Raw genomic sequence first — 288,358 nt, forward strand, 5'->3', positions numbered from 1 at the left:
TGTTTCTAAATATTTTGTAATTGTATGCATCATTGTGGTATGCACAGCTTCGGTTTGGTGTTAAAATGTGTACATCATGGTTTGAAAGGCCATTTACACTTTTACTAATGATGTTGTCTAGTTATGCTACTGTTCGTCTGCACTCTGATGCAAAAGAATACCTTAAGCATCAGATTATGGGAATGTAAGAGAACTTCATAGGATTTTTGCTTTGCACAAACACTTATAAAACTAATATTGAAGTCGCCAGATATAAATGATTTTTCGTACTTTCCATAAAGCAACGAACTCTCTCTGTCTTGAACAGAAATGTCCTGAAATCAGAAGTAGGGGGCCTAGAAATAACTATAATTAAAAGTTTTATTTCACTGAATCCAACTTCACGTGCTCAACATTTTGTGCTATGTTCATTGCAATGCTTCGATAAGTCAATAGATTCAAATGAAATATTGTTTTTCACGTATGTGGTCACTCACTCTCTACACAAAACGCTCCCTAAGAAATGTCCACCTAATTAGTAGCCTGGTGTAGGAAGCGCCTGAACTGTCACACTGTTCAAATTGCGCTCTGATACACCAACATTGGCAGACTTAACACCAATAAGCTGTTCAATAACTTCATCTCTAAATACTTCATATATTTTGATGGAGTACGCTGATTCCTTCATTACTGACACGCCTGTCATTTTTTATAGTTCTTGTTTTGTTAGAGAGCTTCCCTTCAGCAGGAAATTTTGCCGTAAGCGATCCTAACGCACCCCACAACACTGACAATCAAATGATGTGCAAGTCAATTCTAGTGAAAGGCGATCTGTCGCCAGACTCAATTGGCACCACTGTACTGTGAGTCACACACTCATGAGTGTGTTCTCAAACCCCGTGTTAATATGACTAACAGCTGTATTAAGACGAGGCCGATTACGACGCTGAAATAGCTGCACAAGGTACACATCTGTGCCACCAATCTTTTTCGAGTTCACCGCATATATCTTACTCCCAATCGACGCCACTATTATTTACAGTTTCACACACAATCGCTATGTTATCCCCTATGTTGTCAGTCATTTGACACAACACTGATCTAGGCTTCACAAAGATGATGACCTTGTACTCACTACACAACACCTCGTCCAGCCGTTCGCCTACACCACTGCGTTGAGAACTGCCCAACAGCGGAATCCTCTTCGTTCTCTCTGACATTACAGCTGACATAGACTTCTTAATTGTTGAGGCCTGCTGCATGTTTCCTACACCTACAACTACAAGGGACTCCTCTCCACTAAACTTGACAGTTGGTCAAATTTATTGGTGAGAGACGATGTGAATCTGTCTCATGGTATCCTTCTCCTAGCATACTTATTAGTAAATGCCACTTCCCAATCCCTAGATACCTTCCCCATCCTCATCCTATACAATTCTTCGCTTCCATTTCCTAACTGCATCCGGAGGGCACATATCTTACCCTAGTAAATTATTTTTACTACATATTCTTCAATTCCGGGAGAAGATTTCATAGAATGCCCGCTGGCTTCCCCGGTGCTTTCGCCCTAAATGAGAATATGTTGTTCAAATCTCAATAAAAGTGCAAGTACGGTGTCGGCGGCTTTTTCTTTGGTAACCGTTAGTGCGGTGAATGATAAGTTATCATAATGAATGATGAGCGGATGGTTTGACAGTTTGACCAAACCAACTAGTATATAGCGTTGGATAAAAGTCTCATGATGTCGAGCGAGAGAAATTACGTGGCGGCGTCATGGAATATATTGTACGGTTGAATGACAGATGAAAAAATATTCCTAAAAGTGTAAACTGTACTCATTTTCTGGGCGTACTGCCTACTCACAAATAAAGTAAAACGAGATGATATCTCATTCAGATCAATAATTGTCAATATCGTGTAGAAAACAAAATTAATCATGTGGCCTTGGTAATTACGATGTCACAACGAAGGTGCACCCTCTCGTAACCTGGCACTACGAGAGAAGACTAACCACGCCGAGCACAGCGCCCTCTGGACGACGCCGTGAAGCTAAGGGAGTGCCGTCCTGATTTCGGCCCTTTTCACCAAGAGCAGACGGATTGGAGACATAGCTTCTGCTGCCGAGTGGGCTAGCTTACTATTGAGAGTTTGTATTAGTTACGTTCAGGTGAAATTTTGGAGAGAGAGTATTTGTTGGTTTTCAGATTAGGCAGAACAATCATCCTAATTTCAGAGGATTACATGTGGATTACGGCTTCACACCTACGTGCTCGTCCTAGCCAAAGTTTTGTATGCATTTCATATTTACTTGTGTTTTGACCCTATTAAAAGTCTCAAAGTTACATGCAGTACCAAAGTGCTTCATCTCTCCCGTTCCTACTCGCTTCCTTCACTCTCGTCCCATCTTACAGAAGCAGTTCATAGGAGCAGATCCACATGCCACCTATACAGGCGGGATACAAACAGGTGCCTCTAATGGACTGGTCAGTTAAGACCTTTTGCGACTGAAATATTCAGGGTGTTACAAAAAGGTACGGCCACACTTTCAGGAAACATTCCTCACACAAAAATAAAGAAAAGATGTTATGCGGACATGTGTCCGGAAACGCTTAATTTCAATGTTAGAGCTCATTTTAGTTTCGTCCAATGGAGCACGTTATCATGATTTCATACGGGATACTCTACCCGTGCTGCTAGAACATGTGCCCTCACAAGTACGACACAACATGTGGTTCATACACGATGGAGCTCCTGCACATTTCAGTCGAAGTGTTCGTACGCTTCTCAACAACCGATTCGGTGACCGGTGGATTGGTAGAGGCGGACCAATTCTATGGCCTCCACGCTCTCCTGACCTCAACCCTCTTGACTTTCATCTATGGGACATTTAAAAGCTCTTGTCTACGCAACCCCAGTGCTAAATATAGAGACTCTTCGTGCTCGTATTGTGGACGGCTGTGATACAATACGCCATTTTGCAGGGCTGCATCAGCGCATCAGAGTCCTTGCGACGGAGGGTGGATGCATGTACCCTCGCTAACGGAGGACATTTCCTGTAACAAAGTGTTTGAAGTGACTCTGGTAGGTTCTGATGCTGTGTGTTTCCATTCCATGATTAATGTGATTTGCAGAGAAGTAATAAAATGAGCTCTAACTTGGAAAGTAAGCGTTTCCGGACACATGTCCACATAACATATTTTCTTTCTTTGTATGTGAGGAATGTTTCCTGAAAGTCTGGCCGTACCTTTTTGTAACACCCTGTTTATTTGTGTAAGTGGGCGAACAAAACGGTTTCTCTCAAATGCCGTATAGTCCGGGATGAGTACGCCAGTCGGACAAAACCACTGTGAGCGTTAAGGAAAACAACCCACCGACGTACAAGATTTGTTAGAACACCGTGTCCTGCTACGTGCAGAAGACTCTTACTGCCTGCTGCACATCCTCGACCGACAGGAATCTTGGACTCTGTACAGGTCTTTTTAAAGGACCGGAAGCTTGATAATCACATGGCGAGAGATCAGGAGTATAGGGCGGGTGCTCCAGTCTCTCTGACATCAGTTGGCATTACTTACTTACGCTTTACGACATTTGCGGTACGGTGACTTCCGTTACCATGAAAAGCAGGACCTCTTGGTGCACCATTCTACATCGGTGGTTTTCGACAGATACGCTGCCCCATAAACACTCTTCATCCACCGGTGGATGTCTACAGGTTTTTGTCCATCGACAGCCAAGAAAAGAATGAGACTCTGTTAGTCCTGTCCTGCAGCAGTTGGTAATAAAATCGCCACACTAACTCCTTGTCTATGTGTCAGTGCTCCGCCGCAAGCTACCTTACGGAACGTAGCAAAGAGACCTTTATTCCACTGCCATCCATTTACTCTCTTGCTCCACAACCAAATAAAGCGAGGTGAAATCAACGGTCTATTGGCTTCCATACGAAGTCTCATTTCTCTTTTCGCAGATCGTACGCTAGGTGGCGACATTAGAAAAGCTATGCAGTGTGTCACAACTGCTGGTTCCATTAACTTTCTCACCAGCGTATTCTTCCACCATCTTTCGCGCGTGCTCTGTAATAGCACTGTTTATTCCTCCGATATTTCGGCTGATAAACTTACAGCAATCTTCAGCTCGAATCTCTGGCAGAATTGAAACACCTTGTCAAAATGCTGTGGACTAAACGAGCGTGCGTCAGAGAGAACAATGTCAGCAACAAGAGCGTCTGCCACAGAGAAAATTTTTGCGTCCAGGAGTGAAACAAAACAAGAGATTTTCCATAAGAGAGTTTGTGTGGCGGTCAAACGACGGTAAGTTCAAATGGTTCAAATGGCTCTGAGCACTATGGGACTTAACTTCTGAGGTCATCAGTCCCCTAGAGCTTGCAACTACTTAATTCTAACTAACCTAAGGACAGCACACACATCCATGCCCGAGGCAGTATTCGAACCTGCGACCGTAGCGGTCGCGCGGTTCCAGACTGTGGCGCCTAGAACCGCTCGGCCACTCCGGCCGGCAAACGACGGTACGTCTGTACTGCTCTCATACGTGAGCGATTTTCGAAACGCGAAATTCTAATCTTCATTTTTTCTTTTGCTCTTTCTACTGCCACACCTGACTGGTCGACGAGTCACTAAACGGAAGCCTAAAACTGGCTTAGGAATTTCATGTGCAATTAAAATTCTGCGCCCAATGGATCCTGATTTCAAAATACGCAGTTCAAGATCTTCTACCTCCCCAATAATTTAACCCCTCAGGTTTGGACTAACAGTATAGGGTGCTAGAAAAATATGTTTTTTGTGCGACAGAAAGACAAACGTCTACTTAAGAATATGATCTAAACCTCCCAGATAAGAACAACGGCCCTTCAGATAATAGAAATATTCTACTGCTAATTTTTTCAAGTTAATCAGTTTAAATTATCTGTTTAGTATACATTTCACTAATTTAATGGGGCATACTTCGAAACAGCGCTATTTTTACTTCCGAACTCCTCCTTATGTTACAAGACTCAGGTCAAACAAAAGAATAACCCTGTGTGACATTTCATCCACACTGTGCGCAATGGCAGGTCAAATCAGTCAACTGGTTTTTCAAAATGAGAACAAGCACAGTGGCATGAGGTCAAATATTTTTAAAAGAGAGTGCAAACTATGAAGGGATTCAAAAAATAAGTTACACATTATCTTGAAAACTTATGGTTGCAACAGCTGCAATACTCGAAATATCGTGATGAAGCAGTATACAATACTCAGTCATATCACGAAATTACTGCGCGCGATATTTGTGCTTGTATTTGAGTTTACTGGAGAGGTTGGCTTGTGTGTGATGATTTATGATTATTATTAGTGGTATCACATGTGATTACGATTTCAAAGTACAATAGAAATTGATCTGGTAACGAATGAATCGGGCTGTGTCATACATTTTGGCGTAATACTGCTGTCATGAATGTTCAGCATTTTGTAATACGTATGAATCATCGCCTCATTACAATAAACACACTACTATGGCAGGCCAAGAAATTTTCGTTGAATGCTGCACCACACTTCAAAGTGACACAGATGGATGACACTGTTTTTGAACGCAGTCATCAAGTCTCTGTAAACATCAGTCGGAACGTTCTACAAATATTTCCTCTCCTCTGAAGTTCCTACGTATTTGTGTACATCACATCGGCTGTATCCCAGTCGACAAAATTACTGCCTGCCCGATTTCATATCAGGCTGCAACAGCAGGTATGGCGAAGTTGAGTGGTGCGGTACCAGATGTGGTTCATGTTTGCTGGAACTCATCTCAGAAACAATTATGACGTGGCGCCACGACCGACAAAGTCATGCTCAGAATATACCATATTATTTCGAAATATTACTTCTTGGCCTAAAACTTGCACGCACTCTCTTAATGCATTTTAGAGGTATTCAAAGTTTTGGACAAAAAATGTTTTACATCATATCTTTACGCCCTCTCTTAGGGGCCACAAGAACACCATGCCGAAGATATTACTGTTATTTACGTGAAGTCATCGATTCAGGAAATTGAGATGTCTCTAATCAAATTGTCTTCCTGATGTCTAGAGATCACAACCTGATGACGATCAAAGATCGTATTGTGACACATCCACCCAGATACACATGTAGATACGGTCTCTGTGCGTAAAAGAATACAGTGCTAACTAGCTTTACTCCAAGTACAAATGCAGCTCAGTGGCATCTACAAGAACACAGTTTGCTAACGATAAACATATCTGAGTTACGTAGCACCACTATAAATATCACTTCCATACATTTACCAGTTAGGTAAGGATCCCTGACTATGGAACCCTAAACACTTATCAACAATTTCTTAATATTTTTAGCCACCAATGTACCTAATAAAACTTCTGCGTTTTGAGAGTAGTTATGAATATATTCTGCAACTATTTAATTGTATGTACAAAATCATAATGAAAATGTGACACTTCACTTTAGCTCATTCCATCGATATGAAGAAAAATAAAAGTAAAGCAACAAGCACCATGCAAAATGGCGAAGTTCACGTGGTGCAATCCCGAATCGAAGCCGTATATACAGGGTGTACAGAAAAGGACTCTCTGATTTCAAAGTTAAATATCTCGAAAACAAAGATCGATAGAGGAATGCAGTAAATGGTATGTTCGTTGTGAAATCTGTAGGAATTTTATACAGCAGTGTGAAATAATAGTTACAAAAGCTGCTAACAGATGGCGCTGTAATCGCCATACGTAATGCTAGTATAAACAGTGATCCGAAGCCTAGAGCGATCAGTTCCACTATTTAAGCGTGAAAGGAGGTTAGCGTACAGAAGGAAGAGTTTAAAACCATGTGCCCCATTGAACAACGAGTTTTTCTGGTGCTAGAGTACCACAGGTTAGAAGAGAGTCCTACGGCAACAAGGCAAAGTTTTCAAGCACGATTTAATGTTCCAAAAGGATCCGATGCGAAAAGTATTCGTACACTCTTCGCAAAATTTCAACGAACAGGCAGCGTACCTGATGATCTAGTGGGGCATGTTGGCCACAAGGAAACCACAGTTACGATTGAAAATATCGTCACAGTTTCTGGAATTATTCAGAGGAATCCAATGTCATCCGTCCGTAGAATTGCATCTGAGACGGGTTTGAAGCGTTCCAGCACGCAGAAAATACTGAGAAAGAGCCTACACATGTTGCCTTTCAAAATTCAAACGCACCAGGCCATACCCGTACGAGCTGTGCAACAAAGGGCTGCCCTTGCTAATCAGATGCTCACAATGATTGATAGTGAAGGATTTGATGTAGGCTGCATCTGGTTTACAGATGAAGCACACTTCCACCTGAATTGATACGTGAATAAGCAGAACTGGCTATTTTGGGGTTCCGAAAAGACATATTGGTGTGAAGCGAAACCCCTGTATTCTCCTAAAGTTACTGTGTGGGCTGCAGTATGCAGCAGAGGCATTATTGGCCCTTTTTTCATTCTAGAAACGGCCACTGGTACACGTTGCGTTGCAATTTTGGAACAATTTGTCGCCACACAGCAAGCGTTACAGGATCGACCAGGTACTGAATGGTTTATACAAGATGGAGCCCGACCACATCGGACCGAACAAGTGTTTCGCTTTCTTCAGGAATACTTCAGCAGTCGAGTCATTGCTTTGGAATATCCCAAATTTACGGGTGCAGGCATGGATTGGCCTCCATATTCGCCGGATTTGACTCCCTATTACATTTTCTTTTTTTTTTGTAGGGTGCAGTGAAAGACATGGTCTACCCGAAGCATCCCGCCACGCAGGACGAGCTTGAATCGGCGATCTCTGTGGCTCGTGAATACATTTCGGTTGAGCCACTACGAAATGTGATGGCGAACTTCATTTTCGTTTGGGCCACCTCTGTAGTGCCAATGGTGAACATTTTGAAAACATTGTGATGTGATTGTTTTCAAAGATTGTTTTCATACCATTATGTCAGTTATGAATGCTGATATGAGCTGTTAGCAGATTTTGTAACTACACTCCTGGAAATTGAATTAAGAACACCGTGAATTCATTGTCCCAGGAAGGGGAAACCTTATTGACACATTCCTGGGGTCAGATACATCACATGATCACACTGACAGAACCACAGGCACATCGACACAGGCAACAGAGCATGCACAATGTCGGCACTAGTACAGTGTATATCCACCTTTCGCAGCAATGCAGGCTGCTATTCTCCCATGGAGACGATCGTAGAGATGCTGGATGTAGTCCTGTGGAACGGATTGCCATGCCATTTCCACCTGGCGCCTCAGTTGGACCAGCGTTCGTGCTGGACGTGCAGACCGCGTGAGACGACGCTTCATCCAGTCCCAAACATGCTCAATGGGGGACAGATTCGGAGACCTTGCTGGCCAGGGTAGTTGACTTACAATTTCTAGAGCACGTTGGGTGGCACGGGATACATGCGGACGTGCATTGTCCTGTTGGAACAGCAAGTTCCCTTGCCAGTCTAGGAATGGTAGAACAATGGGTTCGATGAGGGTTGGGATGTACCGTGCACTATTCAGTGTCCCCTCGGCGATCACCAGAGGTGTACGGCCAGTGTAGGAGATCCATCCCCACACCATGATGCCGGGTGTTGGCCCTGTGTGCCTCGGTCGTATGCAGTCCTGATTGTGGCGCTCACCTGCACGGCGCCAAACACGCATACGACCATCATTCGCACCAAGGCAGAAGCGACTCTCATCGCTGAAGACGACACGTCTCCATTCGTCCCTCCATTCACGCCTGTCGCGACACCGCTGGAGGCGGGCTGCACGATGTTGGGGCGTGAGCGGAAGACGGCCTAACGGTGTGCGGGACCCTAGCCCAGCTTCATGGAGACGGTTGCGAATGGTCCTCGCCGATACCCCAGGAGCAACAGTGTCCCTAATTTGCTGGGAAGTGGCAGTGCGGTCCCCTACGGCACTGCGTAGGATCCTACGGTCTTGGCGTGCATCCGTGCGTCGCTGCGGTCCGGTCCCAGGTCGACGGGCACGTGCACCTTCCGCCGACCACTGGCGACAACGTCGATGTACTGTGGAGACCTCACGCCCCACGTGTTGAGCAATTCGGCGGTACGTCCACCTGGCCTCCCGCATGCCCAATATACGCCCTCGCTCAAAGTCCGTCAACTGCACATACGGTTCACTTCCACGCTGTCGCGGCATGCTATCAGTGCGATGGAGCTCCGTATGCCACGGCAAACTGGCTGACACTGACGGCGGCGGTGCACAAATGCTGCGCAGCTAGCGCCATTCGACGGCCAACACCGCGGTTCCTGGTGTGACCGCTGTGCCGTGCGTGTGATCATTGCTTTAACAGCCCTCTCGCAGTGTCCGGAGCAAGTATGGTGGGCCTGACACACCGGTGTCAATGTGTTCTTTTTTCCATTTCCAGGAGTGTATTATTTCAAATTACTGTCTAAACTTCTTACAGTTTTCACAATAAACATACCGTTTACTGCATTCCTCTATTGATCTTTGTTTTCGAGATATTTAATTTTGAAGTCAGGGAGCCTTTGTCTGGACACCCTGTAAAACTTTAATCTCTATCAACACATAGCAGTATAATAAGTACTAAATGTTAAATCGTAAGTTACTTCACGGATTCTGAACAATAAGGTTAAGTTGCTCACATCAGAACATATTGTGACCTAATTTCTTGCTCGAGAGGGAGTGTAATAGATATCTGTGTCATACATTACCACTGCAAGCAACACCGTTGAACATACGTCCATTACCACTGAGAACATATCGGTAAATAGCACTGGTGAGCGCTACCTCTGATCGAGTCTGACGAAGATGCAGAACTAAAGGAGGACGTTACCAAGCAACTGCAACAATGCCGCTTCAGCTCCTTCATTCTAGGATGGCTTCTCAATTGGTTCAGTCGGAAGAAAAACTAACTCCATTTTCAACATTTTACAGTAACTTATTTTTATGAAACTTTAAGTAATATACAACAACAGACATCTGCACCTACGGTCCAGATGCAGAACATTTAAGAAGCATAAACATACATTGAATGTTCAGCACTTGAGGAGGAAACATCTGCAAAGAAGGCACGACCGTAATGCATGATCTGTCTACTGTCTATTGGCGATTTGTCTTTAGCATTTGTAGCTGAGAAATAAAGCGAGACTCGTGTTTATATGAGGCTCTCCAAAAGGACTTATTTTGCTCCTCTTTTGTATTCTACAATTATTTTGCACTCTTGAGTTACTTGTGACGACCATATTACTTTGCAAGTTTTGATGTAAATTCCTCACCTGTTTTCTGTTCCCGTTTTAGTGTGGCTGTTATCTTTGCAATACCAGTGCTCGAACCAGGCTCAACTGGATACAGGTGTACAGACTTGGTGGTAGGTATATGTGCACAGTACGCATATTTTGTGGGCATAAGCATTTGACAGCGGCCTGATGCTGGACTGCATGGGAATCTGACTGCAGTTGTACTTGTCGTCAAATTTCCCGTTGTCCGCCACAAGGCTGAATCGTCGGAATGTGCACTAGTCACTTCGCAGTGCCTTCACATCTGCACCCGCCATCCGAGAACAAGTAACATTCTGTATCATCGTGCATCGAAGGTCAGCCTCAACCGCACTAGGGAATTACTGTCCGCCACGTGGGAAACCCTTAAAACAGCAACACAACCAACGACAAAAAATGTTTGAAATGCCTCTGAGCACTACGGGACTTAACATCTGAGGTCATCAGTCCCCTAGAACCTAGAACTACTTAAATCTAACCAACCTAAGGACACAACACACATCCATTCGCGGGGCAGGGTTCGAACCTGCGATGGTGGCAGTCGCGTGGCTCCGGACTGAAGCGCCTAGAACCGCTCGGCCACCGAGGCCGGTCAACCATCGACATTTGGAGCAGTGAAGCACAGAGTGCTGTTGAATGGAATCACATTATGTCAGCAATGAATCGCAATCTGCAGTCCCTGAGATGCCACAGTTAGCGAGTATCGTAGTAAGCTGGGGAGTGGTCTCATCCATCCAATGTTATGGTGAGACACAGCGGTGTTGCTATTAACGTCATAGTGCCGGGGGAGGGATCTGGCATGACATCACTTCACTACTGGTAGTGTTTGAGTGAACTCCGAGTGCACAACGCTATGTCGTGGACATCCACAGTCCTCAAGTGTTTCTTCTTCTATGAATGTGTTGCAGTGTCATTTTACGATAGGACAGTACTCGTCGACACGGCACGTCTCTCTAAGTGCTTTCTGCGTGATTTTGATGTCGTCTCTTGGCCAGAAACATTTCCAGATCTGAAGTCGACCTCTTACCAGTATTCAGGATATCAAGAACCAGTTGACACAATTGTGGGCCAGCTTGGGTCAGCAGAGGATAGAGTAGTTATGTGGCACACTTCGAAGTCGTACCGGTGAATGCATTGAGGTCAGAAGCGGTGCAACGTCATTGTCGTCTACATAATTCCGCGTAGTCACCGCGTACACAACTTTCCCACTAGACCGCGCCCCGCTAAGCACAACAGCGCAGGCGCAGCGCTCGTCCGTCTCCGCACTAGGAGATGGCGCTGCCATAAAGACGGACCAAATTCTCCTTCCGCCGATCCGCGTATTAATATGTAACGCAGCCGATGAGATTGCTGCTAACGTAGAACCTTTTCTCCTCGCGGATCACACTCGCGCAGTGATACCTGAACGCTCGAGGTATTATAACGAGTGTACAGACCTCCGAGTAGTAAGTCTGCATTTGTCTGCACCAGTCTGTACCAGTCTGCATTAGTCTGCATTAGTCTATAGTCAAGTTTCAGTCTGAGCGTAATAAGATTATCATATTCCTGTACATATACATGAAAAGAAATGTATAAACACTTTGTCAAGTATCAGAGATATGTGGGAATAAGATTAACGTATCAAGACCAAAGGAACTTAAGATTGTCAGTTGTAATCAGCATCCAGAATCAAGTTACCTAATATCTATGTTTCTTATTGTTTTAATAAATGTGTGTGAAAATTAATCAAGTTCTGTTTAAAGTTGGTCACCGTCAATCTGCTACTCTAAGCGTGCAAGTAGCATTTCTATCGTCTGACCTAACGGCAGAAGATAACAACACCACGATAAGACCACGAGACATATTGCTGACACTCGCCTACTTCGTTAGAGCGACAAGTCAAATAATGTGATGGTGTGTGTACCGAAGGTCTTACAGTACGCACACCATAGTCATACTGTCAAGTAAGTTCGTATTGTCAAGTTCTTTGTAACTTTGATTTCACTTTGCAATCCCTCCCATAACATCTCGCACCCTCTCAAACCTTTAAGCTTCATTACAATTTCCTCTTCCCTTCTGGGTGATCATTGTGCTTTCAGCCAGTTTATTTCGAATCCCAAAATTGTAACTTAGTCTCTTATTAAATCCTGATGATGTCCTCGTTTTCCTGAAACTAAGCAAATGGAATTTGATTACGCCATTTCAAACTGAAAATAAATATTTCAGTCTAAAATAGAGGGACGGATGGTGTAGGCACAGAAAACTGATGTACGTTTATGAATATTCTAGTTTGATAGTTAGTAACCAGTGATTATACAGGGTGTTACAAAAAGGTGCGGCCAAACTTTCAGGAAACATTCCTCACACACAAAGAAAGAAAATATGTTATGTGGTCATGTTTCCGGAAACGCTTACTTTCCATGTTAGAGCTCATTTTCTTACTTCTCTTCAAATCACATTATTTACGGAATGGAAACACACAGCAACAGAACGTACCAGCATGACTTCAAACACTTTGTTACAGGAGATGTCCTCCGTTGGCCAGGATACATGCATCCACCCTCCGTCGCATGGAATCCCTGATGCGGTGATGCAGCCCTGGAGAATGGCGTATTGTATCACAGCCGTCCACAATACGAGCACGAAGAGTCTCTACATTTGGTACCGGCGTTGCGTAGGCAAGAGCTTTTAAATGCCCCCAAAAATGAAAGTTAAGACGGTTGAGGCCAGGAGAACGTGGAGGCCATGGAATTGGTCAGCCTCTACCAATTCAGCGGTCACCGAATCTGTTGTTGAGATGCTTACGAACACTTCGACTGAAATGTACAGGAGCTCCATCGTGCATGAACCACATATTGTGTCGTACTTGTAAAGGTACATGTTCCAGCAGCACAGGTAGAGTATCCCGTATGAAATCATGATAACGTGCTCCATTGAACGTAGGTAGAAGAACATTGGGTCCAATCAAGACATCACCAACAATGCCTGCCCAAAAGTTCACAGAAAGTCTGTGTTGACGACGTAATTGCACAATTTCGTGCGAATTCTTGTCAGCCCACACATTTTGATTGTGAAAATTTACAATTTGATCACGTTCGAATGAAGCCATATCCGTCAGCAGAACATTTGTACTGAAATGAGGATTGACACATTGTTGGATGAACCATTCGCAGAAGTGTACCCGTGGAGGCCAATCAGCTGCTGATAGTGCCTGCACACGCTGTACATGGTACGGAAACAACTGGTTCTCCCGTAGCACTCTCCATAGAGTGGTTAACGTTACCTTCTACAGCAGCAACGTCTCTGAAGCTGACATTAGGGTTATCGTCAACTGCAAGAAGAATTGCATCGTCCATTGCAGGTGTCCTCGTCGTTCTAGGTCTTCCCCAGTCGCGAGTCATGGGCTGGAATGTTCCGTGCTCCCTAAGGCGCCGATCAATTGCTTCAAACGTCTTCCTGTCGGGACACCTTCGTTCTGGAAGTCTGTCTCGATACAAACGTACCGCGCCACGGCTATTTCCCCTAGCTAGTCCATACATCAAATGGGCATCTGCCAACTCCGCATTTGTAAACATTGCACTGACTGCAAAACCACGTTGGTGATGAACACTAACCTGTTGCCGCTACGTACTAATGTACTTGATGCTAGTACTGTAGAGCAATGAGTCGCATGTCGACACAAGCACCGAAATCAAAATTACCTTCCTTCAATTGGGCCAACTGGCGGTAAATCGAGGAAGTACAGTACATACTGACGAAACTAAAATTAGCTCTAACATGGAAATTAAGCGTTTAGACACACATGTCCACATAGCATCTCTTCTTTATTTTTGTGTCAGGAATGGTTCCTGAAAGATTGGCCTTTTTGTGACACCCTGTATACCGGGTGACAAAAACTTATCATTATCATGATAAGGGTTACCCAGTTGTAATAGCGTGGGGTAGGAGGTGACTTATCCCGTATCAGTATTGTCAATACACAATATATATATATATATATATATATATATATATATATATATATATATATCCACACTTACAATTATATTCTACGTGCCACGTTATGGTACGCGGCGGACGGTACACCGTCATTTTCATCTTTCCCCTACCGAGTGAGACAGCTCAGTGGTTAACACACTGGACTCGCATTTGTGAGGACAACGGTTCAAACCAACGTCCGACCAAGCTGTCTCAGGTTTCCCGTGATTTCCCTAAATCTTCTCAGGCAAATTGTGCTCCGTCTCTAATGACCTTGTTGTCGACGCAACATTAAATACTTATCTCCTCGTCGTCGTCTTTCCTTTTCCAGTCGCGAATGGTTCGCGGGAAGCACCCTTGCTGGTAGACGTCCGTGTGAGTTTGAATCTTTCTAATTCTATATTCATGGGTTTTTCGAAAGATATTCGTAGGGGAGAAGCAACATATTCGTTTACTCTTGGAACTACAAATATGCCATGATATACAATGTCACTATCATAGCGTATGCCATTTTATTTGTCTTAGCTTCTCCGTGATGCTTTCCATCTCACTAAATGAACCCGTAACGAAACGTGCTTCTCTTCTTGGGAGCTCATTTCCTCTATCCGCCTCACATGGTGCAGATCCCAGGCTGACAAACAGTATTCAAATGTTGGTAAAATGAGAGTTTTATAAGGTATCTCCTTTGTGGGTGGACAACACTTTGTCGGCCGGTGTGGCCGTGCGGTTATAGGCGCCTCAGTCTGGAACCGCGTCGCAGGATCGAATCCTGCCTCGGGCATGGATGTGTGTGATGTCGTTACGTTAGTTAGGTTTAAGTACTTCTATGTTCTAGGCCACTGATGACCTCAGAAGTTAAGTCCCATAGTGCTCAGAGCCATTTGAACCATTTGACAACGCTTCCTGAAGATCCTTCCAATGAATCTCAGTGTGAAGTGTGTCTTAACTGCTAATAGCTTTAAGTGGTCGTTCCACGTTAAATTGCTCCGTACACTTACTCCAACACATTTTATGGATGTGACTACTTTCAGTGATTGCTCTCCAATGTTGTAGTCACAAAGCAATTAGTGTTTCCGTCTATTTATGCGAAATACATTACTTATGTTTAAGTTGATACTCAGTTGTCAGTTTCAATTCTCAGTAGGACTTCCTCAGCTACGCTACCAGTTTCTAACTTTGTGACTTCTCTGTATGCAACAGGATCATCCGCAAAAAGCCTCATAGAACTTCCACCGTCGTACGATACTCCCTTGGGAGCACACATGAAGCTACCTTCTCGTCTGCATTTTCCCTCTGTTGCGAATAAAATGCTGTAATCTGTTTCCCAGAAATTCTTCACTCCAAACACACAGCTGGTCTTAAATTCTGTTCACTAGTATTTCCTTCTTTTGGCGAAATGAGGTTTTGCGTCGACCGCCTGTCTCAGCTCAAGGAACACGGTACCTATCGCTGGCTAGGTATCGTTGACCAACAGAGCGAACTGTGTGACGCACGATCGAGTACTGATCATTGTGATTCACGAGTAAGTTTCACTGTTGCTACTATTTATTTACACAGTGTGGCACTTCTGACTATTCATAGGCATTTAAGTGGCACAAATACTCTCAGACACAAAACAAGAACCATGTACAACAAAAGAATTATCTGAAAGTAACAGAAATTGGCATATGTAACTTGTACACACAGAAAAACAAATAATAACAATTTCATAGAAAAAAAGGATCATTAATTCAAGATAAAGAGCTTCACAAACTGAGCAAGCCAGTAACACATTGTTCAAATGGTTCTAACGGCTCTGAGCACTACGGGACTAAACATCTGAGGTCATCAGTACCCTAGAACTTAGAACTACTTAAACCCAACTACACTAAGGACATCACACACATCCATCCCCGAGGCAGGATTCGAACCTGCGACCGTAACAGACGCGCGGTACCAGACTGAAGCGCCTAGAACCGCTCGGCCACACCGGCCGGCTCACATTGGTCAGCCGTGATCCTTATACAAACAGCTATTCAGCTCTACCATCTGCTGAGTAAGATGTATGAGATAGGCGAAATACCCTTAGACTTCAAGAAGAATATAATAATTCCAATCCCAAAGAAAGCAGGTGTTGACAGTTGTGAAAATTACCGAACTTTCAGTTTAATAAGTCACAGCTGCAAAATACTAACGCGAATTCTTTACAGACGAATGGAAAAACTGGTAGAAGCCGACCTCGGGGAAGATCCGTTTGGATTCCGTAGAAATGTTGGAACACGTGAGGCAATACTGACCCTACGACTTATCTCAGAAGACAGATTAAGGATAGCCAAACCTACGTTTCTAGCTTTTGTAGACTTCGAGAAACCTTTTGACAATGTTGATTGGAATACTCTCTTTCAAATTCTGAAGGTGTCAGGGGTAAAATACAGGGAGTTAAAGGCTATTTACAATTTTTACAGAAAGCATCGAGGGGTGTGAAAGGGAAGCAGTGGTTGGGAAGGGATTGAGACAGGGTTGTATTCTACCCCCGATGTTATTCAATCTTTATATTGAGCAAGCAATAAAGGAAACAAAAGAAACGTAGGATTTAAAATTCATGAAGAAGAAATAAAAACTTTAAGGTTCGCCGATGACATTGTAATTCTGTCAGAGAGAGCAAAGGGCTTGGAAGAGCAGTTGAACGGAATGGATAGTGTCGTGAAAGGAGTGTATAAGATGAATATCAACAAAAGCAGAACGAGGATAATGGAATGTAGTCGAATTAAGTCGGGTGATGCTGAGGGAATTAGATTAGGAAATGAGACACTTAAAGTAGTAAAGGAGTTTTGCTATTTAGGGAGCAAGATAACTGATGAAGTAGAGAGGATATAAAATGTAAACTGGTAATGGCAAGGAAAGGGTTTCTGAAGAAGAAAAATTTGTTAATATCGAATATATATTTAAGTGTCAGGAAGTCGTTTCTGAAAGTGTTTGTATGGAGTGTAGCCATGAATAGAAGTGAAACGTGGACCATAAATAGTTTAGACAAGAAGAGAATAGATGCTTTCGAAATGTGGTGCTACAGAAGAATGCTGAAGATTAGATGGGTAGATCACATAATTAATGAGGAGGTATTGAATAGGATTGCGGAGAAGAGGAGCTTGTGGCACAACTTGACAAGAAGAAGGGATCGGTTGGTAGGACATGTTCTGAGACATCGAGGGATCACCAATTTAGTATCGGAGGGCCGCGTGGAGGGTAAAAATTGTAGAGGGCGACCAAGAGATGAATACACTAAACAGATACAGAAGGATGTAGGTTGCAGTAGGTACTGGGAGATGAAGAAGCTTGCACAGGATAGAGTAGCATGGAGAGCTGCATCAAACCAGTCGCAGGACTGAAGACCACAGCAACAACATTCAACTCGGTACTGAGTGATAGAGTTGTTGGCTATTCTCCTGAGGGATATCCTACACAATTCAGTCCAGTTGGTGAGTGACGTCATCAAAAGCCCGAGCTGGTTGGAAGACCCTGCCCTTGATGATCGAAACGTTCTCCAGTGGGGAGAGATCCCTTGACCTAGCTAGCCAAGGTGGGTTTGTCAAGCACGAAGAAAAGCAGTAAAAGCTCTTGTGTGCAGACGGGCATTATTTTGCTAGATAGTTTGCCGTGATGGGCAACAAAACTGGGCGTAGAACATAGTCGAGCTAAATCTGTGCTGTATGGGTGCCGCAGATGACAGCGAAAGGAGTCCTGCTAAGAAGTGACAACTGCAACACCGATCGTCACTCCGGGTTGTCATGTCAAATGGTGGCTGAGAGCCAGGTTGGTACCCCATCATTGTCCAAGGCGACAGCAGACATGTCTCCGCTGATCATCGGAGCTCAGCAGGAAGAGGGACTCATCATTGAAGACAATTTCACTGCAGTCAATGAAATTCCAGTCCTCGATGTCCAGTGAAGACGTGAGGCAGTGGGGGTAGCAACCTGTCACCGTCCATACGGCGCGACACCTAGGAGTGACGGTGGGGGTACCATGTCTTGTCACTGGAGGACCCGCTTGGTTGTCATACACGATACCCAAACAGCACAACAGTACGCTGACGATGTTCTACGCCTCGCTTTGTTGCCCTTCATGACAAGCCATCCTTAGTTTACATTTCAGCAAGACAATGCCCACCCGCTTACGACGAGAGTTTCCTCATCCGAAGACCAGTATCAGTTGCAAAGCGATATAGAAAAGATTGCTGTATGGTGTGTCAGGTGGCAGTTGACGCTAAATAACGAAAAGTGTTAGAATATTGCTGCGCGGTGTGGGATCCTTACCAGGTGGGATTGACGGAGGACATCGAAAGGGTGCAAAAAAGGGCAGCTCGTTTTGTATTATCGCGTTATAGGGAAGAGAGTGTGGCAGATATGATACACGAGTTGGGATGGAAGTCATTACAGCATAGACGTTTTTCGTCGCGGCGAGACCTTTTTACGAAATTTCAGTCACCAACTTTCTCTTCCGAATGCGAAAATATTTTGTTGAGCCCAACCTACATAGGTAGGAATGATCATCAAAATAAAATAAGAGAAATCAGAGCTCGAACAGAAAGGTTTAGTTGTTTGTTTTTCCCGCTGGCTGTTCGGGAGTGGAATAGTAGAGGGATAGTATGATTGTGGTTCGATGAACCCTCTGCCAAGCACTTAAATGTGAATTGCAGAGTAGTCATGTAGATGTAGATGAAGCAGAATTCCACATATCATGTAGCTGTTTTTGGTGTAGAGTAGAGTAATTATGAATAGCCATAACAGAGTAACTATCCACTATGTGTAGAACGTAATTTGTGTCTCATAATTCTTAACATTGAACCAAAACTTTCAAGTGCAGCTGGAACAAGCACAGTATTTATAGTTTTAGTGCTGTTCCAACATTACTTCTCTTACATTGAGAACTTATCGTTATTTATTATTAAATTAACAGGTTTCATTACAGGTACTAGATTAATATTCATTCCATTAATGACTTTTACTATTTGATTTTCTGAACAAAATTCGTTCGTTTGTGTAATATTCTTTGGTTTGCCTTCGTAAAATATGATTCATTCAGGTTTGAAATATTTTTATTCGTACAACGTATAATTACTGTTCATGTTTCGTCTAAATATGGTGGGATGAACAAGAGAGAACACATTTCCACTGATACGTGGGCATGCACTGCACAGAGAGAGGCAGGCAAAACGGATGTTATGAAAACTACAAGACAGTCAAACAGTGTCGAGCAGCTTGCTAACTCAGGCAGTTGCAATCAACCAAAACTGTTCATCTTCCAAGTATACAACACTCTTCAGTTGACAAGATGCTGTCTGGCTGTGGAAATTTTTCGACTGGCAGCTGGAGTGCGGCACAGCCGAACCACGGCAACAGGTGTCACCAGCCGAATGCATTACATCTGCATTTACGAACGAGTTGGCAATTATTTAATCTGATAACCTCAGGGAGGTTACACGAGACACCAAAACAAACTTTTTCCTCCAGTGTGATAATTACCTGTGAGCATTTTTAAATCTCGCAGAGGGCGTGGTCGCTCTTAGCACTCGTGGAGTTCGGCGTAACATGGGGACGAATCAGGCTACTTTAAGAAACCTCATCAGCAGTCGTTACATCCGATTTCACTTACAGCGTATGCAGAATCTGGAACCAGACTATTATTCACTCACAGCACAATTTTTGCAATGTCAATGGCATCCTACATTTCCGTCCTCTGTGCGATTTACAAATGAAGTAACGTTCGGGTGCAATGGTTCTTCAACATCCACAGTTCGCTTGTTTTGAGTAAGGTTACTTCATATGCCACTTTTACTTGTGCTCATCAATTGAGGCTTTACGTCAATGTGTGAGCAGATGTTCTTCCTGGCTCTTTAACTGGACCTTATCTTCTAACTACGCCGTTAAACGACAGCCGTTATTACAATTTCGTCCAGAGTTGTTGGATGACATCACCTTTTGTTTCAGCGTGACAGGGCGACGGCACATTTCACTGGTCCTGTATGTCGATTTCTTCCCAGAAAAGTGGACTGGATGCGGTGGTCCTGTACCACGCCCTACTGAGTCCCTGATTTGACACTTCTGCACTTTTTTGTATGACGAGAGATGTGCAGCCTTGTTTACAAAACCACTGTTGAATCGTAAGAGGATCTGCTTACTCGGATATTAGTGGCAGCAGTGGGATTAGAGGGCACTCCTGAAGTCCTTGACCATACAGAGCATGACCTACCGGCGTAACATAAGTGAAAGCAGGCGTTTCTGAAACTCTAATATAATTGAAGTAATGTGTTGTGTTAATGTTTTCGTCTCTTTGTAATAAAGACTTAAAACATGTTTCCGTTACTTCTCGTTCTCACAGGAGAACACAGTAGAAAAAGTGTTTCCATCGTCCCAGGGCTTGCTAGTTTAATGAATTTGCATCCAGAGACAACTATTAGTTTAAGAAATGCTCACTGGAAAATATGGCATTTGAAAAAAATATTTGTTTCGATGTCACGTGCTGCTTCCGGAGTTCTAAATAATTTTCACTCCGCGAACAATCTTACTATGCATGGCGGAACTGCGCGGGGTAGCCGAGCGGTCTGAGACGCTTTATCGCTTTCCGTGCGGTTCCCTACGTCGGAGATTCGAGTTCTCCCTCGGGCATTGGTGTGTGTGTGTTGTCTTTAGCGTAAGCTGCTTTAACTTAGATTAAGTAGCTTGCTAGCGTAGGGAACGATTACCTCACAGTTTGGTCGCATAAGATCTTATCACAAATTTCCAAATTTTCCATGCCGGAGGGTATCCTGTACCGTTACTAGTCATTTCCATTCCTCTTCCGCTAGCAACAAGGTCGAAGTAAAACGACTGTCAACAAGCCTCAGCACAAGCCCTAATTTCTCGAATCTTATCTTCGATGTCCTTAGGCGAAATGTTTGCTGATGGCACTGGAATAGTTCTTCAATCAGTTTGAAATGTCGGTTCTCCAAATTTTATCAGCACAGTGATTCTTGAGTTTCTCACGGCGTATTTGATAATCAAAATATCCACGGGTGTACCGCCGGTCTATAGTGTCCAACGGGCACAATATTTCGGCGATCAAACATGTCGCCATCATCAGGCGAACTGACGGACTGAGCTCCTGTGAACGTGCCGGCACGGAGATCCGTACACTATGGCTGCTCAGGGGGATATTTTGTGTATCAGCAGTGTTCCACGAAAAGAACGTCGCTTACTTCCGAGGATTCCCATTTGCGTTCCTGAAGAATCTCCATTGTACTTGCGAGTTGTTAGAACGTATCGGTAACAAATTTAGCAGTCCGCCTCTGAATTGTTTCGACTTTTTCCTTTAACTCGACCTGGTGGGATTCCAAAGACCTGACAAGTACTCAAGGCTGGGTCGCACGCGTGTTCTCTACGCGGTCTCCGTAACAGATAAACCACTCCTTCGTCAAGTTCTCCCAGTAAACGGAAGTCAATCATTCGCCTCACATGTTCGTTCCTTTTCATATCGTGTTGCAAAGTTGCGCCCAGATATTTAAACAATACGTGACTGGTCAATGAGAACACTGCTAATGGTGTATCTGAACATTACGGGTTTGTTTTTCCTATTCATCCACAATAGCTTACTTTATTTTTATTTTTATTTTTTTTACATTTGTAGCTACCTGCCTGCCATTCATCATACCAGCTAAACATTTTCCTAAGTCATCTTGTATCCTCCCACAGACACTCAACTTCAGCACATTCCCGTACAACTCAGTATCTTGAGCGAAAAATCATAAATTGCTGCTCACCCTATCAGCGAGATCATTTATGTATACAGAAATTAGGATCAGTACTGCCACATTTCCCCGTGCGGGGCAGTCATGACGATACCCTTGTGTCTGATTCACGATCGCCGTGGACGACAATATACGGGGTTCTACTAATTAAGAAGTATTCCAGCTGCTCCTATGTCTGGGAACCCGTTCCATATGCTTGCACCTTTGTTGTTCGGAAATCTAGAATTACGGTATCTGAAAGTTGCTCTTCAACCACACTTCGCATTGTACGATGTGAGAGAAAGACAATCTGGGTTTCGAACGAACGCTGCTTTCTAAAAACGCGCTGATTCGTGGACACAAGCTTTTCGATCTCTACTAAAAGTAATATATTCAGACTCAAAATATGTTCAAGAAATCAGTACCAATCCGATGTTAAGGATATTGGTAAGTAATTTTGCTGGTCCTTCCTTTTATCCTTCTAATATACAACAGTCAACGGCACATTTTTGCCCTTGTCTGGGGTTCTGCGTTGGGAGAAAGATTGATGATAAATGCAAGCTCAGCAACGGACCAGTTCTATAGAGTACTCTTCGTTAAACCGAATAATTGGAATATCATTCGAACCTGGCCACTTATTTGTTTTCAACTCTTTAAGTTGTTTCTCTACTGCAAGGATGCCTACTACTATGTCGTCCATACGGGAATCTCTGCCACGATTAAACGACGGTATATTTGCACGTTGCTGCTGCGTGAAAACTTTCTGAGACGCAAAATTTCAAACGTCGGCTTTCGTTTTGCTAATTTATTTATAGTGCCACACCAGATTGGTCAACGAATTCGATGGAAATCTTACACCCGTTTTGTGTTTTAACAAGAAACCAGAATTTTGTCGGATTCTCAACCAGACCTTTGCTAAGTTACGCTGTATGCTTCGTGCATGGATCTTTCCACAGACGCACGAATCTCTGCTAACCTACATCTACATCTACATGACTACTCTGCAATTCACATTTAAGTGCTTGGCAGAGGGTTCATCGAACCACAATCATACTATCTCTCTACCATTCCACTCCCGAACCTTTCTGTTCGAGCTCTGATTTCTCTTGATCATTGCTACCTATGTAAGTTGGGCTCAACAAAATATTTTGGCATTCGCAAGAGAAAGTTGGTGACTGAAACTTCGTAAATAGATCTCGCCGCGACGAAAAACGTCTTTGCTGTAATGACTTCCATCCCAACTCGCGTATCATATCTGCCACATTCACTCCCCTATTACGTGATAATATAAAACGAGCTGCCCTTTTTTGCACCCTTTCGATGTCCTCCGTCAGTTCTACCTGGTAAGGATCCCACATCGCCCGACAATATTCTAACAGAGGACGAACGAGTGTAGTGTAAACTGTCTCTTTAGAGGACTTGATGCATCTTCTAAGTGTCCTGCCAATGAAACGCAACCTTTCGCTCGCCTTCCCCACAATATTATCTATGTGGTCTTTCCAACTGAAGTTGTTCGTAATTTTAACACCCAGGTACTTAGTTGAATTGACAGCCTTAAGAATTGTACTATTTATCGAGTAATCGAATTCCAACGGATTTCTTTTGGAACTCATGTCGATCACCTCACACTTTTCGTTATTTAGCGTCATCTGCCACCTGCCACGCATTACAGCAATCTTTTCTAAATCGCTTTGCAACTGATACTGGTCTTCGGATGACCTTACCAGACGGTAAATTACAGCATCATCTGTGAACAACCTAAGAGAACTGCTGATATTGTCACCCAGGTCATTTATATACACTCCTGGAAATGGAAAAAAGAACACATTGACACCGGCGTGTCAGACCCACCATACTTGCTCCGGACACTGCGAGAGGGCTGTACAAGCAATGATCACACGCACGGCACAGCAGACACACCAGGAACCGCGCTGTTGGCCGTCGAATGGCGCTAGCTGCGCAGCATTTGTGCACCGCCGCCGTCACTGTCAGCCAGTTTGCCGTGGCATACGGAGCTACATCGCAGTCTTTAACACTGGTAGCATGCCGCGACAGCGTGGACGTGAACCGTATGTGCAGTTGACGGACTTTGAGCGAGGGCGTATAGTGGGCATGCGGGAGGCCGGGTGGACGTACCGCCGAATTGCTCAACACGTGGGGCGTGAGGTCTCCACAGTACATCGATGTTGTCGCCAGTGGTCGGCTGAAGGTGCACGTGCCCGTCGACCTGGGACCGGACCGCAGCGACGCACGGATGCACGCCAAGACCGTAGGATCCAACGCAGTGCCGTAGGGGACCGCACCGCCACTTTCCAGCAAATTAGGGACACTGTTGCTCCTGGGGTATCGGCGAGGACCATTTGCAACCGTCTCCATGAAGCTGGGCTACGGTCCTGCACACCGTTAGGCCGTATTCCGCTCACGCCCCAACATCGTGCAGCCCGCCTCCAGTGGTGTCGCGACAGGCGTGAATGGAGGGACGAATGGAGACGTGTCGTCTTCAGCGATGAGAGTCGCTTCTGCCTTGGTGCCAATGATGGTCGTATGCGTGTTTGGCGCCGTGCAGGTGAGCGCCACAATCAGGACTGCATACGACCGAGGCACACAGGGCCAACACCCGGCATCATGGTGTGGGGAGCGATCTCCTACACTGGCCGTACACCTCTGGTGATCGTCGAGGGGACACTGAATAGTGCACGGTACATCCAAACCGTCATCGAACCCATCGTTCTACCATTCCTAGACCGGTAAGGGAACTTGCTGTTCCAACAGGACAATGCACGTCCGCATGTATCCCGTACCACCCAACGTGCTCTAGAAGGTGTAAGTCAACTACCCTGGCCAGCAAGATCTCCGGATCTGTCCCCCATTGAGCGTGTTTGGGACTGGATGAAGCGTCGTCTCACGCGGTCTGCACGTCCAGCACGAACGCTGGTCCAGCTGAGGCGCCAGGTGGAAATGGCATAGCAAGCCGTTTCACAGGACTACATCCAGCATCTCTACGATCGTCTCCGTGGGAGAATAGCAGCCTGCATTGCTGCGAAAGGTGGATATACACTGTACTAGTGCCGACATTGTGCATGCTCTGTTGCCTGTGTCTATGTGCCTGTGGTTCTGTCATTGTGATCAAGTGATGTATCTGACCCCAGGAATGTGTCAATAAAGTTTCCCCTTCCTGGGACAATGAATTCACGATGTTCTTATTTCAATTTCCAGGAGTGTATATCTGGAACAGCAGAGGTCCCACGACGCTTCCCTGGGGAACACCTGATATCACTTCAGTTTTACTCGATGATTTGTTTTCTATTACTACGAACTGCGACCTTCACGGCAGGAAATCACGAATCCAGTCGCACAACTGAGACGATACCCCATAGGCCCGCAGCTTGATTAGAAGTCGCTTGTGAGGAACGGTGTCAAAAGCTTTCCGGAAATCTAGAAATACGGAATCAACTTGAGATCCCCTGTCGATAGCGGCCATTACTTCGTGCGAATAAAGAGCTAGCTGCGTTGCACAAGGACGATGTTTTCTGAAACCATGCTGATTGCGTATCAATAGATCGTTCCCTTCGGGGTGATTCATAATGTTTAAACATAATATATGCTCCAAACCCCTACTGCAAACCGACGTCTATGATATAGGTCTGTAGTTCGATGGATTACTCCTACTACCCTTCTTAAACACTGGTGTGCCTGCGCAGTTTTCCAATCTGTAGGTACAGATCTATCAAATGGTTCAAATGGCTCTGATCACTATGGGACTCAACTGCTGTGGTCATCAGTCCCCTAGAACTTAGAACTACTTAAACCTAATTAACCTAAGGACATCACGCACATCCATGCCTGAGGCAGGATTCGAACCTGCGACCGTAGCAGTCGCACGGTTCCGGACTGCGCGCCTAGAACCGCGAGACCACCGCGGCCGGCACAGATCTATCATTGAGCGAGCTGTTGTATATGACTGCTAAGTAGGGAGCTATTGTATCAGCGTAATCTGAAAGGAACCTAATCGGTATACAGTCTGGACCTGAAGACTTGCCCGCATCAAGCGATTTGAGTTGCTGCGCAACCCCTAAGGTATCTACTAAGAAACTCATGCTAGCAGCTGTTCGTGTTTCAAATTCTGGAATATTCCATTCGTCTTCCCTGGTGAAGGAATTTCGGAAAACTGCGTTCAATAACTCCGCTTTAGCGGCATAGTCGTAGGTAACAGTACCATCGGCACTGCGCAGCGAACGTATTGACTGCGTCTTGCCGCTTGTGTACTTTACATACGACCAAATTTCGAGACAATGTTTCGTTGTGGAACCTATTAAAGGCATCTCGCATTGAAGTCCATACCAAATTTCGCGTGTCTGTAAATTTCAACCAATCTTCGGAATTTCTGTTCTTCTGAACTTCGCATGCTTTTTCCATTGCCTCTGCAACAGCGTTCGGACCTGTTTCGTGTACCATGGGGGATCAGTTCCATCTCTTACCAATTTATGAGGTATAAATCTCTCAATTGCTGTTGGTATTATATCTTTGAATTTGAGCCACATCTCGTCTATATTTGCATAGTCAGTTCGAAAGATATGGAGATTGTCCCTTAGGAAGGCTTCTAGTGGCACTTTATCCGCTTTTTTAAATAAAATTATTTTGCGTTTGTTTCTGATGGATTTGGAAGAAATGGTATTGAGCCTAGCTACAATGACCTTGTGATCACTAATCCCTGTATCAGTCATGATGCTCTCTATCAGCTCTGGATTGTTTGTGGCTAAGAGGTCAAGTGTGTTTTCGCAACCATTTACAATTCGCGTGGGTTCGTGGACTAACTGCTCGAAATAATTTTCGGAGAAAGCATTTAGGACAATCTCGGAAGATGTTTTTTGCCTACCACCGGTTTTGAACAAGTATTTTTGCCAACATATCGAACGAAGGTTGAACGTCCCCACCACCTATAACCGTATGAGTGAGGTATTTATTTGTTACGAGACTCAAATTTTCTCTGAACTGTTTAGCAACTATATCATCGGAGTCTGGGGGTCGGTAGAAGGAGCCAATTATAAACTTAGTTCGGCTGTTAAGTATAACCTCCACCCATACAAATTCGCACGGAGTATCTACTTCAACTTCACTACAAGATAAACCACTACTGACAGACACAAACACTCCACCACCAATTCTGCCTAATCTATCTTTCCTGAACACCGTCTGAGACTTCGTCAAAATTTCTGCACAACTTGTTTCAGGCTTTAGCCAGCTTTCTGTACCTATAACGATTTCAGCTTCTGTGCTTTCTATTAGCGCTTGAAGCTCAGGGACTTTCCCAGCACAACTACAACAATATACAATTCCGACTGTTCCTTGATCCAAGCACGTCCTATATTTGACATGCACCCATTGAGATTGCAGCCCACCCCGCACTTTCCCGAGGCCTTCTAACCTAAACAACCGCCCAGTCCACGCCACACAGCCTCCGCTACCCGTGTAGCCGCCAGCTGAGTGTAGTGAACTTCTGACCTGTTCAGCGGAACCCGAAACCCCACCACACTATGGCGCAAGTCAAGGAATCTGCAGCCTACATGGTCGCAAAACCGTCTGAGCCTCTAATTCAGACCCTCCACCCGGCTCTGCACCAAAGGCCCGCGGCCGGTTCTGTCGACGATGCTGCAGATGGTGAGCTCTGCCTTCATCTCGTGCATGTCGTGCTTCCTGCGTTCTCTTTTGAACCGAGAGTGCTATGGACTTTGCTTCCTAAGCATTTTCCCAATGTCACTGTTAATTCACTGTGGGTTGTTTCCGTCGTTAATCCACCTACTAGGCACATACTTCAAAGCACGGTTTGCAATCTGTTAATATTTCGTCCATAATTCCTCTACATCCATCTCAGCACAACTAAATTATTTCAGTTCATGTCCAAGTGAAATACGAATATCTGCTTATCTGCTCTTTCTAACACTAGCACTCTCGAAGCCTTCTCGACTGATTCACTAACTTTCATAACCATAGTCACTATGATGACATCATGATCACTAAGCTTAGTCTCTACACTGACGCCGCGTATAAGGTCCAACATCTTTGTAGCTATAAGGTCTAAAATATTCCCATTGCATATGGGCTAACAAACTAGCTGAACAACACAGTTTTCGCAATATGTGTTCAGAAGTACCTCGCAAGAGTGTGTGAACCCCCTGCCATAAAGCCACAGATTTAAGGTCGTCTCCACCTAGTATTGTATGTTCTGCGTATTTACGCGCTACTGACAGTAGACTTCCTCACTATAGAACTGTCACAATGGAATCACGTGGGCAATAAAAACATCCAGCAATTTACTTGGTTTCACCTAGACCTGCTACAGGCGAGCAGATATCTTCTTGCCGCACTCACTTTCGAATTCAATAGGCACTATGTCCGTCAACTGCAATAAACACGCCCGTCCTATGGCATCTAATCTGTCTTTCTCAGATACGTTCCACGACTTGCTAAATATTTCAGAGCTTTCTACTTCGGCTTTCAGTCTGCTCTCGGCCCCAAAGCTAATATGAGCAGAAGAAATTTCCTGGAAAGTAAATTCGAAAACTTCGTCACGAATACTTCGACAATTTACTGACAAAATTTTGACAGTAGAAGTATCTTTACTCTGAACAGGGTCTAACTTCACTACCTGCGTATCGAATGGCGAGTGTTCATCAGAATACCTCAAACTACTGACTAGCCTATAAAACTCACGTGCACTCCATAAGTACTCTGCTGCCCGAGGAGCTGATTACTTTGTGTAGAGAAACCTCTATCAATTTTTTACCCAATAACACAAGTCCAGAAATCTGCAGACAAGACCATCACAGAGTCGACGGAGCCTTTGCTTGAAACTCTTTACTCGGCTGAGAGCAGTGCTGCAAACTGCCAGCTAATCCTGCACCCCAGGTGCGATGGTAGCGTCCTTCCCTACCTCCGCCAACCACCTATGTGAACTGAGGTTCGCCTTAGCAAGCATATGACAGGCGTCGTTGGTGTCGACATGAGTCACACCCTGAAGACGACTTAACCCTAGACACACGACAGTCGGAGGCAAAGTCACCTCCAGGTCTGGGATGAGGCACTCAGGCAGTCATACCGAGAGGACTTTGGTTTCTTTCCAGCTCTAAACGTTGTCTTTCCAAGGGGCTCCATAGCGTGCCTAATATTAAAGGTCTTCATAACCAGCAAACCCCTGCCCATGTGCTCCTGCTCGGAACCTGCTAAAGGAATGTTCAGCTGTATCCTCATAGGGCAAAAAGGAGAGGAAAGAAGTCTAGCCTCGACGCTGGCCCTCTGGCTCGAGCGACGCAAGTGTATTACCACCAGCCAATCACCCTGTTGTGAGGATGGATCCACCACGTTGGGTAGTCTAGATGGTGCATCGGCAGCAGAGGCTACAGACGGTACAAGTGACACCTGATTTGTCCCATGCTATGTGCCAGATTCTCCGCCACCGCTACACCTCTAAGCAGCAGCCTGAAGGCGGTTGACGGTAGCCAAAAGCGTATTCAGCTGTTCGCGAACTGCCGCCAGCACCTCCTGCATCGGCACACACAATGCACAAGTCCTACCTATCCTAGTATCGCAATTAAATGAGTGAACTCTAAAAGCAGACAGATACAACTTGCCACCCTCCTGACCTGACATCATGGTTGCTGATGCCTCAATGAAGAGATAAAGAAATAAAAACTGCTCCACAAACTGGGAAATTCAAGAAATATACTACCAGGAAAACACAGAAGAAGCTAAATACCCAACTTTTCGCTCTTGAGATGAAACAGGCAAGACGATTATTACACTTATGGCTCACAATTTTGCCATAGTACCTGTGCTTTCATCACAATGGATCAGATCTGAGATAGTTACCTCATGTCACTAAGAGCATAGAGCTCAACGTATTGATGTTAGTTCTCCTGTTATGGGTCTTTAGATTGTCAGCGGACGATATGTCTGAGTAACTTCCTCATCTCCTTGAGTCTGCCCATCGTCACCAAGTCCCGCTCTCCACTTGTGGCAAACCTACACCACTTAAAACTTAACCACTTCTGCCTACAACTGTGCGTATGATGCAATACTTTGTTCTTAAATGTGATTGTGGTTCAGGGATTACTGCATCTTCGACACGAATATAACTGTAATATAGTAACGTTCCGCTGTCGATTAATACGTGTGCGCTGCACATGCCGGTTCTCTGTAAGTTACACATCTTTACCTCACCTTTTATAACAGTGTCCTACACATTTTGTCTTACATTATTCAATTACTTTGTTATTATACTCCTGTTTTTATCATGTTTCTATTTTGTGTTTAATTTGTTTAGTGTTACTCTTTTCCTATTTATTCGCAGTTCCTCATTTCTTATTCATTTACTATGTTGATAATATGCACTCATTATAAGATCTAGTATATTTTCTTATTCCTTAAACCTAGCCTCTTAAACATGATTCATTGGTTCGCTAAGTCACATTACTAATAAATTGTTACCTGTTTGATGGGTCAATTAACTCATCTGACGCCCTGTCGCCTCCTACAGACAAACATCATGTGATCATTTCAATTTATTTGTTCAGTATTCGTCTTTTCTCCAATGTTCTTTACGTCTCATTGACAACATTTTTGTTAACTTGATGTTATGTTCTACCTGAGTAATCACATACATATTGTTTTTCTTTGGAAAAGACCTCTTATAGTTCATCGTATGAGTTCAGTCCATAGAAATAATATTCATAACACTGCAAATCAACTGATGACAGTTCAGTGAAACTTACGAGACTATTATCTTTTTTTTTTATTTTACATTACTAATAATGGTTCTTCTTATGCTGCCTCCAATTTGAGTCGACTTCATTTACCATACATAGGGCTCTCAGAGCCAAACACATTCATGGTAACTGATGTACCTTTTACCCAGACATAGAATGCCTCTTCATTTCTTTTTACTATTAGTGAATGAATATATTTCAGTTAAAGCGCCATTTGTCACATCACAACATTTTTATACATGAATGGATATGGATTTATGGAATATTCTCTGCTATGGCTTTCACTAGTAAACATTCTCCGAAAGTCTTTCTCAGTGGTGATGTGGAGTTTCTCTTTGAGGTTGTCGTTTTCTCCATCTTAGTGTGTGATGAGTGGGATTATAGCCTCCATTGAATTTGAATTTCCAGCGATCACAACTACTTGAGCGATGTAGTTTTGGAAGATTTTTATTTCATAATTAATCATGTATAAATATCGTTCTTACTTAATAGAAGATTGTCTGGGTAACTATTTCATGATTAATACAAATGAACTTATGATAGAATAGTTAAATTGAAACAGGGTATTTGATATAATTAGTCCCAGAATTTCACATCTGCTGATTGTAAACTTACTGAGTACTGACATGCTGATACATGTTCACTTTTGCATGATTTGTAAAATGGCCACACGTGTTACACATTGTGAGAGATTCTTTATGCTTTCAGGAAAAGTCGAGTGATTTATTATGTAAGAACTTATCATCCTCGACTGCGGTAATGAAACCAACCTTCACCTAGGTTTCAGCCCAAGTAATGGAGCCTTCTTCAGAAGATATACCTGCTTCTATAATATGACTACGAGGGCATTGTCTAGAAATAAAACTAAAACAGCCTCAATAGGCGTAGTCACATTTTAAAAATGTGCAACATAGGTACTAAGCCGTCACCAAGACTTAACTTAGGCTCAGGCGAGCGCCTCGTCTCCATCGACGCCGTGTGGGTGTGATTTATTTCAGGAAAATGCAGAGTGTTCCAATGCAGATAGAATGTCAGAACAGAGACAACAGGATACACAAGTTAAAGATTACACAGCAATCACGATTACAACCTTCCATTGTATCTTCGGAATATTACGTAAAAACATTGTAGCATTGGAAGGCTATATAAACAATGATATACAAAATCTACGCAACAGCAGTTCAGATGCGTATGATCCCCTTTTTAATGGTAAACAGTGATTAACGTGTAGCGCAGCAAAATGGAAGAACTGATTTAGGACGGAGTGATAGCAGGTCAACCTTGGTGTGTCGACGATCCAAAGTTACAATATTAAAAGAATAATTGGTATGTAATGAGTCAACTCACTGTGTAAATCCCAATCAATTCACGCAAATGTTATAGTGTAAACGTCGTCAGGGTAAAGTGATTGTAAATAAACACCCACACTACAACTGTAAAAAAACACGCAAAAAAGCAATAATAATAAGTATTTAAAAGATATTTACTGTAATATTGTCGAAAATATGTTAACACTAAAAGCTATTCAGTAATTGAATGTCATTAACAAATAATCCCATGCAACTGTTTACAGAAGACATTTCATAAAGTCTGGATGTAGAAGTGCAAATGTATCACGCTACTGGCTATCTGGGATATATTGTACAATTCATCAGCCTCGAGAAAAATCATAAATCTCTATTGTATGTTTTATTATGTACAATTTTAACATTGCAGAGACTGTACTTGTTATTGCTTTGTCACATATACGCTAGTGGCGGTTGCCACAAAAGGTCACCCCTGATCGACTTTTGTGATGCATGGCTTTTTTTTTGTCTCACTGTGCCAATAAATTTGTGAAGCAACAGAAAGTGATGTAGTAAACATTAGTTAAATATTACCATCCACCAAAAACGTCTTGACCATGCGTAAAAAACACCAAAGTTTAAGTGAAGTCATTTTTATATATATTTCGACATACTGAGTTATAATCTTTCAACGAACACCAACTTAAGAAACGAGTATTTATTCAAATGTTAACAGTGTGATGGCATCGTCGTAAACGCTCTCGTCTTGCATTTGTTTAGGTCGTGAGATTTCTTAAGAATGCTGTAGCATCTGAATCTTATTATTATGGAACATTTTCAATACAAGAGCTATAAATGCTTCAGAGACAAGATTATTATAACGCAGTTCATATATATATATATATATATATATATATATATATATATATATATATATATATATATATATATATATGCACCTGTTGCACAAGCATTGATCATTACACCACAACAAAATGGAAAAAGAACAATCATCTGGTTACAAGGATCAGGTAAGAATAACCATTTAATAGTTATTGCTTCAGAAGAATACGAATAACACTTTCTGAAAGCAGCTCATGCATCTTCCTTTTCAGGTGTACAAGCAAGCCCCTTCGTAAATGTATTGGACAACTTTTCACTTACTGTATAGTTGACAGAGTACGCGGTAGTGTCTCAGACTCATTTTTGTAGCACATTTTGAATATACGAGCTGCGAATCTTCGATATTAACAGTGTGATAGCTTCTTCAATACGAAACATAAGACTTGTACGAAGTTGTAAATAGTCGTTCCTGTGAAAAAATGTTCTTCTGTTTATTTATTATTAGGCTGGCAAGTATTATAAATAATATAAATGGTAATAAACAGTATACATTATGAGAAAATAACTTTTAAAAACATGTTTCTTTGAATAGAGCAGCATTTATACGATTGTTTACTTCTCCTTAACAGTAATACTTAATGACACAAGTATGCGCTTAAAATTACAAATTACAATAACGAAAGATCCAAACGTTTGTAAGAGACGAAACGCTGGTAATGAGTACGTGAATAATACTAGTCTTGGAAAAGGAGAGAGGAAGAGATGAACTGAAAGGCTAACAATGCTATCGGCTGTTAGATAAGTGAACACAAATTTTAAATATCTGGGCAACTGAATGTAGCCACGGGGAAAGGCTGGATGGTATTTCATCATCGTCATATTACGGTGAAAGATAGAATACTGTGGATGATTCTTAAGTTTGTATTCATCTTGTAACCAATGGCGCCAGTACGCATTGATTTACTTCACTTCTACTTTTACTCCCAGGAGTTTCCTCATTCGTTACTAGGTTCCTCTGCGTCACGACACAGTTATTATCATTCTTTGAGCCTCTTAACATGAGACTGACATAGACGTACTCCTGTCGAAAGCCTGTTCAAATTTCTCTTCGTTTACTGCTTCAGTCATTAATGACTGCATGAGTTGCTTCTGTAAAAGCAAATGTCACCAACCTCCTGTAAATTATTGTCCTCTATTACTTATGTATGGATTTAACAGCACTTGCGTTCGAAAGGAACTGCATTAGAAACTTTTTTAAATTATAGGGATTTTTTTGTGTCCCCATAGCTCATTTGTTCAGAATCTAACCCTAGTAGTCGGTCTCATGATGAAAGAAACAGGAATTCGGCTGGCCTACGGAGAAAAAGCGTTTGGCACTATTCCTGTTGATTCCAACATCTGTCAATGACCGGATAAAGTTACAGACTTGTCCACAACATGTCAAGAAGCATGTAGGTCTTATGGTAACAAGAAGTTCGTAACCTTCGCCTCCCATCCGCAAGCTGACTGCCTTGTTCCTTGTTTTCACTCGACCAGTATAGTGTCTATGGCTGTAGTAGGTGACACCAATACTTGAGTTATCCACAGCACGCATGTGACACTGCACTCTATAGTCCGACCAAGATGGGAATCGTCATACCTCTTTGTAATGGATTCCGATGAGCCACAGGTATGTTTTAATGTGACCTGTCCTAAATATCTAGCTAGCGGCTTCTCATATGATAACACCTAGTGTCCGAGATATTTGTGATGTTTTATGTCTACCATTCACATCCGTTGTGTTATCCAGGATTCTGCCTCCCTAGCTGTTCGGGCTCAAGTCGGGTCTGTAAACATTCTCTTTAAATTCATCGTACAGAACATCATTAAATAGTACATGACATGCAAAGATATTCATAAATAGTAATTTCGTCATAATAATTTCATTAATAAGCTAATAATTTGAGCAGACGTTCTTCAAATGTGTATTCCTTTTATACAGAACAGTTTACAGAATCGCTAACACACTGTCGCTTTCATTGCTTACTGTGCTAGAAAAGAGTTCTGGATGATATTCGTCGCAAAAGCAACCGAAAAAAATTCGTAGACCGCCACGTACATTTCATGAAACATACTGCCTTGAATGCACATGGATTTTTCAGAAGCCATACCGTCAAGCACAGTTCGTTGAAATTCGTGAAGATTGTTCGTTCTTCGATTAACTTCGATGCGCACTTGCGTATTTGATCATTATTGTAAAAGCAGGTGAATAATTAAATTGTTTTTTTTTTATGGAATCTTCGCTCGTAGCGATTGCTGTATGGACTTTAGCTAGTGGGTAGCATTTAGAATTTTCTTTCGTGAAATAATATTAATTATCACCGGATTGGCAGAGTGGAGTATATCTGGGTAGGAGAATTTTTACAGAGCAACAGCTGACTTTCCTTTCGTCTACAAAGACTTTATCGTAAAACGACCGATCAGTCTGCCCTGTCCACGAATCAATAATGTGAAGAAGTTTTTCTTGTCCCAAGAACGAAAGAATGACAAATTTTAAAAACTCTTCGTGCAGCACATTCGTAAAGTTCCCTCAATTCACGCATGTCACAATTGTATTTTTAATTAATGAGAGAGCTCATTAATTCTTTTCTGAACAGTCTGACCAAATTTTTGAATGGTTGTGGCATACATAATAAAAATGTAATGCAATATCCTTCTGACGCAGTTACAATATACTACGCTATGAATAAATGAATAATCCTGTTGAAATCATTTTTCTGCACTAGGATGGTTTTCGTTCCTTGTTCTGCAAAGAATGTATTGTACGCCCATTGGTACTGGCAGCCGATTTGATACGTGTTAATTATATAATCGAGGTCAAAATTATCGATATTCTTCACAACGAAAGTGTAAAAGCAACAAGGATTTGAATCCGTACCGCCAGTGTGGCTGAATATTTAAGTAGTGTCTGCTGCCTGTGTGTGTCTGGAAATAGTAAAATGTAAATGAATAATGTAAAACGTGCACTGGACACACAATACCGCAATAAGTTTCAAACACACCGTGGCCCTTTCATGTAGACTCTTCACTTGGTCGTCTGCGGTAAACCGATACCGTGAAGAACCGAAACTTTAAAGGAAGGTGAGAATGTGTACTATGTAGAACTCTTTTTCAGTTGTGCTGCTGAACAACCAGTACGTTGCATCACAGGCAACAACACTGCATGACATCTTTTCAAACGTGTGAAGAATACAGCTTTGCTTTACTGTACTCAGATATAATGCTCTTCTTTGTACATATGTTTTGTGTTATCTTAATTTCTACGTATCATTTACTACTTCTGGCGAAAATGTTTCATTGAACTATTTCGCATTGATAAAAAAACAGTAACGAAGAATATTATACAGTCCTCATTTTTATTGTTTTACAGCTTTCAGTTTTCAAGATTGTAATGAGTCAGCAACTAACTCTAATTTGTGACACAGACAACATATTGCTTCACAACTTTAGAACAGACATTATAGCTGAAAGTTGTGTCGTAAAACCACGAAATATATCACGTTAGTGAGCCAAAAGATTATAACCAGTGTCCACCGTGAGATTGATTGCTACCTGGTGACACGGTAAGGAAGATATACACTGTCCAGACACTTTAATGTCAACACCTGTCAAAAGCCTGAGTAGCCAACTCTGCAGGGAGGACCGCTGCGAGATGCAAAGGGAAGAGCCGCTCGGTGTGGCCGAGCGGTTCTAGGCGCTACAGTTTGGAACCGCGTCACCGCTACGGTCGCAGGTTCGAATCCTGCCTCGGGCATTGATGTCTGTGCTGTCCTTAGGTTAGTTACGTTTAAGTAGTTCTAAGTCTTAGGGGACTCAGAAGTTAAGTCCCATAGTGCTCCGAGCCATTTCAAGCATTTTTTTGCAGATGAAGAGAGTCAGTGAGAAGTTGAAGGTACCGCCAGGAATGTGGAGTCATGCCAACTTCAGTGCCGTGCCCGTCTGTACTAGGTTTCTCGCTTGAGGATCCAATGTGCGAATAACCCGATCGAGATGGTCCCTTGGATTCTCCGTTGGGTTTAAATCTGGGGAGTCTGGTGGCCAGGAAAATACGGTAAACTCGTCATGGTACTCCTTGAACGAAACACATGCACTTCGAGCTGTGAAACATGTTGCAGTTCCGTGCTGGTAGATGGCATCGTTAAGAGGGAAAACCAACTGCTTGTAGGGATGGACATGTTCCCCAAATAGTTGCATAATTGTACTGATCCGTTGTTCCTTCCAGAACAACGAGATCGCCCAAAGAACGCCACCAAAGCATTCCCAGGGGAATAACGCTCCCTCATCCGGCCTGGAAGGTTCCGACTATTGTTTCAGGCCCGTACAAGCCAGCATCTGTCCGATGGAGTATAAAATGTGATTCATGTCAAAAAGCCACCTAATGCCACTCAGTGGACGATCTGCTGCGGTATTCGCGTGCAAATTTCAGCCTTCATCGGCAATGCACAGCAGCTAGCTTGAAACATGCGTCTGAGGTAGAGGCCCATACGCGGCAACTTTCGCTGAACAGTTGTTGAGAAGACACTGTAGCCCACTGGCTCATCTGGGCAATCAGTTGCTCAACAGTTGCACGTCTATTCGTTGGTACACATCTCGGCAGGATTCTTTTTTTCCTTTTCTTTATTGTTATTTTCAAACCTGTTTACAGTCAGGCCCGCAGCAGCATACTACGCCGCTCTTTGGCCTCAGAGAAACACACAAGATACAAATGAAGACAATGTGAGACAATAATACGGTAGACATATAAACGGAGACAGACACTTTTTAAAATACATGGAGCCGTTCACGGGCGTAGAGTCCAAGTTAAAAGTTGTTCAGACTCTTGGACACACACATAGACGAAAAATGTCACACGTGAACGTAGGTGCACAAAACGAATAACACAGAACCACTTAAGCACAAAGACGGCACACACAGAGAAACACGAGGCGTTGATCTCCGGCGCGTGAATGTTCACTAACCGTGTACGAGTCCGGGGACCTGCCAAGAGAGGAGGAGTGGGGGGTGGAGAATGGGAGGGGAGAGCATGGGCAGGGGAGATAGGGGGAGGGGAGGAGGGGGGGAAGCCTGGGGGAAGAGAGGTGGGAGAAGGGGACGGGGAAAAAGGAAAGAGAAGTGAGGGAGGATGCTTAAAGGAAAGGACGTAGGAAGTGGGATGGGGAGTATCAAAGTTGATAGGAGGGGTAGATGGAGGGGAGGAGGACATCATCAGGGAGGAGGAGCTGGCGTTAGCCACATTGGGAGAGGGTAAGGAGGGTGGAGAGATGGAGACCAGGTGGGACATGGGAATACAGGCAAGGCAACGGGCGGGGGGGGGGGGGGAGAGGATGGGCGAGAAAAGCAGGTGAAGAGGATCAAGTTTGTGGGAGGTGTACAGGATCCATATCCTTTCAAGAAAAAGGAGGAGGTGGGGGAATGGAATGAGATCGTACAGGATCCACGTGGGGGAGGGGAGATGGATGCGATAGGCGAGGCAAAGAGCATGGCTTTCAAGGATTTGAAGGGATTTATAAAAGGTAGGGGGGGGGGGGTGGAGATCCAGGCTGGATGGGCGTAACAAAGGATTGGCTTGGATTGTCTGGAGATGGGCGGTCCAAGAGAGGCGACGGTCGATGGTGACGCCAAGGCACTTGAGGGTGTGGGTGTGGGCGATAGGACGGCCATAGACAGTGAGATAGAAATCAAGGAGGCGGAAGGAAGGGGTGGTTTTGCCTATAATGATCCTCTGGGTTTTGGAGGGATTGACCATGAGCAACAACTGGTCGCACCAAGCGGTGAACCGGTCAAGATGGGATTGAAGAAGGTGTTGGAAGCGCTGCAGGGTGGGGGCAAGGGCAAGTAAGGCGGTGTCATCGGCAAACTGGAGAAGGTGGACGGGGGGTGACGACGGCGGCATGTCCGCCGTGTACAAAGGGTACAGAAGGGGGAGAGGACGGAGCCTTGGGGCACACCGGAGGAGGTAGAAAAGGTGTAGGAATTCGTCTTATGGATGGTGACGTGGGAAGGACGGTGGGAAAGAAAGGAGCCGATCAGATGGACGTAGGTAATGGGAAGGGCGAATGTTTGGAGCTTGAAGAGGAGACCGGAATGCCATACGCGGTCATAAGCTCGTTCGAGGTCCAGAGAGAGGAAGATAGCGGAGCGACGGGAATTAAGCTGGTCGGAAAGGAGATGAGAGAGGTGAAGGAGAAGGTGGTCGGAAGAGAAGTCCGGCCAAAAGCCACACTGGGTAATGGGAAGGAGGCGGTGCTGGCAGAGATGCTGGTGGATGCGTCGGGTGAGGATAGATTCCAGGACCTTGCTGAAGACCGAGGTAAAGCTGATGGGACGGTAGGAGGAGATGGCGGACTGTGGTTTGCTAGGTTTAAGGAACATGAGGATACGGGAGGTTTTCCACAGGTCGGAGTAGTAAACGGTCGACAGGAGTACATTGTAGAGCCTGGCCAAGGTGGAGAGGAAAGAGACAGGTGCTTCACGAAGGTGACGGTAGGTGACACGATCGTGACCAGGAGCGGTGTTGCGTTTTGTGTGGAGTGAAGCAATGAGATCCTGTGTAGTGACAGGAGAATTTCTCGGCAGGCGTTCACTCCTGTCATTTATGGACAGTGGTGCATCATTTTGCCATAAAAGTTATGCTAACAGTTTACAAGTTTATCCGTTTCGGAAATGCTTCCCGCGTTGGCCTTAAAGCCAATGTTCGTGCCCTTTTGGAAGTCAGGTAAATCGACAACAACTGCACGTATTTCCGCGTCCCGCCCTGCCCCCGGCCTCTTACACTTTCAATGTATTATCCACTGCTAGTGCTGCCACCTAACGTCTGTGTGTGGCTGTGGCACTTTGACGTCTAACATTTGCGGTGGGGACCGTGAATAAGTGCTGTAGAGACGAATGGTGCGTTATTTAACCGAGACAAGGGCCACAAGCGGGGAATCCAAACACATAAGTGACTTTGACAGAAGGTAGATTGTTTTGGCAACGACTGGGAACGTGCACATAGGAAAAGGCCAAGTGGTTAGACTGCTGTCGTAAGCATGTATGGAAAGTGGCTGAAAACCGGCGACACCCCGAGTCCACGAGGAGGTGACGACGCGCTGGACGTGCGTTATACGGCCATTGTTGGTTGTCGAGTCTCATCCCATCATATACCACATGTGTTCGATTGGAGACAATTATCTCCTGCTGGTTAGGGAAGTTGCTGCACATCACATGTGACGCAGCATGTGAAGTCTGCTGTGTAAGGACGTGTTACAACTTAACCGAAATTGCAGATCTGAAGATAGTTCTAGAGGAACCGAAGCCGGTCATGTGAATAAACATTTTTTGCAATCAAGACAGATTACAAATAAAATTGGAGAAACCAGTGATTGTGGTTATCCCATCTGACATTATGTCGGTTTTTTCAAAATTAAAAAGGTTGTCGTGGAATGTGAGTGAAACCGGAACGGACGGTCTGAAAGCCTGCTTCTCCAGGGTGGAAATTCCGTTACTCTATGTGATTACTCTTCTATTCACAATAAAGTGCCTGGCAGAAGGTTCAATGAACCACCTTCATGCTGTCTCTCTTTCATTCCACTCCCGAACGGCACACGGGAAAAACGAGCACTTAAATTTTTCCCTGCGAGCCCTGATTTCTCTTATTTTATGGTGAAGATCATTTCTCCCTATGTAGGTGGGTGCCAACAGAATGTTTTCCGAAATCGGAGGAGAAAACTGGTAATTCAAATTTCATGAGAAAATCCCGTTGCAACGAAAAACACTTTTGTTTTAATGATTGCCACTCCAACTCACGTAACATGTCTGTGACACTTTCTCCCCTATCTCGCGATAATACAAAACGAGCTGCACTTCTTTGTACTTTTTCGATGTCATAAGTCAGTCCCACCTGATGCGGATCCCACATCGCACAGCAGTACTACCGAATAGGGCAGACAACAGTAGTGTAAGCAGTCTCTTTGGTAGACCTATTGCACCTTCTAAGTGTTCTGCCAATGAATCGCAGTCTTTGGTTTGCTCAACCCACAATATTATCTATGTAATCGTTACAATCTAGGTTATTTGTAATTGTAATCCCTAAGTATTTAGTTGAATTTACAGCCCTCACATTTGTGTGACTTATCGCGTAGTCGAAATTTAGCTGATTTCTTTTAGTACTCATGTGAATAACTTACAAGTGCTGTTCAGTGAAATGGAGGCGTGGTGTTGCGGTGGGTAGGAATTGCTGCGGATCTGTCCCAGTGGAAGTATGTTCGGTTGCAGAGGTGGAGGTAAAGCCCATTGAAGTGTAGGCGAAGGGTGGGAAGCCTCGCACCACTGATGCGTGACCGTATACACTATGTGATCAAAAGTATCCGGACAACTTCACGTTTCCCCTGTGCTAGCTAGTGCACCCTGTTAGCCTGTCACAACAAGACTAACGTAGGTCTTCCTCACACACGTAGCACGAACACAACTGACTGAGTGACACTTGATAAGCAAAGTGAACAACGGTCCGCGACTACAAGGAAGTTAGCGCCCCGGAGTCTCGGCGCTAACGACGGGATAGAGGTAGGAGTTCCCATACACTCACTCTTAATACACAATTCGCAAAAGCTCGTGTTGGCACGCCTGGTGCTGTGGCAGCTGTACGATCTGTACTGTTGTCTTTACAATACGACGATTCCGGCGGACGTCTGGGCTTCATGGACATCCAGAACCTCGGGTACGGGTGTGAGGAAGTTCACGTGACCACTGATACGGTGCACAACTGACGCAGCATGTTCAACTTTTGTGCAGTTCTCCGAAAGGACATCCCATCACTCTGAAAGCCACAATCTGATCCCTTTCAAACTCGACCATTTGTCTGTAGGAAGCACGAGTGCATCTCCGTTGCATGGTTGCCTGATTGCTCATGCTTTTGCACCACACTGAGCCTTCTGGATGTGAACATCATCTCATAAGGGATAGACTCAGATGGGACTCTGGTAGCTATGTCACTACGCTATCTGTTGTCGAACGATGTTGATACTATTATTAATACACTACTATCCTCCAGATGGTATATGCTGTCATCGGATCAAAACTGACGTCGTATTTCCGGATGGACTAATTTTTTCCGGCAATGTACATTGCTTCGAATTTCTTTTGTCCTCGATTCCTTTGTCCTTATCCGAAATAACAAAGATTAAACTCTGTGAATACCATCCTTGATACCTTAATTTACTCAGAGGTAAAACACAATCTTAGTGAGAATTTTTTCTCTTCATTATCACAGTCGAAATACTGACCAAATTTACTTTCAACACAGAATGTTGCAATTTAAGGTAAGCAGATTTTAGGTTTAGACGCTGCAAATGTGGGGATGGTGCTTATTGGGTTTTATTTGTTTATTAATAATTCTTATTGTTTGACAACACCGAATTACACTACGTGATCAGAAGTTCCGGACACCCACAAAAAACTTACTTTTTTCATAATTGGGTGCATTGTGCTGCCACCCACAGCCAGGTACTCCATATAAGCGACCTCAGTAGTCATTAGACATCGTGAGAGGGGAAAACGGGGCGCTCCGCGGAACTCATGGACTTCGAACGTTGTCAGGTGATTGGGTGAGGTTTGTGCCACACGTCTGTACGCGAGATTTCCACACTTATAGACATCCCTAGGTCCACTGTTCACGATGTGATAATGAAGTGGAAACGAGAAGGGACACGTACAGCACAAAAGTGTATAGAACGACCTCGTTGCCTGGCAGAGACCGCCGACGGTTGAACAGGGTTGTAATGTGTAATAGGCAGATATCTGCCGTGACCATTACACAGGAATTCCAAACTGCATCGTGATTCACTTGAAGTACTAGGAGGAACAAGACTTTCGGTTAGGTGAATACAGGGTTTGAAATACAAAATCAATTAGGGCTAATGCTGGAGTAGATTTAATAATGAATAAAAAATAGGCGAGCGTAAGCTACTACAAACAGCATAGTGAACGCATTATTGTGGCCAAGATAGACACGGAGCCCCTTGCCTTCTACAGCAGTACAAGTTTATATGCCAACTAGCTCTGCAGATGATGAAGAAATTGATGAAATGTATGATGAGATACAAGAAATAATTCAGGTAGTGAAGGGAGACGAAAATTTAATAGCCATGGGTGACTGGAATTCGAGAGCAGGAAAAGGGAGAGAAGAAAACATAGGAGGTGAATATGTATTGGCGGTAAGAAATGAATGAGGAAACCGTCTGTTAGAATTTTGCACAGAGCATAACTTAATCATAGCTAACACTTGCTACAAGAATCATAACAGAAGGCTGTATACATGGAAGAAGCCTGGAGTTACTAGAAGGTATCAGATAGATTATTTAATGGTAAGACAGAGATTTAGGAACCAGGATTCAAATTGTAAGACATTTCCAGGGGTAGATGTGGACTCTGACAACAATCTATTGGTTATGAACTGTAGATTAAAACTGAAGAAATTGCAAAAAGGTGGGAATTTAAGGAGATGGGACCTAGATAAACTGACTAAACCAGAGGTTGTACAGAGTTTCACGGAGAGCAAAAGGGGACAATTGACAGGAATGGGGGAAAGAAATACAGTAGAAGAAAAAGAAGAGTGGGTAGTAGTGAAGGCAGGAGAGGATCAAGTAGGTAAAAAGACGAGGGCTAGAAGAAATTCTTGGGTAACAGAAGAAATATTGAATTTAATTGATGAAAGGAGAAAATATAAAAACGTAGTAAATGAAGCAGGCCAAAAGGAATACAAACGTCTCAAAAATTAAATCGACAGGAAGTGCAAAATGGCTAAGCAGCCATGGCTAGAGGACAAATGTAAGGATGTAGAGGCTTATCTCACTAGGGGTAATATAGATACTGCCTACAGGAAAATTAAAGAGACCTTTGGAGAAAAGAGAGCCACTTGTATGAATATCAAGAGCTCAGTTGGTAACCCAGTTCTAAGCAAAGAAGGGAGAGCAGAAAGGTGGAAGGAGTATATAGAGGGAGATGAAGGAGCTTGCAAAGGATAGAGTAGCATGGAGAGCAGCATCAAACCAGTCTCAGGACTGAAGAAAACAACAACAACACTATGACAGTAAGGCAGCAGGTGAGAAAACTTGGATTCATGGTCGAGCAGCTTCTCATAAGCCACACACCATGGCGGTACATGCCAGACGACGCGTCGCTTGTTGTAAGGAGCGTAAACATTATACGATTCAACAATGGAAAAACGTTGTTTGGTGTGACGAATCACGGTACACAATGTGGCGATCCGATGTCAGGGTCTGGGTATGGCGAATGCGCAGTGAACGTCATCTTCCAGTGTGTGTCGTGCCAACAATGAAATTCGGAGGCGGTGATTTATGGTGTGGTCGTGTTTTTCATGGAGGGGGCCTGTACCCCTTGTTGTTTTGCGTGGCACTATCACACCAGAGGCCTACATTTATGTTTTAAGCACATTCTTGCCTCTCAGTGTTGAAGAGAAATTCGGGGATGGCGATTGCATCCTTCCTCAGGTGTTCATAATGCACGACTTGTGGCGGAGTGGTTAGACGAGCCCAGTCCTGAGCCCTATAGAGAATCTTTGGGATGTTTTGGAACGCACATTTCGTGCCAGGCCTCACCATTCGACATCGATACCTCTCCTCAGTACAGCATTCCGTGAATAATTAACTGACATTCCCCGAGAAACCTTCCAACACCTGATTGAACGTATGCCAGCGAGAGTGGTAGCTGTCATCAAGGCTGTTTGGGCCAACACCATACTGAATTCCAGCATTACCAATGGATGGCGCCACGAACTAGAAAATCATTTTCAGCCAGGTGTCAGGATACTATTGATCACATAGTGTAGGTTCAAGCGACCATACAATCATTTAACTAAAATCACCAAATTTGAGTGTTATTGTACTTCATGTTTGGAGGAAACAACATGCAAGACGAAACTTTCCAGAAAAGTTTCATATCAGCACACACTCCGCTGCAGAGTGAAAGTCTCATTCTGGAAACGTGCAAGATGTTCCAAATAAGGTCTTTGTCACTTGTGGGTTCCAGGTTTTAGTGATCAGCGTCGATCACCTGAGCATAATCATGTAGATAAAAATATCATTTATTGTGTATGTTCTAAAATGTTGATTTTTGTCTATGTCATGTCGCACGGAGTCGATCCCGACGCAGCAAATCGGCAGTGCGGGTCGGTAATACAAGACGGCGTGAAAAACAGGTCATTATTATCAGGAATCTCTCTGTGTATTATTGCTAAGCGATATTTAAAATAAATTTATTAAGTTGTATCAGCTCACAAGAAGGTAACGATCTTGTATGTCCTCTGTATGTCATCAACGTCTTGCAAATAAAAAGAGTGTCATTTAAATGTGTGTTAGCTATGTCTATTGAATAGCATAGTATTTGTAAAAATAAACTATATAGGAGTTGCACTTATTTCGAGATAACCTTTAAAAGCCACAGACTGATGCACTGATAAAACAGAGCTTCCATTGACCCTTAGCTGAGCAATCGACGCTGCTCTGAAATTATTAGTGAGCCAGAAAATTTCCAAATATTGTGCACAGCGGAACCTATACTGAAAACGTTATCGATTTGTAAGGAATAATCAGAATTAAAGCTTTGGAAAATAAGGGAAAGGTAACATCTAACTCATTTTACAGCCGCCAAGTTTGAGGAATACAGAGGTATATTTTCATTTTTTTTGTTTATGTGTAAATTTGATCTTGGTGGTCATCCAAATGGAATCTCCCGAAAAAAACAGATGAGTTAACTTTACTTTCACCTATATAATCTCTGAAGCTCACATTTTAGCTGTTTTGTACTAGAACAGTGTTTGATAGAGAACGTGGGCATAACCATTTTAAAGAGTAAGAAATCTTACATTCTTATCACGGGTATTAACTGACATTTAACAAGAACTCTTTTTGAGGTTATATTTCTATGTTACGCTGCAAAGGAGTTAAACAGTATCTATGGCCAATCGAATTTAACCGATTGCGAGGTGCGTTCTTAACGCAGATGTAATGGCCAGTAGCACATTTTTAGAAACAAAATCGAACTCTGGCTGTGTCATGTAATAGAGTGAGTGAGGAGTGTGGTCTTACCTGTGACCATGAGCTGCGCGCAGCTGGTCCGTAGGCCCTGCGAACACAGCTGGCTCACAAGGAGGGCCACCTCAGCCAGCAGCTGCAGCGCCTGCACCACCAGCCACGGCAGCGCCAGCAGCGGGCTCTGCGGCAACCAAAGCCACGAGCTTACGTCGCGTACAGCGCCATCATCATGTACATCAGACAGTTGACTTCCACTGCCTAATAGTGCCCCCCTTCAAGCTTCCCGACGTACTAGAATATTAAGCAATACACTATTCACGTTGCCCTTACCTCTTTTACTGTTTCATCTGCCCAAGAGCCACTAGATTGACGTCGCATCTTTTCCCATATCTTCTTTTCTTGGCGGAGCTCCCACCCGCTTACTCGGCCACATCTAAAACTACGTACTTAATTTCAGTTTGTTTCCAAATCGATATTTTTCGTTTTTTTACCTGTCCAAGTAAATGCCTAAATGTACCTGTTCATTGTTCCCTCAACACCGCTGTTATTCTAAATGTCATAGGTCTAGTCTTAAAGACCCATATCTCACGGCCGTAAGTTAAAAAGTGTTTCATGCACTGACTGTAAACTTTCCTTTTGATCGTCGATCTGAGATATATGATTGGTTTAGTAAACCTATCCAAACAATTTATTACTCCTCTCAAAATTTGTTTTGCTGTTCATTCAGTCACTGTCTTCAACTACCTTAAGTACAAAAATTTCCTTATGGCTGCAGGACTTTGCTCTTAATTTGTATGACATTACTTTCGACTCGTAGATGATCTACTTTATTTCTTTGTCTTATATTAACTGATTATCAGGCCACTGTTCAAAGTTGCTGTCTTAGGCTCTTCGGTTCGTTACGTAAGATTGTCTGCAACGCAGGCAAGAACTACAGTGTAATCTTAAAAATTACAGTTCTTTTGATACGTTTGACTAATGTCTGTTCCATGTTCATTCCACAGTTTGAGGATTTTGTTACTTTATGCAGTGTTAACTTACTACAAACATTTTTGTGGATAGCTTCTACCACACCATCCACAGAGAAATTATTAAGTATGATCTTGTCTTTACTGGGGAAAGCCAGTACATGCGACTGCGTGCAGCAAACTCTGAGTTATTCATCATCTAGAACTTAGGGACGCCATTAAAAACGTAAAACTGTACGGCTGAGAAGGGAGCTCAGCTGACTTGTCTGGGTATCAGTGATACCTAATTATACACTAAAGAGGCAAAGAAACTGGTAGACCTGACTATTATCGTGTAGGGCCTCATCGTTCATGCAAAAGTGCAGCAACATGACGTGTCATAGACTCGACTAACGTCTAAGGAAGTGCTGGAGGGAACTGACACCATGAATCCTGCAGCGCTCTCCATAAATCCGTAAGAGTACGAGAGGCTGGAGATCTGTTTTGAACACCACATCCCAGATATGCTCAATAATGTTCATCTCTGGGGAATTTGGTGGCCAGTGGAACTGTTTAAACTCAGAAGAATGTTCCTGGAGCCATTCTATAGAAATTTGGACGTGTGGGGTGTCGTGTTGTCCTCTTGGAATTTCCCAAGGCCCTCAGAATGTACAATGTACACGAATGGATGCAGACCAGTTAGAATGCTCACGTACGTGTCACCTGTCATAGTCGTATCTAGACGTTTCAAAGGTTCCATATCACTCTAACAGCACACTCCCCACATTATTACAGAGCCTCCACCAGCTTGAGCAGTTCCCTGCGGGCCTGTAGTGTCCAAAGAGTCGTGAGGTTGTCTCCACACTCTTATATGTCCATCCACTCGATACAATTTGAAGCGAGACTTGTCCGACCAGGCAACATGTTTCCAACCATCAACAGTCCAACGTCGATGTTGACAGGTCAAGGCGAGGCGTAAAGCTTTGTGTCGTGCAGTTGACAAAAATACATGAGTGGGCCTTCGGCTACGAAATCCCATATCGACGGTGTTTGGTAGAATAGTTTGCACGTTGACAGTTGTTGACGGCCCAGCATTGAAATCTGCAGCAGTTTGCGGAAATGTTGGACTTCTGCCACGTTGAACGATTCTCTACAGTCGTCGTTGGCCCAGTTCTTTCAGTACCTTTGGTTCAAATGGCTCTGAGCACTATGGGACTTAACATAAGAGGTCACCAGTCCCCTAGAACTTAGAACTAGATAAACCTAACTGCCCTAAGGACATCAAACGCATCCATGCCCGAGGCAGGATTCGAACCTACGACAGTACAGGTCGCGCGGTTCCCGACTGAAGTGCCTAGAACCGCTCGGCCACGACGGCCAGCTCAATATCTTTTTCGGCCGCAGTGATGTCGGAGATCTGATATTCACCTCATTCCTGATACTCACGGTACACTCATGAATTAGTTGTACGGGATAATCCCCACTTCATAGCTACCTCGGAAACGCTGTGCGCCAACTATATCACCATGTTCAAACTCACTTAAATCTTCCTAACATACCATTGTAGCAGCAGTAACCGATCCAACAACTGCGCCAGACACTTATTGTCTCAAACAGGCGTTGCCGAACGTAGCGCCTATTCTGCCAGTTTAGATATCTCTGTATTTGAATACTCATGCCTATACCACTTTCTTTGGCTCTTCAATATATTTTAGGTCGATACACAAGTTTGTATTGCTTCCCCTCATCACCAAAACAGTGTGTTCCTACGACTTTGTTTTCCATTCTTAGTGTTTCATTGGTTATTTAGATAGCTTTATTTTGTAAATATACTGCGCTATCAGTTGTAAACATCCTCCAGAGTGCTAATAAGGTGTGGTTAATGATAATCATATTCAACATTTTCAAACCAACGCAGGCTCTGGCGAGAAAGTATGAACCACACCGCCCTCTTTACCAAGGCAGTTCTGAAGCTGTTCTAGGCCTTCATGAGCAGTTTCGCGTAAGGGATAAGAAGTATTACTAGAATATACTGCTCCTTGGCTCCCAGACTAAAAGATGCAGTGTTGCAGAAAACACGAGGAGGTAGACAGATGTAACTGTCTATTTCCCCCACGGGACAACTTCTTAATGTAATTGACGAAATTATTCATTAACAGTTGCGAATTCTGCAGTACTGCAGTCTATAAGGTAATGTACCGAACCCATCAAATTATGTTGCGATATTTGTGTTCGGAGAGGATTGGGTGCCATAACTTGTGACCATCTGTGCACTGAAAAAATGAATGAGAACAGAGCTGAGCCTATAATGCTCAAACAGTTTAACACCCACCCGCACGCCTGCAAAACCTAGACTAGGAATTTCCTGGGTTGTGGCTACATATACAAAAAACTCTCCCAGTATTACTGTGCATTTCTATCCCCTACGGCCTTCGCTTCGACTTTTTAGATAGCAAAAATACTTCTATGAACTTGGAATCACAACCAGTTTAACTTTTCGTCAGGAGCTAGCTTGTGAAACAAAACAGAGACTGCATTGTACTATTAGGAGTGAGCTTTGACAATAACCGTATAGCTCTGATGCGCGGTATTACTGACCCGAGGAGTCAGGTTGTACAAAGAGAATAAGGCACCAAAATAACATTAGGAAGCATTCTTAACAATCAGTTTCATCATGTGCTGTGTGTGTCTTTAGCTTCTACGTTAGGGATTTCCTTGCCAGTAATATGAAGACTTCAGTCTCAGTACTTCTTTTTTACCTTGAATGTCAAATGCGATTCTGAACTGCAACTCAGTTTTTTTTAGAGACTATATTGATGTCTTCGGCCACCACACTTGCTTCAGTTTGTCAACTAGTAATAAGTGAATGACACGTTTATCAACTTTACGAGGGTGAGATTAACTAACAAATAAAAAACCGTATTATTACGTTACCTTCAATTTCACATGAAATATTCAACTGGCTTTCTAAAGAAGTCAGAATGTTTAAAACAGTATTATAATAGTTGAATGACCTACTTCAATTGGTGATTCAGTGGTGTATTAAAACAGTGTCATTATTTGTTCCACATAAATGTAAGTAAAACTCGTAAAAATTGTAGTTAAAGGCACAATAGTTAAAGGCACAATAATTATGAAAATCATTATCATTTATTATTATTATTATCATTATTTACATTGTGTACTCAATGTTTGGCATGCTTGTTAAAATACTGTAAGCCTAAAATTACTGATAACAGTTTCCTTATAAGATTTCAAAGAATGGTAAACAATATGGCAGATTTAGAGCAAATTGTATAAGAATGTGAAATAATAATAATAATAATAATAATAATAATAATAGTAACAACAATGAAAAAGGGCGTTAATAACACAACAATGAAAGTGTATCTTCATTGGGATTAGTTCATAGAATTGAGGCAGGCATAACTGATACCAAGATAAGAGACTACATCAGAAAAGACCTGCAAGAAAAACAAAACTTGGGAATGATTTCAGCAAAGATCACGTTCATTTACAAATCGAATAACCGACGGACACTCGTAGGTTTGCATGCTGAATTGTAAAGATTTCTGACAGCGATTGAATATTAGGTCAAGGTGACAGGGATCTACCGCAGATATGTGCTGTGCAAGCTTGCCCAAGGTGGCAGCAGTTCTCCGTCTGCCAAACAACTAAAAAGTAGAAACTTCCTAGCAGATTAAAACTGTGTGCCGGACCGAGACTCGAACTCGGACCTTTGCCTTTCGCGGGCAAGTGCTCTACTAACTGAGCTACCCAAGCACGACTCACAGCCCGTCCTCACAGCTTTACTTCTGCCAGTACCTCGTCTCCTACCTTCCAAACTTTACAGAAGTTTCGTAGGAAAGGCAAAGGTCCCGAGTTCGAGCCTCGGTCGGGCACACAGTTTTAATCTGCCAGGAAGTTTCATATCAGCGCACCTCCACTGTAGAGTGAAAATTTCATTCAACTAAAAAGTTGTAACCACCATATCTAATAGGTGCCAACGTGACGAAATATGACATTAAACAGTGAACCCTGTGTGGGTTACCCCTGAGTTGGCTAACTAGACATAAAATTTATTTAATTACTTCAACCCCATAACAAAATAAATGACATCCTAGGGAATGAGAATGGTTGTCGTTGAAAACTAGTAACAAGGACCAACGGTATCACAAAGAATTCATTAACTAACACAAGGTCAATAGAGAACAAACATAGAAACTTCAACTTTGTAACATTTCATTAACACGAACTTAGGTTGCTTGGCAATAGAATTGGGGAACCTGACTAGAATTTACTTATAGATGAGACTGGCTACTGTGAGTGTAAGGATGCCAATCTAGGCAAGCACACTCTGCAGTATCGTTCCACTGATAGCTCTCTCGTGTCAAGATACAATTAAGCATGCAATGGACACTGGGAGTGACTACTCCGAGTACAAGGCTGGTATGAAAAAGATGAAGGTGTAAACGATTGATAGGACTCTGAATTTAGCGAAGTTGCACATCATTACCGATGTAGCCGGTGAAAGACGAGACGCCGTCATCTATTTGCAGGCGCTGCTGATGCTTCGTTCTGTGGGAAATGACCCCACATCCTCTGGTGACCGTCTCATGTCCACAAAAATGTAAGGTTTCACCAAGGTGTCCGGACGTTTTTACAACTATCTGTTCTCTCCGTATAAACGGAAGAGCTCTAGTGACTGTACTTTGCGACTGTCGAGAAGCAAGTCCCCCTCTCCCTTTTGCTCAAACCCTTCCAAGAAACAGCTGTTCCCTGTGGTGTTCTAAAATAAACCTATCAGGGCCAAGTCGTGGTTTCTGTGGCAATTGTAGAGGACAAGGGGTTATTTTTAGGAAATATGGTGCAAAATTCTGATTTAGTGTGTTTCAGTGCGCGATGCTCCAGCCTCACGGCAGACGGAAGATGAAGGCTGGCTGGCGCGTTATACAGGTAACACAGTTTTGCAACGAGCGTCGGTATGTGTGTAGATGCGCGGCAGCCATCAACAGCCAGAATGCAGCATTAGCAGAATTACGCAGGCGCGGGCCACGTGTGGAGAGGTTGCGTTAGCCAACTCATGAGAACCTTTTATTAAACACGCCGCCGTGTAACTGGCGGTCTCAGCAGAGATCTGCACTATTTGAGGGCACCAGAGGTGGGCGTCGGCATTCAGTTCGACCGATTGGGCGTTCAGTCGCTGCCACGCCGTCGTCATCAGTGACGCTTACCCCGAGGACCAGCAGGCGGAGGGCATTGCCCGCTGATGCACCGGCGACTCCCGGCGTCGTCACCAACCACAGCGTCTGCAGGAGGCGCACTGCGCGCTGGGCCGAGCCTCCTGCTGCTAACCTCCTACCACCTGCACAGCCGCCGAACGAGCGCGGCGTCACGTTCAGGAGGCTGTGTGCATCAGCACGTCTCCACCACAACACGAGCGGTGGGGCTGAGCTACCGGAAAATGTATTGGAAGAGCCAACAATAAAGAGGAAGATTGCTAAAAACAGCCACCTTCTTCTACCCATACACGCTCTATAACCCCGACCACGTCACCCGCTCCGGTCATCCTATTACACAATCATGTTTTGTAGCAAGGAGACTACATCTTCCTCAACCTATCATTGCAGTGCAGTACACATTTGCCGAAAAAACAGCACTCAATGCCTGGACGTGCTGCAGCCAAACCCCCAGTGCATTTCACAAGATGAGGGAAGCTTCCTAGTGAAAACAAGCTCCGTCTTGTCCATAAAACGATTTAGTGGGCGCCGTTTTGGTGGGACATGGCGGCATCGCCGGCCGCGGTGGTCTAGAGGTTCTAGGCGCGCAGTCCGGAACCGCGCGACTGCTACAGTCGTAGGTTCGAATCCTACCTCGGGCATGGATGTGTGTGATGTCCTTAGGCTAGTTAGGTTTAAGTAGTTCTAAGTTCTAGGGGACTGATGACCACAGATGTTAAGTCCCATAGTGCTCAGAGCCATTTGAACCATTTGAACCTTGGCGGCATCTACGAAACACGACATCCCGAGAAATTCGTCATCCCGTCTCACAGGGGTACAGTGCTCTTGTAATAAACACATTAGCCGGGCGTCAGCCCGACGCTGCTTCACCTGTACCCACACACGGGATAAGGAGACCTGCCTAAAACACCACGCCCACTAACTAATAAAGGAGTTAGGGCAGCGCCAGGATGCCCAACGTCACCAGTTTATAAAGAAGTGTCATTTCTCGTTTAGCCACAGCTTTCGAACCCTCTTGCTCGGCCGCTCGCAGTGTAAGGCTGGCCGTCAGAATTGTAGCCCATAAACCACTGCCCTACCAGAACCACAGCCCATTTTGGTGACTCCAAAAGAAACCGCGAACTGGCTTGCTGCTCGTGGACAAAAATTGGCTCTGAGCACTATGGGACTTAACTTCTGAGGTCATCAGTTCCCTAGAACTTAGAACTACTTAAACCTAACTAACCTAAGGACATCACACACATCCATGCCCGAGGCAGGATTCGAACCTGCGACCGTAGCGGTCACGCGGTTCCGGACTGTAGCGCCTATAACCGCTCGGCCACCCCAGGCGGTGCTCGTGGACAGTTCCAAAGCTGCCCCTAATGCAATTGGCACCTCCAGTGCCAAAAATCTGTCTCTATAGCCAAGTTTAATTCTACTAATGCTACTCAACTCGTACCAAATACTTCGATATCAATTAGGGGTTTACACTAATCAGTAGTCCATCCGATTAATATCAACTACGGAAAATTTCGATACACCACAGGCGAATGAAATTGCATGATAATCACCAAAACAAAATGAAAGGGTAGGTGCCTGATGGATATTAGCATGCCATTGGCCTGCCCGTGAGGCACAGCCATCTTTCACTTGAAGGAGTAACAAATAGCCGGTAGCAAAAGAAGGACAACTGAATGAAATGTGGTAATCAGAAGCACATTGAATATGGATGTGAAACTCTGGCAGTCACAGTATCTTTGAGATGACTTGACGAGGTCACCAAAGGAATCCTCCAGAAGATGGGACAGCAGCATCAAGCTTTCTCGTTAATACATGTACAATGCTGTCACTGGCAAATAAAATATTTGAAATAAACTAGATCTGCCGCTTGATAAAACGGTTCTATGCAATCGACTTGACACAATAATGTCCAGAGAATCTGAGCAAATCACCTTCCTCAAGCATCATGTTACACAATATCCATAATTTCTCAGACACATGCAATCTCTGGATGCCCAAACACAGGAACGAGCAGGCGAAATAAACGCCATCTGGTATCAAACATATGTGCAAATAATCCCTGTGGTAATATCGCACATCGGCGTTATCTCAAAACATTTATCGTTAATGAAGTACCCGTAAAAATGAGTAAGTCAATGTAACAATAACATTTTTATTATTATTAATATTATTACTTGTAACTGCCATCCTTATGATTGATGTTATCACATCTAATTTCATCTGCTTATGTAAACGAAAATAATGTAAGATTTGCTGTTTCAGTACATTCCTGAATCACAAATTTCTCTCCTCTGATTGAAAGGGAAATTGGCCGTTTTAAAGTATTGTATTTGCGTAATTACACGGTTCGAGCGCACAAGAAAGTACGTGGGCATCTTTGCAGCTTAGCGAATGAATTACTCACCTCAAAGACAATGGCGACAACAAGAAGAATGTGGTCCTCGACGTTCAGCATGGCGAACCACAGTCTCACCTCACTCTCTGACTCCAGACGCACTGCAGCAAAAGATATTACCTCTCGTGAAACATGTATATGCATAATTCTCGATGTATACAGTCACTCAAACTTCTTTAAATCGTGTACGTAACATTATTCAAACAGAGAATAATAAAAATTCCATTGGCATACAAACGAGGCAAATGAATGTACCTTAATTAATCTATAAAACGCAGACTTTCTCTGTCAGTAATGTCACGTTTATTGCAATGTTCTTGGCTATTACGTCGTTGTCGAATGAATTTCTTGGAGAAACACACCGTTTCGTTTCTTTGCACGGAGGACATCTTCATCGGACTTTCTAGTTAACACTTCCATTAAAAATTACTTCCAAGCAAGAAGAAGCAACACGGGATTCTCCGAAGTTATCCATTTTTTCTACAGAATAATACCCCACAAAGATCTATTAAGTATGCTACAGTAATCTTCTGTTAATCGCATTAGATAATGGAGACGCTAAGTTCTTTGAGCTCTAGGTGACTGACGCGAGAGCAGCTAACACAGAACCTAGCCATGCGTCGCAGCAAACCCCGGCGGATGGGAACTATTGCATGTTTACAGTCTGTACAATGAATTCCGCGACTTTTTTGATACATTTACTCACTGCCGCATAGTGAACAAAATGTGAGCTTGCGGTGTACCTGTCTAGTTTGTGAGTAGATACGTCAGAAGTGAAAGTACACTACCGGCCATTAAAATTAATACACCAAGAGGAAATGCAGATGATCAACGGGTATTCATTCGACAGATATATTATACTATAACTGACATAAGATTACATTTTCACGCAATTTGGGTGCATAGATCCTGAGAAATCAGTACCCAGAACAACCACCACTGGCCATAATAACGGCCTTGATACGACTGGACATTGAGTCAAACAAAGCGTGGATGGCGTGTACAGGTACAGCTGCCCATGCAGCTTCAACACGATTCCACAGTTCATCAACAGTAGTGACTGGCGTATTGTGACGAGCCAGTTGCTCGGCCACCATTGACCAGATGTTTTCAATTGGTGAGAGATCTGGAGAATGTGGTGGCCAGGGCAGCAGTCGAACATTTCCTGTATCAAAAATGGCCCGTACAGGACCTGCAACATGCGGTCGTCCATTATCCTGCTGAAATGTAGGGTTTCGCAGGTATCAAATGAAGGGTAGAAGACAGGTCGTAGCATATCTGAAATGTAACGTCCACTGTTGAAAGTGCCGTCAATGCGAACCGAGACGTGTAACCAATGGCACCCCATAGCATCAAACCGGGTGATACGCCAGTATGGCGATGACGAATACACGTTTCAAATGTGCGTTCACCGCGATGTCGCCAAAAACGGATGCGGCCATCATGATGCTGTAAACAGAACCTGGATTCATCCGAAAAAATGACGTTTTGCTATTCGTTCACCCAGGTTCGTCGTTGAGTACACCATCGCAGGCGCTCCTGTCACTCATGCAGCGTCAAGGCAGCCATGGTTTCCGAGCTGATAGTCCAAGCTGCTGCAAACGCCGTCGAACTGTTCGTGCAGATGGTTGTTGTCTTGCAAACGTCCCCATCTGTTGATTCAGGGATCGAGACGTGGCTGCACGATCCGTTGTAGCCATGCGGATAAGATGCCTGTCATCTAGACTGCTAGTAATACGAGGCCGTTGGGATCCAGCACGGCGTTCCGTATTACCCTCCTGAACAAAACGATTCTATATTCTGCTAACAGTCATTGGATCTCTACCAACGCGAGCAGCAATGTCGCCATACGATAAACCTCAATCGCGATAGGCTACAATCCGACCTTTATCAAAGTCGGCAACGTGATGGTACGCATTTCTCCTCTTTACACGAGGCATCACAACAACGTTTCACCATTAAACGCTGGTCAACTGTTGTTTGTGTATGAGAAATCAGTTGGAAACTTTCCTCATGTCAGCCCGTTTTAGGTGTCGCCACCGGCGCCAAACTGGAAAATTAATCATTTGCATATCATAGCATCTTCTTCCTGTCAGTTAAATTTCACGTCTGTATCACGTCGTCTCCGTGGTGTAGCAATTTTAATGGCCAGTATTGTAATATAGTTTTATAGGGCCGTTAGTGGTGACCATACAAGATGAGGCAATTAAAACTGTTTTTGGAAATAACTGGAAAACTACAATTCGGATGAATAACAGGTTATAGTAAAAGTTGCTCTTCTCGAAGGTGGAAATCTAATGACACAAAATTCATTACTCTCCCACAACCCAATGGGAAGGAGAGGCGTCAGATCTTAAATACGAAACCCATTTTTTTATGTTACGGGTTCGGGTACTCGGGGAAGACATACGAAACTTCTGTACTTAACTGTTTTTCATTGTGTGACAGATGGCGGTGCAACCGACAAAAACAAAATAGGATACCAACCACTGGAAATGATAATATCTTAAGAAATCGGGTTAGGAGACCAGGACGTTATAGTGACTACAATGTTTAGTGAGAATCCGACATTTCAAAGCAACCAGATTTATTCCACACAATATAATACATTACTTTGCCTACATTATTGCGCAAATTGTCTTTAACAGATGTCGCTGAAATGCAAAGCAGTTGGGACAATTCATTGGTTTGGAACAATTCCACACTCTAAAAAAACTAAACGTTTCATTGTGCAGTCTGTGCACTCGACGCCTTACGTTATACGAAAAACTGCAAAATCAGCACTGTTCGGACCACAATACACGCCTCTACGGCATGCGGTGCCCTCCGCAAGACTCACCTGGAAACCAGTAGAGACAGGTCTTCATTCACTCACTAGATCAAGTCTCGCACCGTTTGAAACCGACCGCCATTGACAAGGTGCGACATTCGACACTGAACCCTGTCAGTTCGGATCGTTTCACGACTACCACTTGTACAGCGCCCCACACGGCTGCGAGGAGTACACCATGTTTTGTCGACACAATGAACAGACTCCACTATCAAACGGGGCAAAATTACTCACGGTGCGGTCACGACCTTATATCGACCAGTCTCTCTGCAGTGATTCCATACAACAGACTGACACACAAACACTACTTCACTGTCTTAACTTACAGAGGTTGCACAAAAATATGAAAACAACAAAAATGCAACACATTATCATGCCGAATAGAGCGTACGTAGACCTTTGGCTTTAAAATTATCTTCCACACGTCCCGGTACGAATGAATACATCTCCTGTATGGTTTTCGAGGTTAATTTATAACACTCTTCTGGTAAATTAGAGGCCAGTTTAGGTAACGATACCGGAAGTAGATAGCGATCACACACGCTTCTCTCCAAAGCAGACCACAAACTCTCAATATGATCCAGGTTTGGTGACTGTTATTACATTAATAGATGCGAAAATCCGTCCTTGTTCTCATTAAACCAGTCCAGGACAATGGGAGCCAAGTGAACATAGGCCCTCCACCTGGAAACAGAGCACCTCCAGTGGCAAGTAGGAAGCATCTTAAAATGTTCAAATAATCATTGAAAGTAATGCGAGCTTGCAGAGTAACCATGGCATCCTTGGAATATTATGATATGGCTACCCAGATCATAAGCGAACCATCGCCATGTTTTATTCTTGGGACTAAAACTCGGCTAGAAGTCGGAAACAGTGTGGAACAAGACTCACTCGACTTCCTCCATTGCTCTAGAGTCCAGGTTTTACGGCTTCGGTATCCAGTCTTCCTGTCAAGAGCATTTGCATCACTCAAGAGTAGTTGTGGAATACTAACTCGCATTACAATTCCCTGCTTATGCAGTTCTTTTCGTGTTGTTATGGTGCTGACAGGCTTCGCGAGTGCGACTTTCAGTTACGCTTTGACTTTACTCTTGGCTCTTCTTACGTACCATCACAGTTCTCCTTAATGATCGTTCGTCACTTTTATCGATGTGTACGTCAAGTTGTGACTTAGTGGTAGATTTTTTCACCTTTCCTTGTATGCGGTTAAATCTTCGGTACGGTGCCTCTGGAAACACCAGACACGTCGGCTACCTTGATTAGGAAAACATCCACTATACGAGCACCAAGAATTTGCTAGTTCGAATGTACTTAGCTCAGACGTAATATTCACCCAGCTACACAGAACACTATTCTGACCACGGCTGGCGCTTGAAACGCATCGAGGACGTAGAACAAATGCCGTTCGTGGTCAAATATAGCAGCAGAACCGGCAGAATTCGTTAACATCTGTTTATATTCAAGCATACATTTACCATGGTGTTTCAATATTTTTTTCCCACCACTATTCGTGAACGACGGAGGGTCATATGATTAACTGGTACCATTTTTACACCGTCTGCAGTTCTGCAGAGGGAGTAATGACGTGGTGCTATGAGGGGATGAACAATATTTTGACTGCTGAGCTCATTTATATAAATTGTAACGTACTGCATCTAAAATGAAGGAAAGACGCATTACTCTCTCGTTACACTGAAAATAAGAAGTATTACAATATGTATGGACGTTATAACGTGGAACGTTCACATAAAACTTTTTTGAAAAATGTGTTAGGCTAAGTTCCATTGGACGAATTCTAAGGAAATTAATCTCATTTCCGATGAAGCTCCTTTTAAAATACTCGCTATACAGATTCCCGAGTATTCGTCTTCAGTCTAGGACTTTACCAATTAGGGATCTTGGAGAAGCTGGAGAAGATCCAAAAAAGTGTGACACATTTCGTTATAATTCGTTCAGTAAGTGAGCTTCGGTTTTGGAGACGGTCATTGAACTCCCACAACAATTCCGAATGGAATAGAAAAGGTGTAAATTATATTTGTACAAACTTATCGTCTAGCACACACTAGAAGAAAGCTTGTGAAATACAGATTTACAGCGAATGCACATGTAGAGAGCACAGAATCATTATTCAAGGGGATAGTGCTATAATTGACTTTTCTCGTGCTCTTTGAAAGTTGATTTCCGTTAGAACGTTCAAAACAGGATACTAGCACTAACAGGCAGCCTGGGTGGCTGACTAGAGGAATAATAATATCTTGTAGAACAAAGTGGCAATTATATCAGTACGCTAGGAACAGTAAGAATCTAAATGCAGCAGCCCATTACAAACGACATTGTAAGGTGCTTAAAATGTTATTAGGAAGGCATAAAGTATGTGGTATGCAGATAGAATAACAAAGTCTCAGGATAAAATTAAAAGCATATGGTCAGTCGTAAAGGAAGTGGCTGGTCTGCAGAGACAGGTAGAGGATATAGAATCAGTGCGTAGTGGGGATGTCCGTGTTACTGACAAGTCGCATATATGTACAGTATTTAATAATCACTTTCTGAATATAGCAGGTGAACTAAATAGAAACCTAGTCCCAACAGGGAATCATATAGCGCTCTTAGAAAAAGTGTTCCGAGACTGTTACCTGAAATGCTCCTCCATGATACTGATAAAACGGAGATTGAGTTAACAATTAAATCACTGAAGACCAAGTACTCTCATGGATATGAGGGTGTATCTAGCAGAACACTGAAGTATTGTTCTATGTATGTTAGCCCAGTACTTAGCCATATCTGTAACTTTTTCTTTAGGAGTGGTCGCTTTCCTGACCGATTAAAGTACTTGGTAGTCAAGCCACTTTATGAAAAGGGAGACAGGGATAATATTGACAATTATAGACCTATTTCTATGGCATCGGTGTTGGATAAAGTTATCGAGACGGTTCTATATACAAGGTTACTGGAGCATTGAAATTCACATAATTTGCTGTCAAATGTTCAGTTTGGTTTTAGATATGGTTTAACAACTGAAAATGCTATATTCTCTTTTCTCTGTGAGGTTCTGGACGGATTAAATAAAAGGTTGCGAACACTAAGAGTTTTCTTTGATATAACGAAGGCTTTTGACTGTTGACCACAAAATAGTACTGCAGAAGTTGGACCATTATGGAGTAAGGGGACTAGCTTAAAATTGGTTCGCCTCTTACTTTAAGAACAGAAAGCAGAAGGAAATTTTCCGCAATATTGGCAGTGGTAGTGATGTTCAGTCCCAATGGGGCACTGTGAAGTGGGGCGTTCCCCAAGGGTTGGTGCTGGGGCCACTGCTGTTTGTTATTTATATAAATGATATGCATTCTAGTATTACAGGTGATTCAAAAATATTTCTGTTTGCTGATGACACCAGCTTGGTAGTAAAGGATTTGTGTGTAATATTGAAACAGTACCAAATTATTAGTTCATGAAATAAGTTCCTGGCTTGTGGAAAATAATTTGATGTTAAATCACAGTAAGACTCAGTTTTTACAGTTTCTAACTCACAATTCAACAAGAACCAATATTTTGATGAGACAGAATGGGCATATTATAAGCGAGACGGAACAGTTCAAGCTCCTAGGCGTTAGGATAGATAGTAAGCTGTTGTGGAAAGTCCATGTCCAGGATCTTGTTCAGAAACTAAGTGCTGTTTTATTTACCATTAGAACAGTATCTGAAATAAGTGACACTTCAAGACGAAAAGTAGTCTACTTCGCATATTTTCATACGCTTATGTCGTGTGGTATTATTTTTTGGGTTAATTCTTCTGATTCAAAAAGGCTATTTTTGGCTCAAAAACGGGCTGTTCAAGCTATATGTGGTGTAAGTTCAAGAACCTCTTGTCGACCCCTATTCAATAGTCTGGGAATTCTGACTTTGCCCTCACAGTATATATTTTCTTTAATGTCGTTTGGAGTTTGCAATATTAGCCTATTCCCAAGAGTTTGCAGCTTTCACTCAGTTAATACTAGGCAGAAATCCAACCTGGGCATTTAGTGAAACTGAGCTTGGATGCGTGTACAGGTACAGCTGCCCATGCAGCCTCAACACGATACCACAGTTCATCAAGAGTAGTCACTGGCGTATTGTGACGAGCCAGTTGCTCGGCCACCATTGACAAGACTTTTCAATTAGTGAGAGATCTGGAGTATGTGTTGGCCATTTTCTGTATCCAGAAAGACCCGCACAGGACCTGCAACACGCGGTCGTGCATTATCCTGCTGGAATGAAGGGTTTCGCAAGGATAGAATGAAGGGTAGAGCCACGGGTTGTAATACATGTGAAATGTAACGTCCACTGTTAAAAGTGCCGTCAATGCAAACAAGAGGTGACCGAGACGTGTAACCAATGCCACCCCATACCATCAGCTGGGTATACGCCAGTATGGCGATGACGAATACACATTTCAAATGTGCGTTCACTACGATGTCGCCAAACACGGATGCGACCATCATGATGCTGTAAACAGAACCTGGATTCATCCGAAAAAATGACGTTTTGCCATTCGTTCACCCAGGTTCGTCGTTGAGTACACCATCGCAGGCGCTCCTGTCAGTCATGCAGCGTCAAGGGTAACCGCAGCCATAGTGTCCGAGCTGATAGCTTAAGCTGTTGCAAACGTCGTCGAACTGTTCGTGCAGATGGTTGTTGTCTTGCAAACGTCCCCAAATGCTGACTCAGGGATCGAGAAGTGGCTGCACGATCCGTTACAGCCATGCGGATAAGATGCTTGTCATCTCGACTGCTACTGATACGATGCAGTTGGGATCCAGCACGGCGTTCCGTATTACCCTCCTGAACCCACCGATTCCATATTCTGCTATCAGTCATTGGATTTCGACCAACGCGAGCAGCAATGTCGCGATACGATAAACCGCAATCGCGATAGGCTACAATGCGACCTTTATCAAAGTCGGCAACGTGATGGTACTCATTTCTCCTCCTTACACGAGGCAACACAGCAGCGTTTCACCAGGCAACGCCGGTCAACTGCTTTTTGTGCATGAGAAATCGGTTGGAAACTTTCCTTTTTTCAGCACTTTGTAGGTGTCGCCACCGGCGCCATCCTTGTGTGAATGCTCTGATAAGCTAATCAGTTGCATAGCACAGGATCTTCATCGTGTCGGTTAAATTTCGAGTCTGTAGCTCGTCATCTTCGTGGTGTAGCAATTTTAATGGCCAGTATGGTAGAATAAGAAGTAGCTACGTTTGGCACCTCCAGTAAACGCTGTAGGATGTCTTGCCTTGCTGAATACATACATATTTCAACACTCGCTCGCTACGCGCAAACTGTTAGTCCTACAGGAAAATGTATAGGACAGTCTTGCATGAAATTTAAAATATGTCGTTCGTCTGCACGAGTTATTTTCCACGGTCGACCTTTTGGTCGTCATTGACTGACCCTATTATTAGTCGAGCACTTGCAAATTGTAAAATTCACATGTGTGTAAATTTAATCCAACAGTTTCATGAAATATAACAGCAGAAACCTATGGAACTATTGTCCTTGTAATTCTTAAGTTTGGTTCGAAATGCCAATGTAATTAATTTTACAATAATCTTTACGAAAGTTGTTTTTTTTTTTCTTTACCCTCACGGGTTCATTTAGTTAATGATGTTAACGAAATAGCTGACTATGCTGGTGGCGTAACAGACCAATGAATAGAGACCGATTAAGTTCGAGTATCGGGAATAAATCCTGACTGGTGAGGGACGAATGTAGGAGTAGAAGTGCCACTGAAGGTCAGCTTTGTACGTTTTCTTGAACAACTCAAAAGCCGTAGCCTTCAGCCACAAAGTAAGCCAGCAGAAATTTAACTACATTGAATTTCCTAAAATAATTCCCGGTAACTTTTTTGTAGCCTAATAATTTGCGCGTAGCGAGTGAGAGACTACAAATATCTGACCCGTAGTTTTTGAAGGCTAGATAAAACATTGCAGGCTGCATAAAACCACATCGGTAGGGGCAGCTGAATCACGTAGTATATTTGCGGTTACGTAAACTACTCTGATCCAGAATTATAAACGCACCACATACATTCGATACAGAGTACTGAGTAGTGATTACACTTCATCTCGGCAGCAGAATTTTCTTTTCCATAACAGGAATGATATGTGTGAGCTTGTGAAGCACCTCACCTGGACTAAGCCACTGCGCGCCACCCGCGTATTTGCTGGCCTCGTCTGAATCCTCTGGTGGCTCCGAGCTGCTTGTCACATCTTTTTTCACGTAAAACACTGCAGTCGTCTCCCTTATGTTGACCATCGCACTGATCTGTAACAAGCGTGGTGCATATTAGGCTTCTCTTTCTACAGTAGCGATGTACTGGAAATTGAATCGTGAACCGATCTTCCACTTAAATGATTTTAGACGCACCAACATAGAGATACTATCTTAGCCCCCACTCGTTCATTGGCACAGACTCTATAGTCTGAAAAGATTTTTTTGTTTTTGTTTTTATTCAATCGAAATTATATGTAATTCACAAATTACAACACTTTCTAACCTTTCCACGCTAATTAGAGTTATAGAAGCATTGTCTTCTCTGAATGTGGTACCTGGAGTTCAAACCCTTTACTGTCATTGTGGTAATTTCTCCGCAGAAACTTTCATTCCCTAATACATATTATGTGACCAAAATGCGAAATACCAACTTTCATAGATTTAGCTTCAGGAAGTTTTTAATATAACGAAATATTCGTTTAAACTTTTTCATCATATATTTCACCCCCTTAGGCGTTGAATTTCCAAAAGTAGTGAAACACGTATATTTTTGTTTGTAAGAGAAAAGCCAAAGACAAATTTTCGTAGATTTATATGAAACAATTTCGCAAAAATTTTCATCCCATATTTCAATCGCTTAAGGAACTGAATTTACAAAAACACTAAAACAGGGATTCTCTTTTAATTTCTAACTGAGAAGTCAAAAATCAGTTTCCATTGATTTAGCCTTAAAAGTATTTAGTACGTCTTTAATACTGATTTAGTGTACAAAAAACTTTCACTCACTATTTCACCCATCAGTAATTCGATTTCCAAAAATTGTGAAAGATCTTTTTGTTTCTGACTGAGAAACCTAATACCAATTTTCGTACTTCTAGCTTCAAAATAGTTGTAATAGCGACACATTTTCAAAACTTCTGTCATCCCCTATGTCACTCCCTTAGCAGTGGAACTTCGAACAATCTCTTCTTAAACGATGCCTGGATTTTAAGATCAACACCCTCTCCTAATTACAAGTTTCTATCCTTAGCTGTTTGCGCTGGGCGACGATTAGTTAGAAAATCAGGTAACCCCTATTTCACCCTCTTAAGAAGTTGCATTTCTTAAAAGAGTGAATCACTTTTTTTCCTAAACAGGAGGTCAAATACCAGTTTTCGTACAGCGAACTTTTAAAACGCTTTCATGACGAAATATTTTCATAAGACATTTCACCCTCTATTTCACTCTCTTCGACGTTGAATTTCCAAAAATAATGGAACACACATTTTTTTAAAAAATTTCTGACAGAAGCATAATTCATATTCTCATACCTTTAGTTTTAAAACTGTTCTCATAATAAAATATTTCATAAAGCATTTCATCACCTCTTTCACCCCATTGGGAATTGAATTTTCAAAACCACTGATCTTTATTTGTAAGCGATCAATCAAATACCAATTTTCATAGACATAGTTTTAAAATATTACAGCAGTACTTAAATAATTATTTCAAAAGAGAACACTAATATTAAAAACTATAAAAAACAACTGAAAAAAATTTTGAATGAAACAATTCTTCAATGAAATATTTCAGTATATTGAAGTGATTCTTTTACTCTATTTTGCAAAAATCATTTTCGTCCACATAATTCATTACAAGCCTATATTTTCTCAACTTCCTTAAAGATTGTGAGGTGAACTATACAGTAATTACATACTTATAAATAATATGTAAAAAGAATTGGAAGGAGAATAAGCATTGGTCGTATTTTTTTGTTTTATTATCCGCAAAATCGACTTTCGGTCACTTAGTGACCATCGTCAGTGCTGTAATATAAAATTAAAATTGGTAGTCACTGGTATCAACAAGCTTACAGCGATGAGTTTATGTGGTCGCTCTAAGCTTGTTGATACCAGTGCCTACCAATTTTAATTGTATATTACAGCACTGAGGATGGTCACTTAGTGAGCTAAAATCGATTCTGCGGATAAAAAAAACAAAAAAAAAGACCAATGCTGATTCTCCTTCCAATTCTATCCACTTTGGTCGTGGTGCACAGAACATTCCATGGAGTCGCCAACCAAAAATATATAAATGAATTCCTTCCCTCTTTATTTATCTTACTAGTTGAGAAATATTGCGTTGCCCGAGTATTTAATTATTCCTCTCTACTATTAGTCAGTCTCCTCAGTCCCCTCCATCTCTATCTGTCCATGTACTCCTCACCCTCTCTCTGCCATCTCCTACTCCCCCTCTCTCTGTCCATGTACTTCTCTCCGCTGTTTCTTCCTACATTTTCCTTCCCACTCCATTGTCCATCTTCTCCTTACCGCTCTCTCGATCTACATCCTCCTACCTCATCTCACCCTACCTCCTTCCTCTCTCTGTCCATCTTCTGCGCCTTCCCTCAGTCCACCTCCGTCACCCCCTCTTTCGTCAATCTCCTTCTCCCTCCTCTCTCAGTTCATCTCCTCCTTCCCCTCAAATCTACCCAACTGTCTAACCCCCTCTCTGTTTCTCCATTTCCACATCTCTCCTCCCAGTATCCACCTCCTCCGTCTCCCCTTCTCTATCTATAACCATGTTACAACTTTCATTCTCATCCTAATGGAAATTTATTGGTTTTTATCGCCATTGCATTGGTTTCCCGAAAGTAAGTACTGTGTGTACCAGGTTTGGTTAAAATCTATTCAGGAGTTAAGAGTAGATGTTGAACAAATGCACACATATGCGTGCATCATATATATATTGCTCTGATTATCTGCTGTTTTACAGTATGCGATCCCAAAGTGGATATTAAGTTTATCTGTGGTATTCAACCGTGTAGCACTATCTTCTGATCCGAGACGGAAGTTCTGGGTGCCTACAGTGCTCATTCTCGCGTGGGTCACACACTTAACAGCCCAGCCCACTTAAACACAGCGTACAGAATGTTCATACAACAATTTGACTGTCAGAAAAGTCCTCTGGAATGTTGTTCACCTCGTGCATCACACTTACCTGCATGTTAGTTTTGCACTCAAAGCGTTGATCCTTCTTGTGATTTTTTGCGCTTTGTCTTCGTATGTATTGATAACATCAAGTTTCGTCACATGTGAAGATTTCTTCAGAAAAGAGCTGTCGGTGTTTTAAATTTCAATCAACTCGCCTTAGCTGTCTACCCGTCGTTAATTTGTTCCCGTACCGTGTCACGTTGTTGGGAACAAACTTGGTACACTTTTCTTTATTCAAAATATTCTGTAGAAAGTCTTGAATACTGTATTTAGAGGTCTTCCTCCATTGCGGTTTGTGACATAACAACGCTTACACGCTACGTACGAGGTATACCGGTATGAAATGAGCGTTTTTTTTGTGAAAATGAAACGCTAATTTTGAATTGAAAAGTAAAAACATTTTATTCAAAGTACTGACCATTGCTTTCTATACACTTTGACAACCTTCTGGCAATTTGTGGACACCATGCCAATAGAAATGTTCGTCTTTTGAAGCAAACCAATCAGACACCCAATTTTCGACTTCTTCGTAGGAATCGAAGTGCTCCTCAGCCAATGCGTGTCCCATTGATAAAAACAAGTGGCAGTCGGAAGGAGCCAAGTCTGGTGAATACGTCGGGTGGGGTAGCAGCTCCCAGCCAAGTGTTTTGATTGTATGCTGAACCAGTTTTTCTTTGTGTACAGGTGCATTGTCGAGTAAAAAAATTACTTTGCCATGTCTTCTGGCCCATTCTGGTCTTTTTCGACCAAAACATAGTTCAAATTGATGATTTGTTGTCTGTAGTGATTAGTATTCACAGTTTCACGGGGTTTTAGAAGCTCATAATACACCACACCTTTCTGGTCCCACGAAACACAGAGCAATGTCTTCTTGCCGAATCGATCTGGTTTGGCAGTCGATGTTGATGGTCGTCCCGGATTAACCCATGATTTTTCCCGTTTAGGATTCTTAAAATAAATCCATTTTTCATCGCAAGTAACCATTCGATGCAAAACTGAATTTCTTTCATGTCTTTGAAGCAAAATTTGAGAAATGGTTTTTCGGTTTTCCATCTGTCTTTCATTCATTTCATGTGGCACCCATTTTTCACACTTTTGTATCTTTCCCATAGCTTTCAAACGGTCAGAAATGGTTTGTTGTGCAATATTTAACATTGCTGCAATTTGCTTCTGACTCAAAGTATCATCTTCATACAATATTGCTTGCAATTCGGCGTTTTCGAACTTCTTTGGTGGTCTTCCACGTTCTTCATTTCTTACATCAAAATCATTATTTCCGAACAGTTGAAACCATATATTATGTGTTGCTTCTGATAGAGCATGACCACCATATGCTTCGACAAGCATTCTATGCGACTCTGCAGCACTTTTTTTTTCAAATGGAAATATAAAATTAATGCTTTCCGCAAATTATCACTTTCTGGTATAAAATTGGACATTGTTAGTACTATGAAAACATATGATGTTTGTTCCATGACTTGATGTATACTAAATATGTTTGAAAGATGTCATACCAACCACACAAAAAAAAATTAAGGCTCGTTCACAACAAATTTTCCCTATCGACACATTTGTATCTTAACGCTCGTTTCATACCGGTACAACTGGTAAGACTGCCTACTCACAAGTGACTACGGTGTTCCTGGTGCACATTACACTGAGGTCCCCTTATGGTGGTCACATGTGCTCGGACAGAACCTTCACAACCAGCTTGCCTGTCCTCTAGTTCCCATGCAGTCTAGCATTGAGCCACTGCCAAATCTGTCTGATACCTGGCCCAACGAGCTTAAAAGCTCGCCAGACGACCCCCGCCAGGCAGCGCTCCTAATATTGGTGTGGTTCCTCACATTGCTACGTCTGTTCTTTCTATTCCGTTCACTCTTCGAATTTATTGTTCTTCCACATAGTCTTCGATCTCTGTCCATCGCTGTTGTTATCTTTCCGTGCTTGCGACAAATTACCGTCGACGCCCCAACCTGTCAGTAAGTGTCTCCTGGTCGTCTCCGATTCTGGTTACTATAATCCGAATCCACCACGAATCTGGATATTGGACAATTCAACCAGACGGCGAAACTCTGTCAGGTACTGATAATGCTGTCTGTCACGAGTGCACGGTATCTCCATGTGCTTCACCACTCAACATCTAACGCTGTTTACGCCTCTTATACACTAATACACTATGGTGGCAGTTTTAACTGTCACAGAGAGAAGGAACTCTGATCGTTCATATCGGAGGATGGTGTCCCCAAGAACGCAATTACATTGTCATCGTGCCATTTCTTCTGGCTGTTTTATTTCATTCTTTCTCAGGCTATGTACAAAGAAGCGTAATGACGTTTCTGGAAGAGATGGGAGCTCTAGAAAGAAAACTGGAAATGAGAAGGTGATGACAAGGAACAGGAGAAATGCGCAGAAATAAAAATGAAAGCAGAGAAGTGGAGGAGAGAAGTGCTAATCTACATCTACATGACTACTCTGCATTTCACATTTAAGTGCTTGGCAGAGGGTTCATCGAACCACAATCATACTATCTCTCTACTATTCCACTCCCGAACAGCGAGCGGGAATAACGAACACCTAAACCTTTCTGTTCGAGCTCTGATTTCTCTTATTTTATTTTGATGATCATTCCTACCTATGTAGGTTGGGCTCAACAAAATATTTTCGCATTCGGAAGAGAAAGTTGGTGACTGAAATTTCGTAAAAAGGTCTCGCCGCGACGAAAAACGTCTATGCTGTAATGACTTCCATCCCAACTCGTGTATCATATCTGCCACACTCTCTCCCCTATTACGCGATAATACAAAACGAGCTGCCCTTTTTTGCACCCTTTCGATGTCCTCCGTCAATCCCACCTGGTAAGGATCCCACACCGCGCAGCAATATTCTAACAGAGGACGAACGAGTGTAGTGTAAGCTGTCTCTTTAGTGGACTTGTTGCATCTTCTAAGTGTCCTGCCAATGAAACACAACCTTTGGCTCGCCTTCCCGACAATATTATCTATGTGGTCCTTCCAACTGAAGTTGTTCGTAATTTTAACACCCAGGTACTTAGTTGAATTGACAGCCTTGAGAATTGTACTATTTATCGAGTAATCGAATTCCAACGGATTTCTTTTGGAACTCATGTGGATCATCTCACACTTTTCGTTATTTAGCGTCAATTGCCACCTGACACACCATACAGCAATCTTTTCTAAATCGCTTTGCAGCTGATACTGGTCTTCGGATGACCTTACTAGACGGTAAATTACAGCATCATCTGCGAACAGTCTAAGAGAACTGCTCAGATTGTCACCCAGGTCATTTATATAGATCAGGAACAGTAAAGGTCCCAGGACTCTTCCCTGGGGAACACCTGATATCACTTCAGTTTTACTCGATGATTTGCCGTCTATTACTACGAACTGCGACCTTCCTAATCATGGGAAGGAAGTAAATGAGCCCACGGGCCAAATGTTAGCCATGCCTTCGCCGAGCACAATGTTCGCCATAAATCGCTGCCGCTGAAGAAAGCATGACAGTCGAGTGTTGTGTAGTACAGGGTGTCAGTTACAAAATTGTATGAAAAGAAACGTAAATTAGTTACAATATACAGCGTCAACACCGTTTATTCAACATGTAGACGTCACTAGAGATATTCAGATTTAGGTTATGACATCTGCGATATGCCTGCCATCGTTGGCGATGATGTGGGGCAGAGGAATAGCGAAATTCCACATGAACCGCTGAAGTGTCGGAACATCGGCACTGTCGATGACCTCCTGAACGGCTGTCTCCAGCTCAGCAATGGTTTGTGGGTCGTTGCTGTACACCTCGTCTGTAATACAGCCCCACAAAAAGAAGAAGAATGTGTTCAGATCTGGAGAATATGGCGGGCAGTCGAGGCCCATGCCAGTGGCCCCTGGGTACACCAAACACAAAGTGCTCCCCTAGCACATCAAACGCTCTCCTGCTGCGACGGGATCGACTTCCGTCTTGCATCAATCACATCTTGTCGAAATCAGGGTCACTTTGGACAAAGGGGATGAAACCTTCACGTACCGTTCAGTAATCACCGTGCCATCATGGAATATCGAATGTCATTTCCCAAAACGACAATTTGTTTCAAAACCGATAGGCATCATCGCTGTCAACGGAAACATGTCCACCTCAATCAATTTCCGAGCCAAGTGTGCGATGGGATCTTGCAGTCGAAACGAATTTGTACATTTTTGATGACTATTGTATAGTAGATGACGATACATCTGCTTCAAATTAACTGTTCGAAACCATTCATCTTCTTTCTTTGAAATATGCGTACCTTACGTGCTGAAAGTTAGCGTTCCGGATTATTTTGCTGTTCAGTCACCTTTACGTGATATTTCATTTACCTTTTTGTATTTTCTGTTAGGAATTACGATTCCATTTATTTTCTTTAAATTTTCGCTTCATCTCTGATTTCTTTATTTATTTTTGCCAGTTATCTGGAGATAATCTTACTTTTGGCTATATAAAGATTATTAAAAGTCTGTTATGGAAATTATATTTAAGACTGGCTAAGAAACCCGGCATTGCTCAGGTATTCAATTTGCCAATTTCCTATAAAAAGTCAAAACAAAAGAATATCGAAAAAAAATTCATTTCCGTGTATTCGTCAAAACATCTTTGAAATTATGGAATAGTCGCTCAAACAAATATGCATAAGGTACAAATGTATATGTACATCTGCTTCCCGTGTCTTCTTCGCGATTTTGTAAGCTTCTCTCTGGCAAAAAATTGCTCTATACACAGTTATTGTCTTGGCCTGCAGCTCTTTGCGCTTCGCAGTCGAAAGCTGTCAAAAGCGCTGCCACGTGTCAGATTTTCTTCAATGAAGTCGGCTGTAAGAGTGTTTTAGTGGTAAAGAACAAACGTACTAAAATTTCATGAATGATGCGGCATTTTTTAATAAATCTCAATGTTTACATCTTCACATCTCCACATATATGTGTAGTACCACGATATAATTTTGTAGGTGCGTTTAGCAGCACATGACAACTCTGTGTGCAAAATTTATTGCGAATGAAATTAGTAGCTCAGACTTATACATGCAAATGTTATACATGATGCAGCAATTTTTCACACGCCATATTTCCCTTACTATGGCAGATAGGACGTTCGCACCCACACAGCGACTGTTATTTGAGAGAAAGGGATATTTCTGCCAAATTCAGTTGAAACCGGTCCAGTCGTTTAAGCGGAGATGTAGAACCTACTCACATACACACATACGAGTCATTCGAGTAGATACATACACTTTTACAATATGCATGGATTACACATAAATATACGTACATTTTTATAATATTTATGCATTACATAATCATTCATGCTTTTTTCCCAATAACATTTTCTATAAAAGATTTATCGCAGACTCGCTGCAATGTCATCTAACTGCCGAAATGTAATATCTTTGTTAATTATAAAACAATAAGTCTTGGAGAGACTATGTGAGGTGGCGGAGGAGATCGGACATTGGGAGGAAAGTCTGAGACTTGGTTCGGTGTTTAACTATGTAATATCTGCCTCGACTATTATCAAATTCCTTTATATTCAAGAACTGGAATAGTTTACGGATAAATATAGAAAAGATCAGTCTTATATCATTGTTCATTTCTAAAGTCCTCAATTTTATCCAGTCACATTTTTACGCAATTTTACGGAGTCCTATCATTGACAGAAGTGATTTTAGGGATAATGTATGACCATTCTTAGCTAACAATGTTATGTCTTTTCTTAACATCAAGAAGGTCTGGGCCTGGACAATCATACGCCGATTTTTTTTAGAAGATAACACGTTGAGCTAATAGCAACAACGAGAACTAAAGATGAGTATATTTCTTTTACTTTCGTTTATTCCAACAAACAACATAGGCGCTGCCTTTCTATATCTCTGATTCCCAGCTTTTACTCCTGTAGTGTCGAGGAATAGTAAAGAGTTGGAAACGTGGAATATTGTCAAAGTTTCGTTGCCTATGCCGAGAGCCAGAGGCAGTAGGTTAGCGAAGAGGTAAGACTATTCCACATGTATGGAATGTGTCGTCGCGCAGGGGCAATGGCCTGGTTACACACAACAGGTGAGAGAGAATTGCTTAGCACGCAGGTTTGTGTTGGACGGAGACTTTCGAGAGTTCAAGACAGAGGTACAGCGTCAGCTGTACTGCATTTTCACAACTTCGCGTAAATCTGCCGCAACAACACGTAACTCTGTCTCAAGAACACCTAAGGGGCGCGTACGACAAATGAATCAACAGTATAAGTGGAACGAATGCGGTCATTACAAACGAGCATGACGTGAGGATGTCGCTCGTGCTTTCTTTAAATACGCCAGCTTTGATAGCAACAAGGCACTCGCAGTTAGACTTGCAGTTAGATGTGTACTGGGTCGCTGCGTAGCACTCAGCTCGGTGATCGACATGTTAATCTTTAGTAAGGAGATGTTGCAGTAAGGGCGGCGCATTCAGCAGCAGACGTGAGGGGACAGTACCAGCTCTGGTCCTCTCTGCCGCCGCTGTCAATCGTCGACCCAGGATTATCAGACATCGCGGCAGACTCGCTCGCCGCCAATGCCGACCACATCAGTGAGTCGTCGAACGAGATCGTGCGGGGCCTACGCCCTGTGCATCCACCGTCACAACCGGGTGAGCCGACGACGCTGGCGGACTGCAGCCCGTTCCGCCCGTCCACCGCGGACGAGCCACTAGGAGGAGCAGGGAAGTAGACGGGGTGGGATAGAGTACACTCCGCACTACGAGAACGCCTCTCGTGCCGACAGCGTCGGGTCTCCAACCCGGAGCCTTCTGCTGTCCGCAGGCGAGCCGCCGCCCAGCCGTCGCCTCCAGCCACGCGCGGCCTAAGTAAGGGCACTCCTCCGCTACGTCACAGCACGCGGCGCTGCGCTAGCAAGACTGGTGCGGCCCGGATCTGGTGTCACCGCTACGAGTCAGTGAGGACGGAGAAGGTCGTTGGTATCACCAAGCCACATTGCACTCGGCAGGAATAAAGTTGTTGTGAATTAATAATGCTTCTTTGGCGTTTCTGACGCTTCTACAGCCATTTCCTAGCATCCTGACAACGGGAGAGGTCACCGCTCGGCCATCCAGTCCACCATAGGCGACCGGGACCACCGGGGCGCCTACAGTCCTACACAGAGTGATGCTTACTAACATTTAAAAACCGCTGAAGCGACGTAGATGACACTCAGACAAACAACGTAATATAAACACATGGTCAGCAAATGTCGGTAAATACCCCAAAAGTGGATGACAAATGTTGAACATTTGAGTTCTCCAGGTGCCCTACCTCACCATACACACAGCGGTTGGGCCAGTCTATCCTATCCTCGTCGGTATGGGGCGCTGTGCACATCACTCCGCTAGGCTACTCTGTTTTCGTTCTTGTAATTTCCGGCAGTGCTCGCAAATAGCAACAAAAAAGAAATTATTTCATACGTTATATCTGGTCTCACAATTAATCTTGATCTCAGAACACAGCATGTTTGACCACTGTGTTACCAGCTCTCGATTCATTTTTAGCCTGGAGTGTTCGCTTACACGCGGGGTCGCTGTTTCAAACATTCGACGTTCTGCAGGAGCAAACGATAGTGAGAACGTAGAGCACATTGTGAGAAGAGTTCTGCGTAGATACGTCGTGTTGCTAGTGCATTCAAATTACCAGCACCATAACACAGATGCTTGTCTGTGAGATCGTTAACTGTAAACGGATTCATCGTAGTCTCGCAGTACCACTACCGCGAGCAATACCATATTACATCGAATAATGCAAGAGCGAAGACAGATTACCATATCGGAGGGACGTGTGGCACTGCCACCTACCGGAGAGGGTAGCAACGATTGGCCAAACCCCTGCATGTACGGTGACGTACGTCATCTGGTGACATCACATGTTCAACATTTGTCACCTACTTTTCGGGTATTTCCACCGTTTGCGACCCCATGGGTCTTATATCAATCTGCTTGTCTCAGCGTCACCGGATTTTTTAAACGTTCGTAAGAATCACCTTGTATATTTCTAAATCTGATAAAGCCAACAGAAAAGTCCAGAAGCCAATCTGTGTTCAATTAATTTGGTTGACTGAACTGGGTTGTCAGAAATTGGGTATACGAAGTAGGGTACGTCACAAAATGCCAAGGCTCACAGCGTCACATAAAGGAAAGTTCTTTAGTGGACCAAAAAGCACATAGACTGCTAATAGGTTTCATGTATAATTTTGGTATTTGAATCGATTGTGAGCGAGCAGCAATTCTGTAAAGCTGTGTCGCAGAAGCTATGTTAGTGTCTCTCACTTGCGCAAGGGCGCAGTGGAGCAGAGAAGGTTAAGCAGTTTTAGAGTACAGCAGACAGTGTTAAGCTTTGTTACACTGAGGAAGCAATGGCGTTATTATGTTTGAAATTTAAAGTCGCAATTTTCAAATTTGTTCAATCAAAGCGGTTATTGTACTGAGACTTGTAGATTTGAGGGATAAGGAAGTGTTTTGTTTGAATGTTGAGAAGTTCACTAAATTTAAAATCTGCCTTGAGCACTTTTTCATAGTATATTTGTACAAAAAGTTTGTGTTGTCATTTGCTCGCATATCTCATTTCTTCCAGCCTTTCTCTTACAACTTTTAATAGATCATGAAAAACAATCCCATTTGCAATTAACAGAGAACTCATTGCACCTCTCGAGTGTCTCTGTCTTCAAACAGTAATTTGCAGCTACGATATAGCGGTGCGCAAGACAAAGCAGTACTGTATCGCGTTATCCAGATCTGCGCAGGGTAGCGGTGAGGACAAAATATTTTTATGTTTTTTTTTTTTTTAATTTCTCAAACAGGGCCAAATTATGTCATACACAGACAGTTTTTGTGATCAGTTTTGCAAAACCAGTTACTTTAAGTTTCTTGCCAAAGTTCACTATTCAGGCAGTTTATACTGTTCAAAAATCTTGCAGTTATATTGATCACTTTTACAGTATGAAATACTTCGCTTTTCTTTACGACAATTAATATTTCAGTGCAGCTTTGTTTTCACATTACGACAGTACAAGTTACATTACACAGTTCAAAGAGCCAAAGAGACACACGGGCCCTGCAACGAACATGTGACGTCACACTAATCGGCTTGTCCGCCACATTTCGCGAGCGCTCGGCTCCAGGCAGGGCCTACGGGAAATCAATGTGTGATTGGAAAGGTAGCCACTAAAGGTCTTGCATATCTCATGTGCCATTGAGAGCTTACGTGAATTTAAACGAGCAGTCAATTACCATTAAACTCGCCTGAAATAGTTACTCGCTGCCCACCGGAGCCGGTTCTGGGCACTCGTAAGACCTGTGGTTTCACGCGCTGTAACGGATGCGCCGTAGTCTGTCAGTGGGCCTCACACGGGAACGAGTGACGTTAAGTGGCGAGTGGGAGTCGCCACGACTGAAACTGCCGCTTCCGCCTCCTTTAAAGCGTCAGTTACTTTGCTTTCCCTTTTTTCGATATCTAAAGCCCGCCCCTACACCCTACTATGTGATTACCTCTGGTGTTCGCTAAAATTGTTGCTGTTTATTCCAATCTTGGCCGCCTCTTTTGTTACAGAGTCCCAATATGCTGGTGCTTGAGCCAAGACTCTCGTCTTTTGAAAGTCAGTCTGGTTGCGGAATCTAAATATCGAGGCCGACTGGGGAGGCCGAGCGGTTCTAGGCGCTGCAGTCTGGAACCGCGCGACCGCTACGATCGCAGCTTCGAATCCTGCTTCGGGCACGAATGTGTGTGATGTTAGGTTTCAGCAGTTCTAAGTCTAGGGGACTGATGTCCTCAGAAGTTAAGGCCCATAGTGATCAGAGTCATTTGAGCCATAAATATTGAATGAAAGGAAAGACAGATGGTTGACGCTTGTAAGGATTCGGGAGTGGCAGTTTCAAACCTGGCACCCGCCCCTCGCACCACTTCCATATAGCCAGCTCGAATGTTTTATAGGACATTTGACGGCTTGAACACCGAGAAGATGTTAGTTTGGCATGCTCTCCCCAGAGGCTCCATGGAGAAACAGGATCTTTACTTGAAAGTTTTCGGTGCCTCAGTGGTGCCCTTACTTCTACGGCTTCTTGATGATTACGATGTGGACACTTCAGCATTAAAAGATGAAAACAACTGTATTCGCAGAGCTTCTCGCTTTAACGAACACTGAGCCACTGTTTCGTACCTTGACTGGCCCGCCAAATTAGGTGATCTTAATCCTAATCAAAATCCTCGCCCTTACTTGTTGTCCTTTGGAACCTAATTATCAATAAGTGGCTTACCTGATGAATCTCTTAGACTCTCTTTCTGACACAGGAGGGAGGAGGAGGAGGCGGAGATTAGCGTTTAACGTCCCGTCGACAATGATGTCGTTAGAGATGGAGCACAAGCTCACATTGGGGAAGGATGGACAAGGAAATCGGCCGTGCTCTTTCACAGGAATCATTCCGTCGTTTACCTTAAGCAATTTGGGAAACCCACTGAAAAACTTAATCATCTTCCTTTCAAGAATTAGGCTATTGGACCTTCCAATCTTAAGCAACAGCATCATTTCAATCTTTTCTGAAGTCCTCCAATAACTCTTTTCCCATTCCAATTGTAGTTCACGATTTTCTGTAGAACCTGGCATTCTCATGAGGTTTTGTGTAGATTTTTCACGATCCATTTGGTTTACATGTTGAAAATATTTAATTCTGTTCCTTCATTTCCAATCACGTCTCTGTTTTTTCTTTTCATGCTCTCCAAAGTTTCATTTACATAGTGCAACAAAGTAATCACCATGTTGTTGTTGTCTTCAGTCCTGAGACTGGTTTGATGCTGCTCTCCATCCTACTCTATCCTGTGCAAGCTGCTTCATCTCCCAGTACCTACTGCAACCTACATCCTTCTGAATCTGCTTAGTGTATTCATCTCTTGGTCTCCCTCTACGATTTTTACCCTCCACGCTGCCCTCCAATGCTAAATTTGTGATCCCTTGATGCTTCAAAACATGTCCTACCAACCGATCCCTTCTTCTACTCAAGTTGTGCCACAAACTTCTCTTCTCCCCAATCCTATTCAATACCTCCTCATTAGTTACATGATCTACCCATCTAATCTTCAGCATTCTTGTGTTGCACCACATTTCGAAAGCTTCTATTCTCTTCTTGTCCAAATTAGTTTTCGTCCATGTTTCACTTCCACACATGGCTACACTCCAAACAAATACTTTCAGAAACGACTTCCTGATACATAAATCTATATTCGATGTTAACAAATTTCTCTTCTTCAGAAACGCTTTCCGTGCCATTGCCAGTCTACATTTTATATCTTCTCTACTTCGACCATCATCAGTTATTTTACTTCCTAAATAGCAAAACTCCTTTACTACTTTAAGTGTCTCATTTCCTAATCTAATTCCCTCAGCATCACCCGATTTAATTTGACTACATTCCATTATCCTCGTTTTGCTTTTGTTGATGTTCATCTTATATTCTCCTTTCAAGACACTGTCCATTCCGTTCAACTGCTCTTCCAAGTCCTTTGCCGTCTCTGACAGAATTACAATGTCATCGGCGAACCTTAAAGTTTTTACTTCTTCTCCATGAATTTTAATACCTACTCTAAATTTTTCTTTTGTTTCCTTTACTGCTTGCTCAATATACAGATTGAATAACATCGGGGAGAGGCTACAACCCTGTCTCACTCCTTTCCCAACCACTGCTTCCCTTTCATGCCCCTCGACTCTTGTAACTGCCGTCTCGTTTCTGTCCAAATTGTAAATAGCTTTTCGCTCCCTGTATTTTACCCCTGCCACCTTCAGAATTTGCCATCATCCATCACATTAATTTCCTTTGGGCCTTTGTCCCACTTTAGTGTGGGACCGGCCTTGTTTCCATGGATTTGGCGATGTTAGGGTCAGAGGGTGGCCAGATGCACTTAATGTCGTACCCCGTACCCCCTGGGATGGAATAATCTCGATCACCGGACGCGGCTTTGAACCGTCGTCCACCCGAATGCGAGTACAGTGTGCTAACCACTGCGCTAAGCGCAATGTCTTCCTGGCCGAGTTGTGGACAGTGTGAATGCTAGAGACGACGTTACACCGTATTACCTTGGATACGGGAGTGTAGTGACAAAACTTTCATCTGGTGTGCTTGAATTATTATAATTTTTTTGTAGACCATTTGAAATGCGTACGTCACTTACCACACCCGCCACAGCAAGCGCCAGAATGCCAGCTAGCGTTCCCATCTCGTCCACGAGGCACAGCTTCCAGTACAGGGGGCCATCGCTCTGCAACATACATACATTTCACTATGAGGCATGGTCAGTGCTGAGTGAAATTCATATGCGACTGACGAAAAACGTTTTATCACCTATTTGCAGAGCACAAAGATACAACAGCAGTAAAATTATGGAACAATTTTATTTCGTTAACAGTTTCGATGTCACATTGGTAGCATTTTCAGGTTCTGCACATGTGGACAAAATTGTCAAGCTTACAATAGAAAACAAATGCAACATTAATTTTCATATTTAAAATAAAATTACAAAACACATGTATTAGTAAAAAGTATAAATAAGGTATGCAAAATACAGAGATGGTAACATAAAATGTTTGACATACAGGCACTCGTCACTGTGAAATGTCTTGTACCACTTTAACAAAACCGGTTTAAACAAAATACAGTATTAAGATGCAGTAAAAATTGCTACACTATGCGATCAGAAATATATGGACAACCACACAATAATACGTTTTGCATATTAGTTGCATTGTGCTGCCACCTGCCCCCAACTACTCCACATCAGTGACCTCAGTAGCCATTACACATCGTGAGGGAGCAGAATGGGGCGCAGTGCGGAACTCACTGACTTGGAACATGGTCAGGTGATTTTTTTGGGTGTCACTTGTGTCATACGTCTGTACGCGATATTTCCATACTTATAAACATCCCTAGGTTACTGTATCCGATGTGATAGTGAAGTGGAAACGTGAGGGGACACGTACAAAACAAAAACATACAGGCCGACCTCGTCTGTTGATTCACAGAGACCGCCAACAGTTAAAGAGGGTCGTAATGTGTAATACGCAGACATGTATCCAGACCATCACACAGGAATTCCAAACTGCATCAGCATCCACTCCAAGTACTATGACACTTAGGCGGGAGGTGAGAAAACTTGCGCTACAGTCGCATGTTCGAATTCTTCATCGGGCATGGATGTGTGTGATGGCCTTAGTTTAGTTTGGTTTAACTAGTTCTATGTTCTAAGGGACTGATGACCTCAGATGTTAAGTCCCACAGTGCTCAGATCCATTTGAACGATTTGGGAAACCTGGATTTCATGGTCGAACGGCTGCTCATAAGCCACACATGACGCCGGTAAATGCCAAACGACGCCTCGCTTGGTGTAACGAGAGTAAACATTGGATGATTAAACAGTGGGAAAACTTTGTGTGGAATGACGAATCATGGTACACAATGTGGCGATCAGATGGCACGGTGTGGCTATGGCGAATGCCCGGTGAACGTCATCTGCCAGCGTGTGTACAGCCAACTGTAAAATTCGAAGGCGGTGGTGTTATGGTGTCGTGGTGTTTTCAATGGAGAGGGCTGGCAACCCTTGTTGTTTTGAGTGGCACTATCACAGCACAGGCGTAAATTGATGTTTTAAGCACCTTCTTGCTTCCCATTGTTGAAGAGCAATTCGGGGATGGCGATTGCATCTTTCAGCACGTTCGAGCACCTGTTCATAGTTCGCGGCCTGTGGCGGAGTGCTTACACGACAATAACATCCTTGTAATGCACTGTCCTGCACAGAGTCCTGACCTAAATCCTATAGATCACCTGTGGGATATTTTGGAACGTCGACTTCGTGCCAGGCCTCACCGACCGACATCGATACCTCTGCTCTGTGTAGCACTCCGTGAAGAGTGGGCTGTCATTCCCCAATAAACCATCCAGCACCTGACTGAACGTATGCCTGGTAGAGTGGAAACTGTCACCAAGGCTAAGAGTTGGCCAAAGCCATAATGAATTCCAGCATTACTGATGGAGGGCGCCACGAACTTGTAAGTCGTTTTCAGCCAGGTGGCCGAATACTTTTAATCACATAGTGTGTATTGGACTAATCAAGAGAATCTTCATTGAGTAAATTCGTACAAATAATAGAATCATGTACGGTTCTAGTGTTAACACTATTATATGTATGACGTTATTCAATATACCAATTTTTACTCTATCTTGTAATGTAACATTAAAAATCTATTTTGTTTAAATAGGTTCTGTTAATACATTTAACAGGTACGAGTCAGTTCACAGTGAACAGTCATCGAATATCATGCATTTTATGTTAACGACTTTGGATTTTTTATGTGGTTTGTATACATTTTACTAATCTATTAAGGCATCTCGCAGTCTATTGGTTAGCGTTGCTACCTCTGGTTCACGGGGTACCAGGTTCGATTCCTGGCCAGGTTGGGGAGTTTCTCTGCCCGGGGACTGGGTGTTTGCGTTGTCTTCATCATTCTATCATCATTCATGCAAGTGGCTAAACTGGACTGTGTACAGATTTGAAACGTGTAGAGGCGCTGATAATCGCGCAGCTGAGCGCCCCACTAACGAAAACATAATTATCACAGGATCATACTTTAAACAACAGAAATTGATGTTGCATTTATATTCTATTTTGCCGATTTTAAGGGCCTGAAGATGGTGGCAATAATGCACCGACACTAGGAGCGTTATCAGTTTATTCCATCAATTTAGGGCTGTTGAATCTGTTTTGTGCAAGTCATCGATCGGCCGCCGACCCATTCCTCCATTTACAAAAGACGACAAAGTCCTGTGTATTCATTACTACAACCGTGACACAACACGGAAAATGGTTAATTTATCCCAGCACTCACCGAAAGAGTGCGAGGAGTACTCCATGAGCAAATTTTTCAATTAAAACCTGGAAGTTTTAGGACTGCTCCTCACATTTCTTTCTTATGGTATGTTACTAAAAAACAAAAAAACAAAAAAAACAGGGTAGTGCATGCCTTTCTGGATAGGAATTGTAGAGGTGCAGATTTGATTCCTGTCTACTGCTATACAGGCAAAAGCTGTTACTGTTGGTGTTAAATACAAACGACATTAAAGAAAATGTATACTGAGAGCTTAATATGAGAATTTCCAGACTCCTGAGTAAGGGTCGACAAGAGTTTCGAAATTAACGCTAAACTTTCGCGTTACCCCAGAATACAATTCTGTGAGGCCATAACTGAATGAAAATAAGCAAAGTAGACTAATTTTCGTGTAGGATTATCACTTGTTTCAGATACTGTCCTAATGGTGAACATAGCAGCATGTAGTTTTAGTATAACGTTCTAAACACATGCTTTCCGTGACAGCTTATCATCTATTTCAACACCTAGGCCTTTGAATTCTTGAGACGCGCAAACCATATTTCTAGTCCATGTAATCAAAATGTCAGTTCCAGTTAAATTTTGTGGTAGAAACTATGAAAACTGAAACTTACTGTGATTTAGCGTCAATTTATATTCTGTAACTTATGAATTTATCTCCTAAACTCCACTATTTGATACATTGCCTTTGTTACACTCAACATCGTTCACTACCACTCTAGGGCCACCAGTAAACAGAAATATATTTTATAATCCCCTGTCAGATTAGAAGGCCTATCTAAGGCTCAGTACCTGTCTATGTCTCAATTAAACGCCACATCATGGGCATTCTCATTACAATGGAGAATGACCTCCTTCTGTCTGTTCATAAAGTATGAGATGAACCAACTATGAACTCTCTCACTATCGAATGGCCCAGTCTCTGCAACAATATTTTGAGATCATCGCAGTCAAACGCTTTAGTTTTAAAAAAGAAGACACTTACTATTGCCAAATTTTTCTTTAATACGTCCAATGACCACATACAAAGGAATATATCCTTTTTAGTTGTTAAACTACTTCCAAACCAATCTGTGCATTGACACCAAATTATATGGAGTGAAATGACCAATGGTCACTATTTATTCACCATTTCACAAGCTATTACGAAGACAAGTGGGGAAGAAATAGATCTAAAATGGTCTACATCGTCCTTTACTCCTTTTATAAAGTAGCTTAATTCTTGAGTATATTAGTCGTTCAGGAAACTGATCATTCCTTAGGAAAAAACTACAAATGTAGCTAAGTATGTGCTTATACCTGCAGCACTGTGTTTTAGTATCCTGCTAAGTATTTCATCATAACCATAAGAGTCTTACTCTTCAGTTGTTTAGGTATTCAAACTCTCACTCGTTAGTATCATGGAGGTTTATTTGAGATAATGGTCTGGGAAAGTTATTTTATAAGAGATTTTTGTGATTGCTGTAGAAGTTGACCTTTCGTTTAATTCATCTGTATTCTCAGAAAGTGTGTTAAATACTGTACGTTTATCCGACTTGACAGTACCTGAAACATTTATACTAGCAGTTACCTTTACATCCTGTACCTTGTGCTGTTGGTCAGACATTTCCTTCACGACTCGCTATATGGTTTTAATTTTATTCTGTGAATTAGCCATTCTATTTGCATACCACATGCACTTGCTATTTGCCTTCCTAATTACATTTTCAGCACCTTACAGCACTGTTTGTAATGGGCTACTACAGCTAGATTATGGTTGTTTTTAACGTTTTAAATTTCCACTTTCTTCTTCTTGGTAGCCTTATCAAATTAGCTAGTCACCTAGGCAATCTATCAACTCTGGAACCTCGTGTTCAATGTACAAATGTAAAGTAACTCTCAAAGAGCATGAGAAGTGTGTCCAAGTACGCATTACATCTTTCGTCTATGTTATCAGCGCTATAAACATCCTACCACACTTTTTCTTTAATGAGTTTCATAAACCTCTCTCCTGCCACTGGATTAACAGCTCTACGTATTTTGTAATTATATTTAACATATGCCTGTGCGCACAAATTCCTTTAGTGAGAAAAGTGGTGCGTCATTGTTTGCATGCCCATTTACCTATTTAGTAAGAATATGTAATGAAGAATAAACAAGAATATTTTCTATAGCTGTTCCTTAGCATTCTGGATGGTAAGAATACAATGTGCATCAGATGAGTTGAATTTAAGATATTTTTAAAACTTTTTCCCTGCACAATCACGTATAAAAATAATACTGAAGTAATCACAGATAACTTATTTTTGGTACTTTATAGAAAGTTAGCCAAGATCTCTCTCTATTTTGACAAGAAATGTTCTGAAATCAGAGTTAGGGGCACTACCAATAACTATCACAAAAAGATTAGTTTCACGAAATTTAACTGCCGCTGCACAACACTCAGTGACCTGATCAGTGAAGTGCTTTGATGTGTCAATAGATAGAAATGGAATACTGTTTTCCACATACAATACCACTGACACACTCCAAAATGAGTTCTCTGAAAAATAGCAAGCTTGCCTGTTTTCTTGTATAGACAGCCTTCGAGTCGTCATCTTGTTTAATTGATGCTCTGATGAACCTGTAATGTCACAACTAACATCTATAAGCAATGCATTGACTTTATCTCTAATCTTTTTATACTTTGATGAACTATACTAATTCCTTCATTGATAAGATACATGAGATTTGTGGAAGGTGGTTCCTTTATTAGATTGATATCCTATCAGTAGCTGAGCCTAACAGTTGATTTTAATATAAAAAGGACCAGCCTTAACACCAACCACTACAGGAATTTTCCCTTCAGTAAACATACCCGCCATCACTATACTGTCACCTATAGCCTTATCCAACCTCTCGTTTCTGTGTTAACTGAGTTGCTGGCCATGCGTAGTGAAATCCAATCTGTTCGTAGATTCAACTGGCACCACTAAAATGTTAGCCATACCCTCTACCATCAGCGTCTTCTCAAGCCCCATGCTAATACGCCCACCAGCTCTGTTAATATGAGGCCAATCATGACGCTGAAACAGCTGTGTGAGGTGTACATTTTTGCTGCTAGTTTAAGTAACAATCTTACCAGTTCACCATCTACATCACACTTTCTGTAACTACCAAGATTATTCCCCAGCTCCGCCCACAATCACTGCCTGACGTTCTTCCGACATAGTCCTACAAAATTTAACTGTGTTATCAGTTATCTGAGCCAACAATGCATTCTGCGTCACACAGCTGGTAGTATGGTCTACCTCCCCAGCACTTCCCTGCGTCTGATGGCTTACACCTCTGCCGTGACAACTAGCTAACACAGAACCTCCAATTTTTCTCCAGGAATTTGCAACTGTCATACGCTTCTTAATTTTTTTAGAATTGGTTCTAGTTTCCTATACTTAAAACTACCAGAGATATAACTTTACTAATCTATTGGTGACATACGAATTGAAACTAACTAAATATATCCTAACAGCCTTCATACCAACTGCGAGTTCTCATTTCCTATACTTCTCCTCATCTTCTACAGTCCTCTTGCGACTCCTAGTTGCACCTGCCCCTGCTCCTCTATTATGTTTCGTACAGTGCCTTCAGTGTGTGGAGAGTCCACGCCTCGTGGTCTTCGGGTAGCCTCCTCGCTTCCCTCCTACGGGGTCCCGGGTTCGATTGCTGGTGGCGTCAGGGATTTTCTCTGCCTCGAGATGACTTGGTGTTGTGTGTCTTTCATCATCATTGACTCGCCGTGGCGTCAGCTAAAAGGACTTGCAGTTTCGGTGACCGAACACCCTGCATGGCGTCTCCCGGCCAAAAATGCCGTAAGATCATTTCAGTGTGTGGAGAGGATATCATAGATTTCCCACTGGCCTCCTCACTTTTCCCCACGCCCACACATAATTAAAATACTTTGCATTGATCACGGTGAAAGTGCACCTACTGTGTCCGTTGATCAGACAGTTTGGTAGAACCCACGAGTATAACATTCGATATGCGTCGTCGTAATGTAGAGGGAAGGAAATTACGGGGTGGCGTAATGGAATATTTTGAGCAGAATACTGTCATATAAAAAGATTATTCCGTAAAATATAAAGGGTACTCTTAAATTACCGTATAACCGTGGCCTCGGAAATCAGGATATTCTGAAAATATTCTACCAAGTGTCTCAAACGACCATTGTGCTGCGCTAGTTTCTCAAACGACCATTGTGCTACGCTATAGAACAATTAGTCACCACATCCACTTCTTTTCCCATCAAATTAGCTGTCTTCCCGAAACAGTAACATTGGAATGTAAAAAAAATATTCCAAGAAAACCTGTGGCGTTCTGAGAAAAATACAGTACAAGAAATAAATTCGAAAACCACCCAAGAATCCATTGCTGCCAGATCAATCATAGTTAATTTCGCCCTACTCATGTCGAAAACAAAAGTAAGCAGCTCTTATCTTCCGCCAAACCAACTTTAGGTCCAACGAGTGTCATTGCCTACCGTATGTCTTGCAGATTGGCTACGACAAAGGGAAACAAACTGCCAAAAACAACACCCAGCAGAACTGCCTTCACCGGGAATACAAATTTACCCACAATGAACGAACACTTTTGAAACCTTTTCAACAGTTACGTCATAAAAACAGCAAACTTCTAAAATTAATAAGTAAATACAATACAAAGACAAATTTGTCAGTAATTAGCTTCGAGTACCGCTCTAACCGCTAACTGCTACCCACGAAATGCAAACGGTCTGAGCTGAGAGACTTCGATGCAAGTCCTAAACACACTCACGGACAATACAGTTCGAAGCAGTATTGGGTAAATGTGACTGTAGGCTTTCCCGGCGTAAACTATTGATGAAGGTTTCTTGGGTCTCAACGCTACCACCCGACTGGAAACCCGAGAAACCTTCATCAGTATTGGATAATTTCCAAGGATATTTGCCAATCGAAGCCGCGGGCTGCAAACATTATATGTCGAACGTGCGATTCTAAATCTATTACGCAACTGTAGTGGTTGGCGCACTGACAAATTATTTGTGAGATGCTAGGAAAACCCAAACGATGTATGACGATAGTGAATGGGTTCTCTGGTATTGTAGACGTTCCTTCGGCTGATTGCCTCACGTGAAAGAATAATGCCATGCCTATTTAATGTAGAAAATTGTTTGAATTTTTATCGAATGTGTGGCACTCTACCCATATTTTTGCGTGGCATTGGCTGAGTCCACGCAGGTTACGGCAAAATGGTATGCTTCCCTTAGCATTCACATCAAATGGACATTCTGATGACGACAACGTCGACGAATAGAGAGGTAAGTCGTTTCTTTTGTAATTACAACTGTTTTAGTAACGCTCTTCTTTTGTCGTTGCTGTAGTGACCACTACAAACATGCTCATAGCGCCCGCCACCACAGTCCCACGTTCGATATCTATCGTTTGGAGCCCGCGGCTTCGATAGGCAAACACTGTTGGAAAATTACCCAATATTGTGTACTGTAAATCAATGTAACGATAGTAACGATGAGGTAGTCAGGTGTTTGATATGTGAAATAGGCAGTTTACAAACATATCCTCTTTAGACACATCAGCAACTCAAGATATTTTACCGGCTAAAATACAAATTGCTACATCTACATCTACATTAATTGTCTGCGAGCCACTCTACGGGGAAGAGCGAAGGGCACCTTGTTCAACTGTTAGCTATTCTCTTTCTTTTTCCTCTCGCAAATAGAGCAAGGGAAGGCTACAATCTGTATACTTCCGTACAAGGCCTGATATTTCTTACCGCAGTTCGTACGAGAGATGTTCGTGGCTGGCAGTAGGGAAATTCTGCAGTCTGTCGCAGTTCCTGGTTCTCTAAACTTTCTCAACAGCATTTTATTCCACAAAGTTTTGGGTGTGCACCCGGGATAGTATTATTTCTTCTTACTATATTTCGGCTGATAAACTTACAGCCATCTTCAAGTCGAGTTGTCGATAGAGTTTAAAGCACTTGACAAAATAATGTCGAGTTAAGGCACGTGCGTCAGAGATAACACTGTCGGCAGCAAGAGAGTCAACCAAAGATAAGACTTTATTCGTCTAAGAGTAAAACAAAGCAAGCGCAGAGTCAGCACATCCACAGTGCTTACGGATTACGGTGTTCATTAATAAAATGGATAGCATGAGTTGGAATAAAAGGCACTGAAGACTCAGGACATTGATTTCTCTGTGATCGCGGACGTAAACCACTGGTTTCCATGATTTGTTGAGCTGGAAACTCTCGTCTCGATTGTACACACGAAAAATTATGAAATATGCTGTCCGCCGAGAAAATTTCAAAGAACACATTTCGCAATAGTGTTTCGTGAAAGGAACATCCACGTCAATCCACGAAATTCCATTCGCTTTCAAGGGGTACTTTCCTAAACTCGCGTATTAATCAAATTACTAGTAGTAAATCTAGGACTGTTTCTTCTACTGATCTGCATTAACTTACATATTCCCACATTTACAGCTAGCGTCTATTCATCACACCAAAAAGAAATTCTAAGCACTTTGTATCCTCTTACAGTGAGTCTGGCGGTAGCCTTGTCTCTGATGAACACTCGTCGTCCAACCAGTCACCTATCTGCGAACCTTTTCCTTACTCTCGGACCTTTGTTAACATACAGGCATCAGTGAGGACTGTGGCAAATGGTTTCCGGAAATTTATAAATACACAATCTGCTTGAGGTCTTTAATCCATGATTCGCAGGATATCATACGAGAAAAGGGCTAGTAGAGTTTCGCATGAGTCACAATTTTTAAGACCATGCTGAACTATGGCCGGAAGCCAAAGGAATTTACTAGTAGAACTCAGTATGCTCAAAATCTATGTAGAAATCGATATTAGGGTATTAATCTCCAATTTTTCTTAGATGCAGCGGCTGGATAATGATATGGCATCATGGTGATAATTGAACATAAATGCAGATGCTAGCCAAGCCTACAGGTACTGCTGTTTTATTTCACCACGAACGGCATCTGTACAATGTCAGTCGTGATCAGAGCACTGTTCTGTGTAGTTGTGAGTGCGTTTGGTGTGAGCTCAGTGAATTCGAACGTGGGAAAATTGTTGGCGCTCGTGAGGTGGGTGTTTCAGTAACCAAGGGAGCAGAAGTGTTTAGTGTTTCAAGAGACACCGTGTCGATGATTTATAGATCCTACAGCGAGGGTGGAAGTACATCATCCGCTAAGTCACAACATTGACTGTAGTGTGCGTTGAGTGAAGGTGACAAACGGTCACTGAGGAAGACTACGACGCAAAATAAGAAAGCTGCAAAAGTCGTTGCAGAGTTCAGTGTCGCAGTCGCGAATCCTGGCAGCACCATCACAACACGTAGAGAGCTCCATAATCTGGGAACTGCAGGGCTTGCAGGAATTACAAAACCTCACATGAGTGACTCACAAGTCCGTAACAAGAAAAAGTGGTTCAAAAGTCCTAAAACCTGACCCATGAAGCAACGTATAAAATAAATAAAATAAAATTTTAATTGTTACTTATGTATTATAGTGATTGGTTGTAATTAATATTTGCTTATCTGGAACGTGGACGTTTAATTATTTGGCATCAGACGCTTGACAATGGCGTTTTCGTAAATGCAATGTTATTCGTAGTTGACCGTGAAATAAGACTCAAATAATCGGACTTCGTATTTAAATCGTTTCCAAAGACTGCTGCGGTAGGTGCGGACTCAAAATCTAAATCTCAATATTAGAATAATTTGCCAGCCATGTCAATACGTCGTACAGAGGTCTACTAAACATAAACAAGTTTACACAGTTAGTTAAATCAGATATATTCAGCGATTAAGCCAACAGTTACATAATTCAACTTACTTTCATAAATATAAATACTTTACAGAATCGAGTGCCTAGTAAGATTGGAACTCGCAGTGTTCTTATATAACATCAAAATATGGCGGTGTGATAGTTAATAAAATATAAATGCTTCCCGCTCCAGTTCTTCTGCTCGACCCCTTCTTAAAGAAACATAAGAGTGTCGTAATTGTATTTTGTTTTATCAGCGGCATAACGCTGCAGTTCTGTGCCATAGGCTTTATTTATTTGTGAGGGATTAATTATTTAACTAAGATTTCGCGTTTCCGAGGAAACTCACGCACGGCATGCAAATGTGCCTTTATAAACGCAAGAAAGTCATTTGGGCGGATGAGTCTTGTTCTATACTGTTTGCGACTTCTGGCCGAGTTCCAGAAGAGCGAAACTTGGCGGGTATTCGACCACGATTTGGACAGCCTTATCGTGCTATGTCACGAGCACCATGCGTACTCTGCAAAGATTATGTGACCATTTTGCCTTCTTCGGACTACTCCAAGGTACATCATATGTTCTCCATTGGTGTTGCTACTTTCCAAGACGGCAGGCCCCTGTTCGCACAGTTCGCATCGTCCGGAACTGGCTTTTTGAGCAAGAGGATGAAGTGCGTATATGTCCTGACCATCATTGTCACCAGATCACACAAGGGAAACTCGCCATCGCACGACCTATAGATTTAGTGGTAAGATGGTCCACTGGCTAGCCTGCCAAAACTGAACACATGAAAATAGGAAGAAAGTGTACTAACCCGTAAAAAAAAGCAAAATAGAAACAGTCAACGGTTTAAGCTTAACAAGTGCATCACTGAGCGAAAACATATCGTCGCGGGGTCGTTGTTACGTGGCTACGTTATTGAACTGTAACTCGGAAGAGCTATGTTTCAGATTTCCTCGTGCCTTTTTCTTTTCCGTAACATTATGAACTGTCCTTCGTCCCACTGAAATTTTTGTTCACTTTCTGTAGTTCAAATGGTTCAAATGTCTCTAAACATTATGAAACTTAACATCTGAGATCATCAATCCCCTAGTCCGCCCCTGGTAGCTGAGTGGTCAGCGTGACAGATTGTCAATCCAAAGGGCCCGGGTTCGATTCCCGGCTACGTCGGAGATTTTCTCCGCTCAGGGACTGGTTGTTGTGTTGTCCTAATCATTATCATTTCATCCCCATCGACGCGCAAGTCGCCGAAGTGGCGTCAAATCGAAAGACTTGCACCAGGCGAACGGTCTACCCGATGGGAGGCCCTCGTCACACGACATTTTATTTATCTGTCCCCTAGACTCAGAACTACTTAAACCTAACTAACCTACGGGCATCACGCATACCCATGCCCTAGACAGGATTCGAACCTGCGACCGTAGCTGCAGCGCGATTCCGGACTGAAGCACCTAGAACCGCTCGGCCATCTTTCTGCAGTCTTGGCAGTTGTCGTACTAAACAGTGGTTAAAGAATATGAGTCATGCGGTAACAACACACTACCGTCGCAAGTAAACGTGACAAATAGTGAGATCAGGCGAGATATCACACAGACGTCTCACAGAAATGAAAAACAGATGAACTATGTTATGACAAAGGAATTCAAGAGTCACAACATCCAAAACGGAACGCAATTTCAAAAACATTAAAAACGTATGTCTGGACAGAACACATAGAAACGGTGTGATTGTGAAACTGTTGCTTTCATTTGTTGCAGCTTATGTGGCAAACTTTTACACTACTGGCCATTAAAATTGCAACACCAAAAATAAATGAAGATGATAAACGGATATTCATTGGACAAATATATTACAGTAGAACTGACAGGTGATTCCATTTTCACGAAGTTTGGGTGCATAGATCATGAGAAATCAGTAGCTAGAACAACCACCTCTCGCCGCAATAAGAGCCTTGATACGCCTGGGCATTGGATCAAAGTGAGCTTGGATGGCGTGTACAGGTACAGCTGCCCATGCAGCCTCAACAAGATACCATAGTTCAGCAAGAGTAGTTACTGGCGTATTGTGACGAGCCAGTTGCTCGGCCACCATTGACCACGCGTTTTCAATTGGTCAGAGATCTGGAGAATGTGCTGCCCAGGGCAGCAGTCGAACGTTTTCTGTATCCAGAAAGGCCCGTACATGACCTGCAACACGCGGTCGTGCATTATCCTCGTGAAATGGAGGGTTTCGCAGGGATCGAATGAAGGGTAGAGCCACGGGTCGTAACACATCTGAAATGTAACGTCCACTGTTCAAAGTGTCGTCAGTGAGAACAAGAGGTGACCGAGATGTGTAACCAATGGCACCCCATACCATCACGAAGGGTTATACGCCAGTATGGCGATGACGAATACACGCTTCCAATGTGCGTTCACCGCGACGTCGCGAAACACGGATGCGACCATCATGATGCTGTAAACAGAGCCAGGATTCATCCGAAAAAATGAGGTTTTCCCATTGGTGCATCCAGATTCGTCGTTGAGCACACTCCTGCTCCTGTCTGTGATGCAGCGTCAAGGGTAACCGGAGCCATGGTCTCCGAGCTGATAGTCCATTCTGCTGCAAACATCATCGAACTGTTCGTGCAGATGGTTGTTGTCTTGCAAACGTCCCCATCTGTTGACTCAGGGATCGAGGCGTGGCTGCACGATCTGTTACAGCTATGCGGATAAGATGCCTGTCATATCGGCTGCTAGTGATCCGAGGCCGTTGGGATCCAGCACGGCGTTCCGTATTACCCTCCTGAACGCACCGATTGCATATTCTGTCAACAGTCATTGGACCTCGACCAACGCGAGTAGCAACGTCGCGATACGATAAACCGCAATCGCGATATGCTACAATCCGACCTTTATCAAAGTCGGAAACATGATGGTACGCATTTCTACATCTATCTACATCTACATCCATACTCCGCAAGCCACCTGACGGTGTGTGGCGGAGGGTACCCTGAGTACCTCTATCGGTTCTCCCTTCTATTCCCGTCTCGTATTGTACGTGGAAAGAAGGATTGTCGGTATGCTTCTGTGTGGGCTCTAATCTCTCTGATTTTATCCTCATGGTCTCTTCGCGAGATATACGTAGGAGGGAGCAATATACTGCTTGACTCTTCGGTGAAGGTATGTTCTCGAAACTTCAACAAAAGCCCGTACCGAGCTACTGAGCGTCTCTCCTGCAGAGTCTTCCACTGGAGTTTATCTATCATCTCCGTAACGCTTTCGCAATTACTAAATGATCCTGTAACGAAGCGCGCTGCTCTCCGTTGGATCTTCTCTATCTCTTCTATCAACCCTACCTGGTGCGGATCCCACACTGCTGAGCAGTATTCAAGCATTGGGCGAACAAGCGTACTGTAACCTACTTCCTTTGTTGTCGGATTGCATTTCCTTAGGATTCTTCCAATGAATCTCAGTCTGGCATCTGCTTTACCGACGATCAACTTTATATGATCATTCCATTTTAAATCACTCCTAATGCGTACTCCCAGATAATTTATGGAATTAACTGCTTCCAGTTGCTGACCTGCTATTTTGTAGCTAAATGATAAGAGACCTATCTTTCTATGTATTCGCATCACATTACACTTCGCTACATTGAGATTCAATTGCCATTCCGTGCACCATGCGTCAATTCGCTGCAGATCCTCCTGCATTTCAGTACAATTTTCCATTGTTGCAACCTCTCGATACACCACAGCATCATCTGCAAAAAGCCTCAGTGAACTTCCGATGTCATCCACCAGGTCATTTACGTATATTGTGAACAGCAACGGTCCTATGACACTCCCCTGCGGCACACCTGAAATCACTCTTACTTCGGAAGACTTCTCTCCATTGAGAATGACGTGCTGCGTTCTGTTATCTAGGAACTCCTCAATCCAATCACACAATTGATCTGATAGTCCGTATGCTCTTACTTTGTTCATTAAACGACTATGGGGAACTGTGTCAAACGCCTTGCGGAAGTCAAGAAACACGGCATCTACCTGTGAACCCGTGTCTAAGGCCCTCTGAGTCTCGTGGACGAATAGCGCGAGCTGGGTTTCACACGATCGTCTTTTTCGAAACCCATGCTGATTCCTACAGAGTAGATTTCTAGTCTCCAGAAAAGACATTATACTCGAACACAATACGTGTTCCAAAATTCTACAACTGATCGACGTTAGAGATATAGGTCTATAGTTCTGCACATCTGTTCCACGTCCCTTCTTGAGAACGGGGATGACCTGTGCCCTTTTCCAATCCTTTGGAACGCTTCGCTCTTCTAGAGACCTACGGTACGGTACACCCCTCCTTACACGAGGCATCACAACAACGTTTCACCAGGTAACTCCGGTTATTTGCTGTTTGTGTATGAGAAATCGGTTGGAAACTTTCATCATGTCAGCACGTTGTAGGTGTCGCCACCGGTGCCAACCTTGTGTGAATGCTCTGAAAAGCTAATCATTTGCATATCACAGAATCTTTTTCCTGTCGGTTAAATTTCACGTCTGTAGCACGTCATCTTCGTGGTGTAGCAATTTAAATGGTCAGAAGTTTACGTTTTCATCATTTCCTTGGAACTGGTCACACTCACATTTATATGAATACCTAAATCGGGCAAGGAGGTTCATCCCACTCACGTAGCAGGCGTACAAATTAGTTACGTCGTTAAGGGGAGGTTTACTATATTTGGCCCGAAAAAACATGTTCTTTGAGAAGTGTTTTCTCGGGATGGGTTATAGATATCAATGTCAAAGTCTTTATTGACATTTCCTCTACAAGCTGGAATATTTTCGACCGGAAATGTCGAAGAGCAGAGGGGGAAGTACCGTACGAACGAAACAAAATTTCGATGCAGACCTCCACGCGCGGTATGTCACGGGTCAGCCAGCTCGTCAGAAATCAAAATTGAGTTTACATTAGCGAAGTATATTAGATTCTTTAGGAGCTGTACGTCGCTTATTTGGACCATAGGAAACAAGATGATGGCGATTTAAAGAAAAAAAGGGTTTTTGTCATCGATTTTTCGACTTCGTCGGCTAAGTAAAAATTTTCATAGTTGGACCGGAATAAATGTGGTACCTCTCCTAGACAATGTACTTAGCTTTGATGGAAACAAAGAATCATGCTAATCGGTTCAGAAGATTGGAAGTTACCATACCTCATAGAGGGCGTTCTGCTCAATCTGGCCCATCCTGGCTGCTCCAGAGCCGCTCGTACAGCCGATGACAAGCGGTTATAGGCCCTGGAATTCGGTGGTCGTCCGAACGCTTGGCGAACTGCGTCGAATAGAGTCCCAGAGCGACGTCCATCGTTGTCATAGTCTTCAGACTTGCTGAACGCACTTCATTGAAGCTACTCACTTCCTGGAAAGTCGTAATCTCCAAATTCTTTGTACGAGAATGCAAATGCTTGGGGGCTAATTTCCACACACACACGTTGAATCTGTCATTTGCATTTTGTCTGTTTCCTCCTAAGCACCGGTACAATAACCCGTCCTCCGAAAGGGCCTCGTAGATCGGACGAATCACTTGTTGAACTTCTTTGTAGAGCGGCTGGTCGTGTTGATATTCGTCCAGATGTCCGGTAGCCTCTGCAGTGTGCCGCTTACACGAATTAGTTTCCCCAGTAAAAACAATTTTGATGTTGTGGGTGGTCATTCGTCTCACACTTGTGGAAATACGTTACCCAAATTGCCTTCTTCATCTGTCCCACCGAATTGGAATGCCGTCGGATTGTCAAGCCGTAGTAAGTCGTAAGCTCCGTGATCACTTTATCAGTTTTGGTCATGGGCAAGCACATAGAATAATTTTTCGCGGCTACATAGCCGAAATTCTCAACAACAACAAAAATGGTGCGTGAAAAAGGTCCACTTCAGGCAGGTGCATTTTTTTTGTTTAACCGCAAATAACAAGCATTTCCGTTCCGTATTCGGAAAAACCGTTTCAGGGGTGGATTCTAAACATTTTTATGGATCCAGTAATGCAATTAAAAAAGTCGATTCTTTTGAACGAAAAGATAGTAAACCTCCCCGGAAGAGATACCTCTCATACGACACACGTACTGTCACTAAAACCGTGTATGATACACCGACGTGTTTCTCGATTGAGGTTTCGGTTGACTTGTCGCCTTGTCATTAAATATTTGTTCTTTCCATTCGAAAGCCACTTCCACTCGGTTGCTAATAGAGTAGTTCTAGAGAATCAAATGGTATTATAGGTCCCCTCATTACACCTCGCAGTTGCAGAAGACGTCACACCACAACACAGACTCCAGTTTGAATACAGAGAACGACGACAAAAAAATTGGAACGAGAGAGTTTTGAACACAGCTCACCACTCTGGCATTCCAACGTCACGACCACTTCACCATGACGCTGTCATTCTTGGACGAAGCTGTAGATTACGCTTCTTCTCCTTGAAATGTTCACTGCTTCCATTTGGCATTTTTCCATAGTTCATTACACATGCTTCGTGTTTCCGAGCTTAATCCGTGTTCACTTTTGGCGGGCTGTCCACTGAACCCTCTTACATAAATCTGAGGATGGCGCAATAGGGAGTTTCCCTATTGCAATAAGTGTTTGTGGTCTACTTTTTGAGAGAAGGATGTGTGATTGTTATGCACGTCCAACACCGTTACCTGAACTTGCCATTATTTTGCAGGAAGAACGGTATAAGAGCCTACTGAAAACCATACAGGACGTTTGTTTATCGAATCCGAGACGACTGGAAGCTTTTTTGAATGCCAACGATTTTACTGCTCAATATTAGGCATTTTAGTGTATTTTGTTTTTGGTGTTTTCATATTTTTCAGCCCTTGTACAAGTTTCACCTTCATTTGTTTCTGGTTTCGTGGGACATTGTGCTAGGCAAGTAATTCACGGTGCTGGAAAAATGAATTTCTTGTGCGACAAGAAGGAACAAATCTACATATGAAAATGATCTAAGCCTTCTAGTTCTCACTAATAGCCAAAGATATCGAAATATTCGAATACCATTTTTTTCAAGCAACTACCTGTTTCACACATATTTCACTGATTTTAAAGCGGGTGGCTTGAAACAGTGCTATGTTTACTGCTTTACTCCTCCTAATGTAACACGAATGTAGTCAAGCAAACAAGTAACCTGGTACGACAGATGATACACACTGTGCTCCAGGGGCCGGCCGGAGGGCCGAGCGGTTCTAGGCGCTACAAAAAATGGTTCAATTGGCGCTGAGCACTATGGGGCTTAACTGCTGTGGTCATCAGTCCCCTAGAACTTAGAACTACATCCTAACTAACCTAAGGACATCACAAAACACCCAGACATCACGAGGCAGAGAAAATCCCTGACCCCGCCGGGAATCGAACCCGGGAACACGGGCGTGGGAAGCGAGAACGCTACCGTACGACCACGAGATGCGGGCATCTGAACGAGAGAGGGATTTCAACATGAATTTGTGAATCTCTCTGTAGTGTTTTTGTCATCGCACGATGTATCTGTCACCGCACACAACATCCAACGCTTGTGGAAATCTATGAGGTCGTCCATAAAAAGAGAGGGGGAAAAATAGACTCTCCTGACTTTCTCCCAATATTTCTGACTGACGTATATGTATCCGAGTTATGAGAAAAAAGAAGAATTTCTGCCGGTTACTTATACAGTACGAGGAATAGTGCATGAAAAGTCGTGGCTGACGAGTGAAGTAATTAAATTCACTGCTTTCATTTCTAATTTATTGTAGGTAAGCAAACGTTCGTCTCTTGTCATTTCATTACTGAACATCTTAAACAGTATCCATAACTCTCATCACTAGTGTCGTATAGTCGACATACAGCCGCACGTTCGATGTATATCGCTAGGGGCTGGCGCCATCGATAGGCAATTACTCTCCGAAATTAAGTGAAAAAAAACGTAAAATAGCCAGAGAGCATCAAATACTAAGTTCGGTTCAACTGAAGAATGGGATACAACCAGTCGGCTTTGACCAATGACGTCATAGTTTATTCGTAGATATTAATTTCGTTATTTTCGAGCCATAGATAATAAATCGGTTATCTTCTGTAGCGAGGCGTCATCAATGTAAATTGAAGTGAATGAGTGTGTTAAAAGGCGCTAGACATTGTGTACGATTTTCATCGCTTGTATTAAATTAAATCATTTGTTCATTCCAGTTCATTCAGTACTTATTTTCATTCTTAGTGAGTTATACTTTGGATGAAGTGTTTGTCGTTATGGACAGTTTTTACTTTCTCATTTTCGTTTGTAAGTATGGATGTATCTATTCCTATGGATATGGGATACTTGAAGGATTCGTCAACAGTACGGAATACAAATTTTACAGTTATCGCTTCTTTTCACCTTCACTAGCACTAGTATTACTACGACATTTTTCACTCGATATTAGCACCATCTAAGGCGGAAAGACCGATATATGAAAAATTTGTATCCCGTACTTTAGTTGACCTAGATAGGAGGTTCGGGAAACAACTCATACATGTCAACTTTAACTTCCGCCCCCTTTTTTTTCACTATTATCCCGTTCTTCAATTGAGCTATACAGTTCAACTGAAGAACAGGATACTGGGTCTCAAAGAAGTGATACACTTAATGTTATGTTCGAAATATGAATTTGCGTGATGTATATCTACTGTCAGTTTTCTCCCTCCTGCATTCCTTTGTTTCTCAACATTCATCTTTGCTGTTAAATCTTTGCAATACATCGTCCCTGGTAACTTCAAGCCGAGGGGCTGTATCCTATTCTTCAGTAATCCCTGAAGTTCATGTGGTACAGTGCTCCAGCGCAAGCTTCACTAAAACTTCAGTCTCTATCAGGCCATAGCAGTACAATGACAGATACAAAATGCTGACAGATCGTATCTTACTTCATTGATTCTGCACAATAACACGAAACACTTCGCATCTAAGTACCTAATTTCTTGCGAGATTGAGATTGTAGCAAGTCTGCCTGTCATACGTTACCCTCGTCCTTGGCCTCGGGAACAGGATGTCAAACATCGCAGTCTGAAGTACACCTCCCAACAAGAAATAAAAACGAAGAATAAACATTAGATCATCGAAATTAGTTGCTCTTCCAAAGAGTAAACACTGCACTTCACTGGTCTGTCTGTTGTTCCCACACAACCCGCCTTAAAAGTGCGGAGCAGCTGGGATGTAGGGGTACTTAAATTTGACTTACCGTTCAGCTCCTGTACGGACGACAGGTTGTTGTGTCGGTGTGAGCACATGTGCGACTGGTCGCTCAGTAGTCTTATGGCGTCTTGCCGTTGTCTCTTCGGTTCGACTGGGTGTCGGCTCGGCTGACCCTCGATCATCTTGAATTGGAGTGCTTTCGCGCTTCGCCGATGGTAACGTCCATGCTTGTTTCACTCTTTCAGTGAACACCCTGACAGTTTGTCCATTTTGTGAGACGTCTATAGTGAGGGCATTACCCCGCAGTACTTGATAGGGCCCAGTATAAGGAGACTGTAGGGGACCCCTACGATTTCTGTGCCAACATGACCTGCGAACAAGCAGCCAAAGCTTTGTACACTGTGGCGGGATGCCGGTGGCCCTCTCATACTTGACACATGGTCACGAATGCGCTGTACCAGCAGTGGTAGCTGCGTTTGTGTTTATAGTGGGACCGTTGTCAGATAGTCCGCAGGAAATGTCAATGGTTCTCTGTAAACCTTCACGGCCACTGAAGCCCCTACACCCCCCTTATACGAAGACCGTAATCCTAGAGGTGCTAGAAGTAACGCCTCTGTCCAACTCTCTTGGTGACACCCCGGGCCGCCTTCAGTCTCCTGTGCCACCTTTCCACCATCCCGTTGCTTTCGGGTGGTAACGCGTTGTGTGGCGACACTGGAATGCATACAGTCTAGCCAGTTCATTGAACAGAGTAGGATTAGAATTGTCGACCCTGATCTGTTGTAATATGTAGTTTGCATTCGAAACGTGCTAACCAATGTCCAACAAATGCCTTTGCTATTGTCTTGACTGCAACGTCTGTCACTGGTATAGCCTCTGCCCATCTTGTGGATCTGTCTACTGCCTTGAGCAAGTGTTTATGACATTCTGAAGGTGGAAGTGGACCCAGTATGTCGAGGTGCACGTGATAAAATCTTGCCGGCGAAATTTCCGACCTCTGCACGAACATGCCGTCCTACTTTTAACGCTGGCTTTGAGGTCATCCTTTTTAATTGACAGCTACACAAACCGCACAGTTAGAAACTTGATAGTGATATTTGCACCTAGAGTGCTGAGTTGTGGACACTGTCAAAACCCACTTTGCGGAATCACTACGTAATGTAGGACCGTGGCCTGTGTTGTGATATGTCGCACCATATTTTAATCTTGCTTCATGAAACTTTTATTTGCTCCAGCATCAATCCTGTGTACCGATCTGTTAGTGAGTCTTACAACACTAGATCTTTCTCTCTTGTTCTGTAGCTAGGTCGTCTTAATTTAAGATATTCTCTGCACCTCTATTATGCCGTATGTCCGTACTGAATTGGCTGACGAACTCTAGATATTGGAAATCCGTAGCGACATTTGTCGCTGATGTTATGGAATCCTGACACGATAGGTTTATGGTTCAAATGGCTCTAAGCACTGTGGGACTTAACATTAGGTCATCAGTCCCCTAAACGTAGAACTAATTAAACCTAACTAACCTAAGGACATCACACACATCCATGCCCGAGGCAAGATTCGAACCTGCGACCCAACACTAATAAAACTTTTGCACTGGACAGAATAAAGGTAAATTATCGGATATTAGGTATCGGGTACTTATCTGGGATTGGTCTTGCTTTCAGCCTGCAATAATAGCCACAGGAAGGCCTTGTACCATCCTTTTTGCACACCAGGTGTAACGGGAATGACAATGAAATGTCTGACTTTCGTATATCACCAGCACGGAGCATATCCTCAAATGTCGCCATAGTCGCAGCTAATCGTTCTGGAGCAGCTCAACAGACGCGGGTGAAACCGGTCGACCAGGTGTCGTGCATGTACACTGAAAAGCCAAAGAAACTGGTACACCGGCCGAGTATCGTATAGGGGCCCGTGAGTACGCAGAAGAGCCACAACACGACGAGGCGTGGACTCGACTAATGGCTCAAGTAGTGCTTGAGGGAACTGAAACCATGAGTCCTGCAGAAGTGTCCATAAATCCGTAAGAGTACGAGGGGTTTGAGATCTCTTCTGAACAACACGTTGTAGGGCATCCAAGATACGCTCAATAATTTTCAGGTCTGGGGAGTTTGGTGGTCCTCGGAATTGTTTAGATTCTGTGTTCCTGAAGCCACACTGTAGTAACTTTGTTGTCGTATTGTTCTGCTGGAATTGCTGAAGTCCGTCGGAATACACAATGGTCGTGAATGGGTGCAGGTAATCATACGAGATGCTTACGTACCTGTCACCTGCCACCTGCCAGACTCACATCTAGACGTATCAGGCGTCCCATATCACTCCAAGTTCAAACGCCCTACACCATCACAGAGCCTCCACCAGCTTGAACAGTGCACTGCTGACATGCAGGGTCAATAGATTCATGGCGTTGTCTCCATGCCCGTACGTGTCTGTCCGCTCCATACGAGACTCGTCTCACCAGGCAACACGTTTTCAGTCATGAACAGTCCAACGGCGCTGTTGACGGGACCAGGCGGGGCGTAAGGCTGTGTGGTGCGGTCATCAAGTGTACACGAGTGGACCCTCCGCTCCGAAAGCCTATATTGATGTTGTTTCGTTGAACGATTCACAGGTTGACATTTGTTGATGGCCCAGCATTGAAATCTGCCGAAAGGATTGTACTTCTGCCACGTTGACCGATTCTCTTCAGTCGGCGTTGGTCCCATTCTTGTAGGATCTTTTTCCGGCCGCAGCTATGTCGGAGATTTGATGTTTTACCCGATTCCTGATATTCACGGTACACTCGTGAAATGTTCTAACGGGAACGTCCCCACTTCATAGCTATCTGGGAGATGATTTGTCCCGTCTCTCGTGCGCCGATTATAACACCACGTTAGATCAGTAGTGGCCGACCTAATAACTGCGCCAGACACTTGTAGTCTAATATAGGCGTTCGCGACTGCAGCGCCACATTCTGCCTGTTTACATGTCTCCGTATTTGAATACGCGTTTCTATACCAGATTCTTTGGCGTTTGAGTGTAGATGTATCTCTGGCATTTGCTTCAAGACTTAGCCGTTTTCCTGGATCTCAACAGACGCCACCTCGAAGTAAAATTTTATAATATGAGTGACAGAGAGTAAGATCTTGTGTTCGAGTTACAGGGTAACAGTTATTGTACTATATGAAACAAAATTGTCAAAAGTTCAGAACGGTTTGAATTAGGACGTTCAAAACTGGACCGATGGCCGCTGGGCATGATGGTAATTAGTATACACATGGGTACGCTCCTTCTTGTTGCCAGTCATTTGCACGTGATGGGTTCATCAGTAAGCAAAACTGGCGCATTTGGTGGACTGAGAATCCATATTCTGCGATCGAGAAATCTGTTAACCCTAACAGGCTACTGTGTGGTGTGTAATGTCCAGACACGGAATAACTGGCGCTGTATTCCTTGATGGTACAGTGAGTACCGAACGGTACATGAAGCTTTTGGAAGACGATTTCATACTCATTACCGAAAGTGACCTTGATGTTGTTCATACAAGACGGAGCTTGACCCCGTCGAAGCAGGAGAGTATTTGATGTCCTGGAGGAGCACTTTGGGGACCGCATTCTGGCTGTGGGGTACCCAGAGGCCACTGGCATGGGCCTCGATTGACCTCCATATTCTCCCGAGTTGCACGAATGCGACTCCTTTTTGTGGAGCTATGTTAAAGACAATGTGTACAACAATAACTCCAAAATGATTGCCGAGCTGAAAACATCCACTCAGGAGGTCACTGACAGCATCGATGTTCCGACACTTCAGTGGGTCGTGCTGAATTTCGCTATTAGTCTGAGCCACAACATCGCCAATGATGACAAGCATATCGAACATGTCATAACTTAACTCCAGATATCTGTAGTTACGTTTACATGCTGAATAAGATGCGTCCATGCGGTAAGTTTTTTTCATATAGGTCGATAATTGTCACCCTGTAAGTTGAACGTTTATCAGCGAGTAAATATATGACAGGAATGAGTTATCAAGAATGGAAATCAATATTTCCATCTACAGCTACAGTTACTCTCTGCAAGGCACCTTACGGTGTGTGTGGCGGGAAGTACTTTGGAACCATTGTGACTCTACCCTTTTCCTAATAGGTGTTCACGTGAGTTCGGATCTCTCCCTCATTTCCCGTTCGTGATATGCGTGCCTGGAGACATCATATTGGTTAACTACTTTCTGTACATACACTCTCGGAACTTTAAATTTCCCATTATACAGAACGCCCCTCTTGCAGCATCTGCCACGGTAGTCCAATGAGCATCTCTGTGGTGCTTTCGGCCTCACTAAGCGAACCGGTAACGAAACCCACTTCGGTTCTTTGGATCCTCTCTAATTCCTGTTTCACTCCTGTATGGCACAGATCAAAGTTGATGAGCAGTAATCAAGCTTTGGTCGAACGCTCGTTTTGTAAGCTTCTTCAGGATTCTGCCAATGAATGTCAGTCTGATATCTGACTTACATGGGATTAGTTTCATTTTAGGTCTTTCTACTTATTTACACCCAATAGCTACACTAGTTTATGTTGAGAGTCAGCTTTTATTCCGTGCACCAACCATCGATTCTCTGCAAGACTTTATGCATTTAGATGCAGTTTGCTAGCGTTGAGACTTCTTCGTATACAAAAGCATCATCCGAGAAAGACGTTATTGAACTTTGGACACTGTCCACTCAGCCATTTACATACAGGGTGAGTCACGAGGGTTTTCCTCCGGTTTCTGGAGGGTATTCCTCAGGTTATTTGGAATAAAAAATTTAAATAAAGTAATGGGATCAGATCCGTAATTGAGGAGCCACAGTAATTGAAAAAGTCAAGAAAATAGAAAAAAAATTAATTTAGGACTTACAAAAAATGGCTCTGAGCACTATGGGACATAACTTCTAAGGTCATCAGTCCCCTAGAACTCAGAACTACTTAAACCTAACTAATCTAAGGACATCACACACATCCATGTCCGAGGCAGGATTCGAATCTGCGACCGTAGCGGTGGCCCGGTTCCAGACTGTAGCGCCTAGAACCGCTCAGCCACCCCGGCCGGCTTATTATATTCGAACTGAGAATATGTTCCAGTATTCTGTACCAACCAATGTTAAGCATATCGGTCTGTAATTTTGTTGGTTCGTCTTTTTACCTGTCTTATATACAGGAATCAACTGCGCTTTTTTTCCAGTCTCTTGGGACTCTGCGCTGGGCAAGGGTTTGGTGATAAATGGAAGCTGAGTAAGGGTCCAGTGCAGTGGAGTACTCTTCGTAAAACCGAAATAGGATTCAATACGGATTTGGCGACTTACTTATTCTCAACTTTTTCAGTTATTTCTATACGTCAGGGGTGCTTATTATTATCTCAGCTGTACAGAACTCTTGGCAATGTACGACCAACAGTATGTTTGTACGAGTTTACTGCGTGAACGATTTCTTAAAAGCAGAGCTCAAAACTTCAACTCTCGTTTTGCTATCTTTCACTGTCACACCAGGGTGCTCAACGAGCGACTAGGTAGAAGCCTTAGACTCACTTAGCGAATTCACATCTACATCTACATCTACATGGATCCTCTGCAAATCACGTGCCTGGCAGAGGCCCACAACTCTCTCGGGTTCTCGTCCAGATCTTTTGCTGAGGTATAACTGTGCTGGTTGTTGTATCTTGCTCATAGATCTTCTCACAGACGTATGAATCTTTACTAATTTTTGCCTGTCTTTATTTGAGCGTTTTCTTTTGAAACAAAAGTGCAGAAACCTTTGCTTCCTTATCATTTTCCGAATATCGTTGCGAAACCACGGCGGCTATATTCCATCATCCGTAATCAGCTTACCAGGAACATACTTCTTCGTGGCGCGATTACGCGACAGAATGTCAAAATTAAGTGCCCGGGTTTTATTGCCGGATGGGTCGTCGGAGATTTTCTCCGCTCAGTGACTGGGCGTTGTGTTGTCCTAATCATCATCATTTCATCCCCATCGACGCGCAGGTCGCCAAAGTGGCGTCAACTCGCATCAGGCGACCTGTCTACCCGACGGGAGGCCCTAGTCACACGACATTTACATGTGGCACGATTTACAATGTGTTTGGACTTTGTCCACAGTTCCGATACTTCCAACATACAGGAATTATATGAGTCAATTCAATGTCGAAATGGGATGATAACAACTGCTTATCTGCTCTTTCTAGCAGAAACACCGCCCTAGACTTCTTGACTGACTTATTAACTTCCGTAATCATACCACCACTAGTCCTCATCTCTGTATTGATGCTACCGATAAGGTGTCTGTAGCTAAAACGTCGCACATATTTTTTTTGCCTGTCTGCTGCCGAATTAGCCGTTCAGTACAGTTATCTGAAAACGTGTTCAAAAGTACTTCGCAAAACATTCCACCTGCACCCCCTGCAAGGAATCCACAAACGGCTCATTATATAGTCGGTAGGCTAAGGTCGTCTCCAAATAGTATTGCACGATGTGGGTATATAGTCGCTACTGACAGTAGACGTTCTTTGAATGAGTCTACAACTGTCACAGCGGAATCGGATGGCCGGTAAAAATATCCAACAATTGACTTGGTTTCACCTAGAACTGTTATACGCGATAGCGTAACCTCTGTGTTCCATTCAGTTTCAACCTCAACAGAGACAATATTTTTGTCAGCTGCAATGAACTCTCCACCTGATATGGCATCTAATCTGCCTTTCCGATATACGTTCCATCACTCGCTAAAGATCTCAGAGCTTTCTACTTCAGGTTTTAGCCAGCTATCGGTCTCAGGAATAATATTAGCGGCAGTTCTTCACTGGAGGGCAGTTTACCGATAACATTTTGACAGTTGAAGTGTCTTTACTCTAACCGCGCTCTGACGTCCCTATCTGCGTAGCAACTGGCGAGTGCTCATCGACTTCAATCTATCGCCTAGCCTAAGAAATCCCCGTGTTCACTTCACGAGTACTCTCCTACTCGAGTAGCTACTTCCTTTGTGTAGTCCCTCTCGATAACGCTGGTCTAGAAACCTGCAGCCAAGGTCATCACAAAATCTATGAAGCCTTTGGTTGAGAGTCATCACTGAGCTCGAAACCAATGGGCCCCGATCAACTGCATATTGCAAGTTCTACTTGCACCCCACGTGCAGTGCCAACAGCTTTCCCTAATGCGCTATGCCAGCAGCTTCCACCATCTCCGCTAGCAACCTGTGTGAATTGAGGTTGGCCTCAGAACCCATGCGACAGGCATCGTTGGTGCTCATGTCAGTCATAACATAGCGGCGACTCCACATTGCACGTCAGATAGCAGCAGGCAAGGCCGCCTCTACATTTCGGATGAGACCCCCTGGCTGACCCACCGAATGCATATTGACCTTCTTTCCAGCCCTGAACGCTGTCTTCCTAATGTACTGCGTAAGGCACCTGTCTGTCTTTGCTTTACTCCCAACTACACTCTTTAAAGTAGTCAACAAAACCAGTTTAACTTTCTGCCACTCCACTTATGCACTCGTTTTTTCATCTCTCGCCTCACTTAAACTATGCATCAAAAATTCTCTTACAACCTCATTGTTTTCTCTTGGCCTTTAAAGGTCCCCTATCTACTTCCTCCTTCCACGCTTTCGGACCTTCTTCAACCTTCTACTGATGTTTGGAACCAATAGGTTGTGGTCTGAGTCGATGTGAACAGTCGGCATAGTCTTAGCATCTTTCACATTGTTCTTAAATTTCTGTTTGACAAGACTGTAGTCAGTATGATATCTGTTAATATCTACTAGGCTCTTCCACCTTTAAAATGCAGTCCAAACGTCCATCAATATCAAGTTGTTTCAGTGACAGAATTCCATTCGCATCCCTCCTCTGTCGTTTGTTCTTCCCAATCCTTCTTGTCCCACGATGTTTGCTTTACTACCTTGTCCAATAACACTATTCCAGTCACCCACGATTATGGTGTTTCCAGTTAGCTGCCGGCCGTGGTGGTCTCGCGGTTCTAGGCGCTCAGTCCGGAGCCGCGCGACCGCTACGGTCGCAGGTTGAAATCCTGCCTCGGGCATGGATGTGTGTGATGTCCTTAGGTTTGTTAGGTTTAAGTAGTTCTAAGTTCTAGGGGACTGATGACCACAGATGTTAAGTCCCATAGTGCTCAGAGCCATTTGAACCATTTGAACCTGTTAGCTGCCTTCAGAGCGGAGATGTCTTCTGTTTCATCGTACATTTTCTCCACTTCTTCGATGTCATGGTCCAATCTTGGCATGTACACTTGAACTATAGAAATGAGCGTTGGTCCTGCGCTTATTTTCGCGAACATTAAACGCTCAATATGACATAATACTTCAGTCATATTTTACACTATTTCATTCCCCATCATTGCTGACATACCACGTTCAGAACTTTTTCCACCGTTATAAAACATTGCGTAATTACCTGCCACTAATTCACAACTGTCTACCTTCATAACTTTCCTCCAACCCATTATGTTCACTTCATATTTGTCCATTTCTGCCGGCCGCGGTGGCCGAGCGCTTCTAGGCGCTTCAGTCCGGAACCGCGCGGCTGCTACGGTCGCAGGTTAGAATCCTGCCTCGGGCATGGATGTGTGTGATGTCCTTAGGTTAGTCAGGTTTAAGTAGTTCTTAGTTCTAAGGGACTGAAGACCTCAGTGTTAAGTCCCATAGTGCTCAGAGCCATTTTCTCTATTCAGATTTTCCTGTTTTCCTGCTCTTCGAAGCGTTCTTATGTTCCATGTCCCGATACTCAAATCAAAATGGTCATCTCCTTTGGTGACCGCTCCCCAACATCCCTCGCTCCCTGAAATACATCCTACCTGGAGATCAGAACAGGGGAGCAGTTTACCTCCCGAATTTCTTACTCCAAGAGGTGCCATCAATGCTCCGTCTTTCGACATTCGGGAAATGTATTAATGTGGTTGTCTCTCCCCTTCCTTTCCACATTGCAGTATCACGACCGAAGAACCAGACTGTGATTGGTTTCATCCACGAGTCTTTGATTTTGATCGATCGAAAGCATGATTTGCTCTGTGCATCAAGTTGATACTAGTTCCCGCTGCTTCACCTACACCCTGGCAAGGGGCCCTCTCGAGGTACTGTCACCTGGGCCAGGTAAACCAAGTTTTTTTTTAACGAGATGATGCCCTCCCCCTCCTCAACCAAGGTTGGGACCGGCTGTAGCGGAGTTTACACTTTACCGAGGAATAAAAAAAGAAACAAATAAAATAACAAATAAAAAACGTATGTAAATGGACCGCTGCACTGTTAGTCCTATTTGCAGTGGGCCCGATATGCTTCACCAATATTCTAAGATGTTTTCGGAGCAATCTCATTTGCAGAATGTTCTTCAGGTCATTATTACGCAATGAAGCAGGTGCCCCGAGAGTTGCACTAGCATGGATGCCACGATCAACTGCAAGAGCGGGACGCTGCGGCGCCTGTCACGCTTACAGACAGACGACGCTGCTACAGGCGGCAGAGGGCGGCCTCCTGTGTCCCTAGGCCCCTAGCGTCGCCAGCGGAGGCGCGCGTGCGAGAAGCCGGCGGTCGCGCCTTCGTTAGCCAGCGCGCGTGGTCCGCGTGAGAATGCCGGCCGACGCGGAACAAAGGGAGGAGCGCCACGCGGACGGCGGACTTGCTAGTCTGCGGTCGCAGGTAAACAACGTCAGCCCAGGTCTCCCAGAAACGGCTCGATCGGTGACGACGCGAGAAACGAACCTAGTTTGGCTTGAAACGAGCACCTCATCTCATATCAAAGCTCTAGTTAAACAAGAGAGACTCACTCACTTCTGCAGACGTATTGTTCCTTTTCTTTTCTTATGGGAGGGGAGACATCAGTCTACAGCCTGGTCCGATATGGCTAACTCTCATACCAAGAAACCGGAAGGTTGTAGGCGCCGCTAAGAAAGTTTTGTACCATGTCTCTTTAATACAAAACCATTATATTTTATCTGTCGTAATACAAGTACGAAAATACAGCTGCTATATTTTAACTATTAGAACTGTAGCGGATAAAACCATTTCTCATTTCTCTTAGAATTCTGTACAAGATAATAACAAAACTAAATTCATAAAGGAATCCCTCAGTATTGTCTGCTATTTCTTACACAACTCCATTAATGCTATCATAAGTCGCAAAAAATTACTGTAAGGCTCCGAGTGTTGTTCAGGAAGAAGTGAAAAAATCGTCAACAGATATCACTATTTCGTAACTGACAAACATGGCTGCCCTTTCAGCTGAAGTATGGCATATCATACGTGTGCCACGCTTTTTCCTCTTTTGAACACATCGACATTTTTTCCACTCTTGTGCTTCAGATTAAGAATTTTGAATAGCTGTTTGAGGTGAATGACTATGCGACACTTGCATCATACTGCATTATAGATCTTATAGTGTTGCATCTTTAAAATCTGACAGAAATATTGAAGGAAGCTCTGCTAGCATTAGCCGTCCGCTGTGGCCGAGCGGTTCTGGGCGCTTCAGTCCATAACGGCGGTGGTGCTACGGTCGCAGGTTCGAATCCTGCCTCGGGCATGGATGTGTGTGATGTCGTTAGGTTAGTTAGGGTTAAGTAGTTCTAAGTTCTAGGGGACTGATGACCTCAGATGTTAAGTCCCATAGTGCACAGAGCCACCTGAACCATTTGCTAGCATTAAGACCACGTACCTTCTAGTAATGAATGTTGAAACTGTTTCTGCAGGTTTTGACACATGTAATAGGTCTAGGGACATACAACAAAGTACCGAGAGCACAAAAACCACGGAAAACCCGTTTTTGAAAAAAAAAACTCTTCATTCAGTTCTACTATCAAGTGCATAGCCCCCCTATCTCTTTCTTCCCTTCCATACTGCAGCGTACCAGTCCCCTTTATTTATCAGATTTTCACCACCCTTGACACACTGTAATACTCATTCATTGCCCTGATATACTTCAACTCTTTCAGTTCTGCTTGTGATGTCATTATGTTCCCCGAAATTACTGATCTTCGTCTTCTTGCTGTTGATTCTCGCAAGATTAATCATCTCACTAAACTGTTCACTGCAACTCTCTCTCTGCTCTATTCCTACTAACTTTTACACTTTTTTTTGCTTCTTTTTTTATGTTGCCCTATATACGTCTGACTACAAACCCGTATCACTTTTCCATTTCACTTCACTGACCGTCAGTATAGGTATATTAAGCCTTTTCACTTGCGTTTTCAGAGGTTCTAGCTTCCCTACCACATTAAAACTTCTCACATTCCACGATACGCCTCCTAGAATGTGCCATTGTCGTTGCTTGTTTAATCTTTGGCTCAAGGATATCATCCCATTGGCAGCCGAATGATAAAAGAATCTGGAAAGTTTTATCAATTTTTCAGTAACAGGCCACGTGTCCTGTCGACACACAGTATATGTCGTTATTGGAGTGGCTTCTATTGCTTTCTGTATCCTCATTTCTTTGATCATTGCGATGCTTCCACATTTTAGGGGCCGTTTTCCACGTCAAAGGCAGGAAGTTGATCTAAAACTCTGTCTGTTGCTCTGGTCTCTACAACGGCATTGGCAGAACGAGACGCCATTGTTGATTATTTTTACTCCGAATTGTAGCGGAGTTTTGATTCGGATCCAGGAGATTTGATTACTAGCCAGAGATCCTATACCTAGACAACAGTGTAAATTCTGTTACGCAGAGACCTCTAAATTCACTTACTTGTACTTCTACATTCGCATCTGCATTTTGTTTGAGTCATCAGACTTTTGGCTCGTTTGATACCACCCGCCACTAATTCCTTTCCCAAGTCAACCTCTTCATATCAGGTTAGGGTAGCACCTGTAAGCTACCCCTCAATTTATTCTTGGATGTATTACAATCCCTGTTTTCCTCTACAGTTTCTACCCACTTCAGTGCCCTCTAGTGAAAGTGATTCTCTGATGTTTTAAGAGATATCGTGTTGTCTTGTTCCTTCCTCTTGCCAGTGTTTCTTATATATTCCTTTCCTCGCCAATTCTGTGGAGAACCTCTTCACTCCGTACCTTATCAGTTCACTTAATTTTTATGATTATTCTGTAGAACCAAACCCTTCTATTCTCTTCTTTTCTGAATTTCCCACAGCCCGTGTTTCATCGCCAAACAATGGTGTTACCCAAATGTAGAGTCTCAGAAACTTCTTCCTCAAACTGAGGCCTTTGTTTGATACTAGGAAACGTCTCTTGACCAAGAATACCCTTTTCGCCAGTACTAGACTGCTATTGATGTCCTCCTTGCTCCTTCCCCTATGGGCTATTTTAGTGCCTAGGTAGCAGAATTCGTTATCTTCATTTACTTCGTAATCAACAGTTCTAATGTTAAGTTTCACGATGATCTCATTTCTGTTACTTATTATGAAATTTGGCTTTCTTCGCGTTACTCTCAGTTCATACACTGTCCTCATTAGACCGTTCACTCCATTCACGACATCCTGTAATACTTCTTAACTTTCACTGAAGGTAATAATGTCATCAGCGAACTTTACCGTTGATATACTTTCACCTTTGTTTTATTTCCGTCATTGCTTCTTCGATGTACGGATTGAACAGGATGCACGAAAAACGTCATCCCTGTCTTACATTCTTTTTAATTCTAGCACTTCGCTCTTAATCTTTGACTCTTATTTCTCCCTCTTGGCTTTTGTCCATATCGTATATTATCCGACTTTCTCTACAGGTTAGCCCTACATGTCTCATGATTTCGAATACCGTTCCCCGTTTGACATTGTGGAACAGTTTTTCCAGGTCGACCAATCCTATAAACTGTCTTCTGTTTTCTTTACTCTTTTGAAGTCATTTTGACTATTTTTCGACCGTAACTGTCTCAAGAAATTTGTAAAGGTTTTTTAAATTACCGCTACCAGTTACAAACTTTGTTAACTATTGTATTACTTATTTATTTAGCGACATGTTTCAAGGGAATACCTCATTTTCAGGCTAAATGGCATTAGATAATAAACTTTACAATAACGTCATACTGATGTTACATAGTATTTCATAAATGTTGTGGTTATCCTGTGGAAGAAGAGAAAACTTAGTAGGAGGCGATGTCACGTTGGAAGCTGGACTGGTGTTTGCATGATAATGTTTTGTAACGGTCACTCACTTTGTCCTTCTGTGTCTCAAATTTTAGAATAGTGCTCAAATACGACTAACAGGTGCTATAAAATATATGCAAAGGAGGACGCCGCGAGTGGACAAAGGTAAGTTTCACCCACTGGAATATTTCGAAGATATGTTGGAATACCTAAATAGGCAAAGATTTGAGACAAGACGTCAATTATTTCACTAAACACTGCCTACAGAGTTATAAGAACCAGTGCTATGGGATCTGGAAATAAAGTACAGCCTCCTGCGTACCGTTCATCTAGGAACCAGTAAGACAAGATCAGACTAATAACAACGTGGACGTAGAAAGTTGTACAGTCATTCTTCCCGCCCTCCATACCCAACTGGAACGGAACAAGACCCTAAAATATGATGCTACGTTAAGCTCCCTCTGCCATGCATTTCTGAGTCGTTTTCAATGTATCTAAACATAGATAAATTGAAAACGGAGGAGATACTGGACTATTTCAGTTACATTAAATGATGGTCAGGCGGACATAGCGAAATCGGGTTCTGTATTGTAAGGCACATCCAGGAGAAGGTATAAACTCAGTTCACTACTTAGTAGTGATGAAGAGTGGGTTGAAGTATAAGACACTGTTCAGGAAGAATCAATGCGCAAAGAAGTGTGATGCGGAAGTAGTAAGGAATGAAGAGATACGCTTGAAATTCTCTTAGGCTATTGATACTGCTATAAGGAATAGCTCAGTGGGCAGCTCTAAAAAGAGCAATCACAGAAGCTGGAAAGAAAAACATAGCTATAAGGAAGGTAACTGCGAAGAAACCATGGGTTACAGAAGAGATACATCAGCTTAATGTTGAAAGAATGCAGTGCAAAGATATTGGGAGGAATTCAGAAATCCAGAAATACAAGTTTCTTAGGAATGAAATAAATCGTAAGTGTAAGGAATCTAAAGCAAAATGACGCATGAAAAATGTGAAGAAATCGAAAAAAATATAAGTCGGAGGACTGACTTAGCATAGAAAATTCAAAATAGCCTTCGGTGTACTTAAAAGCAAGGGTGGTAACGTAAAGATGGCAGTGGGAATTCCGCTCTTAAATGAGGAGGAGAGAATGGATGGGTGGACAGAGTACGTTGATAGGAACTATAAGGCTAAAGACTTGTCTGATATCGAGACAAAAGATGAAACAGTAGCCAATGTACAAGCGATAGGGGATTCAGTATTAGAATCATATTTTAAAAGAGCATTGGAAGTCTTATGATCGAATAAGGCAGCAGGGATAGATAAAATTCTATCGGAATTTCTAAAATCATTGGCGGAAGTGGTACCAAAACGATTATTCACTTGGTGTATAGACTGTATGTGTTTGGCGATGTACCATCTGACTTTCGCGAAAATATCATCAGTTAGTACTTTACAGCACTGGCCCCTTGCTTAGGCTGCAACTGTCGCGAACCATTCGCCCAGCGCCAAGTCTCAAGCCACTGGAAAGTGATTCATCTATATAAGAGGGATAAAAGGAGAGAGCCACAAAATTACAGACGTATATCCTTAACATTGGTATGCCGCAGAATTCTTCAACATCTTCTCAGTTCGCAAATGATAAATTTCCTTGAGATGGAAAAGTTTCTGTCCACGAAGAAGCACAGTTTTAGTAAGCATCGCTCGTGTGAAACTCAGCTTGCACTTTTCGCAAATCATATACTGCAAAATGTGGTTGATGGGTAATAGGCGGTTTTCATATATGTAGATTTCCGGAAAGTGTTTGACTCTAAGCCCCGCTGCTGTAAGTTAATAGAGGTACGAGCGTACAGAGTACGTTAACAGACAGGTGAGCGGTTCTAGAACTTCATAAGTAACAGAAACCAGTACATTGACCATGTCAGCGAGTGCTCATCAGAGACAAAGGTGCCGTCTGAAGTGCCTCAAGCAAACGCGATAGGACAGCTCTTACCCTATGTATTTATGTGATCTGAAGGACAGGATGAGCAACTCAGCAACTCTCTCCGGTGTTTGCTGATGATGCTGTGGAGTACGTGAACGTAACGTCGTTAATTAACTGTAGGGGGATATAAGATACACTACTGGCCATTAAAATTATTACACCAAGATGATTACGTGCTACAGACGCGAAGTGTAACCGCCAGGAACAAGATGCTGCGATATGCAAATGATTAGCTTTTCAGAGCTTTCACACAAGGTTGGTGCCGGTGGCGACACCTACAACGTGCTGACCTGAGGAAAGTTTCCAACCGATTTCTCATACCCAAGCAGCAGTTGACCAGCATTGCCTGATGAAACGTTGTTGTGATGCCTCGTGTAAAGAGGAGAGATGGGTACCATCACGTTTCATATTTTGAAAAAGGTCGGATTGTAGCCTATCGCGGTTGCGGTTTATCGTATCGCGACATTGCTGCTCGCGTTAGTCGAGATAGTCGAGATCCAATGACAGTTAGCAGAATATGGAATCGGTGGGTTCAGGAGGGTAATACGGAACGCCGTGCTGGATTCCAACGGCCTCGTATCACTAGCAGTCGAGATGACAGGCATCTTCTCCGCATGGCTGTAACGGATCGTGCAGCCACGTCTCGATCCCTGAATCAACAGATGGGGAAGTTTGTAAGACAACAACCGTCTGCACGAACAGTTCGACGACGTTTGCAGCAGCATGGACTATCAGCTCGGAGACCGTGGCTGCGGTTACCCTTGACGCTGCATCACAGACCGGAGTGCCTGCGATGGTGTACTCAACGACGAACCTGTGTGCACGAATGGCAAAGTGTCATTTTTTAGGATGAATCCAGGTTCTGTTTACAGCATCATGATGGTCGCATCCGTGTTTGGCGACATCGTAGTGATCGCCCATTGGAAGCGTGTATTCGTCATCGTCATACTAGCGTATCACCTGACGTGATGGTATGGGGTGCCATTGGTTACACACCTCGGTCACCTCTTGTTCACATTGACGGCATTTTGAACAGTGGACGTTACATTTCAGATGTGTTAAAAGCCCTGACTCTACCCTTCAGTCGATCCCTGCGAAACCCTTCATTTCAATAGGATAATGCACGACCGCATGTTGCAGGTCTGTACTGGCCTTTCTGGATACAGAAAATGTTCGACTGCTCCCCTGGCCAGCACATTCTCCAGATCTCTCACCGACTGAAAACGCCATGTCAATGTTGACCGAGCAACTGGCTCGTCACAATAAGCCAGTCAGTACTCTTGATGAACTGTGGTACCTTTTCGAAGCTGCATGGGCAGCTGTACCTGTACGCGCCATCCAAGCTATGTTTGACTCAATGCCCAGGCGTATCATGGGCGTTATTACGGCCAGAGGGGGTTGTTCTGGATACTGATTTCTCAGGATCTGTGCAAACCAAATTGCGTGAAAATGTAATCGCATGTCAGTTCTAGTATAATATATTTGTCCAGTGAATGCCCGTTTATCATCTGCATTTCTTCTTGGTGTAGCAAGTTTAATGGCCAGTACTGTACTTTCACTTCTGACGTATCTACTCACAAACTAGACAGGTACACCGCAAGCTCACTTTAAAAAAATTCTAGTTAGTGTCATTAATGGGAGTTTATTCTAGATGTAGAAAAATCAAAGTCAGATGTGTAGGAAAAAGAATCGGTGTGTCACCAGACACGCCTTCGTAGCTCATAGCAGGAATTATCACTGACGGCAATACTACTTCATACAATAGCGCTGCAAGCAGAAGACGTGTCTAGACACACCACTGGTAATGGCGGCATACCAATCTGAACGCGCCCGCTATATGACCCTACAGCCAGGACTGATCGTCTAGGGTTCCATTTCTTTCCGTAGCCGGACCCATTTGGTTGTCATCCGCGACACCCTTAATGTACAGCGGTGTGTCGTTAACGTTCTACGCCCCGTTTTTTTCTGAGCTTCATGGCAAGCCATCCTATGTTTACATTTAAGCAAGAGAAAACCTGCCTACACACGGTGGGTGCTTCTGGTGCCTGCCTTCGTGCTTACCAAACCCTACCTTGGCCAGTGAAGTCGCTGGATCTCTCCACAATTGAGAACATTTGGATCATTTTGATGGTTTGATTAGTTAACGCTCCAGTTGGACTGAATTTAGCACGGTATGCCTCAAGAGGACCTCCAGGAACTCAAACAATACCAAACCGAATAATTAGTTGCGTAAGCGCCAGTAGTGGACTACCGCGTTATTGACTTGCTCAGTTTGTGATTGTCTTGCTCTTGAATAAATCATCCAATTTTTCTGAAATTTTAATCATTTGTTTGTCGGTACATGTACAACGAGCACGTAAGAAAAGTAGTAGGGAAGGCGAATGGTCGACTGCGGATTATTGGGAGAATTTTGGGAAAATGAATTGTGAAGGAAACGGGGTGCAGAACATTAGTGCTACGAAACATTAATGAGAGAATTTATAGAACCGGGATTTGAAGTTAACTGCAGAATGATTCTATTGCCACCAATGTTCATTTCCAGTAAGAACCACGAGTATTAGAGAAATTGGAGCTCGAACGGAGGCATACAGACAGTAATTTTCCACTAGCTCTATTTGCGAGTGGAACAGGAAAATATATCGCTAGTAGTTGTACAAGGTATGCCCCGCCGTGCACCATCGGTGGCTTGCGGTGTCTGTAGGAGATGCAGAGGTAGATGTAGACTTAGATGCAAATGCAGCTGTGTATAGCCCAGTAACCCGCGAAAAAATCAACTCTGCCATCTGCCTTGCCTAAGGCTGAATCTGCGTGGTAATTCCATTTCATACGCGTAAAAATTTTTATACGTCAGTACTTATACATGTCAATAGATACCAATTGCGACTGATTGATGTTGTAGTTTTGGATATTATCTTTCCGCGTTTTTCAAGTGTACAGATTGGTTATTTATGTAGATTGTTTCAGACAGTAATTCATTATAGATAACTGCACTATTTACAAAATGTTTGGGGTTACTATTAATACTGGTTCCCACGTCATCACTATGCAACATGGACACATACGTTCCCAAAGCACATCTCTGGTACAGACCTGAGTGGTTCACACAAATCTTAAAAAGTCGAAAGCACTGAATTGTCTCGACGAGCGAGCAATGAGACTGAAAATTGTTTTGCTCAATAAAATCTGTAAGACGCCTGTAAAAAAAGACTTTTACTTCTATTAGTAATATTCAAGTGGTGCATAAAATTGGGCTGTTTAAAGCCATCTTCTTTACTGAGTGAATGAAGACCCAAAAGATAATACTATGAAGCGATATGTCTGCGCTTCAGATATGGGTCGACACAGACGGACATACGTGGTACATCGGATACTCTTTGGTGGCTGGAATTGTTTTATAATATACAACTGAACGAAGTTCTCATCTCTGTTTGTAACCTTGGATCCCACATGCGTCATCTGGATTTGGCCTAATAGGAAGGAAATGTATCATAATTATGCGTCCTGTTATGACTCACGGCCTTGATTGGTCGTATGTAATAATACATCGTTGGAACAAAACATCGTATCAATGAAACAACTGTTGGTCCGCATTTCACGGCGCCAAATTGCCTTCTGTACCTGAAAGAAATATTAAAATAATAGAAATCCTTTCTGAGTATCGCTGAACGGTATGGGATCCTTACCAGGTAGGACTGACGAGGGACATCGAAAACGCCGAAAGAAGCGCAACTCTTTTTGTATTAATGAGAGACAGGGGAGAAGAGTCAAGAATATAATGATCGAATTGGGGAGGCAATCATTATAACGGTGGCGGTTTCGTTGTGGAGAAACCTTTTCACGAAGTTTCAGACTCTTTTCCTCTCCTTCAAATGTGAAAATATTTTGTTCACTTCAGCCATGTTGGCGGACATGGGGAGAAACGATCATTGCCATAAAGTGATAAGTTGCAGCTTGCACGGAAAAATTTAAGGGTTTGCTTGTCACACGCGTTCTTCGAGAGTGTAACGGTAGAGAAATGCCTTGCAGATGGTTCGGTGAACCTTATGCCCGGCGTTTAAGTGTGAACTGCAGAAAAATATGTAGCTCTAGATGTAGACGTACAATGCGTGCGAAACGAGAAGTGGTTATCGTCGAACTAATAACTGAGCAGAAGGTACAAGATCATTCTCTCGTTATTCCTGCATGAAGTATCAATGTAAGGCATCACGGCTACTCTGTGCCATCATCATGAAAAAGCATATTTAATTTTATTAAATGGGTGAAAGGAATGAAAAATTAAAATATCAGATACTGTGTTGCCTTTTGATTACTAAATCCCAAAGAACACATCTTTAATACAGGACAGTAAGATTAATATTACATAAATCACTTGGTGAACACGCCACTGTCGCACAAAGACCATCGTTTTGGGTTATTCGTAAAAAGTAAAAAGTGCAAAAACTCATTGCTGAATGAAATAGCGGCTGCCTAACTCGATTACGATCCAATACAGCATGTAACCAGAACAGAATCTGCCCCACATCAATCGTAACCACGAATACCACAGTGCAATTCATTCTCCTTTAGTAGCAATATATTTGAACTGCAAACGAAACAGATACTCATCGATTACCCCATGGGGGTAAATGACTGCAGCCACGAAAAATTCTACTTAAAGCATGTTACCTGCATTTCCGCCAAGAAAAGCCATCATGCGTATCCGATCAGCATCTACTGCCCACTATGACAGATATCTTAAAGTACTCCTAATATACTATTGTTTCTCCTGAAGCCTGGAAACAGGGCCTAGTCAAGCCACTACCTACAAAGGTAGTTGTCACAGCACCCTCTGATTAGCGCCCTATTTGCATTCTTCCTGTAGTGTCGATGCCTTAGTATATGTAGTGTAGGACCAGCTAGCAGACTACCTAACCACAAAAAACCTAAGCCTTAAGAAAAGTTACAGATGATCTAAGCTTGCCATGTACACACAAAAGGTAACTATCAAGTTCTTCTTAAGAACTTGGCAAAACCTTTGACACGGTCGGTTTCGCCATTTTCCTTGCCAAGCATCGCAGCTTAAATTTCTCGCTTCGCTCGTATCTGATGTCTCGACAGAAATGCTTCATGCTCGGCACAATAAAGTAACAGTAAGGGTAGGTAGTGCCAGGCGTCCCACAGTGTTCGTTATCAGATCCTATATCTTTTCGGTTTATGTCAATTATGTGTCGCTAAAATATTTGGTAACACTTTTGGGAACAGCGATCTTGTAATCTACACAAAATCAGTGAAAGAACTATCTAGATCGCTATGGGTATTTTATTAAAACCAATCGCGGTCTAGACTGCTTTTTCACTGATTTTATATGTGTCATCAGTTTTGTATTACTGCAAATACAACATGAACGCAGATGCCCTCCTATCGTACGTATCTAAGTGCAAAGGCAATAAAACTGAGGACAGTTATCGAGAATCTTAATACCAAATTTTGTACACTATCAAAATGAGCAATAGGGTTAAAGCTCTACCCATCCAAGATCACACAGGTACTGATTGGACGTTGTAGGCTCGTTATCACGAAAATCGGGAATCCGTATCATCTTTAATCCTAAATAGGACAAATATCAACTTCTCTCCCTCACCAAAGATCCTAGGTGTAATAATACGAAGATGAAAATCTACTGGCTGAGCACATAACGGCAATATGCATCTCTTCATGCCCTACAAAAATATAAAGCCTCTTCTTTTTTGATTTGTAAAAGAAATTTGTATAAACACTTCTACCTCCAACTAGCTTAGCGCCCACTGCTGCGCTCCCATAAATGGTATGGCTTGCAGATTGAATTTTTATGTTGTTCACATACTGCAACAACTTCTAAGCGTTTCACGCTTATTCAGGCCATATAAGCATGGTCTTTTCCGAATGTACTTCTGACCAAAAAGCAATACTGATAGCTGGAGTCCAAAGTTTTCGTTAATTATGCCTTTTGCGTGCTTGTGCAGATATTTCCATAGCGATTTCCATCCCCTAATAAATATTTTTTTATATCTAACCGAGATGTGAAATACTAATGTTCATAAATTTTAGGTTTATTTTTTTTAAATGCAACGAAATACATTGTTAAAATTTTTCATCTCCTACTGCACTTCATTAGGAGGTGAATTTACAGAAACACTGAAACACCCATTTTCTTATTTGTAACCGGGAAGTTAATTTTAAGGTTTATTGATAGATGTTGCATTAAAATCCTTTAGCAGATCTTTAGTAATCAGTTATTATAAAAAAAATTTTGGCTAACTATTTCACATCCTTAGTAATTGAATATCCAAAACTGGTGAAAAAACCTATTTTTATTTTCTGATTGAGGAACCAAATATTCGTTTTCATAGTTTTGGCTTCAAAATTCCTTTAATAGCGATATAATTTCAAGAAGATTTTCATCCCGTATTTCACCTCATTAGGAGAGGAATTTCGGGCAGTCCTTTCTGAAACGATATTCCACACCCTCTCCAAACTTCATGTTTCTGTACTTTGCGGCTTGGGTTGGGCGATGATGAGTCAGCGAATCAGTCTGACCCTATTTCACACCACTGGAACTTGAATATTTAAAATACCTATTTTTCTCATCTCTAAGGTGAAGCCAAAAACCAGTTTTCAAAGATTTAGCTTTAAAAATGCTTTCGCAATGAAATATTTTCACTAAACGTTTCACTCGCTAATTCACCCCTTTGGGGGGTTGTATTTCTGAAAACAGTGACATGGATGACTTTTATTTCTAAGAGAGAAGCCAAATACGAATATTTGCAGCTCTAGCTTCAAAATTGCTTTACTAGCGGCATTTTGCAAAACAGCACTTCATCCCCTATTTCACCCCCTTAGGGTTTGATTTCCAAAAAATCTCATCTTAAACGGTGTCTATAATATAAGATTACATCTTCTCCAAATTTCAACTTTCTGCTCTTAGCAGTTGGGGCTAGGTGGTGGTGATTCAGTTTGTCAGTCAGTCAAGATATTGCCATTTCAAAGATGTCATCCTGCAAGGTATTTCTCAGGAATGTCTCGGTGCTTGGAGCTGCTTCCGGATGCCTGTAGTAGTGATCTTCGACTCTTTGATCTTATTTCACCACAATATGTACAGCTATCCTGGTCACATGCTGACATGCACAGAGAGTTCCATAACCACTGTCTTCTCTACTGTCACCTCTCTCCTTGATATTAATGCTCTTGTGTGAACAACATGGCAGAAACACCAATTCCCATCAGAGCAATCACCAAATAATTTTAATAATATAAACATTGTAGTTTCTCAGATGAATTTCATGTAAAAAAGTACTGTATATGTAAAAAAACCCGGGACCCAAGTAAGAGAGAGAGTCTGGTGGCCCTAATCACGTCAGTTTAAATAAATAAATACCACTTTTCCAATACAGCTCACTAAGTTCGTATATATGGAAACGAAGAGACTAGTAGTGTTACAGGGTACGCTCCATCATGCACTGTACAGTGACTTGCAGAGTCTTCCAGTACAGGCACATGAAAAAATATGCCCATTTCTCTGTATCAGATCATGAATACAAACCGTAGCAATTGCAGATCGGTGTCTACCTTTCTCAGCATAATTCACTGCAGTCACACTCTTTAGCACACCATATCTCACAGACCCAAAAGCACAACTTCATTCCAGAGCAGAGTCACTCGGAAAAAAATGAAGACGAAGGCTTCGTTTACCTCAAGACTTATAAGCCATGCTGGCCGTAACAGCAGCCTCGCTCCCCAGTGGCTGCGGCCACACTCACCGCAAAGATCTTACCCAAGATGAACTACGGCTGCAGGTGGCAGCAAATATTGCTTGTGTGAAGTAGACAAGTAATTTATAGAAATTACAAAGTTACAACATACCTTTGAAACCAGTAACTTTCCCTAGACTTCTTTGGTCATATTCACTTATGTAAATTACTGCAACACTGCGCCTAAGTGCAGATTGACTGTACTAACCAATGAAGGAGCGTGTTGTCTATAAAAAATCTACCCAGAAAGTGAGTGCGGCCACTGCATTAGTTTTGACAGCTTTGGGAAGGCTTCTCTCATCCGGCAAGTTGGCAAACACTGAGTGATTGGAAACTGCGTCCCCGACATATTCAGTGTGTGGCACCATCGAAATTCATACAAGGGGATACTTGTAACGGAAAATCACATTTTGGTGATAATTACCAAGTTTTAATTAATTAAATAAATTAAAAAACGACTCACCACGAAGGAATTATCTGAATGGGACCGAAATCTGTAGATGTGACGTACGTGTACAGGCAAACAAAGGATCACAATTTCAGAAAAATTGGACGACTTATTCAAAGGAAGATCTTGACAAATTGAGCAAGTCATTAACGTGTTGGTTCACCTCTAGCCATTGTCCAAGCAGTTATTCGGCTTGACAGGGTCTCCTCCTGGGGAATAGTGTGCCAAACTGTCCAGCTGGCGCGTTAGATCTTCAAAATGCCAAGCTGGTTGGAAGACTCTGCCCATAATGTTCCAAATGTTCCCAGTCGGGGAAAGATACGGCCACCTTTCTGCCCAAGGTAAGGCGTGGAAAACACGAAGACAAGCGGTAGAAAATTTCGCCATCTGTCGGCGTCCATTATCTTGTTGAAATGTAAGTCGAGGAAGATTTGCCATGAAGGGCAACGAAGCATGGCGTAGAAGACCGTCGAGGTGAAGCTGTTCTGCAGATGACAACCAAAGAGGGTCCTGCTATAAAGAGAACTGGCACCCCAGACCATAACTCCTGGTGGTCGGGTCGTATAGCGGGCAACAACCAGGTTGGTATCCAATAGCTGTTCGGGGTGTCTCCGGACACGTCTTCGCTGGCGATCGGGGCTCAGTTCGAAGCGGGACTCACCACTAAACATAATTCCACTCCAGTCAGTGAGATCCCAAGCCTAAGGGTTCGATTAGATTTACAGAAACTGGCTTCTTTTCCTGATTCATGGCCTGAAATATCATCGTTAGATCTTACAGTGTGCGAACTCTAGCTAATAGAAGGTTCGACTGGTGAGACCGTTTGTTCTAGTAATTGATTGATAACAGCGTGAGGTTAAAAGCCTCGTCTGTATTTTACACTTTCTTTAAGGGGGCTTCTGCTCCTCGGAATGGTCATGTAAACAAGTGGAAAAGCATCAAAAGCAGACCAGTAAACAACTGAGCCCTTTGTTTCTTTATTAACATCATAACTACCATTTTAGCTGACATCCGAGACATTTTGAACACAGAGACCCAAAAAACTCAGCTTGACGCGGTCACCGTCTCGCCTCCTGACATGTAGTTGCTCGCATGGTTGAGACAGGTAGAATCAAATCCCTCTTCTCCAGGTAATTACAATACGACCTACGCCGATTTATTACAGTTTATAGCGGCAAGCCAAAAATTGGTTTTAGGCTACATTATTCCAAAAGTACTGTTACTGGTTTCGAGCCGGGCGTGGTGGCCTAGCGGTTCTAAGCGCTTCAGTCTGGAACCGCGCGACCGCTACGGTCGCAGGTTCGAATCCTGCTTCGGGCATAGATGTGTGTGCTGTCCTTAGGTTAGTTAGGTTGAAGTAGTGCTAAGTTCTAGGTGACTGATGACCTCAGACGTTAAGTCTCATAGTGCACTGAGCCATTTGAAGTGGTTTTGAATTTATACAGTTCGTCATCAGACCCTACGTCAAAACATATCACGCATTGACTTTCAGGTGAATTGGCGTGATATGTCAGTCTGGAGTACGTTTTTTTGTGTGTGTGTTTTTCAGTTTTCCTCCGTTGAATCATATTCTTAAATTTGGTTGTGTTCTCACAATGACACACGTTGGTTCAAATTACTAATCACTTTGGTCGGTTCACATTATGAATTTCGAATGGGTACTACATGTTCTGATTCACTTACAATTTATGAGAACAAATATAGGATGTTTACACACTACATAGTGTTAAAGATGCTAGCTACATTACAAAGATATGGCATTTCGTGAAAGGAAGCGTATATTACTGTTACGCAAAATTGAAAAAGTATTTTCTATTAAATTTCGGTCATTACATAGAGAGAGATAAACGGTATTTCGTAGATTACAGCGTTACAAACTTATTTACAGAACGGTAGAAAAATAAATGTGGTTAAGAAAGTCTGTGAAACCCTTCTGTGCTGTCTGAACATTGATGATGACAGCCCTTTAAAATTTTCTCATTTTTAATATCATAAAAGTTATTGACTTTTACACTAAGGAGACAAAAGTCATAGGATAGAGGTGTGCACACATACTGATGGTGGTAGTACCGCGCACACAAGATATGAAAGGGAAATGAATTGGTATAAATGTGATTTGTACTTAGCTGTTTCGCGTGAAAAGGTTCTGCGATGTGATTATGGCCGTACGACGAGAATCAACAGATTTAGAACGCAGAATAGCATTTGGAGCTAGACGTGTGGGACTTTCCATTTCGAGAAACGTTATATTATTCAGTATTCCGAGATTCACAGAGTCAAGAGTCTGCCGGGAATACAAAATTTCAGGCGTTACCTCACACCACGGAAAACGCAGTGGCCTGAGGGCCTTCACTTAACGACCGAGATGAATGGCGTTCCCGTATGGTTGTCAGTGTTGCCAGAGAAGCAACTCTGCATGAAATAACCGCAGAAATCAATGTGGGGACGAACGTATTGATTAGGACAGGGCGGCGAAATTTGTTGTTAATGGGCTGTGGCAGCAGACGACCGACGCGAGTGCCTTTGCTGACAGCACCACTTCACCTGCAGCGCCTCTTCTGAGCTCCTGACCATAACGGTTGGACGTTAGAGGACTTGAAAACCATACCCTGGTCAGATGAGCCCCGATTACCTTTGGTAAGGATCGAGTGTGGCGCAGACCCGACGAAGCCATGATCCCCGATGTCAACAACACATTGTGCAATCTAGTGGTGGCTCCACAATGGTGTGGCCTGTTTACAGGGAGTGGACTATGTCTTCTGGTCCAACTGAAAGAATCATCGAGTGGAAGTACTTAAGTTCGGCTACTGGGACAGCATTTACAGTCATTCATGGACTTCATGTTCCCAAACAAAGATGCAATTTTTATGGACGTCACTGCGCCATGGCATAGGACAACAATTATTCGCGGCTGGTGCGAAGAATGTTCTGGATATTTCGAGCGAATGATTTGGCCACTCACATCGCCCGACTTGAATCCCATAGAACATTTATGGACCATAATCGAGAGTCAATTCGTGCACAAAATCTTTTTTAATTATACTGTTTAAGTTTGTAGGTCTCTGTGAGTCAAAGTTACTTTTGTGTTCAGAGAATTACAGCTATTTTTTGTTGCCTGGGACGACATGATGACTTTTCAATGCTAGCATTCATGCTGGTTGGTTTTCAACAGATACTAAATTGAAGTTTATGGCTACTATTAAAAATATGAAGACATAGAAAATTTGTCCCCAAATTTGTTTCGTGCTAAACTGTGAATTTAGTACTTTTATGCATTTTGCTGAAGTCTGCTGCCAATGCATCAATTTCACAGTTTGTACCACCAACAAGCGATACTGTATCACCACTGTAGGTTGTCTGAGTCATGTTGATTAGCTGAGAAGTATTGGCTCCCTCTGTGCACTATGCGACTTAACTTCTGAGGTCATCAGTCGCCTAGAACTTAGAACTAATTAAACCTACCTAACCTAAGGACATTTCACACATCCATGCCCGAGGCAGGATTCGAATCTGCGACCGTAGTGATCGCTCGGCTCCAGACTGTAGCGCCGAGAACCGCACGGCTACTCCGGGCGGAAGCTGAGAAGTATTTTTTGTTCTGTGTTGTTGATGTGAATGTCAGCTAATATGCCAGACAACTTATTTCCCATTGCCAAGCCATCACGTTAGTGGTAGAGCATGGTGTTGAGGCTGAAGCAATTGTGGTCCGGGATTAGTGTAAGTATTTCTATGAATTCACAGGTCGCTGCTATACTAATTTTCTTATATATTACAACTCATTTTATAATGTCCCTTTAAGAGGGATGTTCTTATATAGTAGAGGCGATCAATTGGCCGCCCGTTCGTCCTAGCGCCGTAGAGGCAGGCACGAGAGCAACGAGAAAGACAGGCCGCTGTGCTTACTTCACGAACGTAGGCCGAAGTCGCTCGACTCAGCGGACAAACTGCGTTTCTACACGTGGTAATTCGTAAATGGGTGTGTATATACAAACGAGAATTTCACCTTCCAGTGGAAGCCACTAACATTGAGTCTTACTGTTATCGGTCCTACAGTGAAGGAAGTACACAAACCTACTGATAATTTATTACGACTTCACTGGGGTATAATAAAATTAAAATCGTGCCAAAATGATTATCTGTTGCATAAGGCACCACATCTTGTATGACATTAGAAGTGTTAAGCAGAAGAGAGTAAATGCTATATATGATGTGTTACACCTCTTATGTCGAGAATTGCCCTTAAATTTTTTTGTACGACAAGTAATCAGTGAGACATAATAGTCTACTCTAGTAGAAGATGCAATTCGTGTTAGTATGCACCCACCCAGTTGCGAGTTAACAGGTTTAGAAACGTATTTTGTCTGCTATTGAGTGAGTGAGAGGTGCGAACTGAAGCCTACCTTAGTGACGTAAGCGCCGCAGTCTGTCTTTCTCGTGGGCTTCGAGCAACACCGACTCAAAGGAAGGCCTCGGCGCTTGTTGGTGACGTCACGTCAGCTAGGCACGGCTAACGCTAGCTCTGTTGCAGGCAGAAACGCCTGGACGTGCTTATTACTTTAAATCTCTTATTTGTGGACAAAATGTTTGGTATTGTTTTGGGTTCTGCAGTTTTATTTAGATAAAAGATTTTCTTACTATCGTAAAGCTACAACTGAAGATCATAGTTCTGTGTTACTGAATCCTGTCGAAACAAACGTAGATCTATATGAGAAGATGCTTTGCCCCATTGCAAGTTTCGGAAATTTTACATTCAAGTAACTATATTTACTTGATCCATTTCGTTATCGAAACTTACCCCAATCCCCTTACAATGAACTGGTTTCTCTTATTTATTTATTTATTTTCGTTTGACATCGACACTGGAAATGTGAACTAATTTACTTGTGTAAATGTCCAAGTGTTGCCAGTCATTAGATTAGAGTCGTTCTCAACGAAAGGAATTCTAAACACGAAACAAAATAGCTTCATACATCGAAAACACTGCTGAGCTTAAACTTTTATAAGCATGCACATTAGAAAAGATAAATATTCCCCTCTCGCAACTCAAAGGAGAAACTTGATAAAATAAAATAAAAAATATTTGATAAAACAAGTATCTCTATTTTGCCTCTTCTTCCGTCCCCCACCCCCTCCCCCAACGTGTGTAATCGCAAGATATTTCATTGACATTCAGTGCTCCTAACCCCATAGTCAACCAAGATACCTAAAGAAGAGCACTAATACGTTCACAGTTTCTTGCAAAAGCAACCCAGTACATACAGGGTGTTTCAAAACTAACTGGTATATTTGAAACGGCAATAAAAACTGAACGAGCAGCGATAGAAATACACCGTTTGTTGCAATATGCTTGGGACAACAGTACATTTTCAGGCGGACAAACTTTCGAAATTACAGTAGTTACAATTTTCAACAACAGATGGCGCTGCAAGTGATGTGAAAGACATAGAAGACAACGCAGTCTGTGGGTGCGCCATTCTGTACGTCGTCTTTCTGCTGTAAGCGTGTGCTTTTCACAACGTGCAAGTGTGCTGTGGAAAACATGGTTTATTCCTTAGAACAGAGGATTTTTCTGGTGTTGGAATTCCATCGCCTAGAACACAGTGTTGTTGCAACAACACGAAGTTTCCAACGGAGGTTTAATGTAACCAAAGGACCGAAAAGCGATACAATAAAGAATCTGTTTGAAAAATTTCAACGGACTGGGAACGTGACGGATGAACGTGCTGGAAAGGTAGGGCGACCGCGTACGGCAACCACAGAGGGCAACGTGCAGCTAGTGCAGCAGGTGTCCAACAGCGGCCTCGGGTTTCCGTTCGCCGTGTTGCCCATTATTCAGATCCGAAACGATTACTGCATCACGCTATCTGGACATTCTTCGTGAATTTGTGGCGCTACAAACTGCCTTAGACGACACTGCGAACACCTCGTGGTTTATGCAAGATGGTGCCCAGCCACATCGCACGGCCGACGTCTTTAATTTCCTGAATGAATATTTCGATGATCGTGTGATTGCTTTGGACTATCCGAAACATACAGGAGGCGGCGTGGATTGGCCTCCCTATTCGCCAGACATGAACCCCTGTGACTTCTTTCTGTGGGGACACTTGAAAGACCAGGTGTACCGCCAGAAACAATTGAACAGCTGAAGCAGTAAATCTCATCTGCATGTTAAGCCATTCCGCCAGACACGTTGTCAAAGGTTTCGGGTAATTTCATTCAGAGACTACGCCATATTATTGCTACGCATGGTGGATATGTGGAAAATATCGTACTATAGAGTTTCCCAGACCGCTGCGCCATCTGTTGTTGACAATTGTAACTACTGTAATTTCGAAAGTTTGTCTGCCTGAAAATGTACTGTTGTCCCAAGCATATTGCAACAAACGGTGTATTTCTATCGCTGCTCGTTTAGTTTGTATTGTCGTTTCAAATATACCGGTCATTTTTGAAAAACCCTGTACGTAACTTCCTCAGATTTACAAATAAGGTAAAGAAGCACGAATTCGGTTGCAGCTGGACCATAAAGTTGTTTTTGTATGTCAGTCCTTAAAACAGGTGGAAATTTAAGTTCAGGAGTACACTATTTGTTAAGACGTGTTATGAATTGCACAATTAATTGATTGCAGAAATCTCTAAGAACAATGTGTGTTGGTCAAATACCGCCAATAGTTTCACATCTGAAAGGGAGACACCACCATTATGAGTATGCCTGCAACAGACCTGGCGTTCGCCGTGTTACCTGACGTGACGTCAAGAACAAGCGCCGAGGCCTTCCTTTGAGTCGGTGTTGCTTCGAGCCGGGCAGACGTGACGTAACTTAGGGCAACAAACCAACAAGCATACGTCACAGTGTAGCGGGAGAGCAGCTGGCCGCCGTCTCCGCGTGGTGGTATGGGGCGCTAGGATACTGCGGCAGGAGGTTTGAGTCCTATTTCGAACGTGTATGTATGTGTGTGTGTGTGTGTGTGTGTGTGTGTGTGTGTGTGTGTGTGTGTGCCGTTCTAGATTACATTAGGTTAAGCACATTCTGGACATGAAGAACAACCCTACAATGATAAGGATTCATTGGCAGCAGGTAAAATTTAGCACAATAACATTTTATTACTTACAGCATAATGGGTCGCATCACACACAAAACGCAGACATTTTTATATTAGATTTATCTACATTGTGATCCAAATTTCTCATGTTTTCATGAAAACGAGAGAATGTGCGAACAACTATTACCTGTGGTGTGCAACCGAAGAACAGCCCTTAGATAGGTGATCTATGTTTCGATTTGCAAAGCTTTAAGGCTGAAAAAAGTTGTTCACAGAAATAAACAGAGAAACACACACACTGCAGCTGCTGCTTTTTCATGTAGTTTAGGACATCTAACACGTGGAAGGAAGAAATAGAACTCAATGACGTCATTCGTCATTATAAACGTCTCCCTAATCAAGCGGTCACATTGCAGAGCAATCGAGGCGAATTGTACCTGTGCGGACACAGTTCTGACGTCCAACAAGCATGGTGGCATGAAGATATCATCTGTCGCAAGTGACCTCCAATCCCCGAATAACTTTGCGAATGCTACATCCACGTTGTCGAGGGACTGAAAAAATGACGCAACAAGAGCATTATTAATGTTAGCTGCGAATCACGTCACATACGTAAAATACGTGAAATTACGGTTCTGGAACTAACGTCCCTATATGTCCACTTTTATAGCATTGGGTGAGTTTTAGAAAAATAGAGATATAATTAAGTGAACTCTACCCTGTAATTAAACATTCATAATATGCAAATGACTCGTTGTGTCCGTGATAAACGCTAAGTTGGCAGCCCTTTGAGGCTCAGAAAGCTCAGGAACCGACCTACGTTTCATAACTATAAAGAGATTTACCTGTTCAACCAAAAGGAGGAAACTTTCAAGAGTTTTATCGCTACTCAGCCATCTTACCTGACAAAAGTAGGGTATATCACTGAAGGCAGATTCCAGTGAATCCATTAACTCTCGCGACTGTCTTTGATTCAATGATGCGGACAGAATGTTCTAAGAACGACATTCATAATCCTGTCAAACTGCATAGTCTTCGCACAAAGTGCCTCTTGACGAATTACACATTGCACTGAGTGAAGTGGTTCAGCTGGACTCAGCCTAGTTTTTAGACATCCCACAAATCCCCCGTTACAGCCAGACATATTTGGAGCGCCATCAGTGGCGATGGAAATGAGCTTATTCCCAGTGTAATGGTACTTGAATTACGTAACCATTACCGCACTTCACCTGAACCTCTCGATACCAGTAATATTCTACTGTGTTTCTGCAAAGTAGTTGACATATTTCTGAGACAACATTCACCTTTGATTTCATTAATGTAGAGGTACTTTGATACTTCGATATGTTTATGTTGCAATGATATTATTCTTATGTGTATTCTTTCTTTTCTCACTATGATCTTTGACGTACTTGTAACTCTTGATTTTTGAGCGCATAAGCGATTATTAGAGTTAGTTAGTTAGAGAGTCGGACCTTTATAAAGTCAAGTCTAGGACGTTATGATGGAAAGACGCATAACGTAGTCACCTTATAAAATGTGAACTTTAACAATGAGAAAGATGTTTTCAAGTATGTTTCTCATTGTGAAGTGTTGTTTTGTGTGTTACGCGATATTGCAACAAAAGCAATAAAAAGGAAGTGTAACTTAATTCGGAGTGCTGATTATTTATTCATCACCATTGTGCTAACTTTCAAAGGTTTAATCTTCAAGAATGGTTTGTGAAACACTTCTATAAAACTTTTGAATATCGCAGAATAAAACCTAGGGCTCTTTGCATCCGAGCTTGGAATCATCACCACCTAGATTTTCGACGATTGAGCCATGATTTTACAGCAAGACCAGCGTGGTAAACACGAAAAGATGAGTACCTAGTTTATTCATTGAAAGAGGAAGTGACTTTATTAACTGCGCTCTAATGACGCCTGCCACATAATAACCTTGTTGTTGCCCGAAAATGCAGTATTTATCAGCGTGAGCAACACCACAATCATTATTAAATTTTGAACTTTGTTGTGGTAGGGTTGTTAGACCAGGCAGATTTAATTTAGGAACAGCGTGTTGAACAGCACTAAATACATCTTCGCCGGTGCACGTCTCACTCTTGGCCACTAAATCAAGAAGCTCTTCTGCGATATTTATATCCACTCTTGTGACGAATATAGCCAATTGTGCTCTATCGACAACGTCGTTACTTTCACCAAGGCACAGAGAATATGCAAATAATTATTGCCTTCTCGCCGTTAGCTGTCGTTCAACATCTGCAATAAGGTCTACTATACGGCGTGCAGATTGTAGGAAATTGTGCTGTTCTTGCAGGACATACGGATTCATTAGCAATGTCGAGGTATCCCACCACAAACGGCCCAGTGGAGAACAGTCGAAGTTCAAGAGCAATTAAATGGGCAGTTCTAAAGCTCACCCTCATTGCAACTTCATTTCTAGCTTCCAGTTCGTAGAGGTAATACTGTCGTGTAAATCCAAGTTTAACTTCAACGATATTAATAGATGATGTATTATTAAATGAAACAACCGACCTTACCTCACTGCCGAAGGATTCTTTCAACTTTGCAGTCAACTGCAGGCCGTCGTCTCCCTGAACGCTGCTTATTTTTTTTCTTTTTTTTTTGTCGTAACAGAATGTCGACATATTAAACACGTAGCACGTTCTCCAGTATGCACAAAAATCCATGGCAGCTCCTATTTGGATTATTGTTGCGCGCAGTTTGCACTAGAACTTGGTGTCTAATCAGCTGAATCCATATTCATAGCATAGCTGTCACCGTACCAAGTCAATAGGTTTGCTTACGCAACGAAGACTGACAACAAAACGCGATCACTCTATCCGCTCGCCGCCCTTGTACTGAGCGGGCGCTCACTAGCTGGAGGCGATGTCAGCAAACCTGGTATATAGATTGACTACATACAGTGATGCACATTTAGCGGTGTGTGCGTGGTGGATGCCTTCAATAAAGTGTATGAGTTCATGTGTGTTATGTATGGAGCAACTACTCGTATTTTCAGAACTACAGTATTTGGCAATTACGTCTTTTAGATTCTGACTTACGAGGTAGGCAGGACTGTTGCTCGAGTAAATTGTTTGGAAAATGGGACAGTTTCTTTATGAATATTTGGATGTGCTGTAGTTCTGGTGCTGAAAGATTCATTCTGATACAGTTGCGAGCTTCATTTTTGTTACATAAAATGTCATGGTCATGTAGTAGCTTATGGAGTCTAGTTTGGAATGTCATTTTGATATCCAACTTTATTTCAGTCACGTTGCTGTAGAAAAGTTGTGAGGATTTCTCTAAATAATCTTTTTCGTGTGTTTTGACTATGGAATTTCGTGTGTAAGTCTTTACCAAGAGTGCTTTTCTTTCAGACAACTTACTGTTAGTATTTTTTAAATCTTTAGTTCACTGCTTCTGTCAGTTTTATTTCTATTTAACTGTTTAATTATGAGTTTATTTCACTTAAAATCCATTGCACTGTACTGACATGCATCCAGTTTATTTATGTTACATCCAATTTTAGTAAAGGCTGTGGTATTGTTGACACTGCAGTTGTTGAATTTTAAAGTAAAATTATGATTCAGACTTTTATTTACTGGAGTAAGGTCACTGTAATTGGACTGGATGTCAATGGTATTAACTGTTCTCGTAAAGAAATCGTGTTGGTATGTCTGTTTATTTTTATACTAAACAGATTCATTAACAGATTTTAACTCTTCTAATATCTTATTGTGTTTAGGCGAGATTATTTGTTGTTCTTTATTTTCTGTACCACCTATACGCTGAAGTAGTTTTGAGAAATCTAAAGGCTAGAGGCTGTTTCCTGGCTGCTGACGCAAGTTATACATGAGGTTGCTTAGGTTCTCTTTTTCCTGTAATCGACTTTTATCTCAGGTTTTAGCCGTAAAATACAATTTCTTCCGCTAATCTAGCAACCTTAGTCTTGCCGTTGACTGTGACGTATTTCTGAATTACTTTTAGTGACACCTACATTTCTCCATTCCATACATTGTAAAATGCTTATATCACCCCCTGACAGGCTGTCCACAATGTAGTCGAGATGCTGCTGGTAAATCAGTCCCACTCTTCGGGAACCATTTACAGGCCACCTTATCAGGCCACTCAGTGTGTGAAGAGCATTCTTGCAATAAAACACTGCAAGTGTTCACTGGTCCCAAGCGTCCACATTCGGGTTCACGTAACCAGATATGGCATGCCATTCCATTCAGGTGTTTAGTGCCATCCAAAGTAAGGTAGCCCCCAGAAGGAAATGACGTTCTCCAACATTGTCGTCTTGAAAGGTCAACTTATTGCCAAAATGTTGACATAGGGCTGGACGATAGGTTGCAGCAACATGTGTCTATAATATTTAGACATAAGTTGCCTTCATCGGACGAGCAGCGAAATCTCAGAAAATCGTATACAACAACATTCCTACCAACCCACAACTATGGTGAACCCAAGGGTCTATTTTCTTCCGTCGTGAATTGACGTGTGATCTTCTCCATTCGTTTCTACGATGGAAATCAGCGTCACAAATTATGTAGTCGTTAGTGAACAGAAACCAAAGGCACTGGTAAAGGTTCCGTTTCATGTCTTTCCTTTGTTCATCTTCTTTGTTCACGACGGTATTCAGAGTTCCGTACTATTAGGCGTTGTGAATGTGTACAGAGGCCAAAACGATCGTGTGGAGGCTGTTTTGTACTCTCTGTGTTGACACTGTCCTCCAAGGTGCCTTCAAAAGGTAGCGACTAATTCTACTGCATTTTCCTCGTGGCGTTTGTCAACCTCACTTGATTGCACTGTCTGGGCTGTGTCAGGCATTCGAGATTAAATAAGTTTTGCGACCTCTGGTCAGATTAAGTCCTTACAACACAACATGTCCTTAAGTTGTACAAAAATAGGAATTTTAGAACCTTGTCCCGCCTTGCATAACCTCCTGCAGACACCCATAGTCCCGCCACAGAGCAACGATGCTGTTGAACGGGTACTGAGGGACAGATACTAGTAATCAATAAGAAACAACCTTCCCACAAAGGAGTTGTAGATATTTTAGAGCAATATTCACTTCTATGTAAAATAATAAGATGAGCTAGATAAAGTATCATAGCAACAAATGAAAGTGCGGGAACGTGTTGCCAGGGATCTCCCAGTTATGCATAGGACGCTGGACGTCACGGAACACGAAGTACTGATTGTCTACCAAAACGTCCGCCACCTATGCAGTTACAGTGCCACTGTCAACTGTAGCAGCAGATAAGTATTACATTGTGTAGCAGACAAGAAGGGGCCCATGTCAGACAACGTTGACATGGTTCGATACTATCCTATAGGCGTGAGTCGGCAACGGAATTGCAAGTTCTCGTCAGACGCCGATAGGGGCTGTGTGGGATCCAGTGGACCCAATGGAGCATGCCCGCTGAGCCACAACTGCCGCAGCTTCCTACCACGAGCACTCTTTGCCGCCATGATACACGACAGCTGGCGGCAGCCATTCGCCCACTCACACCTGGAGACTCTTCACTACATTACGCTCCAAATACGCTGCCTAGTCACGGCTCCAATACCATCGCAGATGCTGTAGTGCAGAGAGCCTCTTCCTTGTCGACATCGAGAGCTCAACTTTGTTTCTTACTGCATTATCTGTAATGAGTCTTGGTACACTTCGAGAAATGCAAGTTAAGTAAATCTTTTGCTTTCTGTGTTACATGTTCGCTAGTCATTTCTGCTCCTGTCCAGCTCTCCTACAACGACAGATGCCAGGCCACTCTGTAGCCTACCTGTCCTTAACTTTGTGTATGATGCCGTACACAACACCACCTGTGTCCATGATTATAGCAAAAGATGTAAGATTAAAATGACGATGACACAGTATAATTAATGCAATTTGCTAACCATAGTCATGAGAATTTATAGGAGAGTATGTATATTACAAACCACTTTAAAAGAAGTACTCTGATTTTCAAAATTATAAGCCCATGCTGTCAACATTTGTGAAGTATTATGAATGGTCTCTGCTTGCTACTGCTTATTAATTAACAGCTGGTGCTTTCAGCGCTCGACTTTGCTAGAGCGTGTATTTATCACCTTTCAGGGAGTCTCTTCTTCCACCATATTCAATGGATTGCCGAACGAGCAGTGACAGTCATAATAAGGTAGACGACTTCTCTCATCTCACTGAAGAAGAAACGTGTTACTTCTTTTTTTTAATACATATATATGTTTACTATTAATTCTGATTCATCTGGAACCAGTTTACATTGTATTAATTGCTCTTTCTGTAAGTAAATAAATAAATATAGGGAGACAGGACAGTCTTAATTTTGAACCATATCTTTTTTCATAAGAAGAGTTCATTCTAGTAGTTATAATCATTGTACATGTAAGCTCATCTGCTGATTTTACTGTGTATGCAGATAGAAAGAAAAGGGGACTTTTGGCCCCACCTTGGTTCAAACACTTTTCTTTCCCCCATAATTAGTTTAAGCTATAACTTCTGTCACCTGTACCTTCTTAATTTGTATTCAGTCCTCGTAGATGAAGATGCAGTAACAATTCAACATTCGAAGAAATTAACGATCACTAATGTACCTGGTAGTGAAATAGTTGAAAGAAACTCGACTAGCAGTGTACGCAACTCACGTTACGTCTAACAATGCATTTTACATGCAATATCACTGCCATAACTTGAAAACAGGTGACTGCTAGACTAAGAAGTACACTATTACAAAATTAAAGATGATCAATTACTGTACTTTTACTCACAAAGGTGAAATATTCAAGTTAATTACCTGGGAAAACAAATGCATCATGTGAGTGACAGCTCCTATGATTAATGAAAGGTCTACAAATCGTCGCATGATAGTCGAAGATTCTCAGTTTGATTCCAGAAAATAGGACAAAACTGGGTACCTCATCTTTTAACTCGTAAAACTTATTTTCAGTGATCAATAAGTTTGCGAATAAAGGTTATTCACATCTCATAGGAACACCATGACATTAGTCCGATTTCTGCTGAAAACAATCATCTCAGCATAAAAATTTGTAAGTGCATTAGTGGCAAAACACCTGTTTTAGTCCCACCTGTGAAGCAGAATGGGTATCGATTTAAATGAGTTGAAGAAACTTGAAAACATGAATAAGTTTTGTTCTCTTGCAAGTAATATATGAATTCACATAAAACTCTTAAAAATACTACCAAGGGGAAGCAAAAAACCAGTTTAAGTACAAAAACTGGTTTTTGTCAAAGAACTTCAAATATTCAAAATATTTACACTATGTTCTACATTTGTTTCAAACAAAGTCGAGATCGCAATAATGTTTGTTTGTTATTACCGGTTTCGGCTTATGTCCCCTATGGCTTATGCTGGCGGCTTCTCGGTTTCTCATGTGATACCACTATCGTTCACTGTATGTTCATCATACAAACACCGAAACACACTGAAAAATCTTTGATCTAGTTGCTTATTTATTTATTATCATTTACTGTTGCTCTTCAGAACACTGCTTCCCGAAGTGCCACCATTGGAGAAAATTTCAACAAAAATGTTGAAATAGTCAAGAAAGGAAACCGACAAACATTCTCTAGTGACGGTTTACTCCAACTCTCCAAAGTGGAGTCTACTAGTAGCTCCGAGCGTTATCAGACCAATGTCAGGGCCAGTCACAGATATCTTCAGGTTCCCAGTTTGACCAGCATACCCAGTTTGTCCCAACGCTCTCCTAGGACAGTTATTTGAGGTCTCAAGTATGTCTCAAAAACAAGACACATTTATGTTTCAGTTGACACGCTATATGAGGAAACACTGGGTCATTACCATGGTATGCACGGAACAGAAAATTTAAAAGATCATTAACTGAACACAAGCATGTATTTAATCTCAAAACATTTTCAAATTAACATTTCATTTCTTATACAATAAAGAAAGACAGCGATTGACAAATACGAATTAACACTGCTAATAGTTTATGGAAACGAAGAACGTTCTCGTATCAAGACTGATTGACGAATTTCGTACTACGAATAAGCCACGCTGCAGATGTATGCCTCACCATGTCTAGGTGGCCTACATCCCAATAAGACAATGCACCACCATGTTGGAACACAACTGTGCGAAGAGATTTTGAGAATGAAGTTTCCAGGACGCTAGATTTTAGAGACGACCATGTTTTCTAGCCTCATAGCACATCTGAACACCGCCCTTGCACTTATTCTTACGGGATACATCAAAGATGTACTGAAAGGCAAGAATGATCACTCATACCCTCCGCTACAATTAATGCAGGAAGGCTGCTTGAAGTGTGAATGGAGGTAGCAGATCTGGTATAGTCACAAAGTTTTAGTTATCACTTCGCTAAATAAAGGTTATTAGTTACTATTTGTTTGCAGATATACGCCTGCAGTATCGTGGAATCTCTAGACGAACCGAAAAAAAATGGTGGAGCCATTGACAAAGTGGAAATGGGCTCCAAAATTTCCTTTTTATTCCTCTATTACGCGTTGCGGTGTTGTGACTGTACCAGAACTCCAAACACGTTGCTACAAAGAAACAAAAAATACGGTATGATTGTCTTCCCGGTGTACTTCTAAACTGTTGAGTTCTCGGATGCCCACCCTTGTAACTTTATAAACACTCGACGATATTTCGACAAAGTGATTCGTTGCCATCTTCAGGAGGTTCCTGATGATAACCACTGTTCTCCTCATCTACGAGACTCCAGTACTGTCCACGACTTCCAGTGTGAAGACGTTTCATACACACTGGTTCACAGGGCGATACCCCTCTTTGACAAGACAACCCTCCATTTAAGTTGAAGCACCTGGCCACAACATTCCGGAGGAATGGGCACAGCAGCAAGAACATAAAGCGTGTGTTTAGACAGCTTGTCGACACAACATCATATGTGTGTTTCGTTCTCATCCTAAGATCTTGGCGCTACTATATTCAATAAAGGATGATCTATGCCATCACAGATCAGGAGTCTACGAAATATCCTGTCAATGCTGCAATTGGAAAAACTGTAGGCATGCTAGAAGATGCGGTAGAAAGCACACTTAATGATGTCATACCATCAAAGCAGTCGACCAAACCATGAAAACTTGGCCATACTATAGACTACAACCAAAACAAGATACACTCGGATTGTGTGATTAAAGAAGCCATGAATTTCAGCGTCCAAGAGTGTAATCAACCACGACAGCAGACTACATGCGTGGAACACGGCACTCCCCTGACAAAAGGCAGTACGTTCCCAGATAGTGACGTTCGTATCAGACGGTGAATTCACAGAGACGTGAGAAGGCAGTTAACAGCCCACCAGCCCTACCACCCACCGTGATGCCTGTACAGGAAGGGACAGAATGTAGTGATGAAGGGCGTAAGGGCCGACTATACCGGATGTTAACATGAACAGAGCAGCAGTTAGTTGGTTGGTTTGTGGGGATTAAAGGGACAAGACTGCGACGGTCATCGGTCCCAGAGCAGCAGTCACAACGAACTGCAGATGACAGTGAGTGTGTCTGCCAAAATATTATGGAGAATTTAGAAAGTGTCCTGGGAGGACAACCAAGAACTCTGTGAACAGGCTACATGTCTCCATATACCACAAACTGTTTATACCAAAAAAGACAAGCACAAATATTTTGTTCAGTACAAATTTTTAAGTTGATTATACACAATCTTCCTGTTGAGCTAGATATCTGAAACACACAGTGTCATGTTAACTCCCTTTCTGGTCGGTCTGTTCGGAAGGGATGATAAAAGTTGGTAGTAACATCTGATTTTCGGTTGCCCTGCAGGTCTGGCACGTTGTGCTGGTAGTATCAGAATCCATGCAGTATGCCAGCAGATGTTCACGGCTGAGCAGAGACAGGGTGCAAGGACAGGCAGATACCGCATCCACATCTGCCTATCTGTTCCTTACAAGTTTTACATTAATTTTGAACTGACTTTCTGTTAAGCTAAGGACCTGGAACTTTCAACATAGCTCAGAAATTTATGGCACTGTAGTATTAACTCGCTTTCTTGCCTGGTGGGATGTAGGGAACATTGTGTGCCACTGCCAAGTCCCACTTTTCCTCTTCCAATCAGAAACCATTCATGGTTAAACAGATTGCTGGTAAACCTCCATATGAGCCCAAATCTAGTTTTATTTTCACTGCAGTTGTTCAAGATGTCCCAGCTTCTGAGTAAAGTTGGGGTAAGACATGAGGGAAGAGGGATAATGTGCCTATGTACAAGGAGCAAGAGGGATAAACATGGGTGGAAGACCAAGACCGAAGTGCTCAGGTACTAGACAAGAATGAAGTCACTTTCCTTTACTGTTCAACCTATGCGTCGAAGAAGTCTTGATGGAAATTTAAGAATCATTCATAAATGGGATTAAAATTCAGGGTGAGAGGATATCAACGATTCGCTGATAAGGAATGTGTACGCGGCCCGGTGAAAACATTTTAGTTATCAGTGTGATTGACCGAACGAGGTGGCGCAGTGGTTAGCGCCCTGAACTCACATTCCCGACGACGTCGGTTCAATCCCGCACCCGGCCATCCTGATTTAGGTTTTCTGTGACTTCACTAAATCGCTCCAGGAAAATGTGAGGATGGTCCCTTTGAAAGGGCACGGCCGACATCCTTCTTTTTCCGATTAGACCAATGACCTCGCAGTTTGGTCTCCTCCTTCCAAGTGAACCCCTGTAAGTCTAATTTAAAAACAGCGAATATTAAAGACTGATTTTATTTAAGTGATCGTTTAGTTGGTTTGTTACATAAGCTAAACACTCTTATTTGTCTATAATTAAATCATACGCCAAAGTTTTAATCTATCTTCTCAGACACAATTTAGTTTTTGGTGATTGCCAGTATTTCTGATACACCACACACTAGTGGTAAAGGAAATCAACTCTTTAGGTGCTCTGTGATGCGTGTGTAATATAAGCTTCTCTGAACAAACAAGGGGCATCTCCCTTGAAAATAACTTCTTAAAAGGCTCTTTAGTAAAGTACTCTAAAAAGGTTTGTTAGGATTACGTATCTATGAAGACATGTGGGCTTAGATTAGAATGGAGAAGGGACTGAAATAGTAAAACTGATGAAATTAACTGATCAAAATTTGCTGCGAAATGAAGGCAGTCACTTCGCAGGTTCACACCTATGAAATCAAAATCTACTGCTGGGTAATATGTTGTGCCACCACGTGCAATGTAACATGTCTGGATCATCCTTAGCATGGAGGTTACAGGGTGGTTGAACGTTGTTCCTGAAACCTTTCCTACTCTTCGACAGTGGCTCTTCAGGTCACACAGTGTGTGGGGTGGATTTCTGCCATGACGCATTTCACCATTCAACCTGTGCCAAGCATGTTCAGATTGGAGAACCTCTACTGCAAGAAGACTGTGTTACTTTTGCGGTAGCACCATAGTGTTTTAGCGTTACGTTAACTCAATTATTCAGCAGTCGAATATGAATTCGGGAATTAGACTGACCGTGATTTGGATCTCACATAAAAATTATCTCTGTTCAACAAGGAAGTTACGTAACTCAGTTGAATATACTCTCTGCTTCCATCCAAACTCACTTGTCTTCACTGACCTAGAAATTAATCTAACAAAAATATAAATACAGAGTCTTTTATATACCAGTACGAGAGAGAAAAAGCTGGTAGGATACTAGAAATGAGGACAGACTGTGGTTACCTTCTTAAACTTGTACTGTAGTCAATTAACTTAAATTTCTGGCTCAGGTGGACAAAGAGACCCTCACCACTTAAAAACCTTTTCACAAAATCAACAGTCACTTCGTTAAAATATTGTTCGTGACGTTAATAAAGCTGTCCGCTAACCTGAATATATTTCAGTTGCACAGATCTAATTATTGACAACTTGTGACGAACCTGTAGCTTTTATTCGCATCATAACTTAACGACATCACATCAATAGCTGAAAGAAATTTCTACATCCGAGAAGAGGAAATATACAACTCTGCCACTAGAAATAATAGTTCTCATCCCCCCAACAACGATCACAGACTTCGAGGCCATTATGCGCGAGGATAACACTTGTTTCACAACACGCTCAGTGTCAACGGTAGCATGATCGGTTATCGACCTCGCGACAAGAAAGAATATCAATGTTATTGCTCTTCGTTTTACTCACAGCAATTTAAACGGTCCTCTTAGGTTCGCGCCTAACAACACGTCCCGAAACCGCTAAATATTTATTTCATGCTTTCTTCACAAATCAGACGGAACACAAATAACGAGGTTTATTGCAACACGTACTTGTACTGCATTCATAAGAAAGTCACAGAACGTGTTATCAATGCTAATATGAAAAAATTGTATGTGATGAGACTGGAATCCACTAAGTTTGACTCCAGAAACGATGACGTTGTCGATTACGCTAGCACTGAATTGTGTGATTCTTGTCTCCTGTACTGGTTATCATATTCGCTCTTGACGATTAATATCTTTGATGCGTTATAAAGTGACGTTTAATGATAATGGTGACGTTTGCGATAAACTTGAAACGTTGTACTGCAAATTATAAAACAAACGTGTTTCATGCTTATTTTGCATATTATAGACGATAACAAATCACTCCTGAGAGATCACTCTTACATGAAGACATTAACCGTCGGTAAATCATGTGAAATTTTGTTACAGCAATAATTATAACAAATCACTCCAAGAATGAAATGTTTTCGTAAATTTTCGGTACGTGCGCATGAAGTATTGTGAGAGGTTAGTGCAGTACACTGACGAAACTCAATAGCCGGTCATGCGGACGTCGATTTACATGTGCCACCTTCTTAAGTAGTCCAAAGTACTAGCAGACTGCTGCTTACGATTGCATATCGATCATTATTCCTGTCGTGTGCAACTACTGTTGTAAATACTAAAAATTACAGCACTTGGATGACTAAAATAGCATCTGAAAGGCGTATTTGCTCTAGTAATGTCGCACATTCTGCCTCGTTTCTGTTGACGCATTTCGAGTAATCAAGAATGGTAGGAAGTAACGTGAAAAGCATACTTTCGTACTCCATTTAATGATACTTTTGTTGCATTTGTATCAACAGCAAATGAAGCTGGAACTCCGAAACCAATGCTTGTTTGCTTACTGGTACTGCTTCTTGTTCGTTAAATTTTCAGCTTTCAACCCATATTCACAATGTTTTTGATGTTCATATTCGCAAAAAGCTTACCTCGTGTTCTTTAGTAGCCCAAAAATGTCTCCAACGATGGAAGATACAAGGCATGCTGTTGTATCTTGTACATGTCAAAAGTGAACGATTATCGAAATGACAAAACAAAAAAAATTGATCTGCATAGACATGCAGAATAGAATTCTTGTTTTATGAGTTTGAGAATGCATCAATTTCACTATAGTTTGCGTACCTTTCCTATGATGTCTCTATCTGTCTGTGACCAATAATACCCATTTAGAGTTAAAGAAACCGATACCAATTTTGAAACATGGTACAGCAATATCGAATACTATAAATATGATTAACGGAATGGTTTCAAACGCTTAGACCCCTAAAACGGGTATTATAGTTTTTTACAATGATAGCCTAACTTGTGTAACATATAGGCCTACATTTTCAACAATAGCCTATTTGTTTCTTTTCACGGAATACATTCTTGCCAGTAAGTGTAACAGCTTTTTAGGAATTATCAAACATATCACAATCGAAATGTACGTTTACTTTGATCATCTGCTTCATTTTAATTTTGAATTTCGTTTTCATGTTTCCAAAGTATGTAGGTCTATACGTCTCTATGTGATGTACTCATGTTTAGTTAGTTAGTTACTTACTTTTATGTTCCAAGCATCATTTGCACAATAAATCGCAATGAGTGGAACGTACCATTTTATACTATGAGCAGTTTTCTTTGCAAATACGCCTCCGTGGTGATCATTTATTATTTTTTTGTTTTTAATTACAGTAATATATAGTCTTCTGCGGAATAGGAGGAGTTGTCAGTAACAAGTGTTTTCAGTTTACTTCCAAATTTTACTTTTCTGTCTGTCAGGCAGTTTATATCCTTGAGTAAGTGATAAAAACTTTTAATTACAGCATTGCGATGCCATGTTTGTGCCGCAGATAACTTTAATGTGGCATAATTAATATCAGTTTTTTCCTCTGATACATAATTACGTACATCATTATTTACAACAAACTTCATGAGGGAATAACTATGATGTGAAACGTATAGATTGCTACTCAAACTCCGAGCTGTAGGCAGGCAGGACGAAAAGACTGTTCACGTAAGTTTTCACCCAAAGACTTCTTCAGAAACACAAGACACACAAACGCACTTCACCGCTTTCTCCAGCTGTTCATTACAGAATTTCTTTTTTAAAGGGGAATGAAATGTGAACAACGAATAATCATGGGCGGGAGGAATTTAAGCCATGATATTCTGCCCAATAATCAGCTCAGTTATGTAGCCGTGTGATGTTCTGGGACGAGACCGTTGATACAGTTTGGCTCGGATCTAGGAGCGTTTGAGATTTGGAAATTAAATAACAGAAATAAACCTCTACCACATTTGATGAATTTTATCCATAGTGGATGCTGTTGAACTCCGTGACTGTTCTTTTATAGGGTGTAGAAAAATTTCCGCTACCAGTCACAATGAAAGTTTGTTTATTTGTCGTATGACCGGTTTCGGGTCTTGCGCCCATCCTCAGGTGTTTATACATTCAAGTACATGTTTATATTTCTGGATACCACTGTATAAATACAAAAAAAATTATTTACTGGTGACTAAACAAATACAACCCCATTGTATGTGTCAAGGCAGCATTTGTCGAAAATATATATGTACTTACATAAAGATGAAGAATCATTATTATAGTTACGCTATGGTGACAGTCTTTCCTCTTCGTTGCACACTTATTACATTCAAGTACATGTTTATATTTCTGGATACCACTGTATAAATACAAAAAAATTATTTACTGGTGACTAAACAAATACAACCCCATTGTATGTGTCAAGGCAGCATTTGTCGAAAATATATATGTACTTACATAAAGATGAAGAATCATTATTATAGTTACGCTATGGTGACAGTCTTTCCTCTTCGTTGCACACTTATTATCATTTTCACGTCCTTATTTTAGTTTTATAAAGTGTAGCTGCATATTTCACTATTTCGATGTGCACTCGTGAAATACAGTGTGTTTACATACAAATATGTGGGCTATGGTCAAAGAACGAAAACTTAGCAGGTGTAAAGATGTTGTTCATACAGAGAAATGTAGGTAATGGTCAAAGAACTTAGCCACAGGAAGTGCAAGGGTGTTGCACACATAGAAACTTAAAAATCTATTACAGACTGGGAAATTTTTTGCTACAAATTATGAAATTTTTTTTATTCACATTTTTGTCGGAGAACTTAGATCTAGGAAGTACAATGATGTTGTATATATGAAATTACTAAAAGCTATTATAAATTAAAAAATGAGAGCTAGAACTGTTTTGAGCCAGACCATTGTCAAAGACCTTAGATCTAGGAAGTACAATGATGTTACACACATGAAATTTTGAACGCTATTACAAATTATACAAGTTTGTGTTTGCAATATGATTTTTACAAAATTACGATAATGACACTGGAACTGTTGTATGACTGCTACATCGAATTTACATATAATATTACTTTGCCTTGCCAAACACAATTATCCCAGTTGTATCTGTTTAGTCACCAGCAAATAATTTTTTTTAAATTTATACAGTGATCTCCAGCAATATAAACATGTACATGAATGTATAAACATCTGAGGATGGGCACAATTCCGAACCCGGTCGTGTGACAAATAAACAACCTTTCATTATGATTGGTAGCGGAAATTTTTTGCAACCATACTTCAGGTGTACAAAAGAAAATACCGCTTGAATGACCCCACTTAAGAATGAAATGTTATTCCTTTAAACCCTACATTACGGACGGATCGATTAGTACACTCGAAAACAACGCAAGCTGGCATTTTTGATGAAAGAACCACGTCTCCACACAATCAAAGCACCAAGTACGGTCCAAACTGGTCACGGGAACGTCAGAGTGACGTCACGGCGAGGTATCATCATGATGAACCACGAAGGTATGAATGCGATGAAACTGCTGTTTTGGGCTGCTTAAGATAGCGGACATCGGCTTCAGGTTTGTGGTGTAATGACGGCCCCCTTCTTTTTTGTTACCTCCATGTTTCAGACGAGCGTTACCCACGTTTAGCCAACACGAGAGCGCTTCTCTGAGGAGTGACGCCCTTCGACGCATTTGCAACTGGTGACCAGCCACACGGCACAGCTCGTTCTTCAGACAAGTCTCATGTGCACTCGGAGATCACCTGTATCATTCAAAATAGAAGCGGAACACCTTTTCCTGCTGTTACAAAAGAAAGATAAGTCTAATTTCTTTTTCTTTTACATTTGACCCACATCGGCGCACGGTCGGCATTGTTATTAACGGATTTGGCACGGTTGGTTTAAGGGATCGCCAAACGCACTGGCTGGAAGATGTTTATCCTTGTTGTCTGCGTGTAGTGTCATGCAAGTGAAAGTCAGCGAATTGTGTAACTGAGGTAACTGCGGTATCCTTCTTGTGGGATTTTGGATGGGGAAACCTGCCTGAAAACAACGAATCCTATCCCGGGCTGGTGCACCTCCCCATCTCGGAAGCGGCGCTTTAGCACACATGGATATACGGGCGGGTCGAAGGTGTCTATTTTAAGACATAATAAACGCTTACGATCCGTATTTTATAGGTTGTGGTTTTCAGACGATATTGGTTATTGCGGGAGAACACTACGGTGCCGAACTGCACTGTTTTCTCTCTCTAAACAGTGGTTGAAGGTTCAAATAGCGTCACTGCGAGGCACAGTCTACTGAGAAGAGAAATTCTTGTAGTACAGTGACGGGCACTGCGTAAGCGTGAAATGACCATTCGTACACAGACCTATCTACATTTACACTCTGCAAACCACTGTGAAGTGTACGGCAGAGGGGACATAGCATGGTATTATATGATATGATTTCTTCTAGATCGAACAGCGTTTAGAAGGGGGGAGGGTAGGGGGGATGGTTTGGGGGGGGGGGGAGCGGAGAACGATAGCTGAAATTGATGTATGCGTGCTGAAATTTGTCAAACCGTGACTTCATGTTCTCTGTGTGACTAATATGTAGTGGGATGAATGGGATGAAGAACATATCTAGACCACATAATAGTGGTTCTTGAAACCGTATATTTAGGTTTTCGCTCTGTAATTGGCGCCTACCCTCAAACATTCAGTGTTACCAGAATCTCCTTGGCACTCTCCCGTAAGTCAGGCACATCAAAGACCATGCGTACCATCCATCTCTCTATACGTTCAGTGCCTTGTCTGGTGTAGTTCGCACAAACTTAAGCGATACTCTGAGACTGCACTCATAAGTGATTTATAAACGAGCTTGACAGCATTTTCAAAGAATAATGGGTATGAACCGAGGTCCACTATCTGACAGATCAGATACCAAGGCCAAGTCAGTACGGAATATTTTTAAAAGAGAGACAAGGAAAGAAGTCAGTTTTGTTTGTAATCTGAGTTCTATCGCATTAGAAATTAATCAGTGGAGAACTGGGGAATTGCCCCAATTACAATACCTTAACAACCAATTATTTCGACAACCAAATGATCAGCAAGAACCAACAACGCACTTGGGCAACTAGGGCACACACTAATTGCAAATATGCAAGGCTGAAGGACATACTTGATTCATAGCGTTCTGGAAGTATTACCGTCGACACTTTCCGACGAAAACGGATTTCAGTTAGCTAATAACGGCCAATTTTGTTATCACTGACGTATGATCTCCGTGGAATCCAACACGAACTACCATGGTCTTAACAGAAATCGTAAATATCGGCAATTTCTCCCGTCAATTTACAACTGTCGTGAACACGAACAACGTCAACGTGCAGCCTCTCTAATCATCTGAGATGATTATGATGATGTTTGGTTTGTGGGACACTCAACTGCGCGGTCATCAGCGCCCGTACAAATTCCCAATCTTTACTTAGTCCAATCTCGCCACTTTCATGGCTGATGATGAAATGATGAGGACAACACAAACATTCAATTCCCGGGCATAGAAAATCCCCAAATCGGCCGGAAATCGAACCCGGGACCCCGTGATCCAGAGACAGCATCGCTAGCAACTAGACCACGAGCCGCGGACTAATCACCTCAGAAGGTGAGGCTATAGCTGCTCATCACTTAAACCCACATTAATACATGACAAAGAAAATCTGCGGCAACATCAACTATGCCAATAGCTGCCTGGCTAGTCTGTGCACCACTTAAAACTCACGAAAATTCAATCAGCAACTACAGCAACTCAAGTGAACTCAACCGCTGCCCAGCTAATCTGAGCAGCGCCTAGAACCACTGGTAAATCTAAACAAAAACTACTGTAAAGCTAACGAGCACAATGACTGACCAGCTGATCTGTGCAACACTTAAAACCACATGTTAATTCGGTAACAACTGCAACAACTTACGTGCGCTCCACCATCCAATCGTAGATTTTTTCCCTGATTTCCCCAAATCAGCAAATGCGGATGTGGCTCCTTTAAAAGGACACGGCCAATTTCCTTACCTATTCTTGACACAGTCCAACCTTGTGCTCCGTCTCTAATAACTTAAATATCGACGGGATTTTAAAGCCAATCTTTATTCTCGTTTTCCTTCTGTAACAACTCAAACGAATTCAATAACCACCCAGCTCGTCATTGCAACACCTAAAAAGGAATTAATATTTGAACACAAGTCCAGAGCCACTCAGGACGTCAAAGAATTTCCTTCAAGAAATGGATAGGCCAGCACCACAGCCTCGAGAGTGGCCCACAGCATAATTCACCGAATCACACTCGCCAATAGCCTTCCGCCTCGGTGGCGCTGTCGGAACTCCACCTGTCCCCTGTCTTACCCAAGAGGATACTGCCTGTGCGAGCGACGGATCAAACCAGCTGGATTTTCAAACTAAATCTCTAGAAGAACCGAGCCGCGAAGTGAGAGATACGTTCGTGGCAGGTGCGATATGGCACATGTTAAAGAGAACGGTAACATTAAAATACAGGAGTTGCGTAACAGGTATTTTTCATACTTACTTTTTAACAGTAGTTGAAAAAATTAATGCCAGTAGTTTAAAAGAGAAAGCAAAACGGTACAGTAAAGAAGCAATATCGATGAAAAAATTAAAAAGTTAATTTCAAATCCCCAACTGCAGATCGTCATGACTCCAATAAGTAAAATTTGTTATGATGCGGATACATCTCCACTAAGACACCAACAAGTAGCGATATCGTGGTAAGTAATGTTCCTTTGACACTTGTGTAATGATTTGTTATGGCGTTTTCCAAGAGGAAACGAAAAATGCCGTTTTGAGACCTCTCTAAAGAAAGGATGTCTCCACAAGTGTTAATAACTACCGCCCAATGTCACTCGTTCTTGTGTCAGCTACTGTGGGAGTCAGCACTGACACAAACATGGAAGGAGAGAAGTTGCAATGGCCAGTGACAGGAATCGAAAATGATCTATACGTGACACTTGCAGATTAATAGAACACTTTATTTCTAAAAGGGGAAGGAAAAATTTATGAGGTGGCTTGATGTGCTTCCTATGCCTCCTACATGCAATTACTTTTTGCCATTATTACTACTCTCATAACGCAAGCTAAGTATCGTACTGATGCTCTCAAAGTCTGCGACCGCACTGGGCCCAACCAGCGATCGCCGGCAACCGTTAAGTCAGCTGTAACAGAGGGCGCCGAACTCTGTCTCCCTGGAGGTGTGACGCTGCCCGCTCTTTCCACTGGCGCATGGATACCGTTTCGCGGCTTGATACCGTTTCGCGGCGCTGCGCTGGTTGATGTGCAGCCGATGCTTTGAGACTGCACACTCTGTGCACCATTTTCTAAATGTTGTATCGATAGCTACGATACTACGGCGTAGGTGTAGAGTTCGTAGGTTGGCAATACGACACCGATCCAGGCGACAGCGCCCTCTATCCGACGCTCTGCAGCTCTACGAGCTCCGCTCAAGATTCTGCCAATTTGATTGTGAGGAGACGGCCTAGCAACATTGTTTTCTACTGCAGAGGGGCCTACCATTTACAGACTGTGTCATTTCAGTGATAGTTTGTCCAATTACTAGTAGCTGTTAGATTTGATGGATGAAAGGCTTCGCACCTACGTCCTCATGCCCCAGGCAGGATTCGAACCACCGACCGTAGCAGTCGCACGGTTCCAGAGTGTAATGCCTAGAACCGCTTGGCCACCCCGGCCTGTAGATGTTAATGTTTTCCCGAGTTCTCACCCAATACTTAGCCAATCATTGTTTGATGTTATTTGGCCGGAAAACAGACATTTTGAGACCTTGTCAGTGCAAAAAATAAAGGCTGATTCTATCTAGGACGAAACCAGCAACCAACCACTACTGATAATTTGTCTGTTTACACAACTAGCACAGCATCCCGTTTCCAACCGACGATCGGACACATACTGGTTCAGTATTTGTCATAAGTTGTCGGTTCTTTATTACCCTCGTGGAGAAAGTTCCTTGGGGTGATAGTGTCATCGAGAATCCCGCTCATACCTTTGCAATGTTGTCTGATTGTGCTCACATTTACTGATGCTTATTTGGAGCATTTATTTGACATAAGGGATGTTACAAAAAGGTACGGCCAAACTCACAGAAAACATTCCTCACACACACACACACACACACACACACACACACACACACACACACACACAAAGTGGTTCAAATGGCTCTCAGCACTATGGGACTTCACAACTCTGGTCATCAGTCCCCTAGAACTTAGAAGCACTTAAACCTAACTAACCTAAGGACATCACACACATCCATGCCCGAGGCAGGATTCGAACCTGCGACCGTCATTACTCACACACAAAGAAAGAAAATATTTTATGTGGACAAGTGTCCCGAAACGCTTACTTTCCATGTTAGACCTCATTTTATTATTCTCTTCAAATCACATTAATCAGGCAATGGAAACACACAGCAACAGAACGTACCAGCGTGACTTCAAACACTTTGTTACAGGAAATGTTCAAAATGTCCTCCGTTAGCCAGGATACATGCATCCACCCTCCGTCGCATGGAATCCCTGATGCAGGCCTGGAGAATGGCGTACTGTATCACAGCCGTCCACAATACGAGCACTAAGAGTCTCTGCATTTGGTACCGGGGTTGCGTAGACAAGAGCTTTCAAATGCCCCCGTAAATGAAAGTCAAGAGCGTTGAGGTCAGGAGTGTGTGGAGGCCATGGAATTGGTCGGCCTCTTCCAATCCATCGGCTACCGAATCTGTTGTTGAGAAGCGTACGAACACTTTGACTGAAATGTGCAGGAGCTCCATCGTGCATGAACCACATGTTGTGTCGTACTTGTGAGGGCACATGTTCTAGCAGCACAGGTAGAGTATCCCGTATTAAATCATAATAACATGCTCCATTGAGCGTAGGTGGAAGAAACTAAAATGAGCTCTAACATGGAAATTAAGCGTTTCCGGTCACATGTCCACATAACATCTTTTCTTTATTTGTGTGTGAGGAATGTTTACTGAAAGTTTGGCCGTACCTTTTTGTAACACCCTGTATATTGATCCACAGAGTGTGAAACGCCACACACTCACCAAAAAAGATTTGTCACATGTGACGCAAAGGGACTTTCACCACATGGTGGTGTAAGGAATAGAAAACTTATGTATACATCAGGCGATGTATCTAAACGTGAAGATCCATTTGGACATAAACTGTCGATACGAAACGCGTAACGGCGAGCCTAAATAGTAATGTCAAAAATAGCTGGTTGCTGTTTTGTTTTCTTCCAGCCTTTGTTCATCACAGCCTGATTTTCAAAAGAGCCGCTCTTCTGAGTCGGATACTTATTCACCTGCCGAGCACATAATAAAATATTTCAGTGACAAAATACCACCAATGGAGATCTTCTGTAACTTACTGAAGCCATTTGATTGTCAGTGATAAAATCCTACAGAGAAGTTTTTATGGAATGCCTGGTTTGGTTCTTATTTATGCTTATTTAGGCTGTTCGTGTAATACAAAAAACGACGTCTCATAGCCTGTATGGGCAGAAATTACAACGTTGGCGTCACAGGGTTCCATCATTGGCCAACTACTGTTCTTGCTTTACTTTAACGATGTGCCATTTTGTTTGAAACAGTGAAACAGGAGGAAGAATTAGCTTTGTTTGCTGATGATAAAAGCATTGGTGTGAAGCCAAAAGAGGCATCAGAGCGGAATATAGTAAATTACGTTTCTGTGAAAATCACTGTATATTTTCCTACAAATTGGATAGCTTCCAACATTGAAAATTCGCACTTCGTCCAGTTTTGTACTGTCACGAACATCGCACGTCCTATTAATCTAGTATACCAAAGAAATAAAGAACAGCGCGCGGAACTATAAGTTCTTAGTTGTACCTGCTAAAACGTTTAGGTTCTCCTACATCCTCCATAAGAAAAATTGCCAATTTTAGAGACACAGCTGTCAGTAAGTAAACGTATAATAAAATTTTAATTCATTGATGTCTTACGGGACAAGGTTCTGGGGTAAGCCCTGCGTAGGCCAAAATATTCATTGCACGTAATAAAATTATTAGAATAAAGTGAGGAGCTCACACACGTGCATCTTGCGGATATCTCCTTAAGCGGATGGAAAAATTAACAGCAGCCTCACAGGGGTTTATTCACTTACGAAATTTGCAAATAACATCTGAAATTTAGAGCAACAAGGATATTCATAAGTACAACGCTGGATGGAAAAATGATTTGCATCACGCTTTAATGAATCTGTGGCACAGAAAGGGGTGAAATATGCAGCCATAAAATCCTTTGAAAAAGTACCTATGGAAATAAAATGTCTGATAGATAGCAGAAGGGTTTTCAAATGTAGAGAACAGATATTTCGTCTTGACATCTCCTTATACACCATACATGAATTCTTGAACAGAGATAATGAGTCATTAATAAGTTGTAAATGGCCAGCGTGCAGCCACATCAATATATTTTTTATTTATTTTTTATATTTTAGTTACATGTAGGAGTCCTAGATTTGCAGTGGTGGAACGGTTCATATCATAACGTTTATAGTGAATTTAATATACGGAACAAGTTAGTAGATAACGAATTAACTAACTGCCTTACCTACGACTAAGCCATGTATGAATGTCGGTATGTTGTCAGACTTAAGGTGGTTAGGACTTCAAACGGGACAACTTGTAGCAGGAGAGATATCACAGGGCATTTTAATTTCCAGTGTCTATACTTTTACAAATACATTCAGAAAACTTTGTCAGAATCACCAGGAAGGATTCGGGATTTGCACTCATTTTAGTGGAAGTTCGAAAACATAAAAAAATAATTTTTTTACACGTGAAATTTCATCATTTTTTCACTTACTTATGGCTGGCTTTGTTGCTATAAGTACACTTTTCTTCATAAGTTAGAGAGATTCTTCGATGAATTTTGCACTGCATACATACTATGCTAACAGGTGTATGAAACTGTGAGATTTATTTAATTTATGAAGAAACAAGTGAACTGTTATATTTTAAAATTCATGTTTAGCAAAAACACAAAATGATAGGTAATTACCTCAATTTTTACCACAGATTTTAATAGATGTTGAAAATTCTAGAGTTTCATACACCATTAGGTATGGGTTGTACGCCGTGCAAAATTCATCCAAGAATCTCTCTTACGTATGACGAAAAGTGTACCTATAGCAACAAATGCTGCCATTAGTCAGTGAAAAAAAATGATGAAATTTCACATGTGAAGAAAATTATTTCGTTATGTTTTCGAGCTTCCACTGCTCTTAGTGTGAATTCTGAATCCTTCCTGGTCATGCTGACTAAGTTTTATGAATTTATTTGAAAAAGTATAAACACTGGAAATTAAAATGTCCTTTGGTGCCTCTCCAGCTCCAAGTCGGCCTGTTTGACGTCCTACACCCCTTAACGAAATTGCCCCGTTTACAGTTGGAGACACTGTGGTATCTACTGAACTGCAAGGGAAATACGACTTTGCTTTTACCTCCATCACGCAAATGGCCGTAAGTAATGATGTTCTGTCGGCTTAAGCCATGAGGGTTATTTAAACACTTTTAACGATTTATATTGTGACTGTAATGAATATTGCAAGAAAGAATTTCTGGTGTCTTGTTTCGTTAAACCAAATGTTTACGACGTAGGTCCTGAAGCTTCCTGAAATGTAGCTGCAGGGTGTTGTTATCTAGTTTTCGAGCTGTTGCAGTAATGGGAGGTATCTCATAGAAGTTGCTGCTGCCGTCCCGGTGAAGTTGAAAAGGCAGCAGCATCCCTGCTGGGGGCGGCAGGCGGCAGGCGGCAGGCGGCAGTAACGAGCGGTCGGCTCAACGAGCTGCCCCCGTAACGACCTCCTGATCCCACAGGCCAGTAAAAGGCGACCCCACTGTAACTAGCAGCGAATCCCAGTCGCGAGGCAGCCGTTCTTACCGCACTGGCGCACCGCCGCTACGCTGGGTAGTTTTGGCAGCGCATGCGACCGGTCTCTTCTTATATGCCAAATGTAAGCCACGGAAGTACAGTCTTCGAAGTACTCAAGTTTCAGATCTACTATTTTATTAAAGTGTTTTATTTCTGCTACACACCTTTCGCACATAATACGCAACGGATCATGGACAAGGTGAATGAGACACTGCACTGTATTCTTAACTTATTTACTTTTGTTTTTTCATCAGCGTTCTGGCACTTACACACAATGACCTCTAAATTATTTGTTTGATGTATTTCCAAATCTGACTTGGCCTAAGGTTTTTATTCTCTACTGCACTCTCCAGTAATACGGAATTAGAGCCGACCCCTTTAGCGTCGCGGTCTACCGCACCGCTTTCCGGGCGAAAAGGCGTGCCGGTCCCCGGTACGAAACCGCACGGTGGATTAGTGTCGAGGTCCGGTGTGACGGCCAGTCTGTGGATGGTTTTTAAGGCGGTTTTCGGTCTGCCTCGGGGAATGCGGGCTGGTTCCCCTCATTCGGCCTCAGTTACACTATGTCGGCGTACACCATAATTACACTACGTTCCTGGGGGGCTACACTGGGGGCCGAACCGCACAATAACCCTGGGTTAGGTGTGGAGCGGCGGTGGGGTGAGTGGACTTCTGAAGCCTGTTGTCGGGTTGTGTACCACTGAGGACTGCGGCGGGGACGAAGACTCTCCGTCGTTTCTAGGTCCCCAGTTCAATACAATGCAATACGGAATTAATGTGATTCTTCAGTTTCTCCCTGCGTATTTCTTGCTCGAACAGGCCGCGGGTGTACTGCCAGTCCATAGTGACCAGCGGGTACAGTATTTCGGCACTGAAGAGACAGGTTACACTACACTCGTTCGTCCTCTTTTAGAATATTGCTGCGCGGTGTGGGAACCTTGCCAGATGGGATTGACGCAGGACATCGAAAGGATGCAAAACAGGGCAGTTCGTTTTGTATTATCACGTAATAGGGGCGAGAGTGTGGCAGATATGACACGCGAGTTGGGATGGAAGTCATTAAAGCAAAGACGTTTTTCGTCGCGGCGACATCTATTTAGGAAATTTCAGTCACCAACTTTCTCTTCCGAATGCGAAAATATTTTCTTGAGCCCAACCTACCTAGGTAGGAATGATCATCAAAATAAAATAAGAGAAATCAGAGCTCTAACAGAAAGGTTTAGGAGTCCGTTTTTCCGCGCAGCTCGGGAGTGGAATTGTAGGGAGATAGTATGATTGTGGTTCGATGAACCCTCTGCCAAGCACTTAAATGTGAAATGCAGAGTAATCATGTAGATGTAGATCAGGTATGTCGCCATCGTCAGGTGCGCTGAAGAACAGAGCTCCTGAGGGTGGGCAGACGTCATAAATCCTCTCCCCTCGAGAGGCGTTCTCTCCGCGGTCCGGGCCCACGCGTCACCGATCGGTCTGACGCTCGCGTTGGCGTCTGTGGTGGCGTCGGTGTAAGTGCCTCGTCCGCCCTAGCCGCTCGTTCGTTTCCTTTGCTGGGCGTCTTTTTAATTGGACTCAGTGCTGGTTCCCATGCCCTGCTGAGGTTGTAGTTGCAATCTCGGTTGATAAATCCGTCCTTGGTACTATTTCGGTAGCCTCGCTAACGACGCTGTCCCACTATTTAGATTGAGGCAAGACCCTGGTATGTTGGTAGTCCGTTTCGTGATTTTCGGACATACAGTGCTCTGCGACCGCCGTCTTGTTGGGGTAACCAAGTCGAGTGTGCCTCTGATGTTCTCAGCAACGGTCTTCGATGGTGCGCACTGTCTGTCCAATATAAGACTTCTTACACTGACACGGAATCTGGTATATGCTTCCGCAAACCGAGATCGTCTTTGACACTTCGCAATAATGCTCGCGTTTTATTTGGTGGGGAAAATACAGTTCGTACTCGGTGTTTCCTCAATATTCGTCCTATATTCCCCGAGAGTGCCGTATACTGGCGAGGGGAGGGGATTTAAGAGCCGGCCGCAGTGGCCGTGCGGTTCTAGGCGCTCCAGTCTGGAGCCGAGCGACCGCTACGGTCGCAGGTTCGAATCCTGCCTCGGGCATGGATGTGTGTGATGTCCTTAGGATAGGTTCAATTAGTTCTATGTTTTAGGCGACTGATGACCTCAGAAGGTAAGTCTCATACTGCTCAGAGCCAATTGAACCATTTTTTGGGATTTAAGACGTCCGCCCGCCCCCAGGAGCTCAATTCGACGGCGCATCTGACGATGGCGACATGTCTAATCGCCGAAATATTGTGACCGTTGGACACTATGGGCCGGCAGTACATCCGTGGACTGTTCCAGCAATACAGAATTAATTTTCTGGTATCCTAACACACATCGTATCATCTTGCCCCTCCTTCACGTCAGCGTTTTCCATTTCTACAGACAACCTCGTAATTTCATATTTTATCAGTCCATTGTATTTTCAATATCCTATAGCATCACATCTGAAAGGTTTCGATTTTAAACGTTCCAGTTTTCCCACAGTCTAGCGATTCGATCAAACACCTCTTTTGTCCAGGATTGACCTTTTCTTTTGTTAGTCTGCTTCTTATATCCTCCTCGTTTCGTCCGTCAAGTGTTATGTTGTTTCCAAAGTCTGTGTGCTGGTGTTAGCTGTCGCCAGCACACGAGTCAGCAAAGATGCAGCACGAAGATCGATAGTAGGCTCTGGACCAAGCGCCCCTACTGCCAGAGAGGCCAAAGATACACTGACAAGCAACAGCCGCCAAAGCCCTCTCGACAACAAGCGTTTGGGACACCATCGCTGACCGGAGGGCCTCACTCACTGTAACTAAGTCACACTCCAGTCTGACGTCTGTCAGTCCATTCACGAAGCGGGTCACCGGGTGTGATAGTGCATAGCGATCAGAATTGTAAATGTAGCAGGATTACGGATATTTTCTGCAATAGGACTATTACTCAGGAGCTTCTATCATAACTCATGGACTCTTTTCAAGTTCAGTAGCCGCGGAAACATTCTCGACACTATAATACACTCCTGGAAATTGAAATAAGAACACCATGAATTCATTGTCCCAGGAAGGGGAAACTTTATGGACACATTCTTCGGTCGTATGCAGTCCTGATTGTGGCGCTCACCTGCACGGCGCCAAACACGCATACGACCATCATTCGCACCAAGGCAGAAGCGACTCTCATCGCTGAAGACGACACGTCTCCATTCGTCCCTCCATTCACGCCTGTCGCGACACCACTAGAGGCGGGCTGCACGATGTTGGGGAGTGAGCGAAAGACGGCCTAACGGTGTGCGGGACCCTAGCCCAGCCTCATGGAGACGGTTGCGAATGGTCCTCGCCGATACCCCAGGAGCAACAGTGTCCCTAATTTGCTGGGAAGTGGCGGTGCGGTCCCCTACGGCACTGCGTAGGATCCTACGGTCTTGGCGTGCATCCGTGCGTCGCTGCGGTCCGGTCCCAGGTCGACGGGCACGTGCACCTTCCGCCGACCACTGGCGACAACATCGACGTACTGTGGAGACCTCACGCCCCACGTGTTGAGCAATTCGGCGGTACGTCCACCCGGCCTCCCGCATGCCCACTATACGCCCTCGCTCAAAGTCCGTCAACTGCACATACGGTTGACGTCAACGCTGTCGCGGCATGCTACCAGTGTTAAAGACTGCGATGGAGCTCCGTATGCCACGGCAAACTGGCTGACACTGACGGCGGCGGTGCACAAATGCTGCGCAGCTAGCGCCATTCGACGGCCAACACCGCGGTTCGTGGTGTGTCCACTGTGCCGTGCGTGTGATCATTGCTTGTACAGCCTTCTAGCAGTGTCCGGAGCAAGTATGGTGGGTCTGACACACCGGTGTCAATGTGTTCTTATTTCCATTTCCAGGAGTGTACTTCCTCCTGGTGAAGTTATAGCATGATCTTTGAGTTTCCCTGAAGATCACTGTCAAACCATTAGCAGATGCTTGTTGAGAATACATTCAAGCTGAAGTAGTGCCCGCTATATTCAAGAAGGTGTTTCGAACGATAATGCAATTTCAGTCACAGTGCAGCAGAGGTAGATACACAGCAACGTTCGCTCAACGGTCGTTGAAGAGACGCTGTTGGTAGCCCCTTGGTTCATCTGGGTGGTCGGTTGCTTAGAAAGTGCAGGTCTATTCGTCCGTATACATCTTCGTAGCCCAAATTAACCCCGGTCGTCAATGGCCTGCGGTGCACTACAGTTAGCTCGGTGCTGGTTTTGCTCAGCGCCACTTTGTCATACATAGTATACCTTAACTACGGAGGCACGCGAACAGTTTACAAAGTTAGCCGTTTCGGAAATCGTTCCACCCTGGGGCCGAAAGCTTACGATTATGCCCGTTTTGACTTCAGATAAATTGCCTCGTTTTGCGTTACAACTAATGCACTGTTATCCCTATTCCACCCCTCAACCCCCAAGCCGAAACACTTTACATACCCTCCACTGGTAGCGCTGCCATCTACCTTCTTATGAGTGGTTATTCCACGATGATGCTGACGTCGAAAATAGATCGTGGTCCCATTAATATGACTCAACCGTGTATATTTCGAATAATAACCCTTGTCGCTAAAGTTAGAAAACATGCGATTCATACAGATCCTGCATTATCCACGAATGGAATAGTCTGAGATTACGGTATTGCACCTGAAACTGTGTAAAGCAAGGAGGGGTTCCTCGTGCACCCACTTGCCCCCTCCCTCCCGCGACAACCCCTTCCCCATTCCACCCTCTCCACAAGTTTGAACTCTTAAGTGCCGGCCAATGTTGTACCCTTCTGTCGGAAAGTTTGCCCTATGAGAGGATTTGCCTGAGTGAACACCTGCTTTGGCTTTGAGTAGTGAAACTCCAGCAAAGGAAGTTGTACGCGGATGTTACCTCAGTGTTATTTAGCTATAAGCGCCCAGCTCAGATAGCAGGAGTATAGCATGGTAAGTGAAGTGATATCCTCGTAGGAATGACCTAGAAAAGATTACCTGCTGGTATATGAATACAAACAAGAATGTCCATCTGCGAACGGCTGAGTTCTTCCTATTGTAGACAGAAACTACTTGGTACCCAGTAGCTACGTTATACTGCCATATCCAACGTGAGGACGAAAATCTATTTAAGCGTATAATGTCAAACGTCCCCTTAGAAAAATTAATGAATTACTGTGCTGATAAACTTCTTACATTATTTGCTTTTCACACTGCTGAGGTGAACTGAACCTACTCAGACATTACTCTCTTTACTTATTCTGATCAACACTAAACTCACACACAATATTTTTAGCGCAACACACTCTGGCTTTCAATAATCCCTACAAAAGAATGGCCCTGACTAACGTTAAACTATACCTTTTACAAATCACTTGCCTCACAAAAAACTTCGTTACTCGAACTACTGCAATACGGCGAGCGCCACTACTGCCAGCTAAATAAAAGATTCAAACTACGGAAGGCACTAACTACTGATAGGCATAGTTAGCAAATGAAAGATTTTGATAGAGAACAAACAATGTGTTTACCTTAATAGTGTTCAAAAGTCATAATATATATGGCAGTTCATGGCATCCAGCCTTACAAATTTACTGTCTGTGATGGACACACGTCCAGATCATCCGCTCTCAAAACTCCACCATTTCACTCCCCACATCCACCACTGCGGGCGGCTCACCTCCAACTGCGCTGTTAACAGCCAACTGCCCAACATTACATTAGCGACTATTGCATCAATGCCGACCAGCCTCAGACTGCACACAGCACAGCCAGTGATTTTCATACAGAGTGCTACGTGGCGTTACCAACATAAAAACCTAAACAGTCTACGCACAACTGGAGACTTACAAAAACAGCATGTTACCAGCAGTGTGATGTAAATTCTAAAGATCCTGTCCAGGCAGAAATCAGCATGTATACCATGTAGGTGTTACTTCCTGATGTGGCAGCTCCGTGTAATAGATTTCGCACCAGGTACACTTCAAAATCAGCAAAAAATTTAGTCACCCGTTCTACATTCTATACATCATATGCTCATTAAGTAACGTTCCGTTATTTGCTACAGTTTTTGATGTTGCAATCTGAAGAAGAGGCAGTGTATTTTCTATATACATCTACTGGATTGTGACTTAAATGATCACTGTTGTACACGAACTAACCACTATACGTAATGAATCGTTATCTTGCTAAGTATTTTTAGTGCAGTGAGCCTTAAGTGCTAAAATTAACTTGTAGAAGTTCCTACAAAAATGGTGGAGCTAATGCTTAATGAAGCATTAGCTCAAAACGTCTAGATGCTAATCGTTAAAGATATGGTCACGTCGCAACTCGCTCCTAAGGAACACCGTCGAGAAATGGGAGTGTCTTTGTCATGTACTCAAATATCCCTCACTTCCCAGTACTTGTAGGTATCGTTTACAGCAGGAACATTTTAGAGTTATGGGAAAATCCCATGCTTGTGTACCACGGACTCTATATTTCAGCAAAACAGTCGGTTATTAATTTCAGTCCCATGCAGGAGGCTGTTTTAAACAGTTCACAAACACCGTAAAGGGAAAAAGAAATAAAATATATAAAAATCTCTCTTGAAAACTTCTTTTTTAATGGCAGCCTCAAAAATATTGAAGTTAAGCATATTTCGTTTGCTGGTGATAATCCCGCTATATACGTTAAAATGGTGTAACCTTTGTTTTTACAACAAACCAAAAAGCAGTTAAAATGTCTTTATAAAAATAAGACAAATAAATCAGCAAATTCTGTATCTAAATCACCAATAGATCCCCTTATGGAACAAGGATTAAATAACAACATTTTTTCAAATATCACAATTCCTGTCGAACACAACGGTTTACATCCATTATATCGCTAGTATCAGTTTCTCTCAGACGATATACCGAAAAGGATATATATCGTTACGTCACGAAACAGTACAATCTGTACTAGGAGCCCCGTGAAGGCCGGAATTTGCCGATTGCACAGGTCTCCCGCATCAACAGGACAACCGCCAAGCCTCTAGGCAGCAGCCCCTCCTCGCCATTCTTTTATGCAACAACTTTGAAGTAACAGCGGCCACACAAGTCACTTCAGTCGACTGCTGTTCTCCATTCCCAGACTTTTCGGATGCTTTTCTGAATCTTGCTGCTAGTATGGTTGACAGTATTTTGCTACGTTCCTAGACTCTGGTGCTCATATGTTTTTAAAGTAGTTTTTGGCTTTCATAACAGTCAACTGGTATGCTTTGAGTATACCAGGCGCAGATCCAAAATGATTCTGAGAAGGGGGGGGGGGGGGGTAGGTGGTAGATAGGGGAGTATCACGGTTTTTTACAATCTCCATCGCCTTTCCCTATAAGCTCCGAAATTAAATTTCTTGTCAAGCCCAGGTTTCATGTGCTACATATTTCTATGATAATAATAACAATAACAAAAATAATATTTTAATATATTAACTGTAATAATAATAATTTGGGTAAATCAGTGCTTAGTACATAGTCCTAGTATAATTTTCAATAAATTGCCATTCAGGGAAATACAGATTTTGGAAGTAGTTCGTTCGAACGTTTTAGTAGTACATCTGTCATCATGTTGATTTGAGAGCCACAATAGTAAGATTTTTTCATATAAAATCCCTTAATAGTACATATCACAATCTTTTCACCATCATTCATTACTTGTTTCAGCTGGGCAATCAGCCATATTCAGATCAATCAATAAAATGCGTGCAGTCTAATCACAAGCTCGGATGAAGGCACATTGACATTCAGTCTTGTGATTAAACCCTACACTCATTTTACTAACTATTCTGAAGATGGCCGATTGCTCAGACGAAACTAGTAATCAGTTATTGTTAAAATATTATGGTGTGGATTCTTAAGGATTTTGTACAAATAACCTTTAATGTTTGATATTTTCATAAATGGTTTGTTTCCATTGTCAGGAAATAAATTAGAGTGAGACACTGTCATCATTTTTTGATTTTAAAAATTTGCAGGATATAACATGGAAGTGTACATTCACCATTATCAGGACTATGTGAACATAGGTCTGCAGATTACGGTTACGTGAACGTTTAAATAAGGGGAATGCTTTTTCATATGCCCCTACATTCGAAGATGTCGGTCTTTCCTTGGGTAGTAGAATACTCAATAGGGATCGCGAGATGTATGCGCAGCAGCAAGCCGCTCCACTGATGTCAGAGTCAACCCATTCGACGCTCAGTAACCTGCAATTGCCATAAAGTATTCTGTTATAACAGCGTTCACGCCAGTAAAATTTTTAGTGACTGGAGACTGAGTGTATGTTTATGCCGTAATTATCAATATCTTCACGGACATATTCAGTGCTAGTTTTAAGTGAAAAAGAGTGATTTTCAACGCGATTACCAGTTATACCAACCACAGCAGGCAAGAAAGAAGATTAGGAATTAGGTTTCATATCTTTCCTGAAAAAATGAGCTAAAACAAAAATGGATAAATCCTTATAAACATGCAGATTCATTTTAAGTTGAAAATGCGTCTGTCTGCTGATCGCTTTTTACTACTTTGGGTAATAAAGGGGATTTGGAAACTGAGCTGTTGAACATTCCTTAGAAAAGCTATTTGAAGACTGATGCTGTCCCAGCTCTAAATTTACCATCCTCTCGGCGGTAATAAAGGACCTTATTAAGGGCGAAACATTCGGCGATAAAAACGAAGTTACCGTAAAGGAACAGAAGATATTTTACAGATAAATGTATTACAATTAATGAAGAAATTACTACTATACGAAACATTAACCGTGGAAACAAACACTGCTATGAATTCGAGCTAAATGCTATCAGACAGTACATGCAAGAATAAAAAAGAATTTCATACTTTAAGTGCTAGTATATTGGCGGAAACTCGCGATACGACTGTGGAACTGTCTACTTCTGAGGAGCAAGACACTTTTGTCTACAGGAAAATGACGCGATAACAAGGAAGTTGCAGAGATTTTTTCAGAAGTGGGAGAAATTTATGAAAATTGCATCGAATATGAAGGAGAAAATTTTCCAGATTTTATGGAGATTATTGAGCTGTTAGAGATGATTGAAATATATATTGGTTATAGAGATAAATGCAAAAATCCCGAATTAGCACATTATCGTTATAAAGAAACTGCTCACATAAATGTTTCAGAACTGGCTTCGGACAATTTCAGGATAGTGTATAATGAAGCCCAAGTTATACTAACTTCGCTTTGAATAAGGTAAGAGAAATTCAACAATTCTACGGAAATTTCATTGATCACAACACTTTTTTTTTTTTTACGGTTAGACGATATTATCAATGAGGATATCCAGGAATAGAGGACTTCTGTAACGTATGTTTCGTAAGGACATGTGCTTTCATCAGAATAACAGCTATCAATAAGATAAAGAACGGAAAGATAGTAAGCGAAGTTAGAGTGAAACAAAGACAACTTCATCATCATCATCATTTAAGACTGATTATGTCTTTAAGCGTTCAGTATGGAGCATAGCCCCATTATAAAATTCCTCCATGATCCCCTATTCAGTGCTTACAATGGTGCCTCTTCTGATCTTAAACCTATTACTTCAAAATCATTCTTAACCGAATCCAGGTACCTTCTCCTTAGTCTGCCCCGACTCCTCCTACCCTCTACTGCAGAATCCATGGATAACCTTGCTTCTCCCATGCGTGTAACATGACCCCACAATCTAAGCCTGTTCGCCCTGACTTCTACATCTATAGAGTTCATTCCCAGTTTTTCATTGATTTCCTCATTGTGGACACCCTCCTGCCATTGTTCCCATTTACTAGTACCTGCAATCATCCTAGCTACTTTCATACCCGTAACCTCAACTTTGTTGATATGGTAACCTGAATCCACCCAGCTTTCACTCCCATACAACAAAGTTGGTCGAAAGATTGAACGGTGCACAGATAACTTAGTCTTGGTACTGACTTCCTTCTGGCAGAAGAGAGTAGATCGTAGCTGAGCGCTCACTGCATTAGCTTTGCTATACCTCGCTTCCAGTTCTTTCACTATGTTGCCATCCTGTGAGAATATGCATCCTAAGTACTTGAAACTGTCCACCTGCTCTAACTTTGTTCCTTCTATTTGGCACTCAATCCGTTTATATTTCTTTCCCACTGACATTACTTTCGTTTTGGAGATGCTAATCTTCATATCATAGTCCTTACGTTTCTGATCTAGCTCTAAAATATTACTTTGCAAACTTTCAATCGAATCTGCCATCACAACTAAGTCATCTGCATATGCAAGACTGCTTATTTTTGTTCACATATCTTGATCTCACCCAGCCAGTGTATTGTTTTCAACATATGATCCATAAATAAAATGAACAACAGTGGAGACAGGTTGCAGCCTTGTCTTACCCCTGAAACTACTCTGAACCATCAACTCAATTAATCAGAGCAAAATGCCTCCGACGTTTGGAGGTGACGGAGTTCCATCTCTAACTGACAAACCAGGGACTCCTAAGATACGACTTGGCAAACAAATGTAAACAAAGTCAACAACTGAAAGAAATGAAAGGAGTTGTGATATAACTTTCTAGTATTAAAGAAATCTGTTAATGCGGTTAAAGAGTTTAAAATGACATTTTAGGTGCTTTTTTCGTACTACAGATCTGTGTGGTCTCGGCCTGTGTAAGCTTGTTGCCCCATAAAAGAAAAGTAGTGTCCTTCGAGGGTGAAAGAGTTTGATGACCATTACACTAGCATTTCTAGCATTTCTCCGACCATAGAAAAAAATCTAACTAATATAAGTTTTAGTAATAATAACACACTAAAAGATGGAAAATCTCTATTACATTCGAACCAGCATATGAGTGAAGCACGTGTGCGCTGTAGCCTATAAGCTTCAATGCACCGCGGCGTGTCGAGATTGTTTCGAGGCCCACGAGAAAGACAGACCGCGGAGCGTACGTCACGAAGTAAGTCCTGAACTCGCTCGCTCGCTCAGCTCTACAGACAGAATGCGTTTCTAAACCTGTTAACTCGCAGCTGGGCGTGTAGGTACTAACGAGAATTGTATCATCCACTGGTATCTGCTATTGTGAAGTCTTATTGATTAACAGGACTACAGCAAAATTTAATTTAAGATCAATACTCGATATAAATGGTATAACGGCTTGTTTACAGCATTTAGTCCCTTCTGCTTAACAGTACACATTACATGATGGAAGTGGTACCTTTAGCAACTGATAATCGTTTTAGCATGATTTTATTTTATTGTACGCCAGTACAGCCGTAATAAAATATAAGGAGGCCAATGGAATTCCCATTATTATAGAACTAATAACAGTAATGTTCCATAATAGCGGATTCCAGTAGAAGATTCAGTTTGTGCGGACACACCTAATTACGAGTTAACAGGTGTAGAAACGTAGTTTTTATGCTGTTTTGAGCGAGCGAGCGACCGCAGGACTACCTCCGTGGCGTACGCTCAGTGGCCTGTTGTCTTTCTCATACGCTTCGGAGGGTTTACAGTGACGTCACGGCTCAGCCTGCCTGCTCATGACCCCTACTGTTTATTCTAATATCCGAGGGTCTTTCTGTCATATATTTCCCTAGCGTATATGGAGTAGGAAGACTAGTTTTCAGCTTTCTCTTCAGAGTACTCTGGCTTCCTGCGATACAAGAGCGTAATTTTGGTTGCCTAGACAGCAGGTGTTAACCGGAGAGACGACGCATTGTTAAGTTCTTCAGCTCTCTAGTCCGCATCTCGTGGTTGTGTGGTAGCGTTCTTGCTTCCCACGCCCGGGTTCGATTCCCGGTGGGGTCAGGGATTTTCTCTGCTCGTGTTGGCTGGGTTTTGTGTAATGTCCTTAGGTTAGTTAGGGTTAAGTAGTTCTAAGTTCTAGGGGACTGATGTCCTAAGATGTTAAGTCCTATAGTGCTCAGAGCCATTTGAACCATTTTTGTTTTCTTCAGTTCTCTCTGGCCAACAGAAGACGACAATTTGGAATCCCTTGAAGCCAATTTTGTAAAGGCCTCGTCGGTACTGCTGCAGAGGCCGATTTGCCACTGTTGTAACCGTAGGCTGAGTTTATAACTTCGTTAAAGGACTTCTGATGCAGATTGAAGGTTTTACAAAGCTCCAACAAATTAATAACGAAGTCATAAAATGAGTTAAACAGGTTTACTTATCTTTTTGGCCTGTTGAATAATGAAGTCTGCAACACTGCATGTAATATAACACAAAAAATACCTTCAATGGCTATCTCCAAATAATCGTAGGTAAACTTTACAGTACATAGCAGAAGCAATTTACAATAACTGACCGTTCAGTTCTAAGAATTCATTAAGCGAACTCGCCTGTCTAAATCAGCCTTTGACTATGATCTATAACCAAGTTGGCGAGAGCTGCTCTTCTATCTTCCGAGTAGGCTCCTGTCCCTTGTCGTGCCGTCATTGGCGGAATGTACTCGGCCGGCAATTGGCCGAGGCGAAGTCGATATCTTCATTCTTAGCGCCGGTGGAACTCGTGCGAGTCTCTATGACAGTGGCACCACGTCGCATTTTTGCGTCTGTGGTGCTTTTGTCCTGGCTGTGTCTTGTTCGGACGACGCGGCTTCCCCACTTTGCATCGCCTGCACATGGCACAAATAGTGTGTCGATTGGTATCATTCCTCCCGATGGATATTTGTGAGGACTGCATGTACTCATAAGGAGAGCTGAGTGGGGAATAGAACTGCCTAGGCTTCTAGTTATGACGCGTGCTACCAGACAACAGCCTGCAACCAAACTTAGACTGTAGCCACACATCCACTAGATCATTGCTTCGTTATTCGACTTAAAATACTGTCTTATAAGCGTCCACAAACCGTATTAGGACTTTGAAAGTTGTTAAACATTGTACGTGAAAGCCGGATTAGGTCTTGAAAACTTAAAAAATGTAGTACCTGACGCCAGATCTCTTCCAAATGAGAAATACGTGTTGTATATAAATAATTGTGTAATAAATAGTGTGTGCGCTGAAAAATAACTCAGTAATTGCGTTAGTCGTAGCCATCTCGACAAGACCGATATAGCCAATATTACGCATGTTAAGCGTTGTGTTACACTGAGGCCTAAGAACCCTTATTCCTAAAGTGTACCCACAGCAGATCGAAATACAACGCTGCCTCGGGTTCTCGACTTCATGTGGTTTACCGTCCTACCTGTGTACTCTCAGACTGTGTCAGACTTACCGGCAGTACGGATAGTCAGCCTGTGAATGGGCACAATTACCTGCCTGGAACGTTGTCTGCAGTTGGTCAGGACGCAACGTCATCCACGTAGGCAAGAAACGGAAAGGCGGTTCGTAATTCTCTACAATTCCTGCCATATTTGAGACATTTATTGTGGTGTATTATATGGAACTGGGGGCCTAGAAATGACGGAGAGGGTTCGTTCCCGCTGTACTCCTCAGTGATTCACAACCCCACAACAGGCCACAGCAGCCCACTCATCCCACCGCCGCCCCACACCGAACCCAGGGTTACTCTGCGGTTCGGCCCCCAGTGAGGCTAGTTGAACAGCGATAACTGACGGACCCACAGATTTCTGTGCATTATCACGTTTTAGCGCTTACAAGTGCTTGAATTTGCACGCGTAACGACCTGACTGGCTAACTTCAGTGCTAAATAACTCGGACACGGCGCAACGCATAGTGCTGCTTCCAGAATAGTTATTTCTCAGCACAACCTCCCCCGCAACATTCTCACATGCTTTTCAAACTGTTTCTGAGCACCCTATATATCCAGCAGAATATACGCAAAAGGTAGTTGTGGATAAGTGCCGCTAAATTGTGCTCTGCTTTGTCACTCCTTGACGTTATTCTTATAACTTCAGAAAAAAAGCAGTGGTTTTTAAAGGTTCTCAGCTGAAGCAGTAAGTAAAAGCGTCAAACACGGAGCTGAATCGTTAGCAACCACCTCAGAGGACGATAAGCAGTATATAACAAATATAGGTAAAATTTCGTCACTCAGACTAGCATTTAAATGACACTGATAAACGCATAGGGGAAACATTTGCGTGCCAACCAGAGCCAATATTTGGGTGAGATTCGTACCGATAATAGCAACACGTTTAACACAAAATTCTCACCGAGTTATTTACCTTCGTGATCTAACAGTTTCATAGTCTTCGATGTCGAGTGCCGTACTTAATCCACTCAGGCTAACTTTCTACTCGAGGCGTTTCACCAAGTCAACAATGAGCACCGACTGCACGGAACGCGCCGGGAATAGAAAGGTGCCAATAACAACTTTCTCACTCGATCATAACATAGAGTGATTGTGAAATGTGCCACGCCTAACCCATCACCGGTGATAATGTCAGAACTCCTTTCGGCATCAACTCTTTAACCGAGCTCTGCCCGAAAAATATGTCGCCACTGCATCATCAGGCCTGGTTGGGTGGGGGAGGGTCCGGGGCCCGGGGGGGGGGGGGGGGGGGGAGGATTGACGTGTTGCAGTACGGTTCCGTTTCGTATGGAGAAACTCTGGTGAATTAGAGGAACTGTCCTCTAGATCTTTTCGTTGTATGCCGCCAGCAGTAATGCAGCAGCTTTATTCATGAGGCATCAACTAAGTTCTCCCAACTCGGAGCGGAAGGCGAAGTAACTTGGCTGCCGCGGAGGTCTCACTCGCTGACAGTCCGAGGACGTGTGCCTCCTGCTGGAAAAGCCGACGCACGAGGCTAATTGGACAAGTCTAAGTAGCTCGCGGGACGTACTGAAGGCACACGGCGCACACAGTGGCGTCTCCCGTTTCTCGTGCGAAGTATTTTCTTAGTCGTAGTAAATATACACCAAGAAAAAAAAGAGTTATCGGAATAGGACGTAAATCGGTAGATATGATCTACAGAATCGATAGATTTGATGTACATGAACAGACAAACAAATAATTAAAATTTCACAAAAACTGGATGATTTGTTCGAAAGAATGAGGTTCACAAATTCAGCAAGTCAGTAACGGGTCGATCCACCTCCGGCTCGGCCGGGGTGGCAGAGCTGTTCTACGAGCTACTGTCTGGAACCGCGGGACCACTACGATCGCAGGTTCGAATCCTGCCTCAGGCATGGATGTGTGTGATGTCCTTAGGTTTAAGTACTTATGAGTTCTAGGGGACTGATGACCTCAGAAGTTAAGTCCTATAGTGCTCAGAGCCATTTGAACCATTCTTTGAACCACCTCCGGCCGCTATGCAACCAGTTATTCAGCTTGAAACTTATTTATACAGTTATTGGATGTCTTCGTTAAGGACATCGTGCCAAATGGTATCCAACTGGCCTATTACTGCGTTAATCTCCGGAGCTGGTTGTACAATGTTGCCCGTAATGGCATGGAGTACCATCGACATAGCGCTATCCTGTAAGGGTGCCTCGGATCTACATTTACATAGATACTCCACAAGCCGCGGTTCAGCGCGTGGCGGAGGCCACTCTGCACCTCTAACTGTTATTTTCTTTCCTGTTCCGCTGACAAATAGAACGAGGGAAAAACGAATATCCGTATGCCTCTATATGAGCCTTAACTTCTCGTACCTTATCCTCGCGGTAGTTACGTGCCGTGTATGATGGTGGCAGTAGAATCATTCAGCAGTCAGCTTCAAATGCCGGGTCTCTAAATTTTCTAAATAGTGTTTCTGGAACAGAAGTCGCCTTCCCTTCAGAAATTCCAATTTGAGTTCCCAAAGCATCTCCATAATACTTACGTGTTGTTTGAAATTACTGGTAACAAATCTAGCAGCCAGTTTCTGAATTCAGTCGATATCTTCCTTCAATACTCACTGGTTTGGGTCCCAAACACTCGAACAGTATTCAAGAACAGGTCGCACCAGCGTACTATATGCGGTCTGCTTTACAGACGAACCACTCTTTCCTAAACCGAAATCAATCATTCACCGTCCCTACCACATATGTCGATATGGTATCTCTTCTTTCCGACATTTGATGACCTGCAGCCGTCTAGAACGAAATTAGAATTATATTAATACCTTCAACTGCTAACGGGCGTTGATATATAGCAACAGGGACAGGTGAAAATGTGTGCCCCGACCGGGACTCGTATCCAGGATCTCCTGCTTACAGGGCAGTCACTCTATCCATCTGCGCCACCTGGGGCACAGAGGACGGCGCGACTGCAGGGACTATCTCGCGCACGCCTGCCGCGAGACCCACATTCTCACCTTGTATGTCCACATACTACATTCGTAGTTTCTCACTCCAACACACTCATTACTCGTAGAAAACATTCTTATCAAGTCCCATAAGAGTTCGGGGAATATGTCTGCATTCGTACAGAAGAATAAGGTCATGCCTGGTGTTGCCATAACTATATACTTACATGGATATAGTATCTGTTCTTTCGAACATGTCTCGCGGGAGGTGTGAGCGAGATTGTCCCTGCATTCACGCTATCCTCTGGGCCCTCGGTGGCTCAGATGGATAGAGCGTCTACCATATAAGCAGGAGATCCCAGGTTCGAGTCCCGGTCGGGACACACATTTTCACATGTCCCTGTTGATATAAATCAACATCCATTAGCAACTGAGGGTGTTAATATAATCCTTAATTCCCTACCATATTTCCCACATGCTCTTTCCGCCACATATCACTATCCAACGTTACACCCATATATCAAAACGCATTGATTAGGTCAAGCTCGGCACTAGCTTTACTGCATGAGAACATTACAGGTTTGTTCTTTTTACTCATCCCCATTAACTTACATTTTCCCACATTTAGGGATAACTGCCAGTCATCACAGCAAATGGGATATTTTGTCTAAGTCGTCTTGCATCTACTTACAGCCACTCCACTTCGACCCCTTACAGCACGGCAGGGCATCATCAGCAAACGACAGCAGACTTCTGCCCGCCCTGTCAGCCAATTCATTTATGTATATAGGGAACAGCAGCGGTCCCATCACACTTCCTCTGGGACACACCTGATGATAGCTTTGCCTCTGATGAACACTGGCCGTCGAGGGAAACACACTGGGCTCTATTATTTAAGAAGCCTTCGAGCCACTCACATAACTGCGAACTTATTCCGTATGCTAGTACCGTCGTTAACAGCTTGCAATGGGGCACCGTGTCAAATTCTTTCCGGAAATCTAGAAATATGGAATCTGCCGGTTGCCCTTCACCCAGTACTCAGTTTACTTTGTGAGAAAAAAGCAAGCTGAGTTTCGCAAGACCGTTGTTTTTGAAAATCACGCTGATTCGTGCACATAGGTTTATTATATTTATACTGAGAATGTGTTCAAGGATTCTGCAGAAGACATAAGTTACAGGTAATGGTCTATAATATTGTGGGTCCGTTCTTCCACCTTTCTTATACACTGGAGTCACTTGCTTTTTTTCCGGTAGCGTGGCACTTTGTGCTCGGCGACCGATTCACGATAAAAGCAAGCTAGGTAAGGGAACAATGCCCTAGAGTACTCTCTAAAATAACGAACTGGGATTCCATTCAGACCTGGTGATTTATTTGCTTTCAAATCCTACAGTTGTGTCTCTACTGCATGAATGCATATTACTACAGTATATCGTCTATACGTGAGTCTGTCTGAAGATCAAATGATAGTACGTTTCTACGATTCTCCTGTGTGAACAATTACTTGAAGGTAAAATTTAAAACTTCTGCTTTCGTTTTCCTGTAATAGTAGTATATGTAAGAAGTTCTAGGACGAAGAGCATTTCAGATTCAAATTTCTAAAAAGTTGAACAAAGATATAATTTCCCTGTTTCCAAAAAACAACAAATTTTATTTCCCCTTATATCCAAAAAAATTAAATTTACCTAAATACAATGGTAAAAGAGATTAAGAAAAATGGCGAGCAATTTAAAAAACTTAGAAAATTAAGAATGTAGATCCTCAGGTACCTAAACATTTTGATTCATGTAATAATATAGACCTTCAGGTCTGTAAATATTAGCAGACCTGGAATAATATAGACATTTAAATCGATAAAAATTACAGAACTATGAGAATATTGATTTTTAAGCAGCTAAAAATTTAGACTCATAGAGACCTTCTGGTCTGTAAATATTTAAAGACCTGGAATAATAAAAATTTTCTCAATCACAAACATAAATATAAATTTTAATTATAAATAATATTGACTATGAATTATTAACAAATTATATAACTATTTTAAATGATTATCCATTTCTTGAAGGCGAGAAAATCTATGACAAACACAATTTTATTCAAAAAAACTTGGTTAAAATTGGCAGCTGAAAATTTTGAACAATTGATAAACATGTTGAATAACCAAAATTGTAAACAAGTAAGAAAATAGTATATTACCTTAGAAAAAATATTATTTGGTTATATTAAATGGAAATGAGAACAAGCTATAGATTTACAAAATCAATTAAAAATAAAGGAAAAAAAAAGAACAATTAGAGCATACAAAGCAAAAAATGTCAATTGCTTATATGAAAGAGCCAAAAGTTCCATTTCCTAATTAAAAAAATTCTAATCTAATAAATTTTAGTTTTTATAAATAAGAACCAAAGAATCTCCTCTTCTGATACTGAACATAACCAAAGTCTCATTTTTCTATTTAAATTATTTTCTTTATAAATAAACAGCTCAAGGACATGAAGTCTCAATGGCACATTATGACAGTAAATATTTCATTAAAAGAGTTGAACTACCTTCTCTAGAATTATAATGGAATAAATGAAGAGCAATTCTCAGCTCTTTAAAAGCACAGAAAATTATTCTAAGGAATCAATTGATTAAGTTCAAAAGATTTATAAAATTATCCCAAAGAAAATTGTTACCCAAGTGAAACAAGAGAAGACCAAATTTGAATTTATTCATTATTTTAAAAAGAAAGGCATGGATAAGGATATAAGGAAGACAGAACTAAAATCTAAAACTATAAAAAGACCTTCAATCAATTGCTAAAACAGAAAAATTGAAGAATATTTATAAACTTCAAAAAAGTCAGTTAAGTGATCTTTTCTAAGTCCTGTTGACAATATTAATAACAATGATATCGATAATGAAATGAAAGCAAACTCTTTAAAAGAAGTTTATCAAATTTGTAAAGTGAAAAATTAAAATTAACTCTGTTAATTAATCTCGCCAAAGGAACTGAAGTTAAAATTAATAATGATAAGGATTTGAGTAAAAAGTATCTTTAAAAGTACTTCAAATCTGTAAAATCACAAATTTAAAACATTATTCTAATATTAAAAAACGACAATTAATCGCTATTGTTAAGAGAACTCAGGGTGAAGAAATTAATAACGATAATGAGAATTCCATTCAAAAGCTTCTAGCAGATAAGTATCGAGAAATTAAACAGATTATCAGAAAAATTTACCAAGTTTCAATCTCCTAGATGATGAAGATTTTTTTTCAAATCAGCTTAACGAATTCATAGACAAATCTCAGCTTTCGAATCAAGAATAATGACTTATGGAACTGAAAATATTGATAAAATTGTGGCACTAAGTGGACTTTTTAATAAAATAATTTTTAATCAAAATAATAGTTTTAATCAAATTAATCATATCTTAACAAGCATGCAAAACATCTATAAATTTCATTCAGTTATTATGTTATATATTCTGAGGGTGATTATAAAAATCCAGTTACATATACAGGTAATGGCACAGCATAAAAATTTCGGGCGCTGGTGACCTGGACGTTTAGCGGCCATAAGCCCAACACAAACAGCATAAAAATTCATTGAAATGTTAAATGAAGAATCAAGAGTAACTGCTAGAATGTAAAGTGGAAATGTTCCAATGAAACTGACTTAAGAAAATGTAATGAAATATAAAAATTCAGAAATTTGTCATAATTGTTATACAAATTTGAGTTTGGGAAAAATAAAGTAAGAGATCATTCCATTTAATGGAAAAATATCGACTTGTTACACACCAAGACTGTAATATTGTCACAGAAGAAGCTGAGTAGCACAGTCCCTGTGGTGTAGTGGTTATGATAGAAGACTGCTGCATGAAGGGTCGTAAATTCAAAACTCAACTGAACTGTAAAATTTTAAGTTCTATGTTCGGTTCGAATACATCCTAGAAGTATCCAGAAATGCCAAGAATCCTTGTACTGGAATGTTCTGTAATTGTATATACAGGGTGTTACAAAAAGGTACGGCCAAACTTTCAGGTAACATTCCTCACACACAAATAAAGAAAAGATGTTATGTGAATATGTGTCAAGAAACGCTTAATTTCCATGTTAGAGCTCATTTTAGTTTCGTCAGTATGTACTATACTTCCTCGATTCACCGCCAGTTGCCCCAATTGAAGGAAGGTAGCGTTAATTTCGGTGCTTGTGTTGACATGCGACTCATTGCTCTACAGTATTAGCATCAAGCACATCAGTAAGTAGCATCAACAGGTTAGTGTTCATCACGAATGTGGTTTTGCAGTCAGTGCAATGTTTACAAATGTGGAGTTGGCAGATGCCTATTTGATGTATGGATTAGCACGGGGCAATAACAGTGGCGCGGTACGTTTGTATCGAGACAGTTTTCCATAACGAAGTTGTCCCGACAGGAAGACGTTCGAAGCAATTGATCAGCGTCTTATGGAGCACGGAACATTCCAGCCTATGACTCACGACTGGTGAAGACCTGGAACGACGAGGACACGTGCATTGGACGAGGCAATTCTTCGTGCAGTTGAAAATAACCCTAATATGAACGTCAGAGAAGTTGTTGCTGTACAAGGTAACGTTGACCACGGCACTGTATGGAGAGTGCTACGGGAGAACCAGATGTTTCCGTACCATGTACAGCGTGTGCAGGCATTATGAGCAGCTGATTGGCCTCCACGGGTAAACTTCCGTGAATGGTTCATCCAACAATATATCAATCCTCCTTTCAGTGCAAACGTTCTCTTTACGGATGAGGCTTCATTCCAACGTGATCAAATTGTAAATTTTCACAATCAACATGTGTGGGCTGACGAGAATCCTCACGCAGTTGTGGAATCACGTCATCAACACAGATTTTCAGTGAACGTTTGGGCAGGCATTGTTGGTGATGTTCTTCTACCTACATTCAATGTAGCACGTTATCGTGATTTCATACGGGATACTCTAAATGTGCTGCTAGAACATGTACCTTTACAAGTACGACACAACATGTGGTTCATGCACGATGGAGCTCCTGCACATTTCAGTCGAAGTGTTCGTAAGCTTCTCAACAACAGATTCGGTGACCGATGGATTGGTAGAGACGGACCTATTCCATGGCCTCCACGCTCTCCTGACCTCAACCCTCTTGACTTTCATTTATGGGAGCATTTGACAGCTCTTGTCTACGCCACGCCGGTACCAAATGTAGAGACTCTTCGTGCTCGTATTGTGGACGGCTGTGATACAATACGCCATTCTCCAGGGCTGCATCAGCGCATCAGGGAGTCCATGCGACGGAAGGTGGGTGCATGTATCCTCGGTAACGGAGGACATTTCGAACATTTTTTGTAACAAAGTGTTTGAAGTCACGCTGGTACGTTCTGTTGCTGTGTGTTTCCATTCCACGATAAATGTGATTTGAAGAGAAATAATAAAATGAGGTCTAACATGGAAAGTGTTTCCGGACACTTGTCCACATAACATATTTTCTTTCTTTATGTGTGACGAATGTTTCCTGAAAGTTTGGCCGTATCTTTTTGTAACACCCTGTATACCGTATGGGTTCTGGCTCCGAGCTCTTGTATATGCAAGTACTGAATAAACCTTCGTTATTCGTTAAGTGAAGTTAGTGTTCGTCATTCATCCAGTTACGCCTTCTTCTACGTGACATTATTCTGGTGGAGGAGCTGAGTATTGAAACTTGTCGTAGCGCACAATTATCTACGACACAGTCGCCCACACCAGGCCACGACAGAGCCGCCGTGGCGAGAAACCCGAGTTCAAGCCATATTCGACAGATAGCAATCTACGGAGGCAGAGAAAGAAGAGGACGTTACGATGACAGCGACTGTGTGCCACCACATGAGACATCCTTCCGGATTCTCTGGTGACGATGGCCAAGATCCAAACAAGTGGCTAAAGGTGTACGAGCGTCTAGCCAAATTTAACAAACGGGCTGACACCGCGTGTTTGGCTAACGTAATTTTCCATTTGGAGGGCACTGCCAAGCAATCGCCTGAGAACAACGAGGAGAAATTGACAAGCTGTGAATTATTCCAGGCGGATCTGCGCCAGTATTTCGGCGACACACAAGGACAGACGTGCAAGGCGGAACATAAAGTGCAGGGCTCAGCATACTGGAGAAACTACACCATCCTACATTCAAGACGTCTTGGAGCTGCGTGAAATAGTGGATCGTACAATGAAGGAGGAAGATAACGTTGCACATCTCACGAAGAGTGTTGCTGAGAGCATGTACCAAGGCCTACCCTTGAAGGAGGTTTTGAAAGCAGGTGACTTCTTAAAATGGTGGCAGTATATAGAGACAAGGCAACAAAAAGGGAATTACACACAAGAAGTTTGAACGGCTTCCAAACGTCGTATCGATGTCTGTGATGGAGGAAGGAACTGATTTCAAATGGTTCAAATGGCTCTAAGCACTATGGGACTTAACATCTGAGGTCATCAGTCCCCTAGACCTAGAACTACTAGAACCTAACTGCCTAAGGACAACACACACATCCATGCCCGAGGCAGGATTCGAACCTGCGACTGTAGCAGCAGCGCGGTTCCGGACTGAAGCGCCTATAACCGCTCGTCCGCAGCGGCCAGCGGAAATCATTTCGCATGTGATCTTCGTCATATAGTGAGAGAGGAAGTTTAGAAGGCACTTGGATTGCACGGCGAGCAAAAAACCGAGAACCTTCAAGAGGTCATAAGGGAGTAAGTGGAACAGACATTGAACAGAATCTCTCGTCCTTGATTTTCCTTTAAAACGACGAAAAAGTCGAGACCCAGATGAAGTTATGCTCCTACAATGCCACATGGAGAACCAGTTTGGGCACCAAGGAAGGCTGACGTCTGGAGGACCCAGGATAACCGACCAGTATATTTCCATTGCAGACAACAGGGACATAAGGCGCGTTATTGTCGAGTTTGACATTACCACATTGTACAAAAGTGGAAGGAAACACCAAAATGCCGACTGTCTCTCAAGAAACCCTGTGCAACACCATCCAGACTTTGATGAACATAGTAACTGTCTCGCTGCACTACAGGATCTCTCTGCTGAGCAGAAGAAGGGCGCCAAGGTATCTCAAATGATACTTTCCTTAAATCGGTCAGAGGATGTGAAAGGACAATTTAAAGCAGCTAATGGACTGCCTTAGAAGAAAAACTTTGATGCTTTTGGAAAGTGGTGGCTACCAGTGATAGCACAAAAAGATGAAAATAAATTACTAACAACTTTAAATAACAAAGAAACAAATGTTTTATGTTATATAAATGTTAGGCAATATTTAATCTTGGATTCAAGTTAATGAAAAGTCATAGGGTATTATCATTTGAACATTCAGATTGATTGAAGAAAAATATTGGTTTTAATAAAGAAATGAGAAAAAAGGCAGCACTTGAACACATAGGACCGGACCGCAGCGACGCACGGATGCACACCAAGACCGTAGGATCCTACGCAGTGCCTTAGGGGACCGCACCGCCACTTCCCAGCAAATTAGGGACAATGTTGCTCCTGGGGTATCGGCGAGGACCATTCGCAACCGTCTCCATGAAGCTGGGCTACGGTCCCGCACACCGTTACGCCGTCTTCCGCTCACGCCCCAACATCGTGCAGCCTGCCTCCAGTGGTGTCGCGACAGGCGTGAATGGAGAGACGAATGGAGACGTGTCGTCTTCAGCGATGAGAGTCGCTTCTGCCTTGGTTCCAATGATGGTCGTATGCGTGTTTGGCGCCGTGCAGGTGAGCGCCACAATCAGGACTGCATATGACCGAGGCACACAGGGCCAACACCCGGCATCATGGTGTGGGGAGCGATCTCCTACACTGGCCGTACACCTCTGGTGATCGTCGAGGGGACACTGAATAGTGCACGGTACATCCAAACCATCATCGAACCCATCGTTCTACCATTCCTACACCGGCAAGGGAACTTGCTGTTACAACAGGACCATGCACGTCCGCATGTATCCCGTGCCACCCAACGTGCTCTAGAAGGTGTAAGTCAACTACCCTGGCCAGCAAGATCTCCGTATCTGTCCTCTATTGAGCATGTTTGGGACTGGATGAAGCGTCGTCTCACGCGGTCTTCACGTCCAGCACGAATGCTGGTCCAACTGAGGAGCCAGGTGGAAATGGCATGGCAAGCCATTCCACAGGACTACATCCAGCATCTCTACGATCGTCTCCATGGGAGAATAGCAGCCTGCATTGCTGCGAAAGGTGGATATACACTTTACTAGTGCTGACATTGTGCATGCTCTGTTGCCTGTGGTTCTGTCAGTGCGATCATGTGATGTATCTGACCCCAGGAATGTATGAATAAAGTTTCCCCTTCCTGGGACAATGAATTCACGTTGTTCTTATTTCAATTTCCAGGAGTGTATTTGATTTGTGAAGCATTTTCAATTCTTGGATTTCAGGAGTTATTTTATAAATTTTGACTTCAAAATTTATCAAAATCATCAATTGTTAAATCTCTATTTATGTTTTCACCAACAATGAGAACTTTTGTAAGAAAAAATCATATTCATTTAAATTGTGTAATTTTGTTCACTTCCAGTCATAAAAGTATATTCAGTATTTGTTTGCTATATACTTTATCATTAAGATTGCTTAAACGGTTTAAATGTGGAGTTAAAATGTTTTAGAGAAATAATCTGCAAAATCCTTTTATTTCCTTTCTTGTAAAGTAAATGCAAAGCAAGTTTAACTGATATTAATTATTTAACTAATACTTGCATATTCATAATTTTTACTAGATCTGTAAATTATATTCGTTGACATCATCTTTCGCGTATATTGGGTCATTTACATTCCCAATTCTTTCATCTTTAAAGGCAATATAGCCTCTAGTTACTTTGAAAACAGCAGTTAACACTTTTTGAAGTTACCTTACAAGCAATTTATTTTTCGATCTATTGACGATTAATAATAATTGATTTTTGACATAAAATCTCAAAATTTTAAAATTTATCCATTATTAATTTTTGGACCTAATAGTTAAAAATCTTTTATTTTTTCTACATTGTCATAAGATAATTTCCAAAAGATCCATTACAAAATTTTAAAAGAATTAAACTTATAATTTGTAAATAATATTTTTCAAACAATGAAACAAAAGTCTACAAATTACTTCAGTGTTATTTTGTATACTTTCAATTTGTAGTGAAGATTATTGTTTCCCAAATATGTAAATAATTGTTTTGGAATATTTCCTCCACATGAATCAAACACAAAATTCATACTTTTATTTTTATAATAATAAATCCATTGAGTTCTGACATGATCAAAAGTATCGGAATGTACTATTAACATTCTAAATATTTTGGTTTATTATCTAATTCATCAGTCATAAGAATGTCAAGAAAAAAATTAATTTTAGTTGTTTAATTAATTTTTCTTTATTACAACTAAATAAAGAATTTTTAAATTTTTAAATTGTTTCTTTCAATATTTTTTTCTCTTCTTCCTTACCTTTCCAGTACCAAAATTATCATTTTTGTTGTTATAATTGTTTATTCCTTTTTTCTTATTTATAAGTGCTTTAGCAGTTGCTGCACAGCGACCTGCAAGTGAGCAGATTGTTGCTAAATAATGTTCTGAACCTAATATTACTGGTAAAAACCCACTTTCCTGTTTTGTTTCTTTTGTGCACATTAAATATTCAACAACCATTTTCACAATAGGAATAGTAAATGAAACAAATAAATTTCGATCAGTTTTTTTCTGTTTCTTGTTTTGTGAACATCAGTTAACAATTGTTAAATACTGTTCAGTGGTTCATTATTTAATTTCATTTTAATTGATTTTGGTTTAGTTTTACCACTAGGTAGGAAAGTAAAACCATTTGAAAAGGTATTCGATTATAGACATTACAAACTAATAAAGAATTTTAAAACTGAAACAGTTTTCATTAACATGTATTCCAATTCCTAATAGTAGTGGCTATTTTTTCTCCTAAAGAAGCATCTTTTGCATGCATTCTTTCTTTTGTAATAACTGAAGTAGTTTATCAGCTTAAAGTATTTTCTCTTAATTTTTATTACTTGTATAAACAATAACATGTTCTTTACATTTTTCATCTAATGGATTAATTCCTTTATCATTTCTAACTAGTTTTCCTTTCAGTTTTGCTAGTGGACCACAATAATTGTAACCAGGTAAATGCGTTTCAAATGGTAATTTTTTAGTTACAGTATTAACTGAAACTTTTCAATGTTTTCCAAAGAGTATATTGTAAATTATTCAAAAATCTGAGTAAATAAGCAATTCTTCTTGGATTATTAATTATAAAATCAATAAAGTCATCATATATGGCAATGTATTCAAAAATCTGAGTAAATAAACAATTTTTCTTGGATTTATTAATTCAAAAATCAATAAAGTCATTAGTTAACATTTGAGTTTTTCCAACTTTTTATTATGATAATTTTTATATCCTGTGAATTCTTCACCATGAACTAGTGCTGCAAGGTTCAATTAAATTTCTAACATCATTCATCCAAATGTATTTGACTGGTTTTTCTGAATATCTTTTCTCTAAGCCTTCAACAACTTTTGTAATGAATCTTTAGGATTTCTTTCTGAAAAACCAGGACAATATTCTCCAACAACTGTATTAATTAAATGATTATATTTAGCTCCTATAGTTGGTCATATTTTATTTAATTTATATGTAGCATATGAGTCAAATAAAATTCTTGCATGATTTAAAAATTAAGAAAATCAAATTCTGTTCCAAAATCATCTTCAGTTATTTGTCTTTTAGTTAAAGTTTCATTAATCCATTTGTTTCTTCATCTTCTTTTCTGTTAGTTTTTATTATATCACCATTGAATTCTAGTGGAAATTTACAAATATATTTATAAGGACCTACAGGTCCTACCATTGAATTATATTGGAAATTTAAAAACATATTTATAAGGAACTACAAGTCTTAATCCAAAAATTTCACTTCCACTATGATATACAAATTATAAATCTTTCACTTATTTTTGCTTTTACAACATCTTTTCCTGTTTCTTTTAAATCTCTTTATTTTTCATAATATCTAATAGATTGTTAACTTCTGATTCACTTAATATGTAGTCATATTTAGCTGGATTTCCATTATTATGTTCATAAAATATTCAAGATCATTAAATTCATGTAAATATTGTCAATCACAAGGCATCTGTTCTTTTTCAAGTTCTCTTTTTGCTTCAATTGCTTTTAAAACCTTTTCCCCTAGTCTATATTTTTCTTATTTAACTTTTTATATTGTACCTATAACTGGCTGATCTTTTTAAAATTTTTCTTATTTTGTTCATTTATCTGTTTCTTAACACTTTGGGTCCTGAGCCATTGCGCGCAAGTGTCTACCATAAAGACTGGCTGATTTTAACGTATTTTACACTACTACACTCACGAAGGGTTTCACTTATAGCAATAAAATTACTCTTATTAAAAAACCTATACTTTCGTGTTTAAAACCTTTCTCTTGAATTAATACACACTTTTGACAAGCATTATTATTATAACATTGTTTTTGAAAAAAGGAAAAACTGGCTACTAGTACATTCACTGTATTTTCTAGAATGAATTTTTTTTTATTTTACACAAAAATTGTAACTATACTATGATGGATACAGTATGTCTCATCTACAGTAACCTCCTTTAACTATTTTAGGATGCAATTTTGCTCTTTCTGAGGTATATTTCGAAGCATGGCATTTTGCACAATGCTACTTTATATTCACTACACTGGTAGCATGTGCCTTTTCGCCACACTTTCCCAGTCAGTTTTTTTTTTCTCTCAGAGAACACACTACACACTGTTTTTGTTTCTGTTTCTTACCTACTTCTGTTTCAATCTTTTCCAGGAAATGATTTCAAGTTGATAGTCCTGAGAGTCCAGATGGACCAGGTCGGGGTTCAAGATTTTTGCTTTGTGCACGATCTGCACAGATAACTGTAATGAAGTGAGATGTTGTGAGGCATTTTCCAGTATTGTATAATATGCAGGAATTTACAATCGCCATTAGCATAACATGGAATGCCAAACTTCTCCACCACTTCGCCAAGTCGACACTACTGAGACTGCACGGGTAAAAATCATTGCCCACAAAACCCAACAAATAAAAATGGAAGCACACCCTTCCACAGCACGCCTGCACCATCTGGTGACCAATATTCGATCTACAGTCCATGCAGCGCCTCCAGACAGCGGGAACTGTAAGAACGCACAAAGGAAGGTACGAGGAAACCGAGAACATGTGCCCGTAAAAGTACGGGCGCTGGACTTTAGTGCAGGACCCCCACGCCCATATTTTTACGAGCGTCGGCACCTAAGTGTTAAACTCTTCCTTTAATTCCTGATTTACTTTTTTATTTCGTTTGGTTTTCTTAACAATTTTTGTATCTTATTTTGCTAAAACTTATTAAGAATAAAATTATGATAATCATGTTTTCTTAATTTACATTTAATGATGTTTACCTTTTATGAACACAACTTATGTTTAGTATTTGTGTTTAATGTTTATGTTTCACATTCTAAATGTTCTTAATTTTTTCTCTATATTTACCTTCCTTAATTTTTCTAGTCATATCTATGGTTACAAAACCAAATTTATCTTTATTCTAATATTTATGACTGAACACTTTAAATTCATCAAACTTTAACTTGCCGCCAACAGACTCTGATAAATACTATTTACATTTGTATACCTTGTCTACAAATATTTGAAAAATCAAAATTGTCTAACTAATAGTTTTAGTCAACATTTTAACCTAAAATATTACTTTTAAAAATAATAACTTTATTTTAATGGAGAAACAACAGAAATTCCTATTGGTCAATATAAAAAAGGCACTCCATCTGTAGGGCATGAGTGGCCTTCTGGGACCATCTGACCGCCATGTAATCCTTAGTGGAGTAAGAGGGGCGTGAGGTCAGCACACCACTCTCCCAGTCGTTATGATGGTATTCTTGACCAAAGCTGCTACTATTCGGACGAGTAGCTCTTCAGTTGGCACCATGAGGCTGAGTGCATCCTGAAAAATGGCGACAGTGCATGGCGGCCTGGATGGTCACTCATCCAAGTGCTCACCATGTCCAACAGCCCTAAACATCAGTGATCTCATGGGAACCACTGTATCTACTACAGCAATGCGGTTGCCCTGTTGGTCGATATACAATGAAAAATTTATTTCTCCTTATTATTGCAGATAGAATTTTAAATAGAATTGTTATCGAAAAGGATACATAACTGAACATTGATATAAAAGAAAATTATATTTTAGTTAATTTGGGATTTAATAATCGAACAATATCTAAAGATGGTCCTAAAATTATTCCATTTGAATTAATTAACAATGTTAATTTATATATTGGACTATTTGTTAAACATAGTGATCATTTTTAATTGAGAAAATAATATAATTTCTTCATTTAATTCACATGCTGAATTTGGTCACCCAATAATTTATGGCATAAGTCATTCAATTAAAATTTCAATTTTCGATACTATTCATAATTCTAAATAACTATAACTGATGAAAATAAAAATTTAATTCAATTCAATGGTGCTAGTGTTACAGTACTTTTAAAATTGAATTAATGAATTTTTGCTTTATTAAATCATGAACCAAATCGAAAGTTATCTATTTTTTTATTGCATCGTACTGGATAAACAAGAAACAATTTAAATCTTCCTAACAAACAGACAAAAATTTATATTAATAATGGTGATGGTTATATTCATCTAAGTTTTTCTCAACTTTTTATGTGTTTTGTTGTTATTATATAGACAGAATCGATTTTTCTCGATATGATGGTAGTTTAATTATTAAACTAATTGATAATTATGTTTTACAGTTATTTGATTTTATTACTATTAAAAACTATTTATTTAGAATCGGATATCCATTTTATTCTGCTTCAACTCTTTTCATTCAACTTCTATTACAAATGAATTAAATATGGAATGTCATATTCTTAATAAGAGAATCATTAAGTCTAAAGAAAAATAAAGTTTTTTGTCCTTTAGAATTATTGGTGGATTTTTGAAAGATCATAAAGAAATTATCTTCAGAGGAGAATTAACTGTTATTTTTACTTTGAGTTCTAGAAACGATCACTAAGGTTATATTCTTCATTGCACTACAGATAATGATAACTCTACTCTTCCAAAAGAATGTAAAATTGTTCTTAAAATATGTAAATTCGAGTATTTGTTGTTAAATATGAACCAGAATTTTCACTTGAATTAGAGGAAGAAAGGCTTAAAAATTCAAGTATTCAAATTTCATTCTTCAAGCTTCAAATTATTGATTTGCTGGTTTCACAGGGAAAGATAAATTTTTAACTAAATATCACTAATTATTATAATTCGGAAGAATTTGTAATGCCATACTTTATTTTTGTGACTTTCCAAACTAAACTAAGTAATAATTAATTACTTGATTTTTCTTTATTTGATCATGTTAAACTACAAAATATCCATGTTAAAAGTGGATGAAATTAAGTTTTTCCTGAAGAACTATGAAATCTTGGTCTGCCAAATAACTTCTTAAAAGCTAGTGATTGTTTTAGAGATTTTAAAACAATAAGTCTATTAAATGATGTATATGTAAGCCCTTTCATTTTTATTCAAAATTATCCTATTTATGTAATTAATATGACTAGAAGAATGGATGTTTTAACTACTCAAAAAAATTCATGAAAGTGTGTGCATTTTTTCGTGAGAATATTCAAAATGATATTATTCCATTCTTCATTATTTAAGGTAGAAACATTTTAATATGTGATTCTCAACATAGAATGTTTATTTAAAATTCTTAATTAAGTAAATGAATGAAAAATTTAAAGATCTTTTGTCTTGTTGTTTTCCTTTTGAAATATTTCCATAAGACCATAGAAGATAAAAATTGAAAACATTAGTTCTTCAGAAAATTTAACTATTTTTCATTGTACATATTTTATCTTCATAAATAAAAACGTCAATGAATAGTAGCACTGAAAACCTATAAACAATCAGAGTAATGGTTTTTCAGAAATGTTCACTAAATTATAAAAACTGAAAAACATAAATCTTTCATAATTTCAAAATTTGAAATTTTACATTCTATATTGGCAGATAAAATTTTATTACTTTTAGATGAAAAATATAAAATAAGTCTTCCAGATCATCAGACTGAGTTCTTTAAAAATGATGATCATTATGATAAATTAACTTCTAAATTTACATTTTGTTTATTGAGATAAAAAATTTAATCATCCTATTTGTGTGATTCAAATTGAATAAATCTTGAAAATTTTAATTACATTACTGTTTTCTTTGCTATAATTTTCTATTTTTTTTATATCACTCAGCTTTCTTCATCATTTCTTTTTATTTATCATTTCGGCAGAGTTTACTTTTATTCAAAATGGGGAATTACGAATTTTTGGTTCAATGAAACTGGGAAATTACATTTTTTGTCATCATTATGCTAATTTTACTCTGAAACCCTTACTGCTCTAGAACTATCGTAGACACACATTCTTAAATATATAGTGAAGTAGTATGTGTAAGAGAGTTCTAGGCTGACATCTTGGAAATTTGACTATGAATTGCTTTTTGTCCTAGAACTCTGTTACACATGCTACTTATATTCAACTGCCGCATCAGACTGATCAACAAGGGACTCAAAGGAGGCCTTAGACCAACTTATTGATGTTGTGTACAGCCACAATTTTCTCAGGTTCTCTGCAGTTCTGTCACTAAAGTGGCAGTGGTAGTTGTGTGATTCGTGCAAAAATCTTTCAGAGAAGCACGAATGTCCACTAACCTTCGCTTGTCTTCGTTTATGCATTGCCTTTGGAATCGAAAATGAAACACCTTCTGCATCATTAGCATCAGCCAGATTTAATTATTAAACAATAGTGCTCATTTTGCGTCCTTTATCCACCTGCAAGGTATGTAACTCTCCTTACGAGATGCAGTGTGCCTAAACTTTGCCCACAATTTCTCTGCATCCATCTTACTGGAACTAAGCGATGCGAATTCACTAAATCACTGTTAATAACTGCTTATCGGCTATATATTGCAGAAACACTCTCCTAGCCTTCTTGGCTATTTTATTAACTTTCGTAATGGTAGTTTTTATAATGACATTCTGATCACTAATCCCCATTTCTATACTGACACTTCGATAAGATCTGACCTGTTTGTAGCTACACAGTCTAAAATATTTTCATTGCGTGTAAAGCTGTTGAAGACAAATCCCAGAAAACGTGTTCAAATGTATTTCGCACTACCATCTGTTTGTTCCTCCCCCTTCCCCCCTCCGCAATGAATTCATAGACATCCCAGTCATACATGGTAGGCTAAAGTCGTCGCCAACCAGTATTGCATGATCTTGGCCCCAACGCGCTATTGACCGTAGACATTCTTTGCATGAACCCTAGAAATATCATAGCAGAATGAGTTAGCCAGTACAAACATCCAGTCTTAACTGGGTTTCACCAACACCTGTTGAATGTGACCAGATAACGTTACTGTCACACTCAACCTCGACTTCAACAAAGCTAATACTTTTGTCATCTCCAATGAACACTCCCTCTCATATGGACTCTAATCTGTCTTTCCGATAAATGTTCCACAACTCACTAAATGTCTCAGAGCTTTCCAATTCTGGTTTCAGCCAGCTCTCGGTCGTTTTCCTGGAGGACAGTAAATTCGAGAACTTTTTTGCGAATACTTCGACAGTTTACGGATTTAGTGTCTTTATTCTGAACGCTGTTTGACATTCCCTGCAGCATATCGAGTGATGAATGTTCATCAGAACACCTCAAGCTACTGCCAAGCCTAAAAATTCCTCATGTCATCCCAATGACCAGTGAAGATGTGTTTGGCAATGTCACAGACAGCTTTGAGGTACCAATCTGACTGTCGAACGCTATACAGCCCAAGAAGCATGAATGATGGTTTGGGCTACCATTTATCTCGGTTGTCTTCCTTGGAATTCTTGTAGAACACAGGTATGTCAACGACGTTCCCGTTTTGCTGTCCTTCATAGTAAACCATCTTGAGCCTACATTTCAACAAGATAATGTCTGCCTGCACACGACGATGGTCTCTACTGCTCGTTTTCGTGCTTGCCGAACCATGCCTTGGCTAACAAAGATACCCGACCTCTCGCCAATTACGAACGCTTGGAGCATTATTGGGAGAGTCTTCCCAACCATCTCGGCTCTTTGACGATCTAACGAGCAAGTGGAACTGAATTTGGCACGATATCCCTCAGGAGTACATCCAACGATTCTATCAATGCCAAGCTGAAGATCGGCTTGTGCCGGAGCCAGAGGTGGGCCAACGCTTTACTAACTTGCTCAGTATCTGAACCACTTTCTCTCAAGTACATCATTCCATTTTTTTCTGAGGCTGTAATCATTCGTTTGTGTGTGCGTGTACATCGAATATTTTCCACCTACATCATATTCACTGTCTCTATCAAGACTATTACTAACTCTGCCTACAATCATTACCTGATTCTTTTTTGTAAAATTCCTACACATCTGAACAAACCATGCACTAAGCTTCACAATGCTGGTAGCCTGGTAGCGGCTGCTGCCCTACGTGTCTGCCACGTGATTTACATAACAGCTAAACCCTCTTCTTTCTATTTGATACTGCAACTGCCTTAACACTGTTAACTAATGAGGTCTGTTGTGTGTTTCCCACACCTACAAGAGACTCCTCTCTACGAAACTAAGTTGGCTAAATCAATTGGTGATACGGAAAATACATGTGTCTGAATATCTTCTCCTACTGTCTGCCTTGTTAACAGCTGCCAGATCCCATTCCCCAACACCCTTCTTCCTCCTCATCCTGTGTAGTTCCCCCTTTGCGTTTTGGAACTGCACCTGAAGGGCACAGACCTTACGTTCCTACTTCTCCATTAACATATTTCGGTTACAAATTCTGCACTTCCAGGAAACGTTGTTGTTTGAATGCCCCCTGGCCTACGCACGACATTCGCCCCAATGAAAATACTTCGATGAAATCTCACAGTGTAACCTACTACTCTCACACGTACCTAAAAGCCGTTGCTTCTCATCTGTGGTAAAATATTAACAATTACTAAACATCTACGTTTCCTAAATTCATTTAAGACAGTAGAACGATTTAAAGAACTAACAATGTGTTCTCAAATTTCGCCCTCTACTAAGAAAGAAACTAATTCTACAAACTCTACTTAAACACAACTAACACCAATACCAAGAAAAAACTGCACACACTTCCTTACCTAAAACCAAAAGTTCAAGCGTCCACTAGAACATTCAATGAAATTACGTCTTGAGCGAAAGATCTTACTGCAGTACTTCTCCAGAAATAGTAAGACACGTCGGCTGAGAACCAATGTACTGAACTTAATAAATGACTACAACGCTTAAAGAACTTCATAAAACACAGTGAGTGAAAGTTTCCGAAAGTTTATTAAACTGTTATTTTACCAGAAACAACACGAGACAAAGCTAAAAACTGCCAAATTCAATATCTTAATAATAGTGTAGAAACAACCTTTTCAGTACTTAACGTAAGAAGTGCTACAGCTGCAACAGCACGCCTCGAAATGTAAAAACACTGTTAATATTTTGGTAAACGATTTATAACTACTAAAATTAATAATGGAATTCAGAGCACAAACAGCTTTGTTAGTACTTAGCTTTAGAATCGCTGCAGTTCCAACAGCATGCCACGAAATGTAAACACACTGCTGAGATTTCGATAAACGACGTAAGCACACTCACGAATAACGGACCACTCGAATCAGAAATACAAAAAAAGACTATATGAATAAAAATTCACTAATAAATTACTTTTACAGAAAATATTAACACCAACATCTCTTAAAATAAATGTCCGAAATCTAAAACTTTATAAAATATTGGCGAGCGATATTTACAGCAGTCCAGCGCATGTGACGTCACACCAAACACTTCCAACTTTCCATGCCACGTAGAGGTGCTGAATACACGAGTGGGTATCTTACTCTAGTATGCCGGACCTGGCACGTTCTACCTGTCAGATGACACTTTATCTAAACCGGACATGCCCTGTAGGGTGGATCGAGAGGAATGGTAACATTTCTTTCGCCCCAGATCTCTCCCTTATACATTACGAATTATGTGATGATTTACATGTCTACAAATAAGAAGTAAACGCAAGAGACGAACTCATCAGGTTACTGCTAGCGCTGCCTCCATAAAAGAAAATGAAACACATACACAGAAGACCAACACATTATGTTCTCTTGAGACTTCGACAGTGCACTGAAGTCGAAGATAAAATTTGTAAAATCAGAGCAGGCCCGTTACCTACGCCTTCAAGTGCAGTAGGAGAAGAAGAAGAGTCGTGTGGATTCGGCCAGGAACTAAGTACGTGTGTTCAACAGGAAGATGTGGGCTGGTTTTATTGTGGAATCGGATGCCTATCACTAGATTTTTTCCATTATTGTTATTTTCCCTCGAAACAGTACGACGCTAACATTTGGGAACGGTCCGTTCCTGTTTCTTCGAGGGATTTTAAAACGTATGATGAATTTAACGTTCCCGCGTATTATTGGGTCCGTGAAGTAATGTAGTTTCCCAATGCAAGAAATGTTCGCTCTGTTCAAATAAAAACCTGAATAAAAAGTCAGTTCGAAAATGTTGCATTATTTCAAAGGCGGACGACGGAATATTCATGCTGTAGAACGATTGGTCCAACCTTCAACTCTAACTGATGATCTAAAATCAATGGCGTAGGAAAAGTTTTAACATATCAGATGTTGCGGTCTTGATGGACTGAGCTTGTGCTTTCCTGCAATTTCACGATACTTTTTTTTATTTTGTCGTTTTTCATTGAGCAACAGAATAATTATTCTGGGAGGGGGTGGGGGTTAACCGGAGTAAGTCCAATATAAAATTGGAACTATAATTGTTACGACAGAGGACGTGCAGTTATTTACTATATGCGTATATGAATTACGTCTTACGGACGTAATTCGTCGAGATCCTCCATTTCCAAATGAAAAAACATAGCCAACCTAATCAAATCAACACTACCCCCACATTATGAGCCGTGGTGACATCTTTAAAGTTCAGCATGACACCTTGAAACTTGCTAAAAAATGGTGGCTTAAGCCTCACGGCTTTTGATGACTGGCCACAGGCATTATACCTCTGAAGTACAAAGGTCTTCCAGCACATCTGTTAAACTATATATCTCTGGGTAACATTCACGCCACCTATTAATGGGCAAATTGGAAGCGGACTTTGTTGTTTGAAATGTTTTGTAATAGGGTAAATCCGTTTACAGGAGCGCGTGCCGGGGAAAGAAATGACGAAACTAAAGAAAGTATACAGTCACCTGTTGAAAGAAAAGAAATTAAATAATACAGACAAAAATATAAATTCCATAACTAGAAAATAATTTGGGAAAATACACGAAGTCGTAAACTGCCATCTGATATGAAAAAGACATGACACTTTGCCGTAAGCAAAGAAGTTGTAACTCATTGTAATCCTTGTAACATCCATCTGTCAGGTTCTCCGTGCAGTATTAAGATAATGAAGAGAACAGAATCATCTGTAAACAAGTTAGAGATATATTAATATATAAGGTGAAAAATGAAATGTCGTGTGACGAGGGCCTCCGGTCGGGTAGACCGTTCGCCACTTCGGCGACTTGCGCGTCGATGGGGTGGAAGTTAAAACAAGTCGCCAGTACCTCACCTGACACAGTAACGCCTACAGATTTCGTGGCACTGGACGATCTAGCGTTCACAGACACGAAGAAAAGCAGAGTTAATTGGTTAAAAGGATTAACTATCCATCCTCTACTATCAAAAGACGATAAGAGCAAGGAGGGATTTTGGGCCTGACAGCTGAGCATCGCATGCTAATGAAAAATAGAAATTACAAAGAAAACTAAGCGAATGTTTTAGTCAAGACCAACGTAAACGGGAGAAGCAAGAAGAGTCTGTCTGAACATACGAATGTTGTTCATTTTATCAAAACCGTTTTCTGGCTACTTATTAAAAATGGTCTGGTGTGGGGAAAATTTACCCAAGACGGAATTTCTGTGTTTAATTAACACTTCATAACCACCTTTCTTGAAAAACAAGAAGAAGATAATTTCTTTGAGCTACATGGACAATAAAATAATATACTTTTGCTAAAATTTTAAAATATGAGAAAAACCGTTTATACTCCATCCCAAAGACGGTTTTCATAATACATGCTTAAAACATGAAGAAGAAGACTCAGTGACATACGTCTAAATGTAAATTTTAAATATTATCTCAACTTGAAAAGAAAAGTCTTATTGGGTTACCAAACTCAACAAAATATTTTTGTTCTTCAGGCTTTTTTTCGATTTAGGACTATTATTTTCCTACGATATTGCAGTGACTATGTTGTTAAGAATTACGATGCAAAGTTACTTCCGACATGAATGCATAATGAACTTGTGAGTACAGTTGGTAGACACATGGTTGAACAACTGGTGGTTGTCCATACTAGCAACTACGAATACATTTCTTATATTATTATTTTGCACATAGGCACATTTTCTGAACATTATTCAGTTTTTCTCATGGCATGAATCCCACGCTGAAGAGTGCGAATGTTTGGTATGCGGAAGAAAAACATAAAAATGATTAGCGTCGCAGCCTGCAGTACAGAAAAACCTGGTTTCAATTTCCAGCTATGAACTCTATTTCTGACGTAGGGAGGTCTGGTACAGAGACCATACAGTCTTTCTGAGACCAAATGGAATGTTGCTTCAGTATCGAAGCAACAGCACCGCCCAGATTCATCTATTGGCAACAACGGCTGGAGATAAATTAGTTATCAGTACCGCCTGAAGATGGCATCAAGTCATCATGAGAAATATCGCTCCATCTGGATGTTTCCATGCAGCTGAATACCCACTCAGCCGTTTTAAATTCAATGTTTCCAGAGTAGTTATTTTTATTGTTGTGGCGTAACCATAATCTCCGGAACGAAGAAGAGAAACGCAATATCAGAGAAGGCGGTGGGACGACGTCAGCCGATAGCGCGCTGACCAGGAAGTCACCATGATAGGAGCGCTATCTAGCTGAAGTGAATATAAGTGCCGCTCCAGCCAGCCTCGACTGAACATTAATGGAGAGTATTCACAGAGTATTATCATTGCCTAGCATAGAGTGCTGAGGGATCAGTTATTAGTGATCCATATCTATTGCTTCCATGAACATCACATATAGCAAAGAACGGGGGATGATGCTGCATGTCTCCCATCGTTTGCAATTACATTGTTATTTCAAAGTAAACTATTTTCAATCTTCTTTATTGAAATAGAATTACTAATGTTATTTGCTTCAAGTGTTGTATAGCTTTTCAAGAACACAGAATCCGTTAGGCACCCTACACGAGACGAGTGGGAAAGATCCCACATTTACGACAGTGAACCAAATGAAAACCTTAAATTTGTAAAAAAAATTGAAATTTTGCGCCGTTATCCTGTAAGTTGGTAAGCGTGCTACAAACAGCGTGCAGAATGGCATGTAGGTGGCAGCATAGTGCAGAAGCACACATACCGTTTTGTTAGAGTTTTGTTATTCGGTTTTTGCGTAGTGAGGGTGTGATAGCTATTGAAATTCATCGACGAATGAAAGTTCGGTAGGGTGATGCAAATTTGTAACCGCAGCAAGTCTATGAATTGCGTATTAAGTTCGCAAATGGTGTGACTTCAGTGGAAGATGCTCCTCGTCCGTGTCAGGCACAACGAGTTGTGACTCCACAGAACATTGCAGGAGTTGAAGCCATAGTGAAGGAAAACCGCCGAGTGACACTGAATGACACTGCTGCATGTTTACAGATTAGTCATGGGTCAGCACACTACATTGTGCACGATGTACTCCAGTTTCACAAAGTGTCTGCAAGATGGGTGCAACAGCAGCTGACTCCTGAAATGAGAGAACAACGTGTTGATGCTTGTGAAGAACTTCTTTGGCGCTTTGAACGAGAAGGTGATGACTTCCTTGCAAGCATCGTTACTGGGGACGAAACCTGGGTTCACTTCCACCAAGTGGAAATGAGGAGAGCGAGCAAGGAATGGCGCCATTCCTCATCACCGAAACCAAAGAAGTTTCGAGCAGAACCATCAGCAGGGAAGGCTATGCTGACTCTCTTTTGGGACGAAAAAGACGTCATTTTGGAGAATTACCTGCCTAGAGGGACCACTGTCACCAGTGCATCATACACTGGTGTCCTAAAAAAATCATCTGCAGCCTGCAATCGAATCAAAGCGTCGTGGATTGCAGTCAGCAGGTGTCCTTTTGCAACATGACAATGCACGGCCCCACTCTGCCCATACAACAGTCTGCATTTTGAGTGTCTTCCTCATCCACAGTACTCGCCAGACCTTGCCCCAAATGATTTCCACATGTTTGGACCACTCAAAGACGCAATGGGAGGAAAGAAGGTCTGTTCTGATGAAGAGGTACGCCACGCAGTGCATGGGTAATTGCGCGGACAACCAAAAGAATTTTTTTGTGGTGGAATTTATGTACTTTGTTAGCACTGGAGGATGTGCGATGAGCGTGGGGGTGGTTACGTTAAAAAGTGACATAGCTTTGTACCACTTCTGCACAGTAAATGATGTTTAAAAAATATTTAAGGTTTTCATTTGACTCACCCTCATATATTAGATCTTGCAGGAATAAATCAAAAGTGGCTGTAAAATTTTTACAGGGTGTACACAAAGTCCAGGAACACCTTCAATTGTTTATTGCACAAGAACCAAACATTTTACAAATGGCTCTGAGCACTATGGGACTTAACAGCTATGGTCATCAGTCCCCAAATATTATACAGATATCATACGAACGTCAGTTTGATGAGAAACCCTGAAAGTTTTTCTTTCGTGTATGCCGCCACAGCGTAGTTTGGTAACTTGCCGATAGTCAGCGCTAGTCGCAAACATGGCGAGTTCACGTGCGGAGCGAGGTTTCTGCCTGTTGGAGTTCACTGTTTCATGAAATTGACTCTCCGATCACCAAATCTCTCTCCGTGTAACTTTTTTTTGTGGGTACACATTAAAGATCTGGTGTATGTACCGCCTCTGCCACGCGATGTAGCAGAGATCCGGGAGAGAATATGGGAAGCGACTGCCACAGTCGACAGGGCCATGCTGGGGCGGCTATGGCAAGAATTCCATTACCGTATTGGTGTCTGGCGGGTCATTCATGGTTCGCGTATCGAATGTTTGTAAAATAAAACTTTCAGAGTTTCTCTTCAAAATGCAATGTGTATGACATCTGTACAATTTTTAGTTTTTGTGCAGTAAATAGTTGAACGTCTTCCCGACTGTATGTACACCCTGTAGTTAATGTGATGGAATGAAGCATCCTGTCTATGTATCTTCGAGTGAAGAACTGCGGCCATAATCTTCTGTTTCTGACTCTCTTAGAGTCAACGGCATAACGCATATACCTACAAATAATTAAAAACCACTTACTAATGACAGACTGATAGAAACTCTCTGCCCTGCTACAGACTGGAGGATGATGGTGCAAGCACACTTAAATTCCTTCTCCGAGACAAGGTATTATTGAGATCACTGAAGCCCTTTTGCTACGACTTCAGAAACATTAGGGAGCCATTCATTCACTGGTCTCCTTTCCCTTCAGGCTGACGTAACAAAAAGTTCTGAGGTTGACTGATTATGCAAATACTACATGAATACACCCCCGTTGTCACGCCTGTTCTGTGACTATTACAAAGTTCTGATTTAATAAAGACAGTTCAGCTAATAACCATTGCTAATTTTGCTGCAGTATATATGAAACTATGCCTGTGAGGTATTATGGAAGGATTACTGCCCCCACGAGATGTTAGCTAGTAATTCCCGTCCACGCACCGAGGCTGAATCAGTGCTAATGATTCGTTACCACCATACGAACCATGGGCATTCTCCGTATCCCACAGCTGGGCGTTGTAAAGGTTGACGTCACAGCCGCCCGTGCAGGTAACCTCGGCTGTGAATAGAATGAACGACAGAAATTCCAGCATTTTGGAGTATGCAGCCACGGAGGAAGTTCGTAGCTAATGAGGCCTCCCATCTATTGCAAGAGTTACGCATAGTGGCAACTGTCGTGGAGAACGTTCCACACGGTCATCTGGCTAACTTCTTGATGGCTGAGCAGCTGTCTGCTTCTGTCGAAGATGTTTTATCGCCACGTTCAGGTAGTTGTACCTCACTTGGAGCGTGTTTCCGGCAATAATATCGATTCGACCATCATTCTCGTTATCGTCTCAGGGACCGTTTGTTGTAGTTTGTCACCATTTAGCAAAATCACTCTGCACACAGGATCAATTATGCAGAATAAAGGTGTTGCACTATTTCAGCCACAGAAAAGAAAATGTGCGCGCTAAATTTCTATTATAGATTTCTTAACGACTAGAGCATAATAACCATATACACTAATTTGAAACCAGCAATAATTATAAATATCAGGTGTAATCCGAATAAATTTCTTGATGCCCCTGATTTACAAATTGATGTATGTATATCGAGACTTTTCGCTTTTTTTTCTATGAAGATACATTACCATACAATCCAATGCTACCAAAATCAAATTATGTACTCACAACATGTTATTGCCACAGATATTGGTAGCGAAGAGGAGTTGAAATGCGATATTGCTGCTAGCACGCAATATCACAAAGTGAGCACGCTATGGCGGTCGCTCAAACTGAATTCAAATGCGTGATTACATTGCCATCCAATAACTCTGTGTCGCACGAAACTGTAATGGCGTTATGAAGCATTAAGTGAAATGGCATCCGGTAATAACATGATTATTCTGTAATACATGGACCCATTTTGTACGTGCTAGCAATACAAAAGTGGAAGTTTTTTGGTTGCTATTAGACCATTCAGCACAGACATAAGCATTTCCAGCATCTTCTTTAAAGAAAAGTTCTCCTGTTCATTATCTAAGGTTACTTATTTCATGAAAGAGTTCTTCTTAGCGTTACATTCTGCTCATCCTTTACATGGAAACATACGAGCTGCGATCGGTAAACTAATGGCGTTTCTACTCTGTCACAAAATCACTAATAACAAGAAATTATTAATGAAGAAAATCTAACTTTAATTTAATTTACTATTACTAAAGAAAACGCATAGTAAGATACTTTTACTAGTTTATAAACGGGAGAAGTAATGGAAAGGAAGTAATAATTTTTTGAATGAAACCGTCTTACTTGCTGCACAATTTGGGCTACTGCCATTGTCAGATATTACGAACTTGCAACTTGCAAAACAAGGTTTGGTGTCAGTATTAAAAATTCATTTCCTATATTATCAACGAAGTATAACTTCTCTTGCATTGATGTAGTCCCAGATTATTTAAAATCGGATGTCTTCGAATTCGTTCCAATATATTTCGTTCACAGCGAGTTATCGTACCAAATACCTACTGAACTATGATTAAGAACCAGCTCGTATACTAGAGGTTGAAAATATGGCTTCAGTTGTAAATTTCTTTTCTTATCACCACCGGCTTAGTGCTCTCATGAGCCCATCTTCAGGTGTCGCAACTGTGCTGTGGCAACCGAGCGCCGCGGTGGACTTATACTAGGCGCGGTTTGCTACCTATGAGCACACAATATACACTCCTGAAAATTGAAATAAGAACACCGTGAATTCATTGTCCCAGGAAGGGGAAACTTTATTGACACATTCCTGGGGTCAGATACATCACATTATCACACTGACAGAACCACAGGCACATAGACACAGGCAACAGAGCATGAACAATGTCGGCACTAGTACAGTGTATATCCACCTTTCGCAGCAATGCTTGCTGCATTCTCCCATGGAGACGATCGTAGAGATGCTGGATGTAGTCCTGTGGAACGGCTTGCCATGTCATTTCAACCTGGCGCCTCAGTTGGACCAGCGTTCGCGCTGGACGTGCAGACCGCGTGAGACGACGCTTCATCCAGTACCAAACATGCTCAATGGAGGACAGATCCGGAGATCTTGCTGGCCAGGGTAGTTGACTTACACCTTCTAGAGCACGTTGTGTGGCACGGGATACATGCGGACGTGCATTGTCCTGTTGGAACAGCAAGTTATATGGAGCTATCAATATTCCGTAATGTATAAGGAGCCAACAAAATGTTTCCGTTCTAAGGCGGAACTGTCCAGAGTCAGTATCCCAGTAAGGAAAAATCGCCATGGTCATTGAGGGAATCTTCCCACTGACGCACCAGGTTGATACCTGTTTGGTAAAATACTGCTGCCTGTGGTAGTCCGTAAATGCCTCGTGCACATCGATGTCCGACAGGCATCGTCGACCTAAAAAAACTAAACTCCTTCCGAACTGGCCATGAAGACTCAATGGTACCGACCGGCCGCCGTGTAATCCTCAGCCGACGGGCGTCACCGGATGCGGATATGGAGGGGCATGTGCTCAGCACACCGCTCTCCCAGTCGTATGTCAGTTTATTAGACCAGAGCCGCTATTTCTCAATCAAGTAGCTCGTTAATTTGCCTCACAAGGGCTGAGTGCACGCCGCTTGCCAACAGCGCTCATCAAACCGGATGGTAACCCATCCAAGTGCTAGCCCAGTCCGACAGCGCTGAACTTCGCTGATCTGACGGGAACCGGTGTTACCACTGCGGCAAAGCCATTGGCTTTAAGAGACTTAAGGTCTGATAACAGCATGCAGAGAAATCAGGACTATAAGGAAGTCTCTTGAGCCTTCCACTTGAGTTGGCGTAAGTTGTACATTACGGAATTTGCAATACGGCGACATGCGTTGTCATGAAGCAGCTGCACCCCCTGTCTTAGAACTTGGCGCACCATTCCACAACCGTGGTTTCCGACAAACATTCTGCCTCATAGGCATTCTCCATTCTCCGGTGGACGTCTACGGGTTTTGTCCTTCGTCAACCGAAGGAATAACAGCAAGTTGATCCAGTTTACACACATTTCAGAATAACGTCACCATAGTTCACGTTTTCTCAAATCCCGCACACCCATCGCAAAAATACGAATGTCGTACAAATCCTTTGCCTAAATGGCTGACCTTATAAAGCTGCATTGGGGCTGCACAACACTGCATATACACACAAAAGGAAACTTCTTGATCGCCCCTCGCACCTAACTGTATTGAAGACAGATCTGCGGAGATATATAAATAATTCCTGTCTCTTTCTGCAAACGTTCGTTCATTTTCTTTTTGTCCTTTTCTCTCGCGCGCTGGAGCCCGGTGTCCACTGCTATAATTAATCTGTCTACAGCAATTAAGCACCCATTTAAGACCAAAGTGATGTCAAATGGTTCAATTGGCTCTCAGCGTTATGAGACTAGAACTTAGAACTACTTAAACCTAACTAACCTAAGGACATCACACACATCCATTCCCGAGGCAGGATTCGAATCTGTGACCGTAGCGGTCACATGGTTCCAGACTGTAGCGCCTAGAACCGCTCGGCCACCCTGGCCGGTAAAATGATGTCACAATGTACTTTTACCCGCTGCGTAATTTTGACCTGGAAAGCTACTGTTTTCTGACGTTTTAAGAGTCCTAACGGCTGAAGGATTAAGAAATATAAAAAATGAAACAAATACTCTTCGGTATTTTCTCTTTACTTAGCCTGCATTTATCGTGAATCTCACGCCCTGCTCAAAGTCAGAAGCGACAAGAAAAAAAATCTCAGGTGTCTCCCGTGTATAAAGATGATATTAGAACGGATTTCCAAAATTACCGCCGGCCGCTGTGGCCGAGCTGTTCTAGGCGCATCAGTCCAGAACCACGCGGCTGCTACGGACGCAGGGTCAAATCTTGCCTCTGGCATGAATGTGTGTGTTGTCCTTAGGTAGTTAGGTTTCAGTAGTTCTAAGTCTATGGGACTGATGACCTCAGGTGTTAAGTCCGATAGTGCTTAGAGCCATTTTAACCATTTTGAACCAACATTACCGACCAACATTTTTGCTGTTAGTTCTTGAACACATTCTGAGCTCAAATGTAACAAGTGTCCTAGAGACACAAAGCCTCTTGTATATATCTAAAGGCTGTCTATTCTGTCGGACATGTCCGACGGAAACCACACCACTCATCTATGTTATCGCCGCTATAAACGTATTGTCACTCTTGTTCCTTGACAAGGTTTAAAAAACTCTCTGTTGCTGTTGGATTAACTTTCTTACATAGTTTGTAGTTATATGCGGCATTTGCTTGAGAACAAAAGACTTTTAGTGTTAAAATTTGTGCATAATGGTCTGAAAGGCCGTTCACCCTATTACTAACAGAATGCCCAACTACTAATGAAGAATGAATAAAAATATTGTCTATGGCTGTTCTACTGTTCCCCTGCACCCTAGTTGGTAAAAACACTTTCTGCATCAGATCATATGAATTTAGGAGATCTGCCAACATCCCTTTTCTTGCACAATTATACATCTACTCATAATACAAATAATGCAAGAAAAATTCTTAATTGAAGTATTTGAGGAGGAGTACTTTGTGGGCAGAATTAATAAAAATTGGTCGTTGTTGAAGAACAATGTGTTACAAAAATTATTGCCAGAGAATGCATAACGTCGCACTATCTGTAAGTCGCCATTTAGCTGCTCTGTGACGTATGCGGCTTGCCAGATGTACTGGTGCCTAAATGTACTAGTTTATATGACATGTACCTTAGGGGGGAATTACAATGAAAAGTGGTGTTCCGCAATATATACTACAGAAAAGGATAAAATTCCAGTTAAAAACGGGAGACAAAGGCAGTTAAATCTGCTCTGATTCTTTAATTGAAATAACTTTGATTTTAAAGAAAGACGAAAACCTTGGCTAGTGATGCGTGGCTTGAGGCGCCTTCAAATGTTACACCTAAAATGTGACGTGAACATATCAAAGTATCTTTGATAAATTTAACCATGATACTGTATTACTACTTGTGCCGAAATAATGTTGTCTCTTCGTAAGGAAATGTAAATTAATTATTATATTTTACCTCAAAATATTGCCTTCGAAATGTTAATCGACCTCCGTGAAGCTGCCTATTTGAATCACTAATCTGATAGTCCACCAGTTACGATAAATACTACCATGCCTTAAATTTACTAACTTATTCAGATAAGGCCTGCCAGAGGGAAATTATTTATACACTCTCAGGCGTAAAAGCCTGAGACAAATCGTGAAAATATTAAAATAAATGTCACGGCGGTAACGGCGGCCAACAATGAGTTTTATTGGCGTGATATTCCCACGCTGCAGCACCCACTGTAAATGAGAAAAGTTACTACTTCCTGCATTGGAAAGGACTGTCTACTTAAATGAAACAGTAATAACTCTTTCCATATTAGACAGTAACTAATGTTCAATTATTACAGTCTTACAATGTTCTTTGACTGTTACGTGCATTCCAGGATAGAAGAAACCTGATAGTAAAATCTTTGTGTTAATACAACGAGTAACAAATAAAATCTTTTCATTCTGATCACATCGAACAGTTTCTTTATTACTATACAATTTCTATTCCGATATTATGAACATTATTCTTACATTAATTTTATTTCCTTTTCCTTTACGCACGCCTCTATCAAAGTCTTTGGGTATATTCAAAAATATTTTAGTAAATGTAAATGTGGACTTTATTTAATGTCGTAACCTGCTATCGGTATAACGGCCCCCTGGGCCTCCTGTGATGTCTGCACAGAAGTTTTATTTGTGTGCAGGCATTCCACATGTACGGATGTTTAAGGTTTAAGCACGCGTTTCAAGACTAACACTAAACAACTTCGCACAAGCATTATCTGATACCAACAGGTGTTATTTTATGATCATGGGCAGTACATTATCTACAGCTAGTCTCTCATTTTGTTCCCAATGATAACATCTTGATAACAACAAAAATAACCACGGATAATGGTGGCTTATACTTTCCCGTCTGGGTTACAGGCGCGGTAAAAATCAGGGTGTAAAAACGCCACCCAGAGTCTTCAAAATGTTCTCACTTGAGCTTTCACACGAAAATGATATTGCATCTAGATGCAAGTCAAAGAATATGTTGTAATACTCTCAGACTGCAGTTATGTAGACATAAACATTTTCATTTATTACCTTTAAAATTTGATAAAATTGTCTTTTGCATTTCGCAGTTGCCTTTCTCGAGCAAATTGTGTCCATTATTTGATAAACATAATTGAAAATTTAACAAATTATGTTGCTCTGCAATAATAAAGTTTTTTAAGCAATTCGTCTACAGTATGAATGCAGAGTCTCGCAGCGATAACATTGAATAAAGTGTTCTCGGCTTTCCAACCGCGTCAGTTGTTTAAGACTACACGAGCTTTCGGCCAAGCACTCCTTGGACATTGTCAAGTGTTATGACAATTTGTCCAAATTGTATTCTGGATATTGTCAAGCCCACTTACAGGTTTCTGCCCGATCCTGCACTTCTCAAAAAGTGTGTTCATGGCAAAACCCAAAATCCAAACGAGTGTCTAAATTCACTCACATGGAAACGATGCCTTAAAATACATTTGCTACATTTGCATCAGCTGCAGCTGTCAGAATTGCAACTTATGATGCATTTATTGTATTTAATGATGGAACTGTCGGTAGAATGAAGGTATTAGAAAGAATGGGCTTCAAGATAGGAAATTTTATTCAAGACATTCTGAGAAAAATAGATTTACAGTGCGTTTCTGCAGCTGCAAAGTCAGTTGAAGACCTGCTAAAGGAAAGAAGACAGACAACAAGAAACCAGAACAGAAGCCTTGAAGGGAAAAACGACCCTGAGTACAAATGTGGTGCCTTCTGAAGTAGTGACATAAGGAAAAAGTTGGGTTGATCTTTAAATTTCATTTCCTGAAAAGTTTGTTCTTTAAAATTTATGTACATTTTCCTCAGATACTATGAATTCTAGAATTATGAAATTTTGTACACAGATTTCTGCAAACCTAATAAACGTTGTCTCAAGAGCTAGTTTTGAAATTCTGATTCCAAGCTGAGATAAGGGTCAAAGTGATTGGAATTTTTTATGAATTTAAAATTGTACTTGTGGAATTATAATTAAAAAATTATCAAAATTCTCTTATTTCTCCTATTCCAAAAACCTCATGAGAGAAGCTTACAACACACACAGATGAAACACAGCAATTTTTTAGAAATGTCTTGAACACTTTCTGAGAAAGAGGAACATACATTATTTTTTGAAAATAAAACTTCAAATTTCATTCAAAAAAAGCTGAATATATATAATCAAAGGATTTTATATGTAAATGTGTTACTTTCATGTAAAGCGTGGTACAAAATTTCATTGTCATATCTCCAGAACTGTGGATTTGGTGCATTTTTTAAATAGTGTGTGTTTCTCATCAACGCCCCCGCTTAACAGTCTTTCAATTTAAAGCTGTGGTTAATGCATTTTATTCGAAAAGTCTTGTAGCAATGTAGATCGAGGCTCTTCGACGAGTGATATCGGTGGATTGGTGACGCAGTGCTCAGGAACACGCCTCCTGTTGACAGATCAATGGGCGATGGACTGCCGAGCAGTGTTGGCTTGAGGAGCGAACCCTGTACCCTAGCGTCGATCGGTGGCTGATGAACTTTCGCGCAGTGTTAACGTGGTGAGCGAATCCCGTCCCCCCCGCGTAGATAAGCTGTGACTGCTGGCGTGTGTTGTCCGGCGGCGTGCCTCGCGTATGCGAACACGAAATAACATTCGAACGAGCATCAACTTTCTCATCACATACAGATTTTAACATGACAGCTGGAAAGAGGGAGTTGTTATTAGCCATTCTCTCTCCAGCCACCCATGTAATATCAAAACCTGTTCCTTGTGATTTATGCTGAATGCCACTGGTCCAGTACTTTTAAACACTCACGTCGTACGTTTCTCGCTGTAAAGACAGTCTTGCGAAACGTACTTTTCATGGTTCGATTCACTCTAATCTTCATTTGCATGCACTGCATATATTCACTATGGTGAGCGTTCTAAGCAGAGGTGTGAAAACTTAGTAAATTAACATTTTCATGTTGGTACACATGTCCTTTCAACGTTCAAATGTTTCGTAATAACATGCGGCTTGCTGCCATAAGCGAAGTACACTGTTTGACTGTTCGTATTTCACACATAATTTGTTTATATGGAAATTTCACCCACAACGGTCGTTTGCCTTTAACTTATAGAGGTATTTAAAGTAAACAGTCTTTACCAATGTTCAGAGTTATTTCTCTGTCGTTAACTGTGGATCAGTTCATTTTTCGTCCACAGAAACATTTCACAGAGTTATCTGTTGACTCACTGGGAGCGTCCGCATATTGCGATCGCTTCTCTGGCGTTCCTTAGTTAAACACTTCCAATGCAATTTTACTCACGTAGTTCGTACAACGTAAATGGAGAAAGTTGATTCTGAGTATTGTATATTATGACTCAATCAGTACATACAGTACATATTGCCTGACCACAATCTTGTTACGTTTTGAGCTTGTATGAGCAGTCAGTTCTTCCTCATGCAGAAAATTAAGACCATTTATTCACCTGGACTATTCTGTTCAAGTGATTTTACAATCATTGTAACATCCAACACAGAATCGTTATGTAGTTTCGTTATTAATTCTTCATGGTAGTGTACGATATCATGAGTCCCAAGTCTCTTGTTCATAAGTGATCTGGTAATGTTCGCGAAGAACAAGACAACTTGTAAATTGGCTGTCTAGGTTTTTATGTTGGTAACGCCAGGTAGCTCTCTATATGAAAGTCACTGACAGTTCTGTGTGAAGTCTGTGGTTGGTTTGCATTGTTGGAGTAATATTCGCCATTGTAGTGTTGGCAAAAGGCTGTTAACAGGGTTGCGCAGTTGGGGGTGAGCCGCCAGCAGTGGTGGATGTGGGGAGAGAAATGGTGGAGTTTTGAGAGCGGATGATCTGGACGTGTGTCCATAAGAGACACAGTAAATTTGTGAGACTGGATGTCATGAAGTGCTATATATATTTTGACTTTTGAACACTTTTATGGTAAATACATTGTTTGTTCTCTATCAAAATCTTTCATTTGCTAACTATGCCTATCAGCAGTTAGTGCCTTCAGTAGTTTGAATCTTTTGTTTAGCTGGCAGTAGTGGCGCTCACTGTATTGCATTGGTTCGAGTAACGAAGATTTTTTTAAGTGATTTGTGAAAGGTATAGGTTAATGTTAGTCAGGGCCATTATTTGTAGGGATTATTGAAAGCCAGATTGCGTTGCGCTAAAAATATTGTGTGCCAGTTTAGTGTTGATCAGAATAGGTAAAGAGCGAAATGTCTGAGTACGTTCAGTTCTGCTCAGCTGTTCGAAAATCAAATAATGTAAGAGGTTTATCTGCGTAGTAATTCATTACGTTTACTATGGCGACGTTTCGAACTAGGCTTCAATAAATTCTTCACGAATTTTTCATGAAGATTAAACTATCTCTGAACTAATTTCTATGTTTTATACCAGAAACAAGCAGTTAATACACTGAGGACCATACAGTTTGCTTATTTTCCACTCACATTTTGACCTTAATGTGTCGTCTCAGGCTAATGAGAAAGTCATTACCTTCACAACAGAGACTTTCTTTAATGTGACGCAGTTATTACATTTCAGTCAAACAACAAATCATACACACAGATACACAATACTAAAACATAACGCATAAAGAAATGCACATACATAATAAAAAACTTAGCAGTATGATAATGATTTACAGATTTAAACGGTTAGGCTTCACCTTTAGGTGAAGTCTGTTACTCTTCTCACGTAGATAAGATTTTATATCTTTATGAGGATATAATCCTCTCACCTTTAATGTCTCTGGATGCGCCAGCTGGTAGGATCCTTCCTTTATAAGGCTTTTTACTATCAGGTGTGCTCCGATATAAAACAATTGCCACTTCTTGTTAATTCTTTTGATGCTCGAGGCCTTTTTATGTGTCCTAAACCGGGCCAACATTCCCTCCTCGTATTGGTGTGCAGTTTTTAACTATTAATTATATTTTCTCTGCCTCAAGTCATCATGTCCTTTAACGATACCTACACTTGTTGTATCTCTTCTTCTTTGGTGACTTGCTTTGGTATCTGTGGCAATTGTTTCACCCATTCGTCTGACTCTACATCCGACACCACAATTTCAGCTTGTAAGGTGGCAGATTTTAGCGCCTTACATGAGATTTATTCAGAAAATAAATGACAAATACCATTCGAACATAGCCGTTAGACATAACAGTGCTAATACCAACATACCAAGGTTCATACTGGTAAGTAAGAGTTTGAGAAATGTGCACATTATCATTGGGAAGGAGATTTGAACGGACACAGGGAAGAGCTGTTTTGAGCTGTAGAACAAACGAGGTGGCCGAAGTCTGGCCGCAGCTTCACACGAAGGCTGCTTTAGCGGTGGAGTGGCAGCAGTGATCCCACGGGGCACCGGGCGAGCCTGAGGCCACACAGGTGGAAGGAGACATAGAGAGAGAGCGTACATGCGACACAGAGGGAGACTGCTTCTTGCCGTTGCGGCAGTACAGCGGTTGGAAGGGGATACAAATACGGCGCGCCCATGACTGGTGGGATAACATCTCGAAATTTGAGAGTTCTGACTGGCCGGAATCGCACAGGGATACAGGTGAGAGGAACTGGAAAGTCTGGCGGCAACAAGAGGTAAATACACTGGTGTCTGGTGTGGTGCTGGGCAGACACGGACTGTCTGGTCCGTGACTGGAGGCCTAGATATAGTTAGTTTGGAGGTATTGCTGGCAATGCGACCAGTGATCCCTCTCGAATTGTTCAGAGTGAGTGCATACATCTCCACAAAAGCAGAATCATCTGTTTCTCTGAGAAGAGAAAACAGATTTTTGCTCACTTTTGGCGTTCGAATGTGACACTACGTGCTACTTTACTGCCGCGCACTTGACTCTACCAACTACTGCTGGCATTTGTGCAAGTAGATTGTGTATCGGCTCGTGACGGACTCAGCGGTTTTCGGACGGAAATCACGTCCACGTTTTTTGATGAAGTCGAGGTTTCACGGCGGAAAGACGACATCACGCTTGTGCCTGGTACGTAATGTTCGCACTGAATTACGGTGATGTTAGCGCAAACAGCTGGAAAAGTAAGGCACTGTAATTGTAGATGAGTAATTGTTTCACTAGCTCTTTGTTCGAACTCTCTGATTCTGTGTCCGTCGAGGTGAAGCTTAAGTAGAACAACGACTTGCGAGACCCCTACGGGCCAAAGGGGCGCGATAACGAATAGAGTTTCCATTGTGCCAATGGTAGATTAGTTAGTTTATGGAGTTAATTTGATTGGTGCTGTAATATCTTAGGTTAGTAACATTCCTCATTCTGTGTTTAATTAGTAAATTTGTTATTTGATTACATACCACAATTCAATTTATTATCATTTCCGTAGGTTATAAACCACTTATTGAGAATAAGATTTTATGAAAAGAAATTATCATTCCAAATTGATGCAAACGGTATTGGGGGGTATTATTCGCGCAGTTAAACAGATCCAAAGTCGAATAGCAATAAAGAATTAAGGATGTTTCATACACACTGTACCCTTGTACGTTGCAAACTGTAGTATATCCGGTAGACTCAACTGGTAAATTCTTGTATACATTCTCAAAAAGCGAAACAAATTCTAGCCAACTGATGTACTGATTAGCATAATATCTCCTGAAAAACCTATTAAACTTACGAAACTCCCACTACAGGACCAGCACTTGGATTAAATCTGGACACCAGTATGTGTTTAACAGTTTCTTCCCTGAGAAACCGCTTCCACTTACTACTTTTAAGTTAAGCAGCAATGTTTCACAGTAGCGCAACTAGTCTCCTGAAATGGGATACGTAGTTACCGATTTTCGCATTATTGTAGCTGATGTGGAGTTTCTCGTGTATCATCAAGTACTCCGAATACTGCAGTTTGTCGCTTTCGCCTTTGACAGATTTAACAGGTGCGTATCAATTTTCTGACATGTGTTTGTTAATTCGAAAAATGGCAATACGTCTGTATCTTACTTGTACACTTTTTAATTCCAGGGTGGCCCCAAAAAGGGTGAGTGTACCATACAACATTTAAAGGCGTCTCATGGGATTCTCTCTCTCTCTCTCTCTCTCTCTCACACACACACACACACACACACACACACACACATACAAACGCCATCGTTCATACTCTGTCTGGTTTCGATGAAACAAGAGTGAGTCTTGCACTTTATAATATTTATTTAACTCATTTTTGGGGTTTGCTTCCAACGAAGCTTTTATCTCCTACCACAACTGATCTGCCTGTAGCAGCATCTGCACATCTCTGCACATCTTCAAATGTGCCTACTGGCACCTTTTGTCCGTGATTGGTAGAATCCTGTATTCTGTAAATTCTACAACTACATCTAGATCCAAACAGACACTCTGCAAGCCATCGTAAGGTGCGTAGCGGAGGGTACCCTGTACCACTACTTATCGTTTACCCTCCTGCTCCATTCGCAAGTAGAGCGAGAGAAAAACGACTCTCTGTGCGCCTCCGTATGAGCTCTTATTTCTCTCATCTTATCTTCCTAATCCTTACGGGCCATGTAAGTTGGCGGCAACAGAATCATTCGGGAGTCAGCTTTCAATGCCGGTTCTCTAAATTTTCTAAGTATTGTTTCCCGAAAGGTGCACTGCCTTCCCTCCCGGTATTCTCATTTGAGTTCCCACAGCATCTCCGTAACACTTAAGTTTTGTTTTAACCAACCGGTACCAAATCTGGCAGCTATCCTCTGAATTGCTTCGATGTCTTCCTTCAATCTGACCTGGTACGAAACCCAAACGCTCGAGCAGTACTCAAGTGTAAGTGGCACCAGTTTCCTGTATGCCGTCTAATTTACAGGTCAACCACTATTCCCTAAATTTTTTCCCGATGAACCGAAGTTGACTATTTGCCTTCACTACAACAGTTTTCACATTCTCGTTCCACCTCATATTACTCTGCTGTATTACGCCCAGATATTAAAACGACTAGACGGTGTCATGATGGACACTAGTAATACAGTATCTGAACATTACAGGTTTGTTCTTCCTACTCATCCGCATGAACTTACATTTTTCAACATTTAGGGATAGCTGCCATTCATCACACCAACTAGCAATTTCGTCTAAGTCATCTTGTGTCCTCATACACTACTCACTCAACGTAGACACCTTACAGTACACCACGGCAACATCAGTAAACAACAGCAGACTGCCGCCCATCCTGCCCACCAAATCATTTATGTTTATAAACAACAACAGCTGTCCTATCACACTTCCCTGGGACACTCCTGACGATACCCTTGTCTCTGATGAACATTCCCCGACCAGGACCACATACTGGATTATATTATTCAAGATGTTTCTGTTACATAAGAATTCTTCGAGACACTCACATATCTGCGAACTTATGGCATATGCTAGTACCTTCGTTAACAACTTGCACTGGGCCACCGTGTCAAACGCCTTCTGGAAATCTAGAAATATTGAATCTGCCCGTTGCCCTTCACCCATAGTTCCCAGTAAATCATTTGAGAAAGGACAAGCTGAGTTTCGTACGAGCAATGCTTTCTAAATCCATGCTGATTCGTGCGCATAAGCTTCTCAGTCTCAAGAAAGTTTATTATATTCGAAATCAGAATGTGTTGAAGGATTATGCAGCAAACAGAAGTTACAGATATTGGTCTGTAATTCTGCAGTTCCATTCTTTTACCTTTCTTACAAATTGGAGTCACCTGCGCTTTTTTTTCCCAGTCGCTTGGGACTGTATGGTGGGCGAGAGATCCAAAGATAAATGCAAGCTATGAAATGATAATTAAATCAAGACCCTAAGCTGTCGACAGGCGTTGATATACATCACCGGGGACAGTTGAAAATGTGTGCCCCGACAGGAACTCGAACCCTGGATCTCCTGCTTACAAGTCAGACGCTCTATCCATCTGAGCCGTCGAGTGCACAGAGGATGCTGCGACTGCAGAGATTTATCCCTTGCACGCTCCCCGTGAGACCCACATTCCCAACTTAATGTCCACACACTACATTCGTACTGCCACTGCTCATGACACTCATTACTCGCGGCAGACAATCTTACAGAGTTCCGTAAGGGTTCGAGCAATGCGTGTGCATCCAGCACCGAAGAAGAAGGTCAATGACCGGTTAGCCCTAACTATGTGAAGATGGTATCTGTTCTTTCGGACATGTCTGAAAGAACAGATACAATCTTCATGAAAATGAAAGCTAGGTAACGGGTGAATGCCGTAGAGCACTCTTTGTAAACTCGAACTGGGATTCCATCCGCACCTGGTGAGTTATTTGTTTTCAAGTCTTTACGTTGCTTCTCTATGCCAGATATACTTACTTCTACGTCGCCCGTACGGGAGTCTGTCCGACGGTCAAATGATGGTATGTTGGCACCGTTCTCCTGCGTGAACGATTTCTTGTACGCGAAATTTAAATCTTCAGCTTTCGTTTTGATATCTTCAACTGCCACAGCAGACTGCTCAACAAGGGACTGAATTGAGGCCCTAGACGAGTTTAGTTATTTTACATACGACCAGTATTTTCTCGGGTTCTCTGCTAGATCTTTTGTTAAGTTGTGACGGTGGTAGTTGTATGCTTCGCCCACAGATCTTTTCACAGACACACGAATCTCTACTAATCTTTGCTTGTCGTCGTTTGTGCGTCCCGTTTTGAACTTAGAGTGCAGCAGTCTCTGATACCTCAGCATCTTACGACTTTCGTTATTAAACCATGGTTGGTCCTTCCCATCGTTTATCCACTTACTAACCTACGTTCTATCTACACTCCTGGAAATTGAAATAAGAACACTGTGAATTCATTGTCCCAGGAAGGGGAAACTTTATTAACACATTCCTGGGGTCAGATACATCACATGATCACACTGACGGAACCACAGGCACATAGACACAGGCAATAGAGCATGCACAATGTCGGCACTAGTACAGTGTATATCCACTTTTCGCAGCAATGCAGGCTGCTATTCTCCCATGCAGACGATCGTAGAGATGCTGGATGTAGTCCTGTGGAACGGCTTGCCATGCCATTTCCACCTGGCGTCTCAGTTGGACCAGCGTTCGTGCTGGACGTGCAGACCACGTGAGACGACGCTTCATCCAGTCCCAAACATGCTCAATGGGGGACAGATCCGGAGATCTTGCTGGCCAGGGTAGTTGACTTACACCTTCTAGAGCACGTTGGGTGGCACGGGATACATGTGGACGTGCATTGGCCTGTTGGAACAGCAAGTTCCCTTGCCGGTCTACAACTGGAAGAACGATGGGTTTGATGACGGTTTGGATGTACCGTGCACTATTCAGTGTCCCCTCGACGATCACCAGAGGTTTACGGCCAGTGTAGGAGATCGCTCCCCACACCATGATGCCGGGTGTTGGCCATGTGTGCCTCGGTCGTATGCAGTCCTGATTGTGGCGCTCACCTGCACGGCGCCAAACACGCATACGACCATCATTGGCACCAAGGCAGATGCGACTCTCACCGCTGAAGGCGACACGTCTCCATTCGTCCCTCCATTCACGCCTGTCGCGACACCACTGCAGGCGGGCTGCACGATGTTGGGGCATGAGTGGAAGACGGCCTAACGGTGTGCGGGACCGTAGCCCAGCTTCATGGAGACGGTTGCGAATGGTCCTCGCCGATACCGCAGGAGCAACAGTGTCCCTAATTTGCTGGGAAGTAGCGATGCGGTCCCCTACGGCACTGCGTAGGATCCTACGGTCTTGGCGTGCATCCGTGCGTCGCTGCGGTCCGGTCCCTGGTCGACGGGCACGTGCACCTTCCGCCGACCACTTGCGACAACATCGATGTACTGTGGAGACCTCACGCCCCACGTGTTGAGCAATTCGGCGGTACGTCCACCCGGCCTCCCGCATGCCCACTATACGCCCTCGCTCAAAGTCCGTCAACTGCACATATGGTTCACGTCCACGCTGTCGCGGCATGCTACCAGTGTTAAAGACTGCGATGGAGCTCCGTATGCCACGGCAAACTGACTGACACTGACAGCGGCGGTGCACAAATGCTGCGCAGCTAGCGCCATTCGACGGCCAACACCGCGGTTCCTGGTGTGTCCGCTGTGCCGTGCGTGTGATCATTGCTTGTACAGCCCTCTTGCAGTGTCCGGAGCAAGTATGGTGGCTCTGACACACCGGTGTCAATGTTCTTTTTTCCATTTCCAGGAGTGTATTTTGTGAATTCAGGCAGGCCCTTGGGCAAGTGAGGCAATGTGTCTGCCACCACGTTGTAATTTCCCTTCGGAAACTGCATGTTTTCCAAATGCTCAATACTGGTATCTTTTAAGAGCTCAAACTATTGCCAACGCTTTGAGCTCCATGGCGGAATATGGACGCTTGCATCCCATTAATACTTCGCTCACAAGGAAGATCACTTTCACTTCAGTGTGTTCTGTAGTTTCATCCAGTTCGAACAGACACACGCCTAATCCACAAAATGAAGCATCCGTTGTCAGATAAAAATCATTGGACATGTCGGGATGGTTTAAAATGTGAGTTGACTAGATGACTGTGAGCACTATGGGACTTAACATCTAAGGTCATCAGTTCCCTAGAACTTAGAACTACTTAAACCTAACTAACCTAAGGACATCACACACATGAATGCCCGAGGCAGGGTTTGAAACTGCTACCGTAGCAGTCGCGCGGTTCCGGACTGAGCGCCTAGAACCGCTAGACCGCCGCGGCCATGACTAGATCATCTCTAGTTCCATCAAAGTCTTTCTTGCATTCCTCCGAGGAAAGATACGGCTCGTTGTTCCGTAGTAGACTTAGCAGTGCGTCATCATTGACCAATGGTGCTGTCGCTAGCGGCATAAGAATGATGTGATGCTAAGGAAAGCCTTCAGTTGTTTATTGCTTCTAACTTATTTGGAACGAGCATTACCCAGATAGGAGAGATAATGTTTCAGCTTTACCAAACTTCGATTTTCTTAAATTCGCCATAACTCCAGCCTCAGAAAACTTTCTCAACACATGCTCCAACCATTCAAAGTGTCTTCCCAGGTCTTTGTGGCTATCAGAATATTGTCAACACAGAGTGTTAATTTAACTAATTAATCTAGACCTAATTCGGTGTCCAAAGCAGCAATGGAAACATCCACAGTCACACTGAGCGCAAATGGCAACACTCTAAAATGGTAACTACTGCTGTCGAATGTAAAGCTGTATACATCTGTGCAGCTTCTGACAATAAGACCTGCTAGTATGAAGTTTCAGATATATACTAGTAAGAAATTTCACACTTTGAAATTTCTGGATTTGTTCCTCAAGGCTTTCCTGGCGAATTCGCACTGGAATAATCATATCGTTAATATCACACATGTCAAGAACGAGATGTATACTGCCATATGCCTAAGTTACTGCTTGCAGTAGACTACCATATGCTGACAAAGAAGTCTCAATTAACTGTCAGATAGGTAACCTGGCCTGAAAAAACCATTGATGTGGCATTACTTACATGTCGTAAAAATATCCATTAATGATTCCAGGTTTTCTGGAAACACTCAGACTGTGACCGAGCGGTTCTAGACGCTTCAGTCCGGAACCGCGCTGCTGCTACGGTCGCAGGTTCGAATCCTGCCTCGGGCAGCTACTCTGTAGCTTTGACCACAATTTCCTGTTGAATCGTGTTTACTTCAGACTTTTAGTCATCAATCATGTCAAGGTAACCCTCGATGAAGTAGTTACTCCCTAGGTGAAATATCTCTGGTTTTGCGAGGGTTACTCTGAGTTGTCTGCAATAATTATTATGTATTGCAGTAGTCTTTATTTATGCCTGCTCAACAACATTTTGCATTGTTTACTAATGTGCACAAAGCACGAGAAAGCCGCATGTTTCTTCGTCCATTTCTCGTAACAGATTCAAGCCTAGGGTGTCCTCCGCCATTATTTCCTAACCGCTATGTTTCTGATGACCAAGAGTGAGCATTTAATCGCTTCGTGTTCCAGGTCTGTCACTGCCTGCTCCTGGCTCTCGATCAGCTGTACACGACTGCGAACGGTCTCCACAATTTTACAGTTGTGAGCAATCAGTACCGGTAACCTTCTCACTTGACTGACACATTTACAGAACTCATGGTCGATAACAATGCACTAGCTCAAGAATCATTGACTATTATTCCATTTATGCCAGTCTCTATGGCTGCCTGAACTAACACAACGACTGGTGCCTACACAGCTGCATGTCAGGAATTAGCTCTTTTATCAGATCCCTGCTCTAGCTATAGCGTGACATGTATGCTCCCACGCTTTGTGTGGATCGCCTCTACGCCTTACCAACCAAGGATTACATGGGTCGGTTTAGACGGATTAGAATGTTCTGGTTGTGGTTCCTCTACCACCTCCACAATGAGTACGGCTTCGTGATGTTGTTGTTGTTGAGACTCTGCATACTGCGGTGGTGATGTCCTACGCTGCTGCTGAGTAGGTTGTGGCATTGATATCGCATTTATGTTATTCATAGGCCCATTCCTTTCTGAAGGGCTGTGCCGTGCTTGCCAATTCGCAGGGCCAGGTTTATGCCACTGTTCGTTTGCTGTGCGCGTGCTTTTATTTGCAACGGAAGCATTATAGCTCCCCTCCATTCGCCTTTCGCTACTTAGACCTATTCGCATTGCACTACTGTAGCACCCCGTTTTGTTTGTCTCCACTGTCATCAGCGTCATAATCCTTGTCTCTTAAGTAACCGTTCTTTAGTGGGCTACTACGATTTTGGTTTCGTTGCTTATGATTGCCATTTTGTCCTGCGCCATTATTTCCAAACTCACTCTGCTTTGCGCCCTCCTGTATCAAATCGAGTGACTTATAGTAGCCATAAACTACTCGAGGTACATATCAGGGACATGTTCCAGTTTCCTGCGTATCGAGATCGGCAACTTCACTTTCAATATATGAAGCACATCTCTTGCCAACAAGAACTCGTCCCAATATCGCATTTTATTTAGATACTTCTCGATATATTTTTGTAGGTTTCCTTGCTTCGGCGTTATAGACTTGTTTTCCTTGTCTTTCCTGTACACAGACAGATTAGAGGTGCGATGGGAACATCTTTTCAAACTCCGCATACGTTTGACAGTATTAACAACCTCATTTTCCCATAAAACGGCATCACCATTTGTGAAAGAAAGGACAAATTGTATTTTCTGTCGTTCCGTCCATGAAACGGGTGAAACATTTCTGAAGCTTTTAATAAATATTATGGGGTGCTCTGATTTCTGTTCCTCTGTGAACATTTTGAATTGACTACGTTTAATCAGTGATTATTCCTGTTTGACATGCGAAACTGTTGGAACCACACCAACGCCCGTGGTACCAAAAATACTTCCTAAACTGTACGGACTGTAGTTGTTCGCATACTCGCGAGATAACTGTTCGCTATTTACCGTATTTATTGGTACATTGTCTCACCGATACCTAACATTCGGTAAACTATTCTTTTCCTTTTACTTGCCATCTTTTTCCAAAGCTTATGCATTTCATGTAATTCAGGGGATAGTCGTGTGTTCGAACCTAGACTCTCGCTCAACATCGATATTTAATCTCTGTAAAGCATCTGTTACCACCTGCCTTACGCTCGATAATATCAGACAACTCATATACATGAATAGTGAGTGTCTTGATTTGACTCACCAGTGCTTGCTGAACATTGTCAGGTTTAGTCCCTTTAGAGCAAACGAGTACCACATCTTTTGGTATATGCTTATTCTGACTAACCAATCCCTCAACTTGATCACCCAAGCTATCTATTTCTTTCTTAAGACGAGCAATCATAGAATTATCACGATCATCTAAGATTTTATTGATCTTATCAACGAAAGATTGTCTCTTTCTGTTTAACTTTGTTCTTTCTCTATCTCCTTCAGTATTTTCCTTTCTTCCTTTTCCAATTCTCTGCTATTTCAATTCCCTACCCTTGACTTTCCCTTATATCAAGCTTAGCTAGTAATAATGAAGGAAAATCGTTTCCAGGCACCGGCAGCGATAGCATATCAGCTGAAGCCATAACCGGCTCTGTTTTATCTTGGGCGTCAGCTGTTCTGGTGCCTGCTTGCTGTTCCAGCATCTTAACCCTAGATCCAGGCCGCACATTTTCTATTCTTCGCGTCCCAAAATTCGTACTGTCGAGTCATCTTCCTCATCAAGTTCGGTAAATGGACATTCTTGCATATCTGCGGCCATCTCGACCTCCGATGTTGCATCTGCTCCTGCTTTTTCCTTCCTATGAGTCTACTCATGTTTAAAAAAATACTAATTCCACCCACAAAAAAAACACAATGAAACTTTTTATATACACTGAAGAGCAAAGAAACTGGTACACCTGCCTAATATTGTGTAGGGCTCCCGCGAGCACGCAAAGTGCAGCAATACGACGTGGCATGGATTCGACTAATGTCTGAAGTAGTGCTGGAGGAAAATGACAACAACAATCATACAGGGCTGTCCATGTTCATGTCTGGGGAGTTCGGTGGCCAGCGGAAGTGCTTAAGCTCAAAAGAGTGGTCATGGAGCCACTCTGTAGCAATTCTGGACTTGTGGGGTGTCGCATTGTCCTGCTGGAATTGCCAAAGTCCGTCGGAATTTGCAATTCATTTGAATAGATGCAGGTGATCAGAGAGGACGCTTACATATGTGTTACCTTTCAAAGTCGTATTTAGTCGTATCAGGAGCCCCATTTCACTCCAACTGCAAACGCCCTACACCATTACAGAGCCTTTAACAGTAGGCTCCATGGATTCATGAGGTTGCCTCCATAACCGTACACGTCCATCCGTTCGGTACAATTTGAAACGAGACTCGTCCGACCAGGCAAAATGTTCCCAGTCATCAACAGTCCAATGTCGGTGTTGACTGAACCAGGTGATGCGTAAAGCTTTGTGTCGTGCTGTGCTTCGAAAGCACTTATCGATGATGTTTCATTGAATGGTTCGCACACTGACATTATTTGATGGCTCAACATTGAAATCTGCAGCAATTTGCCACGTTGAACGATTCACTTCAGTCGTCAATGGTCTCGTTCTTGCAAGATCTTTTATGGCCGCAACCTTGTCGGTGATTTGATGTATCATCGGACTCTTGATGTTCACGGCACACTCGTGATATGGTCGTACGGGAAAATCTCCAATTCAACATTACCTCTGATATTATGTGTCCCATAGCTCGTCCACCGACTATAACACCACGTTCAAAATGACTTAAATTTTTATAACCTGCCATTGTAACAGCAGTAACCGATGTAACAACTGCGCCAGACACTTGTTGTCTTATATTGGTGTTGCTGATCGCAGGGCCGTATCCTGCCTCTGCATTTGAATACAGCGCTTATACCAGTTTCTTTGGTGCTTCAGTGTATATGAAACACACAGTATTACACAGTAACATTGTCCACTATATCCTGACCAATCAACACTATAACGTTTAATTACTTTCGAAAAATTCAAGTAGTTATTGAAAAAACTTTAAAAACTCTACAATACTGTATAACTGACTGTACAATTCTTTACAGAAATTACTCTTTTTAGTGCAGTGACATTATCTAATTGAAACTTTAACACTTCTGTAGCAGTAAAGACTTGCCCGTATTCTGCACAGCTGATTGTACAGATTCAGCAAAAATTACTTAACTTTAGCATTCAATTACAGAGTTTAGCTTTTTCATGGTCCCCAGGTACCTAGTCCTTAATATCTTGAAGCATGGGAGTCCATCCAACCGTATCTTTACCTTTAGTGTTATTCAGATACGTTATGCACCGTCCCAGGTCTAGGTTGTTCCGTCGAACTTTCAGATCTTATTCTAAAAATTACTTATTTTCATACTTCAATTTCTCGGATCATTTACAGTCATTCCCTTCGATTTCATATGTTGTTTGATTTTATTTACATGGATACGGACACATACAAATCTTGAAATTTTTACGACAATACTTCGAGCTAAAAGGCAACATGGTACATTGTACTAAGTCTAATCCTGTGAAAAAGAATATAACTGAGTAGTCGCGTTGGGCACCAATGTACTGTTACCTAAATGTACTAGTTTTTATGGCAACTACCCTAGAGAAGAAAAATTATACTGAAAAGTGCTGTAGTGAAATATATACTACTGAAAAGTGTGGAATTTCAGTAAAAAACCACGGACAATATACTGAAATCTGTTCTGATTCTTTAATTAAAATAACTTTTTTTTAAATAACAGCCTACAGCCTTGCTACGGATGCGTCGGTGTGGCGGCAACAGTGTTACACTTAAAATGTTTACATGACCTATCGAAAAGCGGGACATATCAGGGTATCTTTGATAAATTTACTCGTATTATTCACGGTGTCGCATGGCGAAATATTGTTGTCTGCTCATAAGGAAATGAACAGTAACAATTATTTTTGTCTTTGAAATGGTAATCGATTGCCCTGAAGTGCCCTATTGGAATCACTGAACTGATATTCCACGTATTACGATAAATATGGCAAACGTTTTAAAGTTACTACGTAATACGTTCATACAAGCCCTGCCAAAGAGAAATTATTAATGCACTCTCTGGCGTTTACGTCTGAGAGAGGCTGTCAAAATATTATTACAAATTTTACAGCCGGTAATTGCGGCCAACAATTACTATTATTGACGCGATCTTTCCACGCTGCGGCGGTCACTGAAACTTAGAGTTACTACTGCATGCACGGTAAAGGACTGTCTACTTAATTGAAACAGTAATAACTCTTTCTGTTATATATTGTGAGAATTATTAAATTGTTAAAGATTTACAATGTTCAGTGGCCGACCGTTACGTACTTTCCAGAGCAACAGAAAAGTAGTAGTGAATTATGTGTCTTTGTAGCATGATTAACAAATAAAATCTTCTCACTGTAATTACATTGAAGAAAGTGTTTCTTTATTATTTTACAATTTCTGTGCCGACCCTATCGACATTTTTCTTAAAATAATTTTAGTTCCATTGTTTGTTTACGCACACCTTCATGAAGTCTTTGCTTATTGTAGAAAATATTTCAGTAAATAAAAATGTTCACTTCATTTAATGTCGTCACTAGTATCGGTACACAGTATCCTTTGACCATTATTGTCGAATGAATCATAAGTGAAAGAAAAAACAATTCTCTAACTGAAAAGAATTTAGTCACGCTTGACAGTTAACTTAAATTTAAACGATTCATGAAACTAGGTGCAGAAATAAGTAACTGAAGTTCATAGTGCATTATAATGCACTTGTGCAAACTTTAAGTAACTAAGTAAAACTGAGCAAAATAAAAGTAACTTGAAATTGTTGATTAATTACAGTGTATATTTAATTTTAACTGAAGTGACTATCATTATTTATTGTGTCTTTGCAAAAAATGCCATTATGTTTTCAGTTTCATAGCATTGGCGTTGCCAGATGGATGTTTCTCTCAAGTCATGTCTACTACAATATAGCGATTAGTTGCAGATACTGGCTTTACAAAACCTGACGACAGGTATAGGTACAGTAAGTGACGTTGTCCTGTGTTTCTCGTGTCATGTGTTACTACTGCTTAGTTGTTAATGAGCTCCATTAATTAGAAAGGGAATGCATTGCATTTCTAATTAATTTAAAGTATACTATCTGACGGGGATTTTCCATTCAAGCTCGCGCTTGTGCGTTTTCGTTCGGGTACTGTCTAGCTACACACTTGTGATTATTTACGTAAATTCAGTTTCAGTTTAACATTATAAATTATTAAATTTTGCTGACTTGAGCTGACGATCGCAATTTATTGTTCTATAAACGAAAGTACGTTCCATTTGAGCTACTTCTACTACTAACTACAGCCCATCATTTATTTTAACACTATATTTTTTTCTGACCCATATCGAAGAGCGTAGGCAAGTTATACCACCATCCTTTGTTTGTGGTTAATTAATCAAAGTACAAATTGTCAAAGAAAAAGTCGTATAAATACAAAAGAAAGTACATTTAAATGAATAGCACGGCAAGAAAAAATACTATTATTTACACAATAATTATTATTTTTTGGGCTGACGTCAATGTTCTATATTTTCCATTCTTCGCCTCATTCCTTATTTTACCAGGCACATACTTTTCAACATACTTCAATTGCGCAACACCTCAAAGCTTTCTATTGTTTACCGTTTGGTTATCCCACTGTCCACAATTCTTTACCATACAATGTTTTTCTCGAAACGTACTTTCTCCAGAAAGATCTTTTGAAGTCAGCTTAACTGAAACTTATGTTTATATCTTGTTGTAGATGGAAATAAAGTGAATAATGAAATAATTAATGTATATTTTTGGGTTAACATAGCTTTTATGTATTTTTTTATATTTTATTGGTTGATTGTTTTAGCTGAGGCAATATATTTAAATGTGGGTAAGTCACAGTTTACTTGACGTCTCATTTCTGAATCAGTTCTAATCTTACGACTGACTTATAGCCGGGATGTGATGTCATGCAAGCAATTATTAAACAATAGTGTCTCTGGAGAACATGTTTGCCCTAAGAATTTTCTCTGGGTTATCTTTTGAAAGAAACACTTTAAGAGTATAATGGATTTACACTCTGCGGTGGCAGAAATTGTGTGTCGTACGCTTTGATTTTTTTCCCGAAACCTTCGAATGTTCTTTCTTTGATATCCAAACAGCACAGAATTTATCAGTTTAGAAATCGTTTGTGAAATCTGCAACACGAAGAACAAGAGACATGATTACAATGAAACTCATTCCACGGATTAGGGACGTGACTACACATCAATGATTATGACTACAGAATTGTAAGTGCATTTTACCGTGAGAATTCAGTATGGCGTTAAGCCGCCACGTGATGTGTTCAGAGCCTCTAGACGTCGTGGCATGAAATCGAAGAAGGTGTGTATATACTGTTTGTTAGTGAGTCTAAAAAGCATCTGCCGTGGTTGCAAGAACATCAGAACGAGAAAGTTAACTACTGTCCACATTCCAGACATATCCGTTTAACGAAATAAAATAGAATGAGGAGTGTATAGGTGCAGTGGTGTCCATCGTTCTTGGAAGAAGGCTTGCTCTTCCGTCGCCACTTGTGGCCTTGCAAACTTCCGCTGAAATATACATGTGATTGTGGTTGTAGAGAGGAGAGTGAGTCGGCTCCTAAACCCAAGAGCGCCTCAAACCATCAGCTAGACGTTTCTCTCCTATGTCGGTGGACTACGGCAGAATCTACCACGCACGCATTCATCGCTGTAGGGCTAGTTGAAGGGCAACTCGTCCTAAAACACTACATATTTGGCTCTCAGCACGCCACCGACGGCATTCACGTGTCCACAACACACTGAGGAGCTGCTTATTTCTTGTCAGTGGGAGCCGGTGCAAGAGCTTCCCTCCCACAAGTCCAGTCCTCTCCAGACGGCGATGAACCGTCGACACAGAAATACCCATAATCGCTGCAATGCTCCAACGTCAGACCAACACTCTGGACGAAGCAGTTCTGTCAGTTGCGCCCATGCGGACATGATGGTGGTCTTCCCGTATTCTAGTCACACTGCGTGGACCAGTACCCGCACATCCCACTATAGGACCCTCTTCTATCCATTAATTCCAAACACGCACCACTGTCGAATCAGCGCGCCCTGTACGAGCCGCGATGGCACGGTACGACAAAAGCGTTTCCGAGAGACTAATCTTTCTGCCCAACGCTAATTCACTCACGTGACGTTATCGCGCTGATTTACGTCGACTAGCCGCCCCGGCAATTTCTCACACGTCTCCACTCGGCATTGACTGAGCGTGACGTCAACACTGAACTGCACGGTCACACAGAAGAGGGCGCTGCTGAGGTTACACGCATGTCGCCTCTCTGCAGTCCTAATGACTTACCATGAGTTCACTTTTCTACACATCCTCGGATTCTGGAGTGATTCAGATCATTCCTTCGGAATGTTGCCGTTTTTACAAACAATAGTAGACAAGGCCATGCTGGAAAGCAGTGCCTCAGATTTTTTTCTCGATACTTTTAAGGTTTTTCAAATGAAACAAACGTTATGATTCTTCATGTCTGTACATTTGCTGCGCTCTGTCACTAGATGACTCCTTGGTGTAGCACCTGACATGGCTGTGTGTAACGTAACTATGTCGGTGTGTAAGAAACAGCGTGCTGTAATCGAGTATCTTCTTTTCCAGCTGCACAATGCCACACCACACACGAGAGCTCTACGTCTACAGTGTTCGGACGCTTTGGGTTCACTATTATTGATCGTCGTCGGTCCAGTCCCGCTTTGGCTCCGTCCTACTTTCATCTTTTTCCAAAACTTAAAGAACACCTGCGAGGATTTCACTTTCACAGTGATGAGGCGGTGGAAGCAAAGGTCAGTTTGTGGCTCCGCCAACGAAGTCAATCTTCTACAGTGGCGGTATCAACAAACAGGTCCCTCGTTAGGAGAAATGTGTTCGTCACCTGGGTACTATGTTAAGAAATTAATATGCAGACATGAGGAATTAAGATACAGAATGATAATAACGTTTGTTTTACTGTAAAACTTTAAAAGTTTTCATCTAAAAAATTCGGACGTATTATTTTTCAGCACGCCCTCCTAATACGAATTGATGAAGTTGGGCGCAAGTGAATTAATTTATCACGTTAATTTCTTATAGATTCATCCATACACCATGAACCAACTTTATAATTACCGAAACCAGTAGTACATTATTCCTGTTCACCCTCTGTATTCCATATGTAAAATGTTTCCCAGTCGAATGATTGTCGGTGGCCTCCTTATAAGTTCTACTACAGTTTTAAATTCATTGTTGTTCCTTCCCTACACTTCAGGTTTCGAGAGCAAGCCTTTCCATGTTGTTTAGCTAATAGCAGATATACAATGTGAAGGTCCTGTCACTGAAACTGTTGACTAAACAATACCCTCGTGATATTTTAAGGATTAGGACATGATTATCTTGTACACTCCTTTAAAATGTAACATTTTCGGCGTGTATGTGTTGTTCGAAGCCGGCCGTGGTGGCCGAGCGGTTCTAGGCGCTACAGTCTGGTACCGCGCGACCGCTACGGTCGCAGGTTCGAATCCTGCCTCGGGCATGGATGTGTGTGATATCCTTAGGTTAGTTAGGTTTAAGTAGTTCTAAGTTCTAGGGGACTGAAGACCTGCGTGGCTCCTCCCACCGGAGGGTCGAATCCTCCTTCGGGCATGGATGTGTGTGATATTTTTAGAGTAAGTTAGTTTAAGTAGTGTGTAAGTCTAAGGACCAATGACTTCATCAGTTTCGTTCCTTAGGAACTCACACATATCGTCATAAAGAGTATCGTCAGGTGTGTCCCAGGAAAGTGTGACAGGGCCGCTGTTATCCTTTATATACATAAATGACATGGCGTACAGGATTAGTAGCAGTCTGCGACTGTTTGCCGATGACGTTTTAGTGTACGGGAATGTTTCGTCCTTCAGTGACAGTATCAGGACACAAGATGACGAAACAAAATTTCCAAATGGTGTGATGAATGGCAGCTAGTTATAAACGTAGCAAAGTGTAAGTTAATGCAGATGACTAGGGGAAACCAAAGACGTAATATTCGGATAAAGCATTATTAATGCGTTGCTGACAGAAGTCACGCCGATTAAATATCTGGACGTAACGGTTAAAAGCGATATGAAATGGAATCTAAGGATTGCAGTAAGGAAGGCGAATGGCCGAAATCTGTTTACGGGGAAAATTTTAGGAAGTGTGGTACGTCTGTAAAGGAGACCGCATCCAGGACTTTATTGCCACCCATTCTCGAGCACTGCTCGACTGTTTGGGATGCGCAGCACGCAGGAATGAAGGAAGCAATTCAGAGCCGGACTGCTAGATTTGTTACCTGTAAGTTATAATGACACGCAAGCATTGCAGAGATCCTTCGGAAACTACAACGGCATTTCCTGGAGGGGAGGCGACGTTCTTTTCGAGGAACACTATTGAGAAAATTTAAAGAACCGGCATTTGAACCTGACTACTAACCATTTCTACTGTCACCAATATTCATTTTGCGTAAGTTACACGAGGGTAAGAGAAATTAGGTCTCCTACGGAAACAAACAAGCGGTAGTTTTCCCTCGTAAGATAAGGGATAGTAGTGGCAGAAATTACCCTCCACAATGCACCGTAAGGTGGCTTGAGGAGTATGACTGTAAACGTAGATGCACATGCAAATCTAGAAGTATCAAAATGGGGAGCACCAATGCCATTAAAATGACTGCAGGAAATATGTAATACGCAGCAACATTAACGACTTAACGTTGTTTGCGGCGCCTAGGGATTGAAGTATGCTGCAGTGCCTTTACATCATATAGCTGGATTAAATGGTTGTAGAAAATGGAAAGATCAGAGAGCATTCAAGGTACTAATTTCTGATATGGTCTTACAGAGTAGAAAAACATCTATAGAGCCTGAATAAAGACAAGTAGTTACCATATAGCACTGATGCAAGAATCGTTTTCCTGAATCTCGTTAGACATATTAAAGGAGACACACTCTTTCAAACACAAAACAAAAGATTACTAATATACCGGTATGTATTTCCACATTAATAAGGATTATTAAGTGATTGTAAATCGAAATTAGAGTTTACAGAAGTACTTAATTACATGTATGCAACTGCAACGTAAAACTGGGGGTAAATGAAACATTATAATAATGAAAATTTCTGATCGAGTGATGGCGCCCAATAATTTCATTTTTAAAGCGATAAACCGAAGATTATAATAATGAAAATTTCTGACCAAGTGATAGTGTCCAGTCATTTCATTTTTAAAGTGTTTTAAATCACATCTTCCTCACTTTTTAGTCTTACCTTCTTCATTTATTGAAGTATGCTGCAGTGCCTTTACATCATATAGCTGGATTAAATGGTTGTAGAAAATGGAAAGATCAGAGAGCATTCAAGGTACTAATTTCTGATATGGTCTTACAGAGTAGAAAAACATCTATAGAGCCTGAATAAAGACAAGTAGTTACCATATAGCACTGATGCAAGAATCGTTTTCCTGAATCTCGTTAGACATAGTAAAGGAGACACACTCTTTCAAACACAAAACAAAAGATTACTAATATACCGGTATGTATTTCCATATTAATAAGGATTATTAAGTGATTGTAAATCGAAATTAGAGTTTACAGAAGTACTTAATTACATGTATGCAACTGCAACGTAAAACTGGGGGTAAATGAAACATTATAATAATGAAAATTTCTGATCGAGTGATGGCGCCCAATAATTTCATTTTTAAAGCGATAAACCGAAGATTATAATAATGAAAATTTCTGACCAAGTGATAGTGTCCAGTCATTTCATTTTTAAAGTGTTTTAAATCACATCTTCCTCACTTTTTAGTCTTACCTTCTTCATTTATAGTCGTAGAAGAACTTAATCTCAGGCACCGTTGTTGTTGTTGCTACTGTATACTGTCCGGAGAATCATTTGATGTACGAGGGCGGGATGAAAAGTAAATTTTCCGAATTTTTTATGTAACAATTATCTACGATTTTTCAATGAGACAAATGTTGATAACATTCTACATCCGTGCTCGTAACTTCATACCCATTTCTCAACATCGCCACCCTGGCGACATACACATTTCTCCCAGAGAGAGAGACAACCGTTAGTTGATGCCGTCACTGTACAATGGTTTCGTTGACGGAGTGTCAACCTCACCTCTGTTGCTCCGCTTCATCACTATCAGAGTGAAGGTCCTCGAAGCTGTTCTTTAAGTTTTGGGAACAGATGAAAATCGGTTGGGGCTAGGTCGGGACTGCATGGAGGATGGTCGACGACAGAGAAACCAAGGCATCGGATTGCTGGGGATGTTGCATTAGTCGTGTATGACGTGGCGTCGTCATGCGGAGGGAGAGCGTACTGCATGTGCGATAGAATTCCTCTGCAATCTGAAGATCGATTACAGCACACTGTTTCTCATACACCGTCATTGTTCTGTTCCGCGCTACAATTCGGTGCCCTCTATCGACAGAGGTCTGCAAATATGTAGACGTGAAGAATAACGAAGTGGAATACTAATAACGTTCGTTTTATTTAAAGGGCCTTAAGACTTTTCACATAAAAAACACGGAAGTCCTACATTTAACCACGCCCTTACAGTCCACCAAGCTATTCTATTCTGTGAATGCCTGTTCATCTCTCGACAACTATCGTCACTTACGTCCACCTGTAATACTCAACGTAAATTATAACCACCGTACATCCCTCCATTGCCAGATTAATAACTTTTCTGAACAGTACAGTTCAGTACTCCATTACTTATCCAATCTACCCATTTAATCTGCAACATTATCATGTAGCACCAGATTTCAAAAGCTATTTCCTTCTGTCTGTAGAGTTTATCGTCCACATTTCAGTTAGCTGTAAGGCTACACACCACACGCATATGTTCAGAAAAAGCTTCTCATAATCTAAATTGTTATTTGGTATATAAAAATTCTTCTTTTCCATAAATGAATTCATATTATTACCAGTCTGCGTTTTATGTACTTTCCGGTTCAACCACCACAGGTTATGTTTCTGTCCGAATATCAAAACACGTCTATTACAGTACGTCTAGTGCCTCATTTTCTCATCTAAATCCGTCAGGATCACTTAATTTAATGAGTACATTCTACAAACCTTCTATTATTTTTGCTGAAGTTTAGCTATTAATCTCTATTCAATAACCTATCCAGTCCGTTCAACTGACCTTCCAAGCCCTTTGTTGTATCTGATTGAGTTAAAATGTGTGTGATGTCCTTAGGTTAGTTAGGTTTAAGAAGTTCTAAGTTCTAGGGGACTGATGACCTAAGATGTTAAGTCGCATAGTGCACAGAGCCATTAGAACCATTTTGACTCAAAATGTCTTGAGCAATTCTTGAAGATTTTATCTCTTTATCCTGAAATGTAGTTCCATTTACAAATTTCTTATTGATTTCCTTTAAAGCTGCTCAATATACGAACTGAATATCGCGGAGAGGCTAAAATCCTGTCTCACTCCCTTCTCAAGCACTACCTCACACTTCATAATAGCAGTCTGGTTTCAGTACTAGTTCGAGTATATCTCTAGCTCACTGTATTTTATCTCTGATACCTTCGGAATTTCAGGGAGTGCATTCCAGTCAACAAGCATCGCCAACTAGCTAAATACGGTCAGTAAATACTGCACAGACGGATTTTTCGATTCTCCATTACTGTGTACAACATTGTTACATGTTGAGAGTAATTCTGTAAATACTGCGAGGCATCGGAAACGATTGCTACGTCCGTGTGTATAATGGAAATTAAAAAATAAATCATTTGTTTATCTGTTATATTTATTTACACCGAGCGCCCTAATCCAGTATTTATAGCCACACAGCGCGTGCGTTGAGTTCCGAAGCGGCCGACGTGTTGGAGCAGTCATAAAAATGAAATGTGATCCCGCGTGGGCAAACACGACTGGCGTAAAAGCCAAAGGCGTGTGTTCTGTCAGACAATACGCAGATTATTCCAAAGTAGAATAAATGATTGGTCACACATTCATATTCATTGATAGCGGCGATGGATACATGGAGAAACGGAGCTGTAGTAATTAATCTTCTAAAAAAGAATTGACATATTTTGGAGCTTAAGTGCCAGAATGCTTAGACGAAGATAATATAACTTACTTTTATATCTTCAATAACGAATAAAACTAAGTTTTCTCCTACAGTATGACCTGAGAACCTCTAGAACTTTAGACAAATGTTGTCTTCTCGAAGGGTATGTGGTATCTTCTTTTTCCCTTTATTTGGATTAGCTCCCCCCCCCCCCCCCTGCCGCCAAAGGTGACGGGCTGGCAGCAGCGTAGTACGTCGATCTTCAGCCTACAGAATATTTTTTTTTAAGAATGAAGATAATAAATAATAAAAGCATCCGATAAAATCGGTGACTTAAATGGTAAAATCGTGGAAAATTGTGGAACTTAAAACATAAAACAAAGGGTTGGCGATGCTAATAAAATATACAGGAAGCAGACAGGTATAATAATAGACAGACAATTAAAGAACACGGCGACAATCTGGTTTCTGTTCGCAAGAGATATAAAAATCACACCCAGTGACAGCATGATTTCTGTTCCCAACACTTTGAAAAAGACTCACAACACTGAACACTGAGTTCAACACTGAACTAAAAGTTGGCACAAACATGACACACCACAGCCGACGGCAGATGGGTGGATCCTGGACAATTGATAGGAAAGAAAATTGGGAAGGAGAGAAAAACTAAGTGCAGGGAGGGGGCGGGAAGGAGCCGAAGGAGGACGAGGGCTCAAAAGAGAAGGGGGGCTGGGCAGACGCGAGAGGGAGTGGGGAAAGGCAGAGGAGGGGAATGCAAAATTACTCGGGGGGGGGGGGGGGGAGGGAAGGAAGGGAGGCAGAGAGAGGTTAGGTGAGGAAAAAACAGGGTGGAATTAGGGGAAAAAGGAGCCTGGGGAAAGGATGAGGGAGAAATGGAGGGAGAGAGGGCATCATCTGGGAGGGGGAGTTGACAGAAGCCACCTTGGGAAAGGAGACGAAGGGTGTAGAGGTGGAGGGTAGGGAGGACACATCGGTGAAGGCACAGCACAGAGTGGGGGTTGGTGAGGAGAGGATCAACCAGAGGATGAGGGGGATCATGGCGGCAGGAGGTGTAGAGTATGCGGATATGCTCAAGGAACAGCAAATCAGGTCGTACAGGATCCGCGTGGGTGACGGGAGGCCTATATGGAAGGCGAGGGAGAGTGCATGGTGCTCGAGCATCTGGAGTGGGGAGGAGGGGTGCGGATATCGGGGTGGGACTGGCACAACAGAGGATGGGACGGATTAAGGATTTGTAAGTGTGGATCATGGTAGAGGGGTTCAACACCCATGTTCGGCCAGAGAGGACTTTGATGAGTCACAGGCAGTTGTGGGCTTTGGAGAGGATAGAGCAGGGATGAGGGATCCAGGTGACATGACGGTCAATGGTGAGGCCAAGGTGGGTGAGGGTGGGTGGGAGGCGGACAGGATGGGAGCAAATGATAAGGAACAAATTAAGGACCTGGAAGGAGCGAGTGGTACGTCCTACAATGGTTGCCTGGATCCTGGAAGAGTTGATTTTCAGGAGCCACTGGTTACACTATGCGGCAAGAAGGTCGAGGTGTATAGTATCCAGTCCACTCGTCCAGTACAGGGTGGCTAGTTAGCTGTTTTCTCGGATAGCTAGACAACAATTCAAGCAAATCATATTAATGGAGTTTTTTTACAGAAGTTAAGTTGACAATTGCATAGTCGCAAAGGTGTGTCGCAACCAAATATCGACATTCAAAAAGTCAATGTCCTATGATAAAAACAATTTCAATGCAAGCAAAACAAAACAATTCGTAAGTCACTGCTGCAGCGTTAGCATGACGGATCGTTGTTTACTCTGGCCTCAGCTAAGCGGAGCGGTGCTTATATTCTCTTCGTATAACTGCCGGTCCTGTATTCGTGTCGTCGTAGAGAGGGGTTCGCCAGCGTACTATTGGCTGAATTCTTACAGCCCCTTCTACTCTTTCGTTCTTCATCTTTGTGCCGGCGCTTGTCGTCACGCCGGAACATGGTTTACACAGTGTCTTGATGTATACTGTTAACCGAATTCGGTTTCACAGATAACATTTCCACGCCTACATTTTATTAATACCAGACACATTTAGGTAGAAATATTGCACCAAGTTCATCGGACGTTCCAGTCCAGAATACCTGAAGCCATCTTCTGTACTCTGCGTTTACGATAACAATCTGAAACAGGTATTATCATTCGTTATAACGAAATTTCACTGAGTTGAACTTGAAATATCCCTTGTTGTTGTTGTGGTCTTCAGTCCAGAGACTGGTTTGATGCAGCTCTCCATGCTACTCTATCCTGTGCAAGCTTCTTCATCTCCCAATACCCACCGCAACCCACATCCTTCTGAATCTGTTTAAAGCATTCATCTCTTGGTCTTCCTCTACGACTTTTACCCTCTACGCTGCCCTCCAATGCTAAACTGGTGATCCCTTGATGCCTCAGGATATGTTCTACCAACCGATCCCTTCTTCTCGGCCGACTGGAGTGACCGAGCGGTTCTAGGCGCTACAATCTGGTACCGCGCGACCGCTACGGTAGCAGGTTCGAATCCTGCCTCGGGCATGGATGTGTGTGATGTCCTTAGGTTAGTTAGATTTACGAAGTTCTAAGTTCTAACGGACTGATGACCACAGTAGTTAAGTCCCATAGTGCTCAGGGCCATTTGAACCAACCTTCTTCTAGTCAAGTTGTGCCACAAATTTCTCTTCTCCCCAATTTTATTCAATACTTACTCATTAGTAATGTGATCTACCCATCTAATCTTCAGCATTTTTCTGTAGCACCACATTTCGAAAGCTTCTATTCTCTTCTTGTCTAAACTACTTATCGTCCATGTTTCACTTCCATACATGGCTACGCTCCACACAAATACTTTCAGAAACGACTTACAGACATTTAAATCTATACTCGATGTTAACAAATTTCTCTTTTTCATAATCTGTTTCCTTGCCATTGCCAGTCTACATTTTATATCGTCTCTACTTCGAGCATCATTAGTTATATTGCTCCACAAATAGCAAAACTCATTTACTACTTTAAGTGTCTCATTTCCTAATCTAATACCCTCAGCATCACCCGATTTAATTCGACTGCATTCCATTATCCTCGTTTTGCGGTTATTGATGATCATCTTATATCCTCCTTTCAAGACACTGCCCATTCCGTTCAGCTCCTCTTCCTAGTCCTTTGCTGTCTCTTACTGAATTACAATGTCATCGGCGAACCTCAAAGTTTTTATTTCTTCTCCATGGATTTTAATACCTACTCCGAATTTCTCTTTTGTTTCCTTTGCTGCTTGGTCAATATACAGATTGAATAACATCGGGAATAGGCTACAACCCTGTCTCACTCCCTTCACAACCACCGTTTGCCTTTCATGTCCCTCGACTCTTATAACTGCCATTTGGTTTCTGTACAAATTGTAAATAGCCTTTCGCTCCATGTATTTTACCCTTGCCACCTTCAGAATTTGGAAGATTGTATTGCAGTCAACATTGTCAAAAGCTTTCTCTAAGTATACAAATGCCAGTAACAAAGGTTTGCCTTTCCTTAATCTATTTTCTTAGATAAGTCGTAGGGTCAGTATTGCCTCCGGTGTTCCAACATTTCTATGGAATCCAAACTGATCCTTCCCGAGGACGGTTTTTACCAGTTTTGCCATTCGTCTGTAAAGAATTCGTGTTAGTATTTTCGCAGAAATATCCCTCAAGATCCCTATATAGTACGAATTTTACTATAAAGAAACATCCCTAAAAATCACTTTATAGTAAAGCCCGTACGTCCAATGGAAAGATGATTTATGATGGTTTGTGAGGCCCTACGGTTTGAGTTATGGTTTTGAGAAGAATAGCTGATGGTGACAAAAAGTAAATTCCTTTGGAGTCACAGAAATCCAGGGAACATAAAGCCATAAGCTGAAAATGGCCTCATGAATTCAGACTACTGACGCATTGTTTCGTTTTCCAGTTGATACAGATGAACTGGAAATCCTTATTTTCAAATTTGTACTGGGAAAACTGACTCTCATATCCATCCATTTTCTTGACATGTGTATGATCTGTGGCAAAGGTGATGCAGGTTGCGGTTCTCGTGATTCCTTTGCTGCTAAGTTCGATGAACGTGCAAGAACTATGAAGGTGCTACACGAAGTCAAATGGGAATCCCAGGAAGGAAGACAATGTTCTTTTTTCGTAACACTGTAGAGAAAATATAGAGAACCGTCATTTGAAACTGACTACAGAACGATTCTATGCCATCAACGTATATTAAGCGTAAGGACCACGAAAGTCAGATAAGAGACATTAGGGATCGTACGAAGGTATACACTTAGCCGATTTTCCCTCGCTCTATTTGTGAGTAAGAAAGAAATGACTGGTAGTGGTACAAAGTACCCTCCACCGTGTACCATGCTGTGACTGGCGGAGCATAATGTAGATATAGATCTGGATGCACCCAATTTCAAAGCAGCCAGATTCTGTGTGTGTTTTTGTGTACACATCTGATTCCGCGCGGAGTGAACGCTCGGTTTTAGGCGCCATGTCACGGATTGCGCAGTCCCTCCCTCCGGAGGTTTGAGTCCTCCCTCGGTCATGGATGTGTGCGTTGTTCTTAGCATAAGTTAGTTTAAGTAGTGTGTAAGTCTAGGGACCGATGCTCTCAGCAGCTTGGTCCCTTAGGAGTTCATACACACACACACCACACACACACACACACACACACACACACACACACACACATCGGAACGTGATTTGGTAATACAGCTGACGCCTCTTCTGTTGGAAAGTTGTTACAGCAAGCAAAGAACACATGTTTAAGAAAATACCTTTCAATCTATAAAGGAAACGTTTCTGAGATTAAAGTAATAGCTGCACCAATATAACATACATGTCCTATCTCTCTTTAGAACTCAGCAAGCTGTGGAAGGTTCTATTTATAAACTACTTTATTAATTACAGATGGGTAAATACTCTTTTATGTAGTTGTTATTATCTGAGGCTCCCCAGAGAAGAAATTTATTTACCCTCTACTTCCAGCAATGAATTGGTATCTATGAAGTGGAAGGTCCTATCACTTTTATGCTCTTAGTCCAGTAACTTAATTTCGTAGCTCATCGTATATGAAGCAGCTGTTTCATGTGACAGAAATGCACGTAAATCGATCTGGGCACAGTCCCCTGGTCCACACACGTCTGACAGCTACAGTCATTGATTTAATTCTTGGGCTACAGTTCAACGTGGAATCATTACTGTAGCGAAATGTCAATTTCAACAAGATCATGTTCAAAGGCTGTTGAGCAGCCCTTTGATTTTACAATTAAATTTTAATTAATTAATTAATAAGTAATTAAATACATATATCTGTGTAAGACAGCTGTAATTAAATGCATAAACAATGAAGCGTTTCTGCTGCAGATATGTAATGCAGGTTGCATAGTGAACAGAAGAGTCACACTAGTTTTGATATATGCCAGAATTTCATATTTCTTTTAACATTAGAACCGTGTATACATATCCAAAATCGCTACAGCAGTTAGTGCGAAGCTACCAAATTTTTCAATTCCAGCACAATGTTATATGGAAGAAAAAACTGTCTCTGAAAAGCTTCAGACTGGAGTCATACATTACTTTCATTTTGATTTGTGAAAGAATTAACTTTGAGATACTAACGCTTTACAAATTTATGCCTTAATGTGCAGTGCAAGAGTTGCCAGCACAGTTCTGCAGTCTGCTGCCAGGGCTGTCACAATTGGCAGCAATACACAATTCACAAAGGCAAAGAAACATCACTTTCAAGCTAAAATCAAGTTAATTCAAATGGATTTTTTCTATAAATATAAAAACTAGAGATCCGATTTACTGATAAGACGTGGTTCTAGTCTCCTAAACGATTTGTTCGTGGTATGTAGAGCAAAGAAACTTTACGTCCGCGCATGACATCCAGTAAGGGAAACGGACTCACAAATAACCGGTAACGCTACGTTCGATGAACTTACGGTACCTCAACAGAAGCTCGAAGTTCCCACTGTTTGCATCAGCACCCTTGTGGAGTCAGTAGACAAGTGAGCATTGCAGAGACTGCAGTGTTTCTACAAATATCGCAGCATGCGCAGCAGTACTACGCTGTTGCATATCCTCTAGTGTGGGACACACACTCTTTCACTGCGCCCCAGACAAACAAGTCTATCGGCGTTCACGTCGGGGGAACAGTGTGGAAAGCTCATAGGACATCCGCGTCCCATCCACCTATTTCGAAATACTACATCCACAGCCTCCCAGGAAACACTCGCATAGTGTGGTTCATCCGTCATGGGGGAACCGCACTGATAGAAGCGTTTACGGCCCAATATCCTCTATGAAAAGGGGTAGAGTGTCTTGCAGAAGTGATGAATATCACCACCGGGTTAGTATATCCTGACAAAAATAGGTACCTACAATATGGATACCAATGATGCAGCACTGCACATTGACACCCAACTGTCGCTAATCTGCAACCGCGCGAAGCCAGTGATGATATTGTGCAGACCAGTAATGCGTGTTCGACACATTCACATGAGCATGATTTGTGAACTAAGAATCATGGGTAAACAACGCTTCACGTATGGAGTCAGGACTACCTAGCAACTGATGAAGTGCAAAACGACAGAATTCAGTGCAGGATTCATAGTTATTCTCTCACGGTTTCTGGTGCAATGAGAGATGATGTGGATGAAGCGTATGCCCAGGCAAAATTCTCCACACTGTACTACGGCTCATTGCACAAAATCGTGCCGTCTGTCGTACATTCACCTCAGAACTGTGGACAAAAGTAACCAGAACAGCAGTTTCATTGTCGTTGTTAGTTGCTGTGTTTGTACGTTGACGCTTTCTGGGTGCCCACCTGCTTGTTTCCGAGAGACTTGTGCTGATGTTGGAAATGGCACGGCGTGAAGGATGTGGGAAACGTTCAGCGTACACTGCTGCAGCTGTGGTCGCAGTTCTGTGACATTTCTCGTAAGCTAACAACATATCTAGTACTGAATAAAGACCATCATATCGACGAGACCACTGCAAATGTCACATGCCACACAAAAACAAGAAACACACCGTCCGAATCGTACGTGAAATTCGCCATAGTGTATTTTTCTGTTTGACACCGACAATAAAGCAGGAGACACTAGTAGAAACAACAGTGTTGGTTGAATGGGTGCACTGACAGCAGTCCGTTTGCAGCAGGTTGCAGGACAGTGCACAGAACGCTTGCCTTGCGCATACCGCAGAAATCGTGTTCCGCTGCCAGAAGTGCAGAACAGTCAAACCAAGTCTGTCATCACTAACTGTACCTCTAGTTCTCATTCCTCTAGAAAGAAATTCACGTTTTCAAGAAATTTATTATGAGCACTTTTACAGTGGAAACTTACAATACATTACAGATACCTAAGAACGATTACGTTGGGGTTTCTCGGGAACTAATACTATTGTGTCAGGAAGCAAGGAACTCCTTCCTATTGCATGTATCTGTGTAGACTTTATGACACAGTTTGCAAACCAGTTTAGTAAACTTGTTTATAGCACCGACCATATGGCCTCCTAAAGATCTATAAGGAAAATGTCCCACTGCCTCCTATATTTAAAACCATAAATTCGCTGACATATGACATAGCCAAGCATCTAGCACAGCTGTTAAGACCACTCGTGAGTCACTGCCAACATCACGTCAGGAACTAGAAAGAATTTGTTAAGGAACTCTAAGGGTTGACCACTGACGAGATGGACCTACTGGTCAGTTTTGATGTCACGTCCCTGCGGGCCGCTGGACGATACGTAACCGCACAATAAATAATTTTGCCAGAGCGTGGTTTCGATCCACAACCCTCTGGGTCATGGGCGCAGCACGCTTCCACTGCACCACTCTGCTACACCTACGCATGCTGCCCCTTGAGCAACTGACAAGCGACACTTCTATCTGTAGTTAGCAACCAGAATTTAATTGAGTTTCACCTGCTACTGTCTTCTGCTTGACTTGGCTCGACTTAAGTCTTTCGTCATGCGCGAACCACCGGCTAGTTCAAATATGATGGGAAGATATGTCAGCAAATAGATGGTGTTGCCATCGGCTCCCCCTTAGCTCCAGGTACCACCAGGTTTTACAAGGAGTATTTTGAAGACGTAGCAGTGAATAACGACCGCCTTAAACCAAAGGTGTTCTACAGGTACACAATAACACTTTTGTAGAACAGCCGCGTGGCTAGGAAAACTGCAGGAATTCTTATGTCACCTTCATGGGATACATAACAGTATGAAGTTCATCTTGGAGGTAGAATAGAGCGGATACCTAACCTTCTTGGACATTTTGATCAAGAGAAATCCAGACGGTGCGTTATGACATTTGGTCCACAGCAAGAAGACCCTGAAGCTCAGAGTTTCCACCAACCAGTGCAATATAACCCGGTACTAAACACCTTAGTACAAAGAGCGAGGTCCATCTTTGACGGGAAGAGCTTGCAGCCGGAATTGCAGCATCTGCAGGAAACTTTCCTCAAAAACAGATGCATCAAGACACAAATAGGACGGAGAAAAGGAGGATGGACAAACCAGAAGAGGATGAAGTAAAATGTGTGGCGTTCTTTACGTTCTTGACGTACCCTGGGCCGCTGACAGCCAAGCTAAAAAGCACCAAATAATAACTTTTCCACGCAACGTCAAAAAGTAAGGACATACTTGGCCTGCAGACCACGGGTGTCCACAGTATCGAGTGCGAATGTGGGGTGCAGTACATCGGACTGGCACAGCGGTGTAGCTCTTAGAATCGCACGGATCACTTCAGGAACGGACGACATTTTTTTTTTTGGTCATCAGTCTACTGACTGGTTTGATGCGGCCCGCCACGAATTCCTTACTAACCTCTTCATCTCAGAGTAGCACTTGCAACCTACATCCTCAATTATTTGCTTGACGTATTCCAATCTCTGTCTTCCTCTACAGTTTTGGCACTCTACAGCTCCCTGTAGTACCATGAAAGTCATTCCCTCATGTCTTAGCAGATGTCCTATCATCCTGTCCCTTCTCCTTATCAGTGTTTTCCACATATTCCTTTCCTCTCCGATTCTGCGTAGAACCTACTCATTCCTTACCTTATCAGTCCACCTAATTGTCAACATTCGTCTATAGCACCACATCTCAAATGCTTCTATTCTCTTCTGTTCCGGTTTTCCCACAGTCCATGTTTCACTACCATACAATGCTGTACTCCAGACGTACATCCTCAGAAATTTCTTCCTCAAATTAAGGCCGGTATTTGATATTAGTAGGCTTCTCTTGGCCAGAAATGCATTATTTGCCAAAGCGGAGCTGCTTTTGATGTCCTCCTTGCTCCGTCCGTCATTGGTTATTTTACTGCCTAGGTAGCAGAATTCCTTAACTTCATTGACTTCGTGACCATCAATCCTGACCTTAAGTTTCTCGCTGTTCTCATTTCTACTACTTCTCATTACCTTCGTCTTTCTCCGATTTACTCTCAAACCATACTGTGTACTCACTAGACTGTTCATTCCGTTCAGCAGATCATTTAATTCTTCTTCACTTTCACTCAGGATAGCAATGTCATCAGCGAATCGTATCATTGATATACTTTCACATTGCATTTTAATTCCACTCCTGAAACTTTCTTTTATTTCCATCATTGCTTCCTCGATGTACAGATTGAAGAGTAGGGGCGAAAGGCTACAGCCTTATCTTACACCCTTCTTAATACGAGCACTTCGTTCTTGATCGTCCACTCTTATTATTCTCTCTTGGTTGTTGTACATATTGTATATGACCCGTCTCTCCCTACCCCTACTTTTTTCAGTATCTCGAACAGCTTGCACCATTTTATATTGTCGAACGCTTTTTCCAGGTCGACAAATCCTATGAACGTGTCTTGATTTTGCTTTAGCCTTGCTTCCATTATTAGCCGTATCGTCAGAATTGCCTCTCATGCCTTTACTTTTCCTAAAGCCAAACTTATCGTCACCTAGCGCATTCTCAATTTTCCTTTATATTCTTCTGTATATTATTCTTGTAAGCAGCTTCAATGCATGAGCTGTTAAGCTGATTGTGCGATAATTCTCGCACTTGTCAGCTCTTGCCATCTTCGGTATTGTGTGGATGATGCTTTTCCGAAAGTCAGATGGTATGTCGCCAGAGTCATATACTCTACACACCAACGTGAATAGTCGTTTTGTTGCCACTTCCCCTAATGGTTTTAGAAATTCTGATGGAATGTTATCTATCCCTTTTGCCTTATTTGACCGTAAGTCCTCCAAAGCTCTTTTAAATTCCGATTCTAATACTTGATCCCCTATCTCTTCTAAATCGACTCCTGTTTCTTCTTCCATCACATCACACAAATCTTCACCCTCATAGAGGCTTTCAATGTATTCTTTCCACCTGTCTGCTCTCTCCTCTGCATTTAACAGTGGAATCCCCGTTGCACTCTTAATGTTATCACCGTTGCTTTTAGTGTCACCAAAGGTTGTTTTGACTTTCCTGTATGCTGAGTCTGTCCTTCCGACAATAATATATTTTTCGAAGTCTTCACATTTTTCCTGCAGCCATTTCGTCTTAGCTTCCCTGCACTTCCTATTTATTTCATTCCTCAGCGATTTGTATTTCTGTATTCCTGATTTTCCCGTAACATGTTTGTACTTCCTCCTTTCATCAATCAACTGAAGTATTTCTTCTGTTACCCATGGTTTCTTCGCAGCTATCTTCTTTGTACCTATGTTTTCCTTCCCAACTTCTGTGATGGCCCTTTTTAGAGACGTCCATTCCCCTTAAACTGTGCAGCCTACTGCGCTATTCCTTATTGCTCTATCTATAGCGTTAGAGAACTGCAAACGTATCTCATCATTCCTTAGAACTTCCGTATCCCACTTCTTAGCGTATTGATTCTTCCTGACTAATGTCTTGAACTTCAGCCTACTCTTCATCACTACTATATTGTGATCTGAGTCTATATCTGCTCCTGGGTACGCCTTACAACCCAGTATCTGATTTCGGTATCTCTGTCGGACCATGATGTAATCCAATTGAAATCTTCCCGTATCTCCCGGCCTTTTCCAATTATACCTCCTCCTCTTGTAATTCTTGAACAGGGTATTCGCTATTACTAGCTGAAACTTGTTACAGGACTCAATTAGTCTTTCTCCTCTTTCATTCCTTGCGCCAAGCCCATATTCTCCTGTAACGTTTTCTTCTACTCCTTCCGCTAAAACTGCATTCCAGTCGCCTATGACTATTAGATTTTCGTCCCCCTTTACATACTGCATTAGCCTTTGAATATCCTCATACACTTTCTCTATCTGTTCATCTTCAGCTTGCGACCTCGGCATGTATACCTGAACTGTCGTTGTCGGTGTTGGTCTGCTGTCGATTCTGATTAGAATAACCCGGTCACTGAACAGTTCACAGTAACACACCCGCTGCCCTACCTTCCTATTCATAACAAATCCTACACCTGTTATACCATTTTCTGCTGCTGTTGATATTACCCAATACTCATCTGACTAGAAATACTTGTCTCCCTTCCATTTCACTTCACTGACCCCTACTATATATACACTCCTGGAAATTGAAATAAGAACACCGTGAATTCATTGTCCCAGGAAGGGGAAACTTTATTGACACATTCCTGGGGTCAGATACATCACATGATCACACTGACAGAACCACAGGCACATAGACACAGGCAACAGAGCATGCACAATGTCGGCACTAGTACACTGTATATCCACCTTTCGCAGCAATGCAGGCTGCTATTCTCCCATGGAGACGATCGTACAGATGCTGGATGTAGTCCTGTGGAACGGCTTGCCATGCCATTTCCACCTGAAGCTTCAGTTGGACCAGCGTTCTTGCTGGACATGCGAGAGACGACGCTTCATCCAGTCCCAAACATGCTCAATGGGGGACAGATCCGGAGATCTTGCTGGCCAGGGTAGTTGACTTACACCTTCTAGAGCACGTTGGGTGGCACGGGATACATGGGGACGTGCATTGTCCTGTTGGAACAGCAAGTTCCCTTGCCGGTCTAGGAATGGTAGAACGATGGGTTCGATGACGGTTTGGATGTACCGTGCACTATTCAGTGTCCCCTCGACGATCACCAGAGGTGTACGGCCAGTGTAGGAGATCGCTCCCCACACCATGATGCCGGGTGTTGCCCCTGTGTGCCTCGGTCGTATGCAATCCTGATTGTGGCGCTCACCTGCACGGCGCCAAACACGCATACGACCATCATTGGCACCAAGGCAGAACCGACTCTCATCGCTGAAGACGACACGTCTCCATTAGTCCCTCCATTCACGCCTGTCGCGACACCACTGGAGGCGGGCTGCACGATGTTGGGGCGTGAGCGGAAGACGGCTTAACGGTGTGCGGGACCGTAGCCCAGCTTCATGGAGACGGTTGCGAATGGTCCTCGGCGATACCCCAGGAGCAACAGTGTCCCTAATTTGCTACGAAGTGGCGGTGCGGTCCCCTACGGCACTGCGTAGGATCCTACACCACTTGGCGTGCATCCGTGCGTCGCTGCGGTCCGGTCCCAGGTCGACGGGCACGTGCACCTTCCGCCGACCACTGGCGACAACATCGATGTACTGTGGAGACCTCACGCCCCTCGTGTTGAGCAATTCGGCGGTACGTCCACCCGGCCTCCGGCATGCCCACTATACGCCCTCGGTCAAAGTCCGTCAACTGCACATACGGTTCGCGTCCACGCTGTCGCGGCATGCTACCAGTGTTAAAGACTGCGATGGAGCTCCGTATGCCACGGCAAACTGGCTGTCACTGACGGCGGCGGTGCACAAATTCTGCGCAGCTAGCGCCATTCGACGGCCAACACCGCGGTTCCTGGTGTGTCCGCTGCGCCGTGCGTGTGATCATTGCTTGTACAGCCCTCTCGCAGTGTCCGGAGCAAGTATGGTGGGTCTGACACACCGGTGTCAATGTGTTCTTTTTTCCATTTCCTGAAGTGTAGTTTGAACCTTTGCATTTCCCTTTTCAGATTGTCTAGTTTCCCTACCACGTTCAAGCTTCTGACATTCCACGCCCCGACTCGTAGAACATTATCCTTTCGTTGATTATTCAATCTTTTTATCATGGTAACCTCCCCCTTGGTAGTCGCCTCCCTGAGATCCGAATGGGGGACTATTCCGGAATCTTGAAACTTCTTCAACTACAGGCCACATGTCCTGTGGATACACGTTACGTGTCTTTAATGCAGTGGTTTCCATTGCCTTCTGCATCCTCATGTCGTTGATCATTGATGATTCTTCCGCCGTTGTGGGCAATTTCCCACCCCTAGGACAAGAGAGTGCTCTGAACCTCTATCCGCTCCTCCGCCCTCTTTGAGAAGGCCGTCGGCAGAATGAGGCTGACTTCTTATGCCGGAAGTCTTCTGCCGTCAATGCTGATTATTTATCAAAATGTAGGCAGTGGGGGGATCGGACTTGGGACCGAAGACGTTTTGATTATGAAGGAAAGACGCTACCCCTAGACCACGGACGACTAGTACAGGAAAACAAGTCCGCGGTAGCAGCGCATAGCATCAATGAGGGACACTCCTTCAAATTTGGAAAAAAAAAAGAAGAAGCTATGCAGCGCCTTCGGTTTCTGGGACTGGGTTGTCAAACAATCCAGTACACCGTAACAGCGGATTTCAGCTTAGCGCAACTTGGGATTCCGCAATTGAGGAAACAGGTCAAAAACGCTCCGTTGCGAAGGCAGCGGCGTCCGCAGACAGATGAGACGGCGACCGGGACGCGACATCGGTGCTACGGTCGCGCCGCCGTCCCCCGCTACCGTTCACGTCGCGTTTCCCCAACATCGACGCGGCACGCCCTTCCCGAGGTGCGTTATGGGCCCGCCTGCGGAAGTCACCAGTGGTCGAGTGACTACAATGAAAGCAGGACACAGCGTCTCGACACTTCACATGATAATGTGTGACCTATTTTGTCCTATTTTGAGGACATATTTATTTATAAATACACAATAAATTATTAATTTGCAACTATTACTGTTCTACGTCATTTGCTAATGCTTTGTATAACAAATGTATGCTTACAGGAAATTAAAAGCAATAAATCCTACCATTAATTTATTATTGAATACTAAGGCACACTTTTCGTTATTACAGGTATTGACTTTATCGACGATTTAGTAATATTTGAAATATGTGGCAAAGATCTTTTTGCTATTATTTATAGTCAACAATGTGGCTTTTAAACTACTTGCGTCGTTAGCTCAATTGGAGTTGTATTCATTGTTTTCCATTCTTATAAAATTTGGTGTACTCGAAATAGGACACTGGGACTTGGTGTTATCATTTCAGTTATTTGTATTGCTGCATGTTAGAATATGAAAATCTGCTACTGCTGATATATTTTCTTTTTAGAACGTGGTAATTGTACCAGATTCTGTTGCTGAGGTAAGTAACGACCCCTCATATATATATATATATATATATATATATATATATATATATATATATTACAGGATATGTAGTTACTTTAAAATTTACAGCGTATTATGTTAGTATATTCATGAATATGTTACCCATTACTAAATAATACAGTTCCAGATGGACAGAGGTATTTACACATTCCCTTTTCTGTAGATTGTTCTAATGCATTATTCTTTCATTTCACTTTATTTTATTACATTTTATTTAGTTTCATTTTATATAGATAATAATGGCCTTCAGACAAGATAGATACCTCACTAACGAAGAAATAGAAGAAATAATAAACAGTGCCGCACTCTATAATGCGGTGTTAGACGATCAGGACCATACTGATGTCACCGTATGCCCTCCTGAAGTAGAGACTGTATGACAGACGAAGAAGAAGGTCCAGACGATCTTACTGGAACCGTGTAAGTCTCAGATGTGCAGCGGGGGCTATTGAATTACATTATGTTGCATCAGAGAATAACGAAGAAACTGTATGTAAAACGTCACTGCCAAGTACATCCTAAGTTTCCAGAAGTAAATCGATGAAGTGACGTCTTACTTATGAGAAAAGCAATTGGAAAAAGACACCTCCAGTTAATACAAAGCTGTCTCAAACTAGTGAGTATGACATCAGCGCAAAGGGAGAGGAATTGAAGGAACTACTTTCTTCCTTGACTCTGAAGCAGATGTTTCAAGAACTGATGAACATATACGAGTTAATAGTGAAAGATAATGTGAGATATGCAGTAAATATGAAAAACGCACTGGATTTACTGAATTTCAGACGTGCTGTTACAGTTACATTCCTGAAAGTGGACACTGGAAGACCGAATATTGGGATACCCATCAAGTCAGTTGAGAGTGATACTGGACATCAGGTTTGATGAAATTGGTCACATGATTGAGAAAAGAAGCACGCAGAGAAGATGTGTAAGAGCTAAATGCAACGGGAAACCAAAACCATATTGTGTTAAATGCCGTGCAACACTGTGTGTGAAGTGTTTTGCACCATTTCACAAGAAATAGATAGTTAAAACTTGAATAAAGTTTAGTATGCTACAGATACTGTTACATCCGAGCGTCCTATTTTGAGAACGGCCTTTATATCAGCACGTATAAATATTCTTTCGCTATTTTTGTATTTATTATGCTTCATACACTGTGTACATTATAATTCAGGAATAAAAAATTCAGTTTAGAAAAAATTAATTTGTGACTTAATGGGTTAAACTCATATACTACCCTTTGACTGAACAGAACCTAATTTGAACTGAACTGCAACTGATCTGAATGTGACTCTATATTTAGAGCGCAACGGAAGTAAAACGATTATCTGGCCCTAATCAAAATTTCCACTTACCTCTCGTCTCGACACCATTGTTACAGGTTTCTCGAAAGCATAACAGCTAAAAGCAACCAGGCAGCAGCTAAGTTAGATCTCATATTTCTAAATGCATATTAAATCTGTTGCATGTGGTGGCGTGTAATGATTAACAATGGGGTGAGGAGAGTAACTATTCCTATGAAATGATATACCTAAACGTTGATTTTAGAATAAAGTACGTATTGCAAAATATAGAATAACAACTTCGTTTGGTCTTCACATACAACATTGGTCTCAAAAATAGTATGTTCAACAAAGTGAACTATGATTTAAAGAGTGTATACATTATTAACAGAGAATATCAATAAAATCAAACAGCTTAATCACTTTTTATGTTAATGCAAGACTCATGATCTTTCTCTCAGCTCTGAGCAAGTTAACTATCTGAAAATAACCGCTCCTTGCTGCACAGTGCTGCAGTCTTACCTCAGGAATTGTTCTCTTAAAAAAATTAAAAATGTTATTCAAACTTTATATCCTTTATATATCTCATATTCATCCTTGCTGTCGCCGGTCGCGGTGCCTCAGCGGTTCGAGGAGCTTCAGTCGGGAACTGCGCTACCACTACGGTCGCAAGTTCGTATCCTGCCTCGGGCACGGCTGTGTGTGATGTCCTTAGGTTAGTTAGGTTTAAGTAGTTCTAAGTTCTAGAGGACTGATAACCTCAGATGTTAAGTCCCATAGTGCTAGAAGCCATTTGAACCATTTGAACCTTACTGTCCTTTAGAGTAAATCTTTCTTCATCTAACACATACCATTACAAGTCCACACAGCACTACCGAATACGTCCATCACCCACCAAACTTCAGCTGAGAATGTCAGACTGAACAAGGGCAGAGACTGTGTCACGATATGATCGAAGATTCTTTAACAGTAACGTAACTTGCTCTCTCTCTCTCTCTCTCTGATGTGCACATTGACGACATACAAAAACCAAAGTGACATGACCACCTTACATATCCTCCATCTTCCACAAGTAGAACTTTGCACGAGGGTCATTTCAGATAGGAATGGTACGAGTACAAAATTATCACTGTTGTGGGAAGTTATGTGAAAGCAGGCTCAGTGAGGCTAGACACAGTTCTCAGCTTACAACTCCATAAACGTACAAGTAGTAATATGTAGTAGTATCTGCTCGAACCAGATCCATTCACAACTCCAGAGTCATCTTGCAGTAACGAAGAGTTCCTCATGAACATCAGTTGCTGCTTTAAACGGTGTATTTGCCAGAGAATGTTTCAGTGCGTAATCAGTAGACATATTTACTCTGCCCTAGAAACTCTCAATCATTTGTGATGAATGGTCAATCAGTTATAGTTTGTTACATTTAAAATGTTCAATTACTTATAATAAGACAGGAGTAATAAGATCTTATTTCTATCGCTACAAAAAAGTATAAAAATGGCATCACAGTTTTACAATAATAAATTATAGGAACATTAGACACGTAAACCTTGTGAAACAGCATATAGTAATAGGTATTACAAAAAACAATAATTATATGTACACGGAATGACCTACAGAAAATTCTATATCCATTCAAATAAATATGAATGTGTGGACATCAGTGAAATGCACAAAATTTTAGAGTGTGAGGTAGAAAGAGACTCATAAGTATACTGGTCACACACACAGATAAGGAGAACACAAATATATTATTAGGAAAAACATGGATTAGGGAGTAAGAAATGGTCATACCAAAGAATACTTTATGCAGTCATTACGATATCAGTCTATGATTATACCTAATATGGGCAGTAATTAGCATGCTATCTAGTTGTATGTCATCTTTTAGTCTACGCACCTTTTAATCCTGATGCCAACAATTTCATCAAACCTTCAACAAATACCATTGTTTACTGTACTCTTTGCTTCTTCCTGTCATATGATTCACACATTTTCACGAGTTCATATTATTTACCTCCATTGCCCTACCCAACCATTTCTCATCTTTGTCCTATCTAATCGTTTCTTACATTTCCCCTCCCTAACCATTTCTCTTATTTGCCCTACCCAACCATTTCATCTCACATTCACCTTTGTAAACATTTCCTTGCTCGTGTGCTTATGTATATGTTGTATAACATCCTTTCTTGTGTTTTCCTGCTTGCTTTCTCCTTACACCTCTTTTGTGATATCTTACGCATCTTTCATGACTTACGAGAGCTCCCTACAGTACTAAATATTATACTAATGGCACAGCATTCTATACTAACAATTTATATGGAGTATATGCGATACAAAGAGACTCAATGAATGACATAAGTGTAAAAAGCAAATACAACCTAGAATATCCTTAAGCTGAAACAGTGGATGCTATTATGATACATCATATGTAAACACAAGAACATAGTTGCAGTGCCACTCATGACAGCAGAACAATATGTATGTAAAAGAATGGCAAAACAAAGGGTAAAGGTGAAAATAAAAAAAATTATCATTAATATTCCTTATACTCCCTGTATATTTTCTGTACTTGTCACAGCTCGCAAGTGATAAATTTCACCTTCACTTCGCAAGAATTTAAAATTTCCCAAACATCTCGACTTTTATGACATCGTTTCATACATATGTAACGTTCATCTGTTGACAAAAAAAAAGGCAGATTAGTTCTACAGAACTCAGTAGAAGTTAAATTTTGAGTGCACGTAGGTATATACAAATCAGAAAAATTAACGTTATTCAACAGTATAAACACGAAAGTAGACATTACCACAAATACAAATTACAAAACGTCAATGAGGTACCACATGCTAAAAGATAGTGACACAGTTCAGAGTATCAGACAATGCTGAGCCACATCTTTGCAAAGTATTCTCTGTGCACAAATAGAGGCAAAAATATACATGTCTCTATTCATTGTGAAGTATAACTGTTACATATTGTGTTGCTCAGATGAGAAGAAATGATAGTATATGTTTAGTAAAAAGGTTAAATTATTTCTGTCAGGTAATTATAAATCCTACATCAAGGAAATAACTGTGTTATCTTAAGGCACGATACCACCATTCACTATTGTGACCCAGCCTCATATTTTCAAAAACTTACCTTCTGCGCTTATAAACACGAAATGATCCACAACTACGACAGACTGGCACCTACATGATAGAACTACATGTCACCTGTTTCAAAAATATTTTATTTTATATTTAATTTTATAAAGCACCCTTGCTCTTGCATGTCAGAATAGTTTCAAATTCCACAACATCCCCGTTTACAATTCAACGAACCCTATAAGGTCATTTACAAACAGGAAATAATTTGTGACTAACATGTTTGCCACTACAAGAGAAAGAGTGAGATTTAGACAGATTTTTCTGGCGGGCCTGTAGCTTTTCAATGTTCACTTCTCCCTGCTGCAATTTCTTTCTTCTTTGTACAACCTTTTTCATGTTTTAGCGCTATATCTGCTGCTTCCTTATGATGTAATTTTTTTGAAGCTGGAAGTGGTATTAACGCCCTGATACGATCTGGTGGTGGTTGATTTTTGAGTACAAGTAAAGGAGATAACGATGTAGAATCTATGGTAATTCACTGAAAATCTCTTGGCATGTGTGAATGTGTTTGTCCCAAGTCTGGTGTTGACGATGGCAAAACATTCTGCACAGCTTGTAAAAAATTCTCGCATAATGCGTTCCAAAGAATTGGACTGAGGCTAATTGAGCGAAATAAAAGCAGGTTTAATTTTACGACGTCGTAAAGTGCGTAACCAAACATTTCAGTGAAATTGTAGACCGTTGTCAGAAATGACTTTATGAATGAGACAGCTTCTCGCAGGAACTTATTGATAAAGGCTTTGGATACTGTTTTGGCAGTATCTTTTCGTAGAGGAGTGAATGAAACGAATTCTGAAGTCCCTTCAATAGCAATAAAAATAAGGAATTAATTGACAAGAGATCCAAATAGGTGTACTTCAGCGAACTTCTTTAGTTTAGAAGGAATTATAAGAAATAATGGTGCTCGATGTGTAATGGTTAATAGTTTAGCCTTCTGACACAATTTGCATTTTATTAAAACTTTCTGTATCTTTTCTGCAAGTTATAAAAGCAACAAGTGGTGCGAAGTTTGTGAACGCACTTTTTCGGCCCAAAGTGAGCATAGCTTGGATTTGTATACCAAATAAGCTTTTTTACAAAATCATCGGGTATGGACACAACCCAATGAGAGTCACTGACTGTACATCTTTGAAAACAACGTTGTTAAGTCCAAATAAAACTGTCTTATTACCGTGTTTGTTTTGTCATACCGTTTACATTTGACATATTTCCAGACAGGGACATTATTCCGTTCTTGCTCTACATCTCGTAAAGAAGAGGAGATAAGGTTTCCAGGGGCTCTCTCTCGTATATACAACAAACCGAAGTTTTTCTCCATATCATTTTCTGAATTATCCTTGACAAAAGCAATACAAGGTAGCATCACGTGGTAAAGTATCCGCTATAACATGCTGAGTACCAGAAATGTGAACAACAGTGAACTCTTGTAAATACCAAGCTCATAGTTTCAAACGTTCATGGTTTAGTTTAGATGACATTAAAAACTGGAGTTCTCGATGTTCAGTGTAAACCTTAGTATGTTTCCTAAATAAGATGTTTAGAAAACGCCCAAATAACTGCTAGTGCTTCCAACTCGGTTACAGAATAATACCTTCCCGGTTTAGACAAGACACGACTGGCAAAGTCTATCCGTCTCTTCATAGTGAATTTTCTCCAAATTCTTGGAATAGATGAGTGCCAAGCCCAATTTTTGATGAGACTGTTGATAAGCAAAAGTCTCGTGATAAATCAGGACGAGCGAGTATTGGAGCATTATGATGTGCATCTTCAAACTCTGAACTTCCGTGTTTGTTCGTCCCAGTGTTATATGGTGTTTTTTCCAATAAGTAAAGATAATTTAGGAGTGGCAAGAATTTTCCTTCTTAAAAAGACCGTGATAAAAATTTACTAAACCAAGGAAACTTAGTATTTGACGTTCTATGGTTAGCGGAGAGGATTGGTCTAACAGCTTCAATTTCTCTGGGTGTCTTTCAGTACCTGCTAATGAAATTATATGACCAAGAAACTTTAGACTTGTTTTTATAAACTCTGATTTTTCTAAACTCTTACTTTTTTAAACTGACATTAATTCCCGAATCTTCAAATTTGCGCAATGAGCTTCTCAAAATACGGTTGTGATGTGACCAAGATTTTTCTGCTGTAAGAATATCATCAACATATGATAGTAAGTATTTTTCAAGCAGTCAGGTAAAATGGCGTTCAAACTTACAGTAAAGGCAGCTGACAAGATGTTGGGCCGAAAGGTAATTTACGAAACTGGTAACACACGCCAAAACATAAGACAGCAGTATATTTTCTACAATCACGGTGTAACTAGTTACCAAAAGCTTACGCGGAGGCCGGTCGGTGTGGCCGTGCGGTTCTAGGCGCTTCAGTCAGGAACCGCGTGACCGCTACGGTCACAGGTTCGAATCCTGCCTCGGGCATGGATGTGTGTGCTGTCCTTAGGTTAGGTTTAAGTAGTTCTACGTTCTAGGGGACTCATGACCACAGATGTTAAGTCCCACAGTGCTCAGAGCCATTTGAACCATTTGAACTTAAGCGAAGGTCTAAAGAAGACAAAATTTGCACACCATAGGAATTTCGCAGGAGTTCTTCTAATGCTTTGTGATCCGTCTGTTTCTGTAGAAATAATAGTGTTTATCTGTCTAGAATCTAATACAAATCTAATCGAGCCATCTTTCTTCTTCAAAATAAGTAATGGGCTGTTATATGAACTGACTGCAGGTTCTACGATTCCATGTTCCAGCACAGACGGAATGTCTGCCTTTACTTTTACTCTGTACCAAATTGGAATGATGTACGGTTCATCGCAAAACCTATTGTGCTCTCTGACCTGGAATTTGTATTGAAAATCCTTAATAGTTCCTGCGCGATGTGTAAGAAATTAAATGTATGAGCAGAATGTCGTCATTACGAAAGTACTCGGATGGAATTTGCTAGCATCATCTGTCAAAAAACATGAACAATTTATTTATTCTTCTTCTTTCGAGATTCACTCATTAAACGTTAATGGAATAGACTTACCCTCCACGTCCATTCCTACGTCAGCGTAATTGAAATTCAAAACAGTTTTATATCTGTTTAGAAAATCTTCTCCTAATATTATTTCAGTGAGTAAGAGAGGAACAATCAAGAAATTCATCAAAAATTTATAGCCTTGAGACAAGAAGTCTAAATAGGTTTGATGCTTCACGTCAACACTTTTTCCAGAAATCACTCCCTGTATTTCAATCTTGCTTAAAGATAATGTCGGACACTGTTGTTCTCATTCATTTGTATAATGCAGTGTCACTGTCCACAGAAATAGGGCTGCCAGAGTCAAGGATAGTAGGAAATGTAGTGTTACCTACTGACATGTTTATTATTGGGTGCCCTACAGAGTTTTGTTTGTCACCAGTCTCTTCTAGTAAAATGTCTTCAAAACGCACGACGTTCAAAGTTTCAGCAGCGGCGTATTTTGTGTGAGCTATAGTATTGTTTGTTTCCACAGTCGCTAGTCATTGTCTGGTATTGCTTCCTCGTCGTTGATTATCTCTTGCGTTTGGTGGCCTAGCTTCATCTGTTTCGTCTGACGGTCTTGCCCTTCGAAACTTTTGCCACTGTGAGTTATGACGTTCATTACTGTGACTGTATTGGTTGCTATTTGTATAGCTGTTCAGCGCCACGTATTTTGTAGCTACGATCTACTTGAATTGTTCCCATGAATATTTGCATGATTGCCATCCGAGTAACAGTACTGTCTTAGATTAATTTGGTTGTTACGGCTGTCATAGTTACATCTACTCCCATTACCGTAATGACTGTTATTATGTTCATGATCAGAGCTCCGGAAATTATTATTATCGCGATAATCATTATCGAACTGCGAGAATTGCGAATCACACGGACGGTGTCCGTTGTCCCATCTGCAATTGTTTCTGTGACTGTGTTTGTTATTCCAGTTTCCATAACTGTTGTCTTCACGTGGTACACAAGCCTCTTGCGTGTCATACTTCCTGTGTCTTTTAATGAAACCGTTGTCATTGTCCAATTCCTATTCCTGGAGTAATGTTGGAAACGGTTCTAAGTCATCTTTACATCTGCTGGCCAAAATTACATGTCTCAAATGTGTTGGTAACTTTTTCAAACAATTGCGAATTAGCTCCAACGGACTCTAAAGGTTTGATAAGTACTGATTTCTGCGTACTATGTCTTCAAAACATTTTGGTGGGCTCGAGAATTCAGAGTGTTCAAAGTTCCGTAACATTATAATGCTATGTTTTACTTGATCTTGTGTGGTCTGCGACCAGTTCGCACACAAAAATACTCAGTAGAAATCAATTACACTTTGGCAGTCTCTCACGATTAACCGCATTCTTACTGCAGGTTCATTTTCCAAATAATCGCAGAGAAATTCTAATCTGCGTTCAAGTGGTCAGTTTGGTGCTAAAAGTATAGGAACTGATCAGTCCAAGCTTTAGGATGAACTTCGTTACTATAACTCCTGAAAACTTTGAATTTATGCACTGTCAGAAATTACTTGTAATCGAAGTCCCCACTTCTGTGTCAACCAGATTTTTTCTAATGCACCACATAGATTATTCATTTTCATAGCTGGGTGGATGGTACTGTTCTCGTGTAAAATCGCCTAAAAGCGATAAAATTTGTAAGGTCACCAAAATATTCTGAATATCAATAAACACGGTCAAATTCGTCTTTTTCGTCATAGTGGGTACGCTTTCTTTCAAGACGCTTGACATTCTCGTTAATAGTGTTGCTGTAACGTTTATTTTCTCGATTAATTTTCTCTTGGTTTTTCTATAAAATTTGTTAATATCTGAAAATTGTACTGGCATTAATTCAATTGAATCTCTATCTTCAATGGTTGACAAGTTTGCCATTTCCATTGTTAGGTCACCAACTTTTTCTTCACTTGTGCTTCACTGTCCTTTTCGTTCTTCAGAATTTAATGTCAAAGCTTCCATTTGTTCGTTAAACTGCTTTATTGTTGTTTTAAGATGTTCGTTCTTTTCTTTTATCTGTGTAACTGTCTCACTCGGAACTACAGAGCGAATTTTAGCTAACAGTTCTTCCTTGTCATTAACGCCCACTTCTTTCCAGATTGTCGTGGTCTGTTTCAGGCTCACGTAATTTAGCTGCAAAACTGCTTATTGCTGGTTGAAGATCATTTGTAATTTCTTCCGTATGTGAATTACTAGTTTCTACCTGTGACTCGATTTTCTTATTCACTCATCTTGTCATAGCATGTAAGCTTCCGGACTGAATTGCCGTAGTCAATATATAAAACTTCTTCTCCTTCCTGACGTTTCGTTGCCGGCTCCGGGCAATATCTTCTGAGGTGAGTCGGCGACTGGCTGCTAGGCGCTAGTGGTCCCACTTATATAGAGCGCTTAGATGGCGCCATAACTCGTCACGTGCTTTCGACTTTAAAACTATATCTGGCTAGCGCCATCTCTCTCGATTACAGGTAATCGATTGTCACGTCGTTGGTACAGAGTCGAACGCCACATCTTGTCTATTTTTAATCCTTCTTCTTTTCTTTTAAATTATTTCCGTGCTTATAGATCTCTATAGCTTCTATATACATGCGAGTGTAATAATGTGAGGTCCTAGCCATCACGTTTGTCTCACTAAATTTTATTTCGTGATCACCGTCTTTGAAAACGTGTTCCGCTACAGCTGATTTTTCATTCTGTCCCAATCTACAGTTCCTTTTGTGTTCCGTTAGGCGGGTATTAACACTCCTTTTAGTTGTTCCAACATAAACCATGCCACAGCTACACGGAATTTTATACACACCTGGGGTAGCTAAGGGGTGTCGTTCGTCTCTCACCGCATTCACTAATTTTCTTGGTAGGTCGAAAGATTGTCTCCACTTGAAACTTGGTCAAAACTTTACCAATACGGTCCGTGATGTTATGAATAAATGGAAGAAAAACTTTTCCAGCCGACGGTTGTTGTTGTCGTGTGTTTTCGGACACTTTTCTTCTAGGATGGAGTGCTCGATCTATTTCCTTGTCACTGTACCCATTTCTCTTGAAAGCTGTTCGCAAATGGCTTAATTCATCTTGCAAGTAAATTTGCTCACAGATGTTATTAGCTGTATCCACTAAAGTTTTTATGACTCCTCTCTTCTGCCTAGGATGATGATTCGAATTCTTATGTAGGTAAGGAACGGCGTGTGTTTCTTTCCTATATACCTTGTGCCCTAGAGTCCCATCTGCCCGTTTAATAACAAATACATCTAATAAATTTAGTTGTCCATTACTCTCTTTCTCCACGGTGAATTGTATCCTTGGATTGAAACTGTTTATGTGCACCAAAAAATCACTCAGTTCTTCTTCAGCATGATTCCATATCACAAAGGTGTCATCCTCGTATCGATACCATTTCAAAGGGCTTTTTTGGCCGACTGCAGCACCTGTTGTTCGAAAAATCCCATAAATAGATTAGCAATAGCAGGGCTTAGAGGGCTACCCATGGCCACCCCATCAAGTTGCTCATAAAACTTCATCTTGTGTTTCTTTAAGCATCTGGCGAATTGATTCTATAAAATTTGTAGGATTGCAGCAGTTTGGTGCTTCATAATCGTTCACTGAAAGTGAAGTGTGTTGTGTTCGTTCACACTACACTAACGCAAAACCTGTTTCTGTTGAGTCTATTACCAGTTGTAAAGTTTCGCTCGACTATAGCGACTTTTGTGCGCTTTCGCTAGACTGTGACTACTTCCCACCGACCAACTATTGGCTGAAGGTGATTTATCTCATCCTGTACCGACTCGCTATTTTGCAACACCATCTGTTGTCTTGTACTACGACGAATTTTCATATGTTTCTGTTGTATCAAACATTATGATACAATATTTCTAAAAAAAAAAAATTGCTCCAACGACCAAACAAACAAAAATAAAACTTTACTCTCGTGCTCGCAGATACACAACAATGAAAGAAACCCACACACACAATCTGTAGTATGCACCATTATGGCAATTGTTTTATGTAATAATATAACAGATAATCGTCACCCGACACAAAATCTCACAAACTGAAAACAGAATTTTAAATGAATTGCCAGAAAAATAAGAACAATATTAGTAAAATTAGCCCAGCCGTACTTTTCCTTAGAGAAATCCAACACTATCTCACCATGTGTTTCCAAAAGAACCAAATAAATACCCTGGCAAAAAGGTCAACATATTAGAGACTCCATACTGTATCTGTTGCTGTAAGAAATTTAGCCCTACTTTACCTCCCATTCTATAAAATTCTAAGTATTACCAAAACTTCGTTCCCACAAACTGTTATCCAACTTAGACTATACTAACGTTTGACTAAATAGGACCTGATTTGAAATGAACTGTAGCTGACCTGAATGTAACTTGTCTATTTTAAATACGAAACGGAAGTAAAACAATTATCTATTCCTAATCAATGTTCCCACTTACCCTGCGTCTCCACAACGTTGTTTCAGATTTCTCGAAAGCACAAAAGCAAACAGCAAGCAGACAGCCCCTAAGCTAAGTCTCTGTTTCTAAATACATATTCAAACTGTTGCATCTGGTAATGCGTAATGGTAAAGAGTGGTGTGGGGAGAGTAACTATTCCTGTGAAATGATAATCCACGACAACGATTTTAGAATGAAGTAAGTATTCAAAAAGAGAGAGCATAAACTTCGCGAAATCTCCACACATAAGACTGATCTCGACAATAGTATGCTTAACAAAGTGAACAATATAAAATTATTAAGGCTTTCGTGACCACATGTTGCCAAACTGCCTTTAAGCTTCTGTCTCGGATTCTTCGGGCAACGTTCATCTCATGATTGTTCCGACGTTTCAGCAGCACGAGTGGCTGGCACTCTTAAAGTTTCAGCCTCCTTTGAACGTGGTGGACTGGAGCAGAGTTCGCGGTAGCAGACTGTATGTGCCTGGCGCGCCAATGTCCGAGGGCTTCTCCGCGGGCATTTTGGGTGCGGTTCAATTGCTACATGCGATGGTCGTTCGCTGCAGCACTGGAAACCAGGATGCTGGACCTATTAGATCCGACTACGTACCGAAAGCTAAGCGCAGATCCGACCCGGAAGACGAGTCGACTATTCAGGACATCTTCTCTTCCGACGGACATACAGAGGAACCTGGGCAACACAGAAGCCCTACCACCTCGGCTGTACGGACTGCCTATGATCCGTAAGAAAAACTTTCCTCTAAGACAGACTGTTGGAACTCCTGCATCACAGACTTATGAAATGGCAAAACACTTGGCCTCTCTGCTCCAGCTGCACGTGGGGAAGACTGACACATACATTAATGACATTTCACTGACAAGCTGAAGAAACGGAAAGTTGCGCCGAACGGCATCCTGATCAGCTATGATGTTGTTTCTTTGTTTACAAATATGACACTCAGGGACTCTCTGGAGCACATCGATTCCGTCTTCCCGCAAGAGACCGAGCGAGGTGGCGCAGTGGTTAGCACACTGGACTGTCATTTGGGAGGACGACCGTTCAATCCCGTCTCCAGCCATCCTGATTTAGGTTTTCGATCATTTCTCTAAATCGTTTCAGGCAAATGCCGGGGTGGTTCCATTGAAAAGGCACGGCCGATTTCCTTCCCAATCATTCCTTAACCCGAGCTTGCGCTCCGTCTCTTATGACCTCGTTGTCGACGGGACGTTAAACACTAACCTCCTCCTCCTTTTTCCCGCAAGACATCACAAAGTTTTTTCATGCATGTCTCGACACGAGCTGTTTCACGCGGAATGGCAACTACTACAAACAGCTGGAAAGCGTCGCCATTGGTGGTCCTCTTAGTCCAGTGATGGCCAGCTTCTTCATGGAACACTACGAAGGACTGACACTGGACTTGGCACCTTGTAAATCTTAAGTGTGGTACAGATGGGTCGATACCGTCGTCATGCGGAGCCATAGTGAGGATTAGCTCGGTGACTTCCTAAGACACTTGAACAGTCGTCATGCCAAGATAAAATTTGCTGTGAAGTAGGGAAGGACAAAAAAATTACTTTTCTAGATGTGCTGATCACAAGGGATGGTGAAGACTTGGGACAGAGCGTGTATCGAAAACCAACACATACGGACCGATACCTGCACGAACTATTAAATCACTTCCAGAGCCAGAAAAGAGGCATGATTAAGCGCTCGTAACGCGAGCAAGACGAATGTGAGCCACAGCATCTCAGACGTGAAATACAAGTGTTCTGAAGAGCGACGGGTACTCCACAAGTGATATTAGAAGTATAACAGAGCCACACCGTGAAGTGAGAAATCAGAGAAAGAAATGTTGGGTGCGGCGTCTCTGCCATACGTTTCCAGACTGAAGGACAGAATCGTCCGTATATTGCGCAAAAATGGTGTACAGACTACTTACAAACCGACTAAGAAAATCAAAGAGTGTCTCAGATAGGCAAAGGAGAAAAGGGACCCACTTGCAACGCCAGCGATTCACCCCATACCATGCACATGAAGAGAAGTTTATGTTGGAATGACTGGACGATCGATCAGCACCAGGATTACAGAACATAAACGACATCGCGGATTGGGGCAGGTGGAGAAACCGGCGGTGGCAGAGCACGAGCTGTGAGACCGACCACGTAGTAAAATTCACCGACACGTTAGTTCTGGCTGTAGAGAAGAATTATCACACCCGCTTGTTCAGAGAAGCTGTAAAAATACACAAACACGAGAACAGCTTTAACATGAAAGACTAAAATCTCAAGGTAAAACTTGCCTTCCTGTGCTGCAACGAACGACCGTCGCAGGTACCAAGAGGAGAACCGCACCGGAAATGACCGCGGAGAAGCCCTTGGACGTTGGCGCGCCAGGTACATATAGACCGCGGCCGCGAGCTCGGCTCCAGTCCACCACCCTCAATGGAGGGTGAAACTTTGACAGTGCCAGCCACTCATGCTGGCGAAACGTCGGAACAACCATCAGATGAACGTCGGCCGAAGAACCCGAGACACACGCCGGCCGGTATGGCCGTGCCGTTCTAGGTGCTTCAGTCTGGAACCGCGTGACCACTACGGTCGCAGGTTCGAATCCTGCCTCGGGCATGGATATGTGTGATGTCCTTAGGTTAGTTTGGTCTAAGTAGTTCTAAGTTCTAGGAGATTGATGACTACAGATGTTAAGTCCCATAGTGCTCAGAGCCATTTTTTTTAACCCGAGACAGAAGTGAACAGGCAGTTTGCCAAAGTAAACTATGTTTTAAAGAAGGTACATTATTAACAGAGATTTCCTATGAAAATCAAAGAGCTTAATTTATATCTTAATGCATGACTCACTGAAGTGGAGCAGTCTTTCTCTCAGCTCCAAGCAAGTTAACTAGCTAACAGTGCTGCTGTCTTACCTCAAACTTTTTCTCCTCAAAAATAATAGCATTTTTAAAAATTTATATCCTTTCCGCCTTCCATTATATACGTCATGTTCATTCTTGCTGTTGTCTACAATTAGTCTTTCTTCTTCTAAGAGATAGCAAAAAAAAAAAAATTCAAATGGCTCTGAGCACTATGGGGCTTAACATCTGTGGTCATCAGTCCCCTAGAACTTAGAACTACTTAAACCTAACGAACCTAAGGACATCACAAACATCCATGTCCGAGGCAGGATTCGAACCTGCGACCATAGCAGTCGCGCGGTTCCAGACTGAGCGCCTAGAACCGCTAGACCACCGCGGCCGGCCTAAGAGATAGCATCAAAATACAACACAGCCCTGCAGAATATGTCCATCATCTACCACAGTTCAACTTAGGCCGTGTTGTATGTGAGCGACACAAGCGAGCGACAGCGAGCGACTTCTTGATACGCGACACTCCAGCGACAAACAGCAACATGGGGTGAAAACCTTGGCTGTCCTGCGTGCGAACGAACATGTCGCGCTACAAGAAGGCTGCTTAGAGAAAACCAGCTGCTTCTATATGTGGGCGTCCCTAAACTGCAGAAGGCTACAGAATTACATTTAATAAAAATAAAGCGAAAATGAATGCTGTGCATGAAATTTAGAAAGGGGAGAATATCCATGGAGAATTTCATATGTATGCGTCAACTGCGAAGAATACCAGACAAGTTCTTCGAATACACGTGAATGAACAGAGGAGCATTCGACTTTGTCATCAATCAATTAAGTACGTATGTTTTTTTTCTTTTTACATGATCAAGAACTTTTAGCAGCCAATAAATATGGAGGAATGACTATTAGATGACCAACTACACTAAATACAAACATAAGCACAGTGATTGGTGCCAGTGAATAACAGCTGGCTGTGGTTTAGGAGTAGCCCATCTAGTTCACAATTATGTCTGTGGAAGAGGGCTGGAGATCGATTCCCAGAATTTCTTAAGTATGACTCAATAACGATTCTTTTACTAAGTTTTATGTACATTGTTTACATTGCATCGGTAAGTGTATTTTTTAGTTCTTGCAAAAGAACTTTATTGTCACACCTATCCCAGTATTACACACATTTAATTCCTAATAAATTACAATGAACCATGAAATTTTACAGATATTTGATTTTTTGAACATAATTCATCAGCAGTCATTTTAAGGCCAGGCATTTTAATTACTCTAAATAGTCTGTAAAAGAAAGCTTACAAAATTTTTGAAAAGAAGGTCAAACACTTTGTGTAATGACTTGTCTAGAAGGATGAAATAAAAAATATTAAGGAAACGTTTGGTGCAATTCATTTTGATTTCAAGCATCATTCAAAGGCATGTAGAACGTTTCTCTGATCTGCCTGTATTTTTTACACATTTCATAAAATATTTGACTGTTTTCTTCCATTTTTGAATTTCAAGTTTTATTCGGAAAGCATGATCTTACTGACTCCTCGCTTGGCTTCTTAACGTACTTGATTCGAAGGAAGCCTTTTCGACATTTAAATACCACACCAATGTATCTTTTTATGTGCAAAACAGCTAAATCTTGAAGATATGACATTTTTGACATTTCATTTACAGCAGTTTTTCGTGAAATATTTCAATTTTTCCTCAGCTTATTAAGTTTTCGTTTATTACCCTGAATACGTTCAAGCAGTTAAATATTTTCATGTCAAACTAGACCTCATGCTAATCACTTTGATACCCCGTTTACCTGTTTCTCTCCTTTGTTTGGCTATGAAAATTTTGACAAAACCTCATGGTGTAGGTTATAGGGAGTCTTGTTTTCGCTCTGCTCACGCGACTGACCCGTCCGCGGATATAATGACCAATATCTCAAGAATGAAAAGAGAGATCATTCCGGTATCAACTTAAAATACAATTTAGATATATTGGTTTCATTTCATGTGCAATATTGTATGGCCTTAAATGAAGTATATGGAAAGTCTACACAATGTGATTTTATCTCTGCAAATTCTAAAAATTTCGTGCAATCATGTATTGAATTTCGTGCAGCACAGTAACTATAATGAATAACAAAAATAAATTGTGACCTTTATCGTTTAAGGATATCAAGCTATAGTTTGCGGAAGAATCAAATTTTTTCATCGAATAGTTTTCTTAAAATCGGATGTTAAGTAATTCATAGCTGCTGTCGCGTCTGCTCCACTGCTTTCCCGAGAAGACAGGTGGCTGTCGCTCTGTGTTGCGCGTGCTGCAGTGATAAGATTCAGACACGTTTGAGTGCAAACGTCACCAGTTGCAGCGGGAGACAGGCAGCGACACAGATGTCGCTTCCGTAACTACAGCTGCGGTTGTATTTTGTCTCCTGAAGCTGTCGCACGCTGTCACTTGCTTCTGTCGCTCACGTAGCACACGGCCTAAGAATGTTATGGACTGCACAGGGGCAAAGACTGTGCCATGAGAAGACCAAAGATTCTTTAACAGTAATGTAACTTACTCTCCATGTGACGTTCGCATCCATGACATACAAAATCAAAATGACATTGCCACACTACAGATGGTGGGTACGGCATTCAGAGAAACGTTGCAACAAGACGATGCCACCACTCAGCTGATTCAACAAGAAGATTTCATCATAGTAATATTCGTCTTCTTATTGCAACCGTCTTTAGCCTCCATTGAGCTCCTTCCCCCTCCAGTCGAGGAGAAAAAACCAATAATCCGTGTCTCAGCCGCTGTCTGGTTGCATTCCTTGCATACCTCAATCTAGCCAGCCAGCTGCCTCTCATCCGGGGTGCGTCAGCGATCCATCGCCCACTCTCCTGCTTCTTGTACCATGATCCAGACTCTCAGAATTTCTTCACAGGGAGACCAAGACTTCAAGCAAGTTCAGCGGGGCGTAGGTTGTAATGCTTGATGTATAAGAACAAACGGTTTCGCAGCATTATAGATGCATCAATAAGTGCAATTAAATGATATCATATTCTGATCACAGAAGAAAGTGATACGACAGAGCGTTCATAGTCACCAGTTTTCGGCAATGTAGCGGACGACAGTTATAAAATAGTATAAAACAACATATTCGTAGAACACTCTCATGATACGTTCTATGAAAGGGCACGGCCGATTTCCTTCCCAATCCTTCCCTAACCCGAGCTTGCGCTCCGTCTCTAATGACCTCGTTGTCGCCGGGACGTTAAACACTAACCACCACCACCACCATGATACGTTCCCTTGATACCAGGAGTACCAATAACTGGTGAGCTAAAGGGTCCTTGTATACCGAAAAAGTGCTCAAAAACCAGCCGTGTTGATCGTTATGGGATTATGTATCATTGATCAGCACCGCTCTCTCGTCTGTGGTGGTAAATGAGGGACCAGTGCTGATTAATTTTACGTAGTTCCATAGATGGTCGTATGCAGCTGGTTTTTGGTCACTTGTTCTTTATACGAAGACCCCTAAGCGCACCAGGTCCTGATACTCGAGGCATCGCGGGAGGATATCTCGGGGGCGTTCTACGTTGTTTTAAAATTCATGTTCTTTACTCAGCGAGATATGGCTGACTATGAACGCTGGGTCATCCCGTTTGAACAGAGCATGACTTGGTTTTATTGCAGCTGATGGAAATGAAAATGCCGTGTTGCTAGGGCGTCCTATCGAGTAGGCCTCTCGCCTGGTGCAAGTCTTTCGATTTGTCGCCACTGCGGCGACTTGAGTGCCGATGGGGATGAACTCATGATAAGGTGTAGTGTAATAAAAATTTAATGTACTGAATCGACTGTGAGAGAGCTAAGTGGCAAAGACGTTATCTGAGGGACATTATGATAATTGTATCGTTGACTTGGAATATTACTTTATCTGTGGTTTACTCGTAACTAAGGGTAACTGGAGTTTTCTGTTCGCTTCTTTTGATGTTATGTGGAGACTTGTACAAGAGACACAATAAAGCGTTATTATTTCATGAGAACGAAGGTGGGCGTCACGACATTTACTAGTATTTTTGGAAGTAATAAAATAGCAGAATTGTTTCAGATTGAATGCGACGTGTACAGGTAGACACGTGGACAACAGCACTCGAACCTGCAATCTCATGTATGAATTGTTGCTAAAAATATCCAGCCGTCCCTCCCAAGACTCTTCATACGCGCAACAAACAGTAATTCTTTTAACAGCACTATTCAGAGACAACGACCTTTTAGTGTAAGCATAATATATCGACAACAGACAAACAAAAAATAGACAAACACATAAAAGAATCTACCACAAAGGACAACACAACACACAGTCCCGGAGTTGAGAAAATCTCCGACCCAGCCGGGAAACCGCTCAGCTACCAGGAGCGGACATTGCACCTGATGGTGGAGCTATAATACTGCGAACCGGTTGTGCTTATAAGTAAAATACTCAGAGCTGAAGCAGTTTTAAACTCCGATCATTGAGGCTGTGGCTGCCCTGAATTCAAATTCGTCTGTGTAGTACTTGTGTAGAAAGGAAGAGGTTTGCACAAAGTAGACTGTAGAAAGCTGCATCAGACCAAACTGAAGACCACAACAACTACAACAAATATTTTCTCTGCCCAGCGTCTGGGTGTATGTGTTGTTCTCATCTTTTCATCATCGTCATCATTCGTGACAGTGGATATATTGGATTGGGTAGAAAGATTGGACTTTGTAAGAATTGGGACTTTATACGAGCGCTGATGACCGCACAGTTGAAAGCCCCACAAAGCAAACATCATCATCAACAAACATTTGGTAAAAAAGACTGTGGAAACACAGCTGTGCTACAACAAAATTAAATTACGACCTCTTACGCAGCACAATATTGCGCGGAAGGGATGGAGTTGGTTGAGGCGTAAGCATCCGGAACAGTGGGTTGTTTATAAATAATGGCCAGGAAAATTACGATAAAAACCTGAGAGTGCTTTTATTCATGATAGTTGGTTACAACTTGGCAACACCTGCTTGAGAGGCAGTCGCTACGGCCAAAGTTCCGAGGATAGTATGGGAGTGCAGGAGACGACCGTGCTACAAGATTGGAATCCAGCATCCAAGTGAGCGCAGCGTTGGCACCTCGTCCTCAAACTGCCCGTGTCCGGCGCAATGCGTGACCTTTTCTCGCAACCTTATTCACCAAGTAATTTCGCCGAAGTCCACCCTGAGCGTTCCTCAATCAGTAATCCTTACTATGTGAGTACTAACAAGTGAGCATCACGTGCTAGCCTCAACTCAAGTCTTAGAGATGAAAGTTTAGAGTAAAAAAACTGTGAAATATCCTAGCCGTACCTTCTACAAGCAGGTGGTTCCCGTACAGTATTCTGGTCGGACACGACAATGCCCCAGCAGCAGACGGAAGTTGTTAAGTCGGGGAGTAATGGGTGCCATTCTGTGGCTGCCGGAAAGGCGAGAGCAAGTTGAATGCGTCAGGCAGGGCTGTTCTAACGGGAACAGCGCGATGGCGGCCCGCGAGGCTGCCCCCCTGACGACCACTTGTTATGTCGGCTCGCACATTGGAGTCTGGGGAGGCTACGGAACGGCCGCGTACGGGGCTCACTGAGCAGGCTAGTGGCCACACTGCCGTCCTCCTACCACGACGGCGATAAGCGGATTCTCATCATGCGGTTTCACATGACACGTTTAACAACGTATCTTGTCTACAGTTCGAGTACAGGCGAACTTAACTAACCCTGCAGGACGCGCACAAAAATTCACCCTTTCTTCCCCCCCCCCCACCCTCCCCCCTCAACAAATTTTTATTATTACATTAATTCCACTGACCCACTCCCATTTCTTTCAGAATCGAATCCAATAAATAAAGGCCTTTCAAAGGTCTTTTTTCGATTTGTTTAATGTGTTAAATATCGTAACGGTTCCGTGAGAGCTATTACATGGCTTGCCACAACAGTTTCTAACAACCCTACCAGAACAAAGGTCAAAATTTAATAATGATTGTGGTGTTGCTCACGCTGCTAAATACTGCATTTTCGAGCAACAACAAAGTAATTATGTGGCAGGTGTTATTAGAGCACAGTTAATAAAGTCATTTCATGTATTAATGAATAAACTAGGAACTCATCGTTTCGTGTTTCCCACGTTGGTCTCGTTGTAAAATCATGGCTCACTTTTCGAAAATCTAGGTGGTGATGATTTCAAGCTCGGTTTTATTCTGTATATTCAAAAGTTTTGTAGATACGCTTCACAAACCATTCTTGAAGATTAAACCTTTCAAAGTTAGCACAATGGTAATGTAAAAATAAATAATCAGCACTCCGAATTTAAGTTACACTTCCTTTTTAATGCTTTTGTTGGAATATCACGTAGCACACAAAACATCACTTCACAATACAAAACATACTTTAAAACGTCTTCCTCACAGTTAAAGTTCACATCTTATAAGGTGACTACAATATGCGTCTTTCCAACATGACGTCCCAGGCTTGACTTTCTCAAAGTCCGACTCTCTAACTAACTAATAATCACTTACGCGTCCAAAAATCAGAGTTACAAGTATGACAAAGATCATCGTGACAAAAAAAGAATACACATAAGAATAATAACATTGCAACATAAACATATCGATGTATCAAAGTACTTCTGCATTAATGAAATTAAATCTGAATGTCGTCTCAGAAATATGTCAACTACTTTACAGAAACACAGTAGAATATTGCTGGTATCGAGTGGTTGAGTTGAGGTGCCGTAATGGTTACGCAATTTAAGTACCGTTACAAGTTCTATACTCTAAACACATCTGAGAGCCCTTACGACACTCAGGGAAGATCATATTACTACTTAGAATTATGTTTAACACGGGTAATTACTTTGATATTATTACTCTTAGTATTGTCTGCAAGAGTGAGTGCGAGCCATCTGCTGATGTAAGCTTGGGCTGTCTGCTGTGGGTTCTATGAATGTGTGGAGGCAGTTTAGCCAACCCTTGTATTAAAAAGGGACTTAGGTTCCCCGCGCGTTAGTAGGTCCTGCTAGGTTGGCAAGTAGCCACTCTGCTGACACTCTGAGTCCTTCCGGCCACCGTGAGTGGATTCCGGTCGAGGAAAGACGATTAGTCAATTTCCTGCTTAGACTGTGATGAGTACAGACTCTCAGTGTGAATGCTGTTATAGTTATCGAATGTTGAGGCATTCATGTTCACTCTGGATTCTCCAGCAGCTTCCCTGCTAGTGAAGGACTACATGGTGTTTTTTAAAATCAGATCAGTTAGGAAAGATAGGCAGGTTATTTATTTTTGTAGCTAATTTCAAACCAGTCTTTGTTCACTGCACTTGGAAATGAACAGGCGCTCATTGCCAAGTAATGCTTAGTTTTACTTAAACTGGTATCTTACGGTGTGAATGTGAAGTGTGTGTGTGTAAAGTGTACATACTGTAAATTTTGTTCATTGAATGTTATTTGCGGAGAGAACTGATAACACTTGGTCCGCCGACCTACGTGCATTTCTTGTGAGTGAGAAGCTTCAGCTCGACGTAATCAAATCTCGCGTTCGAGCTGAACCTTCAAATTAAATTCACGAGGGTGATTTGATAATGTTCTTTCGTGTTAACCGGAAAACTTGGGAGATTTATCTTACATGTGTGAACGGGACTTGTTCTTGAACCGGTGATCATTAGAACCATGTTCTCTCTCCCAACTGCAGACCCATCTGGTGTGGGAAGTTTCTTCCGTTTTTGTGTAGTGTGAATCCTAGTGCGTGTGTAATCCAACGATTTTTATATGATAAGCGGACTTTAATCTTCAAGATAGGATAAGCCATTGTAATGTTATGTACCACGTGTTCGTATTTGACTAGCAGGCTGTATCAAATTGCTATTTTTATTCTGTGCTACTTATGGTCTGCCAGCATCGCACAGAATCGTATTATTCAGTAAAGTGAGTGATTAACAAGTATTTTCTACATCTACATCCATACTCCGCAAGCCACCTGACGGTGTGTGGCGGAGGGTACCCTGAGTACCTCTATCGGTTCTTCCTTCTATTCCAGTCTCGTATTGTACGTGGAAAGAAGGATTGTCGGTATGCTTCTGTGTGGGCTCTACTCTCTCTGATTTTATCCTCATGGTCTCTTCGCGAGATATACGTAGGAGGGAGCCATATACTGCTTGACTCTTCGGTGAAGGTATGTTCTCGATACATTAACAAAAGCCCGTACCGAGCTACTGAGCGTCGCTCCTGCAGAGTCTTCCACTGGAGTTTATCTATCATCTCCGTAACGCTTTCGCAATTACTAAATGATCCTGTAACGAAGCGCGCTGCTCTTCGTTGGATCTTCTCTATCTCTTCTATCAACCCTACCTGGTGCGGATCCCACACTGCTGAGCAGTATTCAAGCATTGGGGGAACAAGCGTACTGTAACCTACTTCCTTTGTTGTCGGATTGTATTTTCTTAGGATTCTTCCAATGAATCTCAGTCTGGCATCTGCTTTACTGACGATCAACTTTATATGATCATTCCATTTTAAATCACTCCTAATGAGTACTCCCAGATAATTTATGGAATTAACTGCTTCCAGTTGCTGACCTGCTATTTTGTAGCTAAATGATAAGGGACCTATCTTTCTATGTATTCGCATCACATTACACTTGTCTACAATGAAATTCAATTGCCATTCCGTGCACCATGCGTCAATTCGCTGCAGATTCTCCTGCATTTCAGTACAATTTTCCATTGTTGCAACCTCTCGATACACCACAGCATCATCTGCAAAAAGCCTCAGTGAACTTCCGATGTCACCCACCAGATGATTTCTAGGCAACAAATGTTGTTGTCATACAAAATTCTTAACTTGGTTTCTCACATCAACACCATATTTCCCTTATCATTTCAATTAATTTATTCCAAATTTAATCTACTTTTTCAGTAATGTGCAATTAATTATGTTTATATGACCAGCGGATAGCTATATTTTCATTTTTATCAGCACTATGTAGGTGGTATTACAGCTCAATTAAATAATTTACTCTCCTTTCAACTTAAAGCGAACCACCAAGCAAATATTTTGTGTACTAATGTTTGCATGCAAACGGTCGTAGTCGCCTTTCACAAAAGACACAGGTACCATTTTCAAATTGAGGATGAATGCCAAGGGTTTGCAGAAAGCAAGTATCATGCAATATTTGTCGGTAAGCATGTGAGCGATAAGATGCCTCGAAAAGACTATCTTTAATGTCATTTGGAAGTTTCTAAGTGCTCTGATTATCTAACACTGAGTGGTTGAAGTCTCAGTGATTTTCGCTGCGTTTTAAGCAAACTCTGGTTTCGCACGCATCTCCATCTTCATGACATCATATGTCCTGAACTAGGTGTCGTGCAACAATATACAAGGCCCAACCTCCTTTATGTGACACTTGCTTATCTTTGACGTCATCGTACGATAAGCATTCACAGCACTACCAATGGACGATACTGATTCGTACACGGCTCGCGTTTCTCCAATTTATTATTTGTCATTTTCTATTATGGTACAGCCGCCTCGTTTTCTTATTCCATTTACTGGCGTCACTAACTTCCTGACTTAGTTGCCCGCTGAGTGGTAGCATCAGTGCGTATCGATAAGTGCACTGTTGTATTATCTCTGGAGCGACCGATGCTATTTCTGGGACTTACGTGTCTGGCAGTCAGTTCGGGCCGTCCAGCAGTGCAGTCGAGACGCAGCAGCAGTGAAGTCGGGGACGGAGCGCCGGTGAGGCGCTGACAGCCAGTGCTCGCCCACCGCTGGCGACACACATGAACTGTTCGACGGAGGGAGACTGGAGCGGGAGGACCGTCGGTTGGTCGTTCGGTTGGTCGTCTCATCGGCCGACGTATATTTGGTTCTTTCACCGTTTCCGGGCCTGGGAGTTGCTCAGCTGGCATGGAGCAGTGAGGAGATCACCGCGGCGTGCAGTGTGGCCGGGCCTCTATGCGGTGTCTGAGTGAATAGTGCTGTTCCCATTGCTACGAGGTTCGTGGCTCACCAATCCGGGACATGACAGTTCAGTTTTTACTTAATATACCAGCAATTCACGACTGTTCACATTGTGTCGTCTGGAGTTCGTTGTCGGCTGTTGGCATATTCCCACGAGCAACAACGTGTGTTTTCAAGTTGGCAAATTTTAGCCACCCTCTGGTGAAGTTTAACTGTACTTGGTTATTTGAATTGAAGCGCACCAGCGGAATCTTCTGCCTTGTAGCCGTCAGCGTTCCGGTTACCTGCCCTGGCCGTTCACGTAAATTCAGGCAGCGTATTTTCCTCAATGTGTTGTCGCTGTCCAGCACGGTGTGTAGTTTGACAGCTCTTTGTATAACTGGTTGTGGGGGCCAATACCTTTTGCATTGTTCCGTTGAACTTCCTGCTGCGCGCTGGTCGGGTGAAGAGGGGGTTATATTGTCAGAGGGTCCGCTGACTGACTGTCAGTTGGGTTATCGTCAGATGGACAATGGTTGGGCTGACTGCCTGTCTCACCTGAGCGAGCGTTTGTGTTTGAATTCCAGGCCGACCTTCGGAACTTCTGAGCACTCTTGGGTGTACTGCCATTTCTTGTTTGTTCTTCTTGTTTGTGCTTGAATGGCTTCTAGCCGATTTTTAGATTACAGTTGTTATGCCCTTAAGGTGTCAGATGGTTTGGGCCTTTTGCATAGTTTAAGAACTGTTTTATATAAAGCCTTTGGCATTCTTAAAATTAATGTAATTTAGTCTTAAGTGTTGGGCCTTCAGTCGATTTTGAATTTAAGTTGTTTTGCTCATAAAGTGCCAGATTCTTCGGGCCTTCAGCCGATTTTGAATTAAAGTTGTTCTGCACTTAAGGTGTTATATTCTTTGGGTCTTCAGACTAATTAAGGAACTGTTTTAAGACAAGGCTTTGCCTTTTAAATTTTTTATTTTGGTTGGGCTTTAAGTTATTGGCTTTCAGCCATTTTTAAATTAAAGTGGTCTTGCCCTTAAGGCGCGAGACTCTACAGCGCATTCAGCCGCTAATTAAGTTCCAAAACCAAAGCTATGTTTCTTTTTTTTTTAATTTATTGGCTTTTGTAATGTTTGATCAAATAAATGGTTGTATGTTCGAGTGTAACTGACAGCCATTTATTCTGGCATCTTTCCACAACCTTTAGTACCTGTCCTGTCCTGCGGGTTTCGTAGGGCATACCAGATATATATAAAGCTTGTCGAGGGGAGGGGGGGGGGGGGGAGGAGGGAACGCAGAAAACAGAGCAGTCGCCATTTATCTGATACGCAGTGCCTACACTATTCAGATGTACTATCCAAGTTCTTTCGGACACGCATGCATATACGAAGGATCGGGAGCTGTGGCGATCATGACCGTTATGGAAAAAAAGCCATCAACTATGCAATGGAATGACGACAGTGAAAACTTGTCCCGGACCGGGAGTCGAACCCGGATTATCGCGAACACGACTTACTGTAGACCCAAACGTCCATATGTAGTCAACCATGTGTCTACAACCCGTACCAGTGCATCCATTATGTACCCTCCCGTACAGGGGAGATATTTTAATCGGATGTTGTTTTCCTGGTTTCACCGATTGCAGTGCTAGTGTTGTTCAGAAGCATGATGCAAAGATCGTGTGGACATGTACGCATATCCGAAGGAACAGGCACTGCAGAGAGCACAGCCGCTATGATGACATATGGAACTTTGAATGTGGGTGCGAATCGTACTCGGATAGCCTAATTTTAAGGCGATAATCAAGGAATTGGGGTTCGAGATGTGGTCCGGCACAAATTTTCCTTGCCGTCATTCCGTCATACAGCTGGTGGGGCTACCACACTCGCAATTGCGAACACGTTTCACGGTCTATGGCAAGGGCGCAAGTATTTCCGGAACTGCTAAGTCTGTAGGTCACTCGCGTAACGCTGTGGTTAATTTACCGCACAAGACAAAAGTAGCGGCGCGGCAGCTGCGGTGCACCACCGGCCGTAGATGAAGGAGATGAACGACGGCTGCGGGGCTGCACACGGGTGAGTAGACGTACAGTTGTTGATAAAATGAACGCCCAGATGAAGGGGCTACCAACAGCGTGTCCTCAGTGACAGTACAGCGAGCTTTGCTGTGTATGGCCCTCTGCAGGAGGCGGCTGGTCCATGCACCAGTGCTGACGGCTATTCATCGGCAACGAAGGCTGGAATTTGTCCTAAAATATAGCAATTGGAGGTCCAATGAGGGCCAACAGGTGGCTTTTCAGATGAATCGTGTTTGATGCTGCATCGGACAATGGCCGTTAACGTGTACGATGTGAAACGTCTGAAAGCGCACACCCTGCAACAATCGTCGGAAGATCGTCAGTCTTTACCACATTCGTCGACAATTTCATTTTTTGTCTATTTAAATTCTTCAATAAAAGTTTCTTTTAATAACTGATTTATCGGTATTTGTCTCCGTTCGTTCTCAATGGTAGATCGCACCATGCCATCAACTTCTACAGCCTTATGTTGTATCAACTCAGATAGATCCACTTCTAACTTCTTACTCTGATCTAACATGTAAGTATCTACTTTACTTAATGCTCTCTAACTTCTTGGGACGACCAGTTAATCTCTCTATTTTTTCGGTAATACTCCCGTTATTTTCAGTCAAGGTGTTAACTGTTTCCTATATTACCCCAAACTGTTCTGAAAAATAACCAACACTTTTTTGTTTCTCGGTTACGCGGTCAGTAATTTTAACTTTTCCCTTTTCTCGACTAAGTAATCTGGATTCTATATTACTAATTTTATGATCCACATAAACTTGTTGTTGACTAAACCTGTCCTCCCAAGCAGAGCCTGTTATTCTGCAAATTTATTTTCTAAGGTCTCTTGTTCATTCCTAAATTTTGCATAGATGGATACTTGCTGCTCCAGTATCCCAGCATCGATGTCAGATAATCTAATTCCTACCATCTCCCACTGATCAGATAATTTAGTATTTAAAGACTTTTTTCAGAGAATTTAGTATTTAAAGTAGCTTGTTGCTCAGCTAAAGTTGCTTGTTGATCAGCTAAAGTTGTTTGTTATTCAGCTAACTTAGTATTTAAATCAACCAACATATTTGACTTAGATAATATAACACTAAGTACATCTATATGTCCTGAACTGGTCTGTGCAACATTCATCATGCATTCATTGCCTGCTTTCTCCTTCGAATCAGAATTATCATCCAGTTCAAGAACCTTACTTTCCATTCAAGAAACAAATACACTAGGAGCAATAATTTTGTGCGAATCCGTAAACTATTCTCTGTCTGTAGAGACCACGTAGTCCCACTGCGCTGACACTCAGGTAGAAGTTGTAGAGGTCAACACGTTGTCTCGGCTGTCGTCGTCCAAACGATGGGTAGTCCAGCGTCGTCAGCATTCACGCCAACTAATGTGACGCTCGTCGTTGTCAGGCACACGTCGCAGGCGCCAACTGTTGTGACGATCGTTGTCGTCAGACCCCACATTGCAGGCGCACACTGATATGACACTTGTTGTCGTCAAGCCCCGCATTGCAGGTGCCAACTGATGTGATGCTTGCTGTCGTTGGGCCCGCATTATAAAAGCCAGCTAATGTGTGCTCGTCGTTGTCTGGCCCAGCATTGCTGGCGCCAACTGTTGTGACGATCGTTGTCGTCTGGCCCCACATTGCAGTCGCCAACTCATATGACACTTGTTGTCGTCAAGCCCCGCATTGCAGGTGACAACTGATGCGATGCTTGCTGTCGTTGGGCCCGGATTGTAAAAGCCAGCTAATGTGTGCTCGTCGTTGTCTGGCCCTGCATTGCTGGCGCCAACTGTTGTGACGATCGTTGTCGTCAGGCCCCACATTTCAATCGCCAACTGATATGACACTTGTTGTCGTCAAGCTCCAGCATTGCAGGTGCCAACTGATGTGACGCTCACTGTCGTCAGGCCTTACATTGCAGGCGCCAACTGATATGACACTTGTTGTCGTCAGGTCCCACATTTCAGCCACCAACTGATGTGATGCTAGTTGTTGTCAGGCCCCACATTGAAGGCACCAACTGATGTGATGCTTGCTGTCGTTGGGCCCCGCATTGTAGACGCCCGCTAATGTGTGCTCGTCGTCGTCTTGCCCTGCATTGCTGGCGCCAACTGTTGTGACGATCGTTGTCGTCAGTCCCCACATTGCAGGCGCCAACTGTTGTGACGATCTCTGTCGTCAGGTCCCACATTGCAGGTGCCAACTGATGTTACGCTCACTGTCGTCGGGCCTTACATTGCAGGCGCCAGCTGGTATGACACTCGTTGTCGTCAGGTCCCACATTTCAGACACCAATTGATGTGATGCTAGTTGTTGTCAGGCCCCACACTGCAGGCGCCAACTGATGTGATGCTTGCTGTTGTTTGGCACGGCATTGTAGACACCAGCTAATGTGTGCTCGTCGTTGTCTGGCCCTGCATTGCTGGCGCCGACTATTGTGACGATCGTTGTCATCAGGCCCCACATTGCAGGCGCTAACTGATATGGCACTTGTTGTCGTCAAGCGCCGCATTGCAGGTGCCAACTGATGTGACGCTCACTCTCGTTGGGCCTTACATTGCAGGCGCCAACTGATATGACATTCGTTGTCGTCAGGCCCCAAATTGCAGTCGCCAACTGATATGACACGTGTTGTCGACAAGCGCCGCATTGCAGGTGCCAACTGATGTGACGCTCACTGTCGTTGGGCCTTACATTGCAGGCGCCAACTGATATGACACTCGTTGTCGTCAGGTCCCACATTTCAGCCACCAATTGCTGTGATCCTAGTTATTGTCAGGCCCCACATTGCAGGCGCCAACTGATGTGATGCTTGCTGTCGTTGGGCCCCGCATTGTAGACACCAGCTAATGTGTGCTCATCATTGTCTGGAACTGCATTGCTGGCGCCAACTGTTGCGACGATCTCTATCGTCAGGCCCCACATTGCAGGCGCCAACTGATATGACACTTGTTGTCGTCAAGCTCCCGCATTGCAGGTGCCAACTGATGTGATGCTCACTGTCGTCGGGCCTTATATTGAAGGCGCCAACCGATATGACACTCGTTGTCGTCAGGTCACACATTTCAGGCACCAGTTGATGTGATGCTAGTTGTTGTCAGGCCCCACATTGCAGGCGCCAACTGATGTGATGCTTGCTGTGGTTTGGCCCCGCATTGTAGACACCAGCTAATGTGTGCTCGTCGTTGTCTGGCCCTCCATTGCTGGCGCCGACTATTGTGATGATCGTTGTCATTAGGCCCCACATTGCAGGCGCCAACTGATATGACACTTGTTGTCGTCAAGCGCCGCATTGCAGGTGCCATCTGATGTGACGCTCACTGTTGTCGGGCCTTACATTGAAGGCGCCAACTGATATGACACTCTTTGTCGTCAGGTCCCACATTTCAGGCACCAATTGATGTGATGCTAGTTGTTGTCAGGCCCCACATTGCAGGCGCCAACTGATGTGATGCTTGCTGTCGTTTGGCCCCGCATTGTAGACACCAGCTAATGTGTGCTCGTCGTTGTCTGGCCCTGCATTGCTGGCGCCAACTGTTGTGACGATCGTTGTCATCAGGCCCCAAATTGCAGTCGCCAACTGATATGACACGTGTTGTCGACAAGCGCCGCATTGCAGATGCCAACTGATGTGACGCTCACTGTCGTCGGGCCTTACATTGCAGGCGCCAACTGATATGACACTTGTTGTCGTCAGGTCCCACATTTCAGGCACAAATTGATGTGATGCTAGTTGTTGGCAGGCCCCACATTGCAGGCGACAACTGATGTGGCGCTTGCTGTCGTTGGGCCCCGCATTGTAGACGCCAGCTAATGTGTGCTCGTCGTCGTCTGGCCCTGCATTGCTGGCACCAACTGTTGTGACGATCGTTGTCGTCAGTCCCCACATTGCAGGCGCCAACTGATATGACACTTGTTGTCATCAGGTCCCACATTGCAGGTGCCAACTGATGTTACGCTCACTGTCGTCGGGCCTTACATTGCAGGCGCCAGCTGGTATGACACTCGTTGTCGTCAGGTCCCACATTTCAGCCACCAATTGATGTGATGCTAGTTGTTGTCAGGCCCCACATTGCAGGCGACAACTGATGTGATGCTTGCTGTCGTTTGGCACGGCTTTGTAGACACCAGCTAATGTGTGCTCGTCGTTGTCTGGCCCTGCATTGCTGGCGCCGACTATTGTGACGATCGTTGTCATCAGGCCCCACATTGCAGGCGCCAACTGATATGACACTTGTCGTCGTCAAGCGCCGCATTGCAGGTGCCAACTGATGTGACGCTCACTCTCGTTGGGCCTTACATTGCAGGCGCCAACTGATATGACACTCGTTGTCGTCAGGTCAAACATTTCAGCCACCGATTGATGTGATCCTAGTTATTGTTAGGCCCCACATTGTAGGCGCCAACTCATGTGATGCTTGCTGTCGTTGGGCCCTGCATTGTAGACGGCAGCTAATGTGTGCTCATCGTTGTCTGGCCCTGCATTGCTGGCGCTAACTGTTGTGACGATCTCTGTCGTCAGGCCCCACATTGCAGGCGCCAACTGATATGACACTCGTTGTCGTCAAGCCCCGGATTGCATGTGCCAACTGATGTGACGCTCACTGTCGTCGGGCCTTACATTGCAGGCGCCAACTGATATGACACTCGTTGTCGTCAGGTCCCACATTTCAGCCACCAATTGATATGATGCTAGTTGTTGTCAGGCCCCACATTGCAGGCGCCAACTGATATGACACTTGTTGTCGTCAAGCGCCGCATTGCAGGTGCCAACTGATGTGACGCTCATTGTCATTGGGCCTTACATTGCAGGCGCCAACTGATATGACACTCGTTGTCGTCAGGTCCCACATTTCAGCCACCAATTGCTGTGATCCTAGTTATTGTCAGGCCCCACATTGCAGGCGCCAACTGATGTGATGCTTGCTGTCGTTGGGCCCCGCATTGTAGACACCAGCTAATGTGTGCTCATCATTGTCTGGAACTGCATTGCTGGCGTCAACTGTTGTGACGATCTCTATCGTCAGGCCCCACATTACAGGCGCCAACTCATGTGATGCTTGCTGTCGTTGGGCCCTGCATTGTAGACGGCAGCTAATGTGTGCTCATCGTTGTCCGGCCCTGCATTGCTGGCGCCAACTGTTGTGACGATCGTTGTCATCAGGCCCCAAATTGCAGTCGCCAACTGATATGACACGTGTTGTCGTCAAGCGCCGCATTGCAGGTGCCATCTGATGTGACGCTCACTGTCGTCGGGCCTTACATTGAAGGCGCAAATTATATGACACTTGTTGTCGTCAGGTCCCACATTTCAGGCACCAATTGATGTGATGCTAGTTGTTGGCAGGCCCCACATTGCAGGCGACAACTGACGTGGCGCTTGCTGCCGTTGGGCCCCGCATTGTAGACGCCAGCTAATGTGTGCTCGTCGTCGTCTGGCCCTGCATTGCTGGCGCCAACTGTTGTGACGATCGTTGTCGTCAGTCCCCACATTGCAGGCGCCAACTGATATGACACTTGTTGTCGTCAGGTCCCACATTGCAGGTGCCAACTGATGTTACGCTCACTGTCGTCAGGCCTTACATTTCAGGCGCCAACTGGTATGACACTCGTTGTCGTCAGGTCCCACATTTCAGCCACCAATTGATGTGATCCTAGTTATTGTCAGGCCCTACATCGCAGGCGCCAACTAATGTGATGCTTGCTGTTGTTTGGCACGGCATTGTAGACACCAGCTAATGTGTGCTCGTCGTTGTCTGGCCCTGCATTGCTGGCGCCGACTATTGTGACGATCGTTGTCATCAGGCCCCACATTGCAGGCGCTAACTGATATGGCACTTGTTGTCGTCAAGCGCCGCATTGCAGGTGCCAACTGATGTGATGCTCACTCTCGTTGGGCCTTACATTGCAGGCGCCAACTGATATGACATTCGTTGTCGTCAGGTCAAACATTTCAGCCACCGATTGATGTGATCCTAGTTATTGTCAGGCCCCACATTGCAGGCGCCAACTGATGTGATGCTTGCTGTCGTTGGGCCCTGCATTGTAGACGGCAGCTAATGTGTGCTCATCGTTGTCCGGCCCTGCATTGCTGGCGCTAACTCTTGTGACGATCTCTGTCGTCAGGCCCCACATTGGAGGCGCCAACTGATATGACACTCGTTGTCGTCAAGCCCCGGATTGCAGGTGCCAACTGATGTGACGCTCACTGTCGTCGGGCCTTACATTGCAGGTGCCAACTGATATGACACTCGTTGTCGTCAGGTCCCACATTTCAGCCACCAATTGATGTGATGCTAGTTGTTGTCAGGCCCCACATTGCAGGCGCCAACTGATATGACACTTGTTGTCGTCAAGCGCCGCATTGCAGGTGCCAACTGATGTGACGCTCACTGTCGTTGGGCCTTACATTGCAGGCGCCAACTGATATGACACTCGTTGTCGTCAGGTCCCACATTTCAGCCACCAATTGCTGTGATCCTAGTTATTGTCAGGCCCCACATTGCAGGCGCCAACTGATGTGATGCTTGCTGTCGTTGGGCCCCGCATTGTAGACACCAGCTAATGTGTGCTCATCATTGTCTGGAACTGCATTGCTGGCGCCAACTGTTGTGACGATCTCTATCGTCAGGCCCCACATTGCAGGCGCCAACTGATATGACACTTGTTGTCGTCAAGCTCCCGCAATGCAGGTGCCAACTGATGTGATGCTCACTGTCGTCGGGCCTTATATTGAAGGCGCCAACCGATATGACACTCGTTGTCGTCAGGTCACACATTTCAGGCACCAATTGATGTGATGCTAGTTGTTGTCAGGCCCCACATTGCAGGCGCCAACTGATGTGATGCTTGCTGTGGTTTGGCCCCGCATTGTAGACACCAGCTAATGTGTGCTCGTCGTTGTCTGGCCCTCCATTGCTGGCGCCGACTATTGTGACGATCGTTGTCATCAGGCCCCACATTGCAGGCGCCAACTGATATGACACTTGTTGTCGTCAAGCGCCGCATTGCAGGTGCCATCTGATGTGACGCTCACTGTTGTCGGGCCTTACATTGAAGGCGCCAACTGATATGACACTCTTTGTCGTCAGGTCCCACATTTCAGGCACCAATTGATGTGATGCTAGTTGTTGTCAGGCCCCACATTGCAGGCGCCAACTGATGTGATGCTTGCTGTCGTTTGGCCCCGCATTGTAGACACCAGCTAATGTGTGCTCGTCGTTGTCTGGCCCTTCATTGCTGGCGCCAACTGTTGTGACGATCGTTGTCATCAGGCCCCAAATTGCAGTCGCCAACTGATATGACACGTGTTGTCGTCAAGCGCCGCATTGCAGATGCCAACTGATGTGACGCTCACTGTCGTCGGGCCTTACATTGCAGGCGCCAACTGATATGACACTTGTTGTCGTCAGGTCCCACATTTCAGGCACCAATTGATGTGATGCTAGTTGTTGGCAGGCCCCACATTGCAGGCGACAACTGATGTGGCGCTTGCTGTCGTTGGGCCCCACATTGTAGACGCCAGCTAATGTGTGCTCGTCGTCGTCTGGCCCTGCATTGCTGGCGCTAACTGTTGTGACGATCTCTGTCGTCAGGCCCCAAATTGCAGGCGCCAACTGATATGACACGTGTTGTCGTCAAGCGCCCCATTGCAGATGCCAACTGATGTGACGCTCACTGTCGTCGGGCCTTACATTGCAGGTGCCAACTGATATGACACTTGTTGTCGTCAGGTCCCACATTTCAGGCACCAATTGATGTGATGCTAGTTGTTGGCAGGCCCCACATTGCAGGCGACAACTGATGTGGCGCTTGCTGTCGTTGGGCCCCACATTGTAGACGCCAGCTAATGTGTGCTCGTCGTCGTCTGGCCCTGCATTGCTGGCGCCAACTGTTGTGACGATCGTTGTCGTCAGTCCCCACATTGCAGGCGCCAACTGATATGACACTTGTTGTCATCAGGTCCCACATTGCAGGTGCCAACTGATGTTACGCTCACTGTCGTCGGGCCTTACATTGCAGGCGCCAGCTGGTATGACACTCGTTGTCGTCAGGTCCCACATTTCAGCCACCAATTGATGTGATGCTAGTTGTTGTCAGGCCCCACATTGCAGGCGACAACTGATGTGATTCTTGCTGTCGTTTGGCACGGCTTTGTAGACACCAGCTAATGTGTGCTCGTCGTTGTCTGGCCCTGCATTGCTGGCGCCGACTTTTGTGACGATCGTTGTCATCAGGCCCCACATTGCAGGCGCCAACCGATATGACACTTGTTGTCGTCAAGCGCCGCATTGCAGGTGCCAACTGATGTGACGCTCACTCTCGTTGGGCCTTACATTGCAGGCGCCAACTGATATGACACTCGTTGTCGTCAGGTCAAACATTTCAGCCACCGATTGATGTGATCCTAGTTATTGTTAGGCCCCACATTGCAGGCGCCAACTGATATGACACTCGTTGTCGTCAAGCCCCGGATTGCATGTGCCAACTGATGTGACGCTCACTGTCGTCGGGCCTTACATTGCAGGCGCCAACTGATATGACACTCGTTGTCGTCAGGTCCCACATTTCAGCCACCAATTGATGTGATGCTAGTTGTTGTCAGGCCCCACATTGCAGGCGCCAACTGATATGACACTTGTTGTCGTCAAGCGCCGCATTGCAGGTGCCAACTGATGTGACGCTCATTGTCGTTGGGCCTTACAATGCAGGCGCCAACTGATATGACACTCGTTGTCGTCAGGTCCCACATTTCAGCCACCAATTGCTGTGATCCTAGTTATTGTCAGGCCCCACATTGCAGGCGCCAACTGATGTGCTGCTTGCTGTCGTTGGGCCCCGCATTGTAGACACCAGCTAATGTGTGCTCATCATTGTCTGGAACTGCATTGCTGGCGTCAACTGTTGTGACGATCTCTATCGTCAGGCCCCACATTACAGGCGCCAACTCATGTGATGCTTGCTGTCGTTGGGCCCTGCATTGTAGACGGCAGCTAATGTGTGCTCATCGTTGTCCGGCCCTGCATTGCTGGCGCCAACTGTTGTGACGATCGTTGTCATCAGGCCCCAAATTGCAGTCGCTAACTGATATGACACGTGTTGTCGTCAAGCGCCGCATTGCAGGTGCCATCTGATGTGACGCTCACTGTCGTCGGGCCTTACATTGCAGGCGCCAACTGATATGACACTTGTTGTCGTCAGGTCCCACATTTCAGGCACCAATTGATGTGATGCTAGTTGTTGGCAGGCCCCACATTGCAGGCGACAACTGACGTGGCGCTTGCTGTCGTTGGGCCCCGCATTGTAGACGCCAGCTAATGTGTGCTCGTCGTCGTCTGGCCCTGCATTGCTGGCGCCAACTGTTGTGACGATCGTTGTCGTCAGTCCCCACATTGCAGGCGCCAACTGATATGACACTTGTTGTCATCAGGTCCCACATTGCAGGTGCCAACTGATGTTACGCTCACTGTCGTCAGGCCTTACATTTCAGGCGCCAGCTGGTATGACACTCGTTGTCGTCAGGTCAAACATTTCAGCCACCAATTGATGTGATGCTAGTTGTTGTCAGGCCCCACATTGCAGGCGACAACTGATGTGATGCTTGCTGTTGTTTGGCACGGCATTGTAGACACCAGCTAATGTGTGCTCGTCGTTGTCTGGCCCTGCATTGCTGGCGCCGACTATTGTGACGATCGTTGTCATCAGGCCCCACATTGCAGGCGCCAACTGATATGACACTTGTTGTCGTCAAGCGCCGCATTGCAGGTGCCAACTGATGTGCCGATCACTGTCGTTGGGCCTTACATTGCAGGCGCCAACTCATATTACACTCGTTGTCGTCAGGTCCCACATTTCAGCCACCAATTGATGTGATCCTAGTTATTGTCAGGCCCTACATCGCAGGCGCCAACTGATGTGATGCTTGCTGTCGTTGGGCCCCGCATTGTAGACACCAGCTAATGTGTGCTCATCATTGTCTGGAACTGCATTGCTGGCGCCAACTGTTGCGACGATCTCTATCGTCAGGCCCCACATTGCAGGCGCCAACTGATATGACACTTGTTGTCGTCAAGCTCCCGCATTGCAGGTGCCAACTGATGTGATGCTCACTGTCGTCGGGCCTTATATTGAAGGCGCCAACCGATATGACACTCGTTGTCGTCAGGTCACACATTTCAGGCACCAATTGATGTGATGCTAGTTGTTGTCAGGCCCCACATTGCAGGCGCCAACTGATGTGATGCTTGCTGTGGTTTGGCCCCGCATTGTAGACACCAGCTAATGTGTGCTCGTCGTTGTCTGGCCCTCCATTGCTGGCGCCGACAATTGTGATGATCGTTGTCATTAGGCCCCACATTGCAGGCGCCAACTGATATGACACTTGTTGTCGTCAAGCGCCGCATTGCAGGTGCCATCTGATGTGACGCTCACTGTTGTCGGGCCTTACATTGAAGGCGCCAACTGATATGACACTCTTTGTCGTCAGGTCCCACATTTCAGGCACCAATTGATGTGATGCTAGTTGTTGTCAGGCCCCACATTGCAGGCGCCAACTGATGTGATGCCTGCTGTCGTTTGGCCCCGCATTGTAGACACCAGCTAATGTGTGCTCGTCGTTGTCTGGCCCTGCATTGCTGGCGCCAACTGTTGTGACGATCGTTGTCATCAGGCCCCAAATTGCAGTCGCCAACTGATATGACACGTGTTGTCGACAAGCGACGCATTGCAGATGCCAACTGATGTGACGCTCACTGTCGTCGGGCCTTACATTGCAGGCGCCAACTGATATGACACTTGTTGTCGTCAGGTCCCACATTTCAGGCACAAATTGATGTGATGCTAGTTGTTGGCAGGCCCCACATTGCAGGCGACAACTGATGTGGCGCTTGCTGTCGTTGGGCCCCGCATTGTAGACGCCAGCTAATGTGTGCTCGTCGTCGTCTGGCCCTGCATTGCTGGCACCAACTGTTGTGACGATCGTTGTCGTCAGTCCCCACATTGCAGGCGCCAACTGATATGACACTTGTTGTCATCAGGTCCCACATTGCAGGTGCCAACTGATGTTACGCTCACTGTCGTCGGGCCTTACATTGCAGGCGCCAGCTGGTATGACACTCGTTGTCGTCAGGTCCCACATTTCAGCCACCAATTGATGTGATGCTAGTTGTTGTCAGGCCCCACATTGCAGGCGACAACTGATGTGATGCTTGCTGTCGTTTGGCACGGCTTTGTAGACACCAGCTAATGTGTGCTCGTCGTTGTCTGGCCCTGCATTGCTGGCGCCGACTATTGTGACGATCGTTGTCATCAGGCCCCACATTGCAGGCGCCAACTGATATGACACTTGTCGTCGTCAAGCGCCGCATTGCAGGTGCCAACTGATGTGACGCTCACTCTCGTTGGGCCTTACATTGCAGGCGCCAACTGATATGACACTCGTTGTCGTCAGGTCAAACATTTCAGCCACCGATTGATGTGATCCTAGTTATTGTTAGGCCCCACATTGTAGGCGCCAACTCATGTGATGCTTGCTGTCGTTGGGTCCTGCATTGTAGACGGCAGCTAATGTGTGCTCATCGTTGTCTGGCCCTGCATTGCTGGCGCTAACTGTTGTGACGATCTCTGTCGTCAGGCCCCACATTGCAGGCGCCAACTGATATGACACTCGTTGTCGTCAAGCCCCGGATTGCATGTGCCAACTGATGTGACGCTCACTGTCGTCGGGCCTTACATTGCAGGCGCCAACTGATATGACACTCGTTGTCGTCAGGTCCCACATTTCAGCCACCAATTGATGTGATGCTAGTTGTTGTCAGGCCCCACATTGCAGGCGCCAACTGATATGACACTTGTTGTCGTCAAGCGCCGCATTGCAGGTGCCAACTGATGTGACGCTCATTGTCGTTGGGCCTTACATTGCAGGCGCCAACTGATATGACACTCGTTGTCGTCAGGTCCCACATTTCAGCCACCAATTGCTGTGATCCTAGTTATTGTCAGGCCCCACATTGCAGGCGCCAACTGATGTGATGCTTGCTGTCGTTGGGCCCCGCATTGTAGACACCAGCTAATGTGTGCTCATCATTGTCTGGAACTGCATTGCTGGCGTCAACTGTTGTGACGATCTCTATCGTCAGGCCCCACATTACAGGCGCCAACTCATGTGATGCTTGCTGTCGTTGGGCCCTGCATTGTAGACGGCAGCTAATGTGTGCTCATCGTTGTCCGGCCCTGCATTGCTGGCGCCAACTGTTGTGACGATCGTTGTCATCAGGCCCCAAATTGCAGTCGCCAACTGATATGACACGTGTTGTCGTCAAGCGCCGCATTGCAGGTGCCATCTGATGTGACGCTCACTGTCGTCGGGCCTTACATTGAAGGCGCAAATTATATGACACTTGTTGTCGTCAGGTCCCACATTTCAGGCACCAATTGATGTGATGCTAGTTGTTGGCAGGCCCCACATTGCAGGCGACAACTGACGTGGCGCTTGCTGTCGTTGGGCCCCGCATTGTAGACGCCAGCTAATGTGTGCTCGTCGTCGTCTGGCCCTGCATTGCTGGCGCCAACTGTTGTGACGATCGTTGTCGTCAGTCCCCACATTGCAGGCGCCAACTGATATGACACTTGTTGTCGTCAGGTCCCACATTGCAGGTGCCAACTGATGTTACGCTCACTGTCGTCAGGCCTTACATTTCAGGCGCCAGCTGGTATGACACTCGTTGTCGTCAGGTCCCACATTTCAGCCACCAATTGATGTGATCCTAGTTATTGTCAGGCCCTACATCGCAGGCGCCAACTAATGTGATGCTTGCTGTTGTTTGGCACGGCATTGTAGACACCAGCTAATGTGTGCTCGTCGTTGTCTGGCCCTGCATTGCTGGCGCCGACTATTGTGACGATCGTTGTCATCAGGCCCCACATTGCAGGCGCTAACTGATATGGCACTTGTTGTCGTCAAGCGCCGCATTGCAGGTGCCAACTGATGTCATGCTCACTCTCGTTGGGCCTTACATTGCAGGCGCCAACTGATATGACATTCGTTGTCGTCAGGTCAAACATTTCAGCCACCGATTGATGTGATCCTAGTTATTGTCAGGCCCCACATTGCAGGCGCCAACTGATGTGATGCTTGCTGTCGTTGGGCCCTGCATTGTAGACGGCAGCTAATGTGTGCTCATCGTTGTCCGGCCCTGCATTGCTGGCGCTAACTCTTGTGACGATCTCTGTCGTCAGGCCCCACATTGGAGGCGCCAACTGATATGACACTCGTTGTCGTCAAGCCCCGGATTGCAGGTGCCAACTGATGTGACGCTCACTGTCGTCGGGCCTTACATTGCAGGTGCCAACTGATATGACACTCGTTGTCGTCAGGTCCCACATTTCAGCCACCAATTGATGTGATGCTAGTTGTTGTCAGGCCCCACATTGCAGGCGCCAACTGATATGACACTTGTTGTCGTCAAGCGCCGCATTGCAGGTGCCAACTGATGTGACGCTCACTGTCGTTGGGCCTTACATTGCAGGCGCCAACTGATATGACACTCGTTGTCGTCAGGTCCCACATTTCAGCCACCAATTGCTGTGATCCTAGTTATTGTCAGGCCCCACATTGCAGGCGCCAACTGATGTGATGCTTGCTGTCGTTGGGCCCCGCATTGTAGACACCAGCTAATGTGTGCTCATCATTGTCTGGAACTGCATTGCTGGCGCCAACTGTTGTGACGATCTCTATCGTCAGGCCCCACATTGCAGGCGCCAACTGATATGACACTTGTTGTCGTCAAGCTCCCGCAATGCAGGTGCCAACTGATGTGATGCTCACTGTCGTCGGGCCTTATATTGAAGGCGCCAACCGATATGACACTCGTTGTCGTCAGGTCACACATTTCAGGCACCAATTGATGTGATGCTAGTTGTTGTCAGGCCCCACATTGCAGGCGCCAACTGATGTGATGCTTGCTGTGGTTTGGCCCCGCATTGTAGACACCAGCTAATGTGTGCTCGTCGTTGTCTGGCCCTCCATTGCTGGCGCCGACTATTGTGACGATCGTTGTCATCAGGCCCCACATTGCAGGCGCCAACTGATATGACACTTGTTGTCGTCAAGCGCCGCATTGCAGGTGCCATCTGATGTGACGCTCACTGTTGTCGGGCCTTACATTGAAGGCGCCAACTGATATGACACTCTTTGTCGTCAGGTCCCACATTTCAGGCACCAATTGATGTGATGCTAGTTGTTGTCAGGCCCCACATTGCAGGCGCCAACTGATGTGATGCTTGCTGTCGTTGGGCCCCACATTGTAGACGCCAGCTAATGTGTGCTCGTCGTCGTCTGGCCCTGCATTGCTGGCGCTAACTGTTGTGACGATCTCTGTCGTCAGGCCCCACATTGCAGGCGCCAACTGATATGACACGTGTTGTCGTCAAGCGCCCCATTGCAGATGCCAACTGATGTGACGCTCACTGTCGTCGGGCCTTACATTGCAGGCGCCAACTGATATGACACTTGTTGTCGTCAGGTCCCACATTTCAGGCACCAATTGATGTGATGCTAGTTGTTGGCAGGCCCCACATTGCAGGCGACAACTGATGTGGCGCTTGCTGTCGTTGGGCCCCACATTGTAGACGCCAGCTAATGTGTGCTCGTCGTCGTCTGGCCCTGCATTGCTGGCGCCAACTGTTGTGACGATCGTTGTCGTCAGTCCCCACATTGCAGGCGCCAACTGATATGACACTTGTTGTCATCAGGTCCCACATTGCAGGTGCCAACTGATGTTACGCTCACTGTCGTCGGGCCTTACATTGCAGGCGCCAGCTGGTATGACACTCGTTGTCGTCAGGTCCCACATTTCAGCCACCAATTGATGTGATGCTAGTTGTTGGCAGGCCCCACATTGCAGGCGACAATTGATGTGGCGCTTGCTGTCGTTGGGCCCCACATTGTAGACGCCAGCTAATGTGTGCTCGTCGTCGTCTGGCCCTGCATTGCTGGCGCCAACTGTTGTGACGATCGTTGTCGTCAGTCCCCACATTGCAGGCGCCAACTGATATGACACTTGTTGTCATCAGGTCCCACATTGCAGGTGCCAACTGATGTTACGCTCACTGTTGTCGGGCCTTACATTGAAGGCGCCAACTGATATGACACTCTTTGTCGTCAGGTCCCACATTTCAGCCACCAATTGATGTGATGCTAGTTGTTGTCAGGCCCCACATTGCAGGCGCCAACTGATATGACACTTGTTGTCGTCAAGCGCCGCATTGCAGGTGCCAACTGATGTGACGCTCATTGTCGTTGGGCCTTACAATGCAGGCGCCAACTGATATGACACTCGTTGTCGTCAGGTCCCACATTTCAGCCACCAATTGCTGTGATCCTAGTTATTGTCAGGCCCCACATTGCAGGCGCCAACTGATGTGATGCTTGCTGTCGTTGGGCCCCGCATTGTAGACACCAGCTAATGTGTGCTCATCATTGTCTGGAACTGCATTGCTGGCGTCAACTGTTGTGACGATCTCTATCGTCAGGCCCCACATTACAGGCGCCAACTCATGTGATGCTTGCTGTCGTTGGGCCCTGCATTGTAGACGGCAGCTAATGTGTGCTCATCGTTGTCCGGCCCTGCATTGCTGGCGCCAACTGTTGTGACGATCGTTGTCATCAGGCCCCAAATTGCAGTCGCTAACTGATATGACACGTGTTGTCGTCAAGCGCCGCATTGCAGGTGCCATCTGATGTGACGCTCACTGTCGTCGGGCCTTACATTGCAGGCGCCAACTGATATGACACTTGTTGTCGTCAGGTCCCACATTTCAGGCACCAATTGATGTGATGCTAGTTGTTGGCAGGCCCCACATTGCAGGCGACAACTGACGTGGCGCTTGCTGTCGTTGGGCCCCGCATTGTAGACGCCAACTAATGTGTGCTCGTCGTCGTCTGGCCCTGCATTGCTGGCGCCAACTGTTGTGACGATCGTTGTCGTCAGTCCCCACATTGCAGGCGCCAACTGATATGACACTTGTTGTCATCAGGTCCCACATTGCAGGTGCCAACTGATGTTACGCTCACTGTCGTCAGGCCTTACATTTCAGGCGCCAGCTGGTATGACACTCGTTGTCGTCAGGTCCCACATTTCAGCCACCAATTGATGTGATGCTAGTTGTTGTCAGGCCCCACATTGCAGGCGACAACTGATGTGATGCTTGCTGTCGTTTGGCCCCGCATTGTAGACACCAGCTAATGTGTGCTCGTCGTTGTCTGGCCCTGCATTGCTGGCGCCGACTATTGTGACGATCGTTGTCATCAGGCCCCACATTGCAGGCGCCAACTGATATGACACTTGTTGTCGTCAAGCGCCGCATTGCAGGTGCCAACTGATGTGCCGATCACTGTCGTTGGGCCTTACATTGCAGGCGCCAACTCATATTACACTCGTTGTCGTCAGGTCCCACATTTCAGCCACCAATTGATGTGATCCTAGTTATTGTCAGGCCCTACATCGCAGGCGCCAACTAATGTGATGCTTGCTGTTGTTTGGCACGGCATTGTAGACACCAGCTAATGTGTGCTCGTCGTTGTCTGGCCCTGCATTGCTGGCGCCGACTATTGTGACGATCGTTGTCATCAGGCCCCACATTGCAGGCGCTAACTGATATGGCACTTGTTGTCGTCAAGCGCCGCATTGCAGGTGCCAACTGATGTGACGCTCACTCTCGTTGGGCCTTACATTGCAGGCGCCAACTGATATGACATTCGTTGTCGTCAGGTCAAACATTTCAGCCACCGATTGATGTGATCCTAGTTATTGTCAGGCCCCACATTACAGGCGCCAACTGATGTGATGCTTGCTGTCGTTGGGCCCTGCATTGTAGACGGCAGCTAATGTGTGCTCATCGTTGTCCGGCCCTGCATTGCTGGCGCTAACTCTTGTGACGATCTCTGTCGTCAGGCCCCACATTGGAGGCGCCAACTGATATGACACTCGTTGTCGTCAAGCCCCGGATTGCAGGTGCCAACTGATGTGACGCTCACTGTCGTCGGGCCTTACATTGCAGGTGCCAACTGATATGACACTCGTTGTCGTCAGGTCCCACATTTCAGCCACCAATTGATGTGATGCTAGTTGTTGTCAGGCCCCACATTGCAGGCGCCAACTGATATGACACTTGTTGTCGTCAAGCGCCGCATTGCAGGTGCCAACTGATGTGACGCTCACTGTCGTTGGGCCTTACATTGCAGGCGCCAACTGATATGACACTCGTTGTCGTCAGGTCCCACATTTCAGCCACCAATTGCTGTGATCCTAGTTATTGTCAGGCCCCACATTGCAGGCGCCAACTGATGTGATGCTTGCTGTCGTTGGGCCCCGCATTGTAGACACCAGCTAATGTGTGCTCATCATTGTCTGGAACTGCATTGCTGGCGCCAACTGTTGTGACGATCTCTATCGTCAGGCCCCACATTGCAGGCGCCAACTGATATGACACTTGTTGTCGTCAAGCTCCCGCAATGCAGGTGCCAACTGATGTGATGCTCACTGTCGTCGGGCCTTATATTGAAGGCGCCAACCGATATGACACTCGTTGTCGTCAGGTCACACATTTCAGGCACCAATTGATGTGATGCTAGTTGTTGTCAGGCCCCACATTGCAGGCGCCAACTGATGTGATGCTTGCTGTGGTTTGGCCCCGCATTGTAGACACCAGCTAATGTGTGCTCGTCGTTGTCTGGCCCTCCATTGCTGGCGCCGACTATTGTGACGATCGTTGTCATCAGGCCCCACATTGCAGGCGCCAACTGATATGACACTTGTTGTCGTCAAGCGCCGCATTGCAGGTGCCATCTGATGTGACGCTCACTGTTGTCGGGCCTTACATTGAAGGCGCCAACTGATATGACACTCTTTGTCGTCAGGTCCCACATTTCAGGCACCAATTGATGTGATGCTAGTTGTTGTCAGGCCCCACATTGCAGGCGCCAACTGATGTGATGCTTGCTGTCGTTTGGCCCCGCATTGTAGACACCAGCTAATGTGTGCTCGTCGTTGTCTGGCCCTTCATTGCTGGCGCCAACTGTTGTGACGATCGTTGTCATCAGGCCCCAAATTGCAGTCGCCAACTGATATGACACGTGTTGTCGTCAAGCGCCGCATTGCAGATGCCAACTTATGTGACGCTCACTGTCGTCGGGCCTTACATTGCAGGCGCCAACTGATATGACACTTGTTGTCGTCAGGTCCCACATTTCAGGCACCAATTGATGTGATGCTAGTTGTTGGCAGGCCCCACATTGCAGGCGACAACTGATGTGGCGCTTGCTGTCGTTGGGCCCCACATTGTAGACGCCAGCTAATGTGTGCTCGTCGTCGTCTGGCCCTGCATTGCTGGCGCTAACTGTTGTGACGATCTCTGTCGTCTTGCCCCACATTGCAGGCGCCAACTGATATGAAACTCGTTGTCGTCAAGCCCCGGATTGCATGTGCCAACTGATGTGACGCTCACTGTCGTTGTGCCTTACATTGCAGGCGCCAACTGATATGACACTCGTTGTCGTCAGGTCCCACATTTCAGCCACCAATTGATGTGATACTAGTTGTTGTCAGGCCCCACATTGCAGGCGCCAACTGATATGACACTTGTTGTCGTCAAGGGCCGCATTGCAGGTGCCAACTGATGTGACGCTCACTGTCGTTGGGCATTACATTGCAGGCGCCAACTGATATGACACTCGTTGTCGTCAGGTCCCACATTTCAGCCACCAATTGCTGTGATCCTAGTTATTGTCAGGCCCCACATTGCAGGCGCCAACTGATGTGATGCTTGCTGTCGTTGGGCCCCGCATTGTAGACACCAGCTAATGTGTGCTCATCATTGTCTGGCACTGCATTGCTGGCGTCAACTGTTGTGACGATCTCTATCGTCAGGCCCCACATTGCAGGCGCCAACTCATGTGATGCTTGCTGTCGTTGGGCCCTGCATTGTAGACGGCAGCTAATGTGTGCTCATCGTTGTCTGGCCCTGCATTGCTGGCGCCAACTGTTGTGACGATCGTTGTCATCAGGCCCCAAATTGCAGTCGCCAACTGATATGACACGTGTTGTCGTCAAGCGCCGCATTGCAGGTGCCAACTGATGTGACGCTCACTGTCGTCGGGCCTTACATTGCAGGCGCCAACTGATATGACACTTGTTGTCGTCAGGTCCCACATTTCAGGCACCAATTGATGTGATGCTAGTTGTTGGCAGGCCCCACATTGCAGGCGACAACTGATGTGGCGCTTGCTGTCGTTGGGCCCCGCATTGTAGACGCCAGCTAATGTGTGCTCGTCGTCGTCTGGCCCTGCATTGCTGGCGCCAACTGTTGTGACAATCGTTGTCGTCAGTCCCCACATTGCAGGCGCCAACTGATATGACACTTGTTGTCATCAGGTCCCACATTGCAGGTGCCAACTGATGTTACGCTCACTGTCGTCAGCCCTTACATTTCAGGCGCCAGCTGGTATGACACTCGTTGTCATCAGGTCCCACATTTCAGCCACCAATTGATGTGATCCTAGTTATTGTCAGGCCCTACATCGCAGGCGCCAACTAATGTGATGCTTGCTGTCGTTTGGCATGGCATTGTAGACACCAGCTAATGTGTGCTCGTCGTCGTCTGGCCCTGCATTGCTGGCGCCAACTGTTGTGATGATTGTTGTCGTCAGTCCCCACATTGCAGGCGCCAACTGATATGACACTTGTTGTCATCAGGTCCCACATTGCAGGTGCCAACTGATGTTACGCTCACTGTCGTCGGGCCCTACATTGCAGGCGCCAGCTGGTATGACACTCGTTGTCGTCAGGTCCCACATTTCAGCCACCAATTGATGTAAAGCTAGTTGTTGTCAGGCCCCACATTGCAGGCGACAACTGAAGTGATGCTTGCTGTCGTTTGGCACGGCTTTGTAGACACCAGCTAATGTGTGCTCGTCGTTGTCTGGCCCTGCATTGCTGGCGCCGACTATTGTGACGATCGTTGTCATCAGGCCCCACATTGCAGGCGCCAACTGATATGACACTTGTTGTCGTCAAGCGCCGCATTGCAGGTGCCAACTGATGTGCCGATCACTGTCGTTGGGCCTTACATTGAAGGCGCCAACTGATATGACACTCGTTGTCGTCAGGTCCCACATTTCAGGCACCAATTGATGTGATCCTAGTTGTTGTCAGGCCCCACATTGCAGGCGCCAACTGAGGTGATGCTTGCTGTCGTTTGGCACGGCTTTGTAGACACCAGCTAATGTGTGCTCGTCGTTGTCTGGCCCTGTATTGCTGGCGCCAACTGTTGTGACGATCGTTGTCATCAGGCCCCACATTGCAGTCGCCAACTGATATGACACTTGTTGTCGTCAAGCGCCGCATTGCAGGTGCCAACTGATGTGACGCTCATTGTCGTCGGCCTTACATTGCAGGCTCCAACTGATATGAAACTTGTTGTCGTCAGGTCCCACATTTCAGCCACCAATTGATGTGATCCTAGTTGTTGTCAGGCCCCACATTGCAGGCGCCAACTGATGTGATGCTTGCTGTCGTTTGGCCCTGCATTGTAGACGCCAGCTAATGTGTGCTCGTCTTCGTCTGGCCCTGCATTGCTGGCGCTAACTGTTGTGACCATCGTTGTTGTCTGGCCCCGCATTGAAGGCACCAACTGATGTGATGCTCGACGTTATTGGGCCTTGTATTGCAGGCGCCAACTGATGTGACACTCGGCGTCGTCAGCCCCACATTGCAGGTACCAACTGATGTGACGCTCGTCATGTTTGAGAGGAGAAACGACTCGTAACGATATTCGTCCCCGTCAGTACGATGTGGAAGAGCACCTGTAACTCTCGTAAAACACAGTCCTCGCGTTGTTTAAAAATATTATTTTGTTCTTCTGTAACAATCTTATCAGTTTGTGTTAACTGATCCATGATTTACATTTTATGTTATGCCCTGTTACTTTCGTTCAACAGTGAAATCCTGCTTCTTAATCCCATCATTAT

Source organism: Schistocerca gregaria, chromosome 2 (genome assembly GCF_023897955.1).
Source record: "Schistocerca gregaria isolate iqSchGreg1 chromosome 2, iqSchGreg1.2, whole genome shotgun sequence".
NCBI lineage: Eukaryota > Metazoa > Arthropoda > Insecta > Orthoptera > Acrididae > Schistocerca > Schistocerca gregaria.